Source organism: Amphiura filiformis, chromosome 5 (assembly GCF_039555335.1).
Source record: "Amphiura filiformis chromosome 5, Afil_fr2py, whole genome shotgun sequence".
NCBI classification, from domain to species: Eukaryota; Metazoa; Echinodermata; class Ophiuroidea; order Amphilepidida; family Amphiuridae; genus Amphiura; species Amphiura filiformis.
Genome location: NC_092632.1, coordinates 45,953,441 through 46,241,798, shown reverse-complemented (window position 1 = coordinate 46,241,798; position 288,358 = coordinate 45,953,441). Strand labels below are relative to the sequence as shown.

At 36.6% G+C, this 288,358-nt stretch overlaps 6 protein-coding genes, 1 long non-coding RNA gene and 1 other non-coding gene across 11 annotated transcripts in view; 4 read left to right on the top strand and 4 right to left on the bottom strand.

The window, feature by feature from the left end:
• LOC140151883 (uncharacterized) overlaps window positions 1-4,149 on the bottom strand; it is a 4,888-nt gene extending 739 nt beyond the window's left edge. Inside the window, exon 1 of the long non-coding RNA XR_011858986.1 lies at window positions 3,978-4,149. This is a non-coding gene — a long non-coding RNA (uncharacterized lncRNA). The remainder of the gene's footprint in view (window positions 1-3,977) is intronic.
• Window positions 4,150-10,111: 5,962 nt separating this feature from the next.
• LOC140153868 (small nucleolar RNA SNORD36) lies at window positions 10,112-10,185 on the top strand. Its single transcript, XR_011859200.1, has one exon. It is a non-coding gene; the product is annotated as a small nucleolar RNA SNORD36 (small nucleolar RNA).
• An 8,012-nt stretch (window positions 10,186-18,197) lies between these two features.
• On the bottom strand, window positions 18,198-26,185 carry LOC140153237 (uncharacterized). Its single transcript, XM_072175927.1, has 5 exons — window positions 25,888-26,185; window positions 22,223-22,300; window positions 22,039-22,123; window positions 20,419-20,586; window positions 18,198-19,245 (listed from the first exon to the last, which is right to left on the bottom strand). Exons 1-5 carry the CDS (start codon window positions 26,038-26,040, stop codon window positions 18,764-18,766), a joined length of 966 nt encoding a protein of 321 aa, XP_072032028.1. The 5' UTR covers window positions 26,041-26,185; the 3' UTR covers window positions 18,198-18,763.
• Window positions 26,186-61,897: 35,712 nt separating this feature from the next.
• Window positions 61,898-78,610, top strand: LOC140153236 (glutathione S-transferase-like). The gene is given in 6 exon segments (XM_072175926.1): window positions 61,898-62,098; window positions 70,335-70,420; window positions 70,423-70,554; window positions 71,800-71,934; window positions 74,190-74,326; window positions 77,756-78,610. Coding segments are annotated over 6 exon segments (843 nt in total). The 5' UTR covers window positions 61,898-62,009; the 3' UTR covers window positions 78,020-78,610.
• A 7,945-nt stretch (window positions 78,611-86,555) lies between these two features.
• On the bottom strand, window positions 86,556-162,649 carry LOC140153235 (zinc finger SWIM domain-containing protein 5-like). The gene is given in 16 exon segments (XM_072175925.1): window positions 86,556-93,898; window positions 93,900-93,924; window positions 94,590-94,721; window positions 94,723-95,188; window positions 95,191-95,385; window positions 103,239-103,393; window positions 103,985-104,120; window positions 105,838-106,116; window positions 106,308-106,490; window positions 109,832-109,969; window positions 115,168-115,359; window positions 115,831-116,001; window positions 125,982-126,132; window positions 126,497-126,645; window positions 132,103-132,465; window positions 162,268-162,649. Coding segments are annotated over 16 exon segments (3,399 nt in total). The 5' UTR covers window positions 162,635-162,649; the 3' UTR covers window positions 86,556-93,601.
• Window positions 162,650-172,801: 10,152 nt separating this feature from the next.
• On the top strand, window positions 172,802-202,655 carry LOC140151882 (uncharacterized). Of its 3 annotated transcripts, none has more exons than XM_072174201.1 (3): window positions 172,802-172,895; window positions 200,353-200,482; window positions 201,937-202,655. In XM_072174201.1, the coding sequence occupies exons 2-3, from the start codon at window positions 200,363-200,365 to the stop codon at window positions 202,462-202,464; spliced, it is 648 nt and encodes a 215-aa protein (XP_072030302.1). In that variant the 5' UTR covers window positions 172,802-172,895; window positions 200,353-200,362; the 3' UTR covers window positions 202,465-202,655. The 3 variants fall into 3 exon arrangements, with proteins under 3 accessions (XP_072030302.1, XP_072030300.1, XP_072030301.1); XM_072174199.1 differs by having other exon boundaries at window positions 172,804-173,015; XM_072174200.1 differs by lacking the exon at window positions 172,802-172,895 and adding an exon at window positions 193,117-193,276.
• A 28,971-nt stretch (window positions 202,656-231,626) lies between these two features.
• LOC140153234 (tetratricopeptide repeat protein 39B-like) lies at window positions 231,627-275,494 on the bottom strand. Of its 2 annotated transcripts, XM_072175923.1 has the most exons (16): window positions 275,380-275,494; window positions 272,370-272,503; window positions 271,506-271,534; window positions 251,908-252,012; window positions 249,497-249,705; window positions 248,351-248,483; window positions 245,874-245,973; window positions 244,890-244,955; window positions 244,464-244,572; window positions 241,758-241,885; window positions 240,602-240,763; window positions 239,339-239,545; window positions 238,877-238,986; window positions 237,566-237,685; window positions 235,801-235,917; window positions 231,627-233,098 (listed from the first exon to the last, which is right to left on the bottom strand). In XM_072175923.1, the coding sequence occupies exons 2-16, from the start codon at window positions 272,427-272,429 to the stop codon at window positions 232,672-232,674; spliced, it is 2,082 nt and encodes a 693-aa protein (XP_072032024.1). In that variant the 5' UTR covers window positions 272,430-272,503; window positions 275,380-275,494; the 3' UTR covers window positions 231,627-232,671. The 2 variants fall into 2 exon arrangements, with proteins under 2 accessions (XP_072032024.1, XP_072032025.1); XM_072175924.1 differs by lacking the exons at window positions 271,506-271,534; window positions 272,370-272,503; window positions 275,380-275,494 and adding an exon at window positions 255,517-255,759.
• LOC140151679 (aqualysin-1-like) lies at window positions 260,467-266,870 on the top strand. The gene is made up of 9 exons (XM_072174014.1): window positions 260,467-260,564; window positions 261,016-261,140; window positions 261,375-261,555; window positions 261,721-261,855; window positions 262,403-262,518; window positions 264,103-264,250; window positions 264,567-264,751; window positions 265,768-265,939; window positions 266,731-266,870. Exons 2-9 carry the CDS (start codon window positions 261,036-261,038, stop codon window positions 266,868-266,870), a joined length of 1,182 nt encoding a protein of 393 aa, XP_072030115.1. The 5' UTR covers window positions 260,467-260,564; window positions 261,016-261,035.
• Window positions 275,495-288,358: the final 12,864 nt, after the last annotated feature.

Genomic DNA, 288,358 nt, shown 5'->3' with positions numbered 1-288,358 from the left:
ATAGGGCACATGTCTGAGGAAATTTTTAAAGTGAAGGCAATGAGGATTGTATGGAAAAAAAGAAGTCATGAAGGAATTCAGTGTATCAATGCTAAAAAATTATAAGTGCCTGTGAGGAAGTGACGACCTGGAAAATTATGAGGGAATTTAAAAAGTGAACATAAAACACTGAACAAGTTGTAAAGGATAGTGAGATGGACCCATCAACATTAAGAGGTCAACATAAAAAGGTAGTAACCAACCATGGTAACAGAAATGGAGATACAAGGGTCAGCAAGTGGCTCCTACTAACCAGTACGATTTGGGGAAATTAAAGGGAAAGAAATAGAGAAGGCCAAATCAAACTACTTGAACATGATGATTCCCTATTGATGTAAAAATGAGGAAGTTAAAACTAAAGGCATGCTGCAAACAGAACTATGCTAGTGCCGTAGCAAATAATTCAATCTTTGTACCTTTCAAATGATATTTCAAATGAACACTCGGAAGAAGAAATACCAAACGCAAAAAAGAGGTGGAGTTTCTTGATAAGGAAAAGTTATCAGAAGGGGGGCAGAGGGACAAAACATGAAAGAGAAAAGTGCTCCCTCTGACAAAAAATGAAAAAGAGAAAATCGGGGAGGGGGGGGGCAAGGGAAAAGAAATGGAAAGGAGCCCATGTCCCAGCAAAATTCACACCAATCATGGGCCAAACTAGTATAAAATACCGAATTTTTGCGCGATACACGCGCACACTTTCCCAAATAGAGCCCTTTTTTGAAAAATCTAAGACTTTACATGTAGAGTCTCTTTAAAAAACATCCTATATTGCCATTCTCATCTTTCAAAATGCATACCAAAACCTATTTTATGTCTTGTATGATTGAGGAAATATTGAGCCTAAAAACCTTGCTCCTGAGGAAGAAATCACAATTTGCACCCCTGTAATGTTACTTTAACGTTGGAAACCATTCACTGCATGAATTTCAGTTAAATTGGTGCAGACACTTGGCTAATGGTTTTGTCCCGTCATCGTATTCGACGGGGAAGATCTTACAAAGTTGGTTTCCAGACGTGTGATGCTAAACTCTTTTAAAATGGACTCTTTCAATTCACTCCTCTCATGTCACCAGTTCAGCAGCGTAACCAACAGACTTGTAGTTGAATCATTAAACTTGAGTCGAGTCGAGTTATCTACGGCGCGAGTCTCAAGTTGAGTAATCAGGGGTTCGAGTCTTGAGTCCTCTAGAGTCTTTGGACCTGAAAGTGGAATTGAATCGAGTCATTTGAATCTACCGAGTCGAGTCAAGTCATTGCGTATCCAGTCATTAAATATTATGCATGCTGAACAGCAATATTACCACAGGCAAGTGGTCTTCCATCAAAACGTACATGTAACAAAAAACACCAAAATGAGATATTCGGCGTATCCTATGAAAATCCAATATAATTATTACGGTCGAATTGAGTCATCCGAGTCTGGAGTCGAGTCGACTCATTTTAGCGTCGAGTTTCGAGTTGAGTCTTAGGAGATTTGGAATTTGAAATTCGAATCAAGTCTCGAGCACCTACGTCGTAAGTACCTAAGTCCGAGTCATTCGAGTCGTTAACCAGCGGAATTTCACGTCAGATAGGCATGATCAGTTCCTTTATCAGTGGCGTAGATTTCTTTTTGACATTGGGGGGATGGGGTTGGAAAAAATGTTGGAAATATAATGAATGCAGTACTTTTTAGCGACAGAATAAGTTCATGGTGCAAATTTTGCTATTTTGAAGCTAAACTGATGAAATATGGTGCAAAAGCGGAATAAATGCTCGCGAAGCGCGCGAAAATTTGCACTTTTGGGGCTAAAATGGGCAAATATGAGGTTAATTTGATCAGAAACCCATATTCAGGCGTCAACATTGGGGGGATGATTGTATGGAGCATCCCCCTGGTAAAATATTGGGGGGGGGGGGATAAATCCCCCCATCCCCGGATCTACGCCTATGTCCTTTATATCATTATATTAGATCGGTACATATGACCTTTCAGGGATGTACCGCAAATAAGTATCTCATTTTGAAGCCTCTGATATAACAATGACCCCTTTTCTTTGGTATGAAAATCTGGGCCTCGAGTATTGTGACAAAAGTTTTTCAAACAGTGTAACTATGACTTTCTATTACCCCCTCATAGGTTTGTGTCGGCCAATTAGAAGAATATTCTATTTACTAGATAAGTTACCACAGCGTTTTTCTATTGAACGTACGGTATATTAAAGAATCATTCCGGTTAGAGATTAAACCGGAATATTCCTGCTCACCGTGATTTTCTACTGCACTAAATACCGGGTAAATACCCGATGCCGCTGATGTCATTTGCATATTTGCCGGTTGTAGGTCATCGCGCAATGCATGATCACTTCCTGTGGCGAACCGGAATTCAGCGGCCAAATACCGCAGGACGGCATTTTCTACTGGTAATTTTTTATCCACAAACCGGATAATAGCTTTTTACTCCAATAGAAAAACGCTGCTTTTTCACACAAGGTAAAATATAATATCCAATGTCTATAGTAGACCAAATAAAATCTTTTCAAAATCCAACTTGCAGCCCTGTTTGTTTTACTTTCGTGATATCATGTAGCTTGGAGTACCTTTAAGGGGGTACTACACCCTGCCCAATTTTGGGCTTATTTTTGCATTTTTCTCAAAAATTAAACGCGCATTGGTGACAAGTAAGATATGTATATTTTATTTCAACGCAGACAACAGTTGTGGAGTTACAGTCAAAAATGAGGGAAACCACTATTTGATCAATAAATCAATAACTACTTGCCTTGAGTTGCTGAATTTTCAGTGCAGTATAGTAGTAGTCTTTGCCCCTATAATATACATATCTTACCTGTCACCAATGCGCTATAATTTTTGAGAAAAATGCAAAAATAGGCACACAATTGGCCAGGGGTGTAGTACCCCCTTAGGCAAGTTTGATAACATGTTTTTGTCTGATGTTCTTAGACCAACAAAGGGCGTACCAAATGTAAAAACATGTCAACTCATCTATAGGCATGATAGGTTGCACTGATGTAACCTTCATGGTAAAGGAGCTGTTGTTGGCGAATCCAGCCTTTATTTCACGTTTCACTTAATTTGAATGCAGAAATATGGTATCTAACAGGACTCGACGCGTACAATCAGCACTTTTGAACGTTTTTCAATTGGACGCGGTACGTTAGCATGTTGAAGTATATTTGTACAATACCTCAGTCTGACAAGCAATGCTCATGAAAATAATCGGAGACTGAATTAAGATTACTAGTTTGCGTCTGTCGTCATCTTATAGTCAGGTGGCAGAGCGAGATTAGTTTTACCAGTTAAAGTGATTTTCTTTGTTAATTATTGTTCTATAGATACTGACCCAATTGTACCCAACCATGCCAACCATATGCCAAATTAATCCTATTTAATGAGTTTTTTTTCTTTTAATGAGCAGTTTTGAAATTTGACCCCTGTATAAACTTTGAACTTGGAAATCTTGAATTGCCCAGGGTTAACAATTCTACACCCCCATAATTTAATTTGTACTTTGTATTGGAAACTTTCTTTCCTGAAGGCACCATGTCAACAATGCCTAGAAAAGGAGCTTTTTGCCTTGTTAAAGTCTGTCTTTTTTGCCATTTTCTGTTATTCCATTATTTCGATTAATGCACCAAATGAACCAACCCCCCTTTTACGGGCTGTGGGGAGTTGATCGTTCGTATGGCTAGTAGAGTAGTCTGTAAATTATGTCTCCGATTATAACATGCTCAACGGTGAGGTTATTGCGGTTGGAACACATTATAATGACGTCACACTTACATACCAGTACCACGTCCACGCCACGTACGAAAACTAACCCTGTAAAATTTCATGAAATGATCAGATTTAAATTCATAACAAGTCAAACAAGTGAGGATTTTATTTTTACGCTGTCAACCCCTCCCCCTCTCCCCGTGTTTACCATGTTTACATACATTATGCTTGCTCTGTAGTATCATCTGTCGACGACCAGCTTCAGACTTGGCAGTACTTTCCGCAATCCTTGCCTCTGATGAGATGATAATCCATGGTAACACACACAACATCACCATAAAAATGGTGTACCTTATTTGGTATAAACTCGGCTTCATTGTCAAGAGGATGTATTCCAAAAATAACTTCAACTGTGTAACAAGACTGCCTAACTGAAAACTATTTTATGCGCTGACTGATCAGTTACAATTTCTTGTAGATTTGCTCAGTTTGCACGTCTACATGTTTATCCTGGAATATATTCAACTTCAGATATTTAAAAGGATATGAATCATAATTGGCCTTGATTATTTTCCTTCCCGAATCAATTCAATTAAATTCAAACTACTTTTATAAAATAAACAAGTAATGTTTTATACGTCCGCTATTCACAAGATGACAAGATCATATACTGCGCACAAAAAGTATCCGAACACTTAAAACAAAAACCATTTCTTAAACACACTGAAACTAAATTACAAAATAAAGTAGTCGTAAATGGAGAATTTTGTTCTGCATAATTTTTGACAAGATTCCGTCAATAACGTATTTTCTCTAATTTGACTCTAAATATAAGAAACCAACTTTTTTTATTCGTAATCAACTCATGAAATATTGTAACCATTTACCTTCATAAATCAAATCAGCGGATGTAGGACATGTACGTCGTCCCCATCTGACGTAAGTAGTCCCGACTGTCCCTGGTTTTGGAACGTTTAGCCCAGGACTTCCGGTGTCACCTTTCACACCTTGTGGGCCCAGGTTGCCAGCCTCACCTTTTTCACCCGGCAAGCCATCTGGAAATGAGTATCATTATTATTTATTACTGTGGTAAAAGTCATCCTTTTTAACACATTCAAAAGTATGAGCGTTTAGGGCTCACGGTTAGGGCTCGAGCCCGTTATGGAGCATTTGTAATATACAATAATTCTGCATGTCAATTCTAACAACAGCGGAATAAATGTAATGCGCTTTGATACACGAGAATGGCGCCGTATAAATGCAAACATTTTATTATCCTTGTTTGCAATTATTTGTCACCGAATGACCCGCACTCGTTTTGACACAAATTTGCCTTCTCTCCCTTTAAATAACGCACCAAATTTATTGTTATAATCTGATAATTACGTGAAATCGCGGCAAATTTTCTCAAAAGGCGATCACAACCAAAATATAGGTACTTACCAAGCATGCCAAGAAAGTTAAACCACCAACGAAACTCTACTTTTTGCAGGCATACACTGAAGTGATCCATCCGTTCGCAAAAATCTTTCACTGATGGCCCTTTTGTGCTATGCCTTGTCACCACAGATATATTTACCAAATGAGTTACCAGAAGTTTATTGACAAGTGATCGACAACGCGTCTTTAGTAAACACAGCCAAATTAAAAAGTCTCCACTTGTTCCATCCCCATTTAATCAGAGTCTGATGAGTTTATGGCAAAATAATTTATATAATAATTTTCTATACACTTTCCTTCGAAGGTTAATACCAAATTTGATATCAAAGGTTTAATCCTCGTGAGCATAGGAACCATTGTTTTAGAAATTCGTGCAATTATAAAAATGACAAATTACGAATTGACCACGCAAAGGCCAATGCATGGTATCAGCTTATTATGTGGCCCGAAGCAACCCGTACAGGAATCATTGTACACTTGCCTGCGCACAATTAAAAGAGCGGGGTATTTGATTTGCATTTTGACATGCATGGGTAAACCTATAATGACAATGAAATTAGACCTCTCAAATGCGTGTAGATGTGTAGATGTTCATTAACCTGCCGTCCTATTCAGGCGACGTAATTCTTGGCACTCACGCTAGCTCTGCCGCGTGATACAACTCCCTATATCATTTTTAAAATTGCACGAAATTCCGAACAACGGTTCGTATGCTCATGAGGATTAAAATTTTGATATCAAATTTGATATCAACCTTCGAAGGAAAGTGTATAGAAAATTATTATATAAATTATTTTGCCATAAACTCATCAGACTCTAATTAAATGGGGATAGAACTAGTGGCGACTTTTTAATTTGGCTGTGTTTATAATTAACAAAGAAACAAACAAACCTTGTCCGTCGTCTCCATCTCTCCCGTCTCGTCCGTCCCGACCATCGCGTCCTCTCAAGATTTGGCTTTCACATGAAGCTGAAACGGTAAAAACAATAAAGCTTTAATAACGTTAGGAGCACTTAAGTACGCTCAATCGGCAACGATGGAAAATGTGTAAAATTTCCACTTGCCTTTGGTTTGCTGATCCTGCTGAGCTAATGTCTCAGTTGCAGTAGACGGCTGCGAATTGGCTTGTCTGGGCCTCCTTACCTATATAGCAAGTAAAGAAATAAGATGTCAGTGTGTTATGGTGTTATGGTGTGTAAAGAAAAATAAATTAGAATTTGTAACTTTTACATTGGAAATCATTCACTGGATTTCAGTTGAATTGGTACAGACATCTGGCTGATGGTTTGGTCACGTCACGGTAGTCGACGGGGAATTAGTTCTTTCAAACTTGGTTTCTAGACGTGATCGGGGGGCACTTCCATAACGGAGCTGCATCATGTGTATCGGGATAGACCCCCTATTTCAAACCGGCTTGTACCCAATGACCCCCGCAAGTTTTTGTGTTATTGTCCTGCCTAATACCCAATGACCCCCCTTTTTTAAAAATCAGGTACTCAATGACCCCACTTTTTATTCCCAAAGTTTAGGTGGTATTTGTGTTCTCCTCGAGAAATAATGGGGATTTTTCAAATTCAATCATCCAGTTTCTTCCAATTGTTAATTGATTCAAGTTCCCAAGGAGGCCAAGTTTCTTTTTCGCAATTTTGGCACTTATTTATGTGTACTCAATGACACCTTTTTGGCAATCTTGTACCCAATGACCCAAATTTTACAGTTTGTTACCCCAATGGCCCCCTTTATTTAAAGTTTCATACCGAATGACCACATTTTTATTCAGGTTGTGTACTGAATGACCCCATATTTTTGTAATTGTACATTTGACCAGAAAGCCCCTACTTTTAACATGGCCGAGGCACATCCCTGCCATTTCAGATAGGGAGTGCCTCCCCCGGGGACGTGATATGCTTGACTCTTTCAAAATAGACTCTTTCGTTTCATTCTTTCAACATCACCATTTTAGTAGTCGACGCGAATCTCGGAGATTGTAGGGTCTTAGGGTCTGAAAGTCGAGTCCAATCGAGTCATTTATCTATCAATAATTCCGGTTGAGTCAAGTCATTGCATACAGTCGAAGATAGTCGAGTCAAGTTATTGCACATCCAGTCGTTAAATATTCATGCATGTTTATAAACGTAATGATGAACTGCAGTATTGAATACTGCAACTTTGAATACAATTCGTTCGTCCTTAGTGGTCTTCGATCAATACATGTAAATAAAAAGCAGAATTAGGTATACTGCGCACAGTGTCAATATTTTTTCATATAGCTCCATACTCCGTTGGTGAGCGACGAGCGATTGGTATTTCATCGAACGCAAGAAAAGGAGTCGTATCTGATTAGCTAGAAATCGATCACTAGATCGCTCAGTGGTAAAGTACAAACTCAAAATGTATTCAATTCTATTGAAATCAATATTCTATTATTGACACAGATAAAGAAAGTTTACATATGCATTGTGTTATAGACTTGTATAGACTTGTGATTGAATATTCCATACAAGCACCTGGATCTTAGGTGAATGGGCTAAATGTGTTCCTTTATATAATTGTAATTCTCAAAATTAAATATATCACAATTTTGATTTACGATTTAAAAATCGTGAGGCATAAAATGAAGTAAAATATATCCACAGCAAACAGCAAAGGCCGCTAATTAGTGTATTGCATTTCAAGCTAGTGTATTAAAAACAAAACCTGGGTTTTACCTGAAAACAAATCGAATTTTCTTGTAATAGCAACATCCTATGGGGTACTAGAGAATGTGTAGAATAGAATCTCATATGATAGTCGTATGGTGTAAATGGTATGCTTAGCTTGAGTCGCTCGGCCTATCTCGAACAAAATCGCCATGCGTAGCTGTTGAAAAACGAGAGGATTCGCTGTACTATCACGGCAATTTTTGACACGAAGATATAGGGATGATGACGCTGTGCTGCGCATCCTAAGTAAATTAAATATAATTATTACCGTCGAGTCCGATTCATCTGATGTCTTGAGTCGACTCGACACATTTGGGCGTCTCGAAATGAGTCATTGACGACTTGTGACTCGAGTCATAAAAATTGAGCCCGAGCAGGCAGATAAATAGCACTTGAGATCTTTTCAACTGCGTGGGCAACAACAATGGTGCTGCCCTCCCAGATGAAAAGAATTTTACTTGTTATTTACCTGAGCCCGAGTCATTTTGAATTTGAGATTCCAGTCGTGTCTCGAGTACCTACATGAGTCGAGTCATTCGAGTCGTTACAAGTGTAGTGTAATTTCATGCCAAATCAGTTCCTTTTGAATCCTCGCCCCTCCCCCTCTTCCAACCTCAGAAGGAGTACTCAGTAGATCAGTTACATTTGACCTTTCAGGCATTTACTGGAAATATGTATCTCATTTTCGAGCCTCTGGTATTATAACAATGACCTCTTCTCAGGTCACTTTTGGTATAAAAATTGGCAATTTTATGATTTACATAAAGTCAAATAAGTACGACCGAATTGTTTTTAATATTTGCACAAATATGAGCCTCTTATAAAGTGCAACCATGACTATCTATTTACCGCCTAATCAGTTCGTGCGGTCAATTTGAAGAATAGAAGACTAGGTGAGTTGAACTATGATTTCACATTTTGCATTCTGGACGCCCTATGTTGTTTAACACACGAGGCTTAAGTAATATAATAGTGTTTTAGGAGACCAAATAAATTCTCCAAAACTCAACTTGCAAAACCTGTGTTGTTTTAATTTTGTGATATTATATTATTATTATTTGCTTTTCCAGTTAATGGTTAAATGTAAAAAAAATCAACTTCATCTATGTATAGACTATAGGGTTAAAGGTTAGGGTTTGGGTTAATATGGAAGCAGTTACCTTATGGTAATGGGAGGCGTTGTTGTTGGTGAATCCAGACTTTGTTTCATCTTCCACTTAATTTCAAACTACGACTTGCTTGGATGTAGATACTAATAAATTTATGGTACTAACAGGACAAATATATAAAATATTTGTTCGTACGTTGACGCGGTACCTTAACATCTTGAATGCGTGACGTCAATATAATGTTTTGTTAATTTTCATAGAATGAAACGTAGTGGACTTTCGAAGTACTATTAGTACTTTATTCTGGCAATTAAAGCAATGCTCACGAAAATAACGCTTAACATGCTCAATGCTGTGGTTCCTGTGGTTGGAGCACATTATAATGACGTTACACGTTCATGTACTACGTCCACGTACGAAAACTAAACCTGTAAAAGTTTATAAGATGATCAGGTTTTAAATTCACGACAGGTCAAAAAAAAGTGAGGGCTTTATTTTTGGCTGTCACCACCACTGTCTTTACTATACATACATTAATATGCTTGCTCTGTAGTATCATCTGTTGACGACCAGCTTCAGACTTGGCAGTACTTTCCGCAATCCTTGCCTCTGATGAGATGATAATCCATGGTAACACACACAACATCACCATAAAAATGGTGTACCTTATTTGGTGTAAAGTCGGCTTCATTGTCAAGAGGATGTATTCCAAAAATAAAAGTCTTTAACTGTGTAACAAGACTGCTTAACTGAAAACTATTTTATGCGCAGACTGATCAGTTACAATTTCTTGTAGATTCGCTCGGTTTGCACGTCTACATGTTTATCCTGGAATATATTCAACTTCAGCTATTTAAAAGGATATGAATCATAATTGGCCTTGATTATTTTCCTTCCCGAATCAATTCAATTAAATTCAAACTACTTTTATAAAATAAGTAATGCTTTTAAAGTCAGCTATTCAAAAAGATGACAAGATCATAAAAAAAAAAAAAGTATCCGAACACTTAAAACAAAAACCATTTTTTAAACACACTGAAACTAAATTACAAAATAAAGTAGTCGTAAATGGAGAATTTTGTTCTGCGTATTTTGATACCTCATTCGGTACGATGCGACTTTATTTTCCTTAAAGCAATTTGAAAAAAAACACGAGAGCTTTTTAAAAGTGACGAAAATTTGAATTCACTATTCGCACGAAGCACGCAGATATTGAACACAGCGGAGTGAGCGTTCATCGGTGAGACTTTATTGAACCCGTAACAAAAGGTAGCAGAAATAACATTGAAGGAGGAAATAGTTTGTCACTTTGGAAACTCGACCATAATTTCATTACAGCTTACGTAAAATCGCATTGAGCCATTCTCCATCATTTTGGAATTTAGTTTTAATGTCTTTAAGACATTGCTTTTGTTTTAAGTGTTCGGATACTTTTTGTGCGCACTATATAATACAAATTATATAAATACTGATACCAATTATAGACTAAATATGTACGAACTGTAATAACTAGAACATTATACGCAAGGATAACAAGTACATTAAACAAGAAGAGTCCTTAAAAAGGACAACGTTCCGCTATGGCCTACTGGTGTTGAAAATAAATCAAAATCTACTCTTTCTTGACTCATGGAAACGATTAACATTGATATAATTGAGCTGAACTACTTGCATGGGGTGTAGAAATACGCAATAAAGCAGTTGTTATGGCATGTTGTGGGACCGGTGCACTGGCGTAACAAACAAGTGGTAGAATCCATTAGTCATGACAACGTACCTAGCCCAGTTCGGACAACGACCTTATGAACTTGAGGTCTTTTTAGCTGAATGCATATCCAGTAGAGAGAACCAGAAAGAGAACTGTATATGCTGAATGCTGGCTTAGAATTAGTAGAATTAAATTTGATACATTCTGTGGAAGACTTGAAATCTTGTGTGGAACTTTCAAGAATTATCTTATAGTGAACGGTGTTAATGAAACACTTTTGATATATCATGGTTTAAATGATTTACAAACTAAGTATTTTAGAATATTTACTTCAATCTTCATTCACAAAAATACTGTAGTGCATGTATGCAGTTTACTAGTAGTATGGTGAGCTGACTGAGCTCCCACCAAAGGGCAGTGCACTCACTGTTCATTTAGGGCAAGTTCGTGAAAGTAAATACACATAAATCATACCAGTTTATAAATTTAGCCGAATCTCTGCAAGGTAAAGTTACAAAATTTAAATGGTAAAAAATATTAGTTGGCTTTGGGTATGAGAGTATTGTATTTCTGTCATTACTTTGCTGTCACATCCCAAGATCCAATAACGTTAATACAGATTAAGAGTCAATGAACTGAGAACTCGGCCATTGTGATATAAAACAGCAGGACCAATGAGATGCCTTGTTACATACTAAACTGAGGTGATTGTCTCTGCTACATCTCCTGGCCTCCATTCACTTTCATGACTATTTAACCAAGCAACTATTTGACAACCTAGTGTACGAGAGGCAGCATTTTACCTCTTTACAATCTCTTTCTCATACATATAATTCACGCTTCAAGCAAGTTTTACAAACAGGATATGATGAGAACTGGTACTGGGTGTTTTGATCAATCTGAGCATATCGTTCCTACGGAACAAAAATAAATACATATGAAATACTCTTGAAATTTAGAATATCGTAAGAAGTGTTTTATACTCATATCAAATATGAAGCTTTTTATTAAATATGGATATGCACATACTTTAATGTAACTGTAACATTACTGTTTAACATAACAGAAATACTAAGGAATATCAGTTTCAATTTCAGTTTTATTTTACTGACAAATCAAAATATATACATAGGCAGTAGAATGAAAAGAAGTATTTGATCTGAAAGTGGGTGAACCATACAGAACAATGCTCGACATAAATGGGAATCTATAATTATTAAATGTTTTTATTAATATAAATACTAAATTTACCAGAAATAAAGACAGTGCAAAACAAAAACAGACATAGAAGACAAGACTATAATGTAAAGACAAGACATCACAAGACATGAGAACGCCATGCATGATGGCAGCTTATAGGTGATTATAAATGGATTTAAGTTATATTTAAGGAAATAATTGACGATATTATAGGGAGACAAGATTTCAAAGGAAAATAAATAAAGTTTTAATGATAAAATGAGATGAGATGCGCCTTGAAATAATTTAAGGGTATTAAAGGTCCACAAGAGAGGACTGGCCCTGCCTTTAAATTGAATTCCTGTCAAGGTCAGTGGTGAAGTATGAGCCAAAAAGTCTGAATTTGTGCAAATTCGAATAATTTTCATTTGTTTGATATGAATGGTATTCAAATAAGAGTTATTTTTGTCTCCCTAAATTATACTACAATGTGTATCATGAGGTAAAACAAGACTATTATACAGTGAAAACAAAGTCTTATAAGGCAAGAAACGTTTGAAACTATACAGAATCCTAGTATTAGATACATGTGTTGAATGTTGCTTCCACGTAAGACAATCATCCACTAAACGACACCAAGGTATTTTATGTTAGAAACACGTGCTAAATTGAAGTTATCAATAGAAGAAGATTTTATTACCAAGAGGACTACATGAAGGGAAGAACATGTGAAAGGGAAGCCAGATAAGGCCAGAAGCTGGGCCAACCTTAACAGGATTTATTGTAGCCTGATTTGTTTCTTTTCGTTTTTCCTCTCAATCTCAATCTAAATCCGCCAATTTGCGGCGGTCCCATGCGAATGAGAAAAATGGAATGATGATGGCGCTATAACCATCCATTTAGCGCCAGCTGTCCGCCGTCATGCTTTGTAGATGCGTCATTTTCAGGGGTCTGACCTACAATCCAGGAAAAAAGGTTGCCACACTTTGCCTGTCTTCCCCCACTCCCCCAATTCAATGTTGGACCACGCCATGTTGTCAACAGGTCCACGGGTGAGACCCTCCAACATTGAAAGATGGGGAGTGGGGAAGGGTGAGATATAGGGGGAGTCTGTACTTCCCATATATTGCATGCATGTTTCACTCGCCTCTCCAATTTTGATAGGGCACGCATTTCCATTGTTTAGTGCAAGTGTGCCAACTATTTTTTCCTGGATTGTAGAAAAGGAATTCAGCAAACATAAAAGCAACAAACATCAAATACTACAGGATGTACAATTCTCAAAATTAAATATATCACAATTTTGATTTACGATTTAAAATTCGTTAGGCATAATATAAATATAAATATATCCACAGCAAACAGCAATGGCCGCTAATTAGTGTATTGCATTTCAAGCTAATGTATTAAAAACAAAACCTGTGTTTTACCTGAAAACAAATCGAATTTTCTTGTAATAGCAACATCATATGGGGCACTAGAGCATGTGTAGAATAGAATCTCATATGATATTCGTATGGTGTAAATGGTATGCTTAGCTTGAGTCGCTCGGCCTATCTCAAACAAAATCGCCATGCGTAGCTGTTGAAAAACGAGAGGATTCGCTGTACTATCACGGCAATTTTTGACACGAAGATATAGGGATGATGACGCTGTGCTGCGCATCCTAAGTAAATTAAATATAATTATTACCGTCGAGTCCGATTCATCTGATGTCTTGAGTCGAGTCGACACATTTGGGCGTCTCGAAATGAGTCATTGACGACTTGTGACTCGAGTCATAAAAATTGAGCCCGAGCAGGCAGATAAATAGCACTTGAGATCTTTTCAACTGCGTGGGCAACAACAATGGAGCTGCCCTCCCAGATGAAAAGAATTGTACTTGTTATTTACCTGAGCCCGAGTCATTTTGAATTTGAGATTCCAGTCGTGTCTCGAGTACCTACATGAGTCGAGTCATTCGAGTCGTTACAAGTGTAGTGTAATTTCATGCCAAATCAGTTCCTTTTGAATCCTCGCCCCTCCCCCTCTTCCAACCTCAGAAGGAGTACTCAGTAGATCAGTTACATTTGACCTTTCAGGCATTTACTGGAAAATATATCTCATTTTCGAGCCTCTGGTATTATAACAATGACCTCTTCTCAGGTCACTTTTGGTATAAAAATTGGCAATTTTATGATTTACATAAAGTCAAATAAGTACGACCGAATTGTTTAATATTTGCACAAATATGGGCCTCTTATAAAGTGCAACCATGACTATCTATTTACCGCCTAATCAGTTCGTGCGGTCAATTTGAAGAACAGAAGACTAGGTGAGTTGAACTATGATTTCACATTTTGCATTCTGGCCGCCCTATGTTGTTTCACACACTAGGCTTAAGTAATACAATAGTGACCAAATAAAATCTTTCCAAAACTCAACTTGCAAAACCTGTGTTGTTTTAATTTTGTGATATTATATTATTATTATTTGCTTTTCCAGTTAATGGTTAAATGTTTTTAAAAGAATCAACTTCATCTATGTATAGACTATAGGGGCTTTTGCCTTGCTGTTTTGGTAGATGCTTCATACAATATTCCCCAATATGCAAATAGGGTTAGGGTTAGGGTTAAAGGTTAGGGTTTGGGTTAATGTGGTAATGGGAGCCGTTACATTTTATGGTAATGGGAGCCGTTGTTGTTGGTGAATCCAGACTTTGTTTCATCTTCCACTTAATTTCAAACTACGACTTGCTTGGATGTAGATAATAATAAATTTATGGTACTAACAGGACAAATATATAAAATATTTTTTCGTACGTGGACGCGGTACCTTAACATGTTGAATACGTGACGTCAATATAATGTTTTGTTAATTTTCATAGAATGAAACGTAGTGGACTTTCGAAGTAATATTAGTACTTTATTCTGGCAATTAAAGCAATGCTCACGACAATAACGCTTAACATGCTCAATGCTGTGGTTCCTGTGGTTGGAGCACATTATAATGACGTTACACGTTCATGTACTACGTCCACGTAAGAAAACTAAACCTGTACATACATTCTGCTTGCTCTGTAGTATCATCTGTTGACGACCACCTTCAGACTTGGCAGTACTTTCCGCAATCCTTGCCTCTGATGAGATGATAATCCATGGTAACACACACAACATCACCATAAAAATGGTGTACCTTAATTGGTGTAAAGTCGGCTTCATTGTCAAGAGGATGTATTCCAAAAATAAAAGTCTTCAACTGTGTAATAAGACTGCTTAACTGAAAACTATTTTATGCGCAGACTGATTAATTACAATTTCTTATAGATTCGCTCAGTTTGCACGTCTACATGTTTATCCTGGAATATATTCAACTTCAGCTATTTAAAAGGATATGAATCATAATTGGACTTAATTTTTTTCCTTCCCGAATCAATTCAATTAAATTCAAACTATTTTTTATAAAATAAACAAGTAATGTTTTTATACGTCCGCTATTCACAAGATGACAAGATCATATACTGCACACAAAAAGTATCCGAACACTTAAAACAAAAACCATTTCTTAAACACACTGAAACTAAATTACAAAATAAAGTAGTCGTAAATGGAGAATTATTTTGTTCTGCGTATTTTGATACCTCATTCGGTACGATGCGACTTTATTTTCCTTAAAGCAATTTGAATAAAAACAAGAGCTTTTCAAAAGTGACGAAAATTTGCATTCACTATTAGACGAAGCACGCAGATTTTGAACACAGCGGAGTGAGCGTTCATCGGTGAGGCTTTATTGAACCCGTAACAAAAAGAAATAACATTGAAGGAGGAAATTTCTAAGTTTGTCACTTTGGAAACTCGACCATAATTTCATTACAGCTTAAGTAAAATCGTATCGAGCCATTCACCATCATTTTGGAATTTAGTTTTAATGTCTTAAAGACATTGCTTTTGTTTTAAGTGTTCGGATACTTTTTGTGCGCACTATATAATACAAATTATATAAATACTGATACCAATTATAGACTAAATAACTGTAATAACTAGAACATTATACGCAAGGATAACAAGTACATTAAAAAAGATATACATATGAAATACTCTTGAAATTTAGAATATCGTAAGAAGTGTTACTCATATCATATATGAAGCTTTTAATTAAATGGATATGCACATACTTTAATGACACTGTAACACCTTCACAAATTTAAAATATATAGAAATAAACTTCATGCTTTGATACGCAAATCTAAGAGGAAATATTATTTTACCAAGTTTGAGCGTTCTAAAAATAATATGAAACAAACATGGAAAACAATCAATAATATCATTGGCCGTGGTAAAACAAGACAAGCTCAAAAGAAATTTAGAAGTGACAACGGCAATACTATTACCAATCCCCATGATATTTCCAACCTTTTTAACGATTTCTTTGTACATGTAGGTCCTAATCTAGCATCACAAATTCACAAATCAGGTAAAGATTATTTTGATTACCTAAAAAATCCAGCATCTAGCAGTATGTATATGAAGCCAGTTGTTGAAATGGAAATCATTAAAATTATTGATAAATTTAATCAAAATAAAAGTGCTGGTCATGATAATATTGGAAATTTTATTATAAAAAGAGTTGCAAAGGAAATTGTTCAGCCGCTTGCCTCAATCTTTAATCTCTCCATTTCAACCGGTGTTGTGCCACAAAAAGTAAAAATAGCAAAGGTAATACCAATCTATAAAAAAGAAGATTCTGAAGTATTTTCTAATTATCGCCCAATTTCGGTACTACCTTGTTTTTCGAAGATACTTGAAAGACTAGTGTTTAACAGATGTATTGCGTATATAGATAGTAATAAAATACTAAATGATAAGCAGTTTGGTTTTCGAAACAACCATTCTACATACATGGCCATAACTCAACTAGTTGACAAAGTTAACTATGCCGTTGAAAGAAACGAAACCACAATTGGAATTTTCTTAGACCTTTCCAAAGCCTTTGACACTATCGACCATAACATATTAATTCATAAATTGGAACACTATGGTTTTCGTGGTATCGTACTTCAGTGGTTCACTAATTATTTAAGCAACAGAAAACAATATGTACATTACAACTCTTGTGAATCAGAACTTAAAGATATTATTTGTGGTGTACCTCAAGGTTCTATACTGGGTCCCTTATTATTCATTCTCTATGTAAACGATATTATCAACACATCAGATGTATTAGACTTTATATTATTCGCAGATGACACTACTATTCTGTACTCACATAAAGATATTGAAAGTAAATATCAATTAATTAATAATGAATTGAAAGAAATTAGTAATTGGTTCAAGTCGAACAAACTATCGGTAAATGCAAGTAAAACAAATTACATGGTTTTGGGTACACCACATATGACATCAAAAATAAACTCAACTGTGTGTGATGTATCTCCTGAGATCATTTTAGATGAGTCAGTTCTGGAACGGGTTACTAATACAAAATTCCTGGGTGTGATTATTGATGAATGTTTGACTTGGAAATACCATATAAACTGTATAGCAAAAACCATCTCGCGAAATATTGGAGTTATGAACAAACTTAAATTTTATGTACCTGATCGTATCCTGTATTCTCTATATTGTACTCTTGTTTTACCTTATTTAAATTACGGAATATTGATTTGGGGTGATACGTGTAAAACATACTTGGATAAAATTATGAAATTACAGAAATGGGCTGTGAGGACAATAGCAAATAGTCATTATAGAAGCCACACTGCTCCCTTATTTGCCAAATACAATATTTTAACTCTTGCAGACACCTACAAACTTGAATTGGGGGTATTTATGTACAAGTACAGTAATAATGAATTACCGGGCGTATTTGATGGCTTCTTTACACTACGTTCCATTATTCATAATTACCAAACGAGAAACGCAGATAAATTCAACTTAATGAAGAACAACAAAACATTTACTGACCATGCCATTCGTACTGCTGGTCCAATATTATGGAATTCATTGCCAAATTCAATAAAAACGGCAAATTCATTGAAACATTTCCGTAAGATATATAAACGTGACTTGATCTCAAAATATGATTAATTCTTGAGCATTGTGTTTCTCGTTTGTTTGTTATGCTTTGTTTTGTTTTTACTTCTTTTGATGGTAACATTTCTTTGTTAAGGGGGGTGACTTCCTCTGGCCTTACTGGCCTTCTGGTCATCCCCTCCATAATTCGTTTGTTTGATATTGCCTTTGTTTTAAAAAAATATATACTTGTGTGATTTCATGTGAATTATGGGAAAATAAAATATATTGTATCGTATCATTACTGTTTAACATAACAGAAATACTAAGGAATATCAGTTTCAATTTCAGTTTTATTTTACTGACAAATCAAAATATATACATAGACAATAAAATGAAAAGTATTTGATCTGAAAGTGGGTGAATCATACAGAACAATGCTCGTCATAAATGGTCATCTATAATTATTAAATGCTTTTATTAATATAAATACTAAATTTACAAGAAATAAAGACAGTGCAAAACAAAAACAGACATAGAAGACAAGGCTATAATGCAAAGACAAGACATCACGAGATGTGAACGCCATGCATGATGACAGCTTATAGGTGATTATAAATTGGATTTAAGCTATATTTAAGGAAATAATTGACGATAAAAATCAGGTTTAATAACAATTGTCCAATTTAATATTATAAGATCGTACATTATGGCTTTAATCAATTGGATACGAAAATCGCATTGCAATAAATTTATGAGTGTTTATTGTTATCGTCAATTTGATATTCGTTGAGACCAAATAAAATGAATATTCATTATAATGACAATTTTCCCGTTGTTAACAATTCGGTATTTCATGCACACAGTATAACAGCACTTCAAATAGTGCAGACCACACAGGATAGCTCATCGCCAGATACGTATGGTCGACAGGGAAGATGTCCAGAGGCACATCGGCCCTCAACAGGATATAACAAAGCACCGTTTTCATCGCCAGGGCTTGAGTCAGAACGTGCTTCTGGATTCTCATCAATACACACGTAATCCTTTGCACCACCATGACCATAATGTGCTGTAAACAGGTAGCCTTGGTACTCCTCCGTCCAATCAGTGGGGCACGTGATCTTTGCGGGAATCATGAGCATGGTACCACGACGTGCAGCTCTGCAAACCGCACACGGAATGTCCTGATCATGAAATTGATTCAATGGTGGAAATCCATCCATTTGGTATTCGGCAGAATAAATGACAGCCCTTCCTTGTTCACCTGGTTGTACTTGAAGGTACTCTGGGTCGTATGGAAGGCAAAGCATATTAGAACCTCCACCTGCATGTGTAAATTCACCACCTGCGGCAACACCTGCAAGAAGGTTAAATAAATAAAGGTCAACCTGTAGCAAGTAGTGGTCAATCTGAGTGCTTAGCTTTAGATCATCAAACAGTAACATTTGAAACAACTGAATAGGTGAGATCTGTGAAGCTTTTTCTATAAAAAAAAATATAAAGCGTTATAAAAAGCAATCAAATTATGATGAAATTCCTTGAAATTTTGATTATCAACAACGAAAACTTGAACTTGGACTTTAAATCATCACAATCGGCCACACAACGGCCGAGATGCATGCGAATAAGTTTTGTACAAAAACCTGTTTAATTTGGCACAGAAACAGTGGCGAAAACAAAACTCAGAAATTACTTTTTCTTGAAAAATTTAGGTTTTCGAGAAATTGCATAACGATAAAGTATTGCGCACAGAAAAGAAGCACGTTTTTCTATCAAAATCATCGATCTCAACTGGCGAAATTCGTTGAAATTATAGCCAGAGATGACAAAAAGGTAAACGACATTGAAGGTGTTTATATCGTGTAACGGCTATTCTAGGAGCTTGCCATTCAAAATAAAAACCACCTTCACAATAGGAAAATGCCCTAGCAACCGGCAGCATACATTTACCTGTTTTGTTTTAGAGATACAGAACGTGTGAAGTCTTCGAGCTTCCAAAAGAGGCTTTATTCGGACAATGTGTTGTCGTAGCGCGCAAAACATTTTGTATTTTACACTATTTTTGCCCATGATCGGGGTGAAAAGGGCTTTATTGGTACAATGTGCTCACGTAGCGCGCAAAAACTTTGTGTGTTACACTATTTTGGCCCATGATCGGGGTGAATTTTTTGTGGAAAACAGGCTCCTTGTCCCTTCTTTACCTTTGCCTTCTCAATTTTCTCTTTCATTTGCACTTTTCTCTTTCATTTTTGCCCTACCCCAACTCACTCCCCCCTCCACTCCGCTGGCTACACTACTATACGGAGAGTTTAGTTTCAATCGAAGAATGTTATCTGCGGAGGAAGTATGAGGCGATCACTTCCATGAATTAACTCACCATTTTGATATATATATTTGTTTAATTGAACGAATGGCTTGATATAGTTCCGTTTTCGACTTGAACTCTCGAACTTTGTCTAACGCCCACAAATATTTTGACTCTAATATCTTTTTATTCATAATCAACTCATGAAATATTGTAACCATTTACCTTCATAAATCAAATCAGCGGATGTAGGACATGTACGTCGTCCCCATCTGACGTAAGTACTCCCGACTGTCCCTGGATTTGGTACGTTTAGCCCAGGACTTCCGGTATCACCTTTCTCTCCTTGTGGGCCCAGGTTGCCAGCCTCACCCTTTTCACCCGGCAAGCCATCTGGAAATGAGTATCATTGTTACTTAAATTACAATGGTGTAAGTCGTCCTGTTGTGTTTAACATTTAATTTATTTATACAAGGGCTCAAGTTCGTTAGTAATACGGTGACAATGATGATGATGATAATGATCATGATAATAATGCCTGCGCGTGTCTGTTTTGTGTACGTTATGATTATTTTAAAGATGTGTCAATTTCATAGTAATCAAGCGCAATGTCGCCTACAAAAATGCTTTAAAAAGTTTTTTAAAAACTATATTGTAACATTTCTGACAAATTAACAAATGATGAAATGAGATATCAGATATGTTCCCTTTTAATTTTAGCCCGAACTAATGAGGTATAATGAAATAAACTAGCTATTCCTTTCCAACGCATAGATCATGAATGTGTTAATCAGTGAGTCTGATTGGTAGATTAAATATCGGGATACGATTTTATTTAAAAACTTTTTGTCACAATTATAGCATCTTGGTTTGCACAGGGTGTTTTAATTTCAGTTCTTTAAAGTGCATTACAATCGTCTAAAATTAGAATCTAGAAGAAAAATGAAAGCGTCCTCCTACTTCAGCAAACCTTACATATAATATTGTTTACCAAATTTGAACTAGCTCGTGTCATGGATTGGGGGAACTGCTACCGATTTTGAAAGAATAGATTGTAAGCGCTGATCGTACACAAACGCGTGCATGGTATATTGCGTGGGACACTCGTATGAAAGCAGACACGACGTCTATCAATAAGATCAATAAACCCCTTTTTCAGGATGAATCTCACGCCCTCCCACCTGGTCACACAATAACCCCCTTTTTTCGTTCGTCAAATTGGGGGAACGGTGGCGCAGCGGTGTGGGCTATGCCTCACAATCGGAGGTTTGCGAGTTCGAGCCCCGGTGGTCCCATCGTGTTGTGCACTTGGAAAAGGCGCTTTACCTTACTTGCCTCTCTCTACCCAGGAGTGAAATATTATGAATATTGCCCAGTGAGCGCCGCCCAAAGGTATGAGCATGTATTGCAGCTGACATATTCTAACGAGAGCGGAATAATAAATGTGAAGCGCTTTGATACAAGTGAAAGATGCTGTATGAATGCCAACATTTTACTATTCTCGTTTGCAATTATTTATCACCAAATGACAACTCGTTTGGACACAAATCTGCCTTCCCTCCCCTTAAATATCTCACCAAAATTGCTGCAAATTTTCCCACAAGGCGATCAAAACCAAAATATAGGCAGGCTCTTACCAAGCATGCCAAGCGAGTTCAATCACCAATGAAACTCCACCTTTTGCAGACGTACACATATACACTGAAGTAATCAATTTCGCGTGTCATGTCTGGGCGCCACAGATATATTTACAAAATGAATACCCTGTTGTTGATTGTTTTAATGGATACACCAAAAGTGATCAATAGAGCGTCTTTAGTATAACAAACAAATAAACAAACAAACCTTGTCCGTCTTCTCCGTCTCTTCCGTCTCGTCCGTCCCGACCATCGCGTCCTCGCAATAATCGGCTTTCAATATCACATGAAGCAGAAAAGGTAAAAACAATAAAAGTTTTAATAATATCATTCGAAGCAGTCAAGTACGCTCAATCGGTAACAATGGAAAATGTGTAAGATTTCCACTTGCCTTCGGTTTGCTGATCCTGCTGAGCTAATGTCTCAGTTGCAGTGGACTGCTGCGAATTGGCTTGCCTGGGCCTCCTTACCTATATAATAAGTAAAGCACATATTTGAAGGAAATGAGATGTCAGTGTGTAATGGTGTGTAAAAACAATTAGAATTTGTTGCTTTTACATTGGAAATTATTCACTGTATTTCGGTTGAATTGGTGCAGACACTTGGCTAATGGTTTGGTCACGTCATAATCATGGTAGTAGACGGGGAGGTTTTTACAAAGTTTGTTTCCAGACGTGTTATGCTTAACTCTTTCAAAATGGACTCTTTTGTTTCATTCTTCCAACATAGCGTAACCAGCAGATTTTTAGTTGCGTCACTAAACTCGAGTCGAGTTGACTCGAGAGTCGAGATTGTAGGAGATCTTTGGTTCTGAAAGTCGAGTTCAATTGAGTCATTTCAATCTATCAAGTGCAGTCGAGTCAAGTCATTGCATACAGTCGAAGCTGGTCGAGTCAAGTCATTGCACATCCAGTCATTAAATATCCATGCATGTTTATAAACTTCATGTTGAACTGCAATGTTTCCACAGGCAACTTTGAATACAATTCTTCCTTAGTGGTCTTCGATCAATGCATGTAAATAAAGAAAGAGTTAGGTATACTGCGTATTCAATATAATTATTACCGTCGAGTCCAAGTCATCTGATGTCTGGAGTCGAGTCGACACATTTGGAAGTCTCGAATCAAGTCATAAAAATTGAACCCGAGCAGGTAGCTAAATAGCACTTGGGCAACTACAATGGAACTGCCCACCCAGACGAAAAGAATTTCACTTGCTATATATACCTAAGCCCGAGTCATTTGGAATTTGAGATTCCAGTCGAGTCTCGAGTACCTAGGTGCCGAGTCGAGTCATTTCGAGTCGTTACAAGTGTAGTGTAATTTATGCCAAATCAATTCCTTTTGAATCCTCCCCCCCTTCCGACCTCAGAGGGGGTACTCAGTAGATCATTACATATGACCTTTCAGGCGTTTCCCGCAAATATGAGCCTCTTTTTCGAGCCTCTGGTATAACAATGACCTCTTTTCTAGGTCATTTTTGGTATAAACATTTTATGATTACAAAAAGAAATTTCAAATTTCAAATGGAAGCGAATTGTTTTTAATTTTGCCAAAACTATGGGCCACTTATAAAGTACAACCTTGACTATCGCATCGGTTCATGGTCAATTAGAAGCACAGAAGAATAGATGAGTCACATTTTACATTCTGGACGCCCTCCGTTGTTTCACACACAAGGCAAAAATAATACAATAGTGCTTTAGGAGACCAAATACAGGGTGTCCCAGAATGATCTGTACCGGGAAAGATGGAATTTTTTAGGTATGAAGGGCATGTTAAATGTTCATATTGTTTTACATTTTAAGTTTTACATATATTTAGCTTTCTCAGATTTTTTAGATTTTAAAAATTGGACGTTTTTAGTAGAAGTTATAGAAGATTGCGTAAAAATGGTGAATTCTAAGTTTTGACAACGCAACCTATTTTGAAAATATGTAACATTACTAACCGTTCAGCACAAAGTTATTTGGAAAAAAGTTATGCAGGTATTTTAGTTGTGCCCTGTTCATATTTCCACTAAATAGCCGATATCTATCTATTATTTATGACGTTACGAAGCAATCATTACATGGAATTAAGGATTTGCGGCCTAATCCCATTCTCTCTTTGGCGGTAGTTTTAGTTATTGTGGTGTGAGGTCCATGTAATTTGAAATGCTTGCAGAGGTCGAACTGGTTGTGGTACAGAAAAGATGGCTCCTCAATTTATTGTGCAGCAGCGTAGATTCCTTTCAAAAACTTACTGGCAAACCGGCAGCTATGTTGAGACGCAACGAAGATTCATTAGACGATTTCCGCGAGCACGCGTTCCAGTCAAAGGAGCGATAGTGTATAACGTAAAGAAGTTTGACGAGCACAGAACTGTCAGGAATCGGCAGAGTGAAGCTTCAGGTGCTCGTAAGACTGCAAGAACTAGAGCGAAGATTGCAGCTGTCTGGCAAGCTTTAAGGCCCAACCCCAACAGTAGTTGTCGTCGAAATGCTGTGCCAAACATCCCACGTTCTTTATTTAATCGTATCGTGCCATTTTCAAGGGTATGCGAGTCGTTTGCGCTGAAAATGAAAAGCAGTTTTCATTGATTTTACATTATTGCATGCCACGCCAAAACAAATAAAGGTAGCGTGCTGAAATTCACAGAATAAGTAGGAGACATGTCCAGCATTATAATGCATGTATCAAAAATAGATACACTGCCCGTCTTCTATTTTTAGTTATTTTTGCAAACACGGTACAAATCATTCTGGGACACCCTGTACCTTGTAAAACCTGTGTTGTTTGAATTTTGTGATAATTTATATTATTATTATTATTATTTGCTTTTCCAGTTTTTATAATGGTTAATGTAAAAAAAATAACTTCATCCATGTATATATTATAGAGGCTTTTGCCTTGCTGTTAGTTTGGTAGATGCTTCATATAATATCCCCAATGTGCAAATAAGGTTAGGGTTAAAGGTTGGGGTTAGGGTTAATGTTAGGGTTAAGGGTAAAGGTTAGAGTTATCTCATTTGCATATTGGGGAATATTGAATGAAGCAACTACCGCTCTTTTTAAATCTCAGACCAGCAAAAGGCGTACTAAATGTAAAGTCATCTATAGGAAGCACTTATTATGTAACCTTTATGGTAATGGAAGCCATTGTTGGGGAATAAAGACTTTGTTTCATTTTCCACTTAATTTCAAACTACGACTTGCTTGGATGTAGATAATAACAAATTTATTGTACTAAGAGGACAATAAAAACAATAATTATTTGTTAATTTTCATAGAATTAAACGTAGTGGACTTTCGAAGTACTATTAGTCCGTACATCATTCTGGCAATTAAAGTAATGCTCACGAAAATAACGCTTAACATGCTCAACGCTGCAGAGTGGCATCGCCCCGATATCTTCATGGCAGAAATCGCCATGGTAGGTTGAATCCACAGCCACGCATGGCCATTTTGTTCCGACCTTTGAGACGCATAATGAGCCGAGGGACATCCGACTAAGGCTACTGACAATATCCAGGTAATCGACCTCTGTGGGTGGGGGTGTGTGTGTGTGTGTGTGTGTGTGAGTGAGCATGTATACGCCATGATGAGGTCAATGTTCATCTGCTTTGGCCACGAGTGAGTGTGAGTGGATCTAGCCTACGCTGCGCTATAGTTCGGCACATATAAAATCAGAATTTTTGTAAGGTTTTTAAGTTCAAGACGCAAGCTAACGACTATCATATCCGTTCAACACATATATTCAAGTGCAAGGAACAAAATCTGGCTTCTTTAGACTAAATAAATTACGGGAGATATTCATCATTTTCTACCCCGGTATCCAAAGATTTATCGTCTGAATATCAAATCGTGCTTAGCACATTCACGTGTATCGATCCCCGGTATTCATTTCAGTGTCTCTGCTGTATAATGTAATTATTAACCGGGCGATGTCGGTGTGCGCTGAGGTTCCTGTGGTCCACGTATGAAAACTAAACCTATAAGATGATCAGGTTTTAAATTCATGACAGGTGAGGGCTTTATTTTTGGCTGCCACCACCCTGTCTTAACTATGTATACATACATTCTGCTTGCTCTGTAGTATCATCCGTTGACGACCAGCTTCAGACTTGGCAGTACTTTCCGCAATCCTTGCCTCTGATGAGATGATAATCCATGGTAACACACACAACATCACCATCATGGTGTAGCTTATTTGGTGTAAACGGGCCTTCATTTTTTTCAACTGTGTTACAACACTCTCCACTGATATGAAGACTGTTTTTCGCGCAGACAGACCAGTTACTAGCTTATGTAGATTCGCACTGTTTACACGTCTACACGTTTATCCTTGAACATATTCAACTTCAGCTATCAGTAAAAGGATATATGGGTCATTTTGGCCTCAATATGTTTCCTTCCCGTATACGGTAATTGGGATCATTGGATTGATGCAACCTCGTTGTTTATTCTTTTCCTTTCTTTCAATCCTCCTGTAATATAAATGGGTCAAACCAATAATGTAATCATTATAACTTACAAGCTTATACGTCATGAGCTGGACACAGAAAGATTTTGTTGGTTGCCGGTATTTCAACAAATCCTCTGAACAGCAGGAGGCAAAAGAGTATGTTGTGTAAAAAAATAATTTGCTTAAAACTGAAGTTGCCACTTTAATACGCAGGGGTGAGATTCATAAAAGACTGGCCATATCCAAATGCTATTATACTATATATAACGATGTAGACAGCACACTGACTCAGGGAAGAAACGTCGCTCTGTTCTTCCTCCTTCTGGATACTCATTTGGGGTGTTTAGATTAAGTTTAGTATCTGTCTTTCAAGAGCACTTCTGGCTAGGCTAGATTTGTCCTTAAACTGCTGGAGAACAGTGCGGTAAGATCAGGTGGTTGTTTGGTCTCCTGCCATGAACTTCATGTTCTTCTTTATTTTCTCGCCGAGTAGGATTTACGTCAATAGGCTGGTATTGAACCATTGTATCAAGCTTCCAGCACTGCCTGTTCATGTTCCAGATCAGCATGATCAGGGGCGAGCTACTATATTTGGTAGACTTCGGCTGCTGATGTGTGTCCAGAAACAAGCTGCTACATGTAGCTGGGACCGGACTAATATAATTCCCAGAACCAGAAGCCAATCTCGAAAAAGCTTGGGGTAGATGAGAGGCAGTCTGGACTTGAACCCATTCAGTTTGATCAACCTGCGTACCAGTTAGATCACGTGCTACTAGTAACATCATGCAGTTATTGTTAACTACATGTATGCACACAACACAGGGGCACTCACAATAGGCAATTGAACCCTACTGGTAGCGCTGTATCGTAGCTATTGGGGATGAAATAGTTAGTATCATATATCAAAAAGTATAAAAGCTATGATTTTAGTACTTTCTCTCTGTTTCAATTACTTATTCTTTTCCAAATATCTGAATCTTCAACCCGGTACAAGCTTTAATAACGGGGAACATACATTTTATTAAAAAGAAATCCTATCATCTATCCAAACTCGCCGTGTTATTCCAATGCACATTTTACTTTTTACATTTTACCGGGCAGCCATTTTTTGATCGTATTTTGAAGATTGGCGTCATAAAACCGTCATAGGTACAAATTTAGTACTTTCTGTCAATCAATTATGGCTTATTCTCTACATGTCAATTTTAAATAATTGGCATAGTCCTTATAATAACGGTACTCCGCCTTGATGAGTAAATGACAGCAAACAGCTGCAAACCAGTGAAAAATATCCCAAAACTCGGTCAGTCGGGCTGCGTTCGTACATGTCAATAGAGTCATTATCGATTGGATTACTCGTCCGTAGCGGACAATTCGGTCGCTCATTTGCATTGGAAAATAGATTACTATATAATGGTTTAGTACTGCATATATCGGTTTAATCTTCAATAAGCGGGTTTATGGCTGGAAAGGTCACGGTGAAATCGCCGTGGACGTAAGTGCACTATGAATAGCAAGTTCTCTTCGCAACTGACGAGCACTACAAATCAGAATAAGTGAACTCGATCGTATTGTGAGTACCCTTCTCAGAATGGTGACTAGAACTTTGGAGTTATCCAACAGATTACAAGTCTTGGACGAACATGGATCTCTGATAGGTATGAGAACTTTGAAACAACGGTTCGTGAAGTTGCTCGAGAAAGTTTGGGCCTATTGGTAAGCTAGACAGAACAATCAGACCTAATTACATGTATTTATAGGCCTTACCTGGTTGGTCCGATGAGATGCACCTTAGTCACATGCACACTGTAATGCTTTACGATACCCGCAATGCGCCCGTCGGTACTCCGCGCACACGCCCGTTGATACTCCGCGTACGCGCTCTGCGAGCACGTGATAGCTCCGCGCGCACGCGAGAGCGTGCGGACAGACGGACAAACTCTCTATAATTAGTATTAAGATTTGTCATTGACGTTGTATAAAAACTCGAAGATCAAGGATGTGATGGGAATATTAGGAAATTGTGAATTGGGTCATATAAAAAGGTGAAGATCAAGGATGTGACGAATGAGATTATCATTTATTTGTCATTGATTTAGTATAAATAAACTCGAAGATCAAGGATGTGATGGGAATATCATATCAGAAGATGGATGAGATTATCATTTATTTGTCATTGATGTTGTATAAAAACACGAAGATCAAGGATGTGATGTTGGGAATATTATGAAATCGTTAAAGCGAATCGTGTCTTATAAAACATGAAGATCAAGGATGTGACGGATGAGATTATCATTTATTTGGCATTGATGTTGTATAAAAACTCGAAGATCAAGGATGTGATGGGAATATTAGGAAATTGTTTAAAGTGAATTGGGTCATATAAAAAGCTGAAGATCACGGATGTGACGAATGAGATTATCATTTATTGGTCATTGATTTTGTATAAATAAACTCGAAGATCAAGGATGTAATGCTAGGTATGTTATGAAATTGTTAAAGTGAATCGTATCATATACGAAGATGAAGATCGAGGATGTGACAGATGAGGTTATCATTTATTTGGCATTGATGTTCTATAAAAACTCGCAGATCAAGGATGTGATGTTGGGAATATTGGGAAATTGTTCAAGTGAATCGTATCTTGTAAAAAAATGAAGATCAAGGATGCGATGGATGAGATTATCATTTATTTGTCATTGATGTTCTATAAAAACTCGCAGATCAAGGATGTGAATTTGGGAATATTGGGAAATTGTTCAAGTGAATCATATCTTATAAAAAAAGATGAAGATCAAGGATGCGACGGATGAGATTATCATTTATTTGTCATTGATGTTGTATAAAAACTCGAAGATCAAGGATGTGATGTTGGGAATATTGGGAAATTGTTCAAGTGAATCGTATCTTATAAAAAAAAAAAGATTAAGATCAAGGATGTGAAGGATGAGATTATCATTTATATGTCATTGATGTTGTATAAAACCTCGAAGATCAAGGATGTGATGTTGGGAATATTGGGAAATTGTTCAAGTGAATCGTATCTTATAAAAAAAGATGAAGATCAAGGATGTGAAGGATGAGATTATCATTTATATGTCATTGATGTTGTATAAAAACTCGAAGAGCAAGGATGTGATGTTGGGAATATTGGGAAATTGTATAAGTGAATCGTATCTTATAAAAAGATGAAGATCAAGGATGTGAAGGATGATATTATCATTTATATGTCATTGATGTTGTATAAAAACGAGGATGGGATGGGAAAATTAGGAAATTGTATTTTGTATAAATAAACTCGAAGATCAAGGAGGTGATGCTGGAAATATTATGAAATTGTTCAAGTGAATCGTATCATATAATAAAAATTCCCTTTAAAAGGAAAGCCAGCCTCAATGTAGAAGAGGTCTTGTAATTAGTTTTGGTCAATGTGAAAGGCATTTTTAGGATCACGCTTACATCTACATGACAGTCCACCAAACCATCAACGATGAGAACATGCACACTGAAACAGCAGAAAACATTAATTCCTAATCTCATGTCAACTCTTTTAATTCATTACATGTACTCCAAATTGTTCTGGTCTGTTTGTTTTGTTGTTGTTGTTGTTGTTGTTGTCGTTGGGTTTTTTTGTCTTTTCAGCTTTTTACCCACGATATCTCAATTTCCAATTTTGTAATACCAGAACTTACGAACTCAATATCTTCGCTTAGGAATGTCCGATTTCACTGCTTTCGATATATACACTGCCGGTTTGAGTTAACTTACATGTACATTTTATTTTAAAATAACTTAATTAATTCGCAATGTATAGTTTAAGCCTACTATATTATAATAGATAGTGGCCAGCACATTTATAAAGGACTGGTTACTCACTACAATCTTCACTCTTAAACTGTGTTTTTCTGAATGTGCTGATCATGTTGATTGCTAGTCGGAAACTCCTGCGAAGCTATGGACATGGCATCTTACATACTCCATTCTATAACAGTCTACCTAGTGCCTTGTGTGTTTTCTCTTCAATCATTTTGTTGAATGTAATTTTATGAATCAAATAGTTATGTGTCATTTTATTTATAATAAAGAAGTTATTAAATTAATAAAGTAAGACAATTTATTTATCTATAAGTGCATGTCAAATGGGGTACATTGTTCAATACTATATGCATAAATTATGCCCATATTATAGCTAGGCCCTAAAAACTTTATTTTGCATCGGATTTTTCCCGTTGAAAAGACAAAACTGATGTTTATGATAGCAACCATTTCATCAATAACATTTTGAGTCATTTTTATCCATAAAACGACACAGGATATGATAGATAACTACTTTCACATCAATATGGTCCATATGATCACAGATTGTTGAGAATCTGTGATATGATCCGGGATATGATGAAGATTTTGATTCTATAGATCTGTTATCAACATGATGATATCACGCTGTTCAGTGGTCAAGGAGTAAGGACCCCGGTCAAGGACACTGATATGACATCATAGGTGATGTCAGATTTTCTTCTGCTGACCATATGATGCTATATATATTAACTATTATTGTTACATTTAGGCCTTTAAACTTTTAAAGTCATAATTAATTAGTTCAAACATAACTTTGGTAATACTCACTCGTTTTCGTTCGTTGAAACGGCAAAACATACTTACTTTTCCTAACAAATCGAATTAAAATATTTAAAAAAAAATTTAACCACAAAAAGTAAAAAAAAAATCATTCCAATACCACTAAAATATAATCTCTTGAGTAAACTGACCCCAAACCTGAAACAGGTACCAGCCCCGAATGGGCTGGCGAAAAGATCAAGGATCATGTGACGGATGAGATTATCATTTATTTGGCATTGCTGTTCTATAAAAACTAGAAGATCAAGGATGTGATGTTGGGAATATTGGGAAATTGTTAAAGTGAATCGTACCTTATATAAAAGATGAAGGTCAAGGATTTGATGGATGAGATTATCATTTATTTGTCATTGATGTTGTATAAAAACTCGAAGATCAAGGAGGTGATGCTGGAAATATTATGAAATTGTTCAAGTGAATCGTATCATATAAAAAGATCAAGGATCATGTGACGGATGCGATTATCATTTATTTGGCATTGCTGTTCTATAAAAACTCGCAGATCAAGGATGTGAATTTGGGACTAGTGGGAAATTGTTCAAGTGAATCGTATCTTATAAAAAAGATGAAGATCAAGGATGCGACGGATGAGATTATCATTTATTTGTCATTGATGTTGTATAAAAACTCGAAGATCAAGGATGTGATGTTGGGAATATTGGGAAATTGTTCAAGTGAATCGTATCTTATAAAAAAGATGAAGATCAAGGATGTGAAGGATGAGATTATCATTTATATGTCATTGATGTTGTATAAAAACTCGAAGATCAAGGATGTGATGTTGGGAATATTGGGAAATTGTTCAAGTGAATCGTATCTTATAAAAAGATGAAGATCAAGGATGTGAAGGATGAGATTATCATTTATATGTCATTGATGTTGTATAAAAACTCGAAGATCAAGGATGTGATGGGAATATTAGGAAATTGTTTAAAGTGAATTGGGTCATATAAAAAGCTGAAGATCACGGATGTGACGAATGAGATTATCATTTATTGGTCATTGATTTTGTATAAATAAACTCGAAGATCAAGGATGTAATGCTAGGTATGTTATGAAATTGTTAAAGTGAATCGTATCATATACGAAGATGAAGATCGAGGATGTGACAGATGAGGTTATCATTTATTTGGCATTGATGTTCTATAAAAACTCGCAGATCAAGGATGTGATGTTGGGAATATTGGGAAATTGTTCAAGTGAATCGTATCTTGTAAAAAAATGAAGATCAAGGATGCGATGGATGAGATTATCATTTATTTGTCATTGATGTTCTATAAAAACTCGCAGATCAAGGATGTGAATTTGGGAATATTGGGAAATTGTTCAAGTGAATCATATCTTATAAAAAAAGATGAAGATCAAGGATGCGACGGATGAGATTATCATTTATTTGTCATTGATGTTGTATAAAAACTCGAAGATCAAGGATGTGATGTTGGGAATATTGGGAAATTGTTCAAGTGAATCGTATCTTATAAAAAAAAAAGATTAAGATCAAGGATGTGAAGGATGAGATTATCATTTATATGTCATTGATGTTGTATAAAACCTCGAAGATCAAGGATGTGATGTTGGGAATATTGGGAAATTGTTCAAGTGAATCGTATCTTATAAAAAAGATGAAGATCAAGGATGTGAAGGATGAGATTATCATTTATATGTCATTGATGTTGTATAAAAACTCGAAGAGCAAGGATGTGATGTTGGGAATATTGGGAAATTGTATAAGTGAATCGTATCTTATAAAAAGATGAAGATCAAGGATGTGAAGGATGATATTATCATTTATATGTCATTGATGTTGTATAAAAACGAGGATGGGATGGGAAAATTAGGAAATTGTATTTTGTATAAATAAACTCGAAGATCAAGGAGGTGATGCTGGAAATATTATGAAATTGTTCAAGTGAATCGTATCATATAATAAAAATTCCCTTTAGAAGGGAAAGCCAGCCTCAATGTAGAAGAGGTCTTGTAATTAGTTTTGGTCAATGTGAAAGGCATTTTTAGGATCACGCTTACATCTACATGACAGTCCACCAAACCATCAACGATGAGAACATGCACACTGAAACAGCAGAAAACATTAATTCCTAATCTCATGTCAACTCTTTTAATTCATTACATGTACTCCAAATTGTTCTGGTCTGTTTGTTTTGTTGTTGTTGTTGTTGTTGTTGTCGTTGGGTTTTTTGTTTTTTCAGCTTTTTACCCACGATATCTCAATTTCCAATTTTGTAATACCAGAACTTACGAACTCAATATCTTCGCTTAGGAATGTCCGATTTCACTGCTTTCGATATATACACTGCCGGTTTGAGTTAACTTACATGTACATTTTATTTTAAAATAACTTAATTAATTCGCAATGTATAGTTTAAGCCTACTATATTATAATAGATAGTGGCCAGCACATTTATAAAGGACTGGTTACTCACTACAATCTTCACTCTTAAACTGTGTTTTTCTGAATGTGCTGATCATGTTGATTGCTAGTCGGAAACTCCTGCGAAGCTATGGACATGGCATCTTACATACTCCATTCTATAACAGTCTACCTAGTGCCTTGTGTGTTTTCTCTTCAATCATTTTGTTGAATGTAATTTTATGAATCAAATAGTTATGTGTCATTTTATTTATAATAAAGAAGTTATTAAATTAATAAAGTAAGACAATTTATTTATCTATAAGTGCATGTCAAATGGGGTACATTGTTCAATACTATATGCATAAATTATGCCCATATTATAGCTAGGCCCTAAAAACTTTATTTTGCATCGGATTTTTCCCGTTGAAAAGACAAAACTGATGTTTATGATAGCAACCATTTCATCAATAACATTTTGAGTCATTTTTATCCATAAAACGACACAGGATATGATAGATAACTACTTTCACATCAATATGGTCCATATGATCACAGATTGTTGAGAATCTGTGATATGATCCGGGGATATGATGAAGATTTTGATTCTATAGATCTGTTATCAACATGATGATATCACGCTGTTCAGTGGTCAAGGAGTAAGGACCCCCGGTCAAGGACACTGATATGACATCATAGGTGATGTCAGATTTTCTTCTGCTGACCATATGATGCTATATATATTAACTATTATTGTTACATTTAGGCCTTTAAACTTTTAAAGTCATAATTAATTAGTTCAAACATAACTTTGGTAATACTCACTCGTTTTCGTTCGTTGAAACGGCAAAACATACTTACTTTTCCTAACAAATCGAATTAAAATATTTTAAAAAAATTTAACCACAAAAAGTAAAAAAAAAAATCATTCCAATACCACTAAAATATAATCTCTTGAGTAAACTGACCCCAAACCTGAAACAGGTACCAGCCCCGAATGGGCTGGCGAAAAGATCAAGGATCATGTGACGGATGAGATTATCATTTATTTGGCATTGCTGTTCTATAAAAACTAGAAGATCAAGGATGTGATGTTGGGAATATTGGGAAATTGTTAAAGTGAATCGTACCTTATATAAAAGATGAAGGTCAAGGATTTGATGGATGAGATTATCATTTATTTGTCATTGATGTTGTATAAAAACTCGAAGATCAAGGAGGTGATGCTGGAAATATTATGAAATTGTTCAAGTGAATCGTATCATATAAAAAGATCAAGGATCATGTGACGGATGCGATTATCATTTATTTGGCATTGCTGTTCTATAAAAACTCGCAGATCAAGGATGTGAATTTGGGACTAGTGGGAAATTGTTCAAGTGAATCGTATCTTACAAAAAAGATGAAGATCGAGGATGCGACGGATGAGATTATCATTTATTTGTCATTGATGTTGTATAAAAACTCGAAGATCAAGGATGTGATGTTGGGAATATTGGGAAATTGTTCAAGTGAATCGTATCTTATAAAAAAGATGAAGATCAAGGATGTGAAGGATGAGATTATCATTTATATGTCATTGATGTTGTATAAAAACTCGAAGATCAAGGATGTGATGTTGGGAATATTGGGAAATTGTTCAAGTGAATCGTATCTTATAAAAAAGATGAAGATCAAGGATGTGAAGGATGAGATTATCATTTATATGTCATTGATGTTGTATAAAAACTCGAAGATCAAGGATGTGATGTTGGGAATATTGGGAAATTGTATAAGTGAATCGTATCTTATAAAAGATGAAGATCAAGGATGTGAAGGATGATATTATCATTTATATGTCATTGATGTTGTATAAAAACTCGAATATCAAGGATGGGATGGGAAAATTAGGAAATTGTATTTTGTATAAATAAACTCGAAGATCAAGGAGGTGATGCTGGAAATATTATGAAATTGTTCAAGTGAATCGTATCATATAAAAAGATCAAGGATCATGTGACGGATGAGATTATCATTTATTTGGCATTGCTATTCTATAAAAACTCGAAGATCAAGGATGTGAATTTGGGAATATTGGGAAATTGTTAAAGTGAATCGTATCTAATAAAAAAGATGAAGATCAAGGATGTGATGGATGAGATTATCATTTATTTGTCATTGATGTTGTATAAAAACTCGAAGATCAAGGATGTGATGGGAATATTAGGAAATTGTATTTTGTATAAATAAACTCGAAGATCAAGGAGGTGATGCTGGAAATATTATGAAATTGTTCAAGTGAATCGTATCATATAAAAAGATCAAGGATCATGTGACGGATGAGATTATCATTTATTTGGCATTGCTGTTCTATAAAAACTCGCAGATCAAGGATGTGAATTTGGGAATAGTGGGAAATTGTTCAAGTGAATCGTATCTTATAAAAAAAAGATGAAGATCAAGGATGCGACGGATGAGATTATCATTTATTTGTCATTGATGTTGTATAAAAACTCGAAGATCAAGGATGTGATGTTGGGAATATTGGGAAATTATTATTGTTCAAGTGAATCGTATCTTATAAAAAAAGATTAAGATCAAGGATGTGAAGGATCAGATTATCATTTATTTGTCATTGATGTTGTATAAAAACTCGAAGATCAAGGATGTGATGTTGGGAATATTGGGAAATTGTTCAAGTGAATCGTATCTTATAAAAAAGATTAAGATCAAGGATGTGAAGGATGAGATTATCATTTATATGTCATTGATGTTGTATAAAAACTCGAAGATCAAGGATGTGATGTTGGGAATATTGGGAAATTGTTCAAGTGAATCGTATCTTATAAAAAAGATGAAGATCAAGGATGTGAAGGATGAGATTATCATTCATATGTCATTGATATTGTATAAAAACTCGAAGATCAAGGATGTGATGTTGGGAATATTGGGAAATTGTTCAAGTGAATCGTATCTTATAAAAAAGATGAAGATCAAGGATGTGAAGGATGAGATTATCATTTATATGTCATTGATGTTGTATAAAAACTCGAAGATCAAGGATGTGATGTTGGGAATATTGGGAAATTGTATAAGTGAATCGTATCTTATAAAAGATGAAGATCAAGGATGTGAAGGATGATATTATCATTTATATGTCATTGATGTTGTATAAAAACTCGAATATCAAGGATGGGATGGGAAAATTAGGAAATTGTATTTTGTATAAATAAACTCGAAGATCAAGGATGTGAATTTGGGAATATTGGGAAATTGTTAAAGTGAATCGTATCTAATAAAAAAGATGAAGATCAAGGATGTGATGGATGAGATTATCATTTATTTGTCATTGATGTTGTATAAAAACTCGAAGATCAAGGATGTGATGGGAATATTAGGAAATTGTATTTTGTATAAATAAACTCGAAGATCAAGGAGGTGATGCTGGAAATATTATGAAATTGTTCAAGTGAATCGTATCATATAAAAAGATCAAGGATCATGTGACGGATGAGATTATCATTTATTTGGCATTGCTGTTCTATAAAAACTCGCAGATCAAGGATGTGAATTTGGGAATAGTGGGAAATTGTTCAAGTGAATCGTAACTTATAAAAAAGATGAAGATCAAGGATGCGACGGATGAGATTATCATTTATTTGTCATTGATGTTGTATAAAAACTCGAAGATCAAGGATGTGATGTTGGGAATATTGGGAAATTATTATTGTTCAAGTGAATCGTATCTTATAAAAAGATTAAGATCAAGGATGTGAAGGATGAGATTATCATTTATATGTCATTGATGTTGTATAAAAACTCGAAGATCAAGGATGTGATGTTGGGAATATTGGGAAATTGTTCAAGTGAATCGTATCTTATAAAAAAGATGAAGATCAAGGATGTGAAGGATGAGATTATCATTCATATGTCATTGATATTGTATAAAAACTCGAAGATCAAGGATGTGATGTTGGGAATATTGGGAAATTGTTCAAGTGAATCGTATCTTATAAAAAAGATGAAGATCAAGGATGTGAAGGATGAGATTATCATTTATATGTCATTGATGTTGTATAAAAACTCGAAGATCAAGGATGTGATGTTGGGAATATTGGGAAATTGTATAAGTGAATCGTATCTTATAAAAAGATGAAGATCAAGGATGTGAAGGATGATATTATCATTTATATGTCATTGATGTTGTATAAAAACTCGAATATCAAGGATGGGATGGGAAAATTAGGAAATTGTATTTTGTATAAATAAACTCGAAGATCAAGGATGTGAATTTGGGAATATTGGGAAATTGTTAAAGTGAATCGTATCTAATAAAAAAGATGAAGATCAAGGATGTGATGGATGATATTATCATTTATTTGTCATTGATGTTGTATAAAAACTCGAAGATCAAGGATGTGATGGGAATATTAGGAAATTGTATTTTGTATAAATAAACTCGAAGATCAAGGAGGTGATGCTGGAAATATTATGAAATTGTTCAAGTGAATCGTATCATATAAAAAGATCAAGGATCATGTGACGGATGAGATTATCATTTATTTGGCATTGCTGTTCTATAAAAACTCGCAGATCAAGGATGTGAATTTGGGAATAGTGGGAAATTGTTCAAGTGAATCGTAACTTATAAAAAAGATGAAGATCAAGGATGCGACGGATGAGATTATCATTTATTTGTCATTGATGTTGTATAAAAACTCGAAGATCAAGGATGTGATGTTGGGAATATTGGGAAATTATTATTGTTCAAGTGAATCGTATCTTATAAAAAAAGATTAAGATCAAGGATGTAAAGGATGAGATTATCATTCATATGTCATTGATATTGTATAAAAACTCGAAGATCAAGGATGTGATGTTGGGAATATTGGGAAATTGTTCAAGTGAATCGTATCTTATAAAAAAGATGAAGATCAAGGATGTGAAGGATGAGATTATCATTTATATGTCATTGATGTTGTATAAAAACTCGAAGATCAAGGATGTGATGTTGGAAATATTGGGAAATTGTATAAGTGAATCGTATCTTATAAAAAAGATGAAGATCAAGGATGTGAAGGATGAGATTATCATTTATATGTCATTGATGTTGTATAAAAACGCGAAGATCAAGGATGTGATGTTGGGAATATTGGGAAATTGTTCAAGTGAATCGTATCTTATAAAAAAGATGAAGATCAAGGATGTGAAGGATGAGATTATCATTCATATGTCATTGATATTGTATAAAAACTCGAAGATCAAGGATGTGATGTTGGGAATATTGGGAAATTGTTCAAGTGAATCGTATCTTATAAAAAAGATGAAGATCAAGGATGTGAAGGATGAGATTATCATTTATATGTCATTGATGTTGTATAAAAATTCGAAGATCAAGGATGTGATGTTGGGAATATTGGGAAATTGTATAAGTGAATCGTATCTTATAAAAAGATGAAGATCAAGGATGTGAAGGATGATATTATCATTTATATGTCATTGATGTTGTATAAAAACTCGAATATCAAGGATGGGATGGGAAAATTAGGAAATTGTATTTTGTATAAATAAACTCGAAGATCAAGGAGGTGATGCTGGAAATATTATGAAATTGTTCAAGTGAATCGTATCATATAAAAAGATCAAGGATCATGTGACGGATGAGATTATCATTTATTTGGCATTGCTGTTCTATAAAAACTCGAAGATCGAGGATGTGAATTTGGGAATATTGGGAAATTGTTAAAGTGAATCGTATCTAATAAAAAAGATGAAGATCAAGGATGTGATGGATGAGATTATCATTTATTTGTCATTGATGTTGTATAAAAACTCGAAGATCAAGGATGTGATGGGAATATTAGGAAATCGTATTTTGTATAAATAAACTCGAAGATCAAGGAGGTGATGCTGGAAATATTATGAAATTGTTCAAGTGAATCGTATCATATAAAAAGATCAAGGATCATATGACGGATGAGATTATCATTTATTTGGCATTGCTGTTCTATAAAAACTCGAAGATCAAGGATGTGATGTTGGGAATATTGGGAAATTGTTAAAGTGAATCGTATCTAATAAAAAAGATGAAGATCAAGGATGTGATGGATGAGATTATCATTTATTTGTCATTGATGTTGTATAAAAACTCGAAGATCAAGGATGTGATGGGAATATTAGGAAATTGTTTAAATTGAATTGTATCATGTAAAAAGATGAAGATCAAAGATGTGAAGGATGAGATTATCATTTATGTCATTGATGCTGTAAAAAACCTCGAAGATCAAGGATGTGATGGGAATATTAGGAAATTGTTTAAAGTGAATTGTGTCATATAAAAAGAGGAGGATCAAGGATGAGACGGATGAGATTATCATTTATTTGTCATTGATGTTGCATAAAAAGACTCGAAGATCAAGGATGTGATGGGAATATTAGGAAATTGTTTAAATTGAATTGTATCATGTAAAAAGATGAAGATCAAGGATGTGAAGGATGAGATTATCATTTATTTGTTATTGATATTGTATAAAAACTGGAAGATCAAGGATGTGATAGGATATTAGGAAATTGTTTAAATTGAATTGTATCATGTAAAAAGGTAAAGATCAAGGATGTGAAGGATGAGATTATCATTTATTTGTTATTGATATTGTATAAAAACTCGAAGATCAAGGATGTGATGGGAATATTAGGAAATTGTTTTAATTGAATTGTATCATGTAAAAGATGAAGATCAAGGATGTGAAGGATGAGATTATCATTTATTTGTCATTGATGCTGTAAAAAACCTCGAAGATCAAGGATGTGATGGGAATATTAGGAAATTGTTTAAAGTGAATTGTGTCATATAAGAAGATGAAGATCAAGGATGAGACAGATGAGATTATCATTTATTTGTCATTGATGTTGCATAAAAAAGACTCGAAGATCAAGGATGTGATGGGAATATTAGGAAATTTTTTTAATTGAATTGTATCATGTAAAAAGATGAAGATCAAGGATGTGAAGGACGAGATTATCATTTATTTGTCATTGATGCTGTAAAAACCTCGAAGATCAAGGATGTGATGGGAATATTAGGAAATTGTTTAAAGTGAATTGTGCCATATAAAAAGATGAAGATCAAGGATGAGACGGATGAAATTATCATTTATTTGTCATTGATGTTGCATAAAAATGACTCGAAGATCAAGGATGGGATGCTGGTTATATTATGAAATTGTTAAAGTGAACCGTATCATAGAAAAAGATGAAGTTAAAGGATGTGACGGATGAGATTATCATTAATTTGTCATTGATGTTGCCTAAAAAAGACTCGAAGATCAAGGATGTGATGCTGGGTATATTATGAAATTGTTAAAGTGAACCGTATCATAGAAAAAGATGAAGTTAAAGGATGTGACGGATGAGATTATCATTTATTTGTCATTGATGTTGCCTAAAAAGGACTCGAAGATCAAGGATGTGATGCTGGGTATATTATTGTTAAAGTGAACCGTATCATAGAAAAAGATGAAGTTAAAGGATGTGACGGATGAGATTATCATTTATTTGGCATTGATGTTGCATAAACAAGACTCGAAGATCAAGGATGTGATGGGAATATTAGGAAATTGTTTAAAGTGAATTGTGTCATATAAAAAGATGAAGATCAAGGATGTGAAGGACGGGATTATCATTTATTTGTTATTGATGTTGCATAGAAAAGACTCGAAGATCAAGGATGTGATGGGAATATTAGGAAATTGTTTAAATTGAATTGCATCATGTAAAAAGATGACGATCAAGGATGTGAAGGATGAGATGATCATTTATTTGTTATTGATATTGTATAAAAACTCGAAGATCAAGGATGTGATGGGAATAATAGGAAATTGTTTAAATTGAATTGTGTCATATAAAAAGATGAAGATCAAGGATGTGAAGGACGAGATTATCATTTACTTGTTATTGATATTGTATAAAAACTCGAAGATCAAAGATGTGATGGGAATATTAGGAAATTGTTTAAAGTAAATTGTGTCATATAAAAAGATGAAGATCAAGGATGAGACGGATGAGATTATCATTTATTTGTCATTGATGTTGCATAAAAAAGACTCGAAGATCAAGGATGTGATGGGAATATTAGGAAATTGTTTAAATTGAATTGTATCATTTAAAAAGATTAAGATCAAGGATGTGAAGGATGGGATGATCATTTATTTGTTATTGATGTTGCATAAAAATGACTCGAAGATCAAGGATGTGATGCTGGTTATATTATGAAATTGTTAAAGTGAACCGTATCATAGAAAAAGATGAAGTTAAAGGATGTGACGGATGAGATTATCATTAATTTGTCATTGATGTTGCCTAAAAAGACTCGAAGATCAAGGATGTGATGCTGGGTATAATAGGAAATTGTTAAAGTGAACCGTATCATAGAAAAAGATGAAGTTAAAGGATGTGACGGATGAGATTATCATTTATTTGGCATTGATGTTGCATAAACAAGACTCGAAGATCAAGGATGTGATGCTGGGTATATTATGAAATTGTTAAAGTGAACCGTATCATAGAAAAAGATGAAGTTAAAGGATGTGACGGATGAGATTATCATTTATTTGTCATTGATGTTGCCTAAAAGGACTCGAAGATCAAGGATGTGATGCTGGGTATATTATTGTTAAAGTGAACCGTATCATAGAAAAGATGAAGTTAAAGGATGTGACGGATGAGATTATCATTTATTTGGCATTGATGTTGCATAAACAAGACTCGAAGATCAAGGATGTGATGGGAATATTAGGAAATTGTTTAAAGTGAATTGTATCATATAAAAAGATGAAGATCAAGGATGTGAAGGACGGATTATCATTTATTTGTTATTGATGTTGCATAGAAAAGACTCGAAGATCAAGGATGTGATGGGAATATTAGGAAATTGTTTAAATTGAATTGCATCATGTAAAAAGATGACGATCAAGGATGTGAAGGATGAGATGATCATTTATTTGTTATTTATATTGTATAAAAACTCGAAGATCAAGGATGTGATGGGAATATTAGGAAATTGTTTAAATTGAATTGTGTCATATAAAAAGATGAAGATCAAGGATGTGAAGGACGAGATTATCATTTACTTGTTATTGATATTGTATAAAAACTCGAAGATCAAAGATGTGATGGGAATATTAGGAAATTGTTTAAAGTAAATTGTGTCATATAAAAAGATGAAGATCAAGGATGAGACGGATGAGATTATCATTTATTTGTCATTGATGTTGCATAAAAAAGACTCGAAGATCAAGGATGTGATGGGAATATTAGGAAATTGTTTAAATTGAATTGTATCATTTAAAAGATGAAGATCAAGGATGTGAAGGATGGGATGATCATTTATTTGTTATTGATGTTGCATAAAAATGACTCGAAGATCAAGGATGTGATGCTGGTTATATTATGAAATTGTTAAAGTGAACCGTATCATAGAAAAAGATGAAGTTAAAGGATGTGACGGATGAGATTATCATTAATTTGTCATTGATGTTGCCTAAAAAGACTCGAAGATCAAGGATGTGATGCTGGGTATATTATGAAATTGTTAAAGTGAACCGTATTATAGAAAAAGATGAAGTTAAAGGATGTGACGGATGAGATTATCATTTATTTGTCATTGATGTTGCCTAAAAAGGACTCGAAGATCAAGGATGTGATGCTGGGTATATTATTGTTAAAGTGAACCGTATCATAGAAAAAGATGAAGTTAAAGGATGTGACGGATGAGATTATCATTTATTTGGCATTGATGTTGCATAAACAAGACTCGAAGATCAAGGATGTGATGCTGGGTATATTATGAAATTGTTAAAGTGAACCGTATCATAGAAAAAGATGAAGTTAACGGATGTGACGGATGAGATTATCATTTATTTGTCATTGATGTTGCCTAAAAAGGACTCGAAGATCAAGGATGTGATGCTGGGTATATTATTGTTAAAGTGAACCGTATCATAGAAAAAGATGAAGTTAAAGGATGTGACGGATGAGATTATCATTTATTTGGCATTGATGTTGCATAAACAAGACTCGAAGATCAAGGATGTGATGGGAATATTAGGAAATTGTTTAAAGTGAATTGTGTCATATAAAAAGATGAAGATCAAGGATGTGAAGGACGGGATTATCATTTATTTGTTATTGATGTTGCATAGAAAAGACTCGAAGATCAAGGATGTGATGGGAATATTAGGAAATTGTTTAAATTGAATTGCATCATGTAAAAAGATGACGATCAAGGATGTGAAGGATGAGATGATCATTTATTTGTTATTGATATTGTATAAAAACTCGAAGATCAAGGATGTGATGGGAATATTAGGAAATTGTTTAAATTGAATTGTGTCATATAAAAAGATGAAGATCAAGGATGTGAAGGACGAGATTATCATTTACTTGTTATTGATATTGTATAAAAACTCGAAGATCAAAGATGTGATGGGAATATTAGGAAATTGTTTAAAGTAAATTGTGTCATATAAAAGATGAAGATCAAGGATGAGACGGATGAGATTATCATTTATTTGTCATTGATGTTGCATAAAAAAGACTCGAAGATCAAGGATGTGATGGGAATATTAGGAAATTGTTTAAATTGAATTGTATCATTTAAAAAGATGAAGATCAAGGATGTGAAGGATGGGATGATCATTTATTTGTTATTGATGTTGCATAAAAATGACTCGAAGATCAAGGATGTGATGCTGGTTATATTATGAAATTGTTAAAGTGAACCGTATCATAGAAAAAGATGAAGTTAAAGGATGTGACGGATGAGATTATCATTAATTTGTCATTGATGTTGCCTAAAAAAGACTCGAAGATCAAGGATGTGATGCTGGGTATATTATGAAATTGTTAAAGTGAACCGTATCAGAGAAAAAGATGAAGTTAAAGGATGTGACGGATGAGATTATCATTTATTTGTCATTGATGTTGCCTAAAAAGGACTCGAAGATCAAGGATGTGATGCTGGGTATATTATTGTTAAAGTGAACCGGATCACAGAAAAAGATGAAGTTAAAGGATGTGACGGATGAGATTATCATTTATTTGGCATTGATGTTGCATAAACAAGACTCGAAGATCAAGGATGTGATGGGAATATTAGGAAATTGTTTAAAGTGAATTGTGTCATATAAAAAGATGAAGATCAAGGATGTGAAGGACGGGATTATCATTTATTTGTTATTGATGTTGCATAGAAAAGACTCGAAGATCAAGGATGTGATGGGAATATTAGGAAATTGTTTAAATTGAATTGCATCATGTAAAAAGATGACGATCAAGGATGTGAAGGATGAGATGATCATTTATTTGTTATTGATATTGTATAAAAACTCGAAGATCAAGGATGTGATGGGAATATTAGGAAATTGTTTAAATTGAATTGTGTCATATAAAAAGATGAAGATCAAGGATGTGAAGGACGAGATTATCATTTACTTGTTATTGATATTGTATAAAAACTCGAAGATCAAAGATGTGATGGGAATATTAGGAAATTGTTTAAAGTAAATTGTGTCATATATAAAAGATGAAGATCAAGGATGAGACGGATGAGATTATCATTTATTTGTCATTGATGTTGCATAAAAAGACTCGAAGATCAAGGATGTGATGGGAATATTAGGAAATTGTTTAAATTGAATTGTATCATTTAAAAAGATGAAGATCAAGGATGTGAAGGATGGGATGATCATTTATTTGTTATTGATGTTGCATAAAAATGACTCGAAGATCAAGGATGTGATGCTGGTTATATTATGAAATTGTTAAAGTGAACCGTATCATAGAAAAAGATGAAGTTAAAGGATGTGACGGATGAGATTATCATTAATTTGTCATCGATGTTGCCTAAAAAAGACTCGAAGATCAAGGATGTGATGCTGGGTATATTATGAAATTGTTAAAGTGAACCGTATCATAGAAAAAGATGAAGTTAAAGGATGTGACGGATGAGATTATCATTAATTTGTCATTGATGTTGCCTAAAAAAGACTCGAAGATCAAGGATGTGATGCTGGGTATATTATGAAATTGTTAAAGTGAACCGTATCATAGAAAAAGATGAAGTTAAAGGATGTGACGGATGAGATTATCATTTATTTGTCATTGATGTTGCCTAAAAAGGACTCGAAGATCAAGGATGTGATGCTGGGTATATTATTGTTAAAGTGAACCGTATCATAGAAAAGATGAAGTTAAAGGATGTGACGGATGAGATTATCATTTATTTGGCATTGATGTTGCATAAACAAGACTCGAAGATCAAGGATGTGATGGGAATATTAGGAAATTGTTTAAAGTGAATTGTGTCATATAAAAAGATGAAGATCAAGGATGTGAAGGACGGGATTATCATTTATTTGTTATTGATATTGTATAAAAACTCGAAGATCAAAGATGTGATGGGAATATTAGGAAATTGTTTAAAGTGAATTGTGTCATATAAAAAGATGAAGATCAAGGATGAGACGGATGAGATTATCATTTATTTGTCATTGATGTTGCATAGAAAAGACTCGAAGATCAAGGATGTGATGGGAATATTAGGAAATTGTTTAAATTGAATTGTATCATGTAAAAAGATGACGATCAAGGATGTGAAGGATGAGATGATCATTTATTTGTTATTGATATTGTATAAAAACTCGAAGATCAAGGATGTGATGGGAATATTAGGAAATTGTTTAAATTGAATTGTGTCATATAAAAAGATGAAGATCAAGGATGTGAAGGACGAGATTATCATTTACTTGTTATTGATATTGTATAAAAACTCGAAGATCAAAGATGTGATGGGAATATAAGGAAATTGTTTAAAGTAAATTGTGTCATATAAAAAGATGAAGATCAAGGATGAGACGGATGAGATTATCATTTATTTGTCATTGATGTTGCATAAAAAAGACTCGAAGATCAAGGATGTGATGGGAATATTAGGAAATTGTTTAAATTGAATTGTATCATTTAAAAAGATGAAGATCAAGGATGTGAAGGATGGGATGATCATTTATTTGTTATTGATATTTTTAAAAACTCGAAGATCAAGGATGTGATGGCAATATTAGGAAATTTTTTTAATTGTATTGTATCATGTAAAAAGATGAAGATCAAGGATGTGAAGGATGAGATTATCATTTATTTGTCATTGATGCTGTAAAAAACCTCGAAGATCAAGGATGTGATGGGAATATTAGGAAATTGTTTAAAGTGAATTGTGCCATATAAAAAGATGAAGATCAAGGATGAGAAGGATGAAATTATCATTTATTTGTCATTGATGTTGCATAAAAATGACTCGAAGATCAAGGATGTGATGCTGGTTATATTATGAAATTGTTAAAGTGAACCGTATCAAAGAAAAAGAAGAAGTTAAAGGATGTGACGGATGAAATTATCATTAATTTGTCATTGATGTTGCCTAAAAAAGACTCGAAGATCAAGGATGTGATGCTGGGTATATTATGAAATTGTTAAAGTGAACCGTATCAAAGAAAAAGAAGAAGTTAAAGGATGTGACGGATGAGATTATCATTAATTTGTCATTGATGTTGCCTAAAAAAGACTCGAAGATCAAGGATGTGATGCTGGGTATATTATGAAATTGTTAAAGTGAACCGTATCATAGAAAAAGATGAAGTTAAAGGATGTGACGGATGAGATTATCATTTATTTATCATTGATGTTGCCTAAAAAGGACTCGAAGATCAAGGATGTGATGCTGGGTATATTATGAAATTGTTAAAGTGAACCGTATCATAGAAAAAGATGAAGTTAAAGGATGTGACGGATGAGATTATCATTTATGTCATTGATGCTGTAAAAAACCTCGAAGATCAAGGATGTGATGGGAATATTAGGAAATTGTTTAAAGTGAATTGTGTCATATAAAAAGATGAAGATCAAGGATGAGACGGATGAGATTATCATTTATTTGTCATTGATGTTGCATAAAAAAGACTCGAAGATCAAGGATGTGATGGGAATATTAGGAAATTGTTTAAATTGAATTATATCATGTAAAAAGATAAAGATCAAGGATGTGAAGGATGAGATTATCATTTATTTGTTATTGATATTGTATAAAAACTCGAAGATCAAGGATGTGATGGGAATATTAGGAAATTGTTTTAATTGAATTGTATCATGTAAAAAGATGAAGATCAAGGATGTGAAGGATGAGATTATCATTTATTTGTCATTGATGCTGTAAAAAACCTCGAAGATTAAGGATGTGATGGGAATATTAGGAAATTGTTTAAAGTGAATTGTGTCATATAAGAAGATGAAGATCAAGGATGAGACAGATGAGATTATCATTTATTTGTCATTGATGTTGCATAAAAAGACTCGAAGATCAAGGATGTGATGGGAATATTAGGAAATTGTTTAAAGGGAATTGTGTCATATAAAAAGATGAAGATCAAGGATGAGACGGATGAGATTATCATTTATTTGTCATTGATGTTGCATAAAAAAGACTCGAAGATCAAGGATGTGATGGGAATATTAGGAAATTGTTTAAATTGAATTATATCATGTAAAAAGATAAAGATCAAGGATGTGAAGGATGAGATTATCATTTATTTGTTATTGATATTGTATAAAAACTCGAAGATCAAGGATGTGATGGGAATATTAGGAAATTGTTTTAATTGAATTGTATCATGTAAAAAGATGAAGATCAAGGATGTGAAGGATGAGATTATCATTTATTTGTCATTGATGCTGTAAAAAACCTCGAAGATCAAGGATGTGATGGGAATATTAGGAAATTGTTTAAAGTGAATTGTGGCATATAAAAAGATGAAGATCAAGGATGAGACGGATGAAATTATCATTTATTTGTCATTGATGTTGCATAAAAATGACTCGAAGATCAAGGATGTGATGCTGGTTATATTATGAAATTGTTAAAGTGAACCGTATCATAGAAAAAGATGAAGTTAAAGGATGTGACGGATGAGATTATCATTAATTTGTCATTGATGTTGCCTAAAAAAGACTCGAAGATCAAGGATGTGATGCTGGGTATATTATGAAATTGTTAAAGTGAACCGTATCATAGAAAAAGATGAAGTTAAAGGATGTGACGGATGAGATTATCATTTATTTATCATTGATGTTGCCTAAAAAGGACTCGAAGATCAAGGATGTGATGCTGGGTATATTATGAAATTGTTAAAGTGAACCGTATCATAGAAAAAGATGAAGTTAAAGGATGTGACGGATGAGATTATCATTTATTTGGCATTGATGTTGCATAAACAAGACTCGAAGATCAAGGATGTGATGGGAATATTAGGAAATTGTTTAAATTGAATTGTGTCATATAAAAAGATGAAGATCAAGGATGTGAAGGACGAGATTATCATTTATTTGTTATTGATACTAGCGGGACACCCGCGCTACGCGCGAGTCCCCGCTAGGTGAGTAAATGGGAGCGTTCACTAAAACGGGAGGAATTACTGAACAGGTAGAATCATTGAAAAGGTAAATTTCATTTATCTGAGTCTGACCCTCGTTAAGCCTAAGTTTCCATTTTAGCTTCTTTCTTTCTTTTTAGTTTCTTCTACATGGGCCAATTTTGTTCCATTTTTTAAAAACATTTTGCTGCTAAGCTTGCAAATTTCCGTTACCATGTTTTTTATTTACTCAATCCCGTTCCCATTATTTTCTAAATCTGTCATTTCTTACATTTCCCTGTTGACTTCATTTTTATTTGCTGCTTAGCTTGTGATTTCCCGTTTTCATGTTATTTATTTAGTTCTGTCCTCAGTTTAATAGCTTTTTTTAAATTTAAATCATCTAATTTTATTAGATTTTATTATTCTTTCCTTCTTTAGCCTATTTTATTCCCGTTTTCATTTTCTTACTGTGACTAACTATAGGCTAACCCACATACTCGTAGGCCTACCTGTTTGTCCTCATTTTGTTTTCTTTTTTAATTACAGTAGGCCTACCTCTTCATGTTGTTTGTACTTTTTAACACACATCTTTTCCCCGTATTTATTACGCCTTCGGTCGTTCACCCGTATTATCATTCATTGCGCGACTCTGCGTCGTATACGCGCGACATGGCGTAGTGCTGCGTTACCCGCGAGCTATCGCTGCGCTACGCGAGCGGCTTGGCATTAGATACGCCCGTACGACGCGCACGGGCTAGCTTGACAACTGACTCCCTTTTTTGTTTACCCAGCATAGCAACGTACCACATTTTCACTGATTTTGAGGCCAATTCTTGACCGTTTTCAACCAAATAAAGTTTAAACACGTTCCCGTATATTCATCGATCTCCCGTATGAATTTGGCGACATTTGGATCGAAACTGACGGAGCCTTTATAGCATACATAGATAGATAGATAGATAGATACATAGATAGATACATACAACATTCCCCTATTTATAGTAAGACTAGCGGGACACCCGCGCTACGCGCGGGTCCCCGCTAGATGAGTAAATGGGAGCGTTCACTAAAACAGGAGGAATTACTGAACAGGTAGAATCATTGCAAAGGTAAATTATATTTATCTGAACCTGACCCTCTTTAAGCCTACGTTTCCATTTTAACTTCTTTCTTTCTTTTTAGTTTTTTCTACATGGGCCAATTTTGTTCCATTTAAAAAAATTCTGCTGCTAAGCTTCCGATTTTCCGTTACCATGTTTTTTTATTTATTCAACCCCGTTCCCGTTATTTTCTAAATCTGTCCTTTCTTACATTTCCATTTTAGCTTCTATTTTATTTTCTGCATAGCTTGTGCTTTTCCGTTTTCATGTTATTTATTTACTTCTGTCCTCAGTTTAATAGCTTTTTATTTAAACTTCCTGATTTTATTATAGCTTTTTTCCCTTACATTTCCTGAAGAGTTTCTTTCTTTCCTTCTTTAGCCTATTTTATTCCCGGTTTCATTTTGTGACTAAGTATAACCCACATACTCGTACAGCCTGTTTGTCCTCATTTTGTTTTCTTTTTTATTTATAGTAGGCCTACCTCTTCATGTTGTTTGTACTTTTTAACACACATTCTGTTTCCCGTATTTATTACGCTACGGTCGTTCACCCGTAATATCATTCATTACGTGACTCTGCGTCGTTTACGCGTGCCATGGCGTAGTGCTGCGTTACCCGCGCGGTATCGCTGCGCTACGCGAGCGGCTTGGCATTAGATACGCCCGTGCGACGCGCAGGCCTATAGCTTAGTAACGGACTCCTTTTTTGTTTACCTTGGATAGCAACGGACCACATTTTCACTGATTTTGAGGCCAATTCTTGACCGTTTTCAACCAAATAAAGTTTAAACACGTTCCCGTATATTCCTCGATCTCCCGTATGAATTTGGCAACATTTGGATCGAAACTGACGGAGCCTTTATAGGCATACATAGATACATAGATACATAGATAGATAGATAGATAGATACAACATTTCCCTATTTATAGTAAGACTAGCGGGACACCCGCGTTACGCGCGGGTCCCCGCTAGATTTGTAAATGGGAGCGTTCACTAAAACAGGAGGAATTACTGAACAGGTAGCATCATTGAAAAGGTAAATTTTATTTATCTGAACCTGACCATCTTTAAGCCTACGTTTCCATTTTAACTTCTTTCTTTCTTTTTAGTTTTTTCTACATGGGCCAATTTTGTTCCATTTAAAAAAAAATTCTGCTGCTAAGCTTCCGATTTTCCGTTACCATGTTTTTTTTTTATTCAACCCCGTTCCCGTTATTTTCTAAATCTGTCCTTTCTTACATTTCCATTTTAGCTTCTATTTGCTGCTTAGCTTGTGATTTCCCGTTTTCATGTTATTTATTTAATTCTGTCCTCAGTTTAATAGCTTTTTTATTTAAACTTCCTGATTTTATTATAGCTTTTTTTTCCCTTACATTTCCTGAAGAGTTTCTTTCTTTCCTTCTTTAGCCTATTTTATTCCCGGTTTCATTTTGTGACTTAGTATAACCCACATACTCGTACAGCCTGTTTGTCCTCATTTTGTTTTCTTTTTTTTTATTTATAGTAGGCCTACCTCTTCATGTTGTTTGTACTTTTTAACACACATCTGTTTCCCGTATTTATTACGCTACGGTCGTTCACCCGTAATATCATTCATTACGTGACTCTGCGTCGTTTACGCGTGCCATGGCGTAGTGCTGCGTTACCCGCGCGGTATCGCTGCGCTACGCGAGCGGCTTGGCATTAGATACGCCCGTGCTACGCGCAGGCCTAGCTTAGTAACTGACTCCTCTTTTTGTTTACCTTGGATAGCAACGGACCACATTTTCACTGATTTTGAGGCCAATTCTTGACCGTTTTCAACCAAATAAAGTTTAAACACGTTCTCGTATATTCCTCGATCTCCCGTATGAATTTGGCGACATTTGGATCGAAACTGACGGAGCCTTTATGTGCTCACATAGATAGATACACACAACATTCCCCTATTTATAGTAAGACTAGCGGGATACCCGCGCTTCGCGCGGGTCCCCGCTAGATGGGAGCGTTCACCATAACAGGAATAATTACTGAACAGGTAGAATCATTGAAAAGGTACATTTTATTTTTCTAAACCTGTCTCTTCTTACACTTTCTTTTTTAGTTTCTTTAGCTTGTGATTTTCCGTTTCCATGTTATTTATTTATTTAACCTTGTTCCCATTATTTTCTAAATCTGTTCTTTCTTACATTTCCTTTAGCTTCTTTGTTTATTTGCTGCTTGTGATTTCCCATTTCCATGTTTTTTATTTAATTCTGTTCTCATTATTTTAGCTTCTTTTTTCTTACATTTCCTGATTAGTTTCTTTCCTTCTTTGTTTCGTTCCCGTTTCATTTAGTTACTTTAACCCGTTGGCCTAGGCCTGTTACTCGTACTTTTTTGTTCTCATTTTAATTTTCTTTTTCTTTATAGTACCGCTTCATGTTGTTTATACAACAAACATCTTTTTCCCGTATTTATTACGTCCTCTCATAGCGTGTCTGCGGACGTGTTCACCCGTTATCATAATCCCGTGACCCGTCCATGTACCTTTTTGTCCTTTATTTTTCCTTCTTTCCGTATTATCAATATCATGTCCACTGGTCTCTGGCTCGCAGTCGCGTGGCTCTGCGCCGTTTACGCGCCCATTGGCGTAGTGCGCATTACGCACGAGGCGCCGACGCGCTGCCGGCCAGCTGCAGTTATTTTTCAAACAAAAACCCGTTTTTACCCATATTTTCACTATTTTTGCAGGCAATTCTTGACCGTTTTCAACCAAATAAAGTTTAAACACGTCCCCGTATATTCATCGATCTCCCGTATGAATTTGGCGACATTTGGATCGAAACTGACGGAGCCTTTATAGGCATACATAGATAGATAGAAAAAAAAAAAAAAAAAAAAAAAAAAAAAAAAAATAGCTCTACCATTTATTGGTATCGAGCACTGTATAGCTGTCTGTGATACTTTTACTTCTTAATAGATAGATAGATACATAGATACATACATACATACATAGATACAACATTCCCCTATTTATAGTAAGATTGTATAAAAACTCGAAGATCAAAGATGTGATACAATACAATAAACGGAATTTATATAGCGCCTTAGCATAAGTATGAACAAAGCGCTTTACAATGATCTTAAAAGTACGACTTTGTGATGGGAATATTAGGAAATTGTTTAAAGTGAATTGTGTCATATAAAAAGATGAAGATCAAGGATGAGACGGATGAGATTATCATTTATTTGTCATTGATGTTGCATAGAAAAGACTCGAAGATCAAGGATGTGATGGGAATATTAGGAAATTGTTTAAATTGAATTGTATCATGTAAAAAGATGACGATCAAGGATGTGAAGGATGAGATGATCATTTATTTGTTATTGATATTGTATAAAAACTCCAAGATCAAGGATGTGATGGGAATATTAGGAAATTGTTTAAATTGAATTGTGTCATATAAAAAGATGAAGATCAAGGATGTGAAGGACGAGATTATCATTTATTTGTTATTGATATTGTATAAAAATTCGAAGATCAAAGATGTGATGGGAATATTAGGAAATTGTTTAAAGTAAAATTGTGTCATATAAAAAGATGAAGATCAAGGATGAGACGGATGAGATTATCATTTATTTGTCATTGATGTTGCATAAAAAAGACTCGAAGATCAAGGATGTGATGGGAATATTAGGAAATTGTTTAAATTAAATTGTATCATTTAAAAAGATGAAGATCAAGGATGTGAAGGATAGGATGATCATTTATTTGTTATTGATATTAAAAAAAAAACAACTCGAAGATCAATGATGTGATGGCAATATTAGGAAATTGTTTTAATTGAATTGTATCATGTAAGAAGATGAAGATCAAGGATGTGAAGGATGAGATTATCATTTATTTGTCATTGATGCTGTAAAAAACCTCGAAGATCAAGGATGTGATGGGAATATTAGGAAATTGTTTAAAGTGAATTGTGTCATATAAGAAGATGAAGATCAAGGATGAGACCGATGAGATTATCATTTATTTGTCATTGATGTTGCATAAAAAAGACTCGAAGATCAAGGATGTGATGGGAATATTAGGAATGTTTTTAAATTGAATTGTATCATGTAAAAAGATGAAGATCAAGGATGTGAAGGATGAGATTATCATTTATTTGTCATTGATGCTGTAAAAAACCTCGAAGATCAAGGATGTGATGGGAATATTAGGAAATTGTTTTAATTGAATTGTATCATGTAAAAAGATGAAGATCAAGGATGAGACGGATGAAATTATCATTTATTTGTCATTGATGTTGCATAAAAATGACTCGAAGGATGTGAAGGACGGGATTATCATTTATTTGTTATTGATATTGTATAAAAACTCGAAGATCAAGGATGTGATGGGAATATTAGGAAATTGTTTAAAGTGAATTGTGTCATATAAAAAGATGAAGATCAAGGATGAGACGGATGAGATTATCATTTATTTGTCATTAATGTTGCATAAAAAAGACTCGAAGATCAAGGATGTGAAGGGAATATTAGGAAATTGTTTAAATTGAATTGTATCGTGTAAAAAGATGAAGATCAAGGATGTGAAGGATGAGATATCATTTATTTGTCATTGATGCTTTTAAAAAACTCGAAGATCAAGGATGTGATGGGAATATTAGGAATTTTTTTTAATTGAATTGTATCATGTAAAGAGATGAAGATCAAGGATGTAAAGGACGAGATTATCATTTATTTGTTATTGATATTGTATAAAAACTCGAAGATCAAGGATGTGATGGGAATATTAGGAAATTGTTTAAATTGAATTGTATCATGTAAAAAGATGAAGATCAAGGATGTGAAGGATAAGATGATCATTTATTTGTTATTGATATTGTATAAAAACTCGAAGATCAAGGATGTGATGGGAATATTAGGAAATTGTTTAAATTGAATTGTATCCTGTAAAAAGATGCAGATGAAGGATGTGAAGGATGATATTATCATTTATTTGTCATTGATGCTGTAAAAAACGTCGAAGATCAAGGATGTGATGGGAATATTTGGAAATTGTTTAAAGTGAATTGTGTCATATAACAAGATGAAGGTCAAGGATGTGACGGATGAGATTATCATTTAATTATCATTGATGCTGTAAAAAACCACGAAGATCAAGGATGTGATGGGAATATTAGGAAATTGTTTAAATTGAATTGTATCATGTAAAAAGATGAAGGTCAAAGATGTGAAGGATGATTTATCATTTATTTGTCATTGATGCTTTTTTTTTAAACTCGAAGATCAAGGATGTGATGGGGGAATATTAGGAAATTGTTTAAATTGAATTGTATCATGTAAAATGATGAAGATCAAAGATGTGATGGATGAGATTATCATTTATGTCATTGATGCTGTAAAAAACCTCGAAGATCAAGGATGTGATTGGGAATATTAGGAAATTGTTTAAATTGACTTGTATCATGTAAAAAGTATCAAGGATGTGACGGATGAGATTATCATTTATTTGGCATTGATGCTGTAAAAAAAAGACTCGAAGATCAAGGATGTGATGCTGGGTATATTATGAAATTGTTAAAGTGAACCGTATCATAGAAAAAGATGAAGTTAAAGGATGTGACGGATGAGATTATCATTTATTTGGCATTGATGTTGTATAAAAACTCGAAGATCAAGGATGTGATGCTGGGTATATTATGAAATTGTTAAAGTGAACCGTATAGAAAAAGATGAAGTTAAAGGATGTGACGGATGAGATTATCATTTATTTGGCATTGATGTTGTATAAAAACTCGAAGATCAAGGATGTGATGCTGGGTATATTATGAAATTGTTAAAGTGAACCGTGTCATATAAAAAGATGAAGTTCAAGGATGTGACAGATGAGATTATCATTGATTTGTCATTGATGTTGCATAAACAAGACTCGAAGATCAAGGATGTGATGGGAATATTAGGAAATTGTTTAAAGTGAATTGTGTCATATAAAAAGATGAAGTTCAAGGATGTGACAGATGAGATTATCATTGATTTGTCATTGATGTTGCATAAACAAGACTCGAAGATCAAGGATGTGATGGGAATATTAGGAAATTGTTTAAAGTGAATTGTGTCATATAAAAAGATGAAGTTTAAGGATGTGACGGATGAGAATATCGTTTATTTGCCATTGATGTTGCATAAACAAGACTCGAAGATCAAGGATGTGATGGGAATATTAGGAAATTGTTTAAATTGAATTGTATCATGTAAAAAGATGAAGATCAAGGATGTGAAGGACGGGATTATCATTTATTTGTTATTGATATTGTATAAAAACTCGAAGATCAAGGATGTGATGGGAATATTAGGAAATTGTTTAAAGTGAATTGTGTCATATAAAAAGACGAAGATCAAGGATGAGAAGGATGAGATTATCATTTATTTGTCATTGATGTTGCATAAAAATAACTCGAAGATCAAGGATGTGATGCTGGGTATATTATGAAATTGTTAAAGTGAACCGTATCATAGAAAAAGATGAAGTTAAAGGATGTGACGGATGAGATTATCATTTATTTGGCATTGATGTTGTATAAAAATTCAAAGATCAAGGATGCGATGGGAATATTAGGAAATTGTTTAAACTGAATTGTATCATGTAAAAAGATGAAGATCAAGGATGTGAAGGATGAGATTATCATTTATTTGTCATTGATGCTGTAAAAAACCTCGAAGATCAAGGATGTAATGGGAATATTAGGAAATTGTTTAAAGTGAATTGTGTCATATAAAAAGACGAAGATCAAGGATGAGAAGGATGAGATTATCATTTATTTGTCATTGATGTTGTAAAAAAAAGACTCGAAGATCAAGGATGTGATGCTGGGTATATTATGAAATTGTTAAAGTGAACCGTATCATAGAAAAAGATGAAGTTAAAGGATGTGACGGATGAGATTATCATTTATTTGGCATTGATGTTGTATAAAAACTCGAGGATCAAGGATGTGATGCTGGGTATGTTATGAAATTGTTAAAGTGAACCGTGTCATATAAAAAGATGAAGTTCAAGGATGTGACGGATGAGACCCTGAGATTATCATTTATTTGTTATTGATATTGCATAAAAAAGACTCGAAGATCAAGGATGTGATGGGAATATTAGGAAATTGTTTAAAGTGAATTGTGTCATATAAAAAGATGAAGATCAAGGATGAGACGGATGAGATTATCATTTATTTGTCATTGATGTTGCATAAAAAGACTCGAAGATCAAGGATGTGATGGGAATATTAGGAAATTGTTTAAATTGAATTGTATCATGTAAAAAGATGAAGATCAAGGATGTGAAGGATGAGATTATCATTTATTTGTCATTGATGCTGTAAAAAACTGCTGGGTATATTATGAAATTGTTAATGTGAACAGTATCATAGAAAAAGATGATGTTAAAGGATGTGACGGATGAGATTATCATTTATTTGTCATTGATGTTGTATAAAAATTCAAGGATGCGATGGGAATATACAAAGATGATGATCAAGGATGTGAAGGATGAGATTATCATTTATTTGTCATTGATGCTGTAAAAACACTCGAAGATCAAAGATGTGATGGGAATATTAGGAAATTGTTTAAATTGAATTGTATCATGTAAAAAGATGAAGATCAAGGATGTGAAGGATGAGATTATCATTTATTTGTTATTGATATTGTATAAAACCTTGAAGATCAAAGATGTGATGGTAATATTAGGAAATTGTTTAAATTGAATTGTATCATGTAAAAAGATGAAGATCAAGGATGTGAAGGATGAGATTATCATTTATTTGTTATTGATATTGTATAAAAACTCGAAGATCAAAGATATGATGGGAATATAAGGAAATTGTTTAAAGTGAATTGTGTCATATAAAAGATGAAGATCAAGGATGAGACAGATGAGATTATCATTTATTTGTCATTGATGTTGCATAAAAACTCGAAGATCAAGGATGTGATGGGAATATTAGGAAATTGTTTAAAGTGAATAGTGTCATATAAGAAGATGACGATCAAAGATGAGACGGATGAGATTATCATTTATTTGTCATTGATATTGCATAAAAAAGACACGAAGATCAAAGATGTGATGGGAATATTAGGAAATTATTTTAAATTGAATTGTATCTTGTAAAAAGATGAAGATCAAGGATGTGAAGGATGAGATTATCATTTATTTGTTATTGATGTTGTATAAAAACTCAAAGATCAAGGATGTGATGGGAATATTAGGAAATTGTTTAAAGTGAATTGTGTCATATAAAAAGATGAATATCAAGGATGAGACGGATGAGATTATCATTTATTTGTCATTGATGTTGCATAAAAAAGACTCGAAGATCAAGGATGTGATGGGAATATTAGGAAATTGTTTAAATTGAATTGTATCATGTAAAAAGATGAAGATCAAGGATGTGAAGAATGAGATTATCATTTATTTGTCATTGATGCTGTAAAAAACTGCTGGGTATATTATGAAATTGTTAATGTGAACAGTATCATAGAAAAAGATGATGTTAAAGGATGTGACGGATGAGATTATCATTTATTTGTCATTGATGTTGTATAAAAATTCAAGGATGCGATGGGAATATACAAAGATGATGATCAAGGATGTGAAGGATGAGATTATCATTTATTTGTCATTGATGCTGTAAAAACACTCGAAGATCAAAGATGTGATGGGAATATTAGGAAATTGTTTAAATTGAATTGTATCATGTAAAAAGATGAAGATCAAGGATGTGAAGGACGAGATTATCATTTATTTGTTATTGATATTGTATAAAACCTTGAAGATCAAAGATGTGATGGGAATATTAGAAAATTGTTTAAATTGAATATTTGTATCATGTAAAAAGATGAAGATCAAGGATGTGAAGGATGAGATGATCATTTATTTGTTATTGATATTGTATAAAAACCTCGAAGATCAAGGATGTGATGGTAATATTAGGAAATTGTTTAAATTGAATTGTATCATGTAAAAAGATGAAGATCAAGGATGTGAAGGATGAGATTATCATTTATTTGTTATTGATATTGTATAAAAACTCGAAGATCAAAGATATGATGGGAATATAAGGAAATTGTTTAAAGTGAATTGTGTCATATAAAAAGATGAAGATCAAGGATGAGACAGATGAGATTATCATTTATTTGTCATTGATGTTGCATAAAAAACTCGAAGATCAAGGATGTGATGGGAATATTAGGAAATTGTTTAAAGTGAATAGTGTCATATAAGAAGATGACGATCAAAGATGAGACGGATGAGATTATCATTTATTTGTCATTGATATTGCATAAAAAAGACACGAAGATCAAAGATGTGATGGGAATATTAGGAAATTATTTTAAATTGAATTGTATCTTGTAAAAAGATGAAGATCAAGGATGTGAAGGATGAGATTATCATTTATTTGTTATTGATGTTGTATAAAAACTCAAAGATCAAGGATGTGATGAGAATATTAGGAAATTGTTTAAATTGAATTGTATCATGTAAAAAGATGAAGATCAAGGATGTGAAGGATGAGATTATCATTTATTTGTTATTGATATTGTATAAAAACTCGAAGACCAAAGATATGATGGGAATATAAGGAAATTGTTTAAAGTGAATTGTGTCATATAAAAAGATGAAGATCAAGGATGAGACAGATGAGATTATCATTTATTTGTCATTGATGTTGCATAAAAAAACTCGAAGATCAAGGATGTGATGGGAATATTAGGAAATTGTTTAAAGTGAATAGTGTCATATAAGAAGATGACGATCAAAGATGAGACGGATGAGATTATCATTTATTTGTCATTGATATTGCATACAAAAGACACGAAGATCAAAGATGTGATGGGAATATTAGGAAATTATTTAAATTGAATTGTATCTTGTAAAAAGATGAAGATCAAGGATGTGAAGGATGAGATTATCATTTATTTGTTATTGATGTTGTATAAAAACTCAAAGATCAAGGATGTGATGAGAATATTAGGAAATTGTTTAAATTTAATTGTATCATGTAAAAAGATGAAGATCAAGGATGTGAAGGATGAGATGATCATTAATAATAGGCATATCACCTCAAAAATAATCGCAGCAGAAACATGTTATTTAATGTTCCTACATTATTGAGCTTTATTAAAGCATCAAAAATCAAAAAACAGAATTGAAATCGGTCAATGCATTGTGACGTAGTGTCAATTTAAAGATGCTCCTAGATGGAATGAAATCCTGCCACAAATGGCTGTAATGACAAAATTGGCACATTTTAAGATTTTGAAGGTATATTTGGACGCTTGCTTGAAAAAGCAGCGTTAATTTAAATATCACATGTTAAATGCATATCTTTCCTGACTTCGTTACAGAAAACAAAATTAAAAATCTATCATTGAATAATTATAATAAATTAACCAAATATACTATTTTAGCAATTTCGGCCAATCTGCAGACAAATTAAATCTCAAAAAATGACTAAGTTCAGCTAATTAATATGCAAAATTGATGCCAATAGAAAACCGTACATGATATAAAGGTGCGGGTTTTTTTGCACACATGTGTATACAAAGTTCTTTCAATTGATAACAAAAAATACACAAAAAGTAATTAATTATGCAAATTAGGTAATTACAGCTAATTATGTATTTATGATATTATTATGCAAATTAGGCATGAGTAATTTTAGTTTTTTTCAATATTTAATGAACGTCTGTTCATTCATCATAAATTTTTAAGTATGATCCTGTTATGAGGTTGAATAAATGAACTGCAGTTAATTATTTAAAAACAATACAAAAAAATAAAAAGTTTGACATTTTGACGGTGTCTGGAATATATTTTTCATTTTTACTGTAAACATGGTATGTGTCACCATTACTCAAAGCCAAGTCCGAAAAGTAAAAATTAAAATTCAGTTGCAATGAGACTTTAAATTAACATTTTGTCATCTGGATTAACATGGGAGGATAATCGGTAAAAGCAAAAGCCATTTTACTGTACCGCGTATGCAAAAATAGTATGGCCTTGGACACACACAATGGCTTAGAGCTATTGTGGTTTGGAAAATTACTCCCTAAAAATATCATTGATTAATGTTTTGCTTCAACTAGTTTTAGGGAAGTGTTTCATTCGTTGTCAACAGAATTAATTTACATGCTAAGAAAGATTAGTATTTCAGCTAAATGGTGGTAGTTCCTTTACTTCAACAGGCCTATATTTACTGATTTATGAGCGATCTTCAAAAATCCATAAAAACAGGCAGTAGCTCTTAAACAAAACAATTTTTTTATTTAAGGACCCGATGTTAGCCTCGGAAAGGCTTCACACACCATATATTAAAAATTTAAACAATTTGGATAAATGAAGCATATGAAGAAATTCATTTATCGACATGGATGTTTTCTAAAATTGGCCAAATTTTAAGCGCGCCCTTTTCAATTCACTGTTATGCTTGCATGCACAGTGTAGCAGAATTATTGTGCAGCCACTGTGACATACCTATTAATAATAATAATATTAATAATAAATAATAATAATAATAATAATAATAATAATAATAATAATAATAACACTAATAATAATAATAATAATAATTATAATAATTATAATAATAATAATAATAATAATAATAATAATAACACTAACAAATGTACAATGGGCAGGTAAAGGTATTTGCACTCAAGAAAACATATTGTTTTACTCCCACATCAGAATTGCCAAAAGAACCGGAGTAAAACAAACAATGACTCAGGCATGGAGTTGGTAGCAAGTAGTAAAAAGAATATACAAAACAAAAAATGCAACAACAACACAAATTTCATTATCACAGCCTGCATTTTTTTTTTTAAACAAAGGAAGCTATCGACTGAGAAATCAGTTTATCATGGATTCATGGTTATAGCGCTTTTTGCATGTTATCTACTGAAGATAGCAAAACCTGCTGCCACATCAACGTTTTACAAATTGCTGTTATGTATGTTCAATCATATGAATGCTTGATTAGGTGACGTCATTTTGTATCGCATTTCAATACAAATGACGTCACTTAATCAAATATTCGTTATTCAGCCAACTACAACTACTTGCGGAATATAAGCGTTGATGTGGCAAGTGGTTTTCTCGATCTCGAATAGTGATAAGCTTAAAACAAGTTAAGCTTTTCTGAGTGTTTGACTGCAATTACTGATTGCTTCATGAAAATGGAGTTCATTCAAGTAGCTTTTGTATTAGTCGCAGCATTATGTGCAATCTACTATAGTGGTCAAGGACCAAGTTTACTCAGGTTGGTACAATCAATGATGTAGGTATGCTAGGTGAATTCAAATTTGCCATCAAACTGCATCATTTTATATATCAAATTAAAGCCCTTGAGTAAACAAAGCCAACACTGAAAACCTTTTTTCATAGCACTTTCCGCAGCAAAGTTACATCTTGTCAAAGATTGACTTTCATCAAAAAGATTCAGCTAGCAAAATTCCCCAAAACGGCATTTCGGGGGTGTTTCTAGATCTTAGTCTCATTATGCGATAGCAGCTTTTTTTTTGGAACTGCTATCAAAATCCCTCTAAAATTCCATGTGCGACTTGATTATCACCATAAATAATCATATATTTGGGTCAAGTGAAGTATAGAATACATATTTATGTAGGTTTCCTTCACCGACCTATTCTCGAAAAAAATTCAAATTTCTATGTAAATATGCATTGTGTTTGGGCCCCGGTCTCGGCGAATTTCGCTGACTAGCAAATGTGTTAACTAAGGTTTGCCTGGGATACCTAAATGATGTTCAGTCAGATTCGCAGCATTCATGAATGCATTCAGGTTCATCATCATACAAAAAAATTGCAATGTCATGGTGCATGCTAGCTCGAGATACCCTATGGCATATGCCTGCCACTTCCACATACTTGTGCATAATACGGAAGGTCGATTTGTGCCCATAAATGTTTAGGCCTATGTTAAACTGTATGTTATACAAATTGTACAGCTATCATTTCTACCCTATGACGAACCGACATACCTGTAAATCAAATAGCCCACAAAAAACTGGTCATCGCTGGTATTTTTCATGAAGAAAAAGCGACACTTTTTACGCGGAACATGTCCAAAACACGTCAGCTGACGTACAAAGCCTCCCCACGCATGTACATAAACAAGCCGTGTTCATTGTTTAATTGTCACCTGCAGCTGTTCGCAAGAAAACTTTCTGCATAAAATTACCTGGGGTCGTTATCAGGCCTGAGACACACTGGCGCTAGTTTGAGGACAGTCACTATGAGTTACTAATGTCGGCACATGCAGAAAATGCGTGATGGGTCGCCATTTTGTGACTCGTGCAAGCTAACACAAACAAATTATTGGACTTAATAATCTTTTCAAGTTTTAATAAAACGTGCATCTATCATGATAATATTACATTTTATTATTTTATTATTTGAATTACATAAGCTATGTCAATTTTGTGTCCATGTTAATTTTTATATGGATTTACCTGTGTTGATTTTAAACTGCTGTGAACGTGGAGCTACGCAAATTGGCAGGCGATTACCCACCATGCAATGCGAATACACGGAAACGATCCAGTTTAGGATGCATCGCAGTTCCTGTTGTGTAAACCAGGCGTAAACCGCCATCCAACCTGATCGTGTGCACAGGATTTGTGCTGGAGGCTAGTTAATGCGCACAACCAATGCGCAGAAGAAGACCTTGATACGAGGCGGAGCTTACCTTTCACAAGAATCACTGACAGCTGTGAGTTAAGTGAAATTCTGTTCTGTGATTGGTACAAAAATATGGTTCTCGTATAAATGAATATATTATCCATGGCTTCACAACTAGGAACCGTGTCTTCCACAGAGCCCTATATAGGGCTCTATGGTCTCTACTCATCATACACGACCGTAGAAGATCTGGCCAGCGAAGACGCTTGCCAATCAGGCTAGCTATTTGTACGGCGTGGCCTCTCATCCTTTTTATTATCTCTGGTCTTGTCACGCTGGTAGATTCGCCCACCTGTGATTACTGACCTGGATCTGACAGAAGATTGTGGAATTTACGATTTTCAGCAGCAGGATTTTATGAAACTGCCAATATTTGCAAGTATTCTGAAGGATCGGTAATAATTAAAATATTTTTCATGGTGTCGGTAGTGCAAGTTGAAGTTAGTGAATTTGTGGTTTTGTATGTTATGTGCAAGAGTGTTTTCAGGAAGCGTAAATAGGCAGGCCGTTATGCTAAGCTCTCCATGTTATATGCGAGTTCGGCGACGAACTGGAGCCTGGATATAGAGATACCCCCCCTCCCCCGCAATTTCCACTAACTTCTGCTCACAGAGTTAGGAAGGAACAAATAGGGTCATGATAGTCTTGCCAGCAAGACTTCAGTCTTTATCATATTAACCATAATGACATCTTACGGACCTGAAGTCTTGCAGCGGTACATAGGGATGCACTGTACGTTTAAGAAATCCAAACTTCAAGCATTAAGAAATATACCTTGCATTTGTCAGTTTTACCTCAGAGATGTCGTAGACCCTCTATACACAGTGCAGAAACATCACAAGGAGAATCCCGGAGGAGAATGCTGCTCAATCACCATGACTAAGCCTTGGATAAACACTTGTGCTGAATGTCAAATTGGTCACTTATCGCTCACTGTTCAAAATGTGACATCTACACCAATTACACAGTCCCCGAAACGGTCTACTTTTTAGCCGACCTCAATTCCGAAACATTTAGTGATAGTTTAAAATGGGATCCCCAACCCTTTGGTTACCGTACCTTTGGACGAATTTGTAGAATTCCGCGGAGTCTCCGTGTCTGAAATTCCCCGGTACAAACATCGAAAATGTCGCATTTCTCAGTCCCGGTGATGATACTATATCCGCATCGCTGTTTTCATACATGAATATCTCTGACCCCTGTAAGGTCAAAAACGTGGCGTTGATTTCAACCAATCCGCTCCACCGATTGTGACCACGTGGTCGGTTTCATAAATATTTAATAAGCAGCTTGATACTGACGTCATGAGGTGACCAGGAGGCACCATTTTGGTCAACTGAACTCGACTTGTGCGTTCTTTTGGTTTACATAAATCGAACAAAATTTTCAATAACGGGTAATAGTAGGATTTCAATTTTTGATTAATGAAGTTACTTGTAGTTTTGAGGAATGACAAAGTTGTTTTTGGAAACTTAGATGTTTGTTTCAACTGATGATGTAGGATCGCAAGGTGAGTGAATTCGTGAAGAGATTTGATTGTTTGAGTGATAGTAGGATACGGGATGTAGGCTAGTCCTCTGCGTTTGACCTGCTCCGACGTCTCAATTCACACGGAATTATTCGTACCTGCTAACCAGACAGCAATACTGCGTATTGCTGTATGGAACTAGCTTTGCTCCAAAGCCAACCTATTTTCCATCCAATTGAAAGAAAAAATGAAAAAACCATGCCATATGCTCTCTGACACTATAGTGTCGGTCAGTGGACTTTCGCGGTTGGTGTGTGGGGTAGACCAATATCTCAGGTAGAGAGTGATCTTTACTGCATAGTGGTCCTACTTTCGTTGTTGGTGACTTGCCTATAGTGAAGCTTGCCTTCGGCAAGCTCTGTACAAATACATGTACTGCTGGGTGATGCATGGGAGTGGTATTAATTTTTTACAGAATGGATTGGCCTATATACATTTTCTTTACTAATACTAGTCACCTGCTTGGGTTTATTTTACTTGGGGATCTCTGGATTTTAAGGTACTGCGAGGGCTCTGATCAAGAGCTAGTATGGAACCAGATATACTGCTCAATATGATAAATCCAAATCATGAAAATAAAGCAATTTTGCAGAGCAATATTTTGACCACTTTTGCACTAAGTAAATTACTCCATGAAGATTGCAGGTTTTGCCAACTCTCAGGGAATGTTGAACCCACCCAAAAGATGAGATCAATGTAGATCAATTATCTCGACTTTGGTATGTTAGTATAGTACAATGGGATTAAAATCATCCATGTACGCCCAAACTCTGGTACAATGGGATTAAAATCATCCATGCAGGCCAAAACTGTCCTTGAGAGAGTTCCTCGGCTACATCCTTGCTCCTTGGAGCCCAAAATGAGCCCACATATTGTGATGTTTCTTATTTGTGGAATAGATATTAATAGAGTGCACTGTAACCATAGATTCTATGGTTACAGTTACTGGAACTAATGATGTTTCAGGCTAGATCATCATCATCATCATCATGAGAGGCGTGGTTGAGCCTAACATGCTTAAGGCGTTGGACTGTGAATCCCAGGGTCCCGGGTTTGAAATCTGAGTGGGTCCGCTTGAGCTTGGCTGGCTCTTTATATCCATGAGCAAGGCATTTCACTCTAGACTATGTTTTTGGCAAGCACTATTTTCTTTAGAAGTAAACATTTACACTAAATACCTTCCAATTTTAAAGAATAGTGGACATATGTCACATGATTTCATTGCCTTTTTTTAACAAAGAATACCGTAAAACCCCGTCTACAAGCATATAGTGTGCTTCTGATGAAAGCTACATTAATCCAGTCGCCATTATGGAGTTTAAGCAAATAAATTACGGATCCAAGCATATACAAACAAGTATTATTTTAAGACCGATCAATTGTATTGGTATATTAACGCTTGCTTCGAATTAATTAAGCTTTTATAAAAAACACTATATATGCTTGTAGACGGGGTTTTACGTGATTGAACAGATTCATCAGGATCGGTATAGTAAACTGGTTAACAAAGTTCCTTGTATCTGATCCAGAAAGTTCACTTACTTGTATGCGTTTCAACAACACCTGTTGTCTTTATCAACACTTGATTGGTAGTGACTGCTACTGACAACCGACGCTAGAAGTAGTTCCAGCGTTGATCTTAGAGTTGCCAGTTATTGCGGTATTACGGTATTGGTTTTTCCACGTTGAACCTTTTCCAAGCTAAGATGTACTTGTGCAAGCTAGGTCTGGGGTAAAACTATACCAGAGAATAGGTGACCCGGCCATCCGGTACTTATTTTACATGGCCTACAGCAGTGCCTACACTTACGCTTTTCAACCCACAATAGACTGTGGAGCAGTGCGACTAGTTGAAGACTTGCTCAGAGCTTATTCAGTCTGTTTACATTTTGTTTTGACCTCAAATCGAGGTAATTTCTGGGCCGATTTCGGTAAAATAAAGGTTAAATACTTGGCGAAAATTGCATTTTATGTGAAGCTGAACACATGAACATAAATAGAGTAGAGTCTTTATTTTTGTTGTTGGCTGGAGGCCTACATGTAGGCCCCATGTCGAATGTTATAGAAATGGTAGTATTTTGGCCGATTTGAAAAGGGACAAACCTCAGAAAACTACCAATTTGACTTCTGAATCAGATTTGTTGTCAATGGCTTGTTACGTCACCTGCGGAGCTATTTAGAACATGCTAGATGGCTTATGCTGTCAGGCTGTTTTGGGGATCATGTCTGACTATTGTAGGATAATCCTACTATTGAGGTCAACATTGTCCGACTATTGTAGGAAGTCCTACAATAGCATGATGTCCTGCAAAATGTCCACGCACACCAGTACTGATGTACCTGCTTTAAAATAGTGCTTCGGAGGGCACTTTAAGCCATCGGTCCCGTGTACATCATGTAACAACTAACAGAGCCATTCCATGTCAACTCCAGGGATGTGCAACGCAGCACCTCTTCAATTTTTTTCTTTTTCTGTGTGGTGGTAGATATTGATGAGAAAGTAAAAATCCTGAAAATTTGAGCTTCATACTCCATTTCGTTTTCCCGTTACATCCATTTGAAATTTAAAGGGGGTCAGCGTAAAACATGTGTCGCAATGCGAAAGACGATGTTTGGAGGTCCATAAATGTATAAAGGGAACCCCCTACAACTTTGAAAAGTATGTATCCTGGGGCATCAGACAACTTGTAACTCCTTTACTTTAAAAGATATAGGGCCCTCAAAATGCAACTTCGTGCATCCAGGACCAACTTCGGGGGGTCAGAACTCCAAAAGTAAAAATAATTTTGTGTCCATTTTTTTGCCAGTCAGAGTCCTTTGGTAGGACATTACTCTTATCCCATATTGAGCCTATTAGAATACTTTTAGCTGAGATATTACCCATGCAAAACTCCAATTGTACATTTTTTGTACATTTTGACTCCCCTGAAAACCAATGTCAGACATTTTGCCCCACCAATGCCACCATCAACTTCAGGTACGGTATTTTGAAAATATGTTCTTGGACAACATTTCTGAGAGAAAGTAGACTACCCGTAGTCCACTTGCCCATTGTGCATACTCTGGATATTGTATTTAAGCTTAAAACTCTGATTTAATTAATGTGTGCACAATTGATAGATTTTCACATCTGATCAGTCACCCTACTCCCTCTGTTTGTTAGCTTCCCAAGTGGACTACTGACATTGCCTTGCGGTTTAGATTTTTAACACGGGACTCTATGGAGAGTTAGGCCAATTTCTGGCCTAACTAAAATTGGCGATGATGTAATGCATCTTAAATTGGATCTGCCTTGTGATTGGTCGCCCATACCTCGCTATGGTTTAAATCGTCTGGGACCGCGCCAATACCATTAACTACACTGTAAACAACTGTCTGTGGTATTAGCGGCGCTTTTGTGTTGACGCCGAAAAGTTAATCTATCATCAAACATCTAGCGTGCATTTGTGGTTAATGGACTGATAAACAAGTATGCTTGACAGTGTGTTTTTAGAGAGCAAAGTCCAGGGGGTAAAGTTCTGCTTACAATTCAAAGTTCATAGTCGAAATTTCGGGGTTCGCTATCAATAAACTGGTAGATTCCAAAATCAGAATTGTTCAGTATCAAAGTGAGCCGTTATAATTATGCAAGATAATGTTGCATTCAATTACTTTTATTGTCACTAATCGTCTGATATTTTTAACTCTTTATGACCATTTTACTATTGAATACTGTAATTTTAATAAACATCAGTATAATTTTGAGTTCAACGAAATGGGTTCATCATGACTAATAATAACATATTTTTAATAAAATTCGACTATGGCATAGTCTAGAGAGATAGTGGCTTGGGGTCTTGATGACTTTGCTTTAAAAACAGTTAGGTTTGCCTACTCACATGAGTCATTCCAGCCACATCAACAAAATGGGTTGGTTGGTCAGTGGTCATCCCCTCAAATTTGCTGAAAATCATTTCTACCTTACCTCTATGAGCATAATGAACACTTGGAAAAAATGAATGCTCAACTCCAAGCAGTTTTGGAGATATGGCTTGTCAAAATTTGGCCCAGACCCCTACTTTTTGGTCTCTCGAGTCGCGTCGTTGAATTAGTAGCGTTTTGGGATACTCATATTCTGACTTTGCAAAAAAGATATTATCCTGAAAAGTACCAATTGGGGTGACTTTTACCCAGAAAAACAGAATCTGACCTCAGAAACAGTGTATCTTATCTACTTAAGTTATGGGTCTCTCAAAACCTTGTTTCGTTTTGTCAAAATTTTATTTGTCAAAAACAAAACGAAAAGCAGGTATCCCACGTGATGCTATTGCGTCATCATGTGAACAGTCATATGGGGACGGAAAGCTTGGCCGGGCAAGCTACTCCCCCGTGGCAAGGTAGGCCAGTGCACGGGCGTGGCACCCGAAGGGTTGGGGGTTCGAAACCGCACCCGAGAAAAAAAGTTTTTTCTTCTTCTTCTTTCTTTCTTTCCTCCGTCTTTCCTTCCCCCTCGCCAAAAAGCAGCTAGGGCGTAAGGGTTAATAACACCTTAATTTTTCTCCTATATGTTTACCTTAACCCTAACCTTACTAAACATCAAAAAACCTCAATTCAGAAAGCGTAGGCACAAGCAGGTATCCCACGTAATGCTATTGCGTCATCATGCGAACAGTCATATGGGGACGGAAAGCTTGGCCGGATAAGCTACTCCCCCGTGGCAAGGTAAGCCAGTGCACGGGCATGGCACCCGAAGGGTCGGGGGTTCGAAACCGCACCCGAGAAAAAAAGTTTTCTCTTCTTCTTCTTTCTTTCTTTCCTCCTTCTTTCCTTCCCCCTCGCCAAAAAGCAGCTAGGGCGTAAGGGTTAATGGTATATTTTCTACCACAACATTTTTGTTCTAATATTACCGAGGGTACACTGCCATTTTAAGGTGTTTACAGTTCAGTGCGTTAAAATAAGAAAATAATGGTGTTTAGTGAGTGTTCTGAATATAAGAAAATTCCACCTGAAATTAGCCATTTTACCATCGAAAACAGTGTGATAGATAATTAGTAGTACCGGTATTGAACCTTTAGTCTACGGAATAGCTCCTTTTTTTAAATAGATTTATGACTTTTTTGTCAACTTCTATAATCTGTGTTTCAATCAACAATCATTCAACCAGAAGGAGGATGGATCAAGTACCATGACTCCGATGATGGCCTTCGACCAAGATGGCCGAAACTGTCAGGTCAGTAAATGTTTTTGGTTTTGACAAGAAGAACATACTTTTTATATTATTTTCTAACCAGGAAATGCAATGAGATCTTGACAGGCAAGGCTGGTTGTGCGCCAGTAGGTGATGTGGACTTTGTAACCCTTCATTACTTTGCTGGGCGCGACGAGGTGAACCCATCCGGATGCTACTTGAAGAAGCAGGAATACCGTACAACCAAACCAATTTCACCAAAGATACATGGCCAGAGGCTAAAGCAGCAGGAATCAAGTCTGGTTACTACACTTATGGGCAAGGTGAGAATAGAAGAATATTATAATATTGATGAATGTCAACATTTTATTCTAAAAGTGCAGTTCTTTCTATTTTATTAATCATCACTCTATTAGTAAGGCAGCACCAACTTCGCTTCAGCTGATTTATCTTTCGGCTGACATACTCTAAATCTTACAGGGATATTATTATGTATCCTCCACATGACTTGTGGTTTTAAAAAATCTGACCATGCAACAGTACTGAAACTGTTTTCTTCACAGCATATTCTTAACTTTGTAAAATTTTCCCTGCTATTTGCTTTGCTTCTTTTGTCTATTTGGCATGTTTTGGTACATTTTTGTATTTACTCTCTATGTTAGTTTTTGATGTTATTCATGTATAGGCATCCCTTCAATTTATTGTTTGTCAATATTGGGTTTTGCCTGGCGTTTCGCCAAATGTTATAAATAAATAAAAAATAAAAAATAGAGCACCCTCAAATAAAATTATTTTCACCATGCATTTTGTATATTTTTATTTGCATATATTTATTGTTCACTTTTTCTCTTTGAATTGAAGTGAACTTTTGGTATGAAAAGCTGTATATTCTTGTAGAATTCTGTTGCCAAATGTAAATGGATTCTCGCAAGATGAAATTCTATCCCTGATAAAATGGTCCACATTGCTCAGAGATACAGCCTATTGGAAATTTTTAAAAAGTTGCAAACTGTCATTTAATTATTCACATCATTTTGATATTTATTTATAGTACAATTTATGAAGCTATTTCTGAGTAGAACTTGAATTTCTCTGCTTTTCTTAGTGCAAATTTGGGTGAATTGCCAGATAGTTTTTATAAAGTGATATACATTGTAATCGTATAATGAGTCCTGATACCTACACCTTTCAGATTAACACATGGACCCACTCTGCTGGTCAACAGTTTGGTGTACTATTGTCAAATAGGTTTGTAGCAGTAGCATTGCTGGCATGTGATGCTCTACAAAAATTATTGTTAAAATGTGTCCTTTGGACAGGTTCAAAAGAGGAAGCAACATTCACCTTTTTTACTTGGTGAAAAGCCTCCAAACAACCACTTCAGGAAGTGAAGACCGCTTTTATATATATGCAGACAGAGCAGACGCAAGCAGAGTTTATGTTTTGAAATCCAATGCCTGTGAGCTTTTCATTCCTTTTCTTTGAAAACTAAATTATACAAATGCAAATGAAGAGAATAGTGTGTGATGGCACTTTCACATTTTTCATTTACTGTTTTTGTGATATAGTTCCAGCCATTGTGACATCATCTGGTTTCCATGTGGCACAGAGTCAGGCAGTACTACACTATCTAGGCCGTGCCGCTGGGATGGACTGTGACTGTGATCTCATGCATCAGTGTGAAGTTGTTGCTCTGGGAGTAGGTAAGATTGCATGCATAATGCACATGGAATCCCCATCAATGGAGTAACTACCCTCAACAGCAAGGCATTAGCCAGAGAGGTATCCAGGTGTCATTTGGACGCCCTGTTTTCAATTTGGACACCCTAAAATTCTGATTTTTATATAGTGAATAGGAAGTGGACACCCTGATTTTGTAGAATAAGGTATTTTTGACCATTGTGGACACCCTAAAGACACCCCTCTGGTCAATGCCTTGCTCAACAGAGGTTCATTTTGGTACATAGCATAGAGGGACTCATCATCAAATACATGTTACTATGTTTCTAGTCCATTACATATACTAGCAGGATGCCCGCGCTCAGTGTGTGCCCCCCGCTAGCAGAGTAAACAGGAAGAATCGGTGAACAGGTGACCTAATCACATCAAAACATGGCAGTTGTTGCTTTTGCGACATGACATCGAATACCAGACAGGTTGAATGGGTGGGGTCAGTACAAGTTTTCAAGATATTTTATTGTTTACACATGTATGTCTTACCGGGCATGTGTACACAGGCTAGTATGATACTGACACAAAGAGTGCTATATTCAACTGTGAATCTCACAGGTGCTAAAGAAGCTAACGGGTCAATGGCTGCATGAGCACACTTTATTTTGAATTAACGGCGGGCTAATAAACCCCCTTTTCTATTATGGGATTGTGATTGGATTTAAATATTTTGAGCAGGATCTCATGAAAGAAGGAATATGTATAGTAGCAATTAACAACTGCATCGTTTGGATGCATATTTTCACTTGCCTTTGTCACTCGAGCTACTTACGCCATCTTAATTTAATAGTTTGTTTCACAGCCCTTCTCAAGTTGAAAATCTAATGCGATATGCATATTTTTAGGGGATTTTTTTACTGTAGTTTTATCTGTGGGACAAGCTTTTTCATCTCTCAAGGAAGTTTCACTGTGGGCAAGATGAAGAATTTTAATAATTGAGATTTACGACTAGGGCTATTTTTGTGTGGTAGTTTGAAAAAAAATAAAACGGCAAAAAAAAAAAATTTACTCAATCCAGCGGGAATAACACACAAAAATAGGGGCAATTTTACTGATGCATGCAGGAGCTTTGAGACAAACTATTAAATTGAATTAAATTAAATTAAGATGGCCTTAGCAATCAAGTTTCTTTAGGAAAGAGGCTAAACTAGGATACATGGCAGCATCTGTAGTGCCATCAGTTTACTGCCATGAAACAAATTAACTAACTTATAAAAAACTCTCCTTGAAATTGTTCCAGTGTAGAGGCTATAACTCACTTTTGGGTTTTCTTCCTTAAATCATGGAAGAAAGAGATGAGAAGGAACCACAACGACTTCGATCGGCCAAGTTTTAATCCACTTATCTATTGAAGCATGAAAAGACAAGCTATCACTGGTACTTACTTTCATGTATGATCCATTTACCGCGATCGATGCTTGGCGAAATCATTACTGAAAAAACTATAACAAACCCATCCAAGAACAAACAAACGCTACCCAGAAGTAAGATTATGGAATTTCACTGATGCTCTGAACATGTATAGTAGCTTTGTTTTGGGATCTACAGTCAAACTGTTTTCTTGATCGTGTTGTGTAGAAAATGTCCTTTAACACATCGAAAAGGTCATCAAAATCGGCCGTTTTTTGCTGAGTTTCATCTTTAGCAAATAAGGTAAGATTTTGGTGACTTTTTGATAAAAATAGATGCAAAATGTTCTTAAATAATGCACAATGTTCGGTTGAGTCCGGTACATGAAACCTGTTTAATTTAATAGTTTATATGTGTATAATCGTAACTAGCTAACTTTCGTTTCAGTGCCAAAGACTGCCAACTCTGAGAAAAAAAGTCATCAAAGTTCGGGAAAATTGGGCGAAATGGAAGAAAAAGATGTAGGCCATCAATGACCGATGATCACGTCACCAGAGAAAATCCTATAGAGTGCTTGCACGGAAGGTCATTAGTTCAAATCATCCTTCAGACACGCTCCAGAAGACATGCAAATACATGGAGTACAATACCAATCACCTATTTAACGCTGGGTATTGATCAAAGTAAATCCTCATGAATAACAATGTCAATTAAATGTCGGTAAAGGGAGTGGACAAAGTGAATGCGTCCGTTGTGGTTCCTTCTTATCTCTTTATTCCATGCTTAAATGGAGCCACTTACAGTCTATCTTTATGGGTTTGGTTTGGATGTTTGTTTTTTCTTTTTAATAAGAGATTTGTTACTTTTGTTTCATCAGAGGATGTCCGTAGCAAGTTAACCAAGATGCTCTACGACCCAGAATTCTCACTTGATATGCGGGATGATTACTTACAGAATGTTGCCCCTGTGTGGCTGGGTTATCTGGAGAAAATTGCCCCTAATGTACAGGCTAAGGTAAGGGTTTGATATAAAAAGTAACATGGAATCATCAGAATGTTGCCCCTGTGTGGCTGGGTTATCTGGAGAAAATTGCCCCTAATGTACAGGCTAAGGTAAGGGTTTGATATAAAAAGTAACATGGAATCATCAGAATGTTGCCCCTGTGTGGCTGGGTTATCTGGAGAAAATATTTCACCTAATGTACAAGCTAAGGTAAGGGTTTGATGTAAAAAGTAACATGGAATCATCAGAATCATGTTGCCCCTGTGTGGCTGGGTTATCTGGAGAAAATATTGCCCCTAATGTACAAGCTAAGGTAAGGGTTTGATATAAAAAGTAACATGGAATCATCAGAATGTTGCCCCTGTGTGGCTGGGTTATCTGGAGAAAATTGCCACTAATGTACAAGCTAAGGTAAGGGTTTGATATAAAAAGTAACATGGAATCATCAGAATGTTGCCCCTGTGTGGCTGGGTTATCTGGAGAAAATTTCCCCTAATGTACAAGCTAAGGTAAGGGTTTGATATAAAAAGTAACATGGAATCATCAGCATGTTGCCCCTGTGTGGCTGGGTTATCTGGAGAAAATTTCCCCTAATGTACAAGCTAAGGTAAGGGTTTGATATAAAAAGTAACATGGAATCATCAGAATGTTGCCCCTGTGTGGCTGGGTTATCTGGAGAAAATTGCCCCTAATGTACAGGCTAAGGTAAGGGTTTGATATAAAAAGTAACATGGATCGAGTCATCAGAATGTTGCCCCTGTGTGGCTGGGTTATCTGGAGAAAATATTGCACCTAATGTACAAGCTAAGGTAAGGGTTTCAAACCAAAACCATTCAATAATATGCCAATTTGGAACTCTGATTTCACAAAGCTTTATTTTCCTATCATAAATTTGTATAATAATCTACATTTTTGGTGACTCTATGATGAGATGTAGTTCAGGTGTGTAAACAACTTGTGCATTTTGAGGGGCCAAAAGCTTGGTCATGGTGAATTTGGCCCCAGTTGGAGGAGTAAAAGTATCTGATAGGGGCTGATTTAACATGTTGTTCTGATTCTACCTGAGGTATGGTGCCGTCTGCCCCTTGTCTGCCACTATTATATTACAACTTACACACCTGTTTGTGTGTTATTTATAAGAGTCCTTTGTGAAATAGGCTTGCAACAAAGTTTGTAACTGATGTGATACAAAGTTGTGTTTTGGGGAGATACTTTAACACATTTGAGTTTTTGTATTTCAAAAATTTAAAAAAAAAAAGTATTTCCAAGCAAAAATGATGACAACATTTGTCAAGATTTTTTCTCATTCATTTTGTTTACAACTAAAAGCAATATGAAATAAATAAATCCTATCAGTGTTCTGAACTGGTAAGTAATATAAACCAAGGTATTTTGCTGGGTAATTTTCAGTAAAATACCCTAATTTACCAAAAAATTCGCAAAAAAATAAAAAACATCAAAGGAAAAGAAATTTTTGAGATGTCAAAAGAACCAGAGTTCAGATCCATCCAGCATGAGCCGACAAAGTAAAAACAATGAAGTTTGTCCTATTTGACTAAAACTTTGTCAGGGTTGAAGTCCTTGGTCAAGATGTTTATCCTATCATTATGAGGATCCTTATGCATGGTTCTCATTGCCATAGAAATGCAAATCAAAAATTGGTGTGAAAGTGACAGTATTTGTGACAAGTAGTGTACTTTATTTTGAATTTGTCTTGCTGACTCAAGTGTTACAAAATTGGTAGTAAAATTTAAAAACCTGCCTTTGGTGTGTCAATTAACTCAGATTATATACTGTATTGGAATTAGAATTGAATTGGAATTGAAATAAATGCTCAGAATTTAATTGAAATAGATTACAGTTTTTGGCAGAGAAGATTAGATTACAGTTTTTGGCAGAGAAGAACGGCAGTTGTTTACATTTTTAAGAGAGTCCAGAGCGTAAACACTGAAGTGGGGTTCTGATTGGCTGCAGTCGTCTGACAATCATAGCATCATGTACACTGATAATCTGATTGGTCAATTATGTGTCAAAGTGATGGTCGGCGCAGATCGGCACCCTTGAAGGGAAAACAAAGCTCCACGTATGTTGCTCATTAACAGGGTGCTCAGGTCAATCTGAGCAAGGGTCTGCCATTCTTCTCTGAAACCGAGTGTAGCTGTTAATTTTACTCCATTGAATTGGAATTGAAATGAAATGGTTTTGAAATTGTTAAAATTTAATTGGAATCAAATTTAACTAATTTTTAAGCAAGGTGGATTGAATTGGAATTGGGTAGGAAGGCTCCAGGTGTAGAAAGAATTGAATTTGAATAGAATTGAAATCAATTTTCTGGAGTGAAATAACATTAGTTGCTGGTACATAAAATAATGAGATTAACCACCACTAGTATTCAGAATTGCCTTGATCAAAATTTATGAGTGCAATGTTTCTAGGAGAATCAAAAGGTTTTCTTTAGACAAAGCTGCTTTACTTGGAATACATATACTAGTAAGTTTATTAAGGTAGTTTCTCAATAAATTTTCCAATTGATGTGATTGTTCATACATTTGGAAAAGCGCATATATCATAAAACAAAGGTTTCATATTAAATGAGATTAACAACCATAGTATTCAGAATTGTCTTGATCAAAATTTATGAGTGCAATATTTCAAGGAGAATCAAAATTAAAGTTTTCTTTAGACAATGCTGCTTTACTTGGAATACATTTATACTAAATGAGATTAATTGCTACCAGTATTCAGAATATCTTAATAAAGTACCCTACAATGCACAACTGACAATAGGCACATCAAATTGAAATTCATCATCCATCAAGATCATAGTTATAAACTGAACTTAACTCTAGCACATAGCCCTTTTGGAAGGTACATTTTATTTAGATCGAATCAATGATAAACTTGATACAAGTGAAGGGTACACTTTCAGGAATATTTCTAGTAGAATTTAGAAAGCGTGTTTGAAGACATAATGTTGCTATCACTCATCTGCCACTTCATCTGTCACTTAAAATTATTACAAATTACTCAATCTCTCCCATTTGTGGTACACTTGCAGGATTTAACATTACTAATCATGACCAATCCAAATTTAGCCAAAATTATGCAAATTTCTGCTCATTTTAATGCTTACTTTTAGGTGTAAATGATTTTTTTCCTGAGAATTGAAATGATGGGAGCACAGCCATATAATACTATTTGGTGGTGTGAAATCTTATGTGACCATAAATCCTGACTCTAAAAATAATTTTGTTAAAAAAAAGTTTGGTATTTTGGTTTTCAGGTCAACTAGAGGACAACATTTTTTTAATCAAAGAATTATGTGTATTATTTACCTTTGCGTGGTGCACAATCTCCACATGTGCCAAAATAATTTCACTGTACAAATTATTGATAACTTGAAACACATATTTTGTTATTGTTTTCTTGTTTTGTTCTTAGAATGCTGGATTCTTCGGTGGAAATCGTGTCACCTGGGTGGATTTCTTGGTATTCGATGTGCTGGAAAATAATGTAGAGTTTGGAATGTATGACGTAGGTCGACCATTGGTACCTGTACTAGACCAATTCCCTCGACTTCAATCATTCTATAATGTATTCAAGTCTAGACCACGTATTGCTGACTATTTGAAGAGTAAGAAAAGAGCAGAGTACAAACTTTATAAAATGCCAAAAGGTTCATCCACACAAACGAAAGCACAGTGATCAGGAATATAATCAAAAACTGGTATGTGACTGTCCACCACAAATTTCTCGTACAGTCAGCCCGGTCAATTTTCTTTCATATTTTAGATAGTGTATGTCATATACGTTTGTGAAGATTATCATTCATCCAGGTAGTAAACAATAATGATATTTGAACTATAATCTAGTCACTGGACTATTTTTGAGTGGGAAATTTTCACGTTCAATCCTGAACGCATCATCAGCCCTACTGATCATCTGGTGGTTGAAGTCAAAGGTGGTGACCTGTGATACTACAACATCCGTTTCACAGGTCAATGAACTTTTACCGTTCAGGATTGGATGTGAAAATTTCCCACTCAAAAATAGTAAGTCCAGTTGACTAGATTATAGTTCAAATATCATTATTGTATGTCATATGTTTTAAAATGATATATCATTTGACTTCCAGAGGCGGAGTCATGTTTGATTGAACTTAGCACTTTTACAACAAAGGGTACCTTATGTTGGTGCTACACATGTCTCTCTTTCCACATTGCTGGGAATAATCAAACAGTCATAATTGGTGGTCACTTCAAATCATCCCCAAGTCAATGAGGTTCAGGTGTAAACTTGCAAAATTTCTTAGCTTCCAACCAAAAAGGTCAAACTTACTCCGGGTACTAGACATAGCAGCATTCACATTACAAGATATGCCTATAAATGAAGATTACACCTAGTTCACTGCTCCTGGTTTTTGTCAGGAGTAAATGGAAGGATTTACGCCTGGCGGAACTTACGCTGACCATCATTCACACTACTACTGCGCCTACTGCTACTCCTAGCAACTTGCGCTAACCAAGTTTTACCGGCCATGTGAACACAGCTATACAATTCTTTGTAACCCACCACTTGGAAAAGGATTAAGCAAAAGCAAACAAAAAACAAAGACTAGACCTGTATAAGAAATCTATAGGTAGAAGCTTATTATCCTCTTCAATAATCAGTTTGACTGATACTAGCAAAATGAGATACATGTAGTGCCAACTTAGGTACTTTTGAATAAAAATTTAAAGAACAGACCTTCCAGAATAGGTAGTCATTACTCTTTAGTTTCATGCCTAAAAAGGCAATCGTCTGACAATTGCCTTTTTAAACATAACGACTACCTATGCTGGAAGGTCTGTTCTTTATCTTTATTCAAAAGATAGTCTAACTATGAGTAAAATGCTGGTACTTTTGAATATGCACATTTTGCTCTCTAACTCAAAATCAAATTGGCTGACTTTACGAACAGTTTATGGTGGACGGCTGAAACTAGTAAACTAATTAGTCTCAGTGGATGGTGGACATTCACATTATAAAAACTTCTTGATACATACAGTTTTATTTAAATTTATTAAGAGTAAATTTATCACTCATTACATTTAAATCTATCATATTTTTACTTTTTGGACTATAACTTCTATCATTTCCATTATTTGATAAGCATAAATTACAGATGTACATATTGGATAAATGGATATGAACATACTTTCAGCACAAATAATGCAGGTTTCATACTTTCCTGCCACTTTCCGCTTTGCTGCTCTGAAGATGATTTTACTTCACTGCGCAATTGCACCAGAAACGCTAGCAGTGACCAGCGGCATGCCGATATATCGATCACTCCATTGTTTTGCCACCGCGGCAGCACCGCTGGGAGTTGAATTCAAATCAACTCGGAGCGGTGCCGCTCTGACGTATGAAAACAAAATACGATTTTGGAGCAGTGCTGATGAGCAGCAAGAGTGGCTTTCAGAGTCATGCTGCTGCTGCTCATCGGTGTACCATTCCGCTTGCAGACAAGTGCAAGTGGCGCGATGAACCGTCATGCAGCTCAGCAGCAAGCAGCAGAAAGTATGAAACCAGCATAAGGAAATGTCTGAAGTTTTCACACATGATCACATGCTGCCCACTTTTTTCCTCCACTTTGATGTACCTGTAGATAATAAATCTTTGGTGGCCTTATTTTTTGAATAGATATTTTGAATTTGTGTGATTTCAAGATGCATAATTTAGGTTTGTTTTACCAGTTTAGCAAAGAAATTTGGTGCATTTAAACTTTGCCAAAATACATGTACTAGAAGCAATAAGAAACAAGAATTGTGTTTTTGTGTAAAATAATTAAGTAAACAAAGTAAAGAGTTGAAAAATAAGCAAGGTGGAAGGTAGCTAGCTAGCATGTAAGATTTAAGAAAATTTCAAGAACTTTTATCTAGTTTTCTATAATTAGACCTTAAATAAATAAATAATTTAGAAGTGTGTTGTATTCAGTAATAACTTTTTCCACAGAGTCAGAATGTGATTCAAGTACATTCATCTTTGAGACGTAAATGATCTGTATCAAAAGGTGTTGTGTTTGGAGCTTTTTTAGAATTTGTTTTATGATTTGTTGATCAAAAACTGTATGATTATTGTTGGGAAAACCATTTTTGTAAAGGGACAATATTTTCTGAAGTACAACTGGACACTTGCCATTCATAGTCCTTCAAGACGACCTGGCTGAGGTTGATAACTATGTAGCAAGGCCGAAGCTCAGCCTTTGACTTCGCTGCCTCTCCATGCTCCAGTAGCTGTGGTCGTTCTTGAAGGACTAGCCATTTATTGTTAGGATGAATTGGAAATCTTAAGTGCAATTAGCAAAATGTAACAGTTCTTTTAACCCATGATGAATGAATGCTACCAGGTGTTTAAAATGGGCACTAGAATTATCATTTCTAAAAAAAAAACTGGTTCATGTTATGTCCTAATTGTATAATGTACGATATGGTTTAGATAATTATTGATATAAAATGGTTTTGAAGATGTGGGTTCTAACATAATAGTTTGATCAGCCTGTAATCGGCAGGAATTGAGAGGCTTTCACCACAACGCTGAAAAGTAGTCGTGTTAAGAGTAACATAGTTAATAGTTGACCTCTGTGGTCTGTATTTTGCATGATAAAGAAAGTAGTAATTTGTGATTTATCTGGCAAGATGTCACAAGACAAGTCTCAAAATAAAATATATTGATATTAATCAGCGATGTTATAATGCCCGCCTATAGAGGCCGTCAGCGTGACGTCATATGCCGCCATGTTGTGGGTACACGCTGTGATGGATGTTCGATCTCCATGCGTGAACAGCAAAATCACCGCGTTGATCCGCGATAACAGCTGCGTTGCAAGCTGCGCCCTGCGTGAAGTGTCCGACGCATGAACACACAGATCATTTGTACCCACAAGATGGCGAAAGGCTGACGGCCTCTATTACGAGCTAATCAAACTATAGTATTAATTTCAGGGGTTTTAGCCGGGATACAAATACTGTTTGGTTGTCCACAGACCTGATGGCAGTTCCAACCTGAGATAGATATTTCAAAGGAAATTCTAACTTATCTTAACTAGGATTTGTGGTGGATGCCCTGGGCATTTTTCAAAAGATGGCTGGACAGGTTGCTGGCTAAACCTTTGATTAGTGTGTATACATTTCCAGTGAATTAGTATGGTTGTCTGCACTGTGTGTGTAGTCAGAGCCTACTCAATGTGGAGACAGAACCTAGAATCTTCTAATGTTTGCCTACAAATGTTTGACATTCCAAAACATCTCTGATATCATATTAAATTTATCAAAAACCTGTGAGAATTTTTTTATATTTTCACATCCTTGCAACCTGACTGAATAAATGTGAAAGAGGAGTGGATCTATTTTGTATTTATTTTATTTTATTCATTTATTTATTTATTTATTAAGGTTTCTTTTTTCTTTATTTTTTCAAATATATTTTACCGCACCTGTTGTCTAAGTGCAAACTTAAGTGTGTTTACAATATTGTAATACATCAGTACTATTTTAGTAATTTTCTTGGTAGGCTGTATAATATATGTAGTTGTTAATAAGCAAAGATACAATCATGGAGAGGATACAATGATGAAATACATGGTTCTGATTATAGTCACACTGCCCTCATAAGTACCAGAAATTTATACACCCCTGATGCCTGATGTAATGTTTATTTTTACAAATCATGTATCTATCTAAAATTGTGAACAAATTCATATGGGATGTGAATATAGGCACTGCATATTATATTTCTTGTGGTGGTTTTTATTCAGAATACTTTTGGTCATTTTTACAGGAAAATTTTGGAAAAATTATTACTCTCTTTTTTGGTAAAAGAATCCAATAATGAACAATTCAGAAATAAGCCAAATAACCATGTGGAACAATGTTTTGACATTAAAAAAACACCTCCATTGACTCTTCTGTTTGTACAACATGTTGGACTAGAATAAATACACACACAAAAAAAGTCCTCACTTATAACCCATCATAAATCTAAACCTGTTTATATTTTGACAATTTAATTGACATGGTCGTGTGCAGAATCTTGTTAGCTCCTATTTGATACCACATTTGGTACCACAAATTTGACAAAGATTGATACCATTTTATGAAATTTGGTGCATTTTGTATAAGTTGCAAATTAAAAAAGGAGCACTTATGTAAGTGAGGACTTTCTTTTTGTATTATTTTTTATTTAATTCTATTAATTATACTAAAATGCAGTAAACCTTTGACGAGCGCGTATTGTAATGATACATCGTGTATTTACTGCATTGCACGCACTTGTCTCTGATTGGCTGCTGAGGCGATCTGTTGTTGCCGAGTGGAAATTTATGAATGAACTGTGCGCCATACGTACGCGTTGTTAGCGCCGAATTTGCAACATCACGGTAGTCGCGCTCGTCAAAGGTTTGCTGCATTTTAGTATAGACATTTATTTAAATTTAAGATTGATTGGGAATCAGAATGTCCCTCTGATCCCTTCATAGACTACTAATACCCCATTTACACAGAGCCTGAAGTCGACCTTGTTTGTCAAATGCTACACAATTTTATCAATTTGCTACACAATTTTGGAGTTGAGTAGCATTTTTATGCCATAGACTTACACACTGAAGTATGCGAATGTACCAAGAGAAAAGTAAATAAAGCAAATTTTGCTACGCATAAAAAAATGCGTAATTCCATTACTGAACAGGGTTGTATTTTGAACTCAACTTCAGAAGTCGATGATAAAGGTTATTTGAAGCATGAGCAAGTGATGGCATAAAAGTTGAATTCACCAGTATGATGTAAACACCACATTATCAAATAATTCATGCTAATACTTAGTCTCAATTTGAATTTGAGGTCAAATTTAAGGTCGACTTTTCTTTGTGTTAACAGGGTCAATGTTTGTTGGTACCTAGAGGTGTGTATGTAGTCAGTTGGAAGCGGTAAACGCTGATTGAAGAATAATGTATGGACTGTATGATGCATTATATTTTTCACATGTTAACATAGTTTTTAAATCCTTTTTAATAACAAAATAATATTCTTCTATCCTATCTAATCATTCTGTATTCATATGTTTACTTTTATAAATAAAAGTATATTGTCTGTCAAAACAAACATTTTGTATATTTGCTTACATCAGAAGTCAATCATATGTACAGTAGCAATTAAGGTGGTTTTAGATTTAAAAGAATGTCTTGCTGCCCAGTTTGTGATAGAAATAAGGCGAGGCAAAAACGTGTGAAAATCACTGCAGGCCCACTAATACGCAATTATTTGGGCCCTTGAAATTGTGTTACCCAAGTTATAAAGATGGACTCAATGCTGACCTCGCCAATCCTTCTTTGCTATTTGGCATTACCTGTTGTTGATTTGCAAGTCCAAAGTCTTAAAGCGTCACAAATGTGGACCAGTGTAATGTTCATTAAAATCTCCAAACTATTAAACATTCATTAGGCCAAAATCCAGCAATACCAGATGAAACTAGATGATTTAGATGCCAAATGACAAAAAACTCAACATAGGTTGAACAGAGACTTCTTGTTTTTAATGCACAGAAGACATTGACTTTCAATGGGGGACTCCATTTGAAATCTACACCCCATGTGTGGGAAATGAATGTAATGTCTTCCATGGGGGGTGTTTGGATTTCAAGTGGAATGGCCCATTAGCAAATGAGAACCATGGTGGGTGGGTGGTGGACTCAGTGAACAAGTTTTAAACATGTGGTTTTAATAATCCATTCTAGTTCCAAAGCACAAGTAGTCACATTCCCTGATGATGGGTGACCCCTTCATCACTAAACTGCCTTGATTCACGATTAGGTATGACATCTCTGAATTTCACTGCAACCAGTGGTCAGAGTCCCAGAAGGTCTGCGGCTGCTCCATCACTAACTCCCTTGGGAAATGCTTAGCTACAACACTAGTTAGTTAGTATAAAGCCCAAAATTTTCTGCTTTACATATGTAAATGTAAATTTTGCGTTAATAAACTTTTCACAAAAAACCTTTAGCCTACTATATTTACGATTCTTAGATCAATATATATAGGGCCTATGCGGGTGAAATGGAACTTTATTTCACTTTATTATATTGAATTTTGAAGCTGATTTTGTTTAGTTCATTTAAGAAAATATTTTGTTATTAATTTCGCTTTTTAAAGCTTTTTTTCAGTTCATTTTTTCTCTTTTTAGCAAAACTGCTTTTTCCATGTTTCTCCATGAATTCCGCAATTTTCGTGGGAAATCCGCTACATGGAGGACTTCTGGCTTTACACTAGTTGCCCCAGTCTCACCATCAAACTGCCTTGGATCATGGTTAAGTGTGACACAAGCACCACGGGTCGATCAATAAAGGCACAATTGAATCGTTAAAATTACAACTTTTCATATTGGGGTTTGAGAGTTTGGAGGTGCATATCTTGGTCAATTGCTCAATGTTCACGAACAGGGTGTCAAATGAGAAAGAAAAGTCCAATTAACAAAATGTATATTTCAGAATAATCCAAAATTATCAAGCTATTGAACAGCAAGGATGAATATAACTGACGAGTTTCTTTTTGTGCCTGGTGTAGTACACAGGTATCAATTCATGTCTTTGATTGTGAGCTATTGTGATGGTAGAAATATAATCTCAGGGTGAAAGATGCCAGTATGTACCCTGTCTTTCTGATCAGCCAGTGCTCAGCCTGAGTGAGAAACCATAGATTCACATAACACATGATTAAGCCAATGGAGCTCATTAGCGGCTGGCCTCATGCCCGGGTGGTCTCATGACTGACTGGCTTGGGTGCAGTGAAGGCAATCCTTGCATAGACCCTATCAAATACTATGTCACTAGTCCTCATTTTAAATAAAAAGGGGATTCTGCATTCCGTAAGGTACCACGAGGCTATTCACATGATTATACAATAAAACAGGCGATAGGTATGAATAGTTTTGAAATCGAGAAGGACACCTGTGCCTTTTTTTTTCAGCCAGACCAAACCATGCCAGGAATGGTTTATAATAGACGCTTGGATGCTGCATCTTATGCATGTGTTATTATTCTGTGCATCAAGTCATCTCCACTTTTGGTGTGCCATATTGCAGTGATCCTGATTGCCCTTCATATTCTGCCCAGTTGGGTGCGGGAATGCTGGTGTGATTTTGATACACTATGCAGGAATCCCCCTTTAACCACCCTAGTCTATCTCATCTCAAGTTGAGAGCAACACCATGTTGGATTTCACTGTGGCAGATTCGAATAATGCATGCTATCCTGATCCCTCAGAGCGTATACACCCACGTTGAAGGACGATTTGTCCGTTACAACCTGGCGACAAAACCATGTAAATGCAGATTCTAATCTGCTACTGCCAAATCTAACATAGCATTACTCTTAACTTGAGACAAAACATACTAAAATGAAAGACAGATAAAAAGATTTTATCGTGTCTGATGGCATCTGTCAATCAAACTTGAGCATACGGTTTGTTTACAAGTGTCGTGATGATGACTTGCTGAACGCGGCGGTATAACCGGACACCTTATTTTTAATTTTGCACCTTCAAACATACAAACCATCTCAAAAGTTAGGTCTTTATAGTAAGAAACTTTCTTTCACAAAGGCACCATGTCAACAATGCCTAGAAAAGTTTTGTCTTGTAATAGTACTTAATTTTTCACCATTTTCTGCTATTCCTTTTCTCCGACCGGTACCAGATAAATCGGCCTTCCTTTTACGCGCTATTAACCTGTGTAAACCAATCAAGGATCGTAATTGACAGCGACATCAGACGCGATAAAATCTTTTTATCTGTCTTTCATTATATAGTTGTGCATTTTTATGCAATGCATGGCAAACTACCCAAATTCCAAGAGCCCCATACTATTTTAGCACCCAAGACATAAAACAGCAAGTAATAAGCTTCTTTTTTTGTTATTGGGAGTACATCTGAAGACCAATTTTGAAGCTGCCCACAGGTTATTAAGTAAGGGGTCATTCAACATTTTGGCCATTTTCCCATCGTATAAAGCATACATAAATTTCATTATTTTCTTGTGGGGGAAAATAAATCGCCATTTTAATCCATTTCTTTCATACGTACGCACAATGATTACTTTTTTACCCCTCCTCCCCTCATGGGAAAATGTTGAATGACTCCTTACAAAAATAACCTTCATCCCCTTTGGGAAGATTATGTGACGCATGCAAAAAGAAAATACAAACACACAGATTTATTTGATCCAAATAATTTATTATAAAATTGGAAAATCTTTCAACTTTCTCAATCAATCATGTTTTATGTTTCTCTTTTATAACTGCGTTTCACTAAACTTTACTTACTCAATATTGTTCTCTCAATCAGCTTGATTTTAAATGAAAATGTTACGGCACAATTTTGTGAAGCAAAAACAGAAACAAAATCTACTTTATATAACTTGACTTACGGACATTCACTCTGTATGACAAAACTGAAACCAGTTGTTATTTGAATGTTTACAAAAGATTCTGATTTATACACCTACCCCTCTCAATGTTGAAATCAACCAAAATTAATAGCAAAGACAATAACATTATCAAAAAAATATGAATAAATAAAAGACACAAAAATATGCATTTCATAGACAACATATAATCTCACTTGACAAATGTCAAATGAAGGCTCACTTCGCGCAGATTTTAGGCATACACAAACATGACCAAAACGTGCAAAAAACAAATGATTGTGTCATATTAACAGCATATATTCATTTACAACCTTATGGGCTTTTTTGATTTCTAGCAGTTAGTTACCAAACTGGTATCCTAACTTTTAGATTACAATGGGCAGTTTCAAATATTTAATATTGCTTTATGCAATTTTATAATAACGAGACATGATTACAACAAACAATGCTTGCCTTTCTTTTCCAGCTTAACATTACATGGACAAAACTAAATCTTATAAAATTGTACCAAAATGAACAACAAAATTGATTGTAATTAAGAAAATAACAAACAAGTCAACTTGTGCTTAGCTTTGTATGGCTATGGTTTCACTTTCTTCGGTTCCAAATCTGACTTGAAAGCACATACCTGTTAAAGTTCCATGCACATTTCCAAGATATCCAAAGGGTACATGCTTTGTATATAATAATCTACTTACAAGACAAAAAGAGTTGCTAATATTTGGGAAATTTCATCTTTTTTACTTTTTACAGATAGGATGTAATTACACTTTGAAATACAATAAATCTCTATTGGTTACACTGCATGTATGTAGTAAGTAGTATTTCTGTTTACTTGAGTTAACTTACGAGTTAATCATATTTGATCCCAGTAACATACACAGTACTCGCTGGCCAAATTTTGTAGCAAGTTGTTTATTTGACAACAGGTATCTTCAAAATTGCATTACATATTTAGAGCTTGGTACAACACACTTTTTATTCATCTTGACCAAGAATAAGGGGTATATGTGTCTAATATTTTACCAAGTAATATATAAGGGAATTAGAATGTACGGTCATGTTAATTACATAGTAGTTACTGTGTCTTCTTTTATACGTTCATTTTTCAAAAGCAATAAAGAGTTGGCATGAGGCAAGCCTCGCTCACAATTTATAATGCTTGTTTTACTTTCATCCTTGTATTAAATTCTTTCAATCTTAAATACTTTCTATCTCTTTCTATCAATATCTTCCACATCAACTCTCCTTTTCATGCCATACCTTTAGGCAAATATTTTATAAGCAGCATATATCTAATAACACCTCTCTTAATAAAATGTTATATCTGTGATTTGTAATCCATAGTGTCATAATAGATCATAAACAATATTCTGTTTAAGATTAACTGAAGGGGAAAGGAAAGAAAGAAAGAAAGAAATCAACTAATATTTTCATAAACAATCTACAATTTATACACAAACTGTCCATTTCGCTGAGGATAAATACAAATGAATTTGAGTACAGACAAGATAAGAAACTACATGCCTTTCAGAAATTTGTCAATTTGCTGAAAATGTCTGTAGCAATACAGAGGTATATGGCAGTAACATATTTAGTCTGATATCAGTTCAAACTTTATTGGTAATATATGGCTACCCAATCCATAGCCTTAGCTTGGTCCACAGAACAAGTCTATGTTACCCGATCCCTAGCCCTGACATGGTGATAAGTATTCCACAAAGTCTATTCCAGTCAAAACATTGTTTTTGCAACAACAAATCCTGGCATCCTAGTGTGAATTTCAGTTCTGCTATTTGTATCCTCATGACCTCGGATTTAGAAATATCGCACACACTCAATCAGTCTTCGAGTTGTACCAGTTGCAGAAAGCTACAAGCTAGTCCTTTATGGAAGTTCAGATGAGCTTTCAGGAGGAGACAATTAAAAATGAAATCATGATTTTCAGCCAAACTGAAACACGCTCTTCCAAAAAGAGCTACAGTGAGTGATTGCTCTCTACACCTGGTATTACTTCATGAATACATACTCAAAAGATAGCCTAGTATAAAGGCTGGAATTTTATAGCTTATGGAATAAAGCTGTCTAATCCCTCAATGATATCTTTACAATAGGCTAATTTTGTGTGCGCTTTAATGAAGGATACCCCCAAGACCTGTTGACCTCTCATAATTATATTTCATTTACAATGTGATATTTCCGATCATGATTTTGATTTGTTGTAAATAGTGACCAATTGCGTCCTGATCCACACAGGGCAAGTGAGCAACATTATAACAATAAAATTTATATACATTATACATAAACATATCAGTATGTCCAATATACGATAATCCCAATGCATGGGTTTGGCAACAAAATAAAAATAAAACTGAGACGATGCCCCCCATTATAGTACTGACTGTACACTACCCTTAAGGTGCGATTACTACATAAAATATATGTCACACCAATTGCAAAGCTCCGATGGGCTATTCCAGTTGAAAGCCATACACCCTGATGGAAGACAGGACCTTAATTCCTCTACACAAAAGAGTGTGAATTTCAAATAGGGTTACCTGAAGTGAGGACTCTTATTTGAAATCTACACCCTGTGTGGGAGATTAAGGTCTTATCTTCTATAGGGGTGAATGGAGTTCAACTGAAATAGCCAAATAGTGATGCTATTCTAGCAAACAATGAGCACCCTTTCCCCCCTCTGATCATCATATAATTATATTCTGCAGTAAACACTCAAAAAATACAACAATCTGAAAACACAAACATTCACAAAAATATTTATCACCCACAAAAATATTGTGATTTAAATCATATCATCTCGGCTTCTTTTTACACAACATACACACAAAAGATCCAAAATACAGTCAACATCCAAAGAAATTGGTGTAAAAAGGCAAAAAATAGCACACTCATGAGAAACAAATAACACATATGCAATAAGATATTAATGTTACCGAACAAATTGCACCTATACTACATGTATACAAAACCTACATGGGTTCCTTGTTTTGGTTATTACCGTACTGACCCGGGTATAGTACCACGCACGTTCAGAATTACCCTGTTACTTTAGGAATAATTCAAGACAAGGGGATCTGAGGACAATTCCAACTCCGAAATATACATACATACAGCCATGATACACAGAGTCGTATGAAAAAGTGATTACATAGCCTCTTGCCTCTGGAGAGACAAAAATTATCCACTCTCTCCATTACAACATTTGAATTGTGGGGCAGATGCAATGGATGACAAAGATCTCACAGTCAGTTCCAATCAGGGTAACGCCTGGCTGTCTGTACACACTACCATGGGCATCATGGGAGTACAGTGTCTTACAATGAATGATTCACCCAGGTTAAATATGAAAATATAAATAATAAAAAATAGATAAATGTTGACTTCGGTAAAGTCTATCATCTTATTTCATCACTTGGGGAGTTTCATATTCAGTTGGAGATCCATGTATATAGTCCCACCCTCAAATTCCAATCATATTTCAGTAAATAGAGTCTATAACCGGGTCAGTACGGTAGTCATGACATTGAATATTGATCACATTGAATTCATTGCAATGAATCAACACAGTTTATGGTAAACCTTGTGGTGTGATCTCTCTACACAGGGAAAATTAAAATAGTTTCTAGACGCCACTAACTTAATCAAGAAGATCATCTCAATGTGCAAAACAACCCTCCCTCAATATGGTTTATATGCCAAAACCACAAAACAAAATCCTATATTTCACATAAAAAATAAATACAATTTGTTCTTAAGCTTTTTTGATCTTTTTAATTCTATAAAAAAAATTATATCAATCTACCCAAATCAAATGGGTACAACTACAAAATACACAGGCAAATAAACTATGTATAATAAAATACGTTTCTACACGCTATGGAAATTATTCTAGAATGAGCTGTAACCTAACCTTTGTCACCTTCAGCTTGATTCAAAATTCATCAACATAACATTATTTCACATCACTGATTGATGGTTACTTCATCTCTAGGGTATAGCCAAAGAGATATACCCAAAGAGTACCAACTCAAAACTGACTTACATGTAACATCATGTAATGTTAAGGTAAAATTTGTCACTCATGGAGGGGCAAATAAAGTTCCTCGTGTGTTTTTCGGCAAGAGCCGGAAATGGAATGATAATTTGCATACTTAGGCTTGAGCATTACAAACGTTTGTGCAATCAGCACAACCACATACTTTGAATCGGAAGTTCGCTAGGCGCCTAACAGTAGTATCCGGAGGTACACTATTTGCCCTCTATGAGCGACACGCAAACATGGCGGAGTCGTACTCTTTGGTTCTACCTCATTGGGACTACCCAATGATAGAATGCAACCCCCCTTCACTTTGTATGTTAGTTGATTCATTTCAAATCAATCCTTGTTGCCATTACTGCTAATACTATCAACTTTGATACTATTTAGTAATAATCCCTCCTCTCCTGCTTCAGTCTACTCTATACAGCTTCATACTTTGAGCCAATTCCCATTTATACCAGCAAAGAAAAATGAGTTGAATCCTCCATAAAAGATGTTTTAATTTAAATAAATGATAGTACACAGAGCTCAAAGGGTACTACTGATCAAATGGCGACATTTCTGTCTTGAGGTAGATTTGTGCTTCTTTCCGTTAATCATCATGCTGCTAGCTGATTTGAGTAGCATGTCCATCATCTGTTGATCAAGCAATTCTATATGCCATTCAAGTTTGACATAAATTATATTGCATTGATAGTTTGGGAGATATTTTTTTAACATGTTAAATGTGAGAACCACTAAAGTCATATGCATTATGTGGACCTGTTGATTTATCCAACAAACCTAATGCAATTCTGACTACAATGTAAAGACATGTTGTAAGAAAACTTATCATTGAGTTGGTTGTCATCATGTGTCTTTACTGTACCGATTATTTAATTAAAAAAATCCAGTGCGTATTTCAGCATTCAAGATGTGCTGCAACTGGAAAATCAACTGCAGCAACAAGAAAAATTCATTTTGATGAAAAAATGGAGCAACAACCAGCCTTCCAAAATTGATTTCAAAGGACAGTTACTGATTATTCAGACATTTTCTTTTATATAAAAAAAACAAGCACCTGTTAAATAGAAATTACTGTAGGAAGGTTGCTCCATGAATGCCAACACACAGCAACAATTGTGAGCCAGGCAACCAGCCTTCCAGCTGGCTAGGTTATTTTATTCTTTGCTAATAGTAAATGGAATTTAATGATATAACCACAAATCTGACTTAAACAAAAGTATAAAGCATTTACTACAATGTACATCTACATTACTACTGTATAATTACATGACTTCATCAGTGTGCTCCATATTTACTGATACTTTATGTGCAGCTAGATTCCAACAAGTACTTGGGGGCATGGTATCTTCTCCTACGACAAGCCAACTGTTGTTTGTACATATTGTACATGTTCTGATGTTTGACAATTTGATGGCATTGTGCGGAATCTATACACACACAAAGAATAAGTTGGTATTATATTTACTAATCTGGAGACACTGTTGCAGTCCATTGCACAGTTCAATCATGGGGTGTTTACTACAAGAACATAATCCACACCACAAGGTGTATGAAAAGAAATGACCAGTATACAAGCAGTGGTGAGGATCTAGGCACAGTGAAAACACTCCCATATATGCAGCCCTTACGTAAAACAAACACAATTCAACTCATTTAGAGGCACAGACATCGATAGAACTACCGTAATATGTGGAATTTAAGCTGCATGGTATTGTAGCAAGTATGACATAGTCAGGACTGCTTTTTGAAAAACACCATGTTGACACCAAGGTAAAAATGTTATCATGGCTTAAATTCCTTCATTACGACATGCATTTTATCCAGTCCATTACACATCTGCACATGATACATATTTAGTGTCAGCACCAAGTGACAATAAATATATGACCCACTTAAGCCAAACCATTGGTAGATTTAAAAAAAAAACTTTTTAGAAATCAACATATGCCTACAATAAGCTCAATGCAGAGCGCATTCCTTTTTCATTTGTATAATACACTTTACATGTGGATACCTTTCAGATTTGACAGCCTGTTTTCCAAAGAATACGGCTAATTACTTTTCCTGGTAATAAAGTAGCTAAAACAAATTAGCTAACTACACTAGCTAGATAGTATTAATTAAATAATTGGCTACTTGTTCCATAATACTTTCAACAAATAAATTATCTACACAATATCTACAAAACTTGATACACAACTTATCCAACAATTGGTTTTGCTTCAGTGAGCCATAGACTTGCATGTGCAGAGATGTAACAATAAGCCATCTATAATTATGTAAACCCACCAACGAATAAAGTACGGTAGATTTGAGTTGAATGAAACAAAAACAAAAAAACATCAGTTTGTTTGTATACAATATTTATAATATTTGTTGCTATCGATATAGACATAATAATATAGACACTAACACACTGACTGAATCTATTGACTCGATGTGAATGATGTATGGAGAGAAAATATGTAACATAAAATTGTATGCATACAGGACCTTACTGGCGTTGATGGCGCGATGAGTTTGACGCTTTCATTTCTAACAAGGCCATGTATTTATTTGGTTATTTTGCCAGATTCTGGATGCCGTTACTAAGTTTCAAAATTACCCACAATATAAATGTAACATAACAGTTAGCTGCTTCAATATTTATCCTGGACTCTACAGTACTAACAGCTGCTTCAACAGATATTGTGGGTGAAGTCTTAGTTATAGGCATACATGACTGACACCAGTTATACAATAGTAAGTGTGCAGTGGGCGTGCTAGTCATCCAAACCGCTCCCGTACTAGGTGCATCAGTTTCTTCTTGCCACGGTACATCACTTTCAATTCATCTATGAGTTTTGCAAAACGTATATGTCCATCTGGAGCTAACAGAAATGTCTCTCTCGCTTTACTTAGAAATTCAATGAAATCGCCGTAATGCCGTGGACTAATATGCGTCAGTCTTGAGTGTGCAGTGTTTATGTATGCATTGATGGCTGCATCTAAGAGTTGTCTCATTGGATCCTTGTCATACGGAAGGAGTTTTATACAGCGGCGTTTTTCCATCAGGGAGACATCCCACACCAGGTGCTGTTAAGGTACATCTGTGAAGAAACAAAGAAAAGAAAATCACTATGACTGTTCATTGAGGAAAAATAATTGTTGATGTCATGCATCATCATGTTACGCTCATAACAAGGACTTCTACGCACTGCACATGCTGCAAATGTGACAATCATGTAGCTGATGATTATTTGTCCACCTGTTAAAGCTATTGTAACTACAGTGTGTCTTGTCTCAAGTTGAGCGTAATGCCATGTTGGATTTCACAATGACAGATTTAAAATCGTACGCGCTAACCCAAAGTCCTGAGGGACATATACATAGATGTAGAATGGCGATTAGCCCATACGCTGGAGACGCAACCACGTAAAAACACTGATTCAAATCTGCCACTGTGATATCCAACATGGTGTTACTTGCAACTTGAGAACAGACACACTATATACTTCAAATTTCCATTTCTTTTACACACAGCTTACCCAGGGTCCTCACATCTTACTCCGAATGGACTGACAAATTTTCCACTTGTCTATCACACGTTCTGGTGCTACTTCTTTATACATGCCATGGTGAGCAAGTGAGCAAAAATTTATCATTTTATGTATATTATCTGTAAACTTGTCCACAATTTTCTTTTTTACCATCATAAGAATGGTGATATTTAACAAAGCAATCTTTCCCTATTACAAGTAGGGTTACTACATACCTGTGTAAGACATCTGCTAAGACGGAGGCACATTGCACACTCTTCACAACTAAAGGGATCATATTGCTGAGTTGATCTTTTCCTAGTGAATGACTTAAAGCACATGCCCAATACACATCATTGATGGCGGATCGTGTCCTGGTTATATCCTAGTGATAAGTTCCTCATTGCCAACACGGCCAAGTCATAGGCGTGGTTTGCATAGCCTCGGTGCTCCATATACCGAGCTATTGTAAATAACTGTGAGGAATTCATGTGGGGATTAGCACCAGCAGCAGCATCTACCACTATCTGGTAGGCTGCTTTGAAAGCAATTGGATCTTTCTCACACAGAGTTAATGCACAAAGTGCGCAGGACGGTGGGTCTTTGGCGGCGCACTGTAAAGCTACGCTTCGTGCGCACCTAGCCAACTCTTCCTGTTGACGATAGTTCAGGTTTAACCTTAAGGCAGTGTTTGGAGACATAACAGTTGTTGCCACCATTGTCGTTGCTTCGGTGGGTGTAAACAGCGTGTACCATGACTGCATTACAGTGATGAGGGCGCTAACACCTATTTCAGTTGCATAAGTCACCATCCATCGCACCATTTCACGTCGCTCCAATTCATGTTGGACAGTGTGATACGCATGATGTGAAGACCCAGTTCAAAGGTAGCTTTGAGTAGAGTGTAATGTGTAGTTCCATCCACGGGGGTGGCCACCTTAAATGCTTCTTGGGACAGTTTAAACAATTGGGAGGCACTGTGAATATGATGCTGTGCTGCCTCTAGAACTGTTCTTAAACGACGCACATCATCTGTAAATCACAAACAAACAAAAAACATATTATAAATATTGGATTTTTAATTCAATTTTAATAATTTTATATCAATATGTACAATACCTGCCAAACAGCTTAAAAACAGAAAATATGACACCAAAATGTATTATATTAGCAATAATATCAAACTTATGTCTGTCATGTCTTTCACTGCATGACAGAATTCCTGAAAGATGTCTTAATTATATTAAGCATTTTTTATATACACAGGAAAGGATTGCAAGTTGTCATAAGAGCTCATGTCGTGGTTTAGTTTGGTAATGTCATGGTTGTGGTCTGTTACTGTCAACCCATAAACTATGACTAATCATAAGAGGAACTCCCTGCCTGACTGCCTGCCTCCACCTGTGAGTAAATACTACTGTCATTATGGATCAGAAATGGCTCGATTGAACACCCTTCTCTTGCCAAGCTCATCTTGGCTCGGATTTTAAGGCACACACCTTGGTCTGGGGCGGACATTTTAAAAATGAATTTAGAAGAGCAGCAACGACACCACCTGCATTACATTCCAGATGTTAAATCTACATCATATGCAAAATTTGAGGAAAATTGAGCGAGGCTGTTTTATTTTAGGGCCATTTGTCTATAACTGGTCTTTACATGTAGCCCTATGGAGAGAGTGCCCCCCCCCCATTTTAGGAACAAAAATGCAATTTAAAAAAAACTGGCCCGTGCGAATTTTCTAAAATTTTCAGAGTATGTAGTATGAACAAGTAGAAATATAATCAAGTAGTTGCCCTACCTGCTCTTCTCCAAAAAAATAAAAAAGTCCTATACCTCAATGATAATGAAACCTAGGTGTGCACAAGGACTGCTCTGAACAAGTAAACTGTACAGTATGTGTTTAAATGCACCTCCTCAAAATATTATTCCTTTGTATAAATGGGAAGTGAAAATGATAATCTATTTATTTGCAATGGTGCATCTTTCACCAACTACACTGTGAAATCTATATTGATATCATATAGTGATGTGCACCCAGGATGTTTAGGCTGGCAAGATGGTGATTTACATTGATAAATAAATCCTGTGATGTCTAAGAATAATCATACGATTATATATTTAGTGTGTTATATCCTGACTAGGTGTTTTATGGTTAACACATTAAAATTGTCTCACACACGTTGCATCCAGGTTGACAAGGGCTGCAAAATTCTGGACACAATACATAGCCACTTTCCCATAAGTGTACAGACAGGCAAGGAATGTACAGTCAAAATACTGGATCAAAAGTGAATGGCAAATGCAGTTGTGACATAGTTGACTGCATGTAATGAAGGCAAGACTTAGCATGTTTGTGGGTGAACCCTAGCAAAGATTGCCCACATGCTCCCTGTACACAGCGCAGTATATTGTTTGATAGGTTGAGTAATAGAATAATTATATAATACAAACACTTGTAGCAACTTTGAACTTATTAAACTAATGGTAAATGTGAACTTTGACAAAGGAAATGGGTCTGTTTTGGCTCCAAGTTGTTCATGATACAGCAGCTCTCAATCAGTGTTGAAATTTCCTACATGTCCCAGTCAAACCCCACCCTGTTGTGTAATACCATCTGCAAATGACATAAGTCTTTCAAAAGGAAAAGTTCTAAGAGCTGCTCTTTGTCAAATTTGCATTGATCACTATATGATTCAAGCTTTAGACAACTACCATTCCTATTTTAAGGTCAGTTACTTATGGGTAAATTATAACTCTTTGTACCACACAATGTATGAGCTTTGAAGCTTGCATGACTTCTGCAACACCTCGCAAGCAACAAAACAGACACAATACACATGATATTACAGAATCCTCTCTCAGTTTTAGAGCAACAAAGCTGCAATATCCATTCAAAGCAGCTATTCTATATTTTATCTAAGATGACAACGTGGTCCCAAAGGTGGTCTGAATAAACAGCACTGACTGATAGCGCTCAGCGAAATCAACAAATTCAGATGATTAACCCAAAGCACGCACAGCGTACAGATAAATTTACCTAACTTCCTGCAACTACACAAATCTTTTTATGACAGTATTCAAAATCAACATTCATACTTGAAATGAAATAGGCACAAACATGCCTAGTATTGGACAATTTTAAGATAAACTGTCTATATGTAAAGGTAACACACAACAGGTGATTCGAGTTATGTTGTTAGCCAGTGCTAAGTAGGTAGGTAGTGAATGAGTAGATAAGTGATGATAACAAGACAGAAAGTGAATCAGAATTACATGCAAGGATGTGTGCCATCATGCAAATTAACATGTGGCTAAACCAGCCAAGAACCTGCTGGCAGTATGTTCCAAGCATTGACATGTCGTTACACAATTTTACCCCCAAAAGGTCTGGACATCCCATGCAAACATGCAAGCTGAGTTTTGATCAAATTTTAGGTGTAATTTACATGGAAATCAAGTCTTTCACTCTAAACAATACATTGACCTCTATACATACCCTTTAAAGAAATTCCATCCAAACCAAGCCCTTTTTTCCAATTTCTAAACCTTTGAATCAACACTCATATTCTCCATGCTAATTCGGTTAATCTAGCAACGTCACATGGGGAGTATAAATAATATCCTGGACTAATTATCTACCACTAAACTCACAACTATTTATGAGATTGTTCTGTTGACTATTTATAACATTACCCTGTGCAGCAGTAGCAGCATCAACATCCATATCTATATGTGTGAGTGATATATCAGCAGCACCACCCATATGAGTAACACGCTAAGATTTGCACCTAATGCTTACACATATAACACTACAATTCACCACCATAAATATATCATTTCGAATGAATTTAACACCATAAATATAGCATTCAGACATCAGAACCATCATAAAAACTAAAGCCTGAAGAAAGTAAGATTGTGGTTAGAGCCTGTGCATTGTCTTTCATTCTATGCAATGCTTAAATATAAGTCATATATGTACCTCCTGCTGACCTGCAACATCATATTTCAAGGAAAGGAAGACAACTTCATATCACTTGAAAACCAAAATGCACTAAGCTATTTTGGGAAGTCACAGAAACATGTAGACCAACACACAGCTATGGAATTGACTGATGAAGAAGATAAACAAGGAATGAAGAAAGGCAAGGAATGAAGAAAAGCAAGGAATGAAGAAAAGAACAGGACGAAAGAACAAAAAGACCGAAGAAAGGATGAATGGAGGAAAGAAAGGACAGAAAGGACAGAAAGGACAACGGAAGGAGGAAAGAAAGGACAACGGAAAGAGGCAGGTAAGAAAGGAGGAAGGAAAGAAAGAAAGGAAGGAAGAAAGCAAGGAAGGAAAGAAAGAAAGCAAGAAAGCAAGGAAGGAAGGAGAAAGAAACAAACAAACAAACAAAGAAACAAACAAAGAAAGAAAGAAACAAATGAACGACAAGTCTAAAGAACGAAATACATTGTGTAAGTATAAGAAGCAAACAACACAGCGAGAAAGCAACAAAGTCTAACACCAGTCATGTATATTCTTATAACCCTGTATAAATCATAATTTCTCTGCAGTACATGTTGACTCGCATGCAATCTATAACCTTGTCCTAAGGAAACCAAACCCATACTAACACTATACAGAGTGACAGTCAGCCTTACCAAGCACGCTGACTATTCATACCATCATATACCCAATATCAAGGGCTAAATTGATGATTACAAAAATTTCAACTAATTTCATTTCATTATAGGAGACACTCCTAATTAAATTACCATTATTATTAAGTGAGTACACCTTCATGACCAAGTTATATCTGTTGCAGTCAGTCACGCATGGGGAGCGCACGCAAATGATCTTGAATATTTCGTAAATAAATAATTCTTGACAAGCTGCAAATGACAAATTCAGCAGTCATTTTACTTTAAGAGCTGAAATGGGGTGTGGGTATAAATGCTTCGGAGCTCATGGGGACGGTAAATGAACGTGATCACTCCACACTCCTCAATCATATTGTGAAACATGCTAATCCAAAAGTTGAGAACAACTGGAGCAAAGTCATTCCCTTGTTCACACACACAGAAGCTTAACAACTCAGGAACTCCTATCCAAAGAATAAGACCACAAAGAACCGCCTAAACTTGCGACTCTGATTAGCAAAGCTGTCATGTACACAGTCAAGTTCATGCACAAATTGGATACAGCAGTACAGTTGAAACCACAGCATAGTCATGGCTCCATATTTACTAGTCCAGTTAATATCATATGTCCTAATGGTAATCATCTCATGTCATCATTTGGCATCTATCAACAATGGCTGGATATGAATAAGCACAGTTAGCTAAGACCCGGCTATGTGTGTGCTTGCTGACTTGACAGAATTCTGCAGGTGGGTAACTGACCCATGAACTGGGTTAACATCATGAGTCAAAAGTCAAACAGTTGTATCATGCCATTAACATGCTTACATCATACGTTCTTCTAGTACGATATAAAAGATTTTGTGTTGGAAATATTTTTAGAACCTTCCATCGTTATTCTTCTGATACTTAACTTAACCCCTGATATTCAATCCCATCCTGATATCGAATCAAGACCTGAATGCCTTTACCCTTAACCCTAGTAATATTAACCTAAAGTCTAAAACTATCAGGAACCTAACAGCCTTACCTTACATGGTAAATATGTTCACTACAGGTAAATTAGGTAATTTTTGGCTAGGCTTGAATGTACCTGTTGCGTCCATGTAGAGTTATAGGCAAGTGTGTTTATCGCAAAACTATAAGCATGCTCAGTTTTTGGTCAAGAATTAGCTAATAATATACCTATATAATAGTCAAACCCTACTTGCTCTGTACAGTGTGTTCATGTTACTCTGACATCTTGTCTCATGTGAGTTCCATGAACATGGGAAGAGTTAGTTTATTATGATGGGAAATCAAACATTTTTGTCTTAAGACACGCTCAATTTGATATTCCAGTTTAAATCCATACATCCCATAATAGAAGACAGACATGGCCTTAATCTTCCACACAGGGAGTGTGAATTTAAAATGGAGTTACCTGAATGGGGGACTCCATTTGAAATCTACACCCCTTGTGTGAGAGATTAAGGTCACACCTTCCATAGGGGGTGTAAGGCTTTCAACTGGAATAGCACATTGGTCTATAAATTTGAAGTGTATGCACAGATCACCACACCATGCCCTTTGTGTGAAAGTGCTATAAGGCTGGTGTGAAAGTCCACTTGCAACATATATGTGTTAATACAGTCATGTATAATGTTAAGTTATAAAAACATCTATGAAATATAGGCCAATGTCAGCTCGCTTAAACACAGGAAATTTCAATAATGAGCAACTTAACACATATAGAGGAGCATTAGTTGGTAAATAAATATGAGGGTGGAGCCAATGCCACATTAAATTATAACTTTGATCCTTTCAACAGATTAACTGAAATTTTGTGGGTTTTAAGGTTTAGACTCACAGTAAGTCACTCACTAGGATCTTAGTGCCCTTTTCACAAAGTTCTAGCTGTTGTTATATTTAATTTAAGAAATAAAGGGTAATGCATTATCCTTTACACGAAATAATGTGTCCGATAGCGAGTATTGCAGACCGCGTAACCAAGCGTGATGCTTTGCGTAGAATGCGTAACGACGCTAATATACTGCATCACGCTTTGCAGTGCGAAAAGAACATAAAGTGCGTTGAACTGGCCACTTTATTGCTAATTAATGGTCTTTCACGTGACGTGTTTCAACAAATCACAGTGCGCGATTTTGAATAATGGGCCGTGGGGGTAATAGATAATGTCGGATAAAGATGCATGTGCCAGGCGTAATGTCGATGCATGTGCGATCTTTGCAGAAGCTCTGACCTTAGCGACCGGCTGTTTTTAGTGACCGGCTGCTTAGCAACAACATTGTGCAGCATGATTTGGTTTTTTACTTGCGCTTAGTTTAAAATGTCATACGCTTGTGGAATGCGCTCATTGCTTTCAAACATACATGTCGTATCCGAGAATTAAATATAGGAACAGTAGGCCCTGTGATAGGTTCACTTATGATGCTTATATAAGAAGAATTGGCAGTCCAAACGGTAAGAAAACACATTCTATATATCAAGCTTTGAAGCCAAATTTGGGTGTGTCACATCATTTACATTAATAACACATTGTATCACTCTGCATGTAGCATGGCCTTCACCTAAACAGTAAAGTTTCTCACAAAAATGGAAGTACTACAGCAACTGTGAACGTTTATCATGGCATAAAGCAAACAAAAAGTTTCCACTTCAAGAGTGAAACTACTTTACTTATTTATCCTGTTTTGAAATGAATTTGACAAGAAACAAGGTTTTAAGGGCAGAGTTTCCCAATGGTTTAAAAGATTATTAGTGTAACTTCCCTCGTCATAAATCACATTCCTCAGTAATTAACTCAAGTCAAAGCACCATTCCCCTCCACAATATGGAATAGCTCTCGAGATGACAACTGCAACTTATTTCATAATATTCTAATGAATACAGCCACTTAAAAACCATGAGTGTCTTTTCCCGGCAATAATGTGGTTTGATATTGCAGGATATTGAGACTGCATGTGTATATGTGTGGTGCCATGGTATGCATGCTGTGACTAACTTTCAGTTTTGCCAAAACTTTTTTGTCGCTCCTAAGCTGCAGCAAACCAAATCATTATTGCTCAATAACTGAGACCAGATACTGAATTTTTTACCCTAACATTTGCCCACAATTTGCAATGATAATATCAAGGTGACCGCAATATGTATAACATAGTGTAGCTGTGTATAATGAGTAGAAAGATGCTAAACGCTCTTCCAACTAGGCTTACAAATCCACTTAAGGAGCCTGTTACTGTGTGATCACAGAAAATTGATGTGACCATTTTCTTGTGACAATTTCAATTACAAATGGCTATGCATGAAAGTTTAATCACAAAATCCATTTAGTCAGCTAAACCACAAATTTCACTCTTGCCCATTGCAAGATAATCTGCACTTGGCACAAACTGAAATGACATGCCCATTGGAGCCCAACAATGCTTCTTAACTACACCACTGGCAACACCGGGCTGTGACTAAGTCTACACATGGCATAGTTAAGTTGGCTGAGCTGAGCCGTACTAGTCTAAACCACTTGACAGGGTTATCCAACAGGAAAGTGATTATTTCCACATAACCCTAACTAGTGATTAACATACAGATAATCATCTTATATTATCTTACATGCCTCACTCACTCTCACCATACTTGCTATACATATGGGTGCCAACATAGGATTACTTTAATGCTACGATGCTTCAGTATATGGTACCCGATATACAAAATTCGGTTTCCTCTTCTTAACCCGATACATTGTGCAACTTCAATGTGGTGAGAAACTGAACCGTTTCATAACTGAAACCATCTCTAGGTTATCCATTTCTATCATGGCTTAGCTTGGTCAATTTGCTGCCATCATTTTCATTTTGGCACAGAAAATGGCACAAAAGAGGGCATCTTTGATATAGAATGAATTACATGTCTATGGGCTTTATTCAAAAAGATGTTTTAGCCAGGGATATTAACTGTATAAGTGATAGTTCAATTAATAATTATACTACTACTTTAATTTTATAAAGCGCAATACATCAAGCGATCACAAAGCGCTTTACAGCAATAAAACACATAATTTCACATCTGATGATTTATGCATAGCTCGATTTCCACATAATGTTTGTCATTACTTCTGCATTGTTATTTCAATTAAACTGTACTTACTATGTTGTTATCATGCTCATACTTATAGCATGCCATTGTTTACCTGTTTACAGGGCCAATGTAAAGACCCTTGTGGAACACCACACTTAATGCATACACTGTAAATAACTCACCTTTAGCTGCTGTCATCATACAGCCAGCCAATTCACACTGTTGTGATTCTATGTGTCCTAGCACAAACCAGCGTGGATAGCGACCCATCAGCACTGCATTCATACCAGCTGGACCACCACCGGCATTTCCACCCACATCGTCCAACATCGGAAGCCTAGGTGTCAGAAAAGCACATCTGTTGAAGTCAATCACATTAAAATTGGATCAGATGGGCTCCTTAAGATAATATTTTGGAATTCTGGTTTATCAGGTATATATCAAACATTCAATATATACATGCATCTGGCTTGGTCAGAGTCCCACCCTAAGCCTAAGGCGCACGGTGTATCAGACATCAAAAGCTCTCTATTACATGGCTGTTATCCACAAGTTACTAATTTTTATCTACTTTTTGCAAAAAACATTGTAAATTTATTCATTTTTAAAAGTAAACAAATTGTGTTTATTGTTTTCCATTTTCTTTCAAACAATCCTGAAAGCAAGTTCAGTTTGCATCACAGAGTGATTATTGTATAATGATTACAGTGCTTTGAGCCATTGCATATTTTGCATACAAACCCATGGTGTGACAAAAACCCATGTGATATCATTATATATATTGCCACCCTATATTCATGCATAAATAAACTTTCTGTTAAAATTTGACCTCTTGATATATGTTTACTATCCCACTCACGGGCAGTCAATATTTGTATACTATTTGAGATTTATTGATATTGATTGCATGACAGATCAATTAATTTACCTCATGGCTCTAAGACCAACTTTATATGCCAAGTCTTCATCATAAGGCAGCAATGTCTGGAACAGGTACCTTCCAAAGGTATGCATGGGTACACTTTCTGGGGGAACATTGATTCCAAGTCCACTGCTTGGCCCACCTGGTAACAAACAAGCAAATACATAGATAAATATTATGCTTATTTTATGCTATAGCTTAACTTTTATGTTAAGCACATCTACTCACTTTATGGGAAAAACTGCTAAAAAATGAAGAGGAAAACATATTGTGAAGTTGAAAAAGGGAAAAAATATTGTGAAGTCAAGCAATTGCTTGCAATCATCAGCATATAATAAAGAAAGGAACACAAGCAAACAAATAAATCTTCTGGAGCAGGATTCAAATATATAATAGGCAACTTCTGAATACACAACCAGTATTCTACCATGCTTGTGATATTGAGTTGCATGTGAAAGCACACCGCAATTGAGCCTATGTTTTTCTATGTCACTACATGTACAACTATTTGGGTACACTATACACTTCTAGGTTAGAACTGAAAACAGTATTGATTGTCATAGCCATAATCTTTTCCAGTGTCTCTCTATGACTGGATAAAATAGGTGTGTCTTCCCGCTTCAACATTTGCTAACCTAAAGCTGTTCTTTTTGAGTTGTCACAGCAGTGACTTTGTATGTAACAGGATAGGAAGAGCATACACATCGCCATCAATGTCAACTTGAGAAGGGCTTTCCTGTATTAAATGATTTGTGCACCAACCCTTGGGCAGTTCCTCAAAATCTCAAACGCTGGATTTATCTTTGATTTTGAGCCTTACATAATGGCACTTTTAAATTGATCCTCACATGTGTATAAATAATATTACGTACCACAATGTCCACTTGAGGATACATACATGGCTGTGTAATTTCCTAACGTTTTATCATATCCCTTTATTGGGTTCATTTCAGATCTGCTTTCTTACTTGCCCTCCATGATGAACTTGTGCTATAAAATTGACTTCATGTTACTTCAATTACACACACAAATATTGTTCACATTTTCGTTAAAAACTATCATAAAACTCAAGAACAGAACCGCTGATCCATATACTTCAAAAATGTTTGCATAATTGAACTCCTATCAATACAATTCATCCCAGAAAAATCTCAAGTTAAAGCAAGTTCTAACTTCAGGTGAACTTGGTCTGGGTTGGTTAAAGGCCTGGTGGAGTGAGATTTGAGACTTAAGTGGACACACGTTTTTGTGATGTCCTGCACATTAGCCCCAGGCGTACGTTGATCAAGTGACCATTAGTGACCATGCACTAGCAGGATATTACTAAGCTACTAAAAGCACAGGCCTGCCTGACTGGTACAGAGAGAATCCCCTTCTTTTACAACGGACTGACATGGCATTTTTGACAGCGGACACATTCAGCATGATCCCGTTTGATGAAAATGCTTTCAACTAGAGCACTTGCATGAAAGGACGCATTACCAAAACGCTGGGTTTTGAATCATTTAATAATAACGAAGAGTCACATGTCTTTAGTTTGTCATGATGCATTTGAATAATTATGTTGCATTCATTTTGCATGCAAAGAAGGTGTGATCAAGAAAAAAAACCGTGTAACATACTATTTCATACTAAATGACCCGCTAACTAAGAGAATTAAGTTATGAAGATAATGTTTTAAAAAATGGTTGTCACTCATCTCATCATTTTCTAAGCTCAGGATGTCATTTGTCACTTAGATACCTTTATGCAATAAACCCTCTCGTTTCACAATGAATTTAAAATTGTGAATAATAGCATTAATATATGCATCTAAACTAACAAGTTGGGTGACATGAGTATGCCTGCTATCATCTTACCCTCCATAAGTGTTGCAGCTTGTCGCTGTAGCACCGTTACTAGTTTAGAATCCATTGGAATGTCTCTATGTCTGGCAATCAGCTCTTCCTCAGCATGACAGGCTTTGTCTTGTGCATATAGACCCATTGGCATAATACGTTGCTGACCCAGTCCAATTAAAACCACCTCGTAGGCTAACGTTAGGTAGGTCTCTAGCTGGTCTGGAGAACCTGGGATGTGGATGTGACGATATTGCCTTGTGGATGTGCTACAACCTGGTGTATCCGAGTAGCTGTAATCTGAAAAAATATTGACAAACCCAACATAGGATCCATTATAAAATGCCTCAGTGGGAAGTGAAATGAAGTTTTATATTTTTTATGACCTTTTTCATTATATGACTTGTCCTGTATGTAACATTACTTTACAATAAAAAGAGAACTCTTTGAGCATGTCCATTTCTTTAGATCTATTTAGTACTAATGATTACCTGAGGTGTCACAGCTACCATCCCTATCTATGGCTGAGGCTTCTAGTAGAGTATCCAGCAAGCATCCTATAGGATCTAGAGGGTGTCCTACCCATGCCTCAATGTTGCCCCGGTGACCCGCAAACCAACTTTCTCCGTGATACGATGAATTCTGTGACGATCTACGATGTTTTCCTTTCCTTGCTGCTCGAATAAAAAGAAAAAGGATATTTATTGCATAAATTATCCATATCCGATAATTTCACATTATTCACAACATAGCAATAGCATCTTTAACACATACTTGGGACTACTTACAGCATCATGCATAATATGCTGCATTGTTTCCTGACTAATCATTCTGGTTCCCCGACAAAGGACGCCCCATTTTCTCAAATTCTAAAATTAATGATTTTGAAAAAAACTAATTTATGTTGCCCTGAATGTATGTGCTCATGCATGTGTGCGTGTGAGGTATTTATACATGTATGTTTATGTACCGTGCATGCATGTATGCCTGCATGCATATGCAACCTTGTTAAACATCATTTTCATGAAAAAATTGAAACTCCCTACTTAAATTATCTTTTTTTCTATTCAAAAATAATTTGATTTGGTGTATAAACCAAATACATGGCTCTGCCGTTCCCTTGGTTTTTAGTTTTGTACAACTACAACAAATATTAAATTATCTACACAGGGGTGCATCCATCCTTACGCAGTTGATGTGGAAAATCTTTCATTTAAAGGTCTGCTGCTGATTATTGACAAAGCCTGTCTGTAACAGATGCCAGACAACCATACATGTGCATGCCCGATTACATTTCAAAGGGACAAAATGGATTGAAACATGACACTCGTGGGTCACTCACGTTACTCTGTATGTGTCTACCGTGTGTTCATATTTAAATACCCTCCATAATATACACACATATCATTCAGTATCATAACTGTAATTAAGTTTTATGTAAGCAAAAATTTGGGAGGTTTGAAAAAAATATCACGACTACCTAAAACATTCCTTATTTTTATTGTCAAATTTGATTATCATTTTTTATTACCGTATTGGTCCGAGTATAGTCCCATTCGTTTTTTAGGTGAAAATTTTTCACAATTGGGGGGTGGGATTATACTCGAATTTAAAAAAAAATTTGAATGCATTTTGATATCCTTAATAGAGTATGACATGAATACAAAATATCAATTTTCATATTAAAAATACAAAACATCTTGAATTTTTTTTTAGGTCAACCATGAATGATCCTAGCATCTAGGTCTAGGTCCAGGGACACTCAAAAAAAAAAAACTTAAAAAAAAAACTTTTTACAATTTCTGGAATTTTTCGAAAAATGGGGGAGTGGGACTATACTCGAACGTGGGACTATACTCGGACGAATACGGTACTATTATTTTCTCCATATTCTAAAGCATAGAATATTTTATGTTTCAAGAAATTAAGACTATTAAAGACAGAGACAGAAATGGGAAATAAAGGGCTGTTCAAGCTACTAACATTGCAGTGAAAAACAAAGCGCAGGCACTCTTTGCCAAATTCAACCCCAGGGGTTCCAACTTTGTAAAGAAACTTTAAGCACGATACCCTCAAAGCAAGTCAAGGTCATAACAATAATAAAATGGAAGCAAACCAGACCATAACTTTCCACGTCTCTCTACCTCCCAAAATGAATGTCAAAGCCGTCATGTGTACAATGGCTTGTGCATGTGTACAATGGCTCTGTCATGCGGGCTTCTGAACAACTATGACAGAAATCACACTAATGTACAGGTCATATGTTGAATGGTCATATATTGGCAAAGCAGTTACAGTGGTTGAAAAAACACAGGTAGCGTTTGTACAAACACTACCAGCAATTCTCAACCGTGGTCACAATCACTGGTGACCTGCCATCGGCTTAAATCTAACTGAATTCAAACTTGAATTTGAAAATCTTAGCTACAGGCCTGGGTCAATAAGTTATGAATTGAAATTATTCTTCAAGTGACCGGGTTGCTCCATATACATAGCTTCCCAATAACCACTCACAGAAAATGCATCTTTTAAATGCTTAAAAGCTCTTACACCAAGTTAAATTAACCAATGGCAGCTATGATTATCAACCATATCAGGAAAACCAAATCAAATCGAGCTGTTTTATGCATACTCTAATAAATAGCAAAATGGAAAGATCGCAAATAATTTTACCCCTCATGCAAAAATTCTATTTGAGCTTAATTCTTGGCAACAATACTGCAACTAATTTCAACAACTAAAACTGGATTTACATGTACATCCTAACATCAATGTGAAGATTTACCCAGTGCCAGTGAAGTCACTAATACTTTTGGCTCCCAGTCAGCAGAAATAGGTCAACAACCATTTCCACAAGGGCAGGAGTCTATTTAGCAACTTCCACGGATGTGTCAGAGTCTAGAATGTTTTACGTATGGGATATAGGGACCTGTTGCTGCTTTTCCACTCGCATGCTAAATTCAGCAGAGTGCTGTGGTCCATTGCCTTTTTCTTGTTAATTTAAGTGACACTCAGTCTAAAATTAAACTCTCGGACATGCCACGAACACCTTAGTCCCAAACTAAAAATTTTTACTTTTTATTTCTTTGTTGAAAATTCTTTACCAAACATAGAGTGTTTGTATTTCTTTCTCTTGGTTTTTACCATTCATATTAAACAAAAAAACCTACAAAGCATGATTTAAAGAGAGTGCAAGTATAAACTATAGAATAAAATTGCCACAAGCTAAATTTCCCTTCAGTTTTTGGAGTGATAGTAGGCCACTGACAAAGAGCAAGGACAGAGAACTTGTGCATTCATCATAATTATTAATAATTAAGTTAAATTTGACTGGAATTGGTTTTTTTACTTTTCATAAATATATGGTATATGTGTGAGTGTAGGTGTGGTTTGGGGTGTTGGTGTACATGTGGGTAGGGGTGCGTTTGTAAATACCTGCAAACGAGGATCTACATATGGATACACACATCACAAACGAGGACACACCTCCGACCATAGACGTCCTCGGTTGCATGGATATGACCAGGACATCGCAAATAACGTAAAAATGCATTTAAAACGGGTTCACGTTTAGGTGGGTCAGGACAGGCCACGGTTGGATAGTAAGTGATCTGGTGTGTGTGCGGTCCACGGTGTGTCAATTAAAAACGAGTGTGTGCGTCCTCGGTTAGATAGTATTAAATCATATGCAGAATGAGGTCCTTGGTTGCAGGTATTTACAAACAAGGGTGTGTGTGGAAATGTGTTTATTGTTTGCAGAATATTGAAAGCTAAATAATACCCTTTATTTAGAAAATAAGAGGAAAGAAGTTAGGTTTTAACCATTATCGCTGTCATATAAGAATGGACCAAAATAACATCAAATCCCTGATGACTAAAAAAAAAAAAAAAAAAGAATCAATGTTTCATTCCATAAAAAACCCACATTAGTCTTAACCAGCAAAGCTGTCACAAACGTTGATCAAAATTATAAAACACCTGATGAAGAGAAGCCAATGCAATTCAAAATACTTACAATGTTTGAGTTGTCTAAGATGTTCTTTTTGTTGTTTCTTGAGATTTCGGACAATACCAACAGCCAATCGCAGAGCTTCCTTAGGGTAACCATGGGAGCGGAGGGCATCTACTCTGGCACAAGCTGTAGGTAAGTGTTCTGTTGGGGGTTAAAGAAAGATAGAACATGTTAGTAAAAATATTTATTACAAAGTACAAAATTACAAATATAATCTTGGTGCACCAAAGCCATTTTTTTTTCTAAAATTCAAAATGTCACAGTGGCTTCAAATGATGGAATCTCATACATGATATGCCTCAAGGAAATAGTCATGTTCACATGAGGTTGAGTTGTAATAAATGAAGTGACCGATGAAATGCCAAATGCATGCAAAATTTATGAGCCCAAGCATTCATTATTATCTTATCATCAGAGTCACAGGGACAGGAGTAGAGATACACAGCCTGGACAGACAGATAGAGCTGAAATTACACTCCAATTGGTTGCTAGCACTGAGTGGTGAATCTCTGACCAATATGACCTGGGATATAGAAAACCTATTAGCATTTGAACCAATTGCTGGCCACTAATGAACGATGTACTAGTCTCATACAGGTACATTTGACGTCATGCTCATGCTCGGTTCATCAGCATGAGATAAGTCTACCAGAAAAGTTCGGCATTTGCCGGTGCGTGCACCATGTTTAGCATATTTCACAAACCGGGTCACACCAGGTTCACATGAAGCTATACATGGCTTTTTCGGCAAATGAGGTGCCCATGCTTCATAACATGATTCAATGAGCCAATCAGAACACCACTGTGTTCACACAGTGTATACAGTGTACCCGTTTATACATCGGCAAGAGAATGATCAATTTCTGTGATAAATAGTGTAAATATGATGTAGTGCCTATGTGTATGTACAGCATACCAAAACTACCAATTCCAAAACGCTTTTACAGTGCAGAATTCAAAGCAGCAAGTCATGTTCATATTAACCCAAGGCCAGGCAAGCATCAGGTGGCGATTTGCCAAATTTCCCCTCAAAACCAGGGGTTTCCCCTCCAAACCCCACAATAGGTACACATACAACCCAAATCTACTTTGTACAAACTAATTGTGTTAAGATGCAGGTATCCTCCTGACTTGTACAACAATTTCACATTTCCGATGGCATAATCAATAAATACTTCCTTCAGAGCATCTTAAATTAATTCCAGTCTTTCCTAGTGCATCAACAGATAACCCATGCCATGTAATCTTTAAGTCTGGTGACACAGAGAACCTAATTCCCTATGGTCACTTCAGACTTTCCTTCGCTGAAAACAAACCGTTCATGCTATTTGCAGTAAGGAAGTCCAACCATTTACTGATCAAATTGAAAATCCTCCCTACAGGAAATATAATATGCAATTATAAAATATCAAACTTGACCTCAAATTTATCCACTCAATTGAACACACGCTTTTATTTCTTCTCTCGTGAAACCTGTAAGAAGTTATTTAATTTTGCCTTCCTATTCACATCCAGCTTGACTAATTCTATGTAAAAGTTGAGTTCACACACTATCAGTATCACAGTTATTGATTCATGAGCCAAATTTAACCAAAATACCAAAGGAGTCAATTTGTCCTGGTGAACAACTTAAGAATGTTTTTAATTGAAATAAAGCATTGCAATTTGCATGCATAAAAAGCTCATAAAGTTTGTAATTTTCATACATTTGGACCAATTGACCAACCAACCAATTAACAACCAACCCAAGACAAATAAACAAAATAAAATTAAATGTATTACTCTGTAAACAACCCTCCCTTTACAGCGACAACATGTATCTACTACCTACTTTTAATAATCATATCTGGATTTTAGAAATTTCACATCGACCGAATGCGACTGTATGCGAATGACCAGAAATAATCGTTAAATTCGGAACAATACACTTTTTCTTCCAAATATAGTTATTAACTGTAGTTTTCATCACAAAGACATAAATAATAACATAATCCTGCCCTGACCAAGAACCGCTAGCAGCACATCTGTGTGAAATATCAGCTACTGTGAACTAGCCAGTGTAATGTAAATAACTGCTGGCTTAAACAGGGTGTGTAATCCACCAGTCTTTTCTCTATGGTAGTGCCCCCTGGGCAAGGCTGGCTGCAACATAGAACCTCCCATGCCTTGCCTGCCAGTCTGCATGAGGTAATATGCTTTATATAATACCATAGAAGCTAGCTCATTGAAACAGTTAACCCCTAGCAGCCTGCCGCTGCCAATGTAACACTATCATGGCTCCACCCAAAAGTACAACGAACTTCAAAAATAACCTCTAATACTACCAACACTTTATGCATCAACATTTTGTTCATCATTTCAGTACAAGATACTTACTTTCCCATTTTTATTAACCAAATATGCATAAATTAGATAAGCTGATGACTGTTAGAATTGGTCTTTTGGTTTATGTGGTGTATTACCAAAAAAAAAGAAAATCAGGAGGGATTATGACCTATATCATACAAGTTGCAAAATACAGATTACAGAAACTAGATTAGAGAAACTAGATCAAATGTAATGGAATAAATAGAGCAGAACTCTTCTATTCCACCTTGCCTATGTGTATAGCCCCTGGCTGGCTCATGTTTGTCTCATAACCAGCCTACCTATCTACCTGACTAAGGGACTATCATTGCTGCACCTACCACTTGTGTTCTTGCCAAACTTGATCAGATTTCTTTCAAAACAATATCATATTTATATGCTACCAAATCAGTGGTGACCGTTCGATTTCCTGTTTTGTTCCTTACAAACTTCTTCAATCAAATTCCCGTTTTTGATCCAATTATTACACAGCAGCATCAAGAATCTGGAGTGTTTTTAGTGCCACGTCTTGACTCTCTTATTAAAAAATGTTTGTTTTGAATTAAATTTGGGAAATTTATGCATCCAGTATTATTATGCACTCTGAAATCATGCCATAAACATTTTTCTAAAGAAAAAATGTGTTAATTAGCTGCCAAATTCATCAATAGACATTTGAAAAAAAAAAAAAAGTTAATTCATAATAATTTGATACTTCCCAACAGTCATAATCTCATTACTTATGAACTGCCATCTTGTTTTAGTTCTGTACACACAATTCTCTTTGCTTTTATTTGCTGAAGAAAAAGATAACCTACTACTAAGGAGATGATGTATGCAACCCAAAGGACCAGCCATTTTCCCCTTTCTTTCTATTTAGGTTAGTATAACATTCAATCTTGAAATGAGTCCATTCAAACTATGTTTGAAATAGAGTGTCTATATCCATACAACTTACAACCTTGTAAGCATTGTAACAAAATGGTAACATTTACTATGGCAATTGGTGTAGGGTGTTTGGAGAGCAAATTTACCACACACTACCTCATCATATAAAAGGGTTTTAGGGCCACTCAAAGCAAACATGTCACAACAGTATTTTGTGCGATCCTTCACAATTGCATGTACAAAACACCATAGCTTTAAATAACATCTGCCATTTTCCACTGAGTAGAGAGTTCCTGCCATCTCGCATCCTCTGAACAAAAAGAAACTGTTACCCTAACTTGCTGTGTAGCAAACTCAAATGAGGTTGAAGAGCTTACCACACACAATACAACTGAGTCATTTAAGCTCTGGATGCTAGCTAAAATCATCATGATTATTTGCAATTAGTCTAAAACCCTAGGTGGAGGTTATATATTAAAGTAGACGAGTTGAGTCGTGTATCTGTCGATCTGTGAGAGCCTAAGACAGGCTGACTAATGACTCACAGGATCTATACACAAATTTATACTGAGAGACTCCCTGCCTGTTACGGGTTGTCTTGAGAGTGATGCAAACAATCCGCATCTTCAATGCTCAGGATATATTCTACCTTGAATTCAACAATACATGAGACAATGGTGGACAACTCAAGTATATTGGGCTGTTCCATTTAAAATCCACACTAGACCTGTGGAAGATTTTGGAAATATCTGTCACAGGGGGAGTATAAATTTCAAATGGAATGAGCACATTAGGCAACTCCATTTGAATTTGTTGCAATTTCAGACAGATCTTGACAAAAGTGACATCTTATGTTAAATGTCAGCATTTGAGATATATGTGTAACAGGTATACCATATAATTATTCTTACTTTCGTCAATGCTACCATGTCTATTCCATCCTACAAATGTGAATGACCTTATTCCATGGACTGTAAATCGACTAGCATGCATTCAGCCATTCATTGCGACAGGCCGACTTTAGCTAGTTATATGGGAGCCTAGCCATATTTCATCTATGCAAATCTAGCTCTTGTATCGTTGCAGGTGGCGCATGGTGATCATGGCATCACATGTGACAGACTAGGGATCTATGGCCATATTCCATAGATGTGAATCGCTCCCATCAACTTCTTAACAGCAGGTGCCATAGATGCACGCTCATCCCCCTTGCCATGATTCATTATCCCGCCTTCGTTTCATACGGTCACAAACTGCCCTTAATTACTTTGGGTATGAGGATGAATCTTGACGATACAAATCACCAATCCTTCAGTCCTATCTGTACGCTGAACTGTGTCTTTAGGGGTCTAGAACAGCATCATAACTAGCTGTGGATCTATGGTATTTTGAGCATGATAGATTTGAGCAAGCAAGCAGTCAGGAAGTTTTCAAGGCATAGATAGGTAATCCCTGGTAATCTACGATGACTTTTACCTGCCAGCCTCATACTAGTCATCACTTGCATCAGGATAAATTCAATGCAACTACCATCTAATGGCTAATACCGACACATTTATCAACAAGTTTACCCCAAACGATTTTTGCCCTTAAAGAGAAAATCTGCATAAAATGATAAATGAAGATGCAGTTTGACTCAAGTGCGTTAAGTTTCCAAATCTTCTACTATTTTTATTTCAGCATTATCTCAGTTGGTAGAGCATGGTTATCAGTAAATGCAAAGGTCCCAATAAATCCCAACTTTCCTTTTATGCATTTGGACTGAAGCTGCATTACTCAAAAGTCAATATAAAAATAACTGCTGCAACAAATTATATGTATGTGTATTGTGTAATGCACACACTCTGTTCAGATGTTTTACCAATTATGTAGACTGAATCTGTGGTGTATGTTGTTGCCAAATGACCCACAAGTTTGAGAATGAATATAAAGTCTGAGAATGTATAATTTTGGGTACGCAATAAAACTTTCATCCCCTCCTCTCCCCCCCCCCCTCTTTAAGGAAGAATCTATTGGACTACTTTCCACAGTCTGCTAATATGAAATAAAATGATCAAACATCCTTCTGTAATGTAACATCCGCAAAACTAAACGGTAATATTTACCTGACCATAGAGGGCTCCCTTCTCCATCAAAATCGTTTTTGTCTGCCGTCGAGCCTTCCCACTGTCCACCAACACATCGATAGTAGTCGTTGTTTAGCAAACTTTGTAGATGAGCATGAGACCACTGCAGATCACATGCTTCAATTGCTCGGGTGAAAATTGTTCTGGGAGAGTCACCGCCATTAGCACCACCTGTTAGACATTTTAATGAATGAAAATTGTAAAGATGATAATTTTTTTGTAAAGATGATAATTTTGGGTTATTTCAGCATTTTGTATACCAGCGCTTGCATATTAATAATGCATTGTTCATGTGACTATGCCACATGGTACTAACATGTTCCGAGCAGCACAGCATGGCAACACTTTTTTAGTAGTCCTTGAGGAAACGCAGATGCCAAAAATAAGCAAGCAGCATTATTAATCTGTGAGGGGGGGGTTCGACTTAACAAAACACTGTTCAAAATGTTTGCTTCAATTGAAAATGTAGCATATCATCATATTATTTTCCTTATCTAGGCCTTTTGGGATGCAACAGATAACAGACCCGGTATAATCAAAAGTTGCAACTACCGCCATAGTCACATGGCAATTTCCATGGCAACATCATGGGTTTTGGTGTAAGTTTATCCGACAGATTCAAAAATTTTGCATGAAACGTACCTGGTCCATTGTGAACAGGAACGTGTCCCTGATTGGTTAAATTATTCCTAGCATCAGCATCTTCTAGAGGGCAAAGGTCACTACCTCCCCATTGTACTAAGTGCTCCTTCCATTGGTACTTCTCCTTCTCTGCATAGCCGGGATTCATCACTACTACCATCCATAATAGACCTTAAGATGGAAAACAAAAAAGGTGATTTTGTTATACACTTATTTTAGTAAAGAAGTAATATTTGGTGTTATACACTTATTTTAGTAAAGAAGTAATATTTGGTGTTACATACTCTGGTACAGATATTTTCGCGATTTCCAACACAGACGACTTTGTGTGTGTTAATATTTTTTGTGAAATGCATGCCTTACAATGTTATCATGCCTTACAATGTCATATTCGCATGTTGCTAAATTCATGATATAACCTATTTGCGAAGTTCACAAAAATAAAACCCTCGCAAAATTTACCACTTATAATACAGTATTAAATAAGTCTTGATAGATTCTGAAATATGAAAAATACCACTTTTAGATTTGTATTCAGAAAAATATCTTCATATCCATAAGAATATCCAAGTATCATTAAAGGAAACTGTGAATAAAACACACCCCTTCTAATTGTCTTTGGTATAATGGCATGAGAGAATACATTTTATAAGCACTTTGAAAACTTACATCAGACAGTCTTTCCTGTATATGTTATACACTGTTATATATGTGGGTTTCAAACAAAACACTTGCACAAACCACACAATTTGCCCTGGTAGGCCTAGCGGAGTGAAATGAACTTGCATGTCCTCACCAGTATGCCAATCTCACATGGGGCACAGTTCTGTAAGCTGTGTGCCCCTCAAATGAACCTGGTGAGTTGAGGCAGGGAAGTGGTTGCGGGAATCATAACATTGCACATACATGATATACTTCTCAACTTTTGCTTGAAATGATTTTTTTTTGGTCAGAGCAACATACCCTTTATATTAATGTTGGGAAGTAACAATAAACCATCATCAAAATCATTGTCCCATGATGAATATGTGTCATACGTATATTTACCACACCAGTTTGGCGATGTATCTACCACAACTGTATTTCAAATTAGCAGAAATTTCAATTAACTGTGGGCCTACAAATTTACCATACAAAGATTAACCTATCTATGATCCTTGCGAAGGGGAAAAGCCATAAAATAAACCATACCCTGAACAGGCTGTATATTTTACTCATCCATTATAATATCGCAGCATTGACAATTTTCAAATCAGCATGAAAATAAATTCTGTACAGTATACATGTATTGATATTACGGTGAAGGTTATATTCTTGTGTGGTGTGTATGTGTGTGCGAGTACTCGCTATGAGAGAATATAATCAATGAGGAAGGACGCTGTCTTCCTCTGACACCCTCACAAGGATCCTAGTGTGTGTGTATTGAGGTAAATGAACGCTACACTGCCAGGAAGAATAACACAGATTTCCTACCAGATGATCAAAGAGTGCAATAGAGATAAACTAGCAATGACCTAAACCATAATATGCAACAAGACAGTGGTTTCCTAACCATGAGCTGATTAGGGCCATGGGCTCATCCCAGCTGGCTCATATACGAGTCTGGTACCATACTAGAAATTTGATCGAGTTCAATTATATTTGCTTTCATAAAACATAATCAATAGAATACAATATTTTAAACTAGCAAAAATATAAATAAGCAGCAAGGCTGCACATTGTTTCCTTGCTACACAAAAGAGAAAAGATGGGCTCTTCAACCAAAAGTCTGATCAATGTCAACCTACATGTACTCAATTACCAGGTCTGCTTGGTGCTTCCTAGCTCTAGGTTTATATGTCATTTTTGTATACATAGCAAGTGAATACTACACCCTTTCTCGGCATTCTATCTTTTCCTTCTTTTTTTGCCGATGTAGTCCATATTATGCGTAAATTTCAACCAATACTACCGGCCAGACTCACTGAAACTATTACTCCTCGCACCCTTCGATCAGCTGCTGATAAATCGTTCGCTTTTGTTGCTCCCCAGCTATGGAATACTTTACCTGCATCTCTACAGAATCAATTCAAATTTTCAAGAGACTCAAAACTCTCTTTTTCACAAAATGACTTCTTTAGTTATGTTTCTTTTCATTTTACTAGCTTATAATTATTATTTTTTTGTTATTTTCACGCTTACATTCTCATTTTCTGTAGTATACCATCACACCCGCCGTGATCTCAATGAAATAGCAGGCTATTGCTTTGTTGTGCATGTAGGGCCTATGTACGTTTAAATACAAAAGTGTGGGGGTCCCAACTAGCTGATTGAATCACTTCATTTTATGTCCGGTCCACTTTCAATTTCTCCTATCGTTAGTTTTGAATGAGGACAAAATGTTTGCAACTGATTTAGATGGACCATGACAGCCAAGACTAATATCACAATTAGTACGGTGGACTCTTCTTGACAGATTAATGAGTACCAGCAATTATCTATTTGACTCACCATGGCTCATAGGAACAACTATTTCCTACCTATCTGTACCTAACTATTTGTACGATGATAAGATAGTTGACACAAAGTAACTCTTCATGTGGTCAAGGTGTCAATCAAACCCCTTAGTTGCCCAGAAATGTGCGAGTTAATTTCAACACTTACAGCACAAAAAGGTGTAATATATATAACTACCGCAAGTCGCAAGTCACCGGCACTAGCTTTTAGCTTCGAAGTTCAGCGTGTCCGCGTTGGCTTAGCGTGATTTCTTGTATGCGTTGATCGCGCACGTAAAAGTATGTACACGCACCAAGTAAAGTAACACTAAGCTAACGAGAGCACGCTGAACTTCAAAGCTAGTGCCGGTGACTCGAGGTAGATATATAGACTATAGTAAACCAGCAGATCCTAAAATCAGTATGTATGCTATCTACTTGAAAATGTTGATAAACCAAAAGACTGGAAACCACAATTTTAACCAGCAATATCATATACACCTGTGCTTATTATTACTATTTAATATTACATTCTAATATGTTCAGAATGATTATTATATAGAGCTACATACAGGCTGTGCATCATCTCACTTTGGGGCAAGTATGACTCAAGTCTCCACTAATGTTACATTTCCAATATGGCCTCCCTCCATGCTAACATTACCGTAAGATCGATCATGATCTAGCCACAAATTATTCAATACTTCATGTCACATGGAATGACATTTTTGTTCCAACACAAAAAAAATGTGAAGACTTCATGTATGTGTGCTATAATGTATTGCAATCAAAAGGGACGTCTGTCATTATTAATACACCCAAGTTATGTGGAGTGATCAAGCACATATATAAATGTGATACAATCAAATAAAAATAATTATTCTGATATTGAGATTTGGCCAATAAGCCAATCCTTCGTATTCTACTGGTTAAAGCGACACAACAATTTAATAATACACATCTCAAAAACAACTGATTCAATTTTGATGCTTGTTCTGCACAAATTGTTTTTGTGCCATGGTAGGTTGGCTGATGTAAATCCCTCTTTTGTATTAGGAGCACCAGAAAATCAATTTTGTAAAAAGTCACAGTATAATACAAGTTCTTTTGACTTAAAGGTGAAAATTGACTGTGGTTGGCATCCAACTTCTGTAGCATGATTACATCATTGTTGGTTGCAAACAAAATTTGCATGATTTTGTGTTAATATCTTAATCTGTTAGTGGTAATTCAATTATTCTCTGAATATCTTTCGATAACAATTCTTGGTTGTATGATTATACCCATTTCCTTACTCACACACCCACTCAGTTCAACAGGCTGCATTTCAGGTTGGGCAAAACTTTGACATGAGAATCAAACTAAAATGTGGGAATGGTAAAAGAAAATCATTACTTGAGAATGCTCAGACTAGCAGAGACCTTCATTACATCAAGCCTTTCTTTGCATCATAATTTCTGATTTCTGTAAGACAAGACTAAAATCTCAAATCCCCAGCACAACACTTCCCATTTGCCAGCCAGCCCATTTAAATATGGAGTTTTCCACAACACTGGTTTTTGTCCATCCATCCATCTACTTTTGTGGCCCACTGTGCATGGATTTGAATAATATACTTGCTACCCCACTGCGGTAGAAAAGCATTACCGATGCTCTGGGAGCGAATGAGTGAGTGAGTGAGTGAGCCGGTAGCAGGCGGAAAATTTATCAAATCAAGTTAAAACTTAGCTGGCACTGAAGTAATTTTGTTCAATGTGCTTAAAACACTAGGGCCGCCGTGCTGCCTAGAGCTCCAGTGGGTTTATTACATACGTGATTGCAGATATGAACTGACTGCCATGCATGTATAGAGAAAGAAAAGAGAAGCTTTTGTCCATTAACACTAAGCCATGCCTGTATGCATCAGAGCTAAGCAAAGCTCCAAACCACCATGACAAACATGGAAAAAAAATGCAAAACGTTATCGAGTGAGCACAGGCAAAGCAAGGGCTGGCAGGAGATTTGAGAAGCAAATGAGCTGAGGGGATCAGTGGTCTGCCAGCGTGAATGAACGAGTGAGGGACACAGCAAGAAAGAAAGCTTTATTATGTCTACAGGGTACAGGTCAAGTCTATTGACTCTCTCACAATATCTGCATTCAAATCAGTCTACGTGTGAAACCCAAGTCACAATCATAAGCATATGACTACGATCATAGAATCACTCAAGGAGCTAGCGCGTCAAAAACTACATGGGGAAGACCGAGGTTGGACTAACAATATGGCTGCCCTTGCTACACTCAGCACACAATGCATAGAGTTTTACCATAACAGATTTATCATTCTCCAAGCCATGTTTGCAAAATGCATGGCTAGGTTTTTTTTTATATCCTCCATACTCGAAGGCTTAACATAGCCGGTCATTGCATGCATAGCCAATGCAATGCACACCGAGTCAGCAAACCAGCGAGCATAATTTGACTGACTGACTAAACTGAGTGAAGCATCGCAAAGTCCACTTGTGCATAAAACCCCGTGGTTAAAAGCCAAACAGTGAAATATTAATGGCATATACTGGGTGCTCCCTATTGGTGGATGCTGAATTAACATGTCCTGCATGCCAATTTTGATCTTCTTCCATAACAACATAAAAGCTAGATAACTCAAAGTCCTTCACGAGTTGATGACTCTCCTGCTGCACCAATTAGAATACAAAGCTAACAAAGCCCACAGCAGCAGACTACTTCCCAATATTCATCATCGTTAACTGCCCCGTTTTGTCATTCAATGCATCTGCATATTTCACAAAATAAAATTGTATTTTCCATTTATGTACATTATGCACCTGACTTCACTCGGCTCTCTTAAATTAAGTTGTATTTCAATATACTATACACATGGCTCAAAATATGCTAAGGTGTCATATTATAGCCATATATTTTGACATCTTTTTTTAAAAATAATAATTATAGAAATGGAATATTTGCTAGTTTAGTGGCAAGTTTAGGTAGTAAAGACATAGCATACACAATTTAAGTAAAATCCTTTCACTCTAAATAATAAAAAAATAAAAAATAGCTGTAAAAATGCCTATTTTTACATTTTTATTTGTAACATGCCAAGAGACGCCTTTTTTCAACAGCTTTTAATTTTTTTTATGGATCCTTATAGAAATTCATGTGACCTGTTTCCCAAAATGGTGCAGTAAACCAATCAAAAAAACAGAAAGAGGCATTATGAATTATAAGTTAACAGATCAAAAAAGGATTTAAAAGTTTGCCTTGCGTATGTTACTATTGTCTGTCAAACTTTTGATTGATTTTGAAGTCCCTCAGTTTTTTATAAACAAAGACTTGAAGCATAAACTAAAGGGTAAATCTATTGTAAATAACTTCATTTCTCAATATTATAATCAATTTGTAAGTGGCTGCCATCTTTTTTGAACATATAACAATTTTAAAATTTTTCTTGAAATGTCTGTCAAATAGTAACATACGCAAGACGGTGCTGTAATTCCTGCTAAACTTGGGTGATACAGCTAATTATGCTACATGACATAGCATTTAGCTCCACCTAGCTTTGTGGCACTATCACTTTGTGAGGAGAAGCTTTTTGATGACACAATCCATTGTTAAGTGTTGTCTGTCAAACATTTGTACGCAAGTAACATACGCTAGATTTGTATGTGTCTGTCAAAAGTAACATACGCAATACGTTTAAAAAAATTAAAAATCACTTGATATTCACATTATGATGATAGTTTAGAGTTTATAAAAGTGTTTTAAAACATGTGATTTATAAACTGCATGTGATCTTTATTCAATTTCCCATCTTGAACTACTGTTTTTGCCAAATTATTATTCTGTATGTTACATTTGACAGACATCTTATGTATGTTATGGCTTGACAGACACACATATTTTATTTATAACAATTTATCCTCCTTATTGTAATATTTGGACACATTTTTTCCACAATCAGTTGCTGTAGGTCCTACACCTAAATAACCACAAAATACCTTATGTAATACTTTATAAATTTTTATTTGATTGCAGAAAATCATCAAAATTGTGTCTGTCAAATATAACGTCATGCAAGGGCTAGAAAATTAAATTTGTGAAGTAAATGGTCTATAACTTATCTTTCTTTTAGTGTATTATGAACGATATATGTGCATACTATAATTTAAACCTGGTTGGAGACCAAAAGAAAAGAGCTGGAAAAATAATTGTGTGTTACACTTTTATGACACCTTAGCTTATTTTGAGCCACATAGGAAATGTAATGACTGTCAATTTACACAAGATGCCACACATTGTTTTTAAATTATCAAACGTACAAAATGGATAAGGTTTCTTTTTTATCACAAATTGATATTTTATTATTATTGTTTTGGCATGTTTCTTACATAAAAAAGAATTGCATTTTATGAAAGCTTTAAATTGCCAACTCAATCCATGCTGGAATTTTCAAGTGTCAACAAAAATGTTATTATTTATATGAAATTTTTGTAGCGCAAAATCTCATATTTTTGGACATTTAGAGGATTAGGTTTTAAATGGAAGTGCTTTTTCAAGTACAAATTTGCATTCTTTATCATTTTAAAACCAGGATTTTCCCCTAAGAAGAGACATCACATCCGAAATTATATGTCCCTAAATGAAGTTTTCCACTCATGGTATACATGTTCGACCCCTTGTCAGTAACCTGCATTCACAGTTCAATAGTACACTACACTTGAGGACACAAGATTAAGGACAATCTATGACAGACATAATGATGAATTATCAATTATCCTAAATTATATTTTAAAAATTATTTATTCCATATCTCCAGGCCTACTGAAAAATACTCCAAAACCATGAGGCAACCCAAAAATTGCTGATCAAATATTCCACTAGATGAATGCTGGTATTGATTTTAAAAGGCATTTTGCATAATTTTGTATTCATTATTTACTTTTTCATAACCCTTTTCACTCCCTTTCACACACACAAAGGTTCATAATCTATAGCAGCACAGCAATCAACAAATGGGAGTGAATGGCAAACCCATAAGCAGCTCAACTATTACTACAGACACTATGCATTGGATGGATAGCATTAGGACACAGGCAATCTGTATAACCATCAGTCATTGTTTCACTACTAATTGTCTCGGTACCATAATGAACTAAAACCATCATTATACAGTATGTGAGTGGCTTGATGCATGACCACCGTATTGCACTGCCCAATCCAATCGCATACTAAATAGTATACTAGATGAGACCAAGATACCATACAAAGTGCTGACATAAATCATTTTCATCAGCATAATGCATACAGAAATGTAGCTCCGCATTTTTGATTGATCTAAAACAAGTTTTATGACAAATGACCAGAGAAAGTGTTGTCCTGCAATGCCTTTGTTCACCTCATCAAGATATTAAAGCCAATAACACAAAATCATTATTTTCATTAACATAATTGAAATACAGCTATACATATTGATTCCTGTAAACATTTTAAACTAGTGGATAGCCAAAGATAGCTTTGAAGACTTTGTTCATTACTTCATCTGTCTATCCCTAAGGCCTTTTCATCCTCTAATGTCCACTTAGCTCCTTCCTTTACCTCTCACTTTTCTACCTCTTCACACATCCTCTTTTCAACTACCGCCTGTTTCCTCTTTAAACCATCTTCAGCATACGTCTATTTTCAATGTCCATATCTCTACATAATGACCTGAAAGTGCACCATGCCATTATAACACACAACTCTACAAAGAGCATACCTGCAACTTGGTGACTGTCAGACACCTACCTACCTTCATAATAAAAGTTCTATTAATTAAAATATTCAACTTATTTTATGCTCCAGATGCTTCAGTAACTTCTAAAAAAAGGGGGCATGTTATTAGAATTAAATAATTAGCATATGTGGGATTTCTTGATGCAAATAATAGTTTAACTATCACAGGATATTAAATAGATAGAACTTGTAATTGTGAAACCAAAAAATTATCACAATCACTGAAACTCATTCCTGACCATTTTCCTGTGATTCTGTTTAGATTTGACCTAATTCAATAAATGATAGGCCTATAATACATGTACAATAATAAGGTTTGGGCCACAGATTTGGGAGATAAAGGTCCATTGATGGTGTTCATTGGAGAAGGGTCACTTACTTATTAGGTCAAAACTGGTAAATAAAATTAATACAAAAATATGTTTACTTCCGTATCATAAAAGACATACTCTGCTGTAATATATAACAATTGTGACAAATCTTCAAATTCGGCAAAATTGGTCCATTATTTGTGACAGAATTTCACTGTTAATGTGTGACATGATTTCAAAATTGTCATCTATTTGGGTCTGAGTGGATCAGCCACTCAGTAGCAAAAAGATGACAATTTTGAAAATTGAGTTATTACCTTTCCAAACTGATGTTTAAACTCTTACAGGCCTGGCATACTTAGTTGCAACGTTATGAACAGTTCATATGTTCATTTTCTGTGTTGTTTTGGTTTGTTTTGGTTTTTGTTTGCTTATAGATGTACCTCAATTAGCAAATCACATAATGAATTTCTCTGAATGAAATCCAACCTTCAATGTAATTTGTGACCAGTTTTGTAAAAATCTGAAATTTCCTGGCCGTGGATAAAATTACTTCACAAAATATCTTTTAAACCAACCTGAGACAAAAATAGGAAAACAATAACAAGCATAGTGATGAAAAGCCTACATGTATATAACAGGACCACATCAGTATTGGTTGCATTACACAGTACCGTATATCCGCATAGCGAACTGTGTGGAATTTATACAAGGGAACAATGCCAGCATATCAATAGTGTCAATATCTAACAGCTGGCATTTAATTTCCAACCTCACACACACACACATATACTCAAATAGTCCCTGGTACTTGAAAACCTAGGAATAGCAATATTCCTGATTTCATTATAAATTCAATGACAAACTCTATTGAAGATAGTTTTGTGTGAAGCAAAAGTGACAAGTCATTATGCGTCAGTTCTAAAGAATCTGACATTTGAAGTATGCTGCACGTAGGTGTCAGGGGTACAAAAGTGGGGCACACTTTTCACTGTCTAAATCTAGAATCATATTTTCTGCCATTTCACCTACCACAAGACCAAAGACAAAGGAAGAATGTTTACCATGTTTACTGTACTACTTAATCGGGAAGATTCAAGTCAACCAGATACCACTATGTAATGTGTGAAGCTGAAATGTCCATTTGGGTCATTCGGTAACACCATAACCTGTGAGAAAAGCTAACCGATAATTTGAATCTGTAGAACTTTTATCTACTGTATCAACCAAGTTATCATGAGACTTCACATTGTATAAATGATTGAAGGTGCTTACAAAGTAGGCTCAGCCTGTTTGCCAAAAACATCAATAATTCTATATAGCAAAGCATATAGAAGGTATCCAAAAAAAAAATGCCATCATTTGGGTTCTTTGTGTAGGGTTGAGATCTATTCGGATCAGGTGATATGATTGGGCATTAAGATGTAAAGTCATATATTGAATACTCATGGCACTTTGTATGACACATGTATAGTAGACCTTTGGTTCTTTCTACAGACTAATATGGATTAACTCTCCTTTCATCATGCTCATGCAACAGAAGATAATATCACTGTCCAAGCAATAATTAGTCTCTTTGACCAAGATTTTCCTTACCTAGTTGGTCCCAAAGTTGCCTATGTTTGTCCGTCATGGGCGTCCCCTGTTGTTTCCATAGTTGTAGTCTTGGATCCACCATAAACTGTTCTGTCATGAGTGTTAACATCCTAGCACCATTTGAATCACGTACCCTTAGCATTTCCCTCACCTGCGATTGAGACAATGGACAACAGAAATATTCACAGGTCTGTAAAATTATGTCATGGTTCTACTTTCCATCTCCAACATAAGGAATGTACTTCTTGATTACAAGTTAATTTTAGTAGTGAAAATTTTCTGTGTGGTGCCGAGTTTCAAGAAATTTGCATGTCCCTCTCCTTTCCGCACCAGACATCACACATTATACCGGGCTTCAAAATAACCAAAGGCAACTGAGCCATGTCCTCATCACTTCCATGCAGCCCTACAAACTTGCCTGCTTCATAACTCCATAATCAACATACAAATTTCTTGGATTATTCTTATTATACAATTGCCTTAATAATGGTTGCCCTTCATAAAAAATACAGTACCTTTGAAAAGAGAGAGTTGAGTTGTTTCCCTGAGTCATAGTAACCCCCTTGCTGTAGGTAGAGTTTCACCTGTTCCTGTACTTGCTCTTCATCTAGATGCCAGCAACTATCATCATCTATACTGGCACCTGCTGTAGGGTCTGGAGCACCTGTAATCAAAATATATATGTGTATCATGATACAATTCAAGTAGTGCAAAATTTATCCTCAATTTATCCACAATGACAATTATCATTAATATATGCTAGGATTAGGTACATTTAGAGGTCTTACTAAATAAATTAGATATATATCTATGGAGAGCAATACCTTCAATAACTTCATACAGTATGGAGAAGACTACCTTCAATAACACTATTAGTTTTTTTGGTCTCTGTACAGGTCTAATAATAATCCCAAAACCATAGAAATACAGGCCTGCTTGTAATTTTAATGAAATATTCATTTCAAAAACAACACCAAATTTACATCATTTTGGAAATATAGTGAGATTCACTGCAAATAAAATTATTCCCACAGATCAATCACTAATTTACATCTATACAGTACACAAATAATTTTACTTGCAGCCTCATTGATCCGGACAATGTGATGTATTACATTGTACCTTTAATTCATCAGCTGAATTTAAATTGATTGTGAATATTGGAATACAATTTCATGCCTTTACCTTGCACAAGGTGTACACATCTAAATTTTCACAAAGGGTCAAGCAATTTGGTATTTAAAGAAAACATGAGAAAAGGAAAACAGTCTGGACACGTTGTCCATTCTTAGGAACACTTATTCCAGCACTTGTTGTTCCCAGTGCATATGCAGGCAGACCATGTTGACTAAATGGCATGGTAAATAGTGCATACATTACTGGGCCCGAGCTAGAAATTAGATAGTCTACTTCACATCCTTTTCTTTATTCACTAAACATAGCTCCCATCTATCCCAAGTCTATTTCAAATGGACACTCCAACACAAAACTGCATCCATTTTGTGAAAGAGAAAACTTTCATCCCCATACAAAATGCTGGCAGTCCCAAATAGTCTCATACACAGTACACAGTCCGAAAAACACCATTCACTGGTGTAATCATTTTCTTAACCCCCTAGTTGCAGAGTATTGATAATATTATCCACACCACACTACACAGTTCAGTGAATCGGATAATTAATGTGAAGTATTGAACTGTGGCACTAAAGGGTGTTGATAATAGAAGTGGGTTGGAGTGCGTTTTCACTCAAGTGCTTTCCATCTGTTCGGTAAAAGGCCCTTGGACGGTTTTAAACCCTAATGTGTATGCACTGTATTGAGAGGTCAGTGCTGCTGACCACATCATACACACCATGGCCAAAGGGGCCGCAGCGTATTTATCCACAGCATTGTCCAACGCAAGGGTTTTTAAATCTTGCCCACAAGTTGGCTAAAATTTCAAAAGACCACTGCACAGCAATACTACCCATTAGCAACCAAATCTTTTTCCAACCGTATTGCATGTCGGCTGCTTACTGTAAAAACATCTTTGATCAACTCGAAATGATCACAGCTTTAAGTTGGGACTTTGGATTTTAAAGAGCCTTATTTGTACAGTTCTGTTCATTGTGTATGAAACCTAAATAATGAATGGAACTAAAACATTACAGCTTCAAGTTTACCAATTCGCATCAGTTCACACATGTTGATTCAGCTACAGCCCAACACCCCACCAAACTTAGTTCATGTTATAAGACTTGTCAACTTGATGCCCATTTGCCTTATTGATTAGCCTGATCATAGACAAAGCATGTTCAAGTTATGAGAAGCGAGTACATTGCAAAGCTAATGTTTAGGTAACATAACTTGCGAAAAAATAACAGTTTTAAATGAAATCAAACACGCTAAATACTAGTATAGCAAGATAGCCAGCATTACCCTATTCTTTCCAAATTTTTGGTTGTACGATGCCAGTGCAAACCATGTACTAACCATATGCGCATGTATGTGCGTGCAAATCATTAGGCAGCTGTTTGCAATGATGACACAGCAAGCAATATTTCACTTACAGCTTGTTTCAACTTCCTTTATAGCTGGCATAAACCTCAACAAAGTATGCTACATGTATTACAATCTTTCCCTGTTCTTTGCTTGTTGGTTGATAAATACCAAGCATTGTGCAATATAATCATACATTTTTTTTACTTCGCTTTCAGATTGGTATTGACCTATGTAGGTGCGTGTTTCACTGGTCGCATTAAATCATAATCCCACAGAGCGTATACACACGCATGAGGGTGGGTTGTCAGCACGCTTGCATCGCAACTCTACGTAAAATCACTTACGCTTCAAACTTGAGATAACAAAGTGCAAATGTTGAGGAGAAAAAATAATTTCCACACCCTACATGAGAAGGGATATAAACCTTATTATCAAATCACATTTCCAGTGATCTTACAGATCATTGATACAACAAATATGAAATGTGTAGACCTGTGTGCAAGTGTCAAATTTAAACTAAAGCTCTAATCTAACTTTATTGTATATTAATTTCTAAACAAAGTTATCAAATAGCAAATTAATTGTAAGACAAAAATGCTGCTATCATTAGACATCCATCATTACAAGTCACAGCATGATGGTAATATTAGGATCCTCCCTCTCAGGCAGGGTGCAACATCACTTCTCCTCCTCTACTATTACCAAGGTAACATAACACCAGTTCCATGACCTGATTTAAGGTCACTTGTGCACTCATTCACATGTACAGTGCAATGTAAAAATTAATCAACTTTTGAACAGTTTAAAACAATACAACTGTTTTTCCATAATTAACTTGATGCTGATTGCATATCATTGGTTCAATTTTGCTTTCACACAAACAGGTTTTAACCTTCCCTCTCCAACAGTGCCGGGTCACTCATTCATCCTTGCGGCAATCCAGCAGTCCTCCAGTCTGGTATGAATTTAGGGTCTCAGTAAGGTGCAAGGGTCATTTCCGCTTACAACTCACCTTGCTCAACAACATTTTTACATAACACCTTAAAGTTGCACTTTATGAACCCTTTTCTCTGAAGACATGCCTGAAGGTACAGACCTGAAATATGTCAGCCTGGAAGGTGAATGTTCTTTTAATTCTAAAATTAATTTTAGCTTACATAAAATATGTACAATGTGAATATGCTAGTATGTTACAAGCTATAATTCGCTACTTGCATGGTTCCGCCATTATGCACAATGTGCAGGGAGAGCCTCAAACTGGCAGCATACATAAAATGGGAATTGAACCAGTCATATAATATAACCTCTGTGTAAGGTTACGTAATTCTTCCTTTCATGTATGCTGCCAGTTCGAGGCTCTCCCCGCACATACATGTAGTGCATAATGGCGGAACCATGTAAGTAGCGAATCACTGAAAAACTTAGTTACAATGTTATTTGAGTAGACTGTCCAGTGTCTCCCTAGTGTAGGAGCACACAGAAATAAATTTACAGGTAGACCCACAGGTGTGGTTCTGATACAAGTTGAACACATGACCATTCAAACTTGTATTTTCCTGACTTGAAAGAATTAAGGAAATCACCATCAAGGGCTCATTTATACACAGGGTAATTAGTGGGATATATTTAAATACATGTATATAAAACCCATTAAGACCCAAGGTCAAGTTGCAGACTTAATAAAAATAGCCACTGTGATGACTTCCTAGTCTATTCTTGGATTGCATTCACCCAGCCTGGTGTAGGCAATAGCCTGAATGCTTCCTTCAGTCCTGATCCAGTCAGTCAGCCAGGCCAGCCAGGACTCACAGGCATAAGAATAAACTTAGAATAGGGGTCGTCAACCTTTCGCCATCTTGTGGTTTTAATCGATATGGCTGCATTCCTGTTTATTGTCATGAGTGCGAATCTATATGTGACATGATCAAGGGGAATGAGTCACATGTCGACCCTGGTCGAAAATGAGTTTTACATTTATTCCTATTAAGAGGACATTAGAGGCCAAAATGACATCACACTGGCAACCAATATTATAAAAGGTACTTTGTATTTTTGGGTGAGTGTAGTCAGTGATGTCACTGCTTATTTCATCGGTTACAGCTTCAAATGGAGAGAGTTTGCAGAAAGCATTGGTAAACACACATTTATAGATACTGTAGAGATTCTCATGCAAAAGAGCTTCCTCGATGAATGGACGTCACCTGACTACACTAAACCAAAAGGTACTTTACAATGTCTATCATCAGAAGGCATAAAATAAACACTGAAGACAACTCCAGTATCATCATGTTGCCCTACCAAATACACCAGACTATTATTGTTGTTGAACTATTTTAGATCAAACCTCTTATAAAATATTACTCAAGTTAACTTTTGACTACTAAAACTTTGCATTGAGTATACATTGTATAATATATGGGCCCTGCAACAAGATGAGTATTTATTCCAATAATATTTTGTCAATCTGCAATGTTAACTTTTAGTGTCCTGTTCTAGGCTTAAATATCACACAGTAGCCAGTTGACTAATCACAGTTTTCCTTTCCATGGGTATTCAATGTCCTGATGTAGTTAATGCCTGCTGGCTCACATGCCAAAAATAAACCTACATCTAGAGGCCAACTTTATGCACTGTTAACAGTCTTTTTCCTCTTCAATTTTTTTTTGTAGTCACATCTTATAGGCGCATAAAAAGAGCTTTTGTTTCTTGATATAGGTAGAGGTACCATAAAGGTAGTTAAACATGCAAAAAGTAACTGCGGTCAGTTTAGAAAATCAACATGTGCAATGTTATGATAAAACCTGAGAATATTAATATGACAAGTTCTTGCCCCTGTAAAGAACCCAGTTGAAGAATAAATTCTGCAACCTGTGAGCCATCGCTTTGAGAATTAAAGAAACAGCGATCGAAAACCCAGGAAGGGAATTTCTCACTGCACTAGTTCTCTTGTTCGAGAATGCTTTGTGTGCAAATCAATAGGGCATCCAATGGAGCAAACTGCAACTTTTGAAATTTACATTTCCTTGGGATTTTCGATCACTGTGTCTACATTTCTTGACCAATTTCAACAACTGAGGTCTTAAATCAGAGTCAACAGATGTAGCTATTGTTTGTTGATGAATGCTGATCACAAAACCTTGCTGTGAAGGTTCCCAAATCTATCTTAATCAGCCATAAAAGATCATTTCTCCCATTTTCATCCAATATGTGGAATACCCTTCCTAAACTTGTTGTTTCTACTCAGGATATCGTCAGCCTACTACATGTATGCTAATTGCCCAAGTCATTTTTTGTAATTTTGAGAACAATGTACAAAAAGATGGTTCAAGCATACATTTAAACATAATTATTCACCAATCTTTGCACAAGAACAAATGATAATGAGACAAATTAAAGGGGATAATCCAAAATAATAAGGGTGATTACGTAACTGATGCATGCTTGAACCACATTTTGTACTTTATTCTCAAAATTACAAAAAATAACTTGGGCAATTATCGTAGTAGGGCGACGATATGGAGCTTCAAGCGAGAGGTTAACTGCTACATTTGTGTCAAACCGTCAGCACTAATATGTACTAGTTTTAGTCTCTATAGCTGCCTTGATTAGCTTTGACATTTAAAAAAAAAGTATAACCTACCTGGTAATTGGTTAATTTTAGATTTTGACTTGAGTATCTCATCAGCCAATTTCTGTGCTGTTGGTAGCACATTTGTATGATGTTCTGTAATGAGGTACTGGGCAAACTTCTGAAGTTGTTCTCTATCCATCTGCAGTAATGTCTCTGAGATGGGTAATCGCAATTGCACAACCTTTGACCGTCGTATTCTGTACAAGGAAAGCGCCACCACATGTTGGCACCAAAATATATCCCGATTTCCACACGTACACTTGACGGATGTAATCTTACACCTATCAAAACTAATAGACACCTGATGTGCTTGTTCTGGTTCATTATAAAGTTGATTTCCTTGTTCTGTTACAGTCCCACTTAGATGAAAACCTGGAGAAAACGACAAAAAGCAAAGAAAATTAGGGTTAAAGGTCATGATCAAAAAATGAAACATTATTATAAAGTATTGTACTTAGCTCAATCTGTGAATACACATATATCCACCCAGTGCACCAATCAGGCCCCCCTTCACATAGCCATTCCTCTTACATACCATGGTCATTCTGTTCAACAACACCATGATCATCTGATGAATCTAAGACTAAACATGACAGCAATGGAACTAATTGAAACAACCAAGGTATCTCAGTTCAGCTTGCAAAAGCACGACAAAGTGAGCGCCAAGGGGCAAGAGAGACCAGGCCAGACAAGTTTGCTCATGTTTTCCCCCACGAACCCTTGTGGGGTTTACCCCGCACAGGTGAACAAACACACCACGAATTTGGCAAATTGTAAGTTGAGCTGCACTTTTTCTTTTAACTGAAGCATATCACATGACTATTCACAGGTATTGGATTTTAAAATGTGTGAATGTATGCACAACCTGATGTAATTTGTATACAAAGGTGTAAATATACCGATTTAGCTTAAAAAGCAGCGTTTCTCAAAGTGAGCTGGTTTGACACATCACAGGGAGAAGGATAAATATAAAACATTTCTCTTAGCATCACAAGAGTTTCACAACTAGGTAAAATGAGTGCAAAAGAGCTCGATTGAAGATTTAATATGACAAAATAAGAGATATCACTTGCAAGTTCCTACAAATTGTGATATTAAATTTATTTCTGTTCACAAAATAAATCATGGCAGGTTTATGTATCAACAAAATTCCATAGTTGGAACACCACATAGAAACAGCCATCGTTATTCACACAGCATCCATGTGTGCAAGCAGCTAGCATATTCAGGCACCATATCGTGCGTCACATCTCCTTCATCCAGCCCTATACTGCTGTTGCTGCTACGTCAACCCTACTATCATGTCTCCAGTTTCACGTTTCATACATCTAGGGAACAATTACATATAACATTCATTTGCAATGCACAAATTACCCTATCACTACCTAATCCTGTGTGACTAGATGCTCTGCGCACTAAAGGCAGGGTTTGCTAGCTGCCCAAAAGTGGACAAATTTATGGATTTCACCATTAATATTTCAGAAGCTACCACCAGATCTGTTGAACCAGTAATGATGAGCATGTTTATCAAACAATGCAAATATCAAATAGGTCATTTTTTTTGGGTGGACGATTTCCATATATTTTAGATACGGTATATTATCAGCACTTGACTTAAGGATAAATTTGCAATACATGTACTTTTCAACCAAGAACACTGGCACACCTTGAATATAACATCTTAAGTCTGCAACCATTTTCCCCCAACTTGATGATACAACTCCCTCCTGAATAAACAACTCATTTTTGTGTGTGTCAGAATGAGATGGTCAAACAAGCAACAGTATTTTCATAATAATGAAAATTCAATGAAACTGCCTCCTACCCAAAGAGACAGCAGGCAGGTGAATTTGTGCAACTGAAAAAATAACAAGTGAGTCAAGTTTTAGATGGCCGGCCGGCCAGTCGGTCTGTATAACTGACTTCACGGAGGTTGATACATGGATTATGACCAGTCTCAAGATACATAACTGCAAGGCTTGCTTGCTGGCTTGCTGTCCAGTCTACTCATACATCCTGACTTCCAGGCTGTATGCAATGTCAGTAACAATATTACTTCTTCAGACTCCTTTTTTTAACAGTTCTGTAATCATGGTAATGCAAGATACATAGTTCTGTACCAATGCTAATTGATTTGAACAGCAAAATCATGATTAAAAATAATAATATACGAAAGGCTAACATCCAGAGATGGGGATGGGGTATACATTTTAGTAGCGTTGGGAGAAGAACAAAATTCCACTTTTACCCTAGTTTGCCAGACCAAGTAGGAAACCTTTCTTAGTCAAAAGAGTCTTAGTCAAATTCAAAAACCATGCTCAAGTTGAACACACACACCTAAGCCAACCAGAAGGCGATATGGAAGGCCATTTTTTTAGATTTCTAATACTAGAGCTGTTTTATGAAAAAGCTGTTAGCATTTGTCTACTCATTTATGCTCAATGATCAATTCTTGGGAGGAATTGTACTGTCTCTACCACTACCACTCCCTTTAACTAATTAATTACTAGTTAAGTCAATGCTAACTCTTAATTTGCTTTATCCAGTTTATCAACCTTTTTACAATCTAATTGAAAACCATGGTTTTTTTAATGTTTTTGTCCATAAATAAGCCAGTAAGTGTTGAAACAGTCAATCAATGTATTATAAGGATACTTTCAGTTGTCTCTGCCTTGATCTCAGTAAATATTTTTTCTTTATTAGCAAACAAAAGACCCACACAATCAAATATTCTCACCTTCAAGGGCAAAGTACAAACAATGCATTCATGATCAGTCATATATTTCCTAGTATTTACAGAACACATTGCAATACCTTGGGTATGCAGTTTCAAACCAATATAATACAGAATTTCAGAGTTCACATTATAATGTGCATATGATGAGCTTATTATATGAACTTCGCCAACGGGAGATGAAAATATTGAAATATAAATTTCTGTCCTCTCATTGTTGATTTAAAGCTATTATCATACAAGCAAAACAAAAACTACAACAACACGTTGGATAAGTCAACATATTCATATCTGACTGAATTGAGGTACAAATGTAAACTTGAAGCAGCCAACAGAGTGGAGCCAGAGAAGCAGCATCCTTGTGATAAAAATATCACAAATCGTACTCCAATCTATCAATTTTCATTGAATTAGATATTTTTATTAAGCCTAAGTTTGACAAGTTTTGACATGAAGCATTCCTTTGTGTTGTTTTTTGTCGACATCACAAGAGTCATTGTGGCTGTCTGTTTCGAAGCACTCACTCGCACAATTCACAATTAATATTGCATTAGTTTAATTTAAGAGTCTTTTGTTCGCTGATTATGTGGCGTTTTCAAAAGGTATAAGTAGCAAAGCTGAAGCTCGTAATACTGTAATTTAGATTTGGTAAAACAATGAATGTGAACAGTTATGTTGACAGTAGTAAGCTTGGGGATATTTTATTATGGAAATAATTTCAAAATAATATTTTCGTTTTATTTTGACATCATTGTATATGAATAATTTGTGTATGGTGAGGTCACATACTGATTAAGTACAGGCAAACACACACATTGTCTCTTCATACCTCTACCAATTACAAATAGGACAAAATCAAGTTCAAATTTCTTGGAAATGATTTCAGTTTCTAAGATAAAATTTTCAGATCATTTATAGCACATTAATTTGTTCAAAAATAGTAAATGTGTTCCTGTAATATTATAATCACTTGATCATTTGAAATATAACTGAATTTGGACATTTTATAGAGCTGTATTCTAAGTACCGTACATATTTAGGGGTAAAGGTATTTTGCAAGTTGCGAGTTACGAGTTCGAGTTGCGAGTTGAAATTTGCGACTTGCCAAGGGTAGTTGCAAGTTGATTTGCGAGTTGCGAGTTGAAATTTGTGAGTTGCGAGTTGAAATTTGTTGTGAGTTGCGAGTTCGAGTTGCGAGATGCGAGTTGAAAGTCTCGCAAACCAACTCACAACTTCCTTTGACAACTCGCAAATTTCAACTCGCAACTCGCAAATTTCAACTCGCATCTCGCACTCGCAACTCACAACTCGCACATTATCCACACCCCATATTTAGAAAGTACTTTACAATAACTCATGTTTCCAACATTGTAATTTTAACAAAGACAGAACTTAAGACTGAGACTGACAATAAGCAATTCTTATCACTTATAATATAACAGATGTCAGTTCTAAAGCCAAGATAAACTGAGGAAGTCATTTCATCTTGAGCAGCATATTATGCTACAGCATCATAGTGCTTTGAATGCATTATTCATTACAGTTTTTTATTCCCATTCATACAGATTACTGTCTTCATTAATTTAATGAGGATTATCAAAATGCTTATTATACACACCTCTGCTATGATGCATTAGCCAGTTGAAATTAACATCATTTTGTGCAATTATTTTGTTTATTTGTGCACATGTGTATGCGTAGGGGATGGATGTACAGGTACCTGCAGATCTGTTCTGTCCATTGTCTCTCAAATTGCATCAAAAATCATGTTGGCTCTAGTCTACAGGTGCCTGGGGGTGTGAGGGTGTATAAGGTGTGTGTGGGGGGGGGGCAGTGTGTCCATGGAAGTGGTATGTTGAATAGGTGTCCGACCTGTGTGCATGTGTATCCCTAGATGCAAATGTGTGCAATCACAAACCATCTGTCATTATGACTGTATAATTAGCAAATACATTATAATAGCGATCACTATCCAGTATCCACATCAAATCATACTAGTCCCCAACCAACGTTTATGACATTTATTAAACCAAGTCCAGAATATTAGCATTTATACCCAGGTACTGAACCTACGACAAACATGACATGATGATGACTCTATCTACCCTAACATTCTAAGCTGCCAATGTAAATCATCTTCATCTTGAATTATTCACAAAGCCCTCATCCTTCATCTCACACTTCTCCATCCTCTCCAACTGGTTGGCCATGCAGCCGACCGGCCGGCCGGACAGCTATAGCCAGCGAGTTGGCAATAAGTTTATTACTATCACACATATTGGGTTGACGCAGGATGTCCATTGGTTTGCTATATATTGACCCAGCTTGCGAGCCTTGAATTGCAAAAGTAAACCTGAATATTAGATACACAGCAAACCATGCTTGCTTGTTCACACACTGAGTGACTAACGCATATGAAGCTACACACTTTCACTTGTTAATACACAAAAAGACCTACCGCAGAGAGACAAATTTTTATTTTCTCAGTAACTAACGATAAATGTTCATATCGTGGTGGCAATTTCATTTATTATTATTATTCTATGGACACTTGCGCATAAATGATCACATCAAGTAGATACGAACATACTGAAATTTTCTTCTCTTCATTTTCAAATTTATCAGGTTTAGTTTTTAAAAAATTATAAAATGGACATCATAATCATGATAATAGAAGCATTTCTTGCAAAAATATGTAACAGAAAATGTGAAAGCAGTGCGAGGTAAAAGCAATTTCTTGGTATAATATCTGATAAATATCTTAGAAATAGATAAGGTTCACAAAACATTCAGGCTTTCAAAAATTGAGATCAATTGGTAGCAAGTCTTCTTTGGTGTCTACTATTCCTGAAATTTCAATTGTCCCTCATCATGAGAAAATTATAATACAGTAACGATGAGATGGATATGAATATTATGATAATTGCAAGATAAATTGCACTTGTTATATGGATGTAAATATATTAATTTCTAAAACCAAACCCCCATAGACTATAAGATAAGCATAAATACCCTATGGAAAATGGTAGTATAACAAAAGTCTTTTAAATCAAAATCGGGCTAGCTTGTACGCTGCCTTGTTGGCATCATTGGTAGCTAGACAGGATAGGCTTCTTGTATTTCAGACATTTATGTGTATACACTACTTTATGGTGTAGAATTCCATCTCTATTGTGTGTGTATATGGTGAATCAGCCCCTTGAAAAAATTGCTAGTTTGCATGGCTGAATCGTGAATATATAATCAAATCACACAATAAAATCCAGCAACATTTTAATCAATATATTAAAAACAGTAACACATCAAATATGCGGAGCCTTGGCAAAACAGAAACCCCCAAAGAAGCGGAACAAGAGATTATTCCGCACGCTGACTGCCTCGATAGTTTATTGAATGACTTTGAAGTCATTGATTTGTGGTCAGTCTGTCGTTTGCTGATCTCTCATTGGTTGGAAGAGGCCATGTGACTTGTCACTCTCAATTAGCGCTGAATTCAATAGCCTTAGCATATCTCATAAGGTTCAATGATCTGCGTTGTTTTTGGTTCACTTCACTCCCATTGTAGCTATGTATGGATACAGCGAGAAAACTAGAATCTGTGAACTAAAGGTATATTATTATTGCCAACCCGGAAATCGCTATGAATTTATAGTCAGAAGTCGTTGTTCTACCTAACAAATTAGTGCATTTATTTATCGTCAAAAAATACAGCGACATGTAAGAATAATCATTAGAACTTGAGCACTACAACGACATGTAAGAATAATCATTAGAACTCCCTATATTCTTAGTTGCTGAAGTTGGGGAAATTAATTCAAGACTTTGTTCCAGATTACAATATGGCTACAAAGATTGCAAAAATAAAGCTGTAGGTGAAGACGGCTCAATACATATAAAATTTATAAAGGAAAATATCCCCTATTTATTTAAATTTGAAATGATAAGCAGGCTTCAAGTTGCAATGCATTGTGGAGGTCTTTTCACACTTCATCCCCCTCTCCCATTATTACCTGTCCATCAACCTGATCAATAGCAAGTCACAAAGAAGATAGATTTCAACTCTGGGTCAGTCCATGTCGAAACAGATTGAGTGTACACCCACCCTCTTGGATTTTGCTCTCCTCTGGCTCAGGGGTACCTTTCATGGATCCCTAGGTGAGGTCACAAGAAAAAAATTCAAATTCCATTTCGTTTGCGAATGGCGGGCAATCAAAGTTTGGCGACCTCGACCAAAATTGTGAATTTAAGGGTCCAAATGACAAAGTGCTCTCTTTGAGGGGCACTTTCTTCTTAATTGAATCAGTTGTGATCCTCTTTTTGAATGTGGTCACTCACTGGCTGTGTCTGAAATACCTAATGCCAAAAAGATAGATTTGAATTTCGTTGGGATTTCAGAGGGGTCAAAATCAGCACTTCGTACTGTTCAATCAAATTATCTTGATTTTGAAGGACCCATGATAATGTCACAGTGCACTTATAGGTCCTAATTATGTTCAGAATGGATTAACCATATGCCAATGTCTATGAGCAATTAAAAAAAAGAGAAATTTCTAGACCCCTACAGAATTTTAGGCCACCCCTAAAGTGGTTCAGCCACAAATGGCGCTTAAAGTCAGCAAATTTTGACCCTAATAACTTTAGGTGTACACCAGATATGAATTTCTAGTCTTTTGCATCTGAAAGAATGTAGTTTAATGTTACTAGGAACATAAGATTTGTTTTGTATTTTTTGTGTTTTAGTATTAAGTTGACGCTTTCAAAAATAGTCATTTTTGCCTAACATACCATGCATACAGGATACGGTACAAAATGCCAATTTTAGTATGATATTTTTTATATTTTTGATCACTTTATAGCCATTTGTATTATTTATCCTGATATTTCAAGTTGCTCTTGAGTCAAGTAATAAGAAAAACTACTTTCTAATCCTCTGTATGGATTTTTAAGGGGTCAAAATGCACTTCCTGGCAACGATGCACATGCAAAGTACAGGTTATGGGGTCAAATTTTCAGAATGCTCCCAATTATGTCAAGTAATATATCAAATTACTCGTATGGTCATGAGGATTCCAAAAATGTATAGTTTGTTATGTGTCGGACCTTTCAGGAGGCCGCTATGACGGTCAACGACCTTTTTGAAAGTATCAAAACACAAAAAATACAAAACAAATCTTATGTTCCTAGTAACATAAGACTACATTCTTTCAGATGCAAAAGACTAGAAATTCATATCTGGTGTACACCTAAAGTTATTAGGTGTCAAAATTTGCCGATTTTAAGCGCCATTTGTGGCTGAACCACTTCAGGGGGGCCTAAAATTCTGTAGGGGGTCTAGAAATTTCTCTTTTTTGAATTGCTCATAGACATTGGCACATGGTTAATCCATTCTGAACATAATTAGGACCTATAAGTGCACTGTGGCATTATCATGGGTCCTTCAAAATCAAAGATAATTTGATTGAACAGTATGAAGTGCTGATTTTGACCCCCTCTGAAATCCCAACGAAATTCCGAAATCAATCTTTTTTTTTGGCATTAGGCATTTCAGACACAGCCAGTGAGTGACAACATTCAAAAAGAGGGTCACAACTGATTTAATTAAGAAGAAAATGCCTCTCAAAGAGAGCGCTTTGTCATTTGGACACCTTAAATTCCCAATTTTGGTCAAGGTCGCCAAACTTAGATGGCCCGCCATTCGTAAACGAAATTGAATTTGAATTTTTTTCTTGTGACCTCACCTAGGGGTCCATGAAAGGTACCCCTGAGCCAAAGGAGAGCATAATCCAAGAGGGTGGGTGTACACTCAGTCTGTTTTGACATGGACTGACCCCTCTGTTATTGTGTGCAACCCCTCACCCTTTCATGCATAATCACATGGGGAGGAGTAGTTGACAAAGGTGCCAAACACTGAGCAATTGTAACACAATAATAAACAAGAGTTTGCTTTTGTTGGGTTTATAATAATTGACAGGTGAGGGGATCTGCATAAATCCATGAGATGCCAATGCTCCTTGCTGAAGGATGTGGAGCATTGAAGTGGAAGTATTTCCATAAGCTTACAGTTACAGGATATGTAGGAGGTTTTTTTGCAAGAGAAATTTGAAAAGGAGTGGGGAATGGTTGCTGTCCTGTATTAGTTGCCCTCACTACATCTTGCCCCCATCTGGTGAGAAACTTTGTATCGCTGTCCACCCTTTTCTAACTCATGTTATCAGATGTCCATACATTCATTAAGAAGAGGAGTACGCCCACCATCATCCTCATCTAGCTGAGAGAATTACAAGCCATACAACTTGACAAGGCTTGAACTATTGATAGATTCTCATCTAGCTGAAAGAATTGGAAGGCAAACCATACAACTTGACAAGGCTTGAACTATTGATAGATATCTCTTGTTAATTAGGCAAAGTATAAAAACAAGAAAATCTTAATGAAAATGGAACATTAATTGTTTTCTAAAATTGAAATTTACGATCTTGTGGTACAGGTCACAGAAATCAGTGTTGGCTTTCTGGGAAGTAACAAGCAAATCTGATACATTTTCTGTGAATTGGAACTGTTTGTTTTGAGCTTTTAGGCGAGTTTGGAAGTTTTCTAGCAACAACAATTGCATTTAGATGCACCAATTGATCAAACAATTTTGTGACAATTGCAATTTCTGTGAATTGCAACTATTTGTCAGAGCTTTTAGAGAAGTTTGGAGGTTTTCTAGCTACAACAATTGCCTTTGGAGGCACAAATTTATCAGAAATTTTGGAGACAATTGCAGTGATTTTAAATTGTATTTTACATGATATTTTAAGGTTTTGTTCCCACATTTCTGCTCCTTTCAATCTATGCTGTTGTGATAATTGGTTTCATTTGTGTGCGTCAGCAAACTTTGTACACCCACTTCTAACAAGTTTTCCTTTATAACAATGAACATTTTAATGATGCTACACAGAAATTGCTAATTAAGAACTGAGAAGAACTTGTTTTGTGTCACTCTGACGTCTTTCACATTACAAGGTTTTCTTCACATAACAAGGTATTTTGGCAGTTTTATCATTTTGCATGTAATGGTTGCTTTTAATTTTGTTTTATTATGAATATATTTGGATTGATAGTCCATAAAATTGTGTACAAAATAATACAAATTGTACAAATATATTATAGATTTCTTTCCAGTGCAAATTTTACTTGTAATTATTTATAATGGTTTGCTATAAATGACTAATATTGTTGGTACATGTCCATCAACTAAAAAGTCTCTAATGATGATGATGCTGATGATTATAATGATGAAAATTTACGCTCTAATATTATCAGTCCCCTCCTTACTATAAGTTAGCGAGTATGATCAATTCACATGTAGCCTTATCTCTGTCAATCTATAACACGGGCTTCGGATTTCTCTCCTCCGTTGCCTTTCTCTAAGGCATGCAATGCTAATCTCAATGCACAGGCGGTGTGGCGGCACAGCAACTCAAATCATAAATTGCCAAAGTGACCCCTCAAGTCCCGAAACCCATCAATTCTATCCCCTAAACAAGCGACCACAGAGGTATAAAATACGCAGGTCGCTGCATGCATAATTGTGAAACTCTAAAACGAGTCTGTACTTAAAGCTAGCTAGTATACTCTTGTGGGCCAAGAGTTTAGCAGTACTATATATATACGCTGCCTATGGTGTGCAGCATGTGGTACTGAATAATCTATGATTATGAAATAACAACTCCAACATGAGACCAGGCAGGGAAAATGAGAAAAGTCCAAATTTAGCTAGGGTTCAGTTAACTTTGTCAGTTTCATAAGGACAATAGTCAGTTGCATCTCCACATGATGAGCTGCTGGAAAACTCTGCAAGTAGATTAGATAGGATGCATTTATAATTACCATTGAACCTGTTCGATAAAGCATAAGATTTCTGTCACAAAATGATATTTGTTAATTTAACTACTTTTAAAAGGATCAATCCATTAGTAATCTGTTGGTATTCCCTTGTACCACAGATCCTCAACAGTGCTTGCACCAATTTGAATGCTTCCGAATAGAAGGTGCCATATTTATCATAGACCATGGCTTAATGATGTATCACATTACAATGTGATGACCAGATACTTCTTTTTGCTGCACATGCTCATGAAGCATCAGCAATATTTAATGAATGCTAGCTGGCTATGACAAGTTTCAACTGCCTGGTTCACCTTTCAAACTTCACTGCACATATAATGGATTAGTGGTCCACATGGGAAGACTACATACCCTACCTACAGACACGTTTTTGATATGGGCAGACAGGCGCTGAGCACCGCTTGCATTTGGCGTAATGTGTGTATACACTACTCGCCGTCAGGTCAGTGTGATGGAGAAAAAGGCCTCGAGGAGTATTTGGTCCCTTACTCAAGTTAGCCTACAGTCCCCTGGCTTGAGAGGCGAAACTGAAGACTTGAGGCCGCAATAAGGGATCATCACTGATGTATATCTACTACATCTACGTACCATACCTGGTATTCTTTGTTCTAATGCATGCAAGCATACAAAATGGTTTGTGCTTTATTCTAGATGTCACCAAGAACACTAAATTCATTTGACAGGGAACAGGGAAATGCACTCACTTTTTTGGGCCAAAAACCCACTGAATTATGCATTTTGATTTCTACGGTTCTACCTATCCAGACAGGTTCAAAAATAGATGCAGGTATACATCTACAACTACACATGGTGCAAGTTGGGAATGGCATGTTCATCATGCACATGTGGGTTGCTCAAAATACTAGTGAATTGGTTCTAGTATGTTTGGTAGCTTCTAATTTAATAGCTTTTAATTGTGAACCATTTCAAAACTCACAATATTTTCAAGTCCCATAAATTTACCACATTCATATTAATAGCGTATGCCGGTTTTCTGTTCTCGTGTGTATTTCAGTCAGGTACAGGTTTTCATACCATACCCATTAACTTACGAGTCAACAGGCATGGTTTATCTGTATGTGAACTATGGCACTACCATGAGACTGTGTGGCCCCTTCAGTCATTCCTTTTTGATAGGATCTTTCTATCCTGTTTCTTGCTGATTGCAAAATCCTCTTCCAATAAGATATCAACAGAGAGTTGCATACGCTTAAGCGCTGGATAGGTCTGTTGAGTTTGAGTCATTGCATTACAAACACAGCCTATGTGCGTGCAGGATTTCCCCCACACAACAACCCCAGTGAAAGTTTTAAGGGAATGCAGAGGCACATACCAAAATAGATGTTCCAGAACTTTTCAGCTACTTTTCACTATTTCATATTTGTGAGTGGAATTTGCCTATGATATTATGAAACTATACAAAGTATTAATGAAAGACAAAAAGCAAAACAACACAAATTGACAAAACATAATAAATAATCAAACATAAACAAAACATAAAAACACCATAAAGTTTGCAAAGTTGTTTCATGTAAGTCTTTCTTATAGTCTTCCTTCTTGTGTTTCATGAAAAGTCCAGAACATATCCTTAAGATATTGCATCACAGTGAATATTAGGTGAAGGACCAATTTTCTAAATTTTTCTTGGAATTCTTTTAGAATACTAAATTTCTAATCAACCATTATAGGTTTTCAATGTGGGTCTAAGATACTGGTTGGTAGGTTACTAGTATTCTATACAAGGATACAGCCCTAACCTTTTTTGTTTCCAAATATTATCAAAATATTTAAGTCTGCAATATAAAGTTTTGCTATGTATTTATTATGGCATAGATGTAGTCCCTGACTGGTTGGCTCACCAAGGTGAGTCAATGGAGTAGACCTGCAGTGATATCTGACCTGAGATAAGGTCACATAACTCATAAATAGAGAGCAAGGACATTATGACATCATTGCCAAGGCCACAGATACCAGGGTAATATTTACTCCCTGTTTGTGGTCTGCTAGTAGTGTGTTGGGGTTGTCTAGCACCACTGGTGGAAGAGTATTCTTCTACATGAGCTTTATGTACCAATGTGCTTGAAAGGTGTAGATAATTCTTCTGGATAACAACAGGGTTCCTGAAAACACAGATGGCAGCATCCTTGTCAGATTGACAATAAATTTTAACCCTATTTAATAACTTCCACTGTGCTTTTTGGCTATGGGAAAGGAAAGAATGAAGAAATAGGGAGAAGATGAACAAACTTGTTTGCTCCCCTGTGGATTCGAAACCCAGACACCCCCCCCTTGCTAACCACTCAATAGGCGTAGTGTAGCCATGGGTCTTTCGCTGACCTGGTCAACGAAAGCATGCCTATGACTTAAGGTAATTGTGTCATCCACTCACATGGGATGCACAGATGCATCTTGGCTTTGTGCTGTTGGATTTTGTTGGATTGAGGATAAGAAAAATATGTGTAAACAAAACAATAGAGAAAATTGGAAGTGGACAAAAGAAGAGCAGAAAATAGACCATGTAGTAAACCAAGTAGGACCCAATATTTATCACATATTCATCTTTTCTCTGGACAAGCTTCTATTTCTATCAACAACTATTGCCATGATTGTTGTTATCACCTGACAATAATTTATTTCATCCTTGCAATCATCTTCAAAATATCCCTACAATGACAAGGAACTAGAGAACGTACTATGCATGCAGGCCGTCCCTATCTAAATAGCCATGTCAACTGACCCCTGGATAACACACACACATAGGACAGAAACTTGAGGACTGTCAGGTTTGCATACTGTGCGCACCATCTTGAAAAACATAATGTTCTAATAATGATTTGCAGCCTAGCTACACACAACCAAATATGAATTTATACTCAAACCGAACATCACAAAAACATCTTTTAATGTGATTTTTGGTTATGAAAATAAAGTGATCCCCTCAAATACAGCTAGTATCTATACTATCCGTGAAAATAATTTCAATCTTGAATTTAACCATTTTCTTCTTCAATTATTATATCTAAAAGTAAAAATCTAACTCCGGTCATTACTTTTAGGGAAACTCTAGATACAAAAACCTAGGGTCAAATTCTCACTTGCGTAGTAATAGACACACCTGCATACATGGGGAATTTCATCGGAAGAATGAAATCCCCTTCCTTTTTTCTGCAGGTCAAGTTAATAACACAGTAAAATAGCCCATGGATTGGAATAGTTGATGATAGCTGGTTGATTGACCAGCCAGCCAGCCGGCGAGGCACAGAATATTAGACATCAGCAATATGGACAGACAGATAAGGCATCCCTCAACATGTCATGTGTAATTTCAGATTTTATGATGCACTTCGCTAGGTATTGTCAAGTATGGCCTCTATGGGCTAGCTAGAAAATCCTGTCAAAGTGCTTTCGCCAATACATAACTGGGCCCACGCCTGTTCCCATGATACTGTTAAGATGTCCTAGATGGACAACTCATCCATCTAGGCCCCCACATCTTGTACACATGAATCAACATCATAAGAACTATTCATGATACCCAGAAGTCTTATGTTACCTATATTAGGTATATGTTTTAAAGGAACCATGCCTGTGTACTTGCGACTAATTTGCTTCACTGGTCTAAAGAGACTAACAGCAGCTGATGGTGAAAGGTCTGATAACTCCAAGCTACAGATGATAATGTGCACCAGCTACAATTTTAGGGCTTTAATTTCCTCCAAATATTGCAATCAAGTAAATAACATTTTGTGTGACAATGTGCGTAGTAATAATTTGCACAGATTTGCATGAAAATTGGAAGTACCAACATGCAGAGTGTTTGGGTCAGTCAGTGATTCTTGAGAAATCTGTGGTTATTTTGGGCATGGCTGTTGACTTATGTACTGTAGATGTCTGCAGCCCACAGGAGACTTGGCAACACTAGCCTGGTGGAATTAATATTCACTGGTTCACTCTAGCTGCATGGCTGGCACACTTGCCATAAAGCCTGGTCTGTCAGCATCAAGCAGTGGCCGGAAAATGACCCAAAGGAAAACCGTGGCTTATTATGTATGTATACAGAACTAGCTTGCAGCTAAAGCTGGCTTGGTCGACTGTCACAGGAGAAACTTCTCTGAAGTCTCTAGTCTCTCTCTTGATGTATGGACAGATTTAAATGCCTCATCATGCAAACACACTTTGGTTTTCAAGTTGAAAAGAGTCCCCTGAATATATCAGTGGTCAGGAACAGCCAAGGGACCATGAATGCAAATATGTAAAGGTAGTCTGTTACTGTCGGATCAAATTTAATATGAAAATTTTGCGACAATATGTGGATTTCATGTACGTACCTGTAAATTTGGTCACTTTAGTAAACAGGAAACAATATGCTTGAAATCACATCCAAATTAAGACCCGTTTATACAGATTGAAGTAGACTTCAATTGCGACATCAAAATTCAGATTGAGACTGAGGATGGCAAATAATTTTTTGACAAGCTGTTTACTGTGGGTCTGCATAAAGCCGATCATGGTAGTTGACTTCAAAACAAAGTGAGTTTTAGACTTTTATGCCATCATCTGCTCATGTATATTTCAAATTTAACCATTAGGAACTGCACTTCTAATTGCGTGTTCGTTTACACTACAAAATCCATACGTGAAGTTGAATTTGAATTTACAAAAAGTCGACTCTGGTCGTCTCATTTACATTACTTTGAATATTTTGAGTGAAAAAAATTATTATTTTAACAAATGAAAAGATATGAAAATGCCTAAATTTATCTAGCAGAAAAAGGGAATCAATTATTAATACATAAGATGTCACTTACTTCGAAAGAGCGAAAATTGGAAACACTGTAGGAATTTAGGACTGCAGGATTTAATAATACCAGAAAGTCAAATTAAATTTTCATTTTCGCAATTAACCAAGATCATTGTCATGAAGAAAACAAAATAGGTCATCCATATGAACCTTTCCCCTAGTGAAAAGCAACATTTCAAAATTTTGTTGGTGAGCAATTTTTCACAGCAGCTAGCTTCTTACAATCTTACAATTTTTTCTCTCTGCATATTGCATTCTTTGTGGCAACATCAGAAGATCTCGAGTCTATACACATAATGAAAGAACAAAAACTATACTTTATGTAACTAAAATTGTAATTAGGAAACACTTAATAGAAAATATTAACTTATTAAAGAAATGTGCCTTTAAATAAATACAACCAAGTTCTCAGTGCAGTGTTTAGTCTGGCTTGAGATTCTATTTATAGCACAACAGTACATGACCAGAAGGTCATTGACCTGAGTTGTCAAGGCAAGGCTTGTACACAAGGGAGAATGGCTGACAGCCATGAGGCAGGCAAGTAGGCAGGGCTGCTGCCAGGCAGACATTGCAAGACTGCAATTATGATGGCAGAATCAGTTCAGTTACATGGTAATTTTGGTATCTCCTAATTTCAAAGGCCCGTAATTCCAAACTACGTATTTTTGTATGGCTTCATATTTTGACGAAGGAAAAAAAGCATTACCTGGGTATTTTGGGAATTACTAACACGGTAAACTAGCAGAATGAATTATTATTTGGGATATTTCAAATTGAGCCCTGCAACAGTAGTAATAATATAGCAGAATACAACTAAGTTTGGCAACCAGGATCTATGAATGGTATTAAACCACCTGAACAGAGATTCAATGGCAGAATTCAAATGTTTCTTCACAATATAATGAATACAAGCAATGTCACATTCAAATATTCTACCATACATGTGTCAGGATTTTTAGTTATTATTTTGAATTTATTGGCCTGGGGAGTGACTGGAAGCTGGAACCCCTTCTAATTTGAATCAAAATTTTGAAATCCTTATCATCAATGCCCAATGATAATTATTACACCTTTTTTTGATGATCATTATTCATAATATTTAAATTTAAAGTGGCAAGTTCTTAAACTCCATGTCATGCAATAAAATTATTAAGTTTTGAAAGTTTGAAACAATTGTTCCTGAAAGTATCCCATATCTATCAAACTAGTCACTTTGCAGGAGGATGGTTCCAGGCATATAGCCAGCTTCTTTTCTGAAGGTAAGAGACCTGCATTTTTAGATTTTTACCCTCTCAATTTAATGTTGCAAATGTCGATCCACACTATACTATTTTTCGTCCTGATGTGACAGTGACATCAACACTTTGAGGCATCAGTTTTGCGGCGTTATTTGGCGCATGCGTTTGGTCCGCAGTGCTATGAGTGAATGCTAGCAATCTGATGAAGCTGCATCCAATGAAATCTGCACTGACGTCACTGCCACATGAGGGTGAAAAATGGTATTGTCTAGCTTGTTGATAGTTTAATAAAATGGGTTCCATGGATCAGACCATCTTTCTTCCTAACCAGTTACGGTACCTTAAATGCATCATGGATGGAATTGCTCATTGCAGGGCCCCATCATGCTACATCCCCTCCTTGACATCATCGATTCTAAATCACATTAGCACATAAGCCATACATGTAGCTGTGGCAGTTTTCAGATTCAAATGAAGAAATGGCTTTACCATTCAGTCTGCTAACTCAATTACGCCACAGTAATAGAGCATCATGGGCCAGTCTATGTTGCCATGGTAACATCATTCAAACTTTACACATGAGCAATGGGGATGTGGCGCCTAGCCCCCATGGGGTTGAGGAATACGCTTTTTAACAAAGTTGAAGTGACACAAGAAGTAAAGTGCAACCTTACACCTAGGCATCACTGATCTGTGCTGTTATAACGGACCAACAAAATCATGATTACTTCTAAGATGTACGTACATGCATGAAGATTTATACACAAGAGGGATCCACAAATAGCTCCCAATGAGCTAATTGCCAGGCATTTTTTACCACTTTGCCTTTTTTTATACCGTTGCTTTTTTCCCATTAAGACCTATTATTTGCTAATTCAGTTTCTTTGTGTTGTTTCTACTTTTGGTTTTCTGGTGCAACTATAGAGCATATATATCATTATGTGGTTTTAGTTCTATTTTAGGGAGGAAACCAATGCCATGAAAAATAATGGTAGAGCCAAGCCAAGCCTGTAGCATGCATGATTGTCATTCAAGAGAATTGCAGCTCTCTAGACACAGGGCATATTTTCACGCCTCTGTGCTCCACTCCATCTATCTTGGCAGTTTAAAAAACAAGAATGCATTTTACCAAGGCCATCAATGGTGCAGGTAAAATCCCATTACAAATGATTGGTATAAGAACAAAACCATGAGCCTTGCCAGCTACAGAGAAAAATTGCTTTGTTCCACGCTTTACTGTGTACAATCCAAATATGATCAATCTAGGGCTATTTTATGAACCACATGCAAGCACGCATAGCTTGTTTGCTGTAAAATGCCAGTCGGCTTAAAAAATAAGATGTGGCAAACCCAAGTGGGTGTATTATGTAGGGAATGCTCTACTACCATTGGAGCCAGCATGTAAACCTTTCCTTCACTGTTCAAATCATTTCAATGCATTTTGGTTTGGCTTTACCATAAGCCTCGGGCAAACCATCACTCTTTGGCTAGCCTGGCTAGTGCAGGGGGCCTGATGAATGGTTCTATTTCTATGAACTTGGTACTTGTATGCTGTGTGCAGTAAAGCCAAGCATGCAGTCATGCAAGTGTCAATTGAGAATTAAAAGCCCAGCTAGCAAGTGATGGTGGACTGAGCGAGCTGTCTGATAACGTTATTCATTTCTGTGGAAGATAACTGGCAGGCAGGCCAGAGTTTGCAAGTCTCAAGTCCTAACATGCATTGCCAATGGGGGTGATGAAAGTGTGAGAGACAGCTAAGGGTGTGCAAACTGAAAAGAGGTGATTGCTGCTGATTGACTGCAAACTGAATATCTGGGTAGTCTAGAAAACAAATTCTCTCAAATCTGTGATCTAAAATATGTTCAATTGCCACCCTACCCACCACCACACCGGGGCGCACTATGGGGACATGGGGAATCCCCTTAGTCTAACATAACTCACTAAAAATTCCACTATTTTTATGCAAAAATTGTCAAATATTCATAATTTGCCCCCCCCCCCTAAAAAAAATGGTGTTGCCACTGCCTACCCCCACAGCATTTGCACACCATCTGACACTTTTTCTGAATACATTTTAGAGATTTAAAATGTAGGCCTACAGTATAGCTAACAAAAGAACTACTATCCCATGTATTCAAGCACAAATTCTGTGTTGGTCCCTGAATATTATCATCAAAACTACAAATTGGAGAATTGGCAAATATGCTGAGAGAGTTCATCTGCAGGGTATCCACAATCATCATTGGTCAAAAATGCCTACATTGTTTACAATTGTAGTGGTGTGCAATCAATCTACATGTATATGCACATTTATCCATATACCATTATGGCAGTGGAGCTGATCAGCCAATCAATGCTTCAATACCAGAATAGTACTCACTAATGGCAATGCTCTACACTGCATAAAACCACACAAAGCATTTACTGCACCAAAACCATACAAATTGAATGCAAAAACCAGGTACAGGTCTGTGGATACACAACAAATAGAGCTAGCGTCATTGTGGCACAATACAAAATTCAATTTCTAAAATACTTTAGGATCCAAATCATCAGAAATAATGCCCAAGGGAACAAAGTAGTGAAACCCCCTCAATTCCAGGTCAATGAATTTCTATTTTAGATTGAAAATGCCGCATCCCGCCTCAATTCTAATGACAGTGTTCTGTATCCATAGATATGCACAGAGTTTAAAAAATAATGACCATAATACCTAGTTGTGGGGTGTAGGAAAAGCTACTTAACAAATCAACCAGGTCAGCTCTGCAGGTAAGATCATTCAAAGAAAATGTTTGAACTGTATCCCTCGAAATATGACTTTGCTTGCAGCAGATTCAAATAATATGTGTGGTATTATTCAATATTTCCCATTAGGTTCTGGGTACAGTAATATGAAACATTTGATTTTTATCCCCAAAACCTTTTTCAACACATTATTCCACTTTATTCCTGGAGGTCACTTCTCTAGATCATGTAGAAAGTGTTCCTATCTACATGTAGGCCACGCTACATTTGAAGAAAGCCGTACTGTCAATGTACAGTCAGTCAGTCAGTCAGTCACACTTTCATGTATACATAGTACCTGATGTATTCCAGAGCTTGCATAAATCGTTCTGGTTCTGCCTCAAAGTCCTATTGCAATGTGCCTGTTGCTGTTTCACACCAAATTGAATAATTCCATGAAGGAATCATTTTATGGCAGGTCTTTTTGAACTTGAAGTCATAGTACACATATCAGTATTTAATGTGTAACATGCATGATGCGTTATGATGTAATCAAGAAATCAGCAACATAAATTCTCAACTCTTTCATCTTTAGGGAATGCACCAAAAGCTTGCCATCCTATAAATGGAAGTCCTTTTATTAGGCGGTAGGATGCTAAAAAGTCCAATTACTTTTAAGTGGAATTTTCTTTCACATTTAAATGTTTCAGGGAGGGGGTCATGATTCCTAAACGAAAGCTTCTACTTCTACACATTTTCTCAATCTCATCAAAAGCCTGTTCAGCAACTGGATGAGGGACTGCTGTGTGGTGTTTCTAACAGTGGGCGTGGTGTGCTCTATGCTCTTCGGCCTCTTCCATTTACATTGTACAGGTGCAAAGCAAACCACTTTTGTTCATAGGATATTATCAAACTTTTGGTTTCCTAAGTTTATCAATTTTCAAAGTTACAATGTTGAAAACCTGATAAAACGTCATGCAACTAGCCCAGTCCACAATGATCAAGAGTCATTTTGTTTGATCACATCTCATCTGTTGACCTACCTGTGTGAATCATGACAAAGGAATTACCAAATATATTTCAGATCCTCATGAATATGTATTGATAAAATGTTTTGCAATCAATTCCGATTTTGTTTGTCCTGGTTCTATACTACTGTTTTAACAAAGCACCAGACACAGGTTTATGACTTTCCAGTGACTTATCAGCCTTTGTAAGTGGCTTTGTTATTATTTTGATGCATGAATGATTTGGCTTTAGACACTTGACAAGGTGAAAACCCCTAAAACGTTCCCTATTGTAATGAATCAACGAGCTGTGCAGTTGACATACCCACCCCATACTTGATTGAAGTTCTATTTTTGTACCTGGACTGTGTGCATGTCTCTGATTGGCTCTCAGACTGTCACTGGTTTGATTGAGAAAGCTGCAATGATCCAGCCATGATTTAATAAATTATGATCAGCCCAAAGATCTAGCGTTCGGTTATTTATGCCTTCGGTTATTTATCATGTTTATGCCTTCAAATTGCAAGGAAGACAATATTTTCCTTACTTTTTATCAAGGACTAGACACATCACCTAGAATTTATTTCTTACCCGAACTCTGTAGAAATAAAACTTAAAACCTACAATTTTAGAAAAGCCATGTAGGCCTATCTACAAGTATGTAGGCCTACAGTATGTACATCTAAGGCCTGTAAGTATGCATTGTGCCATAACCAGTGTGCAATTTTTTTGCCATGAACTGGATGGCAGTTTGAAGTTTACAATACATGTAGGCATTATCCATGCATGCAATTTTGCAATCATGACAGTCACTCAGCAAAACATATACCAGTATTTTTTAAAAGCTATAAACATAAATATGGCATGGAAATTTCTGCATTTCAGTAACAGGATTCTTAAGGGGGTACTACACCCCTGGCCAATTTTGTGCCTATTTTTGCATTTTTCTCTAAAATTATAGCGCATTGGTTACAGGTAAGATATGTATATTATAGGGGCAAAGACTACAATTACTGCACTGAAAATTCAGCAGCTCAAGGCAAGTAGTTATTGATTTATTGATCAAATATTGGTTTTCCTCATTTTGACTGTAACTCCACAACTGTTGTCTGTGCTGAAATAAAATTTCCAGTGCAGTAGTTGTAGTCCTTGCCCTATAATATACATATCTTACTTGTCACCAATGCGCTTATAATTTTGAGAAAAATGCAAAAATAGGCACAAATTGGACAGGGGTGTAGTACTAAAATTACAAAATGTGCATATATTTTAACTAAGCTTTCAGCGCATAATTAAGCAGTGTCGTTGATACATAGTCGGCAATAGCTATCGGCAATGGTATTTAAGCCCCTCCCAGTTGGCAAGTACTGATATCTTCCATGCTGATATCCAGTGTGTAAATAGGCCTAATCCTTGTAAAAGGAATCCTGCTATATAATATTTAGATGCATCAACTTTCTACATTGTAAATCAAGCCAAGAAAGACCCAGTATTTTGCAGAAATATAATGCTCAAAATATGTTAAGCTAGTTACCACAAATCTCCTCATGAGTCTTATTATGGCCACTGTCCTTCATTGATGAGTCCATACAATAATATACTCATTTTGTCTTTTATTTGGATAAATCATCAAGAGAAATCTAAAATCATTACCCACAATCTCAATGGTACACTAAATTACTTAGGACCCAATGGTGCTTAACCCAGCATTTTATCAATTTTTTGCTTTATAATCTTCTTTCGTTGAAATGAGAATGAGAAATACCACAGAATGATTCATAATGCTTTTCAATGCATGGCACTATAATGCTAGATTTTACTGCATTCCACATGATTCAACATTAATGTAGTAAAAGAACTGAAGAATAAAGCCCCGAATAAAGCCCTATTGATCAGTGGTAATTCAGACAGAGCAAGATTTAGAAGGGAAATGGAAAATCTATTGGGGTATGCAAATACTGATCCTACACAATGTTACAATGAAATGGAATCAGCCAACTTGTTTTTTGACAAACTGAAAATTCTTTATTCAACCAAGGTAATAGCATAATCATGTCTCCAAATGGGAAAGTCTGCCTCCTGTCAATTTTACATGTGACTGAAATTAATAATGATACAGAGCTAATTATGATACCGTACTGACGCGAGTATAGTCCCACCCCATTTTTTTTTTTTTATTTTACAAAATTGGGGGGTGGGACTTTACTCGAATTTTAAAATAAAAAAAAAAAAAAATATATATATTTTTTTTTTTTTTTTTTTTTTTTTGAGTGTCCTGGACCTAGACCTAAATGCTAGGATCATTCATAGTTGACCTAAAAAAATTTCAAGATGTTTTGTTATTTTTAATATGAAAATTGATAATTTGTATTCATGTCATACTCTATTAATGATTTCAAAATGCACTTAATTTGAATGCATTTTGAAATCATTAATAGAGTATGACATGAATACAAATTATCAATTTTCATATTAAAATAACAAAACATCTTGAATTTTTTTTTTTTTTTTTTATTGAATGATTAGCATTTAGGTCTAGGTCCTGGGACACTCCAAAGCCGAAAAAATAAATAACTTAAAAAAAAAATTTAAATTTTATTTTTTTTTTTTTTTTTAATTTCTGAAATTTTCCGAAAGTTTGGGGGTGGGACTTTACTCGAAGGTGGGACTATACTCGCGTCAGTACGGTAATTAGCAAACTAGTGAGTCAAGTGAATGAGTGAGAGTGAGAGAGTGAGTATGTTCGTAATAACTGTGATCAGGGACTTTTTGTGTCTTTTTCACACCAAGAGGGACATCAGACTGTTTATTCTGACAAAAAGTCCATGGTTGGAGCTACTTATAATGCTACATACCCAAAAATGCCAAAAATGCCAAAAATGGCATTGTTTCGAGCGGGGACACCTATGATTGTCAAAAAAGTGAGTGAGTGAGTGAGTGAAAAACTAAAGTCCCCAGTTAGTTGGTAAAAGCTGTATTAGAGGTAAAGTAGAGATGTGGGAGGGGTGAGTGAGTGAGTGAATATAAAAAATTATTGAATGATTAACAGCTTTTAAAAAGCTTTGTCCTTTCCTCTCTTGCCTATGATTGCCCATCTATTCCAATGACTGTGAACCAATGAGCTACTTTCCGCCAACATGCACATTAGACATGTGGCCATGCAAGATAAATGATAAACCCTAGCATGCATGCAATTAGATCATAATGGTGCCATCACATCCCCACCCTTCTTCCATAGGGACAGAGCCGAGCATCAGGGTTGGTTGTCACTGAAGCATTCATGACAGTGGTCTTACCATTTCCAACCATCCAACTCACATGTCACCATAAAGTAAAAACCTCAACCCATGGGGTTTTCTTTCCTTGCATGGTGTATACTGACATCAATGTTCCTGCAACTGAGTCATAATGAAACGACTTGGAAAATTCTAGTCTCCGTGTCAACTCCTGAACATATTGAAAATTGAAATATTGTAATATCTAGCAACAGTTGGAATTAAATCCTTGTGGTAAAAAATGACTAAATAACTCTGTTTCATAATAAAACATTAAAATATCAAAATTGCTACATGTAGAAGAAACTTTTAAATACTTCTTACAAATGTTGTCATCTTGATATCAAGTTACGATCTTACAATTATTACCATTTGGTATTTTTCTGGGAATTAATAACTTATATCACACCAAAAGTTTTTTGCATTGCAAGACAAAGATTACATCCTTGAACACTTCAAGCTTTATCGTAGAAACCAGGATCTGTTTTGTCCAATCTGATGGCATGTAAATTCGTGATAAACAACCCGAGCAAACTTCCTGCTCATTAATTTCCAGCTAATTTTCATAAAGAAATATACTGCCTTTCAAAGCGGGTTTAACTTCTCAAGCAATAAACACGATAAACACCCTAAGGTTAGCAAGCCTTTATCACACTTCCCAGCCATAGTAAAAGTAACAGGCTGAAAACTTGTCAGGCCAAACTTCCTGTATCTGTAAAGAATGCTTCCTAGAATCTCAACATCAAACACATAATGGTAGCTAAGAGTTACTGAACAAAGTCAAAAGCAGGCAATGAAGATAAAACCCTCTTTTCACTTGTATGTGTCATCAGTGTGAACTATGAAATGTATTGTTAATTGGTTCAATTAACCACATTTTTTTTAAAAGCCTACAGACATTATAGCTTACCGGTCACAGCCATAGTTTAATAACTAACTGAGAACTGAGGAAGTGACATCAGCTTTCGCTCAAAATACTTTGTTTTAATCATTACTAAGGACTATCTTGAACATATATCGGGGCTAGAACTAGTAGAAATTCTGTTACAAAGCTGATCGCATCCATTTAGATTCTCGCTAAAGAATTTACGAGAATGTGTTAACCTTCATCCCCCACAAAATTTTAACGAGACTCCATTTGGATTCTCATAAATCGGAGTCAATGATTATCAGATTACATTGTATCACCAAATTTCTAGCCAGGATTCTTCAATCAAATAGCCCTCATACAATGTACATGTACATTCTTCCACATAATTATTTTCGTGAACTTTGGGGCCAGATTGATCTTGGCCCTCGTATACTTCACTCTTCGATTTACTTTTACGTACAGGAACATCAAAGTATGAGAAATTCACTAAAATATTATTACTAGCCACGCAGGCTCTTCTGCATGTACGTACAATAGTATACTGTTATAAAATCATCCATAGACAGACATTGAATCTTGTTCTGGGCATGGGTTAGTATCAAATTCTAAAACCAATGAAAGAAACTAAACACTGTGGACTACCAGGATAAATCTCAGCATGTTGGGGTCACTTTCCCATGATGACGATCCAGTACAGCCCAGGTTTTCCTTAGCCATAAGCAACTCTCCTTCACATTCTGACCTGTGCAATACTTTCACAAAGCAATTGGAAACAGAGCCTTAACCAAAAGTACCATGAACCTGACAAGTCTGGTAAAATAAACCTATAGGAAGGTCCACACATGTGGCAGAACTTAGATGGATAAATTACTTGATATGTATTTCAAAACCACAAGTAGGAACAAATTGAAGGGAAAAAGAAGAGGCCATGCATGCTGAATTACAATTGAAAGTTATGCAGAGCTATCACTACCGGTTCCTGTGTCACACTGAAGGATAGAAAATCCAGCTCATATATTAGGCCCACACAGGCATATTGGCGACAGTACTGATCAGTATCAAGTCATTACTGATAGATCCTAGCTGGAGCGATGATTACCGCTGTAACTGAATACTAGAACCCAACTCGTCATCGCAACCTGCCTCAATACACAGATCTCAAATTTGGAAGCCAACCTTCCTTCCTACCTATGAAACTTGTAGGAAATGAGAAGCTCCATAATACACAGTCCTAGGGTGTGCCCAGAACATGAGAGAAATTTGCATTCTAATATCTTGGTCATGTTGCTTGGTCTGCATGTTAGCACTGTTCCCACTATCCAAAGTGTAAATCAATATGGGAATGGTACCAGAATTATGTGTAGACTACATGTATACTATTACATTGCACTTCCTTAGAAACATAAACCTTGCAACTTCTCACCTACCATCATTACAAACAAGGTACAAGATGAAAAGACAAAACAAACTGTTTATGTCAGTGAAACTGAAAGAAAAAGTGCAAAACCCTTATCATCTGAATGAAACTTGACCCAAGAAGCTAGCGGTACTCCCACATAAATTTTTGAATTGTAAAAATGCTATACTACAATCCATGATAAACTTGTTGTGATTTTTTACCCCACCAAACCTCCCTACCAATATGACATGTGATGTGATAAGAATAAGGGTGATCCAGAGAGTGGTACAGAGATGCAATCCTATAAAGCAAGCAGCCTATTGTCATTGAACCATTGTCATACATGTAAATGCACATCAACAAAACATTGACAGACAAGAGGCCTACAAAAATACCATGTGATCAATGCAAATGAAGGCGGTGTATCCTAAGTTTCAAGAGTTCCAATAGTGCTGGTGATCAAGACTTTGCCAGTGCGCAGTTATTGTGGTGTTCGAAATTGCCATCAACTATGGATCATTCAAAAACCAAAAGTGGCGAACAGGTCGAATACAATCACAAACATCTTGGTGTAGAATGAAAATCTAATATCTAACAATTGCAAACAGGCTCAAGGCATGGGAAAATTATGAAAACATCACTGGCTGGATGGCGATGGAGACCATCCATCATACATACTACCCAGCAAATATAAATGTTTTAAAATGCGTAACATGTATGTTGATGTGTTATCAAAATGTTTTGGTTTTGGTCAAAATGTTAAATAACATTTTAATACTAAATGTGTTATTTAACAGGTTTTGGTCAAAACATTATAACATTTAAATGGCAGATTAAACCCGAGTCCCAAAATCTGCTGTGGCATTTAGTAAAATTGTTGTGGCAAAACTTTTTGCAAATTAAACACTGGAAATTGTTTATACATCAGACCATTAGTCCAAAACTATATAATGTTTTACAGACTCCTAACCGGAGCGATCTTACCTTTCCGGTGTATGGAGTCTTAAGGGTTTTGAGATTTCTCCACCAAATGATCTTTAGAGCCACAGATGGGGTGAGTTTCAAGGGGTGTGCATGCATTGACTACACGGTGTCGTAGATGAGGACAAAAACTTGGAAGGCACACAATATCAGGTAAAGCACAGATCTTCAATGATATGTGCTGACCTCACATGAGGTATGTTATGTATTTTTCATTGTCCACATTTTTCCTTTTCTTCTGAAGCAGGTATGTTGAACACACTAACATTCAGTCCAATAGCACATTTTCCATCTTTCCCAAAAGGCTTCAACTAGGGTGTGTGGAGGTGAGGTCCATGTTTATCCCGATGTTATATAGTCTGTCTGCATCTAGTATTGTGTGCGATGTCTGCTCAACAAAATAAATTTGGTAACATATTATTCACCATATTGACTAACTTGTACCTTTACTGGAAGTTTCATACTTGATCTTTGAATATGAAAGGACTAAGGGTATGTCAAAATGTTCTCATTAAAGATATTTATTGGGCATTGACTGTTCATGGTCCCAAGAAATGGTGGCATATTTGAGAGGTTTAGTGGACCAACTGGAAAATTCTCAGGGGGAGTTTCACCCTCACAACCAACATGAGGGTTATTAAAGATGATGGGGTCAGTTTTTGTCTACTAACTTGATCAACACACATAGCAAATGATTTAAAACACTTGTTGAATTTGAGGGAAGGAAACACTGGCAGTCTGCCTTTTTGTACTGCATAGTCAACCAGGCCGGCCTGCCTGCCTTGAATTGAGGAAACCACCTAGAGTTCATTCACCCCAAATCACATAATCACCTTGACAACTGACATTCACTGTCTCTACACATACAACTAGCACTTCACATAAAATATCCAATATTCAGTGCATGTATCTAATAAAGGCAATTATATAAAATCAACTTCAAAGATTTGTAATTATTCCGCAAAATGTATTTGTTTGCTCGTTTTCTCTACTCTTGCATTTTGAGCTTTACAAATGTCTACTTATTACTGCTAGTAAATACTTTATTACCAGTATTAATTAGGCCTATTATTATTATTTTAGCACTTATTCAGGGATGGTAAAATCTACAAAACACCAAATGTGGCACGGTTTTTCGCCATTTAACTTAGTAGCAATTTAGCATCATTTGATACCCCGTACCATTATGAATATTTTCCCAAGAAAAATTGAAAGATGGGTACCTATTCTTAAAGTTAAATTTTGATATTAAATTTCATTGTACAATTTGCTATAGTAATCACTTTGTTATCTAATGACCCAATAATAATGCAAATCAGTGGGTGGTGGACCAAAGAAGTTTACAAAATGATAACTATTTACTATTATTATTATCATGACTTTTTATTTAATTAAGCTCATTAAAATCTGCAAATAGTAAACAAGTGATCCCATGGATTGTAGTATGAGCACAGTTGTTTGCTTGTTTCATCTCCATGATCTGATCTCATTTGTTTTGAACTCCAACTCCAAATTAACTAATTATCAAGAACAAAATGACTTATTTTATGATCACAATTATCAACATTTTAATATGATAACATTATTTGCATTAATTAAAAAGGCAGAACGAGCTAATTCAATTTTTGACCTGCAGAGATTAAATTATGCCAAGCTATTTCTTGTTATACTGGAAAAACACACCACACAACTTTGGACAAACCACTTCTTTATTCCACACCCTCAAAGGCTTCCTCAATTTGCATTGATCATTCATAGCCCAGTCATTTGGTATGCAGTCTAAGCAAGGAAATTGAGTTGACAACAAAACTCTGTGGCAATGCCAAAATAACTCTGGCCCCAGGTTTAGATTTACTTCTCATACATTGCATTGTGCATGACTAACACACCATGGTAATCATACAGTTAAAGCTAACAGGCTTTCTCTAAAGCTTTCACCCAGTGGAGTGGAGGCCGACTAGTCATCATTGGGTTTAGCTTGCTTTTCTGAATTTTTTGAAAGCCAGGACAAACAACGCTAGCAGTATTCATGGTATTGGGAGTGTATAGCATTACTTGTGGACTAGGTCAGTTTCACGGTAATCAATCCCTTACTTGCATGACTTGTATGCATGCATAGACCCAACCACAGCTCGAAAACTACTCAACAGGGATTGGGGCTAAATTTTCTCTTCCGTCCCGGTGCCCACGGAGACTGAGCCCGCTAAATAACCCCTCACGATATGCCCTGAGGAAGCGGGCGGTCGACCCAGCAGCTGTTATCCTACTCCTTCTGCCCAGAGAGGCCAACAGGGGCCAGCAGGGAGGGAACAGGAAGCCCAAGTAAAATAAGAGTTTAGTAAGCGATGAGTCTGAATGGATTCTGTGAAAGGTTACTTTCATTTTCATTCAAGGCAAATTGGCCTAATATATTATTCCTCAATAAAAAGGATGAGAGGAACAGTGTGTGTAAAAGTGATAACACAAAGCTTGTGGTTTATTAAGGTCCGGCTTCATGTACAGAAGCAAACTATCATTAAGTTTATAAAATCTCAAGGAAACTGTTTCAAAGTAAAATTGGAATGGCAGGGTTTCTTTCAATTCATGGCCAACGTTGCATTCACAAATTCAGTACACAAAACGCATGATTTCCCGTCTTCGTGCGTGACATAAAATAGTTAAAACAGATGCTGGCAGAGGCGACAGCCATATTTTACATGAGACTAGAAAATAAACCACTGAGCCTGCGGGTTTAGTGCCTAACATAATGGAAACAAAAAATGCCTAGGAGAGAGAATAGCCTAATCAAACCCGCTCGGTTGGATTCTATTTGAGCTGCTTTTTATGGATTCTGAATCGATAGTGCATACACAATGCAGTCCGCCGCCCAGCTAGCTAGGCAAGCACACCATTTTGTACACACAACATCAATCGTACAGTCGTGACAAATTTTTGGCTCAAAACCACAGGATCGAATACACATTCAAAGGCGAGTAAATAAGCCATGCATTTCCCTATCTGAACCCCACAAATGAATGTTATCAATCTAAATCCTAAGCTCTTGATGACCGACCGACCGTGCCTTGCCAGTCGGTGTTGATTTACTCGACGTGTTTGCTTGCTATGTTTTATGTGGGCTCGCCGGCCTGGCTCGCTCGCTCGTATGCCACACTGCACTGAACACAAACAGCGCACTCAGGTCAACATGGCTTCCATACAGTAATTGCATTTGTGAGAACAAATTTATACAACAAAGATAATTAAAAACTCACCAACTTGAAGAACATTATCTACAGCATTATTCTCAAGCAATCGCATTCCTCTTTGAAAAGGTAATTTCTGATATTCACTTTCAGTAACCGTTGAATAATGGAGCGATGAATACATGCAAATATCCTTTTCATTTCGTGGGAAAGACCAGAACACAATCTTCATTTGAACCGGCTCGGGAATGCGAGAAAATCGTTCCTCTACTTGCTGAAAAGGAATATTTAAAGCGACAACTTTAGCACTAATGTCCAGTAAAGACTCTGGATTCCGACTTGGTGTATTATCCTTGCGTTTAGCGCTATCCAAACGGCCATTTTTAGGCCCGTTTTCGGGAGAAAATCCCGAACACAGTCGCTTCGCCATCGCCATTTGATAAATTGAACTTTGCGGAAATATCTCTGTGTGAGATATGCGCATGCTTTTCGCACTTTAAAGACACAGTGCGCTTGCGCAGACCAATTAAGCTGATTAACATATATAAATAACAATACAGCTATGTGTGCCGGCTTCTTTAGATGTCGCCGCCCCCTTAGTCGAACATTCGCACCTTTTGTTGACAAAATGGGTATTTCATGCGGCTTTCTTTGGTCATATTTCCCAATCTTGAGAGCAGATTATTGAATCTTGTTCAGTTTGAGAGCTTGAGCGCCCGGCTTGAGGATCGAGAGGGCATCTGTGGTTGTGGAACATTTTTACCCCTTTGCCCTTTTTTGCCCTTGTTGGATATATTGTTCAGGAGGGTGTCTCTAAACAAAAACATTGGTGTAGACTCGTCTAATACAAGATGGAATGGATTTTAAAGTGTTAAGAAGCGTCTGAGAAGCAGGGTTCGAGGTAAGGGGGTCGTAGGTGGTCCGAATATGAGTTTAAAACTTTCATAGGGGCCCGAAAAAGAAAAAAAAAGGCATGGAAAATAAAGAAACTTAAAAGATATGGAAAAAATAGTCGCCAAATGTCACCAGGACAGAGTTTTTGGGTCAACAATTTCGCAAACAAAATGTCAGCAAAAATTGGACCTCGACCGTATGGTATCATGAACATAAAATGTATTTCTTTCATCAAATGGGGAACATAAAAAGTTTTAAACGCTTTTATAACTGAAATTTTAATGTTGATAAATAAAGAAGTTTATTACATGAATCACTTTCAAGTGTTTTTGTGCAATTCTAATAATATTACTAGGCCAAGTAAAAATAAAAACACGTTTAGCGTCATGGTTTGAGGAGGATTTTTTTACGAAACCGCTCTTAAAATACCCATATTTAACGCCTTATTGTAATTATTCTCTTGGTATTTCCAAACTAGCTAGGAGTAATCCTAAGAAATTTTGGAATTATGTAAGATCTAGTTCTAAGGACTCTTCCCAGCTTTCATTTACTACTGATAGTGGTGATTTGACTGACCCCGATGATATTGCTTGCGCTTTTAATAAGCATTTCTCAAGTAACTTTGGGACATCCTCTATCATTGATGTGAACTGCTTTCCTAACTCTCCCCTTCTCATGGCGGAGCTTGTCTCTCCTTTGACATGTTTTCTGTTGATGAAGTTGTTGACATTCTTAATGAGCTTGATACCAACAAGTCTCCTGGTCCTGATAGTATTCTTCCTGTTTTCTTAAAATCATGTGCAAGTGAATTAGCTCCTGTTTTGTGTACCTTCTTTAATGATTGTATTTCAAAGGGTGAAATTCCATCTGCTTGGAAGTGTGCAAATGTTGTGCCTATTTACAAAGGCTCTGGTAAGCCTAAGAATGCTATTTCAAGTTACAGACCAGTTTCCTTAACAGCAATCCTCTGTAAGGTCCTGGAAAGATTGGTTTGCAAACGTCTTCTTGGTTATCTTGATGAGCATGACATTCTTTCAGATAATCAATTTGGTTTTCGACATGGTAGGAATTGTGAGCAGATGTTGGCTAAGTTTTATCATTTTCTCAGTGGTAACCTTGATAACAGCAAATATTGTAATTTGGTGGATGGAATTTTTCTTGACTTTAGTGCTGCTTTTGATAGAGTAGATCATACAATTTTGTTGCAAAAGCTTCATTGCTATGGTATCAGGAATAATGTGCTTAACTGGATTCAAAGTTTTCTTTCTGGTAGAAAGCAGAGAGTTATATTTGGCGGAGCTAAATCTGATTGGTCTTCAGTCACATCAGGAGTTCCTCAAGGTTCTGTTTTGGGGCCCATCTTGTTTCTGTTATTTGTAAATGACATTAATGAAAACCTGTCCTCTCCCTTATTTCAATTTGCTGATGACCATACACTTGTGCGCTCTATTAGAACTTTTGAGGATCAAGTTGCTCTGCAGAAAGATCTTGACAGAATTCACAGGTGGACCATTGAGAATAATCTCCCCTTAATGCTTCTAAGTGTGCTGTTGTTCATTTTTCGAGGTCTAGGGCTTGTAGTCTTTTTACATACAAGTTAGGTGGTATTCCAATTAAGGTTGTTGATGAGTATAAACTGCTTGGTGTTGTTTTCAATTCTTCCTTATCGTTCTCTTCACATGTTGATAATATCTGTAAAAAGGTTTCTCGTCTAACTGGTTTTGTCATCAGAACTTCTCGCCATATGCACTTTAGTGCTCTTCTGCATCTATTTAAAGCATTGATACTCCCTCATCTTACATACTGTGCTGTTATTTGGAATCCTTGTCAGACTGGCCTACTTGATAGGTTAGATAAGAGTCAGAGAAAGATTTCTAAAGTTTTGATGTATAGGAAGAGGTGTCCTTCTGATCTTTCATATGAGTCTAGATTAGATGAATTTAGATTACTTAAAACGTGCGACTTATTTGATTTGTTGAGGTTGATCTTCTGCTTTAAATTGATTAATGGAATTGGTCCTTCTTCTTCTTTTTGCCAATTTTTCAAGCCTTCTAAGGTTAAGGAGTTTAGGTATCTCCACTGTAGTTCTCATACCAATGCCTTTTTCAACTCTGTTTTTGTTTCCTTTCCACGTTTGTGGAATGAACTTCCCGATGATATCCGCTCTGCGCCCTCCCTTACCTTGTTTAAGGCCATGTGTAAAGAACATTTTATGATGTAATTATATTTTTCATATATGCATGTTTACTTATCTAATTTTTCCCCCTTCATTGCCATTTATGTTTTAAAATCTCTTGTGAGTAAACATTTTGGTTTAAATTTGGGAAATTTATTTTTATTTTTAAATTTGGAGCCCACTCTATGGCAATAACTTTGTTCACATAATTATGTGTATTTTTTGCTGCCTGTATCTTGTGTACTATTGATACATCCTGTGTGCATAAGTTATATGTCTTAGAGTGTTTCACTCTTTTTTTCTGCAAATGTTTTTGCTTTAATGTGTATCTGGTATTTATTACTATTATCATTATATTATTATTATTATTATATGTACATTATAATCAGGAAAGAAGAACACATTGTGTTTGGACTGTTTAGTCTATTTCTTCTTTCCTGGATTGTCATTTAAATTGCTTTTAATGTTTTTACATGTTTGTAATTTATGACAATTGAAATAAATATTATTATATTATTATTATTATTTTGAGTATTCGGCATTGTGATTGTGAAAGATATCCGAAAATGAGGAGGCCCTTTTATTTTGTAGTTTTGGAAGGTATAAGCACCTTCTGTGATCATAGAACTCTTCTGAAATGTGTCTTATACATTTGTAAAGCTGTATGACAAAATTTCAACTTCTCAACATCTTTGAGAAGCAGTTATAAATAAAAATTTACAAAATAAAAAGAAATTTGAAAAATCTCCAAAAAAGGAGGAGGACGGGGACGCTAAACTTATTTATTCTTTTACTATGTCTTAAAACATGTAATATAAGGGTGGGAATATGAAACGAATAATTGTTCAATTTTATGTGGCTTCACATGATTTACATAAAGGCCTATACAGATCTATAGGTCTAAATATGTCAAACTATTCTTGAAAACCTATGACCTAAGCAATACATTGGTGGGTGTGGTTTTTTAACACACTCTAAAAAGCACGCTTATTTTCGTTTATCTGAAAGGCCTTTGACCAAATTATGGTTTCCAGAAGCTTTTAAATCAATTGGAGCTATTCAAAAATTCATTTTTTTATTATATCTTTTAGGACACTATATACATGCCCAATTTGGAGCTTCTATACTGTCCCCATTTTGATGAAATTGATTGTTACCCTGCCTAACTTTCATGAACTAAATGAAGATATGAAATATAGGCTAAAGAAAGTTGATTCCAAGTATCCGGACCGTCATTCGTCATTCGCCCGCATCACTTTTTCATTTGAGCCAAAACTGTCATCATTTTCATGAAAAAGATTCTGAAAATTGACCGAAAATCAGTGGCGTATAACCAGTGGGGGCCGGGGCAGTGGCGTAGCTGCCGGCCCGGGGGCAGTGGGGGGGGCAATTGCCCCTGGCAATGCCTATTTGCCCCCCCCCCCTAGCGCAGGGAAAAATAATAAAGGAGTGAGAGCGATGGAAAAAAGGGGAAAAGAAAGAGAAAGCGAGAATCCATAGGCCCACGATATAAGTGCGGATAGAATTTGAACAATGTTAAAATTTTGTTTAAAAATGGAACTCTATTGTATTCCTTTTTTTTTTTTTTTTTGCTCTTCACTTTTTCAAACAACCGAAAAAAAATTGGGTCAACCTTTTTGAGGAAGGGCGGGCAAAATTTTTGTTTGGTGGATTTGGGCCCCCGCCCCATACAGGCTTGCCCCCCCCCCCAGCTACGCCACCGGCCGGGGGGGCAAAAATAGGGAAGGTGGTAAAGAGGGAAGGAGAGAAAAGAGGGAAGGAGAGGAGAAATAAGGGAAAGAAAGAGGAAAGAAGAAAAAGGGAAGGGGAAAGAAAAAAAAAAAAGGAAAGAAAATGAAAAGAGGAAAGTGGAAGGAAGAAGAGAAAAGGAAAGAAAAGAGGGAAGAAGAAAAGGAAATTTGTACTCTGAAACAATGATTTTTTTAGCTTCTAATATGCCAAAAACATGAGCTTTGCCACTGGACCTCACCAGGGGCCCTAAGGCGGGCCCCTGAACCCCACCCGTTTACTACGCTTCGCGGCAAGCCGCTCGCGGTGCAACCTATCGCTCACACATTAATATTTTTTTCACAGAAATTTGGATTTTTCTTGCCCCCTGGAAGGTCAGGTCTGGTTACGCCCCTGCCGAAAATAATAAAACATCATTCTCAAAATGTCAGGGGCTATCATTGTTATGTCATTGGAAGAGGGGTGTCCCAATGATATACTGGGGTCATAAATTGGGGAGTCCTAATTTTTGATGATCAAGATGTAGGGAGTCATAAGATGACCACAGACTGTGTGTTTATTTTATTAAAAAAAGACCGATTTCAATACAATTTAGCCTGTTTAGGGGGTAAGGTGTATCGGTGATGGGGGGAGGCCCGGGGAGAGGCATAAAATTGTTGTTGCCGAAATAGAGGAGTCGCAGTTTTATTGACGCCGACTTTTGTAAATTTGGGATCCCCGGCCCCTTCCGAAGAAAATGATAGCCCCTCAGATATGCCCTGCTGATGATTTCAACAGTTTTACCAATATTTCATATTACAAAATGTTTGGTGATTACCGACCCAGCAAACACAAAAACGTTTTTAAAACGTTTTAAATAAGTTATATTTTGGGTTTTGGTTTAGGTAAAAACGTTTTAATAACATTAAAATGTCGGGTTATAATATAAAGGTCATGAACTCGTTTTAAACGTTTTGTATGAAAACACACTACAACAATATTTTTTAAATGTTTTCGAATGTCATTGTAAACTAGTTTTGCAAACATTTTAGGCCAAATATTTTGTCAACACTTAAATAACATTATGTTAAAATATTTGCACCCAGCAAACACAGAAATGTTCATAAAATGTTTTTTACAAAACGTTTTAATAACATTTAAATGTCGGGTAATATAACGGTCGTGAAAACATTTTTAAAACGTTTATTGTAAATATTTTGCGCAAACATTTTTTGCAAAATATTTTTTCAACCCCAAAATAACATTCTGTTGAGAATGATTTGTAGCAAGTTTTCAAAAATGTTTTTGGAATGTTATTAAAACGTTTTTATACCATTTATATAACCCGACATTTAAATGTTTTCTGTAAAACATTTGTGTTTGCTGTGCAGTAGTAAATTACCAACAAATGTTATTTAATTTTATGAAAACGTTTTATACCATTAATGTACCCTTTATATAACCCGACATTTAAACGTTTTCTGACAACCTTTAATAACCTTTTGCGAATGATGTCGAAAACGTTTTGTGTTTGCTGGGAAGTGACATAGAAACTCAAATCTTTTCTCAGACTGTTGCAAAATAGGCCTATATAGGCTGAAGAAGTATTAGGCCCTACACTGCAAAAACAGTGTTTAGAAATCGAGGACAGATTAGTATTTAGAAAGTTAAATGTCTTGTATTTAAACACTTTGATGTTTAGATCTTACACGTAATCACATAAAATGTGTTTAGGATCTTAACATTAAAGTGTTTAAATGCTAGACATTAAACTTTCTAAACACCAATCCAGGCGCGTGCCCAGAGGGAGCTTTGGGGGCTGCAGCCCCCCGGGTCTTGGAAAAAAAGAGGAAGAAAAAGAGAGAGAAGGGAGAATGAAGAGAGAGGGAGGGAGAGGGAGTGAGAGTGGCATAGCTAGGGGGAAGGGGGACGTATAGTACCTCCTAAAATCAATAGGGGGAAGCGCCCAAAAGTGGATCCAAAGGCCTATTTCACAAATTTTGAATGAAATTTGAACGCATTTTTTCAGTCAAATTCTCGGTCAAAAATCCTATAAATAGATGCATATAAAAGGCCTATGCTCCAAAATAACCAATAATAATGTAAAAATGGTGCACCAAATGCCTTCATTGGTTGAGACTTTGATTGCGAGTTATTGAGCATGCGTGTTCATATAAAAACTAAAATTCGCGGCTCAGCTAGTTGGAAATCTGTTAACTCCGAAAATAACTCATATAAATGTGTAAAAATGTTGCACCAAATGGCTCCATTGGGGCTTTTACTTTCAAAAATTCTGAGTGGGACACAACCCCCCCCCAGTGTGGAGTGTGCAGTGGTCCTTTGACCACAAATGTCTTCATTGATGAGGCTTTGATTGCGAGTTATTGAACATGTGTGTTCATATTAAACTAAAATTTGCGGCTCAGTTGGAATTCTGGTAATATAAATATATGCTCCGAAAATAACATACAAATCAGTGTAAAAATGTTGCACCAAATGGCTCCATTGGGACTTTCACTTTCAAAAATTGTTAAAGCTTTCATTATTTTGCGTTCAAACTTCAGCCCGGGGTCCATGCGAACACATGCTCTGTCACCCGGCCCGAAGACCCTTATTTTTCCATTTGATCTCTCACCCAAAGACCCTTATTTTTCAATTTGAACAGCAAATTTCATTTATCACTGATTTTGTTATTATTTTGTAAAAACAAAGAAATTTGAAGCTATCATATCGATATTCGAGGTTTCTGTGGCGCTGTTTCGGCTCTCACCAGCTCTCCAAAAGGTTCGATTTAAAAAAAAAGGTCATGTTCTCACCTAATGACCCCATATTTTTTATATTTTGCTTTCACCGAATGCCAAAAATCCTGCTCTCACCCAATGACCCCATATTTTTTACATTTTGCTCTCACCGCTGCGAAAGTGCCAGTCCTACATTTTTTGTACACCTAGGCCTATATCCATTTCATATTGAAGTGCCCCCCCGGAATCAAATACAACTTATATGCACTAAATCAAGAAAATATTGCAAGTAAATTGGATTTCTTTGTGCGTAAATTATTTGCGCACTTCAGTTTATACTATTTCTCATTTTGTTTGAATTATTTTGTTCACGTAGGCCCACTAGATTTGCCACAGGGCAGCGGCACAGGCGCGGCCCGGTTGTCACGGTCTTACATAATAGGGGCAAAAACTGATGCCCGTACAATAGTGTGCGTGTGTGATTTTGACCAAATTCCTAATCTCAGCTTTTCGCACTTGCTCCAATTTTAACAATTAGGCCTATTTGACCCCCGGATTTGACCATTTAAGGTTCAATAATACGGCCTGATATTTTTGAGCGGTTCGCGCCCATATCATAGTCAATTATGCTGCTGTGCCTATTATAAACCTCAAAATCTTCGATTTCATTGAACAGATAAACACCTGATTTGGGACAAAACCGATTTCCATGTGCTAGGCGGCTTACATCGGGAATGTTTGAAACATTTTCCTCCCTCAATGAAATGTGATCCAGATCATCCAGATACCGCACCACTGGAAACAACTAATAGGGCCTAATGTTTGTTTTACGATAATTGGGGGGGGGGCCGGATCAAAAAGTTTCGCGATCCATCGAGGGCGGGCCAAAAATGAACTTTCGAGCGAAATATTTGAAGAAAAACCAGCCCCCCCCCCCCCAAAAAAAAAATTAATGAACACTCCCTAGGCATATATTATGCCTTTAGTAGATGTAGGCTACTTTCATTTTGACAAAATGATCAGCATCAAGATTCTCCCTGAATCACAGAAAACATCAATAAACTTTAGGCGTTGCACGCGCACAAATATGGTGACTGAGGGATGATCTTCTTAGGGTGCAGATGCTTTTAACCACAGCCTAGTCTGTTTCAATTTTTTTTTTTTTTCGTTTTTTCAGTGATTAATGTAGGTCTTGCTCTTGTCACCTTTAAGCTTTAGCTACTTATTGAAACTAGTCTTACACTCATTAGTGATTAATGTATGAATTTTGAGACCTAGGGGAAGGTGGGGCATAACGGACCCCCGGGGCAAAACGGAACCACCTGGAAAAATAGGCCTTCGCAATACTGCCATCTATGCAAATTATATTGAGGAACACAAGTATGGCTACGAGGATTTACAACAAAAATTTTATCTGAAACAATCCACTGACATTCGAGCAAGATCGAGTCAAAAAATTACTACCCGTCTGGTGTAAGATATGTAGATGTTTAATGCGCTGAAATTTTACTTCATTAATATCGGATTCCCAAATAATTGTGTATATTGTAAACACGAAGGTACTAGTCATGAGCTGTATTAAGTGCATGGCCTATATGCTACGATGTATTATGCATGCAACCTATTTCATAAAAATCGGGTATGGGGCAAAACGGAACCCTAGGTGTGGGGCATAACGGAACAGGGTTCCGTTTTGCCCCAGGCGTTTTGTCCCACAGATGGGTTCCGTTTTGCCCCAATTGGACATAACTTGTCTTCACTCAAGGAAATGTAGGCGTTATCTAGGGGCCTACTCGAACATGGTAAACACTTCGCTGAAACATAGACATATAACTAGACCTACAGATAGAATTAATGATTAAAAGTTAACCACTTACTCCACAGAGATGGTAGGCCTACTGAATATTTCTTTCTGATCAAATATTGGTCATACATATTATAGGCCTACTAGGCCTATAAGAAGTTAACCACTCACTCCACAGAGATGGTAGGCCCACTTAATATTGTAACTGAATATAGGCCTACATATAACTAGGCCTAGGGCCTACCGATGGAACAACTGATATAAGTTTATACCCAGGGTGCCGTTTTGTCCAATAGGGGGGTTCCGTTTTGCCCCGATAGTGGAGCAAAACGGTTTTTTTTTGTTGAAAATATTTCTTCATTTTTTTATAAAATTGTAAGATTCAAGTTATATTGGTTAATGGTATATTAAAGGTAAATACAAACTTCAACTGAACATATAATTTTTACAGTCATATTACTTATGGTGACGTCACAGAGCATCCTCAAAGTTAAGTGTTCCGTTATGCCCCACCTTCCCCTACATGTACTTCTGTCCGACTGGTATCAATGTTTTGAAAGGACCAGCTTTAGGCACAGCAGCATTTGACTATGATATGGGCGTGAACCGCGCAAACAAATTAGGCCATATTGAACCTTAAATGGTCAAATATTGTTAAAATTGACACAAATCTGTGCAAAAAGCTAAAATGGTCAAATATATGTATGAGATTAATTTGGTCACTTAAAGTCACACACGCACCTGTAACAGGTAAGGGGCTATAATTTTATAGGTGGTGGAGGTCCCAAATCATGCAAAAAATAAATTTTTGGAAAGAAAAACTATAGGTGTCATAAAATGTTGATGACCAAAATGTGAGTCACAATCAAGATGACCAAAGATTTTATTCAAAAAGACTGTTTTCAATACAATTTTAGGATGTTTAGGGCGGGGTTTAGGGGTAAGGTAAGGTGTATCGGTGGTGGTGTGGTGGGGGTCATATATTTTTTGTTGCCGAAATAGGGGGGTTCGCAATTTTATTGCCCCCCCCCCTTCCGATGAGAATGAGAGCCCCTAAAGCAGACCTGTATATTAAAACAGGCCTGCAACAACCCTGGCACAGGCCCAGGTCTGCCTAGGCCTGTAAGATACGATCAATGTCGCCCTCTGTCCAAGTTGTCCCCCTGTAAATTATAAAGGATCTATTTGCCGTCAACTGTTGAAAGATGAATGACAAACATAACGAAGAATGCGTTATCATGGCACATGTATCCAATCTAAGTTCATGACCTGCGTTGTTGCAGATGGTTGCAGATTTTGAAAACTTGATTATCGGGCAAAAAGTTTGAATTTCTGATCTGGGACAGCAGCACAGGTTTGTCTATTTCACAGATGCTGGTAGAATAGTTAAAGTCATAATTACTCCGGTGTCAAGTAAGAAACACGAATGAACCAAGGCAACTTCGTTTCAGCTGGTGTAACACAATTTTTTTAGGTAAGCTTATCAATCATGCTTATGAAATTTCACTATCCTTTTCTTAATTTCCTACTACTAGTACTAGTACTATTGTCATGATTGTATTGTAATGTTACAGTCGAATGTGTGTCATCGGTGACAGCGTTCAAAATAGGACCGGTCAGCCGGCCATTGGCCTGTAACTTTTTGGCCTGGCCGGTAACTTTTCTGACTGGCATGGCAACTAGTTGCCGGGCTAGTTGCCGCTCCGGCTGGCCGGTAACTTAAGGTCAAGCCCAGCTGGCCTGTAACTTTTTGAGGCATATTTCGAACACTGATCAGTGACTGTAAAGTTAATTTTGTATTACTTCCATGGTCAGAGCTGTGCGCCAAGCGTAGACGAGCGAGCGTACACACATGCACAGAAGAAATAAACAATCACACTGATATTTAAGCTGATCAACAGCAACGCAACGTTAGGCATGTTCACAAAATTTTCAAGTAGGATATTTCACATGGAAATTATTTTGTTTAAAAAGGTGATTATTTAACTTAAAAAATGAGGGGTCAACCATGTCTGTCTACAGGTCAAAAACTAGCGAAGTTATGGGCAAATGTCTGTTTTTAAAAAACTGCACTTTTCTGCGACCATCATTGACAATGCCTTACAATGACTTACTGTACAAAAAAAGCATGTAATGCATCATTTTTTACCACGATGATCCATTTTAAACAAAGGCGATCTTATTTTATGAAATCTAACTTTCACTGCATGCTGATCCTTCTGTATCAAGTAGTGTTGGCCGATACCAATCTGTGAATCGGAGATCGGTGCCGATATGGACTGCATCGGCCTTGAATCTGAATCGGCAGATGAGCTATCAGCTGCCGATCTAGCTTACCGATCTCTGAACTTGACAGTAATAAAAGTACACAACAATTCTTTAAGCTTACCATTACTTTCTTATGTAACATTAATTTAATGCCAATATATTTCCAAAAAATGTTGTTACCACCGCAAGAATCATGTCGTTTCATACTGTATTCTATAATATTATCCACTCAGTGACAACACTCCCGACTGTACAGTGCGTCCCTGGGAAAAATTTGTAAACACTTTAACACTCGACACGTGATTGCGCCCTTCAATGTCGGGTTTCCCAAGGTGAATTTGAGGGCATGTTATTTTTAGAATCGCGCACATTCTCGCTATTCCTCCTCACACGGACGATGTCATCTCTTAATCTCCGAACACGTGAATTCTTTCTGTAAACAACTCTGCACAACCAATCAGGATGGGAATTCAGCGGTATTCCCCAATACGTCATATGCATAAATTATTATAATATCGATGGAGCTGATTTAGCAGCAGGGTCATTGAATCAATTCGCCTAACTTGGTACACACGCAAATCAAAGTTGATTCGCGGAGAAGAAAGAAGAATAAAACAATCAAGAGAAATGGATTAATGATTAAACTTCCGACAATCGGAGGCACTGAGTGAGTAACACTGGGACTTGGGGTGTAAAATGGTATTTTATTTGGGTTGATATTGACATGAAAAACCTCTAAAAGCGGTCATCATATTACATAGTTACAGGTTTGGGAATTAAGCTTTGACCGTTAAGGGGTACTACACCCTGTGGTAAATTTGTGACTATTTTTGCATTTTTCTCAAAAATAATAACACACTGGTAACAAAAGTTATGTATATTATTGGGGCAAGGAATCCAATTACTACACTGAAATTTCAGTGACTCAAGACAAGCGGTTCAGTATATATGATAGGAAATGAGGTACATTCTAGCGGTACCTTATTTCTTATCATAAATAGCTAACCGCTTATCTTGGGTCACTGAAATTCCAGTGTAGTAATTGATTCCTTGCCCCTATAATATACATAACTTTTGTTACCAGTGTGTTATTAGTTTTATGAAAAATGCAAAAATAGACACACATTTACCGAGGGGTGTAGTACCCCCTTAACATTACTGGGGCCCCGACTTGAATGAACTTGTACTGGTTGTAGAATAACATTTAAGGAATCTGAATCGGGATCGGATCGGCCCGATCTGCTAATTTTCAGATCGGAGATCGGCAGATCCGATCTTGGGTTGGATCGGCCAACACTAGTATCAAGGATAAACAGGGTGCGTGCAGAACCTTGAAAAGCCAAAAAAGTGCTTGAAAGTACTTGAAAATCAAAATGCCTTTTCAAGGCCTTGAAAGTCCTGGAATTTTGTTGAAAAGTCCTTGAAATTTATGGAAAGTCCTTAAAGAAAAAATGTGCTGAAACAATAAAAAATTATGTAACAAATAAATAAGAAAAGAAGTTTGGAAATAAATCTGTCTTGTAGGCAGTGTTTACTCTCTCTGGAAATTGGGTGCGCCAAATGAAACATTTTCTTCCCAAATTGGCCCAATTTTGGCCCAGTAATTCCCCAAATTCACTAATTGTAATACAGCATTACAAATTTTTGTGAGACAAAAATTATTTTCACTGGGCCAAAATTGAGACATACGGCCTCTGAGTAAACACTGCTTGTAGGCCTATATATTTTTCATTTTGTAGGCTATATATACACATAACTCTTTTTGGACTCGCATATTTCCAATTTTAAAATGAAAATTCCTTAGAACCCTGACTGGATGACTGGACTAGATAAAGGTACCCATTTAGCATGCATGTGGTCAAATTTTTATCTTATTGAGAACACCTTTTCATGCCCAAAATTGATGAATTTTAGTCCATTATCGGACCAGCATGTTATATGATTGTGTCGGTTTTATGTTCAAAAACTCATCTCTTTTTCCTCAATGAATATTACCCAAGTAAGAAGTATGTCATGTGCATTAATGAACGATGACATTTGAGATGATGCTGGACTGATGATGCTGATGATGTAGAGGCCTATATACTCTAATATCAAGTCATGTTTAAGTCTAAATGGAAACAAACTTCGGTCAAAGGTTTGATATGAACCTTTTAGCTGTATCCTTTGGCTTTGTGTAGCCGTCGTTGTGAACATGGGGGTGGGGTGGGGGTGGGGGAGGTTGGGTGGGGGTGAGTGAGTGTGTGTAGGCCTATGTATTTCCTTTGGGATAGGCCTACTATTTTAGTCCCAATTTGTAGTGACATCACTCTGTATGTTTAACATACCGAATTTTACAAATTACTCTTATCATAAAATGTATTCTTCAGGCACATTCATTAGTACCCCCCCCCCCCCATGTGGGTCCCCCTCCCACATACCCGAAGAGGGGTGGGGGTCAAAAATTTGATGAATCATTGTTTTTATATTGTGCATTAAATATCAATTTCAATCATGTAGGCCATATTATTAGGCCAAGAAAACACTTTGAAGAATGTATCTCATGTACAAAAGTATAGGAAAGTGAATATTTAAAACCACTTTTTTAGGATGAAGGAAGCATTTTTCAAAAAAAAAAGTCCAAAACAGGTTTTTATGTCAAAAATGGTCACTTTTGGGGTGCTGCTAAATCTGCTAAAATGTTTGTCGTCCTGAAATTTTAACCAAAAGCACACTGACCATCAAGGCCCAGGATGGGGTGCCAGTTGGTGGGGGTGGGGAGGCAGTGGATGCAAGCACAAATGGTTAATTATTGTTTTATTTTTCTGCTTCACATATATCAACGTAAGCCATATTGGTCATGTAATAAAGCCAAAAAACATTTTTAAGAGTGTCTCTTGTGCATAAAAGTATAGGAAACTCGAAACTTTAAAGCATGTTTTCTGGAAGAAGGAAGCACTTTTTATGAAAAGTGTAGAACAAGCCAGGAGCTTTGAAATGTTCTTTTTACCCTCTGACTTTGGCTTGGGGCTTCGTCCCTCAACCCCCACCAGGGCTTCGCCCCTAGACCCCGGCCGTGAGTCGTGAGCGCCACGCTCACTCTGCTTCGCAAGTGTCCCTATTTCTATTCAAAAGTGTAGAACAAGCCAGGCGCTTTGAAATGTTCTTTTTACCCTCTGACTTTGGCTTCGGGGGGCTTCGTCCCCTCAACCCCCACCAGGGCTTCGCCCCTAGACCCCGGCCGTGTCGTGAGCGCCACGCTCACTCTGCTTCATAAGTGTCCCTATTTCTACTTTTCAAAAGTTGGCAGGTATGCACTGGGCTGCTGCGACTAGACCACTGGGTATTTTTCTACTTTTTACACACACCTATCTCTGGGTCGCTCCGTTCAAAGGTACTTGAAAATTAATTTTTGGGTACTTGAAAGTCCTTGAAAAGTCCTTGAATTTGAAATAGAGGTGGCTGCACGCACCCTGGATAAAGTACCAGCACTTTTTAGACTACGTCGTCAAGTTTCTGGTGTCGAAATTTCAAATGTTTGTATTTCCCTATGGGGATTACACAGTTAAGCCATTGACTGTGAGCTACTGTGGTCCAAACTTTTTGGATTGAATGTCGCCTCTATAATAAGCAATGTGGACATGTCTAGCAACGTACTTGACAACAAGCCGGTTGACCCATTGGTCTTCAACGCGGTGTGTAGTAGACGACCTTGTCACTTCTACGCGATCGCAATTCAACAGCGCGTACCCAGACCACGGAAGTAATAAAAAAATTAATAACTTTATGAACCCATGGATTCGATCCATCGAATCATATCCATAACAACTTGAAGTGGGATGTCCAGACTCACTATGCAGTAGGAAAGGCTACTAGAGTTCTCAAATGAGGAATTTCCACAACTGTACCAAAAAGATCAAAGAGCTGCTTTACAACTCAATGGTGAAACCCCATCTTCAATCCATTCCAGGCACTGTAAAGAATAAGGATCTGCTGGAGAAAGTACAGAGAAGGGGAGCAAGGTTTGTGATGAGTGATTTTCATTGAACATCGAGTGTTACAGAGATGATGCAGCAGCTCAGTTGGGAAACAATTGAAGAGGGAAGAATCAAGACCAGAACAAGAACCCTTCAGAAGATCATCATGAACCGGTTAGCTATAGATCCATGGGTAAAAATACTTCAAGCCAAAACCAAGCAGGAGCAGAAGGGGGCATGAAAACCAGCTTGTTTTACATGAGACTCCTTACACTGACATCATGAAGCAGTCCTTTTCTGCGGAGGCAATTGAAATTTGGAAAAGGTTCCCTATGGTGCCTGTGCCCAATGATGACGAGTCGACGACAATAAAAAGTTTGACCAGCCAGAAGCCCCAACTTAATTTTGACTAGACAAACCCAGCCAGCACTCAAGTCAACCTCCAGTGATACTCCCGTGTGGATGTACTTAGGAGGAAGTTTCAACAAGGTAACGAGGTTTGTCTGCTCTGTCTGATTATCGCGTAAAAAGAACTAGGTCACGCGTTGCTACACAGCTTGACTTACTCGAGAACTCTACAGGAACTCTACTTTGAAAAATGTGCGTAGCAATTTTTTTAGCGAAAACCTTATTTAGGTGATGTTCTTATAATATTAGCATGTATACATATGTTTACATTGTAAAAAATTGCTATACAACTTACTGAAATTTGTGTAGCAGGTTGTCCAAAATGGGGAGCATTTTGCTCCACAACACAAGTTACGCATTCGATGCTAGTGCGTTGCTATTGTTTTCAGTTGGACAGCGGAGGTTATTTATTCTGTTAATTGAAATGTGGATGAAAGTTATTTCGATGAGTCAACTGCATCTTTTTAGCAAGATTTGGCTATTTTGGCAATATTTGGCTATTTTGCCGAAGTGTAATTTTATTTAGCAACTTTTTTGATACAATAGCCTGTCGTGATCGGCTGTGTTTACTTCTGAACTTCTATTGCTTTACACTTTGTCATGTTTCAGCGAATCTGAGTCCTAGATTGTGAATGCAATGGTCTATAGCCTAGAATGTGAAGCTATCGGTGAGCAAATTCTTGACTAGACTTTATACCTGGTCTCATGTACCCATACCTAGTGTATGGGTACATGGTATAACCAGGCATTCAAACAGGCACGGAGAGAGCTGTCAAAGAGTGTATATTTCAAAACATGATAACTGCACCAGTTATAAAAATTCACACAAGGTCATGTTTTTTGAGGTGGGACCCAATTGCGTCACATCTTGCAATTTGTCAAAAATCAACTCCTTTTTTGTATTTCTGATTATATTTCAAAAAGTTTTCACCCAAACTATGTAAAAAGTATATATTTTTAGAAAGCATATATTGTCAGGATTGCAAATCTGTTAAGTTTGAGTGGATATACAGGGTGTGCCAAAAAATATACAGGGTGATTCCACTGAAAAATACCTAAAAAATTACATTTCTTTACCGCTCCAAAATTTCTACATAGTATATTAAATTGGAAAATGAACTTGATATTTGGAATGTACACAATTAGTCCTTTCATTAAATATTTAGTTTGCACTATTTGTTAAGACCATTGTGTTATACAGGGTGTGAAAAAAGTTGTATCTTAAATTGTTTAATTTAATGTAAAATTTCCCTAAGTGCCATTTGTAAGCAAATGCACTTCAAATTTGAAACAAAATAGTTTAAGGGTACTACACCCTCAATAAATTTAGTGTCAATTTTGCATTTTTCTCAAAAACTAATAACACAGTGGTAACAAAAGTTATGTATATTATAGGGGCAAGGAATCAATTACTACACTGAATTTCAGTGACCCAAGACAAGCGGTTTGTTATTTATGATCAGAAATAAGGTACCTCTAGGATGTACCTCGTTTTCTATCATATAAACTGAACCGCTTGTCTTGAGTCACTGAAATTTCAGTGTAGTAATTGAATTCCTTGCCCCAATAATATACACAACTTTTGTTACCAGTGTGTAATTATTTTTTGAGAAAAATGCAAAAATAGTCACAAATTTACCACATGGGTGTAGTACCCCCTTAAAGAATTGCTATAATATCACATTTAAATATCCAATTCCATATAGGGTGTTTCAAAAATCAATTTACAGTGAATAAATTGTAACAATGGTACATGTACATGTAGGCATATAGATGCACAATTAGCCTACATCAATAAACTATTAACAATAACCAGAGATCAATATGTCATCAGATTAAATCCTTTGACTGCAATAATCTGCTTTGAGAAGACTTATTTGATAGATATTTCAAAGATAAAACAAATTTTAAAAGATATCTTTATGACAGATGAGATTCATTTTCATTCCTTTCTTCATGCATGCAAAATTTAAAGCCCATTGTATTGCATGACACACATTCCCCTGCATTAATTAAAAGCTTGTTAAATGCTTAATTACTAAGTTTATTAAGATTAGATAGGCAATTATTGAATTATAGTTATAGAAAGTTACAAAATAAGATTAACATTATGCAAATTGCATTTTTACTTCTACTAGGCAACAAAGTGCATAAATTTTATTATTGAATACCAACTTCTCATTGGATTTACACAGAGCTCCTCCTCTACCGGCTCCTCCTCTACCGGCTCCACCCCTGGCTAATTAACTTAATTAAGCGGTTGTAATTAATTAATACATTTGTTCAACTGTATTTGTTACTATTTCATTAGATTAATAATTTATCTTCAAAATGAGACCAAAACCATTTCTTCATGATGGATTTTAGCAAAAATATATGAAGAAGAAGAATTTTTTTTTTGCAAAATGTGACAGCTCCACCTTTTTTGGGTGCCCACCTCAAAAAACATGACCACAAACCCATCATTTTCAAAATACACTGAAACCCTGTATTAATCCATTTTTGAAAAATATGGTCCCTAATGTTTACTTACTTTTGTTCAGCAAAAACCCATTTCCAGTAAGTCAAATTCTGTAATTGTACATGTCTCCATGTTTACATTTTGTGGACTAAAAAAAATAAATACCTGTTTCCAAATATTCCACCCAAAGTGTTAAGTGCCAGACACATGTGTTGGGACAAATAATATTAGAAGTCATGAAGTATACTCTTTTGACCACACACAGCTGTACATAATAGATTAAGCTATTCTTTAATCCACCATAATGTGGTGGATTTTAAGCATGAGTGGCAGGAAAGAAAAAAAGCAAGGTACACCAACTTGATGTGGGGAAACAAGTAAAATACAGACTAGACAGTATGCAGGGGGACAAAAACATCAGACGTAGGCAGAAGAAGTAGGCAAAGTTCGATAGCCAAAAATTACCAGTTCCAAGGCCCACAGAAGTAAGTGCTGAACCTGCAAAAACAACAAGGATCAATGGTAATACAAAACTGCACTAGAACAAGTGATGAAAATCAAGTGATGAAAATCACTGTGCATATAAACAGACACGCTAAACCAAACATCCAGAGTAGGCACAAAACAGGCAAAGTTCGATGGCCAAAATTGCCAATTCCAGAGCCCACAGAAGTGTCAGGAAAACAGTACACTGGAAGTGATGAAAATCACTGTGTACATAGCAGTGAAACACTTAACAGACAAAAAACAACCGACGTTTCGAGCAGATAAACTGCTCTTCTTCAGGGACAGACAACAAAATATAAAACAAAAAAGTGGCAACTCTTTCTCATGCCAAGGTTAAATTGATGACATGTCTTGACCTAATTGGCCAATTTACCAAACATATCATAACAAGATAGACTTTAACCAAGCCTGAATGTGCTCCTATCTGTAACCATGCTGTATACACATGCCTGTAACAGCTTCTATAAGGCCATGCGTTTTGAGTTGGGCCGGTAATGCGTTACATGTTTTCGTGAGATGAAAATTGCATGTTTTTTCGTTTGGATATGAATATCTTTCACACATTATACCCAACATTATATAAAAGTATACATTTTCTGGCTGCCAATGAACCAAGGAATCCAAAAATGCACTTTAAAATGGCACAGGGTGTAACACTAATGAGTTATGAAACTGAAAATACCAGATATTTTAGGGAAAAAATGTAAAATTTGACAAATTAAAAAAAGTTAGCTTCACCCCACATATTTAAAAGTTCCATATTTGAATTCCTCTCAATCAGAGCTTTAAATACATATGGCCATGCGTCCTGAACTCGCCGACTTTGCGTCACACCTCAAATTTTCTGTTACGATGCACCAAGTTTGGTATAACGGGTCATATCTGGAAATCTATACATCCTATGATAGTAAAAGTATACATTTTTAGAAAGCTTTTGGCCCAAGGAATCTAAATATGGAGTCAGAACTAGTGTAGGATGCATGTGGAAAGAAATAATTTTAAAAATGCAAGCCTTTTTGTCATTTTAGATGAACCTTCCCTGAGGCACGGATTTTCATCAATGTGTAACCCTTCATCAATTCTGAAGCTTTATGATAGTAAACCAATGTGTATTTCAGAAAATGGCCGGTAGATTTTTGTACCATTTCAACCCATCAGTCTGGTACATTTTCAAAAATATTTTCTTGAGGTAACACCCCACACTGATTTGATTGAAGGCCATTTTTGGATTCCCTGAGCCAAGAGCTTTCCAGAAATGTATACTTTTGCTATCATAGGGTGTATACTTTTCAAAATACAGCGGTGGTAATCTCAAGAGGTATATTGCGCTTGAAAATATGGGTTTACTGTGTAGAGAATAGGGATGAATTTGAATGTCATGCGACTTACTTGTGGCTACCAGTCATCTCATTTTAATTAGAGAAAGTTAAGCTACTTAAATGTGTACATGGACAACTAAGCTATCTTTTGATACCAAATTTATAGTAATTGGAACAAATTTGAAGTATCTAATGACCAATTTTATAATCGGGTACACTTAAAATGCAAACTACCCATAGGGTTTGTACAATTATGACTGCACCGCTGCCACATGCACCGCTGCCACCACCACCCCTGACTTGGCCAATTGAATTGAGTGCCATTCTGCCAATATTCAAGATATGTGATTGAAACTCTCCATAATTATTAATTGATACCTTAGCTATCATTTGACACCAAATTTACTGTCATATCTTGTTTTCTTCGAAAGATACACTTATAAAACCAAATGATCACAGTGAAAAGTGTGACGCCACCACCTTTTTTGGGTGTTGAGTTCAAAACGCATGGCCATATATAACATCATAGGGTTCAATCAGTGTTGTGAGTCGGTAAATTACCGGTTAATTTACATGGTAAATTACCGGTAATTTACCGCCATCTTAAGACTCAGTACACCGGTCGATCTTACCGTTTCCGATGTTGATTAAGATACTTCTTGCATCGATCCCGAGATGCGGAAAAACCAATAGTCATTTTGTCCCACATAAATGAATAAATAACAAAAACCCCGATCCCCGGTGGACTCACCCAAAAGGTGACGTCACACCATATGATCGTCCCTTATCCTCCTTGGTCTCCGACTGACACAGACGTGCCTATCGATTGTTCATAGCACTGTGTATCAATTTCTCGACCAAAGGCGAGATATACGGTTGTAGTTTCACACCTTAGGTAAAACCAAACCGGTATTGTTCGGGTGAGGATAGTTTTGACGGCGTTTTCTGACGAAAAAGTGACAAAAAACGATCCAAAACTTAGCTACATATCGTGCCTCCGTTGTATCACGGGACACACAAGCAATTCAAAATGGCCGCTCGTTGGCGCCATTCATTTTGTTTCCACGTAAAACAACCATTGCAGCCTGTAAGTTACAATAGATGTTTGTACATACACATTGTATTTCATGTACGGTAGGTTATTGTTGCTATGTTAGGGTGATTACTCTATCGTTATGTCTTCATTACCGTCCGATAAGACGAGTTAATCAGATATTCATACGGTGGGGATTGGTAGGGACCCGTCTGACATTTTAGTAATAAAGTTAGCCAGTCCTTACTTTACCACTAACGTTAGCGACCAGCCTCCGTGCTCAGGTTTGCTTACTGGGCTTGAGTCGCTGCGTTGGGGGGTAGTGCCCCCTCCCTTTCTCCTCGCTTCGCCTCGGCCCTGTCGGGCTTGCCCTTCCCTGGTGACGGAGCGGGACCCACACCCGCTCTGTTTCACCCACAGGGAGTGCTCACGATCTTCTAGATGTCTTCTTTTGCTTAGGACTCTCCGAGTTCCAGCTTGACGATTGGGATAGGCTCCATCATCGCCATAAGGCGAAGAAGAAATCTACCAAGGGCACTGGTAAGGTCGACACGGTGGATTCTGCTGTGACAGCCCCTATGGGTCATGGCAGGTCTGCTTAAGGGGCTCCGGTCCCGGACAAGCAGGCGGTTCCTTCGGGACTGCTAAGCGCGTCCAAAGGCTCAGCAGCCAGCGAAAGCACTGACTATACGTCCGGAGCAAAGTAGCAGGCAGCAGAGCGGTAACCACCAGCGAAAACCCTAGCGGGTTTTGCAGCAGGAGGATACCAGTCGATCACGGTAGATTCTGCTGTGACAGCCCCTATGGGTCATGGCAGGTCTGCTTAAGGGGCTCCGGTCCCGGACAAGCAGGCGGTTCCTTCGGGACTGCTAAGCGCGTCCAAAGGCTCAGCAGCCAGCGAAAGCACTGACTATCCGGCGGAGCAAAGTAGCAGGCAGCAGCGCGGTAACCACCAGCGAAAACCCTAGCGGGTTTGGTAGCAGGAGGATACCAGTCCTCTAGCCAAAAATCCTCACGGGTTTTTAGCAGGAGGACACCCGTCTGTTGCAGGCTTATCTACGGGCTCAAACAGCCACAGTAGTAGCCAGCGACGGGCAGCATGCAAGGGTACCCGGGCTTGCCTGGGTTGAACCCTAGCATGCATGGGTTCAGCAGAGACGATACCGCTGCTAACGCTGTGGGTGTAGTCTTAGCAGAACCAACTGGGGTTGTCACACGGCAGCGTTCCATGGCGGGACCGCCGAGTGATACCCTGGGCCCTAGAATAGCTGCTGGCTGTCCACAGGGACTGGCTGGCGATTATTCAGGGGTTGGGCTCGCAGTCTCTCACGGGACAGCGACCCAGGTGCATTCGGTGGCAGCTACAAAGGCGAGCTACGGCTTGACTTCAGTGGTAGCCGCTATGCACCCGCCCATAGCTGCCGTGAGTGGTCCGCCACACACAGCGACCTTGGGCGAAGCTCTAGAGGGTACAGTAAGTAGCTTGAACAGCCTAGCTGATCAACAACCCACTTATGTCCTCGAGAGCCAGCGGAGCGTGGGTGATCCATTATCGTCAATGGGTCAATTACCCTCTCTTGATCGATCACTGTCAAATCAACAGGGCATAGCTCCATTGATTGACGCTGCCTATTCAGGTGGCGAGGTGATTGACGGGGGTATGCACGCTCAGCTACCCGTGGTACTAGGCAAGCTCCCTCTAGCCAAGGGACAGCCGGTATAGCGGGTACCCATACACGCGGCTTGATCCCCTTGCGGGGAACGCAGTGAGGCATGGGTACAGTGGTACACAGCCGGAGCCCTCACGGGCACCTACGCTGGAACCACGCATACAGCGGTACACAGCCGGAACCCTCACGGGTACCCATGCTAGTACCGCGCCGGTACCACGCCAGCACACAGCTTGATCCCCCAAACAGGGAACGCAGTGTGGCGAGGGTACAGCGGTCCACAGTTGGGAACCCTCAAGGGTACCCACGCTGATACCGCACCGGTACCGCAGCACCGCTTTAGTCGCCACAGTCTCTGTGGCAACAAAGGGGGGGCGGTGCTGGTACTGCAGTACCATGGGGTTACCCTGGTGGCGGATCCTTTCAGGGTCAGCTGCCGGCTGGGTATGCCCGTGGTACCCGCCGCAGGGTGTTTCTTCCACGGCCAGCACCGTGGCAAGTGTCGCCTAGCGATGGCCACGCAGTACCAACATCAGCTGTTGACCAGGCCAGCCGGCATGGGGCTAACCCAGATCTTGATCAGGGTAGGCCCGTGCTGCTAGCGCTTAGGACGACGGCTGCGAGCATGCGGACCCAGTGGTGCCATGACGGATACCTCAGGGTCTTGCGGGAGTACTCCCTCTTCTGCTGGCAGGTAGTCGGCGAGCCACACAGTGGTTATGCCTTCTTACCCGCTTTCAGATGCCCGTCCTCAGTTACCGTCATCATCGGAGCATGATACGGATACTGTGGGCGAGGAAAGGAGTCGGAAGCTGAGTCCGGTAGTGACATCACTACAATCTCCTTCCCCGCTGCCCAGCGAGGGGAGCAACAGCACTGATCTTCCTCCGGACACCCCCTAAGGGGAGTCCATGGAGGAGGACCAGGATCCTTTCAGTAGGATGCTCAGCTGCTGCTTCCTCACAGGGGGCGCCTGCACTCTCATTCCCGGCAAACCTCACGGGTAGATATCGTGGGGCTGTCGAGCTCAGTAGAGCTATGGCGCCGCGTGCTTGCACGCCTTCCTCTGCGTGTAACGCGGGAGGACCACGGGACCTACCTGAGGGGATCCGAGAGGGACCCAGATGTCGCAAGCGTATCACGCTCAGACAACATCTGAGCTCTTCCGCGAGGTGAGCCTATTAGCGGTGCTAACAGCTAGCCTCAACGAGAGCTCCATGGGCCTAGCCCATAGGGTGTCCACTCAGCGCCGGGGGGTGGGGCCTGCCACTTCAATCGCTCAACGCGATGGAAAGGCAGGGTCCTTTTTCTCTTTGGATGCTTCTGCGCTACGGTGGAGGACCGTGCAAAGAAGCTACCAACGGGAGCACTCTGAAGAAGTCGGAAACTGCCCTTACCATGGGTAGGAGCTCCGACTTCAGCAGGCCGTGCACCACCAACAGTACCCGAGCCCACTACCTCTGTAGCACCCATTTCTGGGAGGCGCAAGGGTAGCACAGGAACAGCTGGCAAGCCCCGAAGAAGAGCAAGCGCTCTTCCAAGGGAAGCTAGGCAGAGCATTCCTGGGGGCTCAGCGGTTTTTCCACAGGGGATCTCCCAGTGGACGACCGCTTATGGCTTTCACCCAGAGGTGGGAAACCATCTCTTTGAGTGCCTGGGTATGGTCAGTGGTGAGTGGGGGTTACAGACTGGCAACCCAGTCTCCCCACATTCGTCTGCAGATTTCAGAGGTCCACAGTAGTGCCGTCAGACGGCCCCCAGCGTCGGGCACTACTGACAGGGATCACACAGCTTCTCACGAAGCGGGCGATTGTCCCGGTCTACCCCCGTTCTACGGTGATCTTGGAGCCATTGGCTCCAAGGAAGACCGGCGACGGGAGCCCCATCCGGAACCGCAGGCTGTTGAACACGTTCTTCAGGCCCAGGAGGTTCAGAATGGGGACTCTCGCCTCGGTGCTAGCCTGCCCCATCAGGGGCATGGGAACAGCATCGCTAGATCTCTCGGACGCCTATCTGCATATGCCAATCGCCTCTCAAGATCGGAGGCATCTGCGCTTCTAGGTACAGGATCAAAATTACCAGTTTTGATACCGCCATCCGCCTGTCCATCTCTCCCAGGGTGTTTAACACTCTTGGTCAGAGCGGTGGCAGCGTATCTGAAGCACAGGGGTGTCAACATCAGTTGCTACCTGGACGTTTGGCTCATATACGGACGCACTCCACTGAAGACTACGGGTCTCATGGGGTTGATAGTCCGTGGGGTGCGGGACCCTGGATTTTTGATCAGCTCAAAAAGTCCAGCGTGGTCCCGACGCAGAACACCACTATTTGTAGAGGCCCAGATCACCCTCACGGAGGGGTTCGCGGGGCTCTCACCCGAGCGGGTGACGAACATGGTGCGGTGTGCCTGACTCTTGGCCGAGTCTCGGGCAAAACCCGCTGTGGCATGGATGAAGGTGGTAGGCCTAATGGCCAGTATGGTAGACCTCGTACTGTACTGCCGTTTCTACGTTAGGCTTACCCAACTACACCTTCTAGCCTGCTTGCAGGCCCAGTCGTCACCAATATCCCTCGCGGTTCCGTTGTCGGAGATCGCGAGAGAACTCTGGTGGTGGACCCATCAGCCCAATTTGACCCAGGGTGTCAGGTTTCCTGCACCCCCGGTATGTCACGTAGTGACGACCATAGCGTCAAAACAGGGCTGGGGGTCCACATCCTGGAGACTCCGTCTCGGCCTATGGGGGCCATAGAGACAGAGTTTCACATCAACCTCCTCGCTCACGAGGAGGTGATCGTGGAATCACATACCGTTGTCCTGACGGAGAACACAACCGTGGTAGCCTACCCCAACAGACAAGGGGACTCCGGGCCACCACGATTGAGCCTGCATGCACGACACCTGATAGGGTGGTGCAAGTTCAGGCAGATTACGATGAGAGCGATACACATCGCGGCGTCACCAGCATCCTCGCGCACAATCTGTCACGAGGAAGGGTGTCGGGACCAGCAGAATGGTCCCTTGCTCCGCAGGTCGCTCAGACGATCTTCAAGGGATGTACCACCCCTCGAAAGATCTGTTCGCATCTCATCGCAAATCATCCACTGCCGGTGTACTGCTCAAGGGTCGCGGACCCCAAGCATTCACCGTGGGCGCTCTGTCCATAGACTGGGGAGGATGACAGCTTATGCAGTCCCTCCGATCTCACTACTCATGAGGGTGGTGACCAAGATCGGGTGGGAAGACTGCATTGTCATTCTGCTAGCGGCAAGGCCGCTGGCACTCCCCGAGTACCAGATCTACTCCGGATGCCCGGAGCGGAGGTACCAGTCTATCACTAGAGCACCTGCAGTTAGCTGCATGGCCCTTACCAGGAACGCGCAGCGGAGGGATACTTTTCATCAGAAGCTGTTTTTCTCATCGCCGGGGCTAGGCGGAAGTCTACCCTCCGTGCACGTATAGCAAGAGTCTGGCTCCATACTACGCTTGGTGCAATGAGACAAATAGCTCTCCCGCTTAGAACCTCTGTGCTGCTAGTTCGGAGTTTCTGACAGAAAAGTTCCAAGCAAGACTTCAGCGGGCCACTGGGGCCAGCTATAAGTCAGCTGTCCTCTCCATTCACCGAGGTTTCGAGGCGGTCGACTATCATAACCGATGGTTACCTTATTAGTCTACGCCTCGGCGGTATGTTCAACGCAGTGTCTACCAAAAGGAAAGTGATCCTCCTAAGGGATCCCAACACAGTCTTAGATTACTTTAAGGGTCACCCTTTGACCTTCCGTCAAAAGCGGCGCTTAAATCGTAACTCTCAAGATGGCTTTCCGGTTTGGCGTTGGCTTCGACGACGGCGGTGCTGAGTTGCACACGGTCTCGAGGTTAGCTTCGTGTTCACAAACACTGGAGCGACACTGTTTCGGCGCTCTGTTCTCGTGACTACTGAACGGGCGCGGTGCATACCGACATTCGTCCCTCTCCAATCCCCAGGGTTGGGCAAGGTTCGCTGAAGCCAAAGATAGGCTGGGGTGTCCGATAAGGCGCTGCAGCACTATTTCTTCCGAACACAAGCCTTGCGAGGACTCACGACCGCATTCATCACCCTTACAGAGCCTTTCGGTCCAGCCGCTGTCGCAATGGCTGGTCCAGGTGTTGGTGGGGTCCGGGGATCGCGAAGGTTTCGCGTCCCACGACCCACTCGACGAGCTATCTCATCATCTTGGGTATACCGTTCGGTTGTCCCTTGAGGAGATCTAGCAGGCGGTGTCCCGGAAGCCACCTTCGCCCTTCTCTACGATACTTCCGTTTACGTTAGTAATCAGAGACGGGCGGAGGTTTACCGGGACATTGTTCGGCGATCATAATACGGTGGTGTACGGGTACCAGGTTTTCAGACTATACAGAATACTCAGCATGGTAAGAACCAGTGTCGCTATTCTTAACCACCAAACTTATTAAGTAAGGAGGTTTATGTCTGTGATCGCGTGGTCTTTTTGTTTTCCCGACCGTTGGGGAAAATATTTCTGACCTCGCGAAAACCATCGTTACCGCTCCCGATCCTGATCAGATGCTGACCAATCTTGTACCTCCATCCGTCGGTTACTTGCTAGATCGATCTTTCAGATGTTGATGCAAGAAGTATCTTAATCAACATCGGAAACGGTAAGATCGACCGGTGTACTGAGTCTAGTCCCAAACAAAAATGTTTGGTAGACTCATAACCGGTCGCGATCTTACCTTTCGATGTTGATTATCCCGACCCCGCCACCCCTACAAGTTTGGTCCGGTAGGGGATCCCAAGTCGGATAAGGGATTTATCATATGGTGTGACGTCACCTTTTGGGTGAGTCCACCGGGGATCGGGGTTTTGTTATTTATTCATTTATGTGGGACAAAATGACTATTGGTTTTTCCGCATCTCGGGATCGATGCAAGAAGTATCTTAATCAACATCGGAAAGGTAAGATCGCACCGGTTATGAGTCTACCAAACATTTTTGTTTGGGACTATTTACCGTGGTAAAATAGGGTAAAATAAGTAAATTAAGTAAAATATGAAATAAAAGGATTTTTTTTTATTAAAACTTCAAATAATATTGTTTTTGTTTGTTTGTTTTATAGTAGATGCCAATTTTGTTTGCAATATTTGCACAACTTACTTGAAATAATGATTTTGTAGACCCTACTACCTGTAACTGCCCATAGGTCCCATACTGTACTACATAGTGTATAATAGACTAAAGTAGCAAGTAGAGAAAGTGTCAGTGATTGTGCATTCAGCTGATCAACATGTTCATTTACTGCATTTTAACACTCATATATGCAAGAAATAAAACAACACCTCATTATGAAAGCACTGAAAGCAGTACCCCCTCCCAAGCCCATTCCCCTTGATGGTACTTCCAAATTTTGAGTGGTTGACCATGGCTTGACTATGTCAGGAGCTTTCAATATTTTATACACATTTTAAGGAACTGTACTACCCAAGATAAAATTAAATTTCCCATACTTTGAACTTGTGACTAAAGAATGGCTGTTTTGATTTCACATCATTCTGAATATAAATGCTCTTTGTCTCTGTTTTACCAAAGTATTCCCTGCATATTTTGGGTACCACTGTAAAACATCATTTCATTATACATGTAAGTTGTGATTAGCATCCTTGAAGTATAACTTTTGACAAGTTTACTTTTAACCAGATTCAAATATTATGAATGACCAGGTGCATTACAATCAGTCATGAGATAGGGTCTACAATGGAAATTTCAATTGAATGAACACAGTCTGATAATTTTTTTGGCATTCAATTGAAATTCCTAGCATAAATGTTCTACCAATACCATGTAAAGGAAAACAGAATGTATAGTTTTGTCCAATGTTATAGTCCAGGACTCCTGTGCTAAGTGGCTACACAGGCTGTGTCAGTGCATTGTTTAATATGAGAGAAAACATTGAAACACTTGTTAAAAATGTACGTAAATACTACATGACTTTTGTTTCACTTCTTACAAATTCAGCTTTATTTATGAAGCTGATTTTCATCTGGAAAGGTATATTCAACAAAACAGGACTGTGTTCAAGTATCTATGTAGCTCTTAATATGAAAAGAATTGAATTTTTATTGTTCAATATAACACTTTTATAATTTACTTAATTTACTTATTTTACCATTTTTTACCGGTAATTTACCGTAATTTACCGGTAATTTACCGCCATTTTTAATTTACCGGTAAATTAACAACACTGGGTTCAATAAAGTTAAAATGATTTTGCGCCAGCCTCTTTCAAGGCATATTTTCCCATTGACTTCAATGTGTAACCCGAACGGAAAATAAAATATGCAAAATTGCTTCTCAAAGCAAATTATATTACCTGGAATATGATTGTATGGTGTTATAGTATGCAGTTTAAAGTGAATTGTAAAAATGTGAAAAAAGAAATGGACCTCTTGCATCATATGACCCCTGGGGGTCACTTTTATTAAATTTGCTCCTCCTGATCCTCCTCCTCCTGATCCTCCTCCACCCCGCACATTATGCTAATTAGAGGCAAATTATTCAAATGTTAATAACTTTTTACAACTTTTGTAAGGTTTACTTAATTGGTCTCATCACAAGCTTTAATTTGACACCAAATTTAACTACATAAGCTGCATATTAACTGAGAAAATTAAAAAGATGAACCCTAAAATGCCGCGCGCATGTAACATCTCCACCTATTTACTGGCCCAACTCAAAATGCATGGCCTCAAGCAGAGATGAGGTTACATGCTATGTGTAAAGGGCTACATGCTGGAGATAGCACATTCTAATGGTGGGAATTTTGATCACAAGAATTTATGTGGTGGAATAAACACATTTTTAAAAACACAGTTTTTGGCAACAAATTTCAACCAAATTGATATTTTAAGTGGACTATAATGCAGTAGGACTTTAAATAATCAAGTTTGGCCACAGAAGACATTGGTGAGTAAGTCATTTGTTGTGAAAAAACCAGCTGTACATTGAAAGTATGGTTTCCTAGTTTGTATGTGGATTGTAAGTGTACCATTTTCTGCGTATAACTAGACTTCTCGAGCAAAGCTTGACCAGCGAATGATGTGCCGATGTGATGATGATGATGTGATTCAATTATTTAAATTATACGTCTTAAACTGCACCAAATTGGCAGACCGTTGAAGTTCTCTGCTGAAAACTATAAGGTTGAGCATGTTGTAGGGCCAATTTAGATCTTGACTTAAATTATAAAAAATCTGATTTAAAAAATAATTTTAATAAAAATAAAAAAATCAGCAACCCTGATCAATGTACATACAGTTTTACTTGTTCCCAATCAATATTCTGAGTTGTGGCAACAAAGTATGAGTCACCAAAATTTTGAAGATTCACTGTACAGCTACAAAATTAGAAATACATAGTCCGGAATACATTTTGTACAGTGCTAGTGTTAATAATATTAATTAATTACAATATTTCTTGTTTTCAAGAATTCCACACATAAATTGTTAACATGCCTCTCTGCGGAAAAAAAAGGGCCTTGTACTTTAACACCTTAGAACAGAAAAATGGGATTTGTCAAAAATCCCTTTTGTTGCTCATTACGCATAATTTGTGCTGACTCCTATAATTATATCATCAACATACTCCTTTTCGCCGATCACACGGTCATCTAAAAACTAGATTCTATCCCCAAAGTGTGTGTGCATAAGCCTGTCAAACATGTGCTTTAATTGCCGTGCACTGCACGCTTTGCATAAGCCTTCTGGCGTGTTGCTAGAAAAATGTTAGAAACAAAAATGCACTTTTTGCACATATGCGTTTGCAGGGAGGACCTCGTTTTGGTAACAAGTTGGGGGAGCCCTGCAAAGAGTGAATAATTAATTTTCACCTTTAATACTGCACATCTAAGATAGCTGCCTGTGCAGCCATTTTAGATGCGCATGTATGGAAATGTTCCCATTAGATGAGTTTTGCATCTGCAGAAGTGTTTTAGGTACCATACTTCCTGCAGGCAGGTCATTTTCTGCAAGTTTTCTGGAGTTTCAGGGATAGGGCTTGCGGATCTAGTTTTCAAGTCTAAGGACCAATATGGGACACATCCTGAATCAGTAGCGACTTCAAAGGTTAGTGTTTTTGAAATTAAATGATAATATATCAATTTAATGTACTTCGATTTCATGCAATTAACAACTCAAGCAGACTAATTTTATTGAATGGAGCAAAAGCTTTAGGGGAAAAATAAAAATGAGATGCACATTTTGTTGTTCATATGTGTGTTCAGTTGGGAAACTTTTTATTTTTTCCTTATTACTTGGTGTACTAATATTTTATTTTTTCCTTATAAACTTACTTCATACTAATATTTGTTGCAAAGTCCATTTGTTTCCCATTTATACCGCACCCCAACCACTGGCGTGGCGTCATAGAGGCACAGGAGGGCACATGCCCCCCCCAATCGATTTGAACATTTAAAAATCCCATTTGAAAATTGCCGAAAAATGGCTTGTGTGCCCCCCCATCAGACCCGGTGCCCCCCAATCATGGTCAGTGCACCCCTCAATAGGATGACTCATGCTACGCCAATGACTCCAGCATCAAAATTATTTACATCGAGACTACATACTATTTAGCATTCTTAGTCAGTGGGAGTGGTCTATTACGTAGACACATAATCTGATTGGAGAATCGCATGATTTTGGGTGTTGTCTATCAGGCTGTAGACGATCGCATGCGTCATCATGAGTGTTGATAACAAATAACACGCTCATAGTATATATCGCGTTGTATGCTTCTAAGACACAATGCGGAATACTCGCACGTGCTAGCAGTACGTGCAACAAAAGATGTGAAGTTGTAAACAAGTTTCGTTCACTTTAGAAAAAGGGGAGTTTTTATGACGGTAACTTAATTTTTGCTTACCGTATTGGTCCGAGTATAGTCCCACCCGTTTTTTAGGTGACAATTTTTCACAATTGGGGGGTGGGATTATACTCGAATTTCAAAAGGGTTTTTTTTTTTTGGTTTTGGAGTGTCCCTGGACCTAGATGCTAGGATCATTCATGGTTGAATTTCAAGATATTTTGTGTTTTTTATGAAAATTGATAATTTCGTCGGTCGCAACACATAGTGGCGTACGTGAAGGACAAAATACGACTCAGAGCAAAACGTTTTTGAAGGATATGCTGCTACTAGCGCTGTCGATACTCCTCCACTGTTATCTCTCAGTGGCCCGATTCCATTTAAAATTAAAGTTTAAGGTTCAAACTATTAAACAGTATCTTTAATAGTTAACAAGGAATAACTATTATAGGATATTAGCTAGCTCTAAACCTATACGCCACTATGTGAAACGGAAAATTTGGAAAATGGCTATACGCCACTATGTGTTGCGACCGACGATTTGTATTCATGTCATACTCTATTAATGATTTCAAAATGCATTCAACGTGGGACTATACTCGAACAAATACGGTAATGTAATATTTAACTGACTAAGAATGAGAATAAACGATAGGAATTTTTATTTTGACTATTTCTCTACCTATGATAGACAACAGGCAGGTCCAATATTTTTATCGTAGTGGATACCGGCCGTCAGTCAAAATCTCCACTCTTGTTTCCATGTTGCGGAGTCATTGCAGCTACATTGTTAAATAAGCTCAGTCTGGTGCTTCCAGGCTAGCTGTAACAGCTTCACAGCTCTGTCGCCAATGCTGTAGGACTTTGACCCGAGACCGAACTCAAGACCTTATTTTCAAGGACTCGGGACTCAGTTATGCAGCGCTCTGACTTGGGCAGTTGGACTCAGACACCAATGACATTGACTCGGATGAAGTGGACTTGAATCTCTTTTAGGGTCATCCGAGGTCAAATCGCCATAGATTGTCACATGTTCATGATATTTGGTGGGAATGGCCACCTAAGTGAGACACAGAAGGTCAAGGTCATTTTGAGGTAATCCAGGGTCAAAATTGCCATGTAGATTCTTACATGTTCATGCAATTTGGTGGGAATGACTAAACCTTTTGCAACCCACAGTAAAGTCCGATTCTTACTCCACATTGCAGCGTGATGCAATGCTTTTTAAACCTCACAGCATCGTGCGATGAAATTAAAATGTTATAATTAATTTCATCGCGCAATGCTGCGATGTTTTAAAAGCATGTGGGGTCTGCATCTCCTTTTATGGTCATTCTGCCGACCTTGGTTTTCCAGCAACCAATCACAAGCGTGCACGGCTGCGATATCGCAGCGGAATGTTATAAAGTTGAACAAAATCCAACGCCATGGCGGACCAAAATTTCCACCGCGCGATGAGAATTTTTACCGCCGAGCTCGTAAAAACCTGGCTCAGATGTCAATTTTTATAGCATCGCATCGCGCTGCGATGTGGAGTAAGAACCGGGCTTAATGAGCAAAAACAAGCGGTCGCGAAAGCAGCTGAGACTTGGTGGTTCGCGAACTGCCTTGTTTTATTTTGTGAACTTCACACACATACTTGTACTGGTTTTCTTTAGGAGAGTCTTGGTTATCAATTAGAAAGAAAAAATAACCTATGAAAATTGGAAGTTAATTATGTTTTGCTTTAGATCTAAAAAAGCTTTGATGTTTAGTTATATGCTTTTTGTTTGTTAATTGTTTGCTTTTTGGTTGTTTTGCGTTGTGTTTCATTTGTTTAGCCTCCCTTTTACTAACTTGGGCAATCAGGGCATTCGACTATGGTGTAAGAGGTTGCAGGTGCCTAGTACGCCTCGTGAACAAATTGAGTTTTTGAATTGAATGAATGTCTTGGAACCAATCACTGTATAAGCCATGTAGTTGGCAAGAAGCGGTGATACCATTTGGAAAGCAGAAATAAAATAATAGCATGGGCCAATATAGAGCTCTCTGTATTTTAATGCATATGGTCACGTGTCATATGGTGGGGCACATTTGCGTTACAAACACTGATTTTGATCATTTGTCTTCATCAGTGTTGTAGTCGAGTCCTCATCATCCGAGTCCGAGTCCGAGTCCGAGTCCTTGGTGTCCGAGTCCAAGTCCGAGTCCGAGTCCCTGCCAATTTCTGATGTCCGAGTCCGAGTCCGAGTCTTAGTACTCCATGTTCGAGTCCGAGTCCGAGTCCGAGTCCTTATGTATCAAATTCAAGCCCGGGGTTTTCACCAATACCTTATCAACGTAGGCCTATACTTAACCAGAATTTTAGTTCTATATTATTTTTTTGTAGGCCTAAGTATACATAATGTGCTAGTCCCACCTAGCATGCCTAGTATTGTTTTGGGGCTGTGCAATAATTATGCGGAGCCCGCCGGGAGGGGTGTAATTGCAAAAAATGCTTATCCCTCTCAGCGGAGCCTGCCAAAAATCGCTTCCCCCCCCCGGCCTGCCAAAAATCTTTGCACCCCCTTTGCACATGCCATTTTTTGCTGATTTTGGGGGATCCCAATTTACAAACTTTAAATGGTTTAGATAATTGTATAAATTTGCATTATGTAAGCATTTCCGTAGTGTTTTCTAAGCCTTTTTAGAGCGTTTTATTTAAAAGGTGCCCATAGGCCTATGTGCCAAAAATTGCTTGTTCCCCCCTCTCGGCTTGCCAAAAATTGCTTCCACCCTCCCTTTCAATCGGTCAAATTTTACCTTCCCCCCAATGCTCATAATTTTTGCTCAGCCACTTAGGTAGCATACCCTGGAAACAGAGTATAATCACAGACTTACAGTAACTTATTAGGCTTGTGTTTTAGACAGGCAAAAGATGCAATATTACAATCAAAATATGACATCACTACTAAACCCCAGGTGCCAAACGAAGAGGTGTTGGATCCGGCTGTAAGCCTATGCAGTAGGCCTAGTATTCCTGTGGTGGGGGTCACTCACATGTAAAGGTGGTACCGTGTGACGGGTATGTGCGGCGGTCAAGGGTCCCTTTTCAGGCTCTCCGGCAGTTCCTTAACACATTGGCATAATTTATGCTCCAGTAGTCCAGTTCATTGAGCCTAACACTCCGAAAATTTTAGCTCTTAAGCTCAAATTTGGAAACATTTTGAACTTGTTAGCTCCAAACCCTATAATTTGGCTCAATTTAAGTTCACAGACCTCCACAAAAATGTTGAAATTTCAGTTCATCAAGCCCCTATTTTGCCACCAAATCAGTTCTTCCCAAAGTTCGGTGCCACACACCCTTACCAAAATTTAACTTTGAGTGCCCAGAGTATTATTATTATTCATGTACATTCTAGACTTGCGTCTAACAAAGCAGTCATGTCAATGATTAAAATCGATGTAACCAATTAAAGATATAACTGAAAGCAATCTTGCTTTTTGGTTGTACTTTTATTTACAAACTGAATTTTCAAAATTACTTAAATTTATCACATGATGTGATCATTGATCAAGTATAAGAAGTTTACAATGAACAAAAAAAAAGACCTAAAAGACCCTATTTTGCGGACTCAAGAGGACTCGGCCGAGTCCCCGAGTCCTTGGGGTCCGAGTCCGAGTCCAAGTCCTTAGCTTCCGAGTCCAAGTCCGAGTCCGAGTCCTTGAAAAAAGGACTCGAGTCCGGACTCGAGTCCGAGTCCGAGTCCCGAGTCCTCCAACACTGGTCTTCATTTTCACTTAAGGCCAGAGTAATGGAAGACACATTCGTCCACGATCGAATTTGAGATTTTTTGATATTTATCAACACTAAGATGTATTCTTTCACTTGAAACTGATAAAATACAACTTGCTAATATTTATTCGTATTTTTGCTTGATTTATTTCACTCTTTTCAACTCTAAAAAGTCACATGGCTCAAGACAGTTTAGTAAATTGGCGGAAATAATGAGTCAGAAATGCGCTTGAATGCGAAAATATTGTGACTACTGCATGATTCGCCGCTTGACGCGCGCAACTCTGCGCGTATGTCCAACACAGTCAAGGCGCATTCGGTATGTTGTTAACGCCAGCAAATGTGGTGTAAACAAAACAAAAATTTGCAGTCAAAATGCCACTTAGATTTTTTAATTATTTTGAATTTTGGCGCACTGAAAGCAGAGCTTATAGATTCATTGGTGCAAAAAGATGCATATTTAGACCATGCACCAGATACAGCTTTTACAAGTGTGAAAGTCTTACCGTTTTAAAATTTAAGGACGTTTTGTGCATAATTTTGACATTTTTTACTAAAACGCCGATTTCTCTGAGTTCACTTTTGACAATATTGCACGATTTTTGTGACAAGATAACTCGAAAAATATGCAAGCAAAGGGTAAACTTTTTGCACTATCCTTTAGAGTACATCAAAGTCTAGGGAAGGTTTTTTCATTTTTTCAAAATATTTGTTTTAAACAAAAATATACACCATTATGTGCAATTTTTTGCTTAATAGAGTGACAAAATGGTTTTTTTCACATGTTTTTTTTCCAATATTTCAAAAAAGAGACGAATTTCAAAAAATAAAAAACCTTCCCTAAGTTCATGTCTCTTCTTCATGAAAAGCTAACTGAATTTTGTTTACTCCGAACGGATTTTTTCTTGAGATTTATGAACAAATCTGACGTCACCATGGGATTCCTTGACTCATTTCCTTTCCAAAAATGTATAGTTTTATATACTTTGGACATACAATTCAGAAATAATGAAGCTCGAAAAGGTCCATGTTCTCTCCCATTACACTGCCCTTAAATTGATACATGTCTAAAACTATACATCTTACACCAACAAAGCTATTCATTTTTGGAAAGCTAATGTTCCAAGGAATCCAACAATGCAAAATTGATGTTGATATACAGGGTGTGTAAGAAAATATATAGGTGATATCATGAAAAAAAATTATTTTACTAGAAAATTGATAATTTATTGCATTTGCTACTGATATGGAATACCTCTAATGTAATCTAATTTTGTGGCAGGCAACACTATGAGCTTTAATAAAATGTATACTTTTACTATGTTGTGATTGGCCAAAGTGGTGATACAGGGTGTGAAAATGTACGTAACTTTACGCACCAAATGTTGATTACATTTTTGAAAATATTTTCTTTAGAGTGTATCCTACATTTATTTTAACTGCATGTTTGGATTCCCTGGGTATAATGCTTTCCAAAAATGTATACTTTTCCTATCTTAGGGTGTATAATTCTCAAGTAACAACAATTTAAAGCCAAAACGCATGTTATGACTGAAAATCTTGGCATTTGTGTGTAGTGACTGAATAGGGAAAAATTGTGGGTCTTTGTGATTTGCGGTTCTCAGTGAGTACTTGAAAACATGAAATAGATCAAACTAATAGTTGAATATGAATAATGAATGAACAAGCTTTTATTTGAGATATGATTTGCATGTATAGCACAGAATTTGGCAATGATAAAATTTAAAATTCAAAAAGATATCAGGTTTCCACAACATTTCTCATAGAGATTGCACATACTCCTCTACCGCTTAATCCTCTACCGCTTATCCTCCAGGTTTAACCTCGTTAACATTTTAATATTTTTCACTAAGTAAACAAATGATAATTTCAAATTGTGAAACATATTTGAAAAGTAGAATAATCAAGCTGTATAATGAGCCCAAACTTTATGCAATTGGACAAAGAATAGCTCTGTACCAACAAGTTAAATCTGGAAGAGGAGAGAAAAATGTAACGCCTCCCACTATTTTTGGGTCCCACCATATGACACATGACCATATAGTCAAGCTAAGGCCAGGGAAAAAACTACCCTGCTCTGTGGCAGATGGACCTTTCAAGTAGGGTCGGTCAGGCATTTTTTTCCTGGAGGCTAAAATTACCCTAAAATGTCACCTAAATCCAGGGTTCGATTTAGAGGGTTTTACATGCACAAATGCATGTAACTTTGGCTCTCAGTGCATGTAGAATTTTGCCTGTGCCTGTGCATGCAAAATTTTGTGTTATTCAGCCCATTTTGAGGAAAAAATCGAGAGTTGTGCATGTAAATTTTATTTTCTAAATCGAACCCTGCCTAAATCTGAAAGAAATCTGAAGATTTTTTGCAAACATGTTTTCTGAAAAATTTCAGCCAAAATCAATAAATTTTAGCCCCAAAACAGAGCTTATTTTAAATACAGGATTTTAGCAAAATTTCAGGAAAAAATGTCTCCAAAATGCAAAATTCAGGGTCGTTGGGCCCATAGAACAGGGTGTTCTTTTTTTTGTCACCTAAGTAACAATTATATTTGGCCATTGTTTTTGCAGGTTAACAACCATGCCAACTACCAAACAGCTTGAGAAAGAAGAGGTTAAGATGCGTTTGATTCAACTCAAAGAAGAAATCGAATTGCAGAAGAAAAGAAAATCAGAAGAGGGACGATTCAGAAGAACAAAAGTATGAATTGCAAAATGCTACTTTTTTGGTGGTCATAATATTGTTGAGTGTAGTTTGTGTGTTTAAAAACTTTTTTTAATGGTGGACATAATATTGTTGAGTGTAGTTTGTGTGGTTATAACTTTTAAGTACCGTGATTTGTCCGAGTATAGTCCCACGCTCGAGTATGGTTCCCAAATTAGTTCTTGTACTATTTTGATTCTTGACACCGCTTGTTGTAAGATGTTTATGTCAAGCTAGTCCAAATAGGGATTTTATTTTAAAATAAGTCCTGGTTCTCAGCATCTTAAAGCATGGCATTGAAAACATATAACATGTTTTCAGTGTTAACACAAAAATGAGTGTAAATCTGCTTGGGTTTGTCAGAAACCTGCAAAACAATAATTATCATCATAAAGGCAATAAGCAATTTTGAAACTTTTATAATGGGTGCCACAAATATCATACTCGAGTGTAAGTTCATATGTGCTGGTAATAAACAATTTCCAAAAGTTTTAACTGATTTTCAGCACAAAAATTCACTATCCTTGAATTTTCGATGTGTGACACACATCCTCATCAGGAGAAGTCCTAAGATGTTGTGATGGACGTGCCCTTTTGTTGGCCATTGGTAACTTTTTGTCGAATGAGAGCGTTGTATATGGTTGGCAATTCCAGTCCTTGATCGTGATTTAGCTCTGGCGGATTTCTTTTTGATCTGGATCTCACCACAACATTGAAAACAGAATCTCAATCTTACCACAACATTGACTGGGAATACACAAAAGTGTTAGCCAAGGATGATAGAGAGTACCCCTGTTTGGTACAGGAGGCCATCCAGATCAATTAGAAATTGCCAGAACTAAATCTAATTCAAATTTCCTTTAACGATGTAAAGTTATACAGAATTAGGGAAATTATGAACATTTCAATGCATATACAGAGTACAGTTGCAACAGAAAACTTTAAACTTGACATAAATACCAACAAAATATGTACGTATTTGTAAATCCATCCTAATACCTTGCTGGGGTTCATAAACACTTTGTTTGCCTCGCCATGTAATGTCAATATTCAAGGTGCAGCAATACACATTTTTGTGGGATGCACTGTATCTAATGAAGATTAGGATACAGTTAAAGAAAATAAACTTGAGAGACACCAAATATCACTATTCCATACATATACGTCTTCAACACATGTATACCTGCTCCATATGCACCCCTATACTGCATCACTTGAATTGCAGTATCTTAAAAAAATTAATAGTGTTAGGATATCATTTTCCTCATTTTTAGCTAGATAAATTATCAATAAAATGAGACCAAAACTAGCTCCATTATTGAGATCGGCCTACAGAACAAAATGTTCTGACAAAAAATGTTGTAATTCAGGCAAGGTATTGTGAATGTGAGGGATTTTTGTAGGATAATAATTGTTGCCCTTTTTCTTGGTGTTTATGTAATTCTTTACAGAAGGTGCGTGGAGATTTGTCCATTCTGGAACAAAAACTGTATGTCATCGATTGGATCATCGAAGCATACCCGAGGTCCTTCAAGGACGCTATGAGTTTTCTCAACAGAGAAAGAAAGCATAAAAACCAAACTAATAAACAGAAAGGACAACAATTTGTCTTATCAACACCCAGAGCGTTATCGCCTAAAGTCTTACGCTCAAGTACACGAAACAATTGCAGCAAACAACTTGAAAAACAAAGAAGTGGAGTCGGTGTGGAGACTCGTCAGCTTGGTAATCCTAGAGTGCTAGTAACACCCATGAAGAAAGAATTAAAGCGTGAAATACTAGAAGCTATGAGAAGTCCAGAGACTCATCAGCTTGATGATCCTACAGTGCTACATGTAGTAACACCCATGAAGAAAGAATTAAAGCATAAAATACCAGAAGCTATGCAAAGTCCAGATGTGATCTGTCTTGGTAAATATGAGAAACCAGAACCTGAATTAGTTGACTTGGGTTCACCAGTCAGATTTAGTTTGCAATAAAGTTGCAGCACTACATACACACAAACAAAAAATGAGATGAAAAGGACTTACATTACATAAGTGACATTCTCCTGAATGTCTACACAGTCACATTGACTGAAAAAATCCAGTGCATTTGGCCAAATTCAAACCAGTTAACTTTGTATTATTAGAACAACTCTCTAATCAATGGGCTATTCCACTTGAAATCCATGAAATCTATGTAATATGTGTTCATCCTATCAACCCAGAGATAACTAAATAATTTAAACTTTAGTAATTTTATAGTTCTGAAGATTTGTTTCATGATGAAAAAAGATGTATGTTATTGATAGAGAGGTTGCTGAAGTGCAGTAGTAAGTGTGAATACACTTCTAGTGCCCGTTTCTATTCATCGTTATGTATTCTTCTCCCGTGCATTATTTTCGCGAACTACCCTTCACAGCCCAAATTATATAAACCTGCACGCTAAACAATGCATTATCTAAAACCTGCACGCTAAACAATAGATTCTAGATAATACTTGCACGCTCAAATACTAGAAATACTACTTTCACATAACCATATAGTAGAGTTAGGTGACGCTTTCGACACAGAGGTCACACAACTATACAATTGTCTGTTCGATATACATACCATCAAAAAAGTACGAATATACATTCTGTGGTGTTAAATGGTATAGTTACAAACGGTGTTCTATAATAGGGTACAATTACCGAATAGGGTGCAACTCGCTAGACTTGAGTCCAGTCCTCGTCTACGGAGCTTAGGGTTAGGGTTTAGGGTTGGGGTAGGGCAGTCTGACCTCAAATAAATCAAACATCAAATGAGAATAATCGAGCTTCTATTAATTAAAAGGGCCAAAAACAGGTGGATCATAATTATACAAGATGACACCATTGCAAAATATTCAGCATTTTACAAATGAAATACGTGTAGGCCTATATCTAAAATAACATAGCCGGGCCCGGGAAACACACACTAGCGCATAATATCATGATCATGCTTTATAATACCATAGGCCTTCAAACACATGTGTTTGAAGGCCTATGATAATACTGAACAAATTGTTAAATCCCAATGTCGTGTGTTTTAATATAAGTAGATTTTAAAGTTCAAATTATAGAGCTATAAAGTCCAGTTGATATTCACCGTAGTACTAGTCGGACATCTAAATCGATCGTTGAACTGGTTCAGTGCTCTAAATGATCACAACATAAAGTCAATTGGTTACAAACCATGCGTGAATAAGTTACTAAAGTATGACGATGGCTTAATCGATACCATTGATAGCAAACTTATACAGGGATTGATTTTCTTTACCAGTTAAATGCTACGTAGCTGGTCAATGTCCTGACGGTGTTTTTAAATGTAAGATATTTCCCTAATATTAAAACTAATATAATGAATGCAGCAATTAATATTGCCTATTGTTTTAATAGGCCTACACTCAAAGTGTATGACGGATAATGTATTGCAGTAAATGCATTCGTCAAGATAATTGCACTTGCCATGGAGTTATTGCATTTAGCTCTTGAGCCTATCGGCTCATGAGCTAAATGCAATAAATCCACGGCGCTTATTATCTTGACGAATGCATTGGCCTCAGTTCATTATCCTTATCATAACACCCAGGATCTCAGGACCATGAGATCTCATATCGCCTCCAAAGTTATACAGGAAGGGGGTAATCTTTTTTTTTTAAATCACTATTTAAAAATGACTTGATTTCATCCCTGTGTAAATACAAGGATCCGCAATTGAAAATGCATGTAAGCCTTTTTGTAAGATGACTTCAAGGAGGGCATTATTGGTAGGTCTATCCCAGGGAAAAAAAACTATGTTTTCCTTCCAAAACCATACTTGGCAAGCATGTTACTTTGGATGAAGGAAGTAAAATAAGCCCAAGAGCCACTTCCAATTTTTTCTTTGAAAATCCAAGATAGTGGCCAAAATTCCACCAATGGTCTGTGAAAAAGGAAAATATTTTGTTCAACAGCACAAGGGTCTGACATTTAAGGAAAAAATTGAGGTGGCCCCTGGGGTTATTTTACTTCTTTAATCCAAATTAACATACATACAAAGTATGATTTTGGTAGGAAAAATCAGTAATTTTTTCCTGGGATAGAATTACCAATACACAAGTGACATTCTTCTAAAAATAAGTTTTGTAAATTTTTGTAGACTTTATGTACATAGTGTTATTATAAGTATGGTACCAAAGCTTGATTCTTTTTTCTCTGTCAGTATGAGCATGTTTAAATATTTTGTTTTGGGCTAATTAATTAAAGGAGTATTTTGTGATCCTAGCATCCTCTTTTATGACATTTTTTCAGTAGATATCCACAAAAAAAGTTATTCCCAAAATTTCAGTTGATTCTGATTTTGCATTTGCGAGTTTATGATTAATATGTGTATTGCACTGCTCCATAGACAATGTGTTGCAATTTCATTCTGGTATACCAGAACGAAATTCAAATTGCACGATATCTTTGCTAAATGAATTAATCTGCAAGAAAAATGAGAGTGTCATCAGTGCATTTATGCAGTTACATCCCCAGGGTATGGACGAACCTGTGTGTTTACCCACACAGAATTAAGTTAAGGCACACAATTTGAAACTGCCACTATGACATCCAACATGATGTTTCTCTCAACTTGAGATGAGACACACTAGCCAAGTGAGATTTATGATTGTTTCTGTAACATTAACGCAAAATGGGAGATCAGGTATTGTATTTGTGTTCAGGGTGAGCAATTCAGTGAAAATCCATTCTTTTGACTAAATTTGCGAGTATATTCTCATGAACATTATATTTAGTAAAATTGTTTTGCAGGAATCCCAATTGATGGATTCTCGTAGTACTTAGGTAGAATTTCATTTCACCTGACAACAGTATTGCACAAGAATCTGTAGATGCTCCCCCATTAAAAAAATCTGTGGGAATCTCTTCAGATTCAAACAAATCATTTTCGGGAGAATTTTGACAATGGAATCTCACAAAATTTGATAAAAGCTTGCAGTGTCAAGTTTTCTTTTGCAAGCCTATGCTTAAAATTTGAAGCAGTATGTAACAAAATTATGACAATGTATTACTTATACACCATGTCAGACCAGGGGATTCATTTTCAAAAGTTTCCTTTGATAGAGGAGAACTGATTTTCTAACCTGTAGTTGCAAATTTTACACTGAAGTGTAGTCTTACTGATGATAGGGAATGCTGTTTATCTTTGTTATGTCAAAGTGTTATGTCAAAGAAGATAAAGTTATTATGGAATATATTAAACTGAGTGTAGATTTTAAGTGGAATGTAGTAAAAATCACTGAAATCATTAGAATGCCGTATAAATTATGTGTACATAATACTATTTATCTTTGTACTGCATAAAGTGTCATGTCAGATATATAAAGTTAATGTCCCTGGTGGAATGCACCAAAATGAGTGTACTTAATATTTAAAGTGGAATCTACAAAAATGTAAAAATCACTGAAATCATTAGAATGCCTTGTAAATGATGTGTACATAATAAACTAATGAAAATTGACTGACTGATCTGTTTTGTACATGTATGTTTCTTGACGGTCATTGCAATGTTTTGCTCTGCTTATATGCAGGCTGCCCAGAGTAGTGTGTAAATAGTACTACTGTAAACCTTTTGCTGTAAACGTTTGATAAGCCCGTTCTGCGGTGATGTTGCCAATTCGGAGCTAACAATGCAAATGGTGTAAACTTCATTCATAAATTTCCACTTGTCAGCAGATCGCCTTGGCAGCCAATCGGAGACCAGTGGGTTTGAACACAGTAAATAATGCTTAAATGCAAGCTTACAATAATATGCTCTTATTAAAAGTTCACAGGAAAAGATTATAAGGAAATATTTAACCATGTGACTGGTTAAATACCACTCTAAATTCTCTATAATTCTGTACCATTTCAAGCATGATTTTCTCATTCATAGAATTGAATACCTGAGTGGAAGAAGGGCCCAACTCCAATTTGTTACAAAAATGAGTTAGACCCACCATTTTATTGCCAGCAGACTGTTCTTCCTTGTGTGTGAAAAATGAGCCAAAATTCACTCACTAAATAGTCTTCCACATACATTTAATCATGGTTTTCATGGAACTCCATGGAGTTGGGCCCTTCTTCCACAAATATTGGGTTAAAGAGGAAATCTGCTCTTCACTACAATAATTTTTTTAAAAACATATTACATGCTTCTACTTGCGCAATTAATGGATAATTACCAAATTTCTGTAGCTATTTATAACACATCTGCTTACGGAACTGGCACTTGCAGTATATTAGTGGAAGAAGGGCCCAACTCCATCTCAGATAAGACCTGTACCGCTGCCATGGAAACGTACATAATTTTGAATGTATGTAATATTGTATGTTCATGTATTAAAGGTCCCCTGAAGATGAAAACATTCTGTCTGTAAAACTTTTCTAAATATTAAGTTTTTTCTTAATATCTCAAAAACAGTTTTGATGGAGTTGGGCCCTTCTTCCACTCAGGTATTCAATTATCACAGCAAAAAGACATCAAAAGTTGAATCCCCAAATGACCACAATTTCAACATTATTATAATCAGAGACTTTTCTTATTTTAAACCGCTGAAATGTAGGCCTAAAGACTACACATTTACAGTGTGCCCTCCCCTTTTGGGACTTGAGAAGAACATCCCGATAGGGTTGATATCCAGTGGATGGATTTTGGGGACCTTTTCAAAACTAGAATACTGATAGAAAACATGTCATTTTGCACATTTTGGCTATTTATATTTTGTTGCTTGGTATTTTTCAGTGATTCTTTTTGCACCTTTTTCAGATGCTATGCAAGAATATACCTTTTTTTCCTAAGCACTGCCCAGTTTGTGGTATTTAACCCATATGTGACCAGCTCCATCAAAACCTGGAACAAGTCGCCAGACATGTTTTTGAGTTGTAGGCCTGTAAAGATGACATTCCCATAAAGAAATCAAATTTTGGAATTATTATTTCATGGTATTTGACTGTGAGACCTAAGTGGACTTTCAAATCCTTGAAAGTACTTATTAAAAAGAGGTTTATTTAATCAATAACAGTTAAACTATGATAATCCCTATTCAATCCTGTGTTAGGCAAACTAATTGGCCCATTATTCAGAATAGCAAAAATATTTTGCAGAAACATCAAGGTATCATTTATAAAATTATCCATATCTTGAAAAGTATTGATTGCTACTTATAATTATCATTTTGGTATCATTTTAAAGCTAATTGTCTAGTGCTTACATTTTTATTCAAATCAAGAAATTTCAAAAATGCGACTTGTTCCAGGTTTTGTCACAGCGGGTCACATATAAACACTTGGTTTCTATTTCAGTTGAAAATGTTACTAATGCTAATGTCAACATCAAGGGATCTGGAATGAGCGTTTCGACAGTATTTTTTGTGGGTCATGAGAGTACAACAGACATATCGAATTGCATTCTGAATACGAAGAATGTCTTTCTGATATCAAATAATTTTTATTTTTTGAAATTAGGATATATACAAATTTTATGACAAATTATTAAAATTTGATATTTTCACATTTTGATATATAACAGTCCTCGGTAAATTTTATAAATCTAATGACATATATTCTTAAAGTGTATGTAGCTGGGAGGAAAAGCCGACGATCAATTGAAAATTTTGACCTTTCATATTGAAGATATGGATTTTTTCCCAAAAAGGACCTAATTTTTTTTGGGTGTTTTGGGGGTGGGGCAGATCCATATCTTCAATACGAAAGGTCAACATTTTCAATTTATCGTCGGCTTTTCATCCCACCTACATACACTTTAAGTATAAATCATCAGATTTATAAAGTTTACTTTCGAGTACTGTTAAATATAAAAATATAAAAAATATCAATTTTTAATCATTTGCCATAAAATGTGTATTACATGTACATTGCGAATTTCAAAAAATCAAAATTATTTGATATCAGAAGGACATTCTTCGTATTCGGAATGCAAAATGAGGATGTGTGCAACAAAAAGGTACGGATACGTGGGTTATAGTTGGTCACAGTAAGAAAATGAAAACGGGAATAAAATAGGCTAAAGAAGGAAAGAAAGAATCTAATCGGGAAATGCAAAAGAAAAAAAGCTAAAATAAAATCAGGAAATATAAATAAAAAAAGCTATTAAACTGAGAACAGAATTAAATTAAATAGAAACGGGAAATCACAATCTATATGCAGCAAATACAAAAGATGCTAAAAGCTATATGTAAGAAAGGGCAGATTTAGAAAATAACGGAACGGGATTAAATAAATAAAAAAACAACAACATGGAAACGGAAAATCACAAGCTTAGCAGCAAAATTTTTTTTAAATGGAACAAATTGGCCCATGAAGAAGAAACTAAAAAGAAAGAAAGAAGCTATAATGGAAATGTAGGCCCAAGGAGGGGCAGGTTCAGATAAATAAAATTTACCTCTTCAATGATTCTACCTGTTCAGTTATTCCTCCTGTTTTAGTGAACGCTCCCATTTACTCATCTAGCAGGGACCCGCTAGTAAATAAATAAATAACATAACATAAGACATGATTGAAGCAACGACAAATATGACAGCCCTCACAAGTGTTATATGAGACCACCCACCAAATATATATCTGTCGAGTTCAACACAACTGAACTCTAGCAAATATATTTCACTAACTGGAGGCAGTGCCTGGACCACAATTTGGTTGCTTTAGTTAACTGACCCCTCTGTTGTGTATGGCACCTTGACAAACTGAGAATAGGGTTCAGGACACAATCCCAGAACAGTCTCATTCCTGCCACCAACATTTTACACTTGATGGCTTGCCTCAATTTTGCTATCAAAATTGTATGAGATATGCCTATGATTGTACTTTCATTTGGCAAATAAACTGTCATCAAGACTCTCCCTGAATTACAGAAAACGGTGATGAAGACATTCCACTTTAGTGACAGAGTGATGATCTTCTTAGGGGTGGGAGATCCAGGTGCGTGCACTGAATGGACTCATAATTCCAGTGATTAATATATGTTGCATCACCTTTAACCTAATATAGCTGCAATTCGTCTCGGTCCTCATTCTAAGTATATAGAAGGCGTGGACCTGATTATGTCAACTGGTATCAATTTTGTGCATTAACTTAAGATTCTGGGACCCCACTTTGAAGGTACCCTGGAAGACTCCAATGTTAATGGATTAATGTTGAAAACACTTTAATCAGAGTTGTCATATTTTGTGGCTATCTCATCATTCTTGTTTGGTTCTTTATTCAATACCGATGCTACTGTACCAGCACATATATCATTAGTGGTGACGTCGGCAAGTCTTTTGGACCTTGGATGATCTCCAAGGACGCTCATTCCATCCTGGAACTCTAAGGACCATTTCGCTGCTGTTGAATATCAAGGACTTCATCACCATTTACAAGAACTGTACATTGTGAAAGTTACATAGTGTCCTGCCCATATAGTGTGATGCAAAGATTTAATATTTTTGCAGAAATATTTTGAAGGAACAAGCTTACAAACGAGACCTAATTCACTACCGTGCAACAAAGTAGCATACCTTGTTCTATGAACTTTTTGACCACCCCTTGTATCTTGCTTCATAGCTGTCAAATTTTAGAAGAATATTTGGCTAGTATATCTTGCATATATACGAGGAAGCAGACAAAACCGATCTCAAGTACTGGTGCACTTGACCAATGGGATATCATTATTACATCAATGATCAAGGCAGCTCTAGTCATAAAATGTTAGTATTGGGCACTGTCCAGACTTTCTTACGAAAAACTGTATTCCATGAGAAAGGAGCTCACTCAAATTATAGAAATATTAATTATAACTTGTAACTGAAAGAGTGCTGCTTTAATTTATTTTCAATGTCTTTACAGATGAGCCATTGACAAAGTCTCCAGAGATGATTTACAAGTGTCAGTATTGTGCGAAGACTTTCACACGGGTTGGACACAAGAATGTGCATGAAAGGATTCATACAGGAGAAAAACCTTTTCATTGTGAGTATTGTGAGAAGAGTTTCACAGACATAGGACAAAAGAGGGTGCATGAAAGGAGTCATACAGGAGAAAAACCTTATCAATGTCAGTATTGTGAGAAGACTTTTGCAAAATCTGCCAATAAGACTGACCATGAAAGGCTGCATACAGGACAAATGCTGTATAAATGTAAATATTGTGACAAGAGTTTCACACGGCAAACAAACAAGAAAGTGCATGAAAGGATACATACTGGTCAAAAGGCTTATAAATGCAAGTATTGTGACAAGACTTTCAATCAGTCTGGTAACAGAACTACACACGAGAAACTACATATTTCAAAACCGCACAAGTGCCAGTTTTGTGTTAAAAGATTTGCCAATGCAAGTGAGAAGAAAAAACATGAAATGACTCATTCAATACCAAAACTTCATAAATGCCAATTCTGTGAGAAAATGTTTCACCAAGTAGGACACAAAAACGTGTATGAGAGGATTCATACAGGAGAAATGCCTCATGTGTGCCAGTACTGTTTCAAGGGTTTCAATAATGTGGGAAACAGAAACAAGCATGAGAGGACACACACAAGACTAAAATGCCACAAGTGTCAATATTGCAAGAAGCATTTCAGTAAAGTAAGCAAGAAATACAGACATGAAATGAAACATGTAAAAAAAATGCCACACAAATGTCAGTACTGTCAAGAGAGATTCAGTCAAACTGATGACAAAAATGCTCATGAAATGACTCATAAAGTGGAAATGAAATCTCATAAATGTCAGTTTTGTGGGAAGAGCTTTACTCATGATGGAAAACTGAAGCAAGAACATGAATGGAAACACACAGGAGAAAAACCCCATGGATGCCAGCATTGTCATAAGAGATTCCGCCGTTTGGTGAACAAAAATAAACATGAGATGACCCATGAGGTTGATGTTTCCCTGGAGAAACCACAGAAATATCAGATTTGTGAGAAGTTCTTGAGCAAAGAGGACTCTGCAAAGAAGACACATGAATTGACACATACATTAAGAGACAAACCACTAGTCAAATGTCAATATTGTGAAAAGTGGTTTGAAGTTTTAATATTTTAGGCAACATTTATTTTATAGATAATGCTTATACATGTAACTCTGTTTTACAAAATATGAAACTATAAGAGCATGCATGATGATGATATTGCATGGAGGCATGTGAAATGGAACAATCCAAATTTCAATGACAGATGGTATTTTACCATCACACAAATGAAAGCAGTTCATATTGGTTATAAAAAACTCATTGAAAAATTTGTGTTACAAATAATTACCTTTGTTACTGAATGGACATTTACAAAAGTTATGTAAGTCTATACTAGATTTTGGAAGCCAAAATACATACGCACCTTGATTTTGAAAACACAACATTTGTGGTTGATTTTAATTAAATCACATTAAAAAAAATGAGTTTGTATCCAAAAGGGCCAAATTTGTATCTTGAATTGCTGCTTGTGTTCAATTCATGATCTATTAAAAATCTAAAAATGCATTGGTTTGGTACACATTTCTATTTCTAATATCTTTATTAGATTCTAAAATGAAGAAACGTTACAAAAAAAAAACCATTTTGGATACAAAATTGTAATTTGTTGGTGATTTTTTTCCATTTTTTTAATCAACCACAAATGATCACAGCACTTGGCTCTAGGTCAAGGGACTTTCCAAATCCGCACCAAACAATTTATTAAAATTTGGAGTCAAAATATGCAATTTGCACCACAAATAACAATTGTGTATTATATAGCAGCCATAGTTTTATGTTTCAAGTCAACTAACACACCTTTTAATTGTGATTATTTTTGCACAGCCTGTTGACAGAGAGTTCTGGTTTTCAATTCTGTGGGTTCATAAATCAGTGCTCGCCCTCAGAAGAAACACGGGTGATTTTGTGCATGGGTTGCAATTAAAAAAATAATTGAATAGTTTATATCAGTGCTCATCACTAGTTGATTGTAAAAAGTGGTCATTTAGGAAATGCAACATTTATGGGATCACAGAAGTATGCTGACGATACCACTAGAGCTGCCTTTTTTTCTATCCTGTCATAACCATTCCAGGGAGTCACTTCTTAGTGGAGTCAGAATATGGATTCCTGTGCGCGAATCGAAACGAAGAAGTTCCTGATATTAATAAGTGTTTTTGATATACTAAGTAACCATGCACCTGTTTGGAGGTCCTGACAACTTTCTGTTTATATTGATATTTTGTTGTATAATAGAAAATGGTCTATAGCTGGAAAGACTTGACTGTCACCACCAGTTTACAAAATAAAAATGTCTGACTGACTGTAGTCAAAAATTCAGTTAACTTAATGTAAACAACATGCAAACAACAAAAAGAATACAAAAATTACATTTACCATCCACATTTCTTATAAACACCACATTTGAACTTTAATTCTTGATAGTATTTGAAGTGCGCTATACACAAAATATTTGACAAAAGACCAGCAGCAACATTGTAAATCAGCGAAGCATACTTTCATTCAATAATATTTTAAGGCAACTGAATAGTTGCACTACCAGGTAATGAAGTCTCATGAAACCAAAAACACCATGAGAACAGAAAAGAAAGGACATTCAAGATTGTCAATTTCTGATCCTTTTATTTTGAGTAGTGTATTATGTACTTGCAACAAGTGCATGCTTCTATATGGCTTTCCTGTGCCTTATACCATAAGAACATATATTGCATGACCTAGTGATTATTAGCTGCAACTTAAAGGGCGCTCTTCAAAATTAAACATTTTTAGTACTTAACAGTCGCATATTCTATAATGCACCAAGGGAGAAACATGGGTAATTCTTTTGAAAATGGGAAGACCTTGTACAAAACTGTTACTAGATTGTGAAATATTTAGAAAAATGAAGCAAGAGCCACTAGTGTGTGTTGTTATCATTTTTTGTTATGACTCTAATAAACTTTTATACTTGAGGGTCTGATATTGTTGACATACTTTTCTTTGATGTGTGTATGATTTACAGTTTCAGCTACTCAGAGTAGCTTTAATATTTAGAACTTCTTTTCATCCATGTCTTGTCTTGTCTTGTCTATAATATGGAAATACAATACTTTAGTAATCAATCATGATTGCTTTGTTTGTGATTAGAGCAGTATGTCATGTCTTGCATTGGGGACATTATGGCATAGTGACCTGGTCAATGAGGACAGTGTTCTGTAAAGTCAATTTTCAGATGTCTGATCCATGCTTTTATTTTATATAAATGGCATCAAAATGTGACAAGAGAGTCAAGTTAAGATTTTAAACATTTATAACAAAATGTTTTTACTCAACTTCACTTTCTTCTCGTGCATTGTGATGGCATTTATAATAATTTAAAAAAAAACAAGAATTTGAATCGTAGTTCAACTAAAACTCAAAAACAAGTTTTGGCGATAATTGACATACTTTAATTTGTTTGATAGGGTTGCATATTGTTTGATTTTTTCATACAAATGTATTAAGATGGAAGTTGAATATGGAATTGCTTTTGGACAGCACCTTTGCCCTGCTTCTGGATGACTATGTATGCATACCTATATTAATTTTAAAATGTTGATGCACCTATAAACCAATGGAATATTATCATAATGATAGTCTACAGGAGGCCTGGCAAATGTTTGTATTTGCCAGCAATATTGTGTTTGGAGTTGGACTTTCTAGTCTATTTCTTTCCTGAATTACCATTTGCTTGCTTGTATTATATTGTTTGTACTTTGGTAATTCGAATAAATATTGTTATTATTAATTGAATATATGCAACACTTCAATGGCAAATTGTAAAATGAGGTCAAGTTGGGCAGTCTACCTGACTTGCTCACAAGTGAACATTTTTCCATGAGCAAAAAGACATTATTAAACATCATTAATTCACACCTTGTTGACAAAGTGTTTTTTAATTTTTCTATGCCTTTCAGGTGAACCGATGACAAGAGTATACATTGGAGAGATGAATCACATGTACAAGTGTCAGTATTGTGAGAAGAGTTTCACACAGTTTGGAAACAAGAGGCAGCATGAGAGAATTCATATTGGAGTAAAGCCTTATCATTGTCAGTATTGTGAGAAGACTTTCACACAGGTTGGACACAAGAATGAGCATGAAAGGATTCATACAGGAGAAAAACCTTTTCAATGTGATTATTGTGAGAAGACTTTCACACACTCTGTCAGTAAGACTAGCCATGAAAGGCTGCATACAGGAGAAATGCCATACAAATGTCAATATTGTGACAAGAGTTTCACAGAGATAGGACACAAGAAGGTGCATGAAAGGATACATACAGGAGAAATGCCTTATAAATGCAAGTATTGTGAGAAGACTTTCAGGCACTCTGGTCGCAGGACTGCACATGAGAAACTGCACATTACAAAACCTCATAAATGCCAGTTTTGTGTTAAAAGATTTGCTTATTCAAATGAGAAGAAAAAACATGAAATGACTCATTCAATACCAAAACCTCATGAATGCAAATTCTGTGAGAAAAGGTTTTATCAATTAGGAAACAAAAACCGGCATGAGAGGATCCATACAGGTGAAAAACCTTATGTGTGCCGGTATTGTTATAGGAGTTTTATTCGATTGGATACCAAAAACAAGCATGAAAGGACACATACAACAATAAAGTGTCATAAGTGCCACTACTGTCAAAAGCATTTCAGGAAAGTAAGCAAGAAATACAGACATGAAATGAAACATGTGAAAGAAATGCCACACAAATGTCAGTACTGTCAAGAGAGATTCAGTCAAGCTGACGACAAAAATGCTCATGAAATGACTCATACAGCAGAAATGAAACCTTATAAATGTGAGTTTTGTAAGAAGAGATTTACCCATGATGGACAACTGAAGCAAGAACATAAATGGAAACACACAGGAGAAAAACCTCATGGATGTCAGCATTGTCACAAGAAATTCCGCCGTTTGGTGAACAAAAATAAACATGAGAAGACCCATGAGGTTGATGGTTCACTGGAAAAACCACAAAAATATCAGATTTGTGAGAAGTTCTTGAGTAAAGAGGACTCTGTAAAGAAGACACATGAATTGACACATACAAGAGAAAAACCTCTAGTTAAATGCCAATATTGTGAAAAGTGGTTTGAAGTTATTATATTTTAGTCAACATTTATTTCATAGATTATGCTTATAACTGCATAATTATTAGTACATGTACAAATATGAGCATGCATCATGATAATTTTGCATGGAGGCATGTGAAATGGAACAATCTCAGATGGTATATTTTACCATCACACAGATGAAAGCAGGCCATATTGGTTTAAAATACTCATTCAAAAATTGGTGTTATAATTATTACCACCATTGCTACATGTACTGTATGAATGAACATTTTATACAAATGAGCACTGATAAATGAAGAGTACTATTAACTGAGATACCTGTGCATTATTAGTAAATTAGGTGTCTTTTTCATAATCAAAAAGTGTTGTGTGTACAAAAAGTTTATGGATCAGTTTTAGATTTCGAGTCAACAAACACCTTATCGTTTTTCTAATTTTTGCACTGTTGGTAGAGTCTTCTGGTGTTCAAATCTGCTCTTCCATGCTTTCCACAATCAGTGCTCATCCTCAACAGAAATGCGAGTGATGATATAAAAAAAGAGCAGTGATTTATAGTGCGCTACACAGAGGCACACTGCCTAGACCCACAAGCCTCTGCAGGTTGTCGATGACCACGGCGGCCTAACATTATGTATGGGCTGTGACTGAAAAGTAATAGAGGTTATCCACTTTACTCATGCGTGACTTCTAACAAAAGGCGCTGATTCCCGTAGTATCCCTCATTCAAACCAATTCAATGCACAACCTCGGAGTTACTTGCATGGCTTTGGCGGGGTATTTTGAAGCAGTCATGGTTGCACATGCATGTACTAAACAAGGTATAGCAGTCGCTGATAGGATATGCAACTTATAGAACACAGATAACCTCTATTGAATAATGGATTTCAAACATGACAAGCTATCACAATTTCGGCATTATCAGTGCTCACTAGTTGATTGTAAACAAAATGAACATTTAGGAAGTGCAACATTTATGTGGATCACAGAAGTAAACTGAAGATATCTCTTGAGAGCTGCTAGCCCTATCCTGCCATGAACTATTCCAGGTGTCATCCAACGGCATTCTCATACAGACCAACCTCTTTTATCCAGCCATGGTACAGGGTATCCCTGAAAGAACAGTATCATTGGAAACTTAATTGTTTGGGTATTTTATCGCCACAACCAAACATAACTAAATAACGGGTGTGTTGAGGAATAAATCAGCTATCACGTACTTTTTGAATTTAGACAATTGACCACATCGTTCTTGAAATATAAGAATTTTACTAAACTCCCTTATTTACAAACCTTTCTACAGATTCAAATATCAATCGATGATCTGTATTCGGAGTGCTAATCACAGCGTATAAGGCGTCTATTTTCATTGATAGATATTTGATTCCGTGGAACGGATAGAAAATGAGGTAGTTCATGTGATAGCTGATATATTCCTCAACCACACCAGTTATTTAGTTATGTTTAGTTAGTTGTGGTGTTAAAATATCCAAACAATTTTCCGACGATACACTTCTTTCAAAGACACCCTGTAGGACTTGACATTTTGGCCTATGAGAGAAAAGTAAAACCCTTGATTGTTAAGCATGGATTCTGGAAAGTTGTGGGCAAAAAGAGTTAAAGATCACTACAAAATTAAAATTAAGGGTAATAGAACTGAAATGAGAGAGGTTGGATGTACCTTTATAAAACTACAATCAACTTGTCTTTCTGTCCACAGTCTTGTTTATGTTTTCAAACCAGTGTGTATATACCAGGATATGCATCACAGTGTACCCCCTGGAATGGTGCAGGATGAGATAAAGATAATGTTTTCATCATACACATGCATGAATATGGAGGTTGAATATGGTATTGCTTTTGGACAGTACCTTTTCCCCACATCTAGATGACGTACCATACTCAAATATGTTAAAATGCTGACGCACCTATAAACCGCGGATATAACCAATGGAATATTATCATAATGATATTCTACAGGAGAGCTGGCAAATGTTTGTATTTGCCAGCAAAGGAGTTACATTGTACTGTAGTGGAATGATAGTAAATGTGGTAGACTTTGTGTGGTGATCAATTTGATCATGGTTCAAGACTAGAAAAGTGTAATCTAGTTAACATGGTGATAAGGAAATGGAAAGAAAAGCACTCAGTCTTTGGACTTTCAAGTCTTTACCAATTCAAATATTGTTACTATAATTGAATTTATACAACACTGCAATGGCAAATTGTAAGATGATCGAGGTCAAGTTGGACATTTCATCAGACAAGTGAAATTTTTTCCATGAGAAAAAAGACATTTATTATTGACATGTATTAAACATAATATTAATTCACAACTTGTTGACAAATTGAAGTGTTTTTTATTTTCCCATGCTTTACAGATTGACAACGTATCCAGTGGAGAGATGGATCGCATGTACAAGTGTCAGTATTGTGAGAAGACTTTCACACGGGCTGGACACAAGAATAGGCATGAAAGGATTCATACAGGAGAAAGACCTTTTCAGTGTGAGTATTGTGACAAGACTTTCACACGGGCTGGACACAAGAATGTACATGAAAGGATTCATACAGGATTAAAACCTTATCAATGTGAGTATTGTGGGAAGAGTTTTACAGAATCTGGAAGTAAGACAAAACATGAAAGGCTGCATACAGGAGAAATGTCATACAAATGTCAATATTGTGGCAAGAGTTTCACCGAGATAGGAAACATGAGGCAGCATGAAAGGATACATACTGGGCAAAAGTCTTATCAATGCAAGTATTGTGAGAAGACTTTCAATCAATCTAGTAACAGGACCCAACATGAGAAACTACACATTAAAAAACCTCATAAATGCCAGTTTTGTGTCAGAAGATATGCTCACGCATGTGAGAAGAAAAAACATGAAATGACTCATTCAATACCAAAACCTCATAAATGCCAATTCTGTGAGAAAAGGTTTCTCCGTGTAGAAGACAAAAATGTGCATGAGAGGATTCATACAGGGGAAAAACCTTATGTGTGCCGGTATTGTTATAAAGGTTTTGCTCACTCAAGTTCAAGAATCAACCATGAGAGGACACATACAGCAATAAAGTGTCACAAGTGTCACTACTGTGAAAAGCATTTCAGGAAAGTAAGCAAAAAGTATAGACATGAAATGAAACATGTGAAAGAAATGCCACACAAATGTCAGTATTGCCAAGAGAGATTCAGTCAAACTGATGACAAAAATGCTCATGAAATGACGCATACATCAGAAATGAAACCATATAAATGTGACTTTTGTGGGAAAAACTTTACCCATGCAAAACTGAAACAAGAACATGAATGGAAACACACAGGAGAAAAACCTCATGGATGTCAGCATTGTCACAAGAAATTCCGCCGTTTGGTGAACAAAAATAAACATGAGAAGACCCATGTGGTTGACAATTCCCTGCAGAAACCTCATAAATATCAGATTTGTGAGGAATTTTCCAGTAAAGAGGGTTCCAGTAAAGAGGGGTTGGCAAAGACAACACATGAAGTGACCGATACAAAAGAATATCCGCTAGTTAAATGCCAGTATTGTAAACAGTGGTTTGAAGTTTTGATATTTTAGTCAAAGCCTATAAATGTTGAACTCAGCAGGAGTTAATAGTTATTCATTATTAGTGATGCATATTGAGTTCTTGAGATGCAAAATTAATGTGAGTTTTGTTTCATGGTGCTTCTCTGCTTTAAAATAATACTTCTACGTATACATGTATGACAAGTTCAGATACAAAATGTGATGCCATTGCTGCCTTGTGTTGGGTTTTATTACCATTGACAATGTAATAGTATTAATTTAAAAAATGGTGTTCAGATGATCAGTTTGTTCAGGAAGTAGTGAAACACCCCAGGAACCACTGAAAGATGTGGGACAATTTTGGTATGAAATGCAGGGTGGATCCAGGATTGTCAAAGGGGGTGCTTTATGCTAGAATTGGCTGATTTTACATGATCTTTTTTGATTTAAACTTGATTTCCTATGTTTTGGGGAGTTTTATTGGGGTGTGTGCTGGATTTTTCCTATCTGCCCCTGCAGAATATGGGTACATGTGAAAGTCCAGCAAGTTTGATTCTTCCCACTATTATAATTTTTAAGTAAATAATCTTTAAGAAACCGCTTCTGTTGTATCTATTTGGCATAGATGATACGCTGGATTTCTTTTAGAATACCCTACCACTGTAGATTTTCAATGGGGGTCTTTTTATGAACGACCCATACACATACACTGTGAATGTAAAAAATGGTAGGGTATTCTAAAAGATAGCCGATACGCTCACCAATGGTCCCCACTTGGCAGCCTACACATCCCAAAGCTGGGGCCCGTTTGACACCGCCTTACATTTGATCTTACGATTGATTTACTACATGTAATCCCCTAATAAATCAATTGTGAGTTTGATCATCAGGCTTTGTGAAACAGGGCTTTATGGTTAATTAACAATGTACATATTGTGGTCATTAAAATAAGAATTTGCAGATTGATGATAACATTTCAGGTCATACTCTTAGCAGGTACGCTGCTCATCATTACCAGTACCATTAAATAGCTAGATAAACTTTAGTGTCACCGTGATTTCACAAAACAAAAAGACGGATTAACATGTCAATTCATTTACTTTTGTGGTGCGAACAACATTTGAAACTATAACTATTTCAAATTGGTACACATTCCATCCACATTTCACATGAGCAGCACATCAAACCTGCATGAAGTTTCAATTTTAGCAGTGTTTGAGGTAAAAACAAGAGCGCTAACCTCTATATCTCATTGCCATTGTGTCAGAAATTGTTATCTTACATGATCTGTACATGTCTTGCTCAAACTAAAATTTTGAAATAATTATGTACGGTACTGTAAAATTTTGATCAATTAGTCTTTAGAATAGTTGTTTCCATTAACAAAACGACAAAATGGAAGCAAGATCTAAAATGATGTTTTATCATTTATTATGTTTCTAGATAGATAACATTTATGTTCAAGGTTCTGATACAATAATTAAAAGGAATGTGACCTGATATATTTGGAAAATCAAATTCTTTAAAACTTATGTATAACATAAACTGTTGTCCCTTTCAAGCATTCATGCAAAAAGATCATGTAAATGTTCATTGTAAATGCGACTAATTCTTCATGGAGTTACTGACATTTAATACAGCGTAAAACTGGTAGTCTACAGTGTTTTTATTAATGATAATGATAATCATCATGATCATGTAATAAATAGATATCAAATGAAAGATCCTATTTTTTTCATTATCATACTGAATTAGAGTTCTAAGTCGGTTTATTTCAAAGATATAATCAAAAACTGCTGAATTAGTCAAAATGTGGTATACCACATTTGAGACTACTTCGACAATTTTTTGATGATTTCTTTGGAAATATACCGATTTGGAACGCCTAATTTCAGTGTTAATGAGAAAAATATGAGCTTTCACCTGATACCAAACTCTGCATTTTGATAAAGTAAAGTTGGGGATGAGGCTGTCAATCAGGTCACCCACCTATAATTTAATGGTTTGGCTCACAGCCCTTCCCATTTTGAAAACCTAATGCGGAATGCGGTTCTTTTTTGGGGGTTATTTTTTTCTTAAATTTTTTATCAAACTGTGTGGGAGGAGCTTTTTGACTAGAAATATGCCTGGAAATATACACGATTATTCGATTAAAATTTGGTACATGTACATGTATACTTATGATTAATATTTTTCATTTGAATGGAAATGTTTAAAAATGAGAATTAGGGCATTGTTTTTAGGCACTGTCGTGCATCTCGTCTCATATAACATGATAACATGGGTGACATTATTTTTGGCGTAAAACAATGAAGCAAATACTTATAATAATGATGTCGCCAATGTTATATGAGACGATAGATGCACAACAGAAGCTAAAAACAATACCTTTTTTTGACTTTCATAATGTTGTAATTATTCTACTGCAGCTTGAACTGAACATTTCTGATCATGGTGATTTGACAATAAAGAGTTCAATGTTATAGAGCATAATTAAATTTTGTCTTGAACACTTTTTTCACTCTATGCGCATAATGTGCCAACACCCATTTCTTACTCATGGTGCAAAAAGTATTTAATACGCATTTCGAATGATTATTCCTCATTCCTCATAACAGTTTTTAAATTCATCTTTGCTGCACATTCAAGATGGCAATTCATACCATAGCAGCCATCATAAGATGTGCACTGTGCAGGGAAGTGAATATTCCCATTTATGGGTTGTGCACAGGAAGGGTAAAAGCTAATTACTGTGGTGAGAGAGAAATCCACAAGAAAAAAAGTCTTCCTCCACTACCGTAAAACCTCGCCTACAAGTAAATAGAGTGTTTTCGATGAAAGATAAATTAGTACGAAACAGCTGTAAATATGACAATACAATAGATTGGTCTTACAATAGTACTATGTTTGTATATGCTCTTATCGGTAATTTATTTGCTCAAACTCATTTGCAATCGCAGCTCCACGTCTATGGAATGAACTGCCTATTTATATCAGAACTGCTAAAAATGTAACTGTGTTTAAAAAGTTGTTAAAAACTCATCTTATGTCAGAGACATTCTGTAATTCTTAAGTTATGTTTCTTAATTTAGTTCCAGTTTTCTTTGTCTTGTTAGTTTTTGTTTGTTTGTTTTGTTTTAGTGCCTTGAGCGCTCTTAATTGAGTGGATATGTGCCTTGTCGCTATTATTATTATTATTAAACTCCATAATGGCGCCTGGATTAATTTAGTTTTAATCAAAAGCACTATATATGCTTGTAGACAAGGTTTTACGGTATATTTGATAACCTATATGTTACATCTATGCACCTGTTACACTTATTAATATGAAGTAGTTCAGATGCAGAAACACATACATCCATTTTTATCAATCAAAGATATAGGCAAATATTTACTGGTCAAATACTAAAAAAAAACATGTGATAATTTTGATCATAGCTTTAAACATTTACCTTGGAATTTTTAAAGTAAGGTGTCAGCATAAAACTTGTATGGACAGTTAGATGAAAATGACAGTATCAACAACATCAGATCCTTCACATCCACACACAGGAACTCCCAGATTTCTTAACCAATGCCTTTAGTTGACCTGGCTCTCACCCTGTTTGATTCCCAAACTTCTTGTAAAATGTGATTTACAATTACATTCTCACATCATACTATTGGGTCAGTCCATGTCAAAAAAGATTAAGTGTACACCCACCCTCTTGGATTTTGCTCTCCTTTGGCTCGGGGGTACCTTTCATGGATCCCTAGGTGAGGTCACAAAAAAAAAATTCAAATTCCATTTCGCTTATGAATGGCGGGCAATCAAAGTTTGGCGACCTCGACCAAAATTGTGAATTTAGGGGTCCAAATGACAAAGTGCTCTCTTTGAGGGGCACTTTCTTCTTAATTGAATCAGTTGTGATCCTCTTTTTGAATGTGGTCACTCACTGGCTGTGTCTGAAATACCTAATGCCAAAAAAGATAGATTTGAATTTCGTTGGGATTTCAGAGGGGTCAAATCAGCACTTCGTACTGTTCAATCAAATTATCTTGATTTTGAAGGACCCATGATAATGTCACAGTGCACTTATAGGTCCTAATTATGTTCAGAATGGATTAACCATATGCCAATGTCTATGAGCAATTAAAAAAAGAGAAATTTCTAGACCCCTACAGAATTTTAGGCCACCCCTAAAGTGGTTCAGCCACAAATGGCACTTAAAAATTAAAGTCGGCAAATTTTGACCCCTAATAACTTTAGGTGTACACCAGATATGAATTTCTAGTCTTTTGCATCTGAAAGAATGTAGTTTAATGTTACTAGGAACATAAGATTTGTTTTGTATTTTTGTGTTTTAGTATTAAGTTGACGCTTTCAAAATAGTCATTTTTGCCTAACATACCATGCATACAGGATACGGTACAAAATGCCAATTTTAGTATGATATTTTTTATATTTTTGATCACTTTATAGCCATTTGTATTATTTATCCTGATATTTCAAGTTGCTCTTGAGTCAAGTAATAAGAAAAAACTACTTTCTGTATGGATTTTTTTTTTTTTTTAAAATGCACTTCCTGGCAACGATGCACATGCAAAGTACAGGTTATGGGGGTCAAATTTTCAGAATGCTCCCAATTATGTCAAGTAATATATCAAATTACTCGTATGGTCATGAGGATTCCAAAATGTATAGTTTGTTATGTGTCAGACCTTTCAGGAGGGCGCTATGACGAAAAATGTTCATAGGACAAAGACCTTTTTGAAAGAATCAAAAAAAAAAAAATACAAAACAAATCTTATGTTCCTAGTAACATTAGACTACATTCTTTCAGATGCAAGACTAGAAATTCATATCTGGTGTACACCTAAAGTTATTAGGTGTCAAAATTTGCCGATTTTAAGCGCCATTTGTGGCTGAACCACTTTAGGGGGGCCTAAAATTCTGTAGGGGGTCTAGAAATGTCTCTTTTTTTGAATTGCTCATAGACATTGGCACATGGTTAATCCATTCTGAACATAATTAGGACCTATAAGTGCACTGTGGCATTATCATGGGTCCTTCAAAATCAAAGATAATTTGATTGAACAGTATGAAGTGCTGATTTTGACCCCTCTGAAATCCCAACGAAATTCAAATCAATCTTTTTTGGCATTAGGCATTTCAGACACAGCCAGTGAGTGACCACATTCAAAAAGAGGGTCTAAACTGATTTAATTAAGAAGAAAATGCCTCTCAAAGAGAGCGCTTTGTCATTTGGACACCTTAAATTCCCAATTTTGGTCAAGGTCGCTAAATTTGTCCCACCATTTGGTAACGAAATTGAATTGGAGTTTTTTTCTTGTGACCTCACCTAGGGGTCCATGAAAGGTACCCCTGAGCCAAAGGAGAGCATAATCCAAGAGGGTGGGTGTACACTCAGTCTGTTTTGACATGGACTGACCCTATTGCTATATTCAATTCTTGGACACAGTGTATGGCCTTAGCAACTGTCTGCTTAGTAACAAGATTGCATAGAATGATTGATTTTTGTTGGGTTTTTTAGATGTAAATAGTTTACAACATCATGCGCTTGCTTGCTACTTCCAAATGTAAGTTGTATCCAAGAATTAAATACTGTAAAAGTGGAAATTTTCGCGAGGTTTTTATTTTCGCGAATTTCGCGAGTGGACATAAAATCGCGAAAATAACCTTTTGCATTAGGTTTCTATTGTATCAATATCAAAACCGCGAAATTTAATTCTCGCGCAATTGACAAAATCTTCAAAATCGCGAAAATATTGACTTTTACAGTATAGAAGCAGTAGGTGGTGGTGTACGGTGTTTGTAGGTCTCTTGCTGGAATGACTGATAGTTGGCATACTCCAATAAAATTGCATGGGAAAAAAGAATATTCATGCTTCTTTGCTCAAGCTTAAACTCATGTACAATCTCATGGGGAAAAGGGAATATCCATGCTTCTTTGCCCAAGCTTAAACCCATGTACAATTTTCGTCAAATTAAAATGCTAATTGTTCTTGACAAAAAAATAATGAAGTCCACAAAAAGTTTATTTTGGAATGTGATTTATTTACATTCAATAGCTTCATACTGTCATACAATACTTAGTTGCATGCAACTAGTTCAGAATTACTTGTCATTATTTTCTGTTGACACCAAGTTCATTGCAATGCTTACAAATTTCTACACATCTCAATCTGCCATTGATGACAGTGCTGTAATACATCAGACAGCTGTCAAAATGGGGAATGGCCATATAATTATATATATTGTTCCCAAAAACTGTCCCCATGTTTTTAATAGGTACACATTATAGGTGGGCATGAATTAATACTTTGATAAAGCAGTAGCGTAACCAGGCAACGTTGTAAACGTTGTCCTGCTGATGCAAACCCAGCACGACATTACTGAGACAAATGCCTGTAACACATGAGCCTTTATATATTTAACATGAAAATGGCCAAATGAAGTCAAATTTTGTGTGGAACAAACCAAACAGACAGGTGCACATGGCAAATTTTGGTCACATTTATCAATAGTTTGAGCCGGAGGTAACTTCCTGCCTTCTCTACAAGACCTAATCATTAGATCCCTGGGATAAAGATAGTTAGTCGAACCATATAGCTTAGCAGTGAGAAGAAATTAAATGTGATTTTGGCTAGAAAGGTGTGCTCAAATATTATAATAATTAAATATAGTGCAAAGCAAAAAAGACCATTCCATTGAAGTGCATACATCCACGAGCATTGTCGGTGAAATTAAGATAAGTTTCTTAATATTTCAGTTTCAGTCAGTTTGCAAGCGAGTCTTACAAAATAGGTTGTGCTTCTTTATTGTGTATTACAGTATTTATAAATAACGTAATTGTTCAGAGTTCTAGTATCGTGCTGGTGATCATGACTGCATAACGAAGCGCAACGAGCGCACACAATACAGCCATGTATTAGAAGAAATCCTGGTACAATTCTGGTTTACCCTGCACACCCTGTATTTTAGGGTTATACTTGTGCACAGGGTAAACCAGAATTATTTTGAAATCCTGGTATGCGTGCAAAAGTCAGCCAGTCATGGCAAATAACAGCATAGGCATAAATATTTTTACAGTGCTAGAAATATAAGATAGACTTACAATAATTTGTGAAATAAATATTAACAATTTATAAAAAAGTAAATAGCTTTAATAAGCATTTGCAGTCTGTAATAAATTAAGGGGTTATATTCAGGTGGGAGCTACAACTATTTAACACATACTCTAACAGATGAATTTAAGAAAATGCAAATATTGCACTGTGCTGAGCTACAGTAACATAGTAATTGAATTGCAACAATATATTGCAGATAAAAGAAAGCTATTAAACAATTTAGTTTCCATCCATGATTTAGATATTAAAGTCTCATTTAGAAACAATCACATGTTATAATTTCCTAGCTTTCACTATTTCTATCAATTTTGAAATTTTAAGTATTCTTATACATGTCATGGCTAAACACAAAATAATTTAGAAAATACAATAACAGCTAACACAACATGTGATGTGATCAAGCAAAATCAGTCGGAAGTCGGATATATCTGACCCTTCGCCACAACTGAGCCCGGATGTCGCTAAACTTGATTTTGCGCTACAGTGAAAATTGGCTTGAAAGGTCATTCCGATGAAAAATGAGATTTTTAAAGATTTGAAATGATTAATATGTTTTCTTACACTAGTCCAAGTTTCATTGCAAAATATAGAGTAGAAACAAGTAAAAAACCTCATTTTCTGAAGCTTGTCGCTCTAAAAATATTCCTAAAATTGAGTAAAAAGTGTTTTAGAGCGTCGAAATAATCATGAAATTTGTCCACTGCGACGAAAAATTCTCTTGTTCGAGTGCCGCCATGTTTGGTATTGCCGGAAAATTTGGTGGTAATAGCATGTATGGAAGGTAATGGTTGCGATGGTCAAAAGTTGTAAATCATTTAAAAATTGGCAAATTTTGAAACCCCTGACTTTAAACTGTTGTTTTCTCGGTTTCGCGTTTTGAAACCGTGACACCTTTGAACGACCATAACTTTACACTTCTAGATAGCTGGTTGAAGTGTTTTTTTAAAGCTTATGGTATGGCCTTTGCAAGTATGCCAAAACCGTGGGGTCACATATTGATTTTCAGATGTAGCCAAACAAAGATAATAATTTCTTTTGTTGCATAATGTTTTGGAAACACTTCAACTGTTCATATCTTTGGAACTCAATGTTCAATTTCAATGGTGTTTTCTGCAAAATGTAGCTTTGCAAATGCTTTATACAATCATGTAAAAAACTGACAATTGAATATGCTCGACTTAAGACTGATTTTGCTGGATCACACCATTTTGTGTAAATGCGTAGGCATAAGAAACAAGGTGACTGATAACTATGACAAAAATAATACTGTGATAAAAAATTACCCGATTCTAAAAACACAAAAATGCACCCTGTATAATTTCAGTAAACTAAAACAAAATAAAAACAAAATAAATTGATCCTTCACTATAGGACCAGCTTCAATGTGGGAGAAATAATTCACATTGACGACATTTCAATACTTCAATTTTAATTTTGTTAATGCAACAGAATTTTAGAATCGGCTGTTTTCCATCTGAAAGTTACACTGAAGATACACAACTTCTCCCTTTAGCACCCAGGAGCCTTAAGGGTTTTCCGTCGTCACCCGATTCGACTTGACTATTGCGCGCTCTTTTCAACGCGTGCGTACTCAAGCGTCGTGTTTCGGCGTTATGCTGCAGACATCGCAGAGAACGATGCGTGTTGTGCGTGCCAATGCTGTTTTTGCGCACCGCGATAACCAGGGCCACAAAATAAAGAAAACAATGTTTGCTGAGCGCAAGAAAGATGGCCGCTTAAATATAACATGTAGGCCTACAAAACAAATTTTGCCAGCGTGCTTCCACTGATACTGACCTGGACCTTACGACAGTATATAGGGTCCAATAGATGGTATGAAGTTATAGGCCTACCCAACAAACACAGAATCAAGGGTTTTTTTTAAAACAGCCTAAACGAGTGTTGGATAATTTGGTTAATTCTTTTCAATAATATTTTGGCCTAAATGTTGGGAAACCACTACCGGTATATTATAGGCCTATTATTAAAGGTTATACGTTGGTAGAACGTTTCAAAATGAAATGCACCACACGGTAAGTTTATAATCCAACATTTAGATCTTTAAAGCATTTTGTGTTATTGGGTAAAGACCTAGGCCTACTTCGTGCACTGAATTCATAATGCATGCGATATAGACAACACCGTTAAAACTATTCAATTTTAAATAATTTTAAATAAATGTGTCGTATACATTTACAAAAATAATATCATAGCCTAATAGGCCAAACGTTTGTCATCTATAGGTAACCCAGTGTTTAACTTTGCTGTAATTGAACTGCTATGTGATATGAATCCACTTCGAGATAATTCCGTATTATATAGTTTTTGTGACCAAAAAAGTTTTCCTCTCGGTAAAACGGCACTAAGCATGCTAAGTCAGTAAGCCTATGCCTATAATAATTGTAGGCTTCCGGCCATGATGTCAAACGCCTCGCTTTAATAAATCCTCTTTTTGGTCGATCGAGTCAGGTAAACATGGTGAAAGCTGAAAATTCCTCACTTTGTGTAACTTGATAACTCTTTGGTCCAATACCGGGTATCTTTGCATATTGCAGAACGGGAGTCTTTCTTACACCCGTTTATGACCAAAATACACCAAATTAGTAAGAATATTAAGGCATGAAGTCTTAATAATCGACATCATTAGAATAATTGTTCCTATTTAATATGGTAACTTCTTAGGTAACTTTTTTTTACAGTGAAAACTTTCCTGCGTAAACAGACAATTCCTTTTTTGTGGCCATATGCGTAAACGAACGCTTATCCGGCATCAGATCGCGCGATTATACCAGCGCGTTGGTACGCACCAAAATATCTATGTACGCAATTAACTACGCATGGTGTCGCAGAAAAAATGCATTTTTGACCTATTTTGGTCAATTTACGCTGAAAACAAGGTCCGGTTTCCCATTTTTTTTTTGCGATTTAAAGAGCTTTTTCTTTTTCATAACATATATAAAATTTAAAAAATTTGATCGATACAATTTTTTTCTACAACGCAAAAGGTGGCATATTTTAGGAAAATTGCTGATTTTGCCATTGAAGTGTACAGAGATTTTTGGAAATGTACACCTCTTTTAAAACGGCTGTAGCTCAAAAGTGAGGTCCGCACCCCTGTTTTTTTACTGATTTATTATCTACACATATTAATGTACAAAATATGTCAATTTAAAAAAAATTGGTCGATAAGTTTAGTTACGACGGTAAACCCTTAAAGATGCAGAAATTCTCACACTTGATTGAAAACATTCTTGAATTGATTGCCACCAAGATTTTCAAAGGTATATATTATATTTGAAGAACATTACCATTTTTGAAAAAAAATTTTTAAAGTAGTACCGGTACATTTCCATACCATAAACCAGAGTAACTTTGGACACTGGGGTGACTTTGGACATGCATGGGACAGGGTTGCTTGATTTAAATTTAAATCAATGATTTTTTAAAAATCAAGTGATTTAAATCAAGCAACCCTGTCCCATGCATGTCCAAAGTCACCCCAGTGTCCAAAGTCACCCCTGTTTATGGTACTAAAATCAATTAACCACCAATCCAGTTGTCTTAATATTTTAAAAGAATTCAAGAGAACAATTCAGGTCACTCTGAATTTTCATTACTTTTCATGTGGGGAATGTCAAAATTGCATACTTAAAAAATCTTTGTATAAAAATTTATGAAGAAAATCCAAACTTTAAAAACACAAAAGCAACAATAAACATATCCTTAATCCTCAAGGTGCATTCTGATGTATATTTTAAAAGGCTACATTATAACACTTAACATGTACAGTGAAATCAACCAAAATGAACCCTTATAGCACTCAAGATCATATTGCAGACAACTCTGAAAACAGGTGCAACAATTCTGACCATCTGGTCATATCTCAGATTTGTTCTTAGAGACAAAATGACTTCTCTTGCTTGATTGTGTCACATATAGATACTTGATTAGCTGTGTATGCAGCTGTTAAGTTATATGAGGCCAGAACTGGCTATATCCACTGACCGTACAGTTATTTGTGACTAAAGTCCACCTGTTTAGGATGTACTGGAGGTAGCTTCTGTGTTACATGTAGAAGCTGAGTCTGATATATCAAAATGATTTTAACAACTCATTGCCTTTGCAGGAGATTCTGATTTTTCAAGAAGATTCAAACTTCTCACAATATAAATTTTCAGACATAACCAGTTCTGGCCCTATATATGCCAGTATCCTACAGACTTAAGTCCATATCATACTTTACTATACTAAGCAGTCTCACGGAGCGTAGCGACTGCTTTGTATGATATGGCATTTAGGCCTTCACTTGCGGTGCTTATTTCTTTTCCATAACATTGCTCTATTATTATGATAATGAATACAATAAAGGTAAACTTGAGGGGTCAGTGACAGAAAGAAATAATTCCATTTTTTGCAAAAATGAGATTTTGATATCAAAATTTTCAGAAACATGAGCACTTTCCAATAAACACATAGAAGTAACTCCATTTAGCACCCAATTGAAATCATTGACCAGTGAAACAGACTTAACTACATAAGTCAATGTGGACCATTATCTTCGACTCATTTTTCTCAGAATGGCCAACATGGAGTTGGGTCTTTGTGTCACTGACCCCTCAAACTTTTCATTTACATAATGAAGAAAATTCACAAGGAGTTCCACTACTCATGTCACACATTTTGATGTATGTGATCTACATATTGAGTAGCATCATAAGACCAACAAGAGTCTCCTTAGCTTTATTAGGCCTCAAAAATAAATTGTTTGATTGATGTAACTTTAAAAAGGTAAATAGAGTAAGTAGGTAGGGATTTTTTTTCTTTTTACTTTTTTGAGCAGTGGAGCTTTTTTCTTCTTTTTTGTTAAATTTATTTTGATTTTTTTAATTTTTTAATTTTTTAATAATTTTTTTGGCAAAAAAAAAAGCCTACTTTTAGGGTCGGTCTGGTTACGCCAATCAAACAATTTTTTGAGGCCTTGAGCTGTGTATGCTGTATGCAATAGTTGCCCCAAACTACAAGTACAGAGTAAGCTAAGGTACTGATTCAGCCTGACATTACTAACAAATTTCAGCCTAAATCAAAAGAGTAGATTTACAGAGCCTGGACTCAGTCCGCCATGTTTATGTGTTGCTAATGGAAGGCAAAAAGAAAGTTTACCTCCTGATTATTTTGCCCTGTTCCTTTCATTGAATTAAAGTGCATGCTTGTCTGCATCATGCAAGTCATGCATTGTGTCAATAACATGCAGTAACTGTAAGTACTACATGCTGACACCTTTGTAATCCTCAAGGTCGCTTAAAGATGCCAACTGTAGTTAGATTTTGCGAGGCATTTGCGAACAGATGCTAACGGTACATTATTTTTGTCTTCAAACCCAACAATCCAAAATAGTTATTTTGAGTCCAGCCATCTAATCTAAATCATAGAGCAAATCAACAAAATGTGACTAAATTTGGACCAAATTTCACATTGCCAGTGTCCTTTTTGCTACACTGTCAATCTCAACCATTGGTTACTATGCGACAAGAAATTGTCATAATCATAGCAAGTCTTCTAAAATTGCATGATTTGGTAACCTCAGATCACATTATTGAGAACCCCCTGATTAAGATTACTAAACCTTGTATCATAACTGTTCAGAGTTATTTGCTGCGTGTCCACCACAATGTGCTTGTTTGCGTTGGTGGCCTTTTGCATGTACAATAGGGTGACACGAAAAACTCGGATCCAAATTGTGCAACTGAATTTCTTTTTATCAGGCATGTACAGATGTGTTGTGCATGTACATATCACACTTGGGGGGGGGGACAATGATCACAGCAAGAACCGGAACATTCTTGATACAGATTTTAAGCTATTCAAGAAATGCTTTGTGTGTTTCCCAAATGAACATTCATACCCAAATGAAAATTCATTTGTAAGACAATGTCAATATTTGTGCATCTTTGTATCATATAGGCCTACTATACACAGGAAGTGTTTGCACTTCTTCAATAAATATATTAGTTAAAATATAAATTAGATATTTTGTTGAACTTGAAATTTACATCTACCCTGTGGAAGTACCAGTAGAGGAAGAATTGAGACACATCCATTTTAGCCAGTTGAGGGTTGACATCCAGAAGGCCGTAACTCACTTTGGCAATTTGAGATGTAGTACCAAAATAATCCTAACACTCACAGATTCTCAAAACCTCATAAACAATTCCAAATAGCCTTATTTCATGTTAATGGTTGTTACTGCTGGAACACCCTAACTTAAGGCTTTCTGGCTGTAACTGCCTATATTTTTAAAAGTCCCACAACTCAAAATGCCATTTTTGGGCTACGTCCTTCTGTTTATCAACCCTCGCAGTGTGTTTGCACAGAGATAACAATACCGCTGCATTGTGTCACATGCATCACTCGGTCATTGGACACTATCACGTAGCTGTTTGCACATTATTATTTTCCGTATTGTCTTCAGCTAAGTCTTTCTCTTTGGCATCCATGCTTGTGTTCGATTTATCACCATTTATAGCCTCTTCAGTTTCAACATGTTCATCTTGATTTGATCCTATACTTGGCACTTTGTTGTTACCATCTGGATCTTGACTAGCTTTTGGTGCCGGTTCTACGGGTCCATTTCCCTTTGTCTCTACATTACTATGGTTACCGTTGCCATGTGTAACCGGTAATGATGAGAATCCTTCATCATCCGGTGATGATGGGGCTTGTGCGGCAGCTGCATCGGGTTCATCGTCATAGAGATCAACATCTTCTGCTCCTGTCATCTTGGACTTGAGTGTTTGTATGGCTGCATGCAGTCGAAAATGAAGTCGATTTTCCAGCATGTATTTCTTGTGTGTCCTGATGGGAAACAATAACCATGCATTTATCATTAATATTTATTACACTACGTAGAAATCATCTTCAATGATGTCAATATCATATCTTGTACACATGTTTACCTGTATTCTCAATAAGTAATAAACATGTTCACAATTTTCCCAATGCTTGTTTCCTGTGTTATGCTACAATCTTAGAGAAAATTGTTCACTTTAAAGGCCTTATTGGAAATGATACTCCCTACACCCTTGTAAATTGTTGTAATTCGCCCAAACTCGATTTGTAGTAAGCGATTTTCCACTCGCCAAAGACACTAAATATTGCTCATTGCGAATAATCCCAAGTTTCAGCACTTTTTAATTTATTCGATTTATCATGAAAAAGTTAGACTTAATCCATGAGAATGAAAAGAGAGGGTGTCAACAGAGCATATTATGTTTCATATTGATATGAATGATCTTTCAAACCTAGACGTGATCGCATCCAGTCAGTGATGACCACGGCCACTTCCGGTATATGTGGAGTCGATCTGGATCGACTCCACATTATCGCATTCACATTACGAAATTTCACCCACATCATAGGGTCGAAACTATCTCGACCAGGTGGTTTCGATCCACATTGTTAATGTAGGGTCGAATCCACTTACTTTTGTGTTCACACTAGATAGACGGGAAGTGGTTTCGATGTAGGGTCGACTCCACGTCCCTACATCAAAAGTGCCTGTTGTGATCACGCCCTTAATCTGATATATATATAAATATGAGAACAATGCAATTTAGAACCATTGTATGTTGAAAACAAAAGCACTAGTAAACATAATGTATGAATGTGTTAGTTGGTTGTTTTTGTGTTTTTTGTTTTTTTTTAATCAGCTGTTATGAGCCATTGAGGCCTTTCCCAAGTTATTACAAACTGCTTGCATTTTTGCATTAGGCTTACAAAAACTTACACTAAATAAAGATGAAAATATGTATTGAAGTTGATCAAATAATATTTTCATCATATGGCAAGTACTAATCAAAACATTTCAAACTCTGGAAGATAGAAACCTAGATTGGGTACAATCATAGGCAACGTTTCCCAAAAATTCTAAGAAGAAACAATAAAGCAATAATTGACCTCTGCATCTTCCTTTTTATTGGGAAAAACACAGTGTTTGGGGCCAAAATAGAAAAAACTTGTGTGCTTAGAAAAAATAAAACAATAATTGACCTCTGCATCTTCCTTTTTATCTGGAAAAACAATTGCGCGCTTGAAAAACAATTCTAAGAAGAAAAAATAAAACAATAATTGACCTCTGCATCTTCCTTTTTAGCCAAAAAACACTTGCGCGCTTTAAAAAAAAATCTAAGAAGAAAAATAAAACAATAATTGACCTCTGCATCTTCCATTTGAGCCGGATAAACATTTCCGCGCATCGAAAAAAAAATTTTAAGAAAAAATAAAGCAATAATTGACCACTGCTTCTTTCTTTTTAGCCAGATAAACACAAGTGTTTTGGGCCAAAATAGGAAAAAGTTGCAAATTTTTGCACGCTTCAAAAACAATTCTAAGAAAAAATAAAGCAGTAATTGATATCTGCATCTTCCTTTTTAGCTGGAAAAATACCGTGTTTTGGGCCAGAATGTTTTTGCATTTTCAAAAATCGGATTTTTCTGATTTTTGTGACCTTTGCCCTCAAAAATCGGAACGGATCCGATTAAATCGGAACGGTTGGCAGGCATGGCATCATGCTAGCGAGTGATTAACCACTCACTAGCATGATGCTAGACAGCAAGGCCTGGAATATGAATAATGAGGGAACACTATTATAATTTTTAGTTCCGGTGACTCATATAATGTTTGCACTATGGTAAGAAGAACATAGGAATGAGAGTAAGTGTTCAAACACATTTTTCAGAGACTGTAGGTCAGAAAAAAAGTACATTGAAAGGTCCCAAAGTCATGGCAAATGCAAATTATCTTACATCAAATAATGGTGCTGCATGTAATTTATCATGAGAGTACAAAATAAAAATAACACTAAAAAAAGAAATTCAACAAGGTTTCCCAGTGTATCACATTCTTTTTTACTTATAATTTATGTTATCCAAATACCGAAGTATTGCATCTTGATACTGTTCACATTATATAAAGACCATTCATATTATTAAAACCTGCTATGGTTTACCTCATAGAGCTCAAATAAATGCTCTAGCTCAATATGATCATGACCCAATGCTCATAATATTATACTTAGCAGTCACAAGGAGCATTGTTTCAATGTACGCTAATGAAAATAAAAACAATACTCTCTTTGCGATTCCTTACAATGATATAGGCTTAACTCAAATGACCCCATCAACGTTATGACACTCACCACTACTTGAAAACCCAAATCACAAATTGTTGGGTATGACAGACCTTTTAGTTAAAGTTTGTTCGGCTTATAGGCGGAAAAAATAAGACTCATAACGTTATGTATTGATATCGAATGGCGTGCACGCTGTTGGGCACAATGCTTACGCCAGGTCTGTGTTGCGTAATGTGTGACTAGCACTTATGTGAATTTACGCATGCGTGAGTTGGGACTTTATTGACGCGCGAAGTAACAAAAGCCAAATAAACGGAGCAGGCTTTAATATCACACTTACTTTGCTTGATTGAGGAAGAGTTTAGCTTCTTGATATCTCTTATGCTTCAAGTAGAGTAAACCAAGTGCTATTTAATATCACACTTACTTTGCTTGATTGAGGAAGAGTTTAGCTTCTTGATATCTCTTATACTTCAAGTAGAGTAAACCAAGTTCCATTGTTGCATATGGGGCCAAGTAGTTGTCACAGTCTATTTTTGTCTCACTGTATGAATGGAACAGAACACATATGGATGAACAGAAGCGTCTATTCTTCCGTTATTCCCCCCAAAGGGGTGGGAATAATTTTACCCCTTTGGGGAAGAATTTTGTCTTTTGAAAAAGAAAAAAAAGGGAAGGGGAAAAAAGAACAAACAAAGGACAAACACCTACATTCAGTTGGGGCTGAAGGGAGGGAACAAGAAACAATAAGTACATGTAGATAGCAACCAACATAAAATATTTTACACTAACATTTTGAAAACATTTTAAAATGTTCCCTTTAGGGTCCATTTTTGTGGGATTCAGGTCGGGGAAGGATGTGGCCACAGCGCGGTAGCACGAGGGAATAAATTCGATTTTCTGGAAGAATAGACACCCCTGTGGATGAAACTACCATAGTTTCTTGTCAGCAGCGTTCGAAATTTTGGTTGTCCGTTCGCCCGGGACAACTAAAAAGTCGCCGGACAACCAAAAATACTGATTCAGTTGTCCGCCGGACAACCATAAATTTTATCTGTAGCCAAAAGTCACCTTTGAAGGCCTACGGACAACCAAAAACTTAGACGGACAACCATAAATTGTAATCTGGTTGTCCGTGGCACAACCATTTATTTTTCCTTAATTCGAACACTGCTTGTCAGATCCTTGGCTAAATGAATTAAGATTTGTCCAATCCATCTAACTACAAATTATGTAAAATAATAAACAAAATATGCTGCTTTCTAAGTTCAGTTGAAGATGATGACCATCTTTGCACCCACACATCTTTACTACCATAAACCTTTGGTTTTTTAGCACATAAGGCAAAAAAAAAAGGTTTGTCCCAAAGCTCGCGCGCGCATTGGTAAAATCGTGAGATTTGGAAAAAAAGAAATGCGGAAATTTTTTTATTTAAATTTTTTTTTTTTTTTTTTAGTTTTTCCAGAAAAATTCGGCGAAAATCAGATTTTTTTCTCCAAATACCATGAAAAAGTCGGGAATTAAAAAAAATTGTATTTCGATTTGTTTTCAAACCACTTGTGAGCTTTGAGACAAACCATTATTTTTTTGGCCTAATTTGATTCTGTTTAATCAGCCACAAAGGTATGTCATGGCCTGATATACATGTGACAAACATTTTTTAATTAATTTCTTTAAGGGGTCTTTGATGAATAACAATTTCATAGCATTGTGCCAAATATTCACATGGCTGAAGAAGTCTTCACCAACATGAACGAAGTAAGTACAATAAATACATTTTTGAAGCTGATTTATATTTCTTTGATAACAGCTCCATTGAAATGAAAACTTCAGCTTTAAACAATCAAACTCAGGTTCATACATCTTTGACTTTGAAGAATACTTCGCAACGCTGCCATACATGAAGTCAAGCACGAAGGGATGTGAGGGCGCGTAGGTTGCTTATGCTTGTTGTAGTTGCTTTCTTCTTAGGTGATCTGTAACTTCGATCTTAAATGTTGAGGTGATTGATATGTTAACTATATGTTCAGGCAGTACATTCCAGTCTATCATATGTCTAGAATGTTTCCAACATTAAAACAAATATATGAGTATCAATCACAATATAACAGAATAGAATATATATGTGCATGACACACTCCCAGGTAACTTCAAATTAATGTACATACATACTATCTACTCCCATTGCTTACTTGTCAATGACATCTTGGAAGCATAGTTCTGCTTGTGACGGTCTATTCAATGACTTGAGACACATGCCTTTGAGTAACATAGCCAAGCAGTAGTCATCTACATAGGATGGGTTGGCTTCTGAAAATGACAAGTATTGCAAGTTAATAGTGGCCAAATATGGGTCATTTAACACAATAGTAACACAGTAATAATCCACATTAGCTTTTTAAGTTTGTATTTAGACCGGCCATTATTCACTTGTTTGTTAAAAAATGGTTGTTCAAGTCCCAGAATTTATAACCTACAAAAACATTGAGCCAACTCTACATCATTGTCATTAAATGAGATGCAATTAACCCTGGTAAGGGCTCATATCGAAATTCCCTTATACAGGAAGGTGTGCGCCATCCTGCAGCTTTCCCGTGCTAGCCTTCTAAGCCCTTCTTTTGTTAAAATCCTGGGCAGGGTGTATCACTGATGCATATAATCCATCCGTTTTATGACCGAGCTTTCCTGAGGCGCGCGCTTAGCAAGGGGAGTCCTGCCTTCTTTCTGTGTGAAAATGTGGTAGGGTATTTCAATATGAGCTCTAAGCGGATCTTTTGTCCCTGAGATGACGAGTTACTGTATGACAAACTGAAGTGGTCAATTTATTTTTCATTTAATTATAGTATGCGGCAAGGTCCTTCAGCAGTCTTCCGCTCAGGTGCTGTTTACACCATAAACACAGAAGTTAGGATTGGCTTATTGAATCACATCAACGTCACATTAGCATCTCATTCGCCAAACAAACTGCGTAGCATTGTGTGACCGTTCTTTTTGCACGATTATAAGGAAGAGTAGCTGAGCACTGCTGAAGAACCTTACCGAATACTATAGCAACATATATTCCCATTCAGATTTATTATTTATATGAATCAGACGAATACTGTTAATTCCAATATTTTGTAGAGGTTTCAGCCTATTTTCACCGACAAAGTGGGCGATGATGTTCAGTTAAAACAGATTTTGAAAAACTCATTCTGTTTGATCCTGTTGGGACTACACATTAGTGTACTACTATTGATACTACTTAGAATAGTGGTTTAAGTCATACCTACATGTACTTTATATTTACTATTTTTCATCTTGGGGAGACATCAGTGACATCAGTCGCATTTCACTGGGGACAGCTTTAAATCACGAGGGTTCTCTCATAGCTCTGGCGTACACACACATGCTTTTTAAAGACGTTGCATAGATGCACACAAAAAAGCTACCTCAATGCATTTATGTCATTGACTCGCTAAGATAAAAAATTGGTTACTTGACTCTGAACCATACAAACCTTTTTTTTCTTCTTCAGTTCCCTGAGTGTATTTTCTACCCTGAGAAGTACTGGTTCAACAAGTTCCTTCTTCTTACCAAGAATTGAAAATCCGTTCCACACATATACCAGCTCCTATAACATAAATAAACAAATATGTATGGTATAGCGACCGCAAGCTGAAAGCTCACGTAAGTGAACATATTTGTTGTGAGAACAGTCATAAATTCATCAATAAGTATTGAATGGTATATATGATGAAATCTTCTGGGAGTGAAACTTATTGTGGACTGTTAAGAGCTTTTACCACTAGCTGCGTACATTGTTTATGATGCATTTTTATGCTGTTTTTGATCAACTAACACTATCCAGAAAGTGTGAACATCTGCAATTCCTATGCATCCACTGTTACACAGATTTTTCATGTGTGTGTCCTTGATTGACAGCATTTACAAACACATCCCCACACACATCCCTATCACCTTACCAGTCCTGCTAGCGTTTCATCAATGCCATTCAGCAGATGTTTTTTAGACTTGGCCACAGCAAACTTTTCGACTGGTATAGACTTTCCAGCTATTCTTTGCTTGAGTTCAGGTACTTGGTGAAACATCAGGACTATTTTATCCCGTAATTGTTGTGATTGGTTCTGTTGCATTGCCAGGAATGATGCTTGCTGGTAGTAGTAAGTAGCCTAATATAAAATGTGAACAAAAACAAGAAAAACATTAATGACCCAATAGGTCTGGGATAGCTTATGGCAATTACCACAATCCTGTACTATGTCCATCTGCAGTGGGTGAATTTGACCTAAGAAAAGTTTAATGCCAATATACTAGTGTGACTGAAAAGTCACGTGTCATCATCATCATGGATAATGAGGAAGTGCAAAGTTTAACAAAGTTTATACCAAATGTTCTTCAGACTGGTTGTATTTCCATTTAGTTAATTTCCACTCATAGACATACAACAAATATGGCATATTACCAAATTTGGCTCATGCCAAGGGATTACACGTATGTGCTCTAATTAGAGTACAATGTACCAACAGTATCTTTACCAGGCTTAACCAATTCTTGGACTGCTGCCCTCATTTGTCAACACGGTAAGTATAAATTCATCAATTCACACTACGAAGCATAACACAAGTACATGCACAGTGTAGACAACTGATGGAGTTTGGTGTTCCCCTTCAAGCCAAAATACAATACACAGTATGCCATCTTGCACATTATAATTCAAGCATAGCCAGGATTTTGGTGTGAAGGGGCAAAGCCAAATTTTCATCTCCATTTGTCAATTTTGTTGTCCCATTTTTAGTCATTTTAAGGACAATTTACTCTTTGCTGGCCCCATTTCATCTCCGAAAAATTTCTGTGGGGGACACTCTTCCCCCTGCCCACGCCACTGGGTAGACAACTGTCAAATTGTCTTGCTTATAAAATTGTCAGAATGACTTGAGTAAGTGTTACAAAACTCTACCCACTCATCTCTATAAATACTTTGCGTCAGCTCAAGATTGGTAGTAATGTCATAAGTGTCTGATAAAATGGCCTTGTACACATGTTATACATTTATGTTTCAGAATGATAACGCACACAATTCGATACTGGGAACAGCAAAAAATGCTCTTACATATGTCACTACTAGTACTAACTCAAGGTGCAGGGGTCGATATCGTGGTAACTGTTGGTGAATTATAAAATCACATATTGTAATACACTCCATTGATATCATTCCACTAACTAACCTTTGACCATTTGCTTTCTTGGCATAGTTTGTCTGCATAGTTGCTAGCTTTAGCCCATTCCATTTTGAAGGCATGGCACCACATGAGTTCCCAGTAGCAAAGATGATGGAATTGTTTCCATTCATGCTGTGATGCTATGCACTCTTCAAACTTCACTATTGCCTGTAAGTGAAACAATGCGATACTAAGGTGTAAAGTGTCGCACACAAAGGGTATTTTTTTGGACAGCATCGATAAATATTTTGTCAAATTAAAATGGGTTAGTCCAATAATTGTGTTAGGGGAGAGATGGAGGAATATCTAGTCATAGGGGTATGACTATTATATAATAGGCGTGGCTTTGAGCTAAAAGACTTCGTATTGCACAACTGAGTTTCAATTACTGATTAAGGTTGGTCTTAACCCTGGAATTATGGAAACTTTTAGGCTTCATGTCTGCTAAATTGTTGGTCTAAAGTATAAAAGAGTATACAAATATAGAAAGAGCATACAAATATAGAATGGCAAAGGCACGATGAATCCATCTGTGAAGTTAAATTGGGCAAAAATGCTCAGTTTTGGAGAAAATTAATAACAAAAAATTTTTACTCAAGAATTTGTTTGTTATGTTGTGTCCGACAAAAATTGGACCAAGAACATGTTTTTGGGGGGATTTTCACAGATGGGTTCATCAAGTCTTTGCCATTCTAAATAATATGTATACTTTTATACTTCAGACCAACAATTTAGCAGTGACGAGGCCCAAAAGTTTCCATAATTCCAGGGTTAAGACCAACCTTAAGGTTTGATCTTGGTATCTCAACCACAAGGTCATGGGATCTAGCAGATCATCAGAGCTTAGCACCTGGAGTTAGCATGTGTGGTGTTAACTGGCAAAGTAGCTCAGGAGCTTCCTGGTAAAACATGCTAATGAATAATGTTCACTTGCAATAAGTACCTCTGCATTGAACTATATCATGCTGATCACTCGCACCTGTAAGATTAGTGTCTTTGAAAAGAGCGGTATTGTATTCAATCTATAATTGCAGACATACACAGGTGATGAGTGCACCTGGCTTGAAAAGCAAGATGATATAGTCAAAAATTGTATTCATCTATTGTTATGGTAATTAATCCGATTATGACGTCACTTCTACAGCGAATAATATATGCATACCTCATCCATGTTTCCTGTGATTTCTTCTATCCTGCCAGCATAAAATAGGAAGATCACACCTTTGGGATAATTATATAGGCATGGTTGCAGGACGTCCTTTGCATATTGTATATCACCATCAGCCATACCTGAAAACAGAGAGACGATTTAGAGGTATGCAAAATGAGGCAAACATAGTGACATGCAAACAGAAAGATAGCCATTCACACAAATAGACAGATAGACAAGGAAATACACAGGAAGAGAGATTGTGACCTGCTCTCACAAAATGAGCACAAAAAGAAAGACAATATAAATTTGTGAGATATTCCAGATTTGAAATCCTTATTTTTATTCCAGATTTGAAATCCATATTTTATACCCTTTAAAATCATACCAAATATGTAAGGATGGCTCGTTGCTTTGGTCTTCATTAATCAGTGCTTCCTCCAGAATTTATTTTATTTTCTATTGAATTTTGCCACGTTTAATGGACTTTTATCTTCTATAGTGCCATGCTATTTATTTCATGAGAGTAGTGTTTTCTGTGAGTGTAATAATTTTATTGTTAGTGTCATTATATTTAATTATGTTGAGGGGCATGTGAGGCCCACGGATTGGCACTTTTGCTACATCGGTGGGTCTCGCATGCTGCTTACACAAGCGTCTCCATCCTTTGGATGGAGGTGGTCGTGTTTTCGCTTATTTATTTGCCATGCTATTTATTTCATGAGAGTAGTGTTTTCTTTGCGTGTAATAATTTTATTGTAAGTGTCATTATATTTAATTATGTTGAGGGCATGTGAGGCCCACGGATTGGCACTTGTGCTACATCGGTGGGTCTCGCATGCTTCTTCCCCAGGCGCCTCCTTCCTTGGATGGAGGTGGTCGTGTTATTGCTTTTTTATTTGCCATGCTATTTTTTTCATGAGAGTAGTGTTTTCTTTGAGTGTAATAATTTTATTATTAGTGTCATTATATTTAATTATGTTGAGGGGCATGTGAGGCCCACGGATTGGCACTTGTGCTACATCGGTGGGTCTCAGCATGCTTCTTATTATTAGCGCCTCCATCCTTGGATGGAGGTGGTCGTGTTATTGCTTATTTATTTGCCATGCTATTTATTTCATGAGAGTAGTGTTTTCTTTGAGTGTAATAATTTTATTGTAAGTGTCATTATATTTAATTATGTTGAGGGGCATGTGATGCCCACGGATTGGCACTTGTGCTACATCGGTGGGTCTCGCATGCTTCTTACACAGGCGTCTCCATCCTTGGATGGAGATGGTTGTGTTTTTGCTATGTTTTATGCCCTTGATGTTGTGTATGTGCAGCTGGCCTGCTTTTTTATGAACAGTTTTTATTGTTTAATTTTAAGGTAAATTCATATTTTGTATATTGATAAGTATTGTAATTTTTTATAAATGCTGTATTATTTTCATTATTATGTGTATTATGTATTCAGCGCCTAGAGGCCGCTTTGTGTGTAATAGTGCGCTTTTAATAAATGTCTTATTATTATTGTCTTATTATAGTGCCCTGGTAACTTTATGCTCATTTTGTGGGAGCAGGTCACTTTCGATGGGTGGTTTGGATTGAAAATATCTTCTGGTGCCACATGGGGAAAGAACACCATCCCGCAGGTCGCCATTTTAACATCATTCCGATGGGTGCAGTTCTATATACACACATATTACACAATGAGTACGGACATAGACTTCTCCGTAGTCCACTTGCCCATTGTGCATATTCTGGCTATTGCATTTAAGCTTAAAACTCTGATTTAATTAATTTGTGCACAATTGATAGATTTTCACATCTGATCTTTAGTTCAGTCACCGTACTCCCTCTGTTTGTTAGCTTCCCAAGTGGACTACTGACTTTGACTTGCGGTTAACATTTTTAACACGGGACTCTATGGAGAGTAAGGCCAATTTCTGGCCTAACTAAAATTGGTCATGATGTAATGCATCAGATCTCGTTATTGTTTAAATCCTCCGGGCATGTGCCATTACCATTAGCTATACATGGTACACAACTATCTATGGAATGCGGCGCTTTTGAGCTGGCGCGAAAGTTGGTGGATGAATGTACGCATCTAGCGCATATTGTACCACCATCCTTTGTGCTTGTGGTTAGATTTGATTGATAAACAAGTATGATTGACAGTGTGTTTTAGAGAACGAAGTCCCAAGGCAAAGTTCTGCTTAAAAGTCAAAGTACATAGTCAAATATTTTAATTGGGCCTTAGCGAATAAACTGGTAGATTCCAAAATCAGAATTGTTCAGTATTAAAGTGAGCCATTATTCAAGATATGTTGCATTCAATAACATAAGTATACTTTCTTTTACTGTCACTAATTATATAAACTCTTTATGACCATTTTACTATTAATTATAATACACCTCAGTATAATTTTGAGCTCCAACAGGATGCGTTCATCATGATTAATAATAACATATTTTTATTTAAATCAAAATTCGACTATGGCATAGTCTAGTACTCTTTGACAAGGAATCAAAGAATATGTGAACTTCGCTCCTCAATATCGTGATGATGTTAATGAACTGCGTTTTAGACCTCATTTCATAGTTTGTTTCAAGACGATAGAAAGATCTTTGTTCTTACAATTATTTCACAACAGCTCATTTAGGAATAAAATTTTCCTTACAAACACACATCAAAACAACCATGAACATTTTTATCCAAATCCTAGTGCATCTTACCTAAGACATATGTTGCTATAGAATGGTATCCAATAAGTACTGATGAACAGAGAGGTGATCTTAAACTTGGCAGCTGACTTCCTGTCTCTAACTCTGCTAATCCAAATTGCTGTGTAAATATGAACAAAATATGAGACATGATTCACTACATCAGAAGTTCTACAAATCGAAATTTTTGTAAGAAATATATTTGTGTGCTAAAGTGGTAAGACTTACAGTAACATAATAAGGATACCTGATTTGACATTGGAGGTTCCTATCCATACAGACAGTAACATGCAAGTGAATAGAACTTCTCATTATTCACTACTTCTATTTCCTTCCTTTTTCAATTCTTCATAAAAAAACCTTATTAGAATTGTACACACTTATCTTGCATGTTTTCCTAACAATTTCAGATATTTTGTGTAAAAAACAACTACTTACCCTATTTCCAGAGAAACCAACAAATTCTAGAAGCTTCAAGACTTTTCTTGGTAACATTGATATCATCTGAAACATTACAAAAACATACTTGCTATTGAGTAAAATTAGAAAGAGAAATCACAATGGATTCAAGTCAATTGAAATCAGGAGCGGAGCATTATGAACGTCACATTTATGATCCACTGCAACTAAATCTATATCATTACCGAAAGTGACATAACTTGCCACTAGTCAGCTATTGAATGGTCACAATAACACCAGCTCTGATAAAGTCAGTGGTTCACTGATGAAACAGAAGCTTGGTTTTGTCAGATGAATTTTTTTTCTGGTCTTTTAGGGTAAGCAATCTTGACTGAGGTTCTCCCTGTTCTTCAGCCAGCTCTCTGTAGTACAAGAGAAGTGTTCAGCATAGCCATCATGGTTTTAACTACTACATGTACAATTGTGAGTGTAATCACCTCAACCTCAATCCCAATTACACCAACCATGTATGTATTTTCACTTTTTACCCAGCCAAGCTATTCTTATGACAGTTAAAGCTGTGTCACAAATCTGCATTGTGTACAAACTGTTTTCCCACTAATAGAAGACAAATGTTCTGGGCATATAGATGCAGAAGTGAAGTGCATGATTGACTATCCTTAAAATGAACCAAGATGCCTATAATCCATGATTCTATTCGATCAGCTCAGTTGATTAGTAAACCGTTTTTATACACACAGCACATTGGCAAAATGCTGAAGATGATTCATGATACGGACATTTATCAACTACTTACCAAGTTGAAACATCCAATCCGAATCTAACACCACTTTCAGTGTGAAGTGAAGTGCATGATTGACTATCCTTAAAATGAACCAAGATGCCAATAATCCATGATTCTATTCGATCAGCTCAGTTGATTAGTAAACCGTTTTTATACACACAGCACATTGGTAGAATGCTGAAGAGGATTCATGATACGGACATTTATCAACTACTTACCAAGTTGAAACATCCAATCCCGAATCTAACACCACTTTCAAAATGCATTTTTGAGGTCTTGTCCTTCCATTTCCTGTCTTCTAACATGTGTACACAACTCCTGCAAAATGACAAAATAGAATAGACAATTATCTATAGGATGACTTTAAAAATCAATTCAATTGTGGTAGAGACATGATTTCTTTTGCATGTATATGAGCATGCATCAGAAAATACACCCCCCCCACACACACACACACACATGCTGCAGACTTGCTATGTCATAATTCTGTTCTCATGGAACTATTGAGCTAGCTCGAAATTCCCCTGGACAAGGAACTTACTGCTATTTGTCCCTATCTATCCATATAAAACTCGGGGAGCTGATCTTGGCTGCTATGGTAATTCTATATGTAGGCTGATTAGGGTATTGCACCTGTGTAGAGCTGCATCTCAGAATGATGTTAAAGAGTTAAAGGTGTGCCTTGGGCCAAAGTAGTATACATCTTATGCAATTGCACTATATAAATCTGTCACTTTTTTGTATAAGTACCAAAATGTTAAAATTGGTCAATTCTGCTAGAAAAATGCATGATCTTTTTATGTATACAACTTATACTGTAAAATTTATATGAGAAAATATAGTTGGTGTTATTTGTAATATAAGTTTGCAACTAAATTGCTAACAAAATAAGAATTTAAAAATGCCCAAACATAGAAAACAATTCTATATTGGGACAATGCCATGGAACTTCAGGAAATTGCATAAAACATCAAAATACTAGAAATCAAGCACTTCTGGGAAAAACCTTACACCCATGTGTATACATTACACATCTGGACATTGTATCTTCCAACCTCTCAACCAAGTATGTGTCAGTCTAAGTACCGTATTGGTCCGAGTATAGTCCCACCCGTTTTTTAGGTGAAAATTTTTCACAATTGGGGTGGGATTATACTCAATTTAAAAAAAACCCATCTTGAATTTTTTTTTTTTTAGGTCAACCATGAATGATCCTAGCATCTAGGTCTACATCCAGGGACACTCAAAAACCAAAAAAAGTTTTTTGTTTTTTTGTTTTTTTTACAATTTCTGGAATTTTTCGAATAATAGGGGGGGGTGGTACCATACTCGAATGTGGGACTATACTCGGACGAATACGGTAATACAAAACAGTAATAGCTACTCTCTCGCTTCTTCCCTATGTCAACAAGTGGCTCTTAATGGAATCTACTCTGACTCTCAGCCTCCTCCATATCTTCTTATTCATCACACCAGAAATTCAAGAGCCTACTTGATAATGCATATTCAATTATCATGTCTGCAATATATCCAGGGGGATCACATAATGTGCAATAGGAGAAGGGTCATGAGACACTAATATTATGAGTATGGTAGTTTGTTTTAGTGTTGATAAGCTTCATGTTTTAATCACTAGGATCCACAACATGCTCATCTATCAGGGAAACAGTTCTTAAACCCCAATACATTTGTACATTCATTGAATGACCTTTGAAGATTTGGGTACAAAAACTCATACTCTGCAACTTGAGGTCAAATTTTGCACTATGATTATGTAATTGAGATTATTGGACTATGCCATTGGGATGAGACTTTTGTGGTCCATAGTGAATGCTTTGGGTGCTGGCCATATACAGGCTTCAACATGAAAAGTCCCAAATAAATATCAAGAGCTACCTCATGAATCACTGAACCAATACTGGGCTTGTTTGTACTCATTTTAATGCATTTTTTTATGCTGATTCCAAATATGGTCATTCAAGCGTACAATTCTGAAATATTTGAATTTTCAAAGAAAATTTGGAACTAGTCATCTGCAGTCGACACCCACATTGAGAGGGTTAACCAAGCATTGGGCTATTCTATTTGAAATCCACACTACCCCTGTGGAAGATTTAGCTAAAGCCTTCCACAGAGGGAGTATGAGTTTCAAATAGAATAGACAGTTGAGTAACTTCTATTTGAAATACTCACTCCACCTGTGGAAGATATAGGTAAAGCCAGAATACAAAGGGAGTATGGGTTTCAAAATGATTAACCCTGACTAATTTAAATGGAATAGCCCATTGGATGAGGGAGGGAAAGACTACAATCACATCACGTGAGAAACAATGGTCAACAAACAACAGACATTATACAGGTTGATCATTGACATATATTCAATGTTTATATGACAATGTAGCATTTTCCAAATGGAATTAAATTCTATTTGTGACACAATCTTGATCCAACCAGGCCAATGGTTGAAATCTTGAAAATATGGCTCCTACATATCGTCATCAGCCTGCCCAGTAACTATCGCATATTTGGTGCAAGAGTTATGAACAAGCCATTACATTGCCAATATATTTTATTGTCTTTTTGCTCCATATCTTTGCCTTTATTTCAATTTGCCACATTTGGCCTTGTTGCATAAGATTGCATCCCATTTTGTAAACATGGATGCTTGATCACTAAATGACACTATTTCACTTACTTGTATGATTGGTATCCACTTCTGATCTTCATACCTCCCTTTAAGAAGCTGATGAGATTGTCATCTTGTATAAATGTTAATATGGCTCTCTCTAGTAATGACTCTGCATAGCATAACTCACTATGGACCTCATCTGAAATCAAATCAAATCATGTATAAATGTTAATATGGCTCTCTCTAGTAATGACTCTGCATAGCATAACTCACTATGGACCTCATCTGAAATCAAATCAAATCATGTATAAATGTTAATATGGCTCTCTCTAGTAATGACTCTGCATAGCATAACTCACTATGGACCTCATCTGAAATCAAATCAAATATACGTTTGGTAATCGACATTAATACAGCACTGAGTATACATAACTTGAGTCAAAACATAATGTCCTTTGAAAGAAAGAAATATCCAATTACCACATGCACACTCACCAGCATAAGGTATATTCCCGGGGGTATATTGCAGATAGCGATCGATCGGTAGGCAAAAGTAATGCATGCTGGGAATGAAAAGGGCTCAAATTATACATCGAGGGTGACTAATTTGATAGCTTTTGAGCCTTATTCGTTCCTAGCATGCATCACGTTTACCTACTATTGATCACTTATATGTAAGCAATATACCTTATGAAACAAGTGTATCTCAACATTACATCACAACATGAATTTGTTTTTGTCATTTTGTGTGAAAAAGTTTGAGAACTCAACAAACTAATGACCTACAATGTAAGGGATCACTTGTCTAAATGTTCCTAAGGGGAACACTTCAGGAACTGTTAATGGAAGATTGTTATTCTGACTAAAATAGTGCAGGCTGTCACTGCCAAAACATTCACAACTGAACTTATTTTCTCAGTATGTTTAACACATTATTTTTACCTTTTTGCCTCTGAAAATGGGACATACAGGCTGGCTGAAAGGTGGGGTGGGGTGGGGTTAGTTCTAGTTCTAGTTCGAACCACAGCAAAAGTACCCCCAGTCAAGGGTCAATAGCCAGTAGTAATAGCCAGCAGTAACCAGCCCATACTTGCACAATTTGTAGGACATCACAATAAGAGGGATTCGGGGCAGAATGGAAGTCGTCATGAAGTAGGATGGATGGATGATTGGGCGACTGTCTGACTGATTGATGACTTGATCAAATCTTACCATCTGTGTAGTTGTCATAGTTTGGTCGTCTCACCATCTTTGACATAGAGTTGACCATTCCACCTCTTTTGCGGAATTTGTTAGCTACATCTATGGAGTTTTTCACCCATTGGATAGCAGTCTGAATATCTTGAGGGTCAAAGGTCATAACAGCTTGCAGATAGCACACAGTACTAAACCCCAATGCATGGTACATACTTGCATGTGCCCTGTAATAGCAGAAAGTAGGAAGACAAGATAATTATTAACTTAATAATAATATAACAATTTGTGAAAGAGGACCACTCACCCTTCAAGATAGGAATAACATGCATTACAATATTTATATGTCAATTTTAATATTCACACTCACCCTCATACTGATAGCCAATAATTCAATCTTTTGCACAAATCCATATTTTGGGTTGGTGTTACATACCTCAATTGATGATATAACAAATATTGCGGTATCTAACATCAACTCAAATTTTGGATCTGTGAATTATCTGTTTTAATGACAATCATAATATATACTTATTTGCAGATACTGATACCCTTTTGGCAATGAAAAGAAGACAGATATCATTGAGGCAACAATATATAACTCTCTAAGTCACGCCAGGTTTATAGCATCAAATGTTTAACATCCCACCAGTGAAATAGTGACATTTAAGCAATATTATGATATCAAAGAGCAAGATCATGCATGGGATATGAAAGTTACAAATTATGGGGAGCGGATTTGATAATGTCCCCTCCCAATCTAAAGACATGTAGGGCATGGGATATGTAAGTTACTAATCATCAGGAGGGTGTTTGATAATGCTCCCCCCCCCAATCTAAAGACAAGTAGGGGCATGTTCTCGCACTTACAAATACATTCATCATCAATTTCTGCTCCATTTACCCTCAGAAAATGTAAGCATTCCCTTTCTCAAATTAATTATGCCTAATGGTACATATGATGAGATCAGGCAGAACTAATAACTTGGGGGCAACATTGAAATGCTGAGATATGGCTACAAAAGTGTTTGTCTAATTGTCTGTTTTTAATGAATACCAACTTCTCAGGAATGAGGGAAATCTTATCATAATATGGTAGCTTTAAAATGGGTTAACATATACCAATTTGAAATTGTGAATAAATGATTTCCCTTGACAAACTACAGTGCATCGTGCTTGATCTCATTACATTACTTGCCTACAGTAATGCATTAAGGTTTACACTACCATAAGAATGAAATCAACTAGGAGTAATACATGATCACAGTCTGCTAAGCCAGCCAAAGTGCAATATGTATTGCAATAATACCTTTTAGTATACTAATTTACTGGTAATATGAGGATATTAATGAACACAAAATCTCATCCTGGGATTTTGTTTCTAAATAGTATGCCTCAATTGAAATGTATCTCTAAAACACTACAGTATTATGTGGGCAAATGTTTGGAATAACTTTTTGAAAATTTATTTTGATAAATTTGCTGTTAGAAAGCATTCTGTTTCCTGCATTGTATGTAGCCTGTATCTACGTATAATTTACCACCTAAATTCTCACATTCCCCTTGTTAAACAGACCGAGAGGCAGTCAAACAGGCAACTGTGACAGAGAGAAACACACACCGTGACCCCCGCACCCCCACAGGTTCTGTGTTACAATTGGTTACACGCACCGCACCCCCCTCACCCCCACAGGTTCTGTGTTACAATTGGTTACATGCACCCCCACAGGTTCTGTGTTACAATTGGTTACATGCACCCCCCACACCCCACAGGTTCTGTGTTACAATTGGTTACATGCACCCCCACACCCCCACAGGTTCTGTGTTACAATTGGGTACACGCACCCCCACAGGTTCTGTGTTACAATTGGGTACATGCACCCCCACATGTTCTGTGTTACAATTGGGTACACCCCCCCACATACACACACCCCCCCCCCACAGGTTCTGTGTTACAATTGGGTACATACACATTTTTTGTCTGCATAACCAGGGACATTTGAACATGCACTTCATATATCCAAATGGGTACATACCCCATTGTTTTTATTGCATTTTGAGCTTTTCTATGGGAAGGGTATGTATGGAGAAATAGTCCCCGGTTGTCCGTTATAGATTGCAAAATGTCCCCGACTGGTGTTTACAAGCCCCCACACACCCCACCACACCACATTAATTTGCTCACTATCTTGCAACTACAGTAAACCTAGACTTTTGTTGTAGCTACCACCAATGGGGGCAACAGCATTAACCGAATCTTTACATTACCTGCAGTCCATTGCAGCTATAAAAGGACAATCTCCTGTTGCAGGTAGGTATTCCTTTAAGCCGAGAAAAGTCTGGTAATTCTCGTTTGACACCCAACACCAGTGTATAATAAACACATGCAAACACTGACAATATAGGACACACATGCACATTCATCTTACCATGGTTCCATGCGAGCTTTAGCTTCACTAAAATGATTATTCAGAAATAAATTCAGGGCACATGTTGTTTCTTCTATTGCACTTTGCAGGTCCATTTTGTCACGTCTGCATAAAAATCAAAAGACATCATAGGATTAAAATATAGAACACTTGCCAATCCTAATTCAGTCAAAAACACAAGGCCACAACTGGCAGTGGCAAGGGGCATAACCAGCCTAGCCATCAAGGTGGACAGAAGCCCACTTATTGAAATTTTTGTCCAAGTTGGAGAGGACACAGACTCATTTATTTATTTATTTCCAACCCAATTTCACCTAAAATATTCTTCCAAGAGGGAAGTCTGCCCCTACCCACTGCTCGCATGGTTATGCCCCTGCACAAAGAGTTACAGGATCAAGCACTAATAAAATAGCAATGGAATAGTTCAGGTGGGGTGTGGTTTAGCTCTTGGGGAAATTGTAGGTGGATTACAAGTTGTAGTTGATTTCTTATGTTTAGGATCAGATTAGGGGACTTTGTTTAGGAGAATTAGAAACTCGCCAACATTACAACATTGTACAATTATGCCATTGCAAAATCCAACATGGCATTACTATCAACTTGAGATGACACATACTATATATGGTTAGGTTGAATGCATACAAGCAATTGCCCACCTGTCACTACAAAGCAGAAATCTAACTCTAAATTCAGCTTTTTTCACAAAATGAAGATAAGATGCTTCATAATGCTCAGAAAAATGTAACATCGGGAAAAAATCACAACTTCAAAAAAAGTTCACAAAGCAAAATGTATGCAATTTATATATGAAATATGTGATATGATTGAAAGGTATTAACCGGACGAATTGGAGAGAGAAAGGAAGGATAGAGGACACAAGACTAAAGAATATTGCAAAATGTTTTCATTCACTTCACAAAATTACATATTACCGTTTTTATTTTTTTTTAGGCCTGTGATATACATTTATGAGAAAAATATATAAACGGGATACAAATAAGGTGTTTGTACATGTACAACATGCAGAATAATGTAAATGTTAACGAATCGGGCTTAGCAAATGGAAATTCCTAAAATCATAATAGCAGCACCCCGGGTAGCTGTGTTAATGATGTAAAACAAGTTGAACATTGTTTCTACACATGAAATTGTTTTTTCTGAAACTGGATGTGCCCTTCTAGTAAAAAAGTCACCATTATTATTAATAAATTCCAGATCCTGAAATCCCAATGTCTTCACTAGAGTCAGAAGTTTTACAGAAAACAGAAAAAAATCACGGAATCGGAGGTACAACACGGAAAGTGACATTTTTGTATGACGTGACAAAAATTATTAAAAGATAAGAGAAATAAATGTTAAAAACAATCAAAAGTTGTGTGTGTCAATTTTTATTATAAAAATATTGTTTATAATACCGAAATAAAGCTATATTACCAAAGCATGAACCCCTATATCCCTCCAAACATCATAATAGTCGGCCTATTATCGTGAGAATATTCCAATCAGAATGTATTGATCGCGATATTGAACACTGTATTGTGACATTAATATCATTGTTAATGTTTATACATTTAAAGCTTTATTCATGACACAGATTTACAAATTTTACAACACGGATTACAACATGGAACATGGATTTTAGAAAGCGGTAAACTTCACATTTAATTTTTATAGATTTTTATCTGTAAATTACTGCTATGAAGACTCTCTGAGTATCCAACCTATCAAAATGAGGCAATGTCTCATCTAAATTCTCAACATATCTGACACAGCCCTATAAAAAATGCCATGCCAATAAATCATTTATTTTTAAAGCGGTTCAAAATCACTAAACCTGATGCTAAAATGTTATCACTTTTAGGGGAAAACAAATCAAATTTTGAAATATGAATACAGATTTAGTCACTGTGTCAACAACATTTTTGCGGACAAGAAAAACCTCAGACTTACGAGGGGGTATCCAAAAGTTTTTGACATCACACAGAAGTGAAAGAGCTATACCGATGAAATTTTGCCAGTGTAATCACTGCTCCTTATGTACATTATGGTCCAAAAATGGTCTCACAAGTATGTTTACTTTCTTCACAGGTGGCGCTAGATGGGAAGTAGGCGCATAACCTTTTCGTGATAAGATCCTCCACTTTCTTGAGTTTTTTTCACTGTGGCGCATCATCCGTAAGTGATGGACGCCCACTTCTTGGCTCATCTGTGAGTTTGGAAATTCCTTTTTCAAAAAGTAATAGTGCCATATGATGGGAAATCATCACTGTAGATTGCTTTCATTTCATCATAGATTTTCTGAGCATTGTAGGCCTAACCCTTCAAATGCAGGAACTTAATCATGATGCGTGCCTCAATTTTCACCATATTGCATGTTATGCGCCTACTGCCCATCTAGTGCCATCTGTAAAGAAAGTAAACACACTTATGAGACCATTTTTGGACCATAATGTACATAAGGAACAGTGATTACATTGACAAAATTTCATCGGTATAGCTCTTTCACTTCTGGGTGATGTCAAAAACTTTTGGATACCCCCTCGTAGAATGTATTCTATACAACAAAGAGCATGGAAAGAGCATGACAAATTTCATCCATGTTTTTTTGTAAATGAAAATCTTGATAAAGTTACTATAACCACTACCAGCACTACTTTCAGGCTCGGTTGCTTCAGTATACTATCCAGAGCGGTTGCGGTGAGCAGCACTACACGCTCAACAGCTAACTAACCATAAAGCGCTCCACAGACTCCGAGTATTAGACGTACAATATTGTATGTAACATATCTACGTTATTTAATCTATTGCCATTCTATTTCCAGTAATGTTTAAGTTCTAACGAATGTTTGATGACGAAAAATCGATAATATGTTACATATAATATTTAGCAGAAATATATTATCGATTTTACGTCATCAAACATTCGTTAGAACTTAAACATTACTGGAAATAGAATGGCAATAGATTAAATAACGTAGATATGTTAAATACAAAATTTTACGTACAATAAAAAGTCTGTATACTGCTTTAGAACCATGCATATTACATTGTTACAGTTGGCCAATTCTTCATTAAGATATATTAATATTAATTTCAATGGCAGCTACACGTCTCCCATATTATTCTCGATGTATAAGATATTCATGTGTTGTACCACATTGCACTTTTTGTTATCTAGAAAGGTGAAAGTAACCTTATAACCACTAACACATCTTCACCCACAACTACATCACATCTACACATAATCCTTTAATAGTCAATACCTTTTGTGTAAAACAAGTACATTTCCGAGTCAAAATATTTAGTCAGATTGAGGGATGTTTTGATAGAAAGCTGAGCAAGCATTTAAAATCCTTCACTTCACTTGACTACACCAGCGGCAATTCTGCATGCAATATGTTATCCAATCCATGCAGTCAGATACGACCCATGATCGCTATAATCTTAAATAATAGATTAGTCCTATTACACTTGGCGGAGCATTGACTGGTAATTACCTATCTTCACGTCCAATGTCATTTCTATATTATACACTACAGCAAGAAATTCACTACTACATGAAATATCATCATCACTGTCGTAAAGAATTCAAAAACTCATGCATAATACCTTATGAACGATACCCACTCAAATCCGTCAATTATATTGAACCATTTTGCCGTTATTTAGCCTCCTGTTCGATGTAGTAATGACTTTTACACCTTGTCCGTCTGTGTATCCCTAGCAATCTTTACCTGCAGTCTTAGTTTAATTACATCCAATGCTATTGCACTTGTAACGTTTGACAAAACCTTTTAGTGCACACATCCGTTCCGAGTTGAAAAATGGCGTGGAGAGGCAGGTGGAATGGGATGCACACTGCACACCAAGAGCCAAACCGCCTCTTATTTTCATGACTAGATTAATTTGCAAAAAGAAAGAGCATCACACATTCATTGTTTTGTGCCTTGGCAGATACTCTATCAGTGGTAATTTTCGCGTACAGTTATTTTCGCGATTTGGAGTGAGAGACACATTTTCGCGAATGTTATTTTCGCGATTGCCCAGTCCTTCCCTATACTTGTAATACATCAATGGATATATTCGCGAGGTGTTATTTTCGCAGTTGGAGCTCTAATTGTGAAATTCGCTAAAAATAAAACCCTTGCGAAAATAACCACTTAAACAGTAATCCAATCCTACACAAATGAATTAGGCTGTGTAACTGAGCCACCTGTGAAAATTTTTAAATATGAAATACTACATATTTTCATAACAAGTTCATGTGTGAAAAAAAATGTGTCATAATTCAGCTTTTTTCAATAATTCAGGATGCGCATTTTAAACTTTCTGCTACAAACCTAAACTAGAATAGAATTCAGTTGTCAAAATTCAAAAATTGTAATTTTCACATTTTTTTAATTTTTTATTTACTGAATTTATTTTTGCATACATTGATCATGGTTTGAATATTTAAGCAAGCCTTTTACATATTTATAAGACAAAAACAACTGGAGCAGACTTTTTTCTACTAAACTACTTTTTCGCAGCATTATATTTCACTATATGGAAATTTCACGCTTTGGAAAAATCAGGATAGCTTTTCTGGAAAGTATAACATACAGGTGTCAGAGAAAGGTACAATTTCTATGTTATAATCAGATGTACAATATTCCATGAAAACATTCTTGTGAGACTTTTGTTTATGTTCATATATGGGATCAATAAAAATATATACTTTACGAAAAAACTATTCCTGGTTTGAGAGTGCCTCGTTCAGTGCTTGAGATGCAGCTTTGACGGCACAAACAAAAATGAGAGATGCTATATTGATTGTGTCCCTCAAGGGGAAATCAATTAACCATGAGAATATTAATTGCAATGGTACACACCAAAATAATACCAACCTACCTACTACCAATCTAATTATCTGAAGAAAGAATGACCCTATTAGTGTGTTGCATCTAATTAGATCAACCATTTCTATATGGGTAATACTAAATGCCAATTACCTACAGAAAATTATATTGTCTTCATAAAGTGATGGTCAGAAATGTGTAAGCAACAATATTAATTTACACCATATTCAAATCTATATTAAGCCGTATAAAATAAATTTTTGGTTCTTATCCCAGGCTGCATCGTTTTCTGGAGTTGGTCAATATTTATTTTGATTTTAAAGCTCCAGCAATTCATTGTGAATATGATGATAGAAAAAGTTAATTTAGCAAACAGAACCTTCAAGCAAAACATACCTCATCATTTTCTTAGGATTACAACTGATAGCAAAGCCCGGGAGCAAAGCCAATTTTGCATTGCATTGCAAAAAACACCTCCCCACCCTCGTTAATTTCATGAAAATCCTCCAGACAACCAAAAATTTAACTTTATGTGGCTTCAGTTTTAGTCCCGGGGTTTTAGTATCATTTAAAATTTAAGATGCCATCTGGATGTCCCTAACATGCAAATTTAAATTTTCCACTTGTTATGATATCCAGTGGTAGGATGAGTACTTGAATACCTATTTTAGGATTTTTTAAACAAACTCATCTACAGCTACACATATCATTGTTCACAAATGAAAGGTGCAAGGATGTCTTCTCTCAATTTGCCTTCAATTTCTTGGCTCACTCAGTTTATCTCTTTATACCAGTTCTCCTGAGATTCCCTTGTTCTTTTAGGCCCCCATCCTTTATTAGGGATCTTCACATACATTTTGTGTCTCGCATCATCCTACGCCCTGTAGATGATGGAACATTATGATTAAAATATGCTGTATATAAATAGCATATATAGTTGAACCCTAAATGATTATTCCTATCAGCTCCCATCATTACTCAAAGCACTGAGGCTGTCTTCCTAACACCGTTTACTTCCATATAAGATTCATTAATTGCAAATCAAAAGCATAATTACCAGTTTCTAAAACACATATTATAGTCAATAACACAATTGATTTATGGCAAATGGTCTATGACATATAAAATAGTCAAAATAGTAAAGCGTGGGTGGGTATTGTTTTGGCAGTGTGTTTAATATTTGCCTATCAACTATGACAATAAATATTGGATTGGGTAGTACAATATATTTCATACAGTAACCCACTGGTAATGGCCTCATTCACTCATCCATTATCACATTCATATCTATAACTAAATACCATTTATATCATGATTATTGGTTTTATAATCCTAAATAGCAGTAAGCTATAAGCCATACAGGCAATGCAAACGGCTAGGTCTAAATATTTTCATTTCTTCACAAGTCATTTAACTTACAATTCAATCTGTCTATCTGCACTTGCAATTTCTCTCCTGTATGTCTCCTGATCTGTCTCTATCTATTGATCATAAATGCAGTTATAGTTATACCTGTTCATAATAGCTGCTTATCTAACCCTTAAAAAGTTGTGTGACCCGATTGACACCCTCATCCCCACCCCACCCCAAACCCCGCTGACAGGTGCAGTAACGTAGCCAGGATTTTAGTGTGAGGAGGCGAAGCCAACTTTTCATCCCCATTTATCAATTTTTTGTCCCAGTTTTTTCCAAGGACCAATTTTTCGAAGAGAAATTTTCTGTGGTGAGGAAATTCCGCGGTTCCACCGACTACGCCCTCACTTCACCGAATCTAAATGCAGATTTGGTATCAAATTTTTCATGTAACTCCATTAAAATTTTAGGCATTCACTTTAGGCATTCACTAGTTTTCTTTCTTCTTTCTTTCTGTCTGTCTTTCTGTTTTTCATTCTTTTTCTTCCTTTCTTTCAATTTTTTGTAACAATAAACAAATGAACAAATGAATGAATTCATGCATTCATGAAGAAAGAATCAATTGATCGATACTCGATCAAGCACTCAATTGTTTTGTTGTCGTTGTTGTTTTTAATTTACCCATCCTTATATTTTATTTTTATCCACTTACATATATTTTACAAGTAGAATCCAGCATGTTGACTGTATAGTCGGCATCTACTCCCCAAGCACAGGATGCATGCAACAAGGAAGCCAGTATTTCAGATTATTCCTTGCATTACAGAAATTGGTTCAATCGGGTATGTAGCACATATTCGTCTTTGGTGTCAAATTTCAAATTCGCCTGCAACCAGGGAAATCTATAAACATATCTTGTTTCAAGGATTGTACAAATCTTCAGATGCCATGTTATACATGTTCACTTCAGGGAAAGATGAAATATAAGCTAGGAACTTTAAATTAAAGGAAAATAATGTTGTGGGAACATGTTTATAGAGATGAGACACATATCTACTCGTCTGCTCGGGGAAAATCATTTATCTCTTTAAAAAATCAAAAACACATCTATTTTGAATCCTACAAACATTTTGTCATCTATAATATTTACCAAGTATTTGTCACTCGAGGGGGGGGGGTCTCACCATACAAAATTGTTTGATTTATAGAAATTAAAATGTGTTGAAATCTCTGAAACAGGCTTTTTGGAAAAAGAAATCTTTAAAAAACCAATCTCTGCATTGAATTAAAAACATTGCATAATATGCATTATTTAAAAACAAACTTGCACTGTTTGCTACACAGCTAATATGCACAGTTGTGTTTTGATACACTTGATTTTTTTAACTTTTGAGGAATAACTAAAAATGTATTTTCCCTTCATAACATCTGCATATCTGTAGTACACATGCTCACAATTTTTCAGAAACAATGACAATATTATGCATGGTTTACATAAATTGGTAACAACAAACTTGAAATGCACATGTATGCACATGTGCAAATATGTAACAAAAATAATAATAAGCCATTCTTTATTGATAAGAGCAGTGAAACCTCTTCATGAGGACAGATGTGCGGTGATACAAGATGATGTATCTTCTTATTTATACAAATAAAGGGTTTGAAAAATGGCCAACTTCATTTATCCAAATTGTATCATTCGATAGGAATATCCTTCACAAAAATGTTTACACATGCATTTTATCCTTACTCTAATCCTAACTCACACCTAAATCCTATCCTAAACCCTTGCTTATTAGAGCATTACCTTAAATTCAAGTTAACCCTAACAAAAGTTTGCCCAACCTTAGTTGTAACCAGCTTGGTCATTCCAAGGGGCAAAGTCCAGTGAAAAATATGTCTCAGATGGCTAGGCAAAATCCCAATCAAAAATTGTTGAATAATCCCAATCTAAAGAAAAGGTAAAGGAGGCGAACCTGCATTTTTTACAGGACGGAGTGCCCATCTCTCTTTCATTAGCAATTAGACCAGACTCCACCGTGAAATGTTGCTGTGGGGGGATCACCACACCTCCTCCACAGCAAGTCTGTTACCTTCCCAGCATTTAAGAATGCCGGTACCCATTTAAACACCTGGGTGGAGAGGAGTAATCGAGATAAAATACCTTACTCAAGGGCACCACACGATGGTGTCACTGGGGCTCAAACCCGCAACCTTCCGATTATGAGTCAGAGCCTGTTCCGCTCGGCCCCTGTGCTCCCTTCAATCCCATATATATTGAAATAACATGTTATAAAATGCAAGAGAATGTCACCACCTGTCCCGCTTATATTTATCAATTAAATCTTCTTTATTATCTATTTATATCCTCCCATCAGCATCTTTAAGTGATAGTGAATCTCCTTATGATGTATATATACGCCCAAGAGGTAGCTCTCATCTTACTTTTCCTCTGGACTGAAGGTAAGACAGTCACAAATATCTTACTCATGGATGGATAACATTGTTAATAACTGCACTTCATATATTTTTTTAACTATTCTCTGCTCAAATTCTTTAAATTGGTCTGTCCAAGCATTCTATACTTATACAGTGAGAGCAATTATTCTACATGTACATCTCATTGTTATGTTCAATGAGTGATTAATAATGGTCATCTTGCTTGAGTTTTGCTTAAACTTACTTCATTTCTTGTTTTTCAGTTCATTTCAATTCTGTAACTTACAGTTTTAACATAAATATTAATTTCTTATTTTTCATTTAATTTCAATTCTATGAAATAATTAATTCAATCATCATTTTCTAATTTGCTTAAGTAAAAGTAAATAAGTAAAAGAAAGAAAACTAAAAAAAACCTTTTATACAATTTAATTCAGGTACCAATATTGTTTTTGTTAATTTATTTCTTTCATAGGAATTTGACCAACACTGACAATGCGCGTATTCATCCTTGCTTGTTTAGTGGCTGCGGCCGCAGCAATTGCCCCTCTCCACAGGGCTCAGGAAAGGATTCCTGGAAAATACATTGTTACATTGAAGGTAAAATACATGATAGAAAAATAGACCACATCAATTGTATATAATCAAACTTTTAGTGAAAACCAGAAGTTATTGCGGATCAAAAGTAAGAAAATTAGAATAATTTACCATACATGTGCACTGCACCTGATTCCTATTCATGTTCACCTTCAACCATAACTCTTAACATTAATTTAAACTCCATCCAAAAATCATTTTGACTCATGGATTGTTCTCTGGTTTCATCTGTTTCAGCCTGGAGCTAACATGGAGTCTGCATCTTTCAGCCTCAACACTGTCCGTGCACGTGTCCAGAAAAAATTCAAATCTTTCAACATGCTCGCTGTTGATATGGATGAAGAGGTTCTTGAGAAGGTAAGCCTTCTATGCTTCTATTGTGTAATTTTGACTTACAGTACATTTTTAGTTCATTATTGATTTAAACCAAGTTTTTTTAATGATACACAAATTTACTTGCATCTTCGCCGGCATCTGCATAAATTACTGATTTTCTAATACTAACTTGCTTATAGAAATACTCCAAGTAATCATCTTAAATCTCAATTGCATCTTGATTATACTTATTTAATTTCCAATAAAGGTCCGGCCTTGAAAGATGTTCTCTTTGTTGAGGAGGATGGCACAGTAAGAGTACAACAGCAAGCCACCTGGGGTCTTGACCGTGTAGACCAAAGAAATCTTCCACTGGATGGTGTCTACTCACCTGGCAGTGCATGTAAGTAAAACTCACTAGCCTGGGGTTAGGGATCTGGAGGTGGGGAGGGAGGGGTTGCGTTGACCATGACCCCCCTCCAATTGAAGGATTCTAGACATGCCCCTGCTATCAGATATTAAAAAGTTCAGCACCATAAAATCAGCAAATTTCCCCTTGAAATTTCTCCTAGTTTATAAACTTGATAAAGGCTCATACATAACACATACTGTAAAAACTTGATAGTTAGCATATATGTGCTTACTATCGAGCTTTTGAAAACATGAAATTGTACCAAAGTCCGGCGCTTTACCAACTAGCTAATGCGGTTGTGACACACATTTGCAGGTTTACTTGTTCATAACTATGTGTATCAATGATTTGTTCAAAACCCTTTACACTTTAGTTGATGGGGATCTTCATGTTTGCATGTTTTAAAAGCGCTCAATAATAAGAACATTATGCTAACTATTGAGATTTTACGGTATTCCTCTCAGCAGACAACCAATGATCATGTTGTGATATTACATAATCTTTTAAAACTAATTTGCAAACTATGTTTGTACCCTAGTGGACGGTACCGGTGTGAATGTATACATCATTGATACTGGTGTGAGCCCAGACCATGTTGATTTTGGCGGTGTTGGTGGACGTTGTGAGACGTCTTTCGATGCCGTTGGCGGAGCTGTAAGTAGCCATTGTAATCAGACATATTCAATTTTATGCTGTTAGATGTCTCTGACTCTTAAAATTGAGCACTGTCTGTGACTCTATATTTTTCAAACGATTTCCTGTATCATTTGGTTCAGCTTCCTATTACAATCCACGAATTATACCGAATGAGAAGCAAATTGGAAAATGACCCAAAGGTTTTTTCTATAGAGGCCGTCAGCGTGACGTCATACATGTATGCCGCCATCTTGTGGGTACACGCTGTGATGGTCGTTCGATCTCCATGCGTGAGCAGCAAAATCACTGTGTTGAGGCGCGATAACAGCTGCGTGGCACGCTGCGCCTTGCGCGTAGTGTCCGACGCATGAACACACAGATCATTGTACCCACAAGATGGCGAAAGGCTGACGGCCTCTATTGCGATAAAATACCAGGGAAATGCTTGATACTACATTTGCATAATTACAGGAGAAAGATAATTAATAGGTCTGATAGCCATGCATTGTGCTATCACAGGATTTATTTTTGGGGGCTGATTTTGAAAAAGTGGACTTTTTTCCCAAAATTTGGACCTTTTTTGACCAAAAAGGCATAAAACCGCTATTTTTTCACTCGCTATGCTCACAAATGGGACTTTTTGGGTAAAAAGAGGACTTTTGGGGGATTTGGAGGAATCTGCCCCATCCCCCCTCCCTCCCCCTGGTTACAGGCCTGGCAGGGACGGATTTAAGCAGTGGCCGGTGGCCCGGGGCCAGTGGATTTTAAGGTCGGGCCAGTAAACTTCAACAATGCTGGCCAAGCGGGCCACTAGATTTTGAGCCTGATATAACACTTACGAGACAAGAAACTTTTGGAACTAAAAAAGGCAGGACTACTGACTGAACGTGTGTTAGTGACTACACTCTCTACATTGAGTACATTCAGTACAAAACAAATTAAAATGTTAAGGTTTGCTTGACTTTAAGGGCTTGGATAGTGATGTTTCCAAGCTTTTCCACATGATGTTTTTTGTGGGACCTGAGAGCACATCAGACATATCGAATTGTAACGAGGAATATCAAATAATTTTGATTTTTTGATATTTGCGATATGATACACATTGAATGATGACAAATGATTAAAAATTGATATAGATTTTTCCCAAAAGCACCGACAAAAAGTTGGGTTTTTTGGCAATAGAACATATTGAAAAAGCTGGGCCAGTAAATTTATTGCAGGGCCACTAGATTTGCCATTTCACTGGCCCGGAGGGCCAGTAGAAAACTGAAACCTAAGTCTGTCCCTGGGGCCTGGTGTTAACCAGCTTTTTCCTCTGGTGTTATCCTACTTTTTAAAAGATAAATGCCATGGAAGTACCAGAGGAAGATTAGTTAGTAAGTGGACAAATGCCAAAGAACGGCTCTTTCCACTGTACTTTTTTAATCCCCAAACCGGAATATTCATTTTTTTTACTCAAATAGAAAAACGCTGTACATTTATGAGCATAAGATTTCAGAAACTTGCTTATTCACACAAATGAAGAAATAGCATGCCCTATGCAAACATGTAAACAGAATAATAGCTATTATAACTATAGACAATAATATTTCATTATAACAGGGCGGTGGTGTTGACTGCAATGGACATGGAACTCACTGCGCTGGTACCACAAGTGGCTCTACCTGGGGTGTAGCCAAGAACAGTATGGTATATGGCATCCGTGTACTCAGCTGCCTAGGATCTGGATCTACCAGTGGTGTTGTTAGTGGTAAGTTGACATATGGCATAGAGAAAGAGGGAAAGGGGGCACTGTTGCACATCTAAGTGTAGTCCCCGGTGTAATCTGTGCTACAGACCATGTAACTATATATTACCCATAGGTAGAGAAACTACTGGGTACCGCACTCTCATCGTGTCTCAATGCCCCCTCCCCCTCCACCGTGACTCGCCATGCCCCCTCCATTGCAAGTAGTCTTTGGCAAACACTTATCTAAGTGAGATTGACAACAAAATCTTCCTATCAATGTAAAAAGTTATTTGCAAGTCCTTATGATTTATTTCCTTTTTTTTTTTGTCTTTGACAGGAATGGATTGGGTCACCGACAATGGTATCCGCCCATGCGTAGCTTCCATGTCCCTTGGTGGTGGTGCTTCATCTTCCATGGATCGTGCTGTTGCTAACATGCACAATGCCGGAGTGGTTGTCTCTGTTGCTGCTGGTAACAGTAATGACAATGCTTGCAGCTACTCCCCAGCCAGAGCTAGTGAGGTAAGAACATTTCTCTATACCATGATTGTAAACTAAGTAACGCCATATTTACATCAGAGTAGACCAGTCTATACAGCTTTAAGGTGGTATTGGATGCATTTTCTAGAAATTAGAAAATGCTTTGAGCATGTTTTAAACAAATTAATTGAGTAGGGTAAAGTACACTGATCAATATGCCTTTTGTTTGAACAAATCGGACATACGGTTTCAAAATACATCAATTTATATTTTCTTTGTATCCTATTGTTTTTGTCAATAATCAATAATTCAATATAGTTAATGAGCTCAAATGACTGGAAAGGCTCATTAATATGTAATTTTTGCCAATATTTTGCTAAAAATCAATGCATAAATGTTCATGGGTACTTTTATTTTACATACTTTTGCCCTGAAACTTGGTCAAAGTGTTTCTAATATGTTCTAATGTATTATATAGTGAAGCCGCCCCTAATTTGCATATTTGCATAATTAATGAGCTAATTTGCATAAATGCTAATTAATTATGCAAATATGCAAATTAGGGGCGGCTTCACTATATAATACATTAGAACATATTAGAAACACTTTGACCAAGTTTCAGGCAAAATTATGCAAAATAAAAGTACCTGAACATTTATGCATGGATTTTTAGCAAAATATTGGCAAAAATTATTTGTAAATGAACTTTTCCAGTCATTTTAGCTCATTAACTTGATTGATTATTGATAAAAACAATAAGATACAAAGAAAATATAAATTGATATATTTTGAAAACCGTATGTCCGATTGACTCAAACAAAAGGCATATTGATCAATGTACTTTGCTCTACTCAATTAATCTGTTTAAAACATGTTTAGAGCACTTTTATAATGCCTCCATAACCACCTTAAAAGCTTTAACATCATTAACATTACACTGGTGTATATGGAATTTACGATTTTATACTTTTCATGGGAGATGGGGTGACTTTCAAACAACTTTACTCTCATTTTGAACATTAATCATGTTTAATCCCCTTTTTGGTTGTTATTTTCAGGCCATCACCGTTGGTGCCACTGACAGCAGAGATAGCCGTGCTTCTTTCTCCAACTATGGTGCCTGTGTAGATATCTTTGCACCAGGTGTAGACATCACTTCTGCTTGGATTGGCGACCCTGATGCAACCAACACCATCAGTGGAACCTCCATGGCCTGCCCACATGTCTCTGGTAAGATAGCAAGATTCCTTTTCATTCCTATTTCCAAGCAACCATCACTATTCCCTACCATTTCCACTACCTTAACCATCTGAATCTCACACAACCTTTATTGCTCTGTATGAGTGGTACCGGAGGGGCAGGGCAAACACAGGGCACCTCCCTTCACCCAAACCACCTGGGAACCACTCCTGCAAGGTCAATTAAGTTTAATGCAACATACTCTACACTCTCTTTCAGCCTAAGGATCTGTATCTTCCTCTTTTCACTTTTGATAAATCAATGTTTAATGGAACCATGCATACTCTATACTAAGATCACTATTATACTTCCTTCCTTATACTTTCTCACCTTGACATGGGGTGACTAATGTAATCATTCCTCCTCACTCCTCAGTGTGGTCACTAATGGGGAAGGGGCTCCAACCACCCAAATACAAAGAAATTTGCCATTGTGTTTCTTTGTCTTCACAGTCGACAATTCAATTCAATTTGAAGAATGCCTAAGAAGAACCTTACATTTTTTTTGTAACTTCAGTGCATAATACTGGGAAATGCTACAATTCCTATTGGTTTTTTGGCTGTAATTTAGTTGCAATTGTCATACATGATAGCAAATTATAATTCCATCCATCCATCCATGCACACAGTATTCTTGAAACATTAAAATTGATATTGAATATAACCAACATGATAAACAAAAAACACCTTTAAACTAATGACCATCCAGACTACACACTAAACCTATCACAAGACATCCTATTCCTAACCCTTATCATCTATTACTTTTATTATCTATTCTAGGTGCTGCTGCACTCATCCTCCAAGGTGTCCCATCTATGAGCCCAGCTGATGTGTGGTCCGCAATGTCTCGTGATGCTACCCTTGATGTTGTCTCTAACCCAGGAGTACGATCACCAAACAGCTTCCTCTATGTACCATAAATCTAACAATTACAAAGTCTACCTTGCAAGAATGAGATCAAGTATTTACCTGAGCTTAATTATAACATGTCATCACAATCAAATAACCTAAAAAACAACAGAATATAATCACAAAATATCAATGGAAAAATTCCATAATTTACTCTAATGTCGAAAGCTTGAATAAAACAGTAGTAGAATGGATTTGTAGTATAACATGCCTTGTCATGAAGTTTTATTTGTATTGAGCACTTTCAACTAAGTTTTGCAGCGAGGCTTTGCAACTATACATAGGTGTATGTCTGCAGAGTTTAAAATTCTCATTTGAAGCCATCTATCAAGTGTTGCTATTTCATGCCCTGGTTCAACCGGCAACCAATAAGGCTAAAAGAAATAATGCTATATATGTCTCAAAGCCCATGGCAGTTAACTGGAGGTGTGATGTTCCCCCAAACACTATAGGTTGACAATCCCTTACCTTGCTGTCATCTCATATATGTGATCTGATTCAGTCCACTCAGGATAAAGTTGTATTTTTTCAAAATTGAGTTATCATCAGGTTTATATGAAGTAAAAAATTCCCTTTCTATCAGTCCAAAACCCCATGTTTATTTTATAACCGTTTTTGTTGCAAAGTTACAACATTTTACATGTTGATAGTCTAACTATGACTGACTAAAACCTTGACCTATTTCTGCCTATATCTCAGTTTCATATTTGCCGACATTAGCCTGAGTGGGCGTACAGTGATTTTTCCAAATTTTCCGTTTCACATAGTGACGAAAAGGTTTAGATCCAGCTATATCCATAATAATAGTTATTCCTTTTTAACTAAAAGATTGAGTTTAATAGTTTGAACCTTAAACCAGGGCAGTGCCTGCACTTGTTACTTGTACCATCTGCTAAATATGTGCATTTTACCATGTCTTTGTTGGCTTTACTTGTTTCCCCACAAAGTTGGTACACCTTGCTCTTTTTATCCAATGCACTATTCAAGTAACCCCCCCCCACACACAGTCTACATTGCATCCTAGGGAATGTGGGCAAATGATGGGGCTTATAATTTTCATGGGGCTTGTAATTTTCAGACTTATTACATGTAAGTACATCCCAGACCCCTGAGGATCCCTGTAGGCACTATCCCATAGTTACAAAAAGGTACCAATCCAATCCCCTGGTTGCAGGGTCAGGAGATTACACATGTTACAAAACACTGCGCACCGTACTTCTGGAGCGCAACAACCAGTTAATCCTTATGTAATCTCAGCACACAATCCCACCAGTGCTCCAGAGTTCTCATGATACAGGGAAGCTCTTTAGTGTATTATAGTTATACACAGTAAGTAGATATCAAAGAAAACAATAGATACTAAGTAAGAGACTTGGTTGGTTTTGATTGCTTGTACATCTTAATACTAATTAGGCGTGTCCGTCCTCTGTCCGCGACGCTATCGGCGTGCGCGTGGCTTCGCTAACGCGTGCATTTCATGCGGTGCGTATAACACGAGCTTCATGGTGCGTATCGCGTGCTCGTGGTGCGCTATCGTGTAGTGTCTTGCGGAGTACCGGCACGGGCGCAGTCTGCGAGCATCGGAAAGCATTACAGTGACTACCAGGTGCATCTCATCGGACCAATAGGCCTATTTTAAAGACATGATTAACATAAAAATCATCAGTTATGGTAAGGTCTATGTAACCCGTTTATGTTCACATTTCTCCCGATTGAATTGACGGCCTACATCCCGACACTACTAAAATTTCGGGGTATTTTTGGGTCCTCCGATGTGGTTGCAGGACCGGGTTTGGAAGAAGCGAACGATGGGTTTTCAGATTATAGGTACAAGTAAGCGTCACAGCTACAAAACAGAGTTGATAGTTGTGTCTTAATCATTGAGAGACGATATCGTATAGTAGTTTGAAAGGTCAGGAGACAAGTATTATGGGTAACGGGTGTTGGGTAATTAGAGATAGGCCTATCACGAGAACCGCCCAACCCGAGAACCGCGAAATCTAGTTGTATATAACAAAGCATCAAGGTTAATAATAACTATTAATTACAATTTGAAATCACAAAATTTAACAAAATATAAGCTTAAACTTGTACTTCATGCAATTAGATGTCAAATGCAAGAGACATGAAAAACAAATCGATGACAGATATGACACACTTAGGTTTTGAATAAAATAAACATCTAATTAATAAATTTAAAAATAAAAAATGAAACAAATTACAAGCAAGCTTTATTCAAGTAGACAATGAGATTTAAAAACAATGTTATGGGGGTTTTAAAATAAGAGGTACTTTGCCTAGTCTAGCTAGGGTTAGTAATGTTAGAAATTGGTAGATTTACAAAAAGTTTGCAATAAAGGTAGGCTCGCTGTCACTGGTATTGATTACAGTATTTTATACAAATGTTGCCTGCATGTGCGTAATCAGGCACCACTGCACTGAGTGAATTGGCACATGTGGGCTCATCGTTGAGTCAGTGAAAGACAAAATATAAATTTCCGTATTCATTCCATTAACCGCCCACGCCCCTATAAGTGCCCACCCAGCGACTTTACTACACATGATCCTCTATCATTATTATGTGCAGGATCCATGCATGCAACTACTCGTGTATCAAACACAGAACCATCTACACACAAAGTCCATATTCTGGGCCATTTTTTACATGTTATTATGTAAACAAAATAAGCGCAGACCCAAAATGACTTTGTTAAGCGCCCTGGGCGGTTAATGGAATGAATACGGCAACTCTTTGTTTCATGAGAAGCTTTGATAAGACTGACAGAAAAAAAATCATCCATAGAAAGAAAAGAGTGTGAATTTCAAATAAGGGTTACTTGAATGGGTCACTCCATTTGAAAACTACACCCCCTGTGTGGGAGATTAAGGTCATGTCTTCCATAGGGGGAATGGATTTCAACTGGAATAACCAAACTGCATTGTCTTTTATCACAGGATCAATTAGACAAGGAACACAGGGAAGCAGTTGATGTTATGATTTATGTAAAATAACAGAATCAGTGACAGTGAGCCCATCAAAAGTTAAGAAAAAAAATCAATCTTATGTCTCATTCATCATTCAACCACTCACATACCTGAATTAGCAGTTCTGAATTGATCTAAATTGAGCTAAACAGGTAATGAAAATGTTGCTGAGTTAAGATGAAATTATACTTTAGTCATTAGTGATGTGAGACCAGTGTTGCTAAATAAATTTAGCCCGAATCACGGATCAAATAATTGAAAAGTTGCCCAATTTTTCTCTTAACCATAGGTTTCTATGGGGCAGGAAATTGTCAAAAGTTGAGGGAAAATCTTCAAAAGTCACCCAATTAGGCTACCAAATAGCAGGTTTGGCAACCCTGTGTGAGACTGAGATCAGACCAATTATTAAAAAAGATACGACTATTCTTGTTTTGGAAAGGATACAGTTCACAGGTCAATCTACTAATGACTTCAATATAAATTGAGTACAAAAAGACATTCAACTGTTATTGAAAAGTTTGAATTACCTAATTCCTCAGGTTCTAATCACTTAGATGAATGAATGATGCAGTGGAAGATAGACAGTAATATGTTAATGATATGTTAATTACTTGAGGTCATTTGCATGTTAAGGAAAATTATGAGAATCTGCAAATACATGGAATCATGCACATGCACATTGCAAGCTGTGAATTCAGTCATAGCATACATGTAGCTATGCAGATGATCGAAGCTAGGCCACCTTTATCCACAAGGATTAAGAGTAGCCAACCCCCCTGTAATGATGGTGAACGATCTGACGATAGATTACTCATATTAAGGAAGGTCTAAAACCTCAAACATGATCGTAAAATCTTTAGGTTGATCCTTTTATCTTTCCCCTGGCTAGATTATTACCTTGACCTCAGTTAAGTGTTACAGGGCTTAAAAACAGCCTTATCATGGACTGATTTTTAATACCTTTCACAAGGTATATAATAGGCAAGATTCTTAACATTGCGGATTGAAATAGAATGGCACGCATGCAGTTGAGCACAGCACCTATGGAAAGTATGCCTTTGCATCACCGATGCATGCTTTTGCGAATTTACACAGGTCTGTTTTACACAAGTGTAAGTTAGGATTCAATTAGTGTGTGCTGTAAAACAAACAAAATTTTGCCCATTACGAGTGGCACAAAGTATAGACCACTTGACATCACTGTTTATCAACAAAGGCGAGGGACTCGTCTATCGATATGCTTCAACGAGCCGCTACACTGTTCAATGGCTTTCTTGGACTATATGAAATATGGCGGGCAATTTAAAATGCATGTGCCCTTAGCAAACTATGATGCGTACGCACACTGCAGGGCAAAGAACAATGGAAATTGCCATAATGCGCGCGCATACTGCCGGGCAATGACGTCACATACCAAGTGGTCTATACCACAACATTGACCAGGTTTCATGAACTAACTATAAGGCTGAAGGCATCTACCTAAATGATAAAAATTTCATATATATCCATTTCATGGATCTGTTCAATTCCTTATTAACCCAATAGTCCACTGTTCTTTGTTTTCAGGTTTGTACAAAGAGGGTTATCTGTATGTCTGTGCCCCTGGGAAAGAAAATGGTATGTTTGTAATTGGGTAATATCTACCAAATCAATATACTTACACTGGAATGTTTTCAAAGGCATCTTCAAACTGTAAGATAAAACACCAAAAGATTGATTTATTGAACTAGGTATGCATATATATTATGTGCAATTTTATTTCCCCAAAACATTTTTGCACCCGATATTGAATTTACACGCCCAAACCTTCAAATCCTACCTAATACCTTGCTGCCACATCCCCAAATTGTCCATTTCTTCAGTACCAAAACCTACCATGTGTTCTCTCAGAACACCAGTGGCAGCATTACAGGAGGAAGGGAGGGGGCAAAAATCACTATAAATTCCACTAGTTTGGGCAAAAATGGCACAAACTAATAGTAATAGGCAAATTTTCAGATTTTTGTCCACCCCTGGAAAAACTACCTACCACATGCCTGTTCTAATGTAGATGCAAGGATTGCATTCAGTTAGGTATTAGTCATACTCGGCAGTGGGGTTTGAGTCCCACCCTTTTTATTTTACCCCCACCATTTTTATTGAGGCACCCTATATACTGAAAATTCTTGACCCCCAGCACTTTTTGCTTTTTCCGCTGTTCGTAAACATTGACGAAGTCATGCGCAATTTGGTTCGAAGTAAATCAAGTACGCTGATAAGTTGGAAGAAGCCCCACACTTTTTATTTTAATCCCACGCTTTATATCATTCCACGCTTTTTACCCAAAAAGTTTAAACCCCCACGCTTTCACCAATTTTCAGAATTTCGAACCGGCACGCATTAAAAAGCGTGGACTGCCGAGTGTGTAGTTTTTATTGTTAAGGTTTTAAAACCTTTCTCAGCGACCTGGCTGTTGTCCTCTCAGAACACAAAGGCTGGTTATGTGCATCACAGTGCATGCCCCAATAATATAAAGCTTGACTTACATTTTCTTCATCATTGTCACTGAGATCTGCTTTACTCCTAGCAGAGTGTTTAGATGCCATGGTGATTATGTTACTCTCACAAATTTTCAACTGGCTGATTGTTCATACACACACAGTAGAATGTTTCAGCTTCTCTGTAACAAAAAATAGATTTAAATAATAACTAAATTTGATAATTTGCTGAGCATATCGTCTTGACATTTTCAAATTAGGCCAAATTAAAGAAATTATTAGTTTCTCGTCCGGACTTTTAAAAAAAATCGGTGAGTGAGGTCCTTATTATTTGTTATTTTCAATTTTTTTGTTATTTTTCAAAATGGCCGCCATGTTTATTGCAGCTGTCTCCATAAACTTGATATAGTGCACAACATGGCATATGAATTTTGTGATGGAAATTAGGCCTTAGTACTGTTATTATAAATATCAAATTTGTATTTTAACCCAATGAAAGTTGATTGCTTGAGTTTATCGTCACTTTTTTTCATGTTGATGAGGCGACTTTTTCAATTGACATTATTTCATCTGATTTCATCCAATTTCATTATTGACGCAAATTGACTGTGGCAAACTGATGTACATGTAAAAAATGTGAACATGTAAAAATGTGAAAATGAAAGAGTGCAGCATTGAAAACCTGAGACCTCAGCTTGTAAACTAACTTTGTAGCCTAAACAAGCAACCTGTGGTACAGGCAAACAACTTTGTTCCGTAATGTAATAGACAACTTGCATGTCAAACATGTGACAAGTGGATAAGCAAGTCTTGATCTAATCTCAACTGCCACATAAATCATGTGAGATTTTGCATTTGTGTAGACTCAAAATGCACAGGCTCCGATAAATCACCTGTCCGATTGCCCAGGGCAATTAAAAATACTGTTGGGCAAGCTAAATCATCAGGCACCCTGTCCGATCGGGCAATTGCAATTTTGCACAATTATTGTGCAATGACAGCATTATTTATTGAGTTCATATTTTACATTACATGTTTGTAGTAGTATGCAGATCGACAAACAAACAGTACAAAATATATTTCCTGAGAAGCCAGCACCTTAATTTTCAACCAGTTTCCACTGTTGTTGATCCCAGGCTATTTCGAAGCATATTGTAGTATGATAATATTTTTTGGCAATTTGAGCTATACAATACTGCAACTTGTTTATGGTTTTCTTTCACAAATATTCGGGCATAATCGGGCAAGCAAAAGTTGACCTAAGCTTGCCCGATCGGGCAATTAAAAAAAAAAAATTTATCGGAGTCTGAAAATGCAAATCAAAATTAATTTTATAGTATCATTAGGCTTATAAGAAAACAAGTACCGAATGCAAATTTAATGCATTTTGAAATCATTAATAGACTATGACATGAGTATAGTCCCACCCCAATTTTGAAAAATGTTCACCCAAAAGCGGGTGGGACTATACTGCTAGTCATCTGATATTTCAATTCATGCTGAAAACTCCACTTTTGCTTACAAAGGCCAGCATATTGTACAATCTAAAAATGATGTCAAATTGAACTCAACATTTTGTCAGTCAGTAGGGTGGCGCCGTTCGCTATCTCTAAGGACCGCTATCTCTAGGGTTCGCTATCTCTAAGGTTCGCTATCACTATTTTACAAACATTGAACAAGGTCCACTATCACTAATTCGGAACAAGGTTCGCTATTTCTAAGCCTAGGTTCACTATCACTAATTTTAAATAAGGCCCACTATCTCTAATTTTAACAAGGTTTGCTATCATTCAATTTAGATAAGGCCCACTATCTTTAATTTTAACAAGCCTGGTATCTCTCAAGGTTCGCTATCTCTCATTTCAAACAAGGCCCACTATCTCTAAGGTTAAGCTAGGTACCGGTATAACTAATTTTAGATAAGGCCTGCTATCTCTAATTTCAAATAAGGCTCGCTATTTCTAATTTAAAATAAGGCCCACTATCTGTGGGCCTTATTTTTAAAACAGGGCCCCATATCTCTAATTTTAAATAAGGCCCACTATCTCTAATTTTGAAAAAGGTTTGCTATCTCTAATTCAAAATAAGGCCCGCTAGGGACCTCTTTTAAAATTAGAGATAGCGGGCCTTATTTAAAATTAGAGATAGTGGGCGCTATTAAAATTAGAGATAGCGAACCTTATTTAAAATTAGAGATATAGCGAACCTTAGGGATAGCGAACCAGGGTCAGAATTTCGGCCCCGTGTGAATCAGATAATTGATTCTCGCAAAGATTCTCATAAACAGATTAGCATGAATCCAAGTTGATTCCATAAAACGTTTGTAGTTTACACAGAAGTTGATTTGGGAGAATCAAATGATTCCCGCAAATTTATTCTGCAAGAATCAAGAACGATTCTCGCATTGTGAAACGAAATTCTGCCCCTGCAAACGTTAATCAAAATTAGGGATAGCGAACCTTAGAGATAACGAACCTTAATTAATTATAGAAAAAATATTAAATTTGTGTACATCGTGGAACATTCAACTACGCTTGTTACTCCGCGACTAGACTAGATAATAAAATCATGCTAACTACACGCGCGTACTACAACGCTACTCTACGCGTCCATATTAGCGAGGCTATCTGCGTACAACTGCTTACTGCGCACAGCCACGCAAAGTCAAAGAGTATGTTGCACGATGTACACAAATTTGATAATTTTTCTATAGTGATAGCGAAACCTGAATTAAAATTAGTGATATGGTAGCGAACCTAGACGTTAGAGATAGCGAACCTTCAATAAGTTAGTGATAGCGGGCCTTAAAATTAGTGATCGTGCATTCATTGCCAAAGAAATCCTGAATATTTGGCTAAAAATGGCAAAAATCAGGAATTCCTGATAAATCAGGAGAAGTGGCATCTCTGTACATGTATGTTGACATTTTCACTTTCACTTTCATGCATGACTTCCTGTGTCGAAAAGCTTAAAGATTTAAATCATTCAATTTGATTTGAGGTCATCATTGCAAATGCATGAAATGGCTTTGTACTTCAACATCTTACCTTTTACTTACTGGATCTCGATAGGGCCATCTACAAGTCAAAATATGGTTCAATTCGAGTTCGTTGCCAAGGTGAAAAGAAGCAGCAGCAGAGCCGAGCCTAAAGACAGCGATGATATCGTTTTGCCTTCCTTTCATGCATGAAAAGTACAATGTCTCTCATTTGCGATCGTTGAGCGCGGGCCGGGCCGGCCGGGCTTTCAACAAACTCCTTTGTAATTTAGGGACCGTTCACAAACACTTGTTGGGGAAGGCCTCATGCAAAATGGGGGGGGGGGCTTAAAAGTTTTGACCCTCCTAAGGGGGAGCCTTGAAAAAAATTGACCACAAATTTTCCCGGGAAATTGAGTTTTATGTTTTTCTATGGGGTTGACCCATAATTTTCATGTCAAAAAGGGAGCCCTGAAATTTTGAGATCTGAAAAGGGGACCCGAAAATTTTTGTTTCAGTGATGAATTTTTTTGCATCAGGCCCCCTAACAAGTGTTTGTTAACGGTCCCTTAGACCAAAATTAACTTTTTTGTACAAGAACCTATTCTGAACATGTAAATAAAACACATTGAGTGTTTTTAGTCTTTAATGTAAATAATTTTTTTTAAATAGGAAAACGATAGCGGTTTAGTAGGCCTACCTACAGGGGGAATCCCCCCAGCCAAAACTCTTATCTCCCCAACCCAGTACCCCCCAGTTACCAAAATTACGGAAATTTTCATTTTTTGCAGTAATTTTGTGATTCTTTATCATGTTTTGATGATGTTTATAGAACTTTTCAAAGTTCTTTAAAGAACTTAAACATTGCTTAGGGTACTGTTTAGGGTTCTAAAGTTGTACTTTTCATCTAAAAGTGCAGTGTATACCATTTTTAATTATCTTTGTTTAGATACTAGTATAAGGGAGCATACATAATGTATTTGCCTGGCTAGTCTTGTTCAAGACGGTCTCTTCTGGGAAAGCGGATCCATCCCATCAGCCTGATGATGAAGTGGAGATATCATATATGAGAAGCCACGCGTCGAGGGGGGCGAACCTGGAGGGGGTATAAAGTTTAGCTTGGGTAGGGGTGCCGCTGAGAATTTGAAAGATATAGAGGATTCATCTATATATCAATTTTTCAAGAAATTTGGACCCATCGATATACCAAAATTCACAATATGTGGCCCAATTTAACACATGTTGTCTAATTTTTTTACAAATTTTCCTCCAAATTTTGGGGAAATTTAAAAAATGTTGGCTCCAGTGAGGCAAAATTGGGCTATTTTCCGAAAAAATTAAGAAAATTTTGAAAAAAAGGACCCATTCATATACCAAAACTGGCCTGGAAAAAGGGGTCATTTATATACCAAAAGGCTGAAAATGCAGTCCATGTTTGTGGCACGTCTCACCATTGACATGTGACCTCTAGTGTATGTTAGAGGTATAGGGCACTGCCTAGTTAACGTCACTGTGTGAAAAATAACCGGCCAATATTTTTTGTACTCTCTGAAATTCTAGAAAATATAGTTTTGTAACATGTCTTAAATTTTTAGCTAATTTAGATGTTTGGAAATATTCGCACTTTGGTGTTTTAGTCAGGAAGAGCGCGGCATGGCCTGCAAGGGTAGAACTCGAATGCAACTTTTAGTGACTATCACTCACTTGTAGACCGCTCTCTTCCGAAGGGCATAAAAACTAAACCACTTGACGGATATTTTTTGTAGGCCTACTTGCTGTCAATCAAGATCAAGAATAATGTATACATTACATGTAGGCTAAAAACTGAGTAGGTGGGGCATCTGCAAATGTTCGTACCTCCCTGATATGTAAATGACAAAAACAACACCCATCTGTCCATAGCTTTGGTCAGTGGAGCGAGTCAGGGGATTTCAAGTGGGTGATAATTGGTTGGCAAGTGCCATATTTGGGCATAAGTGCAGTCCACCATTCAATGTGGAGGATAGGCTAGACTTTATCGATTGATTTTGCTGGAGTAATTTCCTGTTAACCAGGTTTAAGACTTACATTAAGTAGGCCTACTGCAAAGGTCGAGTCATGTTTGCTGTGCAGCATAACTGCATGATGAACCGCACTTTTCGGTATGGTCCAGGTCTGGTGGTGGGACCCACGCCTATGGAAGGCCGTTACTGCCATCATGTCATAACATATGCACAGCTGACAGCAGTCACGGCACTAAGCAGTAATATACATTATGTGGCTTCGGGTGGATACGGGCTTGAATCAAGACTATTTCAATGCCAATGCAGACTACTAAGTATGCTATGTCCATGATGCTACTGAGATAAAAGATAATATTTTCGTGTTCTAAAGATTATGTGATTCTTATGTGTTTAAATTGTCTTATCTTTAACTTTAACTGCACTTATGTATCTGAATTTGCTTTTCTATACAACCGTTGGACAGTGCCTAAATTAAGCTAGTCTCTTGCTACTGCTTGCCTAAAACGTCATAAAAGTGCGGATTATCAGGGTAAGTAACTAAATAATGAACTTGAATGTTGTAAAACAAACAGTTTCATATTATACATATAGGCCTAATTATTACCAGTATAATTGACCAAAGTTCTTGGTGGCCAGGATATAGGTAAAAATTGAAGTTGGACATGAGATGACATGCACTATACACGGGGTCCATCGACATTTACAGCGACATTATCTAGACTTCAAAGGCAGTGATCAGAGCATTTTGGAATTCATAAGAACTTCGGCTTCACCAGCTCCAACCACACCTAACACAGTAAGGTGTTTTTTTAATTCAACAGCCACTGAATTAGCTTGACTTTTAACATCTTTAACATGTTTAATCCCTGCATGAGTATTCCTTGATTAGGAATTAATCGGATCTGCGGAATCTCTTACAAATGTTTAATTATTTCTTTCTTTCTCACAATACAGGTGTGACTGATTAAAAAATGGCTCTGTCTTCAGGTATCGACCGATCACCACTAAAATCTGTTCGTGCCATTCTATGGGCCACTCCAAGATCGCTGTCAACATCATTTTTAACTGCAATGTCTCAACTAGATGCCACTGAAGTATGGTATGAACCTTATTTTGCAGCAAGGAAACTTGGACCTCAACGAACAGCCCACACTCTCGCGTCGCAACATCTTGCTCAGAAATATGAAAACGATATCAAAGAATCAGGCTATGACCATGATGACATAATGTTTCAAGAAGCTGGCTACGATCGTCCTTATATACATATTCTTGGGTTAAAAATCAGCTAGAAAGACCTCTGTCTGAAACACGTGTTCTATTCGTTAAAGAAATGATAGAAGGTATCATCGAGCGATATGATGCAATACCTGATGGATTTCAACATTCATTTCTCATCCGACACCCTCTGAGAGTGTTTGCGTCTCTACGGAAGATGATCAACTCAACTCCAAATAAGGATAAGAAAATGACGGATCTTCCAGCAAGTATGATACCAGCTGGCTATTTCTATAAAGAGATGTGCGAGTTACTGCTCCATATAAGGGATACAAATTACCAAATAAGGGAACAAAATGAGCAAAAAGGTATTGTTATCATTGATGCCGATGATCTCCTTCAAGATCCACGAGGCATTCTCCAAGCATACTGCAAGACCACTGGAGTGCCATTTGATGAAAAATTACTCAAGTGGAATCCAGGGGATGATAGGATGCTGAAATGGAAAATTCGGAGCTTTTTCTTGAGCCTTCAGGATAGGGATTCATAACAAGACATTTACTCATTCGAACTTTGGTAAGCCTTCAACGATGCCTGATCGTGAAAGTCTGCGGATGATGTACTTTATCTCGCTGATGCAAGTATGCCATACTATGACATTTTGTATGAACAAAGAATTAGACTTTCTTCAGATTAATCGGTCAAGGAAATGTCAGCTAAAACAAATTATGAGATCTCCAAGCAGCCCAGTGATTAAAACTTCTTGTTAAATTCTACTATTTCAGCAAATTCGTACTAGTAAACATGGTAAATAATCATATAGGAATTGTTTTCCGAAAATGTCCTCCTTTGAGGTTGTAAGATGTCTACTCGATGCCCGTTAAATCGTTGAGGCTCCGGAAGATAGAGGGCATTTAATAGGGGCATCTGAGGCCTTCCTCGAGGCGCGAAACGCTGAGGGGTGCATGCATTTAACATGAATTGTACCCTTTAATTCAAGTTACACTAAAATTGTGAATTTTACCCCAGAATTGTGAATTTTACCTTAAATTATTGGGGCCCTAGTGTACTTGGGCCCCACCAAAATTATTGAGGCGGTCCTCAGCCCCAGCCACTGCCGATGTTTATTCCCTGAGTACATTAATGCCATATTAGTCCGCATACGATATACTGCAATGCGATACACTCACTTCATGTTCATTCGCCTGTGTAGGATTGACTTCAAGTCACACATAATAACATAAAAAGGATTTTAGAATAACAAAGATCAAGCTCCGCAATCCTGAAGCTACAGAGCGTGAACAAGAGCTAACAAGGAGAGCGAATGCCCTTTATACCCGCCTTTAATGAATGTTCAGAAATATTTTGGTGTGAGTTCAGAAATAATACTTTGGTGGGTGGAGGGCAAAGTATACAGGGGGAGACAAAAACGTTTTGGTTTTAACTTCTTGAAGGCGGGGTAAAGGTCTTCAAATTATTATGGGGATTTTGGCGCGCTTCACGTCCAATTGTCAAAGCAGGTGTCAAAGTGCTAGTGATTTTCAGAAATACTTTATACATAATTTATTTACAATTTTGCCCCTTTTGAAGCTAGATTTTCTCTCCGCACACTGCCTCTCTCTTTAGGCTCCGCTAGCCCCAATACGCCGGTCATGTACTGCACAGGCTTTTAAAAGCCAGCATAGGGTCTACACATAAAGGGGTTACAGTTTATATGAACTGTTTCCAAGTAAGCCTAAAATTTGATTTCTTCTAGATATTACTAGTCAAAAAAATTATTTTGCCAACTTGCCCATTGCCCAAAAGTGCCCAACCAGTAAATTATTTTGCAAACAAAAGATTAGGCACCATATAATAATAATCATAAATCTAGTAGGCCTACCATGGTGCATCTCATGGAATCAACTTGTATTTTGAAAGTGTTGTTGAATAATGAGAGTGGTCCATCTGCTAATTTATACCATGCTCCGAACCGCTGGGCCTGGGGGCAGCCCCTCAATAATTTTGGTGGGGGTCCAAGTACCCTAGAGCCCCCCCCCAATAATCTGAGGTAAAATTCATAATTTTAGGGTAAAATTCATAATTTTAGGGTAAAATTCATAAATTTTCGGGTAAAATTCATAATTTTAGGGTCAAATTCATAAATTTTCAGGTCAAATTCATAATTTTAGGGTCAGATTCATAATTTTAAGGTAAAATTCATTATTTTAGGGTATAATACAAAATGTAAGGTATAATTCATGTAAAAATGTATGCATTTCAAAAGATACCCCTCCGCATCATCCACCCCTTCAGCGTTTGGCGTCTCGGAGAAGGCCACACATTTGGCCCCCCCCAATATTCAAAATCTTCCGGAGCCTCTGCCATGTTTACTTCGGAGTAGGAGCAAATATCACACAGTACACAATAGGAAACTAAATATTAATATTATTTTGAGCAATTTCGACACAAAACCTGAAAGAATTCATTGAGCCCATAAATTTGGATTCTTGAACGAGGCATGTTTTTTTTTCAATATAGGCCTGGACTTGAAACATCATCAGCTATTATCTGAAAATAATTTCCTGCAACCAATTATGTTTACTTTTACACCTTTCAACTGTGATTCTACATGGATCTTATTCTTTATTATTATATGCGCCATGGACCCCCCCCCTCATAGTTATTGCATAGCCTCTAAAATGTACCGCTGGTACCATGGTTCTTTGACTGTATTTGAGTGCTAGTTGCTCCTTTATGCTTAACAAATACCAGCCTCCTGTGTAATGTGCGTAATTGATTAGATAGTTATGTAACGGTCTGTTGTTGGAAAATAAACACTGCAAAACAAAACTGGATGAGCGATGTAATGTTAAAGCTGTTTATTTCATTTTTATTACAAATATTTCACACTATGGTTTTGTAAATAAAGCAAATAATAAGGGTATATCATTTTTTATGAAACATTAATATGGATCTTGTTAAGGTATTTTCTATGGTATATATTTGATTATGTAATTTCTTCATCCGTGCGGTATTTTGTTATTACACTAAATGGATGTCAACCTTGTGTCAATAAATGGTTGTCCACGTGCGCGTGTATGTATCAGATAAGCTTAATCGGGTTTTGCTGAAATTTATCTGTGGTTGCGATTTGCGAAGTGAATAATCATTGAACAAGTTAAATAATTATGGCGTCTTGGAAGCAGATATCATTTGGTGTTGTCACTTATCTTGCAAGCTTACTTGTGTTCGTGTTAGCAGGAGAATCGGGATCCGGTAAAGGTAAGCTTATTTTTTATGCATGCATGTATCATCACTGATCATGTATGTTTTTCTTCCTCTTCTTTGAAATACCGTCTTCAACGACAACGTTGCACAAGCATGACAAGGTCAGACTGTCAAGGAATCAATTTAAAGGAGTATTTCGTGATCCTAGCATCCTCTTTTTATGACATTTTTCAGTAGATATCCACGAAAAAATAGTACGGTAGGGATTTTACGTTTTCAATATTATAATATTACATCGCTGCCATGGACGGTACTTTTTTGCGAGCTCGCTAGGATTCTAGCGAGTAGATTTCTTGCAATATTTGGCTTATTTACCATCCAATTTATATCCTTCAATGTACCTGTATAAATATCGTTAGCATATGATATCCAGCGCGGTCAAAAAAAGTTTTTTGAGGTTTCTGATCGTCACGATGTTAGACATGTCCACATTCCTTATTATAGATGGTGTGCGCATGCGCCGAGGTGTCAGCATCTCCTTCTACATCGAAATGAAATTCAATTGCCAAAAATGTTTTGTAATGACTTTAACTCATGCTAGAGCTCCTAAGCAGTTTTCTTACACACTCAGCAGTGTCACATTGTCTGTTGTTAGTAATCATCCATATCTTGGTGTATCCATATCCAACAAACTAAACTGGAACAGTCATATTCAAAATATCTGTGCAAAAGCAAACCGTTCATTAGGCTTCATAAAACGTAATCTTTATTCATGTAACCAATCCACCAAACTTACAGCATACAGATCACTAGTCCGGCCGCAAGTTGAATATTCCTCATCCGTCTGGGATCCGCACACAAAAAAGAACATAGACCAGCTGGAGAGAGTGCAGAAAAGAGCGGCACGATTCATCCTCAATGATTATAAATCTAAATCTCCCGGTTGTGCGACCCAGATGGTCACAGATCTGGAACTAGAACCACTCAGCACCAGTTTATTGCAGCTGTCTCCATAAACTTGATATAGTGCACAACATGGCATATGAATTTTGTGATGGAAATTAGGCCTTAGTACTGTTATTATAAATATCAAATTTGTATTTTAACCCAATGAAAGTTGATTGCGAGTTTATCGTCACTTTTTTTTCATGTTGATGAGGCGACTTTTTCAATTGACATTATTTCATCTGATTTCATCCAATTTCATTATTGACGCAAATTGACTGTGGCAAACTGATGTACATGTAAAAAATGTGAACATGTAAAAATGTGAAAATGAAAGAGTGCAGCATTGAAAACCTGAGACCTCAGCTTGTAAACTAACTTTGTAGCCTAAACAAGCAACCTGTGGTACAGGCAAACAACTTTGTTCCGTAATGTAATAGACAACTTGCATGTCAAACATGTGACAAGTGGATAAGCAAGTCTTGATCTAATCTCAACTGCCACATAAATCATGTGAGATTTTGCATTTGTGTAGACTCAAAATGCACAGGCTCCGATAAATCACCTGTCCGATTGCCCAGGGCAATTAAAAATACTGTTGGGCAAGCTAAATCATCAGGCACCCTGTCCGATCGGGCAATTGCAATTTTGCACAATTATTGTGCAATGACAGCATTATTTATTGAGTTCATATTTTACATTACATGTTTGTAGTAGTATGCAGATCGACAAACAAACAGTACAAAATATATTTCCTGAGAAGCCAGCACCTTAATTTTCAACCAGTTTCCACTGTTGTTGATCCCAGGCTATTTCCCGAAGCATATTGTAGTATGATAATATTTTTTGGCAATTTGAGCTATACAATACTGCAACTTGTTTATGGTTTTCTTTCACAAATATTCGGGCATAATCGGGCAAGCAAAAGTTGACCTAAGCTTGCCCGATCGGGCAATTAAAAATAAAAAATTTATCGGAGTCTGAAAATGCAAATCAAAATTAATTTTATAGTATCATTAGGCTTATAAGAAAACAAGTACCGAATGCAAATTTAATGCATTTTGAAATCATTAATAGACTATGACATGAGTATAGTCCCACCCCCAATTTTGAAAAATGTTCACCCAAAAACGGGGTGGGACTATACTCGCGTCAGTACGGTATTTCAATTCATGCTGAAAACTCCACTTTTGCTTACAAAGGCCAGCATATTGTACAATCTAAAAATGATGTCAAATTGAACTCAACATTTTGTCAGTCAGTAGGGTGGCGCCGGTTCGCTATCTCTAAGGACCGCTATCTCTAGGGTTCGCTATCTCTAAGGTTCGCTATCACTATTTTACAAACATTGAACAAGGTCCACTATCACTAATTGAACAAGGTTACGCTATTTCTAAGCCTAGGTTCACTATCACTAATTTTAAATAAGGCCCACTATCTCTAATTTTAACAAGGTTTGCTATCATTCAATTTAGATAAGGCCCACTATCTTTAATTTTAACAAGCCTGGTATCTCTCAAGGTTCGCTATCTCTCATTTCAAACAAGGCCCACTATCTCTAAGGTTCGCTAGGTACCGGTATAACTAATTTTAGATAAGGCCTGCTATCTCTAATTTCAAATAAGGCTCGCTATTTCTAATTTAAAATAAGGCCCACTATCTGTGGGCCTTATTTTAAACAGGGCCCGCTATCTCTAATTTTAAATAAGGCCCACTATCTCTAATTTTGAAAAAGGTTTGCTATCTCTAATTCAAAATAAGGCCCGCTAGGGACCTCTTTTAAAATTAGAGATAGCGGGCCTTATTTAAAATTAGAGATAGTGGGCCCTATTAAAATTAGAGATAGCGAACCTTATTTAAAATTAGAGATATAGCGAACCTTAGGGATAGCGAACCAGGGTCAGAATTTCGGTGTGAATCAGATAATTGATTCTCGCAAAGATTCTCATAAACAGATTAGCATGAATCCAAGTTGATTCCCGCAAACGTTTGTAGTTTACACAGAAGTTGATTTGGGAGAATCAAATGATTCCCGCAAATTTATTCTGCAAGAATCAAGAACGATTCTCGCATTGTGAAACGAAATTCTGCCCCTGCAAACGTTAATCAAAATTAGGGATAGCGAACCTTAGAGATAACGAACCTTAATTAATTATAGAAAAAATATTAAATTTGTGTACATCGTGGAACATTCAACTACGCTTGTTACTCCGCGACTAGACTAGATAATAAAATCATGCTAACCACACGCGCGTACTACCACGCTACTCTACGCGTCCATATTAGCGAGGCTATCTGCGCATAACTGCTTACTGCGCACAGCCACGCAAAAGTCAAAGAGTATGTTGCACGATGTACACAAATTTGATAATTGTTCTATAGTGAGAGCGAAACCTGAATTAAAATTAGTGATATGGTAGCGAACCTAGACGTTAGAGATAGCGAACCTTCAATAAGTTAGTGATAGCGGCCTTAAAATTAGTGATCGTGCATTCATTGCCAAAGAAATCCTGAATATTTGGCTAAAAATGGCAAAAATCAGGAATTCCTGATAAATCAGGAGAAGTGGCATCTCTGTACATGTATGTTGACATTTTCACTTTCACTTTCATGCATGACTTCCTGTGTCGAAAAGCTTAAAGATTTAAATCATTCAATTTGATTTGAGGTCATCATTGCAAATGCATGAAATGGCTTTGTACTTCAACATCTTACCTTTTACTTACTGGATCTCGATAGGGCCATCTACAAGTCAAAATATGGTTCAATTCGAGTTCGTTGCCAAGGTGAAAAGAAGCAGCAGCAGAGCCGAGCCTAAAGACAGCGATGATATCGTTTTGCCTTCCTTTCATGCATGAAAAGTACAATGTCTCTCATTTGCGATCGTTGAGCGCTAGGCCGGGCCGGCCGGGCTTTCAACAAACTCCTTTGTAATTTAGGGACCGTTCACAAACACTTGTTGGGGAAGGCCTCATGCAAAATGGGGGGGGCTTAAAAGTTTTGACCTCCTAAGGGGGAGCCTTGAAAAAATTGACCACAAATTTTCCCGGAAATTGAGTTTTATGTTTTTCTATGGGGTTGACCCATAATTTTCATGTCAAAAAGGGGAGCCCTGAAATTTTTGAGATCTGAAAAGGGGGACCCCGAAAATTTTTTGTTTCGTGATGAATTTTTTTTGCATCAGGCCCCCCTAACAAGTGTTTGTTAACGGTCCCTTAGACCAAAATTAACTTTTTTGTACAAGAACCTATTCTGAACATGTAAATAAAACACATTGAGTGTTTTTAGTCTTTAATGTAAATAATTTTTTTAAATAGGAAAACGATAGCGGTTTAGTAGGCTCACCTACAGGGGAATCCCCAGCCAAAACTCTTATCTCCCCAACCCAGTACCCCCAGTTACCAAAATTACGGAAATTTTCATTTTTTGTTTTTTTTTTGTGATTCTTTATCATGTTTTGATGATGTTTATAGAACTTTTCAAAGTTCTTTAAAGAACTTAAACATTGCTTAGGGTACTGTTTAGGGTTCTAAAGTTGTACTTTTCATCTAAAAGTGCAGTGTATACCATTTTAGTTATCTTTGTTTAGATACTAGTATAAGGGAGCATACATAATGTATTTGCCCTGGCTAGTCTTGTTCAAGACGGTCTCTTCTGGGAAAGCGGATCCATCCCATCAGCCTGATGATGAAGTGGAGATATCATATATGAGAAGCCACGCGTCGAGGGGGTCGAACCTGGAGGGGGTATAAAGTTTAGCTTGGGTAGGGGTGCCGCTGAGAATTTGAAAGATATAGAGGATTCATCTATATATCAATTTTTCAAGAAATTTGGACCCATCGATATACCAAAATTCACAATATGTGGCCCAATTTAACACATGTTGTCTAATTTTTTTACAAATTTTCCTCCAAATTTTGGGGAAATTTAAAAAATGTTGGCTCCAGTGAGGCAAAATTGGGCTATTTTCCGAAAAATTTGAGAACATTTTGAAAAAAAAGGACCCATTCATATACCAAAACTGGCCTGGAAAAAGGGGTCATTTATATACCAAAAGGCTGAAAATGCAGTCCATGTTTGTGGCACGTCTCACCATTGACATGTGACCTCTAGTGTATGTTAGAGGTATAGGGCACTGCCTAGTTAACGTCACTGTGTGAAAAATAACCGGCCAATATTTTTGTACTCTCTGAAATTCTAGAAAATATAGTTTTGTAACATGTCTTAAATTTTTAGCTAATTTAGATGTTTGGAAATATTCGCACTTTGGTGTTTTAGTCAGGAAGAGCGCGGCATGGCCTGCAACGGTGTAAATCGAATGCAACTTTTAGTGACTATCACTCACTTGTAGACCGCTCTCTTCCGAAGGGCATAAAAACTAAACCACTTGACGGATATTTTTTGTAGGCCTACTTGCTGTCAATCAAGATCAAGAATAATGTATACATTACATGTAGGCTAAAAACTGAGTAGGTGGGGCATCTGCAAATGTTCGTACCTCCCTGATATGTAAATGACAAAACAACACCCATCTGTCCATAGCTTTGGTCAGTGGAGCGAGTCAGGGGATTTCAAGTGGGTGATAATTGGTTGGCAAGTGCCATATTTGGGCATAAGTGCAGTCCACCATTCAATGTGGAGGATAGGCTAGACTTTATCGATTGATTTTGCTGGAGTAATTTCCTGTTAACCAGGTTTAAGACTTACATTAAGTAGGCCTACTGCAAAGGTCGAGTCATGTTTGCTGTGCAGCATAACTGCATGATGAACCGCACTCGGTATGGTCCAGGTCTGGTGGTGGGACCCACGCCTATGGAAGGCCGTTACTGCCATCATGTCATAACATATGCACAGCTGACAGCAGTCACGGCACTAAGCAGTAATATACATTATGTGGCTTCGGGTGGATACGGGCTTGAATCAAGACTATTTCAATGCCAATGCAGACTACTAAGTATGCTATGTCCATGATGCTACTGAGATAAAAGATAATATTTTCGTGTTCTAAAGATTATGTGATTCTTATGTGTTTAAATTGTCTTATCTTTAACTTTAACTGCACTTATGTATCTGAATTTGCTTTTCTATACAACCGTTGGACAGTGCCTAAATTCGCTAGTCTCTTGCTACTGCTTGCCTAAAACGTCATAAAAGTGCGGATTATCAGGGTAAGTAACTAAATAATGAACTTGAATGTTGTAAAACAAACAGTTTCATATTATACATATAGGCCTAATTATTACCAGTATAATTGACCAAAGTTCTTGGTGGCCAGGATATAGGTAAAAATTGAAGTTGGACATGAGATGACATGCACTATACACCGGGGTCCATCGACATTTACAGCGACATTATCTAGACTTCGAAAGGCAGTGATCAGAGCATTTTGGAATTCATAAGAACTTCGGCTTCACCAGCTCCAACCACACCTAACACAGTAAGGTGTTTTTTTTTAATTCAACAGCCACTGAATTAGCTTGACTTTTAACATCTTTAACATGTTTAATCCCTGCATGAGTATTCCTTGATTAGGAATTAATCGGATCTGCGGAATCTCTTACAAATGTTTAATTATTTCTTTCTTTCTCACAATACAGGTGTGACTGATTAAAAAATGGCTCTGTCTTCAGGTATCGACCGATCACCACTAAAATCTGTTCGTCGGCCATTCTATGGGCCACTCCAAG

Bases quoted from the DNA above. Each gene is read 5' to 3' on its own strand.
- LOC140153234 (XM_072175923.1), bottom strand. From the start codon at position 272,429: ATGGCATCTAAACACTCTGCTAGGAGTAAAGCAGATCTCAGTGACAAT. The intron at 249,706-251,907 runs GTAAGATGAATG...CTGCTATTACAG, and splicing joins AAAGCTCGCATGGAACCATG to GGCACATGCAAGTATGTACC. The intron at 235,918-237,565 runs GTAAGCAATGGG...CCATTCATACAG, and splicing joins TTCCAAGATGTCATTGACAA to TGAGACAAAAATAGACTGTG.
- LOC140151882 (XM_072174201.1), top strand. From the start codon at position 200,363: ATGCCAACTACCAAACAGCTTGAGAAAGAAGAGGTTAAGATGCGTTTG. The intron at 200,483-201,936 runs GTATGAATTGCA...AATTCTTTACAG, and splicing joins GACGATTCAGAAGAACAAAA to AAGGTGCGTGGAGATTTGTC.
- LOC140153237 (XM_072175927.1), bottom strand. From the start codon at position 26,040: ATGAAGGCCCGTTTACACCAAATAAGCTACACCATGATGGTGATGTTG. The intron at 22,124-22,222 runs GGCAAGTGGAAA...TTTACCTTTTCT, and splicing joins AGCAGGATCAGCAAACCGAA to GCTTCATGTGATATTGAAAG. The intron at 20,587-22,038 runs GTTTGTTTGTTT...ACTCATTTCCAG, and splicing joins AGACGGAGAAGACGGACAAG to ATGGCTTGCCGGGTGAAAAG.
- LOC140151679 (XM_072174014.1), top strand. From the start codon at position 261,036: ATGCGCGTATTCATCCTTGCTTGTTTAGTGGCTGCGGCCGCAGCAATT. The intron at 264,251-264,566 runs GTAAGTTGACAT...TGTCTTTGACAG, and splicing joins TACCAGTGGTGTTGTTAGTG to GAATGGATTGGGTCACCGAC. The intron at 264,752-265,767 runs GTAAGAACATTT...TGTTATTTTCAG, and splicing joins CCCCAGCCAGAGCTAGTGAG to GCCATCACCGTTGGTGCCAC.